This window comes from Aplidium turbinatum, chromosome 15, assembly GCF_918807975.1.
Source record: "Aplidium turbinatum chromosome 15, kaAplTurb1.1, whole genome shotgun sequence".
Classification (NCBI taxonomy): domain Eukaryota; kingdom Metazoa; phylum Chordata; class Ascidiacea; order Aplousobranchia; family Polyclinidae; genus Aplidium; species Aplidium turbinatum.
In genome coordinates, this window is record NC_137486.1 from 16,527,022 (window position 1) to 16,746,690 (window position 219,669).

General features: G+C 37.7%; 14 protein-coding genes across 16 annotated transcripts; 7 read left to right on the plus strand and 7 right to left on the minus strand.

Annotated features, from left to right (window-relative positions):
• Nucleotides 1-209: 209 nt before the first annotated feature.
• On the minus strand, nt 210-7,978 carry LOC145784367 (paired box protein Pax-9-like). Of its 2 annotated transcripts, none has more exons than XM_082596173.1 (5): nt 7,859-7,978; nt 4,245-4,910; nt 2,201-2,442; nt 1,346-1,655; nt 210-892 (listed from the first exon to the last, which is right to left on the minus strand). In XM_082596173.1, the coding sequence occupies exons 1-5, from the start codon at nt 7,959-7,961 to the stop codon at nt 816-818; spliced, it is 1,398 nt and encodes a 465-aa protein (XP_082452299.1). In that variant the 5' UTR covers nt 7,962-7,978; the 3' UTR covers nt 210-815. The 2 variants fall into 2 exon arrangements, with proteins under 2 accessions (XP_082452299.1, XP_082452298.1); XM_082596172.1 differs by lacking the exon at nt 7,859-7,978 and adding an exon at nt 5,771-5,880.
• A 12,042-nt stretch (nt 7,979-20,020) lies between these two features.
• Nucleotides 20,021-32,100, minus strand: LOC145783889 (actin-related protein 2). Its single transcript, XM_082595645.1, has 11 exons — nt 31,961-32,100; nt 31,131-31,241; nt 30,757-30,905; nt 30,457-30,523; nt 27,766-27,838; nt 26,941-27,077; nt 26,705-26,790; nt 26,034-26,097; nt 25,248-25,393; nt 24,473-24,605; nt 20,021-22,644 (listed from the first exon to the last, which is right to left on the minus strand). The coding sequence occupies exons 1-11, from the start codon at nt 32,006-32,008 to the stop codon at nt 22,474-22,476; spliced, it is 1,185 nt and encodes a 394-aa protein (XP_082451771.1). The 5' UTR covers nt 32,009-32,100; the 3' UTR covers nt 20,021-22,473.
• A 10,580-nt stretch (nt 32,101-42,680) lies between these two features.
• On the plus strand, nt 42,681-51,983 carry LOC145784341 (WD repeat-containing protein 20-like). Its single transcript, XM_082596141.1, has 8 exons — nt 42,681-42,806; nt 43,542-43,673; nt 44,189-44,368; nt 46,204-46,350; nt 46,883-47,077; nt 47,367-48,473; nt 49,935-50,114; nt 51,132-51,983. Exons 1-8 carry the CDS (start codon nt 42,681-42,683, stop codon nt 51,204-51,206), a joined length of 2,142 nt encoding a protein of 713 aa, XP_082452267.1. The 3' UTR covers nt 51,207-51,983.
• Nucleotides 51,984-70,310: 18,327 nt separating this feature from the next.
• LOC145784005 (uncharacterized) lies at nt 70,311-90,662 on the plus strand. Its single transcript, XM_082595762.1, has 12 exons — nt 70,311-70,406; nt 71,276-71,470; nt 77,919-78,005; nt 78,156-78,311; nt 78,738-78,869; nt 79,481-80,579; nt 81,668-81,789; nt 83,738-83,952; nt 84,668-84,820; nt 86,331-86,469; nt 86,975-87,136; nt 88,690-90,662. Exons 1-12 carry the CDS (start codon nt 70,311-70,313, stop codon nt 88,831-88,833), a joined length of 2,700 nt encoding a protein of 899 aa, XP_082451888.1. The 3' UTR covers nt 88,834-90,662.
• A 7,966-nt stretch (nt 90,663-98,628) lies between these two features.
• LOC145784006 (type-2 angiotensin II receptor-like) lies at nt 98,629-99,813 on the minus strand. The gene has a single exon (XM_082595763.1). It carries the CDS (start codon nt 99,811-99,813, stop codon nt 98,629-98,631), a length of 1,185 nt encoding a protein of 394 aa, XP_082451889.1.
• Nucleotides 99,814-113,593: 13,780 nt separating this feature from the next.
• LOC145784595 (transmembrane protein 242-like) lies at nt 113,594-114,988 on the plus strand. The gene has a single exon (XM_082596451.1). It carries the CDS (start codon nt 113,694-113,696, stop codon nt 114,144-114,146), a length of 453 nt encoding a protein of 150 aa, XP_082452577.1. The 5' UTR covers nt 113,594-113,693; the 3' UTR covers nt 114,147-114,988.
• An 8-nt stretch (nt 114,989-114,996) lies between these two features.
• Nucleotides 114,997-119,126, plus strand: LOC145784594 (uncharacterized). Its single transcript, XM_082596450.1, has 6 exons — nt 114,997-115,133; nt 115,497-115,681; nt 115,777-116,028; nt 116,597-116,758; nt 116,913-117,011; nt 117,625-119,126. Exons 1-6 carry the CDS (start codon nt 115,046-115,048, stop codon nt 117,757-117,759), a joined length of 921 nt encoding a protein of 306 aa, XP_082452576.1. The 5' UTR covers nt 114,997-115,045; the 3' UTR covers nt 117,760-119,126.
• A 4,101-nt stretch (nt 119,127-123,227) lies between these two features.
• Nucleotides 123,228-128,177, minus strand: LOC145784007 (uncharacterized). Its single transcript, XM_082595764.1, has 2 exons — nt 124,712-128,177; nt 123,228-124,450 (listed from the first exon to the last, which is right to left on the minus strand). The coding sequence occupies exons 1-2, from the start codon at nt 128,175-128,177 to the stop codon at nt 123,228-123,230; spliced, it is 4,689 nt and encodes a 1,562-aa protein (XP_082451890.1).
• A 2,166-nt stretch (nt 128,178-130,343) lies between these two features.
• LOC145783875 (isovaleryl-CoA dehydrogenase, mitochondrial-like) lies at nt 130,344-137,328 on the plus strand. 2 transcript variants are annotated; one of them, XM_082595629.1, is made up of 9 exons: nt 130,344-130,629; nt 131,145-131,286; nt 131,751-131,920; nt 132,059-132,152; nt 132,739-132,966; nt 133,263-133,356; nt 134,681-134,762; nt 135,203-135,380; nt 136,059-137,328. In XM_082595629.1, exons 1-9 carry the CDS (start codon nt 130,444-130,446, stop codon nt 136,190-136,192), a joined length of 1,308 nt encoding a protein of 435 aa, XP_082451755.1. In that variant the 5' UTR covers nt 130,344-130,443; the 3' UTR covers nt 136,193-137,328. The 2 variants fall into 2 exon arrangements, with proteins under 2 accessions (XP_082451755.1, XP_082451754.1); XM_082595628.1 differs by lacking the exon at nt 133,263-133,356 and adding an exon at nt 133,647-133,740.
• Nucleotides 137,329-147,404: 10,076 nt separating this feature from the next.
• LOC145784008 (sprouty-related, EVH1 domain-containing protein 2-like) lies at nt 147,405-164,961 on the plus strand. The gene is made up of 6 exons (XM_082595765.1): nt 147,405-147,442; nt 153,746-153,902; nt 154,893-155,061; nt 163,121-163,170; nt 163,515-163,889; nt 164,050-164,961. Exons 1-6 carry the CDS (start codon nt 147,405-147,407, stop codon nt 164,959-164,961), a joined length of 1,701 nt encoding a protein of 566 aa, XP_082451891.1.
• Nucleotides 164,962-171,069: 6,108 nt separating this feature from the next.
• Nucleotides 171,070-177,230, minus strand: LOC145784009 (uncharacterized). The gene has a single exon (XM_082595766.1). It carries the CDS (start codon nt 177,228-177,230, stop codon nt 171,546-171,548), a length of 5,685 nt encoding a protein of 1,894 aa, XP_082451892.1. The 3' UTR covers nt 171,070-171,545.
• Nucleotides 177,231-177,438: 208 nt separating this feature from the next.
• Nucleotides 177,439-182,041, minus strand: LOC145784578 (uncharacterized). The gene is made up of 3 exons (XM_082596426.1): nt 181,817-182,041; nt 179,199-179,323; nt 177,439-179,059 (listed from the first exon to the last, which is right to left on the minus strand). Exons 1-3 carry the CDS (start codon nt 181,963-181,965, stop codon nt 178,860-178,862), a joined length of 474 nt encoding a protein of 157 aa, XP_082452552.1. The 5' UTR covers nt 181,966-182,041; the 3' UTR covers nt 177,439-178,859.
• Nucleotides 182,042-190,850: 8,809 nt separating this feature from the next.
• Nucleotides 190,851-196,886, plus strand: LOC145784011 (uncharacterized). Its single transcript, XM_082595767.1, has 3 exons — nt 190,851-191,005; nt 193,222-193,430; nt 196,045-196,886. The coding sequence occupies exons 1-3, from the start codon at nt 190,863-190,865 to the stop codon at nt 196,884-196,886; spliced, it is 1,194 nt and encodes a 397-aa protein (XP_082451893.1). The 5' UTR covers nt 190,851-190,862.
• Nucleotides 196,887-200,912: 4,026 nt separating this feature from the next.
• Nucleotides 200,913-201,950, minus strand: LOC145784012 (protein toll-like). The gene has a single exon (XM_082595768.1). It carries the CDS (start codon nt 201,948-201,950, stop codon nt 200,913-200,915), a length of 1,038 nt encoding a protein of 345 aa, XP_082451894.1.
• Between the last annotated feature and the right edge of the window lie 17,719 nt (nt 201,951-219,669).

Genomic DNA, 219,669 nt, shown 5'->3' on the forward strand with positions numbered 1-219,669 from the left:
CGTTTGCACAAAATTAGTTTTTTTTATTGTTAATACTTAAGCTCGCTAAGTGAAGACTTAAGATTAAATTGATCGAAAGATAAAGATTAACTTCATACGTTCATCTATACCAAGCACCTGTCCTTTCTGCATTCATTAAGCTTGCACACCTTTTCATAGTTTTCAATCTATCAAAAAACTTATTAGTTAAAACAGTCTCCTTAGTCCAATGCAGATATTTCATGGTTTATTCAAAGACACTTTAGCAGTAGTAGACAAAAATATTCAGCCCTAAATTCACCAAATCCAACATCATGTATATTTTTACCATGTTAGATGGATATACAAAAGGTAAAGTAAAATATAGATGGCACAACAATGGCTTTACGGCGAGGTAAAAAAATACAACTTTACGGATATAGGTATCTTCTCATAGGCTATATATGGTCGATTAGCAGCGTTGTTGGACCGTCAGTACCATAAGTTGCGGCATATCCCAGTTTACTGAATCGCAAAAAGCACAGATCTGTAGCAATCTGTTCAGATCATGACTTTCCACCCAAAGCGTTGTTAAAAGTTTCATAGAAATGCATCAAGAGAGCATTCAGTCCGTCTTACAGGTTCTCCACTAGCAGACTATAGGTACAATGCAGGAGCATTGTTGTGGGTAACGCAATTCAAAGTTTTTTCCGAGCTCAAATACGCAATGATTGTTTTTGAAGTAAAATAGACTGTAACTGATGACATCTCTTATGTAGTTGTAAGCATCTATGTCCACTTCATTCTTTCATTCCTCTTGTACTGCCTCTGTTCGTAAGAAACAGGGCATATTGATGTTATGACGAAGAGCTCACTGACGAGTTATTTCTTGACTCTAATGGCAATTTATTCTCGCTGGAAATTTTTGTATTTCCTGAAAAACATGGCAAAAATAAGTGGATTGAAAATTTTCCAACAATTGTCTCCTTTCAAGTTTTCTCGTATATTTTATGAATTAAACTTGCACAGGCTACGTTTCTCATTTTATGATAACAAAAGTAACTTACTTCTTACGTGGTCTACACAGCATCGTGGTAGGCCCACAGGCTAATAGCACAATACTTCATTCAGTTGTAATTAGCTTGCTATGCACAGCAGGCTACACTATACAGTGACAGTGATAGTGCATAGGCCTAGCCTATAGAGATATTGTGCAAAGGTTGAAATTGTAATATTCCAAATATGGGCTTGAGAACGGAGAAAACTTCGCTTTGAACTTAAACCTTCTCGAAAAGCTTTTTTAAAATACGTAGGTTACACTTTAGAGCTATTTATTTTCAACTTTGTAATGGGATGTGAGGAACCATTATTTTACAAAATAGCTTACCTCCAGGTAAAACGGCTGGCTGCTTTGGATGTTCGTAACTTTGAGCTTCCAGAGTGGCGCCATTTTGTGTCATGTGTTGATGTGGATGAGCGTGCATCATCATAGTGTGGTTATCAGTTCCATTCATTGCTGCTGGGTACGGAACGCCTGCTGGTGGCTGATTCCACGAGGTGTGGCCGTAAGGGGGCATATAGGCTTGGGACGAATAGCTGACGGCAGGGTGCTGCCCCGTCGTGTTTGGAGTTGGGATAAATGAGTGATTTGTCGGAGATGCTGAACAGCGAAGTGACAGTGGTTGCAAAAGTCGATTCTGTGATAAAACAAACACTTGTCTTTATTTCTTGTAAGTTGATAATCAAAGTTAGCTTGTCCGTTTTCATTTCATCATCACAACTAAAAAAAACTCCCAAAATTTGTCTTAATTTTTTGTGTACATATTTATATAGGCTAATGACTTTCTGCACTAAAATTTATGTCGAAGCATCAGCCTTTTGGCCTCTCTTGTCGACGTTATTCCAAAATAGCCTAACAAGAAAGGAAGGCGGCTATTGTCGATTAGCAGAAGGTATAAACTGTTTAGACTTCTACAATATTTTAGATTTAGGCTATCGCATGTTGATCAATACAGAACAAAACCTTAGCATGTTTAGATAAGTTAATTTTTACAACTTAATTGTTTGAAGACAGCTGAGTTGACTCTTTTCCAACAGTCGTACAAACCATTTGACATTTGGAGTAATACAAAACCAAGCAAATTAATAAATGCTCAACGGCACAAATGTAGCATATCAGCTCATAAAATATGAGCTTCTTTTTTAAGAAATGTGATTTAAAATTAAGATATAAGGTGCTCACCTCCTCAGAAGTGGATCTCAAAGAGGTCACATTTCTTGAGTTGGGTGAACTCTTGCTCAAGCCCTCTAAGTTCACAGGTGTCGCTTGAGTAGGCGGGGTAACACCATATGGAGTTATATTATTCCATTCTTCTATTTTTGGCACCATCGAGGGCACCGCGGCGGGAACGAGTTGATGATGAAAACCGTTTGAACTTGTCGCAGCATTACCATCTTGTGGCAAGGAATTCGAATAACTTGACACTGAAAATAAATGACCAACAACTGCAATAAAGCATTGATTGAACTTCTGCATCTAGAAAGCTTAAAAAACTTTTAGCTTATGAGTATCACCTATACAACTTATTGTAAATCTGCAACAAGTTCATAACGGCTTTATGTAGAACAAACTTTTTACAAATTTATGCTGTACGAGTACAGTAACTTGTTATGAATCTGTCACTACATTCACGTTCTTAATTTCTCTTTAGGTGAATTGAAGGCGTCCACCGTCCATTGAACAACAAATTAACAAAATAATAAACCAATAGATGGAGTTTCGCTTTTAGCAGCATGATCGTTGCTTACTTCACAAACGTACAAGTGTACATACAAACGACCTGTTTAGTTTGATACTGGCCTCTTGAGCCTGGTCCTGATGCAGATCGTTTGTATCTATATTTGTGAAGTAACAAATAAAGACTTATTATATATTCAAAAGAAAGAGGATGGGATTCTTTAAAGCGTTTAACTATCTTTAATAGTTTCCATACGAAACGCTGATGTGATACTGTTAGGGGGTATTCCTTATCGTTCGGGTTCGAGTATACTTGCATTCATTTGCAACTCGTGCGTATTCTGCGTGTAAATCAAAACACCTTTTCACTAGTGACTTTCTTTTCACGCTTTAGTTGTTACACGCTTGATCATCTTAAAAAACCATGGCGGTTCCGGTTATCCGAACCTTTGTTCCGCAAGTGCATAGCGTGTACTGTATATTTGCGCTTGATTGTCTGCTTACTATTCTTATTTATCAAAATGGCGTGACCGGTCTAGTTAAACCGCATTTTTTTAAACAGCCGCATTTACTACCAATTTTTCAAACCTTTTTAATTTAATCTGAATTAGTAAACACACTTTTTCTAGCTTACTTTATTTAAAGTGGCCTTCACCACTTTTTAGATAAAAATTAAACCCTGTTTTTGTCAATACATCAGCCGTCAACTATCCTCTAAGTCTAGTAAATAATAAACGCTGTTTGAAAATCGAAGTGTTTGCATAACAGACCTCTTCATTGCAGAACAAGATATTGTAACAGGATACGATTTAACACCTGTGCACATTTCATTCGAAATAAAACCAGGGCTATACAATCTTAATTGGTCTATCGAGACAGAGATTTGGTTCGATATTTTGCAAGAGTAAAAGGTTTCAAAAGAACGTTTTACACAATGTTAATGAATTTGACGCTCTGTCATAAAATTTTGCAAAATTTTATGAGAGAAGGAAGCAAATAGCAATGCTCTTTTTTTGCCCTAAATTTGACAACTGATAAAGAAAGTAGTATCTCTTTTGTACATTACCAAAGCATGCGTTTGAAAATATTCACAGAGGCCTACCCGCAAACAATTTCTCTCAACTAACGTAAGACGAGTTGCATTTTATATTCAATCAAACAAACGTCTTTGTGGCTTCCTGGAACTATTTTAGTCGCTTTTGTTTTCTCAGCACATGCCTCCTACCTTGAAAAGTATATGCAAGTGCCATTTGACCATGACAAAACTTTTTATCACAAGCCAGTCTTAGGTACGCTATCAGTCAAACCTCCTAAAAGTTGTTTTGTAGTCAAAAGCATCAAAAAAGAGAACCAAAAAGTAGTTCTAAAAAGCTGGAGTATTGCATTGAAGCCTGATATCAAATTACAACACAAATAAAAGCCGTCTTTACAGCCTTGAATAGTAAAGCAGTCAAAAAAATAGCTTCTGCTGTTGAATATTTTAATTTCGGTTATCAAAAAATTTCTAAAACCATTTAAAATAATCTCAACGTTTTTATGCAAGTCCTACCTTGTGAGTGAGGTTGATCGAATCTAGGGAAGCCGAGAATCTCTGTGACAGAATGAGAATAATAGTGAGGCGCTAGAGGCTGGTTCCGTATTGGAGAGTCTCTATTCGTCACACTTGCTTTTGAGGCTGGTGGTATCATGTAGGGATTGTATATTGGAGTGTTGTAGCCGTTTGGTCTAATGGCGCTTGGTTGAGTCGAGGTTGGGTTATCGCTTTGTCCAGCTGAACTTGGGACATAGTTTGGGTTGAGTGGGTTGTGCGGATGAAGTACGTTTCCAATTTTGTTTCTTAATATACGACTGATTGAACTAACGGATGGAACGTTGTATTTGTCACACACCGTATCGCTAAGCAGCCGGTCCCTAATCTCCCAAGCAAAAATTCCTGGGTCTCGAACTTTGTATTCTTTGATGGCTTGTACTACTCCCGGAGTTGTGACTCTCGGCTTGCTGCCTCCGATGGCTCCTGGAAGAATGGAGCCAGTTTCGTTGTAGCGAGCTAGAATTTTGCTGACGCAACCGTGAGAAACGCGGAGCTGTCTGCTGATGTCACAGGGTCGAATCCCAAGCTGGGCAAGTTCAATTATCCGGACACGGATCGCGTTTGGAAGAGGTCGCCCGTTTACAAACACTCCTCCGAGCTGATTGACTTCTCCAAATGTTTGATCTGCAATAAAAAAAAAAGATTTACAGTTATATGCCTTTACATGCACAATTATATCATGTTACATCAATAATGCAATAAGGTCCGCATCCAAAGAGCTTATTAACCATGTCGTTGTTCATAGCACAATATATTCCAAAAATCTTTAGTATAAAAATATTACGCAAATAAGCAACACATTAGAATTATTGAAGAATATATAGGCCTACTATGCAAAAATGTAAAAGTGTAGGCCTGTGGTTAAAAAAAAACTTAGTACCGTAGGCCTAATTGCAACAGTTTGTGTTTAGATATTCTGCCTACGCGTTGGTAAATTTAAAAAAATCCCTCCACTTAAGATCAATTGTAAATAACGAAAATTTCTTTTGATACAATCACAACGGTTCACAATGTTGCCGCAAGACTTTATTGGCACCTTTCAATAATCGCCCACACCACAAGGAAGTATTGTTTATTCTGTAAGGTTGTGGATATGTCCTAGTTAAAAAAAAATCGATTTACTTGAAGAATAATTAATTGGCGAGAGATAAATAATAATTTGTGATGAAAGTTTTAGCCAGCAGCTTTGTTAACAGTTTGTTTTGTTGATGTGTCTTTCTGCGTTTTTTCTAAAACTTCGTATGCTCAAAATGGCGGAACATCGAATGCTGTAAAATATTTCACGGGCGTCGTGTCAGCCTGTATTAAAACATTCGACTCAATCATAGATCCAAAGAAAAAACACTATTGCCAGGAAAAGCTGTTCTTGCTTTAAACTTTTAAAGTGCTATGCATAGATGACAGCTGAACTCTGTATAAAAATTGCATCGGTTTGGAGTAAGTAAATATGTATTGGAAGAACAGAAGACCCCAAGCTTTCTTACCTAATAGTTCCTTTTGCTTTGCATGAAGTCGACTAAGTGACAAGCGCTCTGCTGATGTTAAACTTGCAGGGTCTAACCCAACACTTGTGCGAAGACAGGACAGCATTTCAGTTTGCTACGGTGACTTATGTTTGCTTTTTAGAGTCTAATATACACTAAAAAACAAATTTCGTTCTACTAATGCTGACTTGTGTTTGATAATTTCATAATGCTCCTTTTTGTTTTTGGTAAACATAAACTAAAATATTTTGAGTTTACTAGTCCATTTATTTAGGTTCACTTTTGCTCAATGCAGGATTTCATGACTCAGTTACTATTGTACAATTATCATTAAAGTAAAACTTTTCTTTTCCAAAATATATAAAATAAAGCACATTCTAAGCTTTGTAACAATGTAGCACTAGCAAAAGCAGCTTAAAAATATTTTGCTTTAATACCACTAAAATTATTTAGGCAAAAAATAAAGTTTGAAAAGATTTTATCTTGTTTTATTATCGTAAAAAAAACTTGATGACTTCGAGCTCCGAATTCGGACAAATTAACTCTGCGCCTTCTTTCAGCAAGATGCTCGCTTTTGAGCGGTTCACCCACCATTGATACTTTTGTTCTGCTTTTGTGATTGGCACCAATCTAAAGCAATTCACACAAAAGCCTAAAACCACCTAGCCCTGATGAATTACAGTCAGCCATGGATCAATGCAAACAAAGTTATTTTTTATTTCAAAAAGAGATAAAATGATAAAAAATACTGTGCCGCCTTGCCTTGAAAGTTCTTCATTTCTAAATCTGCATGACTATACTCTCACTAAAAGAAGAGAAATGACTGATTTTTCGTTTCTATGTGTTTTTTGTTGATAATATAATAGGTCAATTATTTTGGCTGTTTGAAAATATTTTTCTTTTTTCACAAATTAAACTTTCCAAAATAAATTGTGTTCTTTCAAACAAATTAGATGCAAATGCTGTTTTGCATTTGCTTGTTTTACTACAGTGCTGTCTCCATTTTTCCATCTTTAAATAATCTTACTAAGTACTGCGCAAGCACAAATAACCATTGCTGCTGGTCTACTCTGAGCAGGCAACAAGTTAAGTGGATGTTACAAAACTTCAAGAACGATTTAATGACAAAGATATCCAGCAACTAAACAGAGTTTTTCGATTTGTTGTTTTAGTAAAAGCTGCCAATAAGAACTTTTCAATCACGTTTTTATTTCTTTAATGTAGTTATTGTGTTGATAATAAGTTGGCCCTTGGATGACATAATGAGAATATGGGTTGGTACTATGGATAACAATTGTTTTAACTGACGCCATTACCTATTACATCCAAACCGCGCATACCTCAACACAATTTTAGTTTTCTGCAGTATTGATAGCACAACGTTTGGCCAGGTTTAAATAACGTGAAAAAAATGAATCAGAGTTGAGTTTACTTCTCTGGATCATGCAATAAAAACACGGTGACAATATGTCTTCTATGAATTTTAATGTTGTTTTCTTAGTAATATTTGTATTACTTTAATCTTTGAGTAGCCAACGAAGTCGCTCAACGTTTATTTAAGACCCAAATAAGCTAATACCAAAATGCTGAACCAATTGAAAGGCGCGTGGTGAAAGGAGACCAATGTGTGTTTTACAATGATAGAATCACTTCGCTTGTGTAAACTCTTGATATAATAAAACACCGAAAGAACTTTAAACTTTCATAATCACCGAAAGTTTATAAGTTATGAAAACCAAGACAATAGTCATGATGGGAGTTTGACACAGGTTGTTTTTAATTTGAAGTAGCCTAGCTTAAAACATAACATTGAATAGAATTATCATTCAATTAATTAATATGTATCTTGTTTTTGTTTTTTTATTTAATGAACTGTATAAACGATTGATATTTTCCACGATTTAATTTAATCCGAGTTTTAAATGTTTTTAAATATAAACGTAAAAAAAAATTAAAATTCTCAGTTGCAAAGTGATAAATAAAATTGAAGCAGACAGAATTAGTTCAATTAGAATTAGGTTACGTCCGATCACACAATACAACACTTCTAATGTACAAATATTGAATTAGCAAAAGTTGATCACTTACTATTTGAAGCTGGACCTGGCATCATCCCTGTCATGGTCGGGTTTTGTAAAGGAGAGCTAAACGTAACTGGTTGGGTCTGGGTTGGGGTTTGCATGTTCAACATCCTAACTTGTCGCTTAATTATTTTTGATTCAAGAACATAAAAGTGGCGCACCTTTCAACAAAACAATAATGTCTCATTAATCTATTCACATTTACCAAAATTAAGAAAATAAATCAATAGTTTTTTTCTACAGTCTAAACCTACAGTTTTTTTTCTACACTTTTGATCAAATTTAATTAATAAAAATTAAACTTAATTTAAATTAACGTTGTTACTCAGATTTTTATGAGAGTAGTCACAAATGTAAGTTTTGTAGTTCTTCTGCAATCATAAGAAAATGCAAGTTTTTCTTAAATTTAGTTTTGCAGCATTTTCGTTTGATTGTCTAATTTTGCTTTCTGTTTGTTTTAAATACCGTACTACTATTACATCAGTTAATGATAAAAAAACGTCAAAGCTTTTACACAAAACTTAAATTTTTTTAAGACATTGCAAAAATGACAACAGTAAATGACAACAGTAATAGAAAAAAAAACATAATTGGTAAACTGACAAAACAGTTTTTGACCATAACGTCGATTTACATTCAAAACTTCAAGTTTGAATAGCAAGAATACCAAAAACTCCCATGCATAGTTTTGTCAAAGAACTTTATGTATTCAACAAGCAGACTAATTTATCTTCGATTGAGATTAATCACTTAACCACGCACTCAACAACTGGCACAGCTAATTTCTTGCCATCCCGGTATAAGTATGTCACGGAGATGGGTAATATGCCTTCTTTCCAGAACCTTACCCAGACTTTCTTTTGCCCTTATTTTTTTAGTTTTTGCGGTAATAGAGACAGAAAAATTGTTCAATATTTGCGCTTTGCTGCCAATACTCAACACGTACGCGATGTTTGCTGAACATCATCACAAGCTTGAGTCTTGTTGAAAAGTTAAAATGGAAGTTTGCATAAGAGTTTTTGAAGCGAGGGTTATCAAAGTACTGTTTTATATTTTGTTATATCATGTTGATAAAAGAAAGAAAAACTAACCGATAATAGTTTTCCACAACATTTCCAAACACACACTGCTGAATACCTTTTAAGGTTTTGCCATCTTTTCCCGTTCATTAACGTGCTGGTAGGTTTATATCGATTTTTGTAGTTTGTAGCCTATCTATTTCGTCCCGGACGCGTTAATGACGAAAAATAAAATGATTGATTGATTGACTTATGTAGTTAGTAGTACGGTATCTTTTTCGTCCGTACGCGTTAATGACAAAAAATAAAATTATTCATTGAATACACACCACAATTTTCGATACAAACGAATTTATTTTCGCACAAGTCAGTTCAATCATGAATAGCTGAAAATTGATTTCGATGAGCTACCAGCTAGATCATCTTCAGTTAAGCTTATTCAAATAGAATCACAATTCTCGATGAGTTTTTTTCTTCTCAGACTTTGGGTATCTGTCATAGTCTGCATTTTTCTTTTCTAAACTTGCTCCTTTTATAGATGAAGTTTACCCCTAGAAGGTAAATTTATTCCGGTTAAAAGCCCTTGGTGTGATGTATGAATGTTTATACATTTTATTAACACAAGTCCACAAAAAGATAGTTTTCTATCGTAAATCACAAAGCACCTGCTTGTGAGCAATAAAACAATTTTGAACATCGTGTTTTTCTCATTTAGAACACAGAACACCGGGAAATGTTCAAAAGTTTCGTAAAGTCACGGCAATGACTTATGACTCATTTGGGGCCAGAAAGTCAGCAAAGTCATGGGTCATTTGATGGAAAACCGTGAAGAATAAAATAATGGGGTTGGCAAAGTGATTGCATACAATATGGAGGTAGACAAAATCTTCAATTGTATTGCTTCATTTTTTGTAATAAGTTTAATTTGGAGAAAGGTTTGAATACAAGATTTGAACAACCGTTTGAACATCCGGCTGAGGGTGAAACAGATTGCCCAGATTACTTTGATAATACTTTAATGATTTTATTAACTGAAGATAATTTCTACAGACTACACATAAATTATGTCTCCGCCAGCTTCCTCACCTTAATGGTCAAAGGATGAAGACAGAGAAGGTTTTGTCGTGGGGGTAGTTGAAAAAATATTCAATTGATCTGTACTGGATATTTCTACAAATGGTTGTAACACACTAAGAAATTTTCTAACAAGTTTTCGGAAATGTGACATATTATGGTTCTTCTGTGTTGCTTGACTAAAACTGACCACATCGTGACTTTACAGATTGCGGCAATGTATCTTGGAAATTCGGTGTAAAAGTCTTGTAAATCACAAAGTCACTTATGCTTAATATTCGATCAGATTGGTGAAAAACTAAACCATTCAGTAAATTACTATCAAAACTTCCAGTTTTTTTATTTTTTTTTTATTTTTTATCTAACGTTGATTTAAGGTCGGAAAAGAACAGATGTTGATTTCACGATCGCCGCTCTCCGTTTTCTTCGGAACTCAATCATGAAGTCCCTGTCTAAGCAAACATTTCGTTCCCACTTGATTGTACAGTGTAGAATTACATTTTGACTTGCTGCGATTACGATTTTCCAGTCGCAAACGTGTCTGAAAGACTGGTTTGTTTCACATTGATTCGACGTAGTGTCGCAACGAATCATGATGAGTTGACAAAAGCAGAAGCCATCAATTGGAAACCGTACAGGAAAATCAAACATGAGAAAATGCCAAAGTTTTGCAGCGAGGTTCACACGTTACAGTTTCAGTGGATCCTGAGTCGTACTTGTCATCACCAGATTTGTCAAGCACCTGTTCAATGGAAGACAGTTTAATAAATCACGAAACAAAGAGGAAAAATTTTGTTTAAATTCATCGACCGGCTCCATTGCTGCCGAGAAAGATTTCCTTAATAGAAATACTGGTTAGTTCGATTTTTGACTCTTTATTCGCGGACTGACAAGCCCCTAATAGGTTATTCCTGGCAGTTTCGCACACTTGTAGAGAGTTTGAACCACTGATGAAGGGCGCCAACAAACTATAGCAAACAAACAGGCCCAAAGAACTGAAACCAGTGACGCAGTTAACCAAAATGAAATGGCGCTTCGTCTGTAGGTGAACAAGCTGACAGAAGCAGAGACCCTTTGTGCACTTCGCATAGAAAACGTTTCTGCTTGGTCCCTTCCAAGTACACTATCTCCTAATACAAATCTGGACTTGGGCTACTAACCAGAAAGAGGATTTAAATTAATTTATATTAACTTTCCAAAGTCATTAAGAAAATGACACCACGCGAGGTCCGACCTTCTTTTTTTCGTACTTGCGGTGGTAAAATGATTACACTTAATGTAGAACTGTACTTTCCAATTTATTGACTGACACATGAATGGTCCATAAAGTTGGATTTTTTCATGCTTTGTGACGTACTGTTTTTTGCCATTTTTTATTTTTATTTTTATAAACTTGCCTCATCGCAAGTTTCGCGATTTTATTTTTGAATCGTAACTTGCCATAACAACACAAAAAGGCATTGATCATCATTAAATGGACAATACTTTTTTCGACAAATTCTATTCTGCTTCTTAATTGAAAGTAAATTTTCAAATATTTTGACAACATAAAATCGCTAAAATAAGTTCATGCAGATTGGCGACGCCTATTTGACAAACAATAGTCTTTCTTAGGGGCAATCACGCCATTTATCTCACTCAAGCCAGCCGGATAGAATGACAGCCGGCTCAGTAGGCATTTGCGCAACTTAGCAATACAACTTTTGTTTGGCCGATTTCATGTCATCAATAACTAAATTAGCATAAACTTTTCACGGTTTACTTTGCAGAATCAAAATAAAATCGTGAAATAACTTTTATCATTAAATGTTTTACACAAAAATTGAGGATTAAACTGCTAAGAGAGCAAAACAGATCAGATTACTGTAATCATGCTTTACTCAAGTGGTGATTTCGACACGCATTGGCGCCAAATAGACCTATAAAACGTTTGTTGAGGGATTGTGTCTGTGCTAGTCGGACAACGCAGAAAACACATCGCGACCCTTGCTGAAAGAATCCTTGCATCAAAACATGTGTTTGATTATCGTGCTTTTTAATACCGTTGTTTCAAAAAATGGAAAGTGTTTGTTTCGTCACGGGTTTACGTCCGGAAAACTAAAACTTGTGTTTTTTCATCGTATGCGCGTCTTCTTTTTCGTTTGAGCTTTTAAAGCTTAGGGTCGGTATTTTTTTACAATCACATATTGACAATGTTTTCAGGACTAGGATACACTGAAAAGCTCAGAAAGCAGCCATATTCTGGCTTCATCTTTGGTTTCACCAGGTTGCCAGATTATTTTACGAGTCTAGTAACGTCAAAAAGACAAAAAAATGTTTAACTTTTGTATACTTGGCCATCAACTAGCAATATTTATTTCTTGGCACAAAAATGTAATGTGTTATTAGAATGCGTGCTGCACAAGTTGGAATTCTGAGACATTGTGATCGAACACCTGTAGATATAGTTTAGTGCTACCTGAGGAAGTAATCGCTTTTCGCTCAATCGGTTGAATGTTTATTGGTAAACACCTGGCTGTGCGGACAAAGAAACAACAAATTTAAGCAATCGTTGTTCAGATCTTGTCGCGTGCAGCTAAGACAACTTCAAGAATAGTTCTCCATGTAGCGACACACGGATGCATTAATTCATACTTTAAAACTTTTAGACAGCACTTGACCTACAAGACTTTGCATTCTTAAAGCAGTAGCCTCATTTTGCAAGGCTTTGGTCGGTCATTGGGCTTGCGTCACTGGTTCGAAGCCTTTGCAAGATGCGACACAGCTGGGATTAAATTTTAAAAGATGCTTTCTCGGTCTAAAGACGAATCTTCTCACAATCAATCAACAGACGGCACAAATAAACTTATAGCGGAACAAATTGTCTGTTCTTTTAATTTTTGTTTTGCTTGATTGGAATTGATGAGAAATAATTTAGTCACATTGTATATTTTTTACTCACAAGTGTATCAGGATGATTTGTTTTCTTTTCTTTATGATTGGCAATGAGGCGATTGGGTTCACCTCTTGTCCGTCATTTCCAAACCAATCTAAAATACACTCTCCGTGACGTCAAAGCAATGTTCTATCAACAAAAAAGCGATAGTTTTTAACCAGTGTTCCCATTTTTGTTTTAAATTTTAAAAGGTGACTTCATCTTCCCCAGTAAGAACTCTAGTGACTCAGCTATATCGTGTTACGGATTAATATGATTCAGAGCTGTCCTGTAACTCCGCTAAAAGTTGTCTGTCGCACCTAAACACATAAACCGTTTGTTGCTGCGGTTTTTGATTTTTAGGAATGTCATTTACTTTGTTGCCAAAACCAACTACCCAAACTAATTATACTCACCAAGTCTATGTAGTTAGTTGGCAAAATAATGTAATTTCTAATGACAAAACTTGTTTTAAAAGTTTACAAAATACTGATTAAGAGTTACTCTATACCAATTGTGTCTAGCTAAACACAAATATAACTGATTGAGTTTTCATGGTAAGCTTTATAAGTGTGATAAGTAAGATTCCAATGGTCAATACAGCTCAGTAAAGCTTAGACTTTTTGTCTGAATTTGTTTGCTTTACTGTTATCATCACACTCGTACTCTAGCAACCTTGTCAATAAATAATAAAATGCAAAAGTTATTTCAAACAATGCGAGTAATATTTCTCGCAATGGTTTACCATAAAAATATATTTGTATCACAAGAAGACTTTAATACATTTTAGACCGTTACCACCGATATGATTGGACCCGCATAGAAGTCAAGCAATTTTAAGGTTGATAAGAAATAACTTTCTCGCAATCAACCTTCAAAGACATTTATGAATGAAAACAAACTTTGTAGTAGAGATCAATAAATCTTGTGCTAAGTGCGTGCTCTATGAAAATAATGTTAATTCTTAACCTCATGATAATACACAAAGACACGAGTGTGCTTTAAGATGTCTCTTTAAAATTATCCACGCTTCGTTGAATCGAATAAGAAGGTTGATCCACATTAGAAACGTATCTTAAGTTTTGATATTTTATCAAACATTTAATTCAGTTCAGGTGTCTTCACTTCAATGGGCGTTTGCATTGTGAGTCGTAGCAGCAGAACAGACATTGAACAAATTTACAGTTTACAGGTTAACTAAAACAAAGTTTAGGTAAATAGCAATGAAATTTGTAGGGTTGAAGGGATTTCTGTACTGTTCTGTTATAGAGTCGATCTAAATTCTTTTGTCTTTTCAAAAGGCTTTATCGAACCATAACATATAAAGTTACAGGCGAACAATGAAGCCTGTCTAAAGGAGGTACCGACATTTTGGGAGTGATTTATTTTATTGTACAAGTAGTCAAGTCAAAAGAAATTAATTGTGATAAAGCTTGTGCGTCCTCTCAAATAACTGGTGGAAATTCCGCCCCTATCGTGTTTACAAACTGTTTCAAAGGCGAACAGGAAAGCTTTTCAAACGATCGTTGTCAGTTGCCTTCACAATAAATTAACAAAATCCCCATTGGGCTTGGCCTACTGAGCCCTTTTTTCTGTTAAGAAACCGTGTTTTTTTGTTTTTTTTTCATTTGCAGTCTTCCCAATAGTTTAGTTAAGTGCTTGATTTTAGGGACTAGGAGATTTTTTATGTCCGCGCTGTTAGCTCAGTAGTAACGCGCCTGGCTCAAGATTATGCGGCGCTGGTTCAACTCTCGGGGTGTGCGCTTGAGCAATGCATTTTCAGGACTGCTCTCCATTCAGCAGCACCTAGTGAATGGAATAATTCCCTGGCAACAACACTTCAACAATCGGAAAACTTCACTCTGCCAATCTCGGTAACCGGCCCTGTGTCAAGAGCCTCTACAAGTATGCGAAATTACCAGGAATAACCTATCAAGGCTTTGTCAGTCCGAGGATAAAGATTCAAAACCAACCAACCAGGGACGAAGAAACTTCAAAATCGAGCGAGGCTGATTCGATTCTACTGGTGTGCTTGAGCAACGCATTCGAGAGCTGCTCTCCATTCAGTGGCATCTAGTAGATGAAATAATCCACAACACTTCTACAATCGGAAACTTCACTTTGCAAACTCGGGCTCTGGGCCTGCGTCAGTGGTTCAAAGCATGTACACTACAAGTATGCAAAACCGCTAGGATTAAATTCTCGAAGAAGCTTTTTCAGTCCAAGCATAAAAATTTCCATAATCTTTCACTACTTAACAAACAAACATTGAATTTGCAACAAATTAAAAAAAAACAAACTCTCGTTGAACATGAAATGGTTATACAAAGGCTGACAACTTTTTTGTCGTCCCAACGTGTTTAATAGAAGGATACCAAACTTCATTCATGTAAAGTTCTCCATCACATAGGCCTACGCGAAAGTGATTAGGCCTAGGCTACTCGTCTGTAACTTTATATGTTATGGTTCGATACAGTAGCGTAGCCAGGAATTTTGAAAGGGGGGGATTTTGACCACCCAGCGGCGGGGGGTCTGGGGGGCCTCCCCCAGAAAATTTTGAAAAATTACTTTGAATTTGGTGCATTCTGAGAGCATTTTCAACAAAAATGTGGGTACGAATATTCCTGTAAAATGGTGCTGTCCGGTAGCATAGCAAAAGGATAAGATCAAGTTTTCTTCGGCATTTTTCGGAAATAAAGCTTAGTCTCTGTGTTTTCTTGTTGCTAATTCCTGACTGAGATGTTTGGTATTGGCAAAACTCGCTCTTTTAATGCAATTTTGTTTAAAATTAGGCAAGTTTTTTTTAGACTGAAAGCATTATTCTCAATATCGTGACGTCATACGCGTGCCAAAGGGGGGGTTGTAACCCCCAAAACCCCCCCTTGGCTACGCCACTGGTTCGATAAAGTCTTTTAAAATAACAAAAGAATATAAATTAAATTTGTAATTGTGCAATACAGAATTCAATTCAACCTTAACAGTTTTGTAACCAGGACCGCACTGTGAACGCCATCTTGGGCTCCCTCCAAAATCTACTAGTGGGCCCCTGTGTTTAGTGACCGCTCTTAAAAATAGGACTAGAAAGCGTTTAGGGACGCAAACTCTTTCAATGTGGGGAAATATTTACATTTATCATTTCAGCAAAGAGTAAACAACTCTTAAGGATTTTCTAGAAACAAATAGTTAATAGGCCATGCCGACAATGCAGTAGCGGATCTGAAGAAAGTTAGGGAAAGACCAAAGTTTTAAAAAAACAAAATTTATAATATGAGTGAACAGTGCAAAACTTGATGTCCAAAGTAGTAAAACTGAAAATGACTATGGGGGATTGCCCCCTGAAAAAATTTTAACAAATATAATCTTGTTTTGGTCACTTTTAATCATTTTTATGAGAAATAATGTTTTTTTTTGTTTTTATCAAGATGCACACTTTGTATTTAACAAATTCATCAAAATAAAATTGGATTGGGGTAGACCGGTAGAAGTTATGTAAAATTTTAGTCAGCCTGCCATTTAAAAAAAAATCATGCGCGACCACAGGAGGATTTCAATATTGTGTTTCTTAAAAGTTCATAAGCTTATGGCCTTCTTGAAAGTGGTGCAAGCCTTTCAGCAGGCTAGAACTTCGAAAATTTATCTATCTTGTCCCCACCTTCGCCGATAAAATTTTCCTTTCATAAGATTTCGATTAACATTGAAATTTATCAATTTAATTGTTAAATTACTAGGCTATTTGAGTGTGCAGTGTTTACTTTGGAATTTTGCATCATTTTGTTGTTGTTTTTAGGACACAAAAAACTTTTTACTCCCTTAATTTCCAACTAGCCTATGCATGCCCATTGCCCAATATCGCCGAGGTGAATGAAATGTGGTTGAGCGAGCGAAGCGAGAAAATTTTACAAAAATGGAAAAAAGTTACCGATACCGTACATACTAAATGTTACCTACATGTGAAATTACTAGCCAAGAAACGCTGCACGAACTAAATATGAGTGGGCCCCCAGGGAGAGGTAGGACCCAAGTGGGAAGTTTGGAAAACAGTAAATATGGTTTTGCAGAATTTAAGATATTGCATATCGAGCTTCTGTAGTACTTTTTTTTAGTTTTTAAGCAGTCAAAAAACATTAAACAGACTAAAATGAGTGGACTCCATATCAGCCGTTTCTCCAGCCGGGGGTGAAGGTGGCGGTTACACGTCACTGTTTGGAAGTAACCTAGTTACTTTAGCATTATTAGGCTATTTCAGAGGTAATTGTGATTTTGTTGGTCAACTATCTGTTGTGCCAATTCTCAATGTAAACTTCTTCTGGAGCAAAAACAGTTGAACACTATTCAAAACTCATGGCCCATAGCAGCTTGCAAACTTAAACTTATCTTTGGTTGATTTTTGCACTTTGATAGCCTCTTTGGCAAGGGAGGGATCAGCAAGTAGTCTTCGGGGGGGATATCAACAAAACACAATGATGTGTGGCGTTAATTCGACCTATATTAATCCGACTTTGCAAAGTTACTTGTTGGTGTTTTAGGGGGGCAATCTATCCAATTGCCTCCTCCCTCTAGATCCGTCACTGCTCTTTGGAATTTATTCTGGCAGTGTGGCACACTTGAAGAAGCTTTGAACCTTTTCCTGACCTTGAGAAAAGTTCCGTAAACCAGGCTCATAGGAAGCCCAGCAGATAGGCAACATAAATGGCAACAAAACTTGTTTTTTCGTTGTGGTAAAAAGCAAGGGAAAGTTGGATTGGCTGTGTCAATAACTTTCACAACTAAATAGCTTTAGCCTTTTGCAATTGACTTTAAACAGGTTTATCGTCGGCTACTAGGCCGAATGATGAAAACTCTTTCACACCGCTGTGTCACCGCAAGTTAGGCTACTTAACGGCCTGCCGAAGCAATAGGAGCAGCTGACTCGATCACTAGGCTACAAGCTTTTTTCTGTAATCGCAAAATAACTTATGGTTGTTTCCAGGCGCGGATTTATGGGGGGGGCCCAGGGGGCCCGGGCCCCCCCCGAAATGTTGTGAGGAATTATTGTTGAAATTCTATGTATCCGCATCAAATCGTTTGATGTACGTCTAAACAGCTGATATTAGTCTCACGGCGGACTTAACTTATCTGGGGGGGGGAGGTAATTTTTTGTTTGTTACGGTATAATTATGGTTAAAATCATCCATCGATCAGACTCCTTTATTCCGTTATACAACTGTAAATGCATTTTAATAGCAACATTTGTTGGAGCTGACTCAGCTGAAACCAATGCTGAACCAAATGACGTCAGTTGAAACAATCTGAAACCTTGAATGGCTGTTTTATAGTTTTTAGCCTTTATTATAATTTCAATCAATTGCCGTCTATGCTTGCAAACATACAAACATCCAATTGGTCATGGACACTGCATACAGGATTTTAAACCAGATTTCAAGTTTACTTTGCATGCTTAGCAATTATTTTTATTCAAACAAAATGTATTTTTTCAAACATTCACAATTGATGAAATGGCTGTTTCTTTTAATGTCTATTTTATTTTATGGCATATCGTATATGTCGTAGTATAGTGGCGTAGCCAAGGGGAGGGGGGTTACAACCCCCCTTTGGCACGCGTGTGACATCACGATATTGAGAATGGTGCTTTCAGTCTCTATGTCTCTAAAACAAAGTTTTCCTAATTTTAAACGAAACTGCATTAAAAGAGCGAGTTTTGCCAATACTAAACATTCAAATATTTCAGCCAAGAATTAGCAACAAGAAAACATAGAGACTTAGGTTTATTACCGAAAAATCCGAAGAAGACATGATCCGAAGAAAACATGATCTTATCCTTTTGCTATGCCACCAGACAGCACCATTTTACAGGAATATTTATACCCACATTTTTGTTGAAAATGCTCTCAGAATGCACCAAACTCAAAGTAATTTTTCAAAAATTTCTGGGGGCTGCCCCCCAGACCCTCCTCCGCTAGGTGTCGTCTTTGGCGAAGACGCCGACGGGCTTCGCCCGCCGGCCATCAAAACCCCCCTTTTCAAAATTCCTGGCTACGCTACAGTCGTAGTATCATTTTTCACATCTGTTTTATCTTTTTCTTTCTGTTTAATTGATTTTCAAATTTTCTGGCCCCCCCCGAAAAAAACTCCTAGATCCGCGCCTGGTTGTTTCAAAGAGGAAAAGTATATCCCTACATAATGTACGATGTTGTGTTTTTGCGTATGCAGCTTTGAATGCAAGGAGTTGCTTTTGTTAGCCTACATAAATCTTCGAAAGCAAATTTTTTACATAAAATAGTAAAAATCTCGAAAAAAATTTAGCTTTACACACCTTACTTTAACACAAACGGTCGAAGTTTATTTTTAGTAAATAACTCTTATCAATCTGTAGATTCATTGCATTGCTATTTTTTTTTACTCACTGCTAAACGAAGCCTACTGTCATGCACCAGGCGGCTCTCTACTACCACCTGGAAATTGTGTAGTTTAGCGGAAATGCGAAACTTTCCAGGTATTGCCACCTTGAAATCAAGGGTATGTTTTTTTTCAGAATTTACGCCAATCTCGCCAGTCGCCCCGATAGCTCAATTGGTTAGCGCGTCACTTCTGGAACGAAGAAGCTTCAAGATCAAGCGGCGCTGGTTCGACTCTCGGGATGTGCGCTTGAGCAACGCACGTTAAGGACTGCTTTCCATTCAGCGGCATCTAATGGATGGAATAGTTCCCCGGCAACAAGACTTCAACAATCGGAAACTTCACTCTGTCAATCTCGGTGACCGGGCCTGCGTCAGTGATTCAAAGCCTCTACAAGTATGCAAAACTGCCAGGATTAAGCTCTGCAAGAAGCTTTCCCAGTCCGAGGAAAAAGATTCAATCAATCAATCTCTTTAAATCACATCCTGGAAGAATGTAAATGCTAGCTTCATTGGGTAACTATGCCTGGTTATTTGTAACCATCCCAGACAGCAAATTGATCGTTTTTTTACATTGATTCAACGTCTGCAGACTGATTTGCTGTCTGGGATGCAACCTTGGTCAACTATTTGTGGCTTGAAATGTTTCTCAAACAAGAAAATCTGTCATTTTTACATTGATTCAACGTCTGCAGACGCTTTTTTAAAATGACGTATTTTTCTGTCTGCGTTTCAGATCCCTTTCAGCTCGGTAAGAGACCACCAAGTGGGAATGTCTGGTTATTATTTTTCCTTGTGACGTTCAACAAAGTTGGCGAAAGCACTACGTCACGTAAAACACGCTTCAGTGATTTCGTGCTTACAATATTAACATCTGACGTCAAAAGTGTAGCAGAAGCTGACACTAGTAGGCTAATTCGAGAATAAAGGTCTGGCAAACAAACACGGTAGACTCTTTAACATAGGACAGTTTTCCGTGCGAATCAGCTGATTTCAGTCATGTGACTCAGCACGTGATATTCCGATCTTCTCGATCCGATCTTCTCCAAACATTTTTGATACAAAGAAAATTAAGTGAATGTATCGCCACAGCAGCGTGGCCTAATGGGTTAGGGCAAGGGAATAGTCATTTCGATTGCGTGGGTTCGATTCCCACCCTCTGCTAATGTTCTTTTTTCTTCTGCAACTGAACTGAGTGCAAGAAGGATCTTAAAGACTGTAATCAATTGAGTTTATAAGGTTACAATCATAATGGCGTGAGTCACATGACTGCAAACAGCTGATTCACGAGGAAACCTGTCCTACGTTAAAGTGCCCACCAACAAACACGGCCTTCCATCGTTAGTGGATGTAGAAACAACAGTGTTTGAAAAAATATGTCCAATCGTCAACACAGACATAAGTACTAGAAACAATTGATGATGGCAGCCGCCAAGTCTGTTTTTTGATAAATACAGAAATCGTCTAATTCGCCAGTTCGCCTTATTCGTCACATTTTTGTCGGTCCAGGGCTGCGAGCAGATGTTATTATAGTTTTGACCTGCTTGAATTATTCTTCAGTTCGCTTAATTCGTCACTTTTTCTAATCTCATTGAGGTGACGAATTAGGAGAATTCTACTGCATTCTGTATTAATCATTTATAGACTGCGTAGTGGATGGCTTCAATAGACTTCCAGATAATAAACGCAAACAGTTTTACATTCAAAGTTGAAAGACATTAAATCTATGTCAAAATGTTAGCTTTGCCCGTCTCAGGTAGTGCAGAACATTTTGCAAATAAAAAGGCCACTACTAAAAACAAAGTGATACACAAAACACTCATAAAGTGTAAGAACCATCGCGGTGTAAACAGCAGTGGGAGATACTCCAACAACGAAATCCTTTTTCAGTGAAATCATGTCGAACTGGTGCCACCAAAAAATCAAGTGAGCATATAAGTTATCGAAAGATATAGAAAAAAGGATTGCTCTACAAAGCAAGGGGTTGCTCAGCATAAACTTCGAGTCTACACTTGAATATAGTGGAAAAGAATTGATAAGGTTGGATTTTTCTATACCATGTTACAGTATAACCATATATTCTTTATTGCCGATTAAAATGAGGCGACGGTTTATAGGCTACATATTTGTCGATTTAAGAATCACAAAGCTAACAAAAGTATATTGAACTCACATAGCGTCACTTACGTAATTCTTTATAGGCCTCGTCTACCCAACTGACAAAATTTGCCTCATTTACATGAACCGAGCAACTTTGTTAGTGGTGAGTAAGTGAAAAATTGCCCTAACCTTAAAAGTTTGAAAGATGATTCAGTAATTTTTTTTTTAAACAATGATACTTTCGATTTGTTTAGTCACAGTTTATAAATTCTGTATTACATTTTCAATAGTTGAAAACTATTACGTTTTCAATGTATCTCAGGTTACGGTCAAGGTATGGGTCAGAATTTGTGACTTTATCGAATTCGAATCGTGCTAGAGAAACTGGACAAGGATGTGACACAAAAAGCGATTTACTCTGACCAGAAACATGAAGTGCAGTTTTTCTACGAAAAAGTATCTGCTTTCAAATCTCAAACCAATTGTCTGCAGCATTGGCTATGGCCTGCAGTCACCGACACGCGAGAAATACAAAAATCACTTTAAATAGACGTTCGAGCAATCCGACTTGGAGCACAATAATTCCGACTAGCATGATTACGGCACAGGAATATAGTAGGTATGTACAGTACCAGTGATCTTTGAAGTACAAGTCGCCATAGATAAAGAAAGATAGAATAACAACATTGAAAATAAATTGTAAATCAAAGTTGTGGGTAAAAAAGCCGAAGATTTTCATCGAAGATAACTAACCACTAAGTAATTAACAATCAAAATGTGTCTTCTATTAAATAAATTTTAATCTGTAATCATAAAGATTCAATGTTAGTTGAAAGCCGGGTATTACACTTCATTTTTTATTTCCATTGAAATAGAAACTGGGTTTCTTGAATGTGATCACCCTATTGAAGGAAATTTAAAGTTTCTGCTGATGGACTTAGGAGAATGTTGAGTTTTGAATTGTAAGATTCACTTGATGTACAGAAATTAAAAAACAAATTTATTCTTAAGCGCTGTGATTAAGTAATGTGTGTGGGGGTGGCATGTCATGTTTGGCAACTGCGTGTGGATGCAGGAAGCGATTGTGGATAAAGAGTCCAGATGGGGACACGACCGGATCCTACGCCACTTTCACTCCTAATTTCTCCAAGACTCGGAGTCCGGATTCCTCGTACTCTTGTTTTGTCATCCAGAAATTCTCCTTATCTTTCATGATGTCCGCCAGCACGGCTCCTCCAAGGAACACCATGTGCTTTCTTCTTGGTGGATCTTCAATACGAATCTTGAATTTCTGAATAAATTAAAAGACCTCATGAAAATCTAGTCAAACATTTCCAGCCCCACTGCCCCATACAACTCTATCATCCTTCGCCCTGGCTTCATTTAAGGAGGAACATTTTTAAACAAAACTGACTGTACAAACACAGATGTTATTTTAACCGTTTCAATTTGTAGCTAATCAAAACTTCTATCAGATATAACTGATATATCATCGCTTCAGATACGCTGAAACAGTGAACAGTGCTTACGGTTAGTAATTATCGCTTAAATTTAAACCATAACAGAACAGATAGTTTCACACAATAATCTGAAGTCCGCATGGTAGAGACACAACTGCCGCATGAAATGAAGATGTGGAGCAGGATGAAAACAGCTTAGAAAAATCACAATGAACGTACAGCTACCATGAGACAATGGTTCATCGTTGTTGGAGTGAAAACAGTTATAAGTGGTGATCTGTTGAACTGCACGCGAAATCCTTATGGCCAACAATCATTGAACAATCCACTGTCAAACAACTTACCGTGTTGTCTACCGTAGAAATACTAATTCAACAAATAACACCGTCCATGCTTAAGTAGTATTCGTCAGAATAAATAAATAAATACACAAATAAATAGGCCGAGCCTGGTAGTTTTTCTAAAGTACCAATGATCGCAATATACTTGAAGTTTTCAAAAAGTTCACAGTGAACATCGCTGGGTATAGCGCACTTCGAGCAACTATGCAAGCACATGCAAGCACTGAAGCACATGCAATCATCCCGACCTAACACTGCTACAGCTACACAGGGTAAAGTTGCGAAGACTTTGCACGGGAGATAAAAAAAAAGTGTATGATTTTCGAAATTGGTAGGTAATTTTGCATTAAAAAAAAATGTTTCAGACGCAAAAAACGTGTTACCAAGTCCAAGTCATTACTGGACAACAAAGCTTTTAAAACCTCGTAAACAAAAAATTATTATAAAAGAAAATGTCTCCTTGCTAAAAGTTTTTCTTGTCTGGGTAGATGTAGCAGTATTACACAGCAAGCACCACAGCAAGCAGGTAAATAAAACGATACAAGCAGTTGCTTACCATGTTATTCTAGAGGCGTTCCGTCGTGAAAGGAAATGGAAATAAAATAAAAAAAGGAATACATCGTTAATTACCAGCATGCAAATCTGTGTTGTTGGTTGACGAATAGTCAGCAGCAATCTTCCATATAAGCCAAGATGCAATTATTTAAAGATTTTTAACCCAAACAGTTTTAAATTAGCTGCATTGTTTCGTTCCCATAGCAATAGATAGCAGAAAATCATGCAAACAAAGTGATGTCTCATTTCAACGTGAAGACTTCTCTTATCAATGGCTAATAGTTGGCCATTAGAAAGCTCGTTGTAGGTGGGTTGTCACTAATTGAAAATAATGAGAATTTGCTCGAGTCAGCAAGTCAAAAAAAAAAAAATTGAAAATTGAATGGCTGCTCCCTAAAAACATGCAAATTATTTTGAATTTGAGCAAAAATAGCTATTGTCATGAAAATATGCAATTATGCATCATTATAACTTAAAAAGGTTGTTATGAACAAAGAAAAACGTGAAAAGCATACAAGTGATACGATTTTAAATCATTCTAACTAAACAGCTCAAGTTGTCAAAAAAATTGTAAATCCGAAGCAGTGAGCAAGCTTACGGCGTACATACACTACAAGCCACCAGCAATTAAAATGACAGCTTTTCTCAAGTCTACATGAAGCTGGCAGCGTGCTTCAATCACTGAGCCGCTACCTGTATCGCAGTAGCATTCCACCAACATAGATTAACAAGCAGTCCAGCTTTAACAAAGGATAAAACTTACCGAAAATTTCGTGTGGTCGCCTTTGAGGACGTGCTGGAGGTACAACTGTTTGATCTCCCTCTCCATCCGGGAAGGTAACCCAGGGAACATGGTGCTTCCTCCGGATAATACGATGTGCTTGTAAAACTCGCTCCTGGAAGAGTTTTAAACATTTAATGTCATTTTTATTGATCTAACAAATTGTGCTGTTGGCTGAATATAATCAATAACGCTTGCAGCTGTACTGTAAGCGTAGAATAACAATACAAAATCACGTGTTCTTGGACCAGGAAACATACATCCGCTCCGTTAGCTCAGTGGTTATGCGCCCGGCTCAAGATCACGCGGCGCAAGTTCGACTCTCGGGGTGTGCGTTTGAGCAACGCATTTCAAGACTGCTCTCCATTCAGCGGCACCTAGTGAATAGAATAATTCCCTGGCAACAACACTTCAACAATCGGAAAACTTCACTCTGCCAATCTCGGTAACCGGCCCTGTGTCAAGAGCCTCTACACTACAAGTATGCGAAACTACCAGGAATAACCAATCAAGGCTTTGTCAGTCCGAGGATAAAGATTCAAAACCAAACCATACGTGTTCAAAAGTAGGGAAACACTCTCCATAAAATGTCATGAATGTTTAAATTCTTACTTTCTGAAAATCGGACACAAGTGAACTGGCGAAGACAAACACAACTTTTAGAATATTACAGTTTTAAAAAATGAAACAGAAATAGACTTCGCCGAAATCAATTGGCGCAATTCAACAATAGATGTAGCAACATACAAACACAAACCTGATGTCGATGTCGGCGGCTTGAATTGTGTTGAAAAGTAGCTCGGCTATTCCACAAGACTCAACGTTGATCAGATGAGGTTGGAATAGCGCCTCTGGTGCTTCGAACCTCTCTCCTGCGACTTTAACCAACCGACCATCAGGCAACTGTGATACAATGATAATGGAAATTACTTTGGTGATTGAACAGATGATTAGGCCTACACCTGAAGATAGAGCTACTAACCACATCAAGTCTTCCACATGTTGTGTTAAAATGTAGTCCAGAAATAAAGCAATGCATCAACATAAAACGAAGCTTTGTCAGTCCGAGGATATAGATTCCCACAGTCAATCAGATTTTGTTGTTAATCTTTATCATCGGACTGATAAAGCTTTTTTGAGGACTTAATTCTGGCAGTTTCACATGCTTGTAGAGATTTGACAACCAACGGACAAGAGAAAGTTCTGCGCTACCTAAAATTTCATGTGAAATTATCGTCACGTGCAAATCTATTCAAATGTATATGTCTACCAATCGATGTTCTCTGGCGTCTCGTAAATGAAGCATGTTGACAATGTGCATGCGTTGTATCCAGCATCCAGACTTCTTGAAGATTTAGTTTAAGTGGACGAAAAGGCAAGGAAGCCACAGACGCATGCTCTTCTGCGGTGTCGAACCGACGCCCTTTTGAGAGTCAAACCAGGACTCTCACCACTCGGCTATACAGCTGAGTGGACGGATGCAAACACACACGACTGTATATTACCTACCAAAAATGTCATCACAAAAATGCAGTAGGCCTACCTTGTAAGATTCCACTAAATAGGTTGTTTCTGTGGCAAGCTTCTGCTCTTGTTCCGTGTCATACCTGCAAGAAACATAAATATTGCATTGATATGATTGCTTGGTTTGTCGTATCCAGGTTTACACCTGATGGTTGAAGATTTAGATTAAGTGGACGGGAAGGCGAGGAAGCCAATCTTCGTGACCACCTTCAGGCATGCCTTTAAGTGTCCTGCCAGAGACACAGCCGCATGCTCGAGCGGTGTCGAACCGGCGCCCTTTCGATTGCCGTCCCATGGCTCTCACCACTCGGCTATGCAGCCGACTCGGAATAGCACTTGCTTGGTCAAGAATACCTAAATAACAATATTCATAGCTTGCCAATAATCTGACCAGAGAATATTCAAGACAGACCAAACCAATAATAAGCAAATACAGTAACGCCAGACAAATGAATGCACTAGAGCTGGTTCACCACCAACTTTCAAGACTATTAAGTCAATGATGCATGAACAAGGTGGTTCGGAGAAGTAACATGTATATATTTGTTTGTTTTGAGTGCATAACATCATCGTGAGACATAAATAAAAAATAATAATGATGACACTGACGTTTGTGAATGAAACTGAATGACTTGTGTTGTCAGATATTGCATCACAGGTTGTTCAGAAAAACACAAAAAAACAACTTACGCAATGTAGCATAACTTTTCTTTCATCATGCGTACAGTTTCAAAGTCGGCGGATTGGTTGAAGACGTAACCTCGAAGAAGGAGTAACTGCAATGAAAGTGAAGCAGTGTCACGAGGAGGAACGCTTCTTCCACCACAAAAATGCAATCTCCTGGTTACAACTTGAGCGAGTAGATCTTATTACAGAAATTAAATAAAACTTAACGTTCCAAACAAAATGGTGCACAAAAATTATACCTTGATCAAATAGCGAGTGATGTTTCGACCTGCAACGTCCAATCGTCTGGTTAGATGTGGAAGTGAAAATCCCTCGTACACAGGACAAATATGAGAAACGCCGTCGCCAATGTCAACAACAATGCCGGTCAATAAACCTAAAAGTTACAAGTGATTGGTGGAAAACTCGTCATATAAGTATGCTGATTGCAAGCTAACTCTAGATCCCAAGCTGGACTTACAATGGAAGCAATCAGTGAGCATTCTAACGAGTCCAAACCAGAGCTGTGAAATAGGAGAACTGTGCAAACGCTTTCGACTCGGCGGCGCAAGTTAAAACACCGATCCGAGCCAGCTGTGCAGCAGGAAAGCATCAAACACGATACCTGTGGCTGCTATTAATCAAGTGCGGAATGAAAAGCAAACACCACCAAATTTAACTTTTTATTGGTCTCTGTAATTGTGGCGCATGGAAAATGTAGGGCATTATGACCACACGGTATGATAATTCTCAAGAGCTCACATTATCCGGTGTTCTTCTCAACCATATATGGACAGAATCATAGGTTTCAAACTCCTCGAATTTTGAAAGAATGGACTACATTTCCAATAGACCTATCTTCAGGAACAGCTGCTCGGAATTACTTTAGATTGTATTCAAAGTAAAAATTACTTTGTTCTTGGTAAAACATCACCTTTCAGTAATTCAGTCCCAGGGGAAGGAAAGGAAGTAGAAAAAGTGGTCAGCCCGAATAAATGCAGCACAACTTGTCATAAGGAAAGGCATTGGTAGATTGGTAATAAAAGTTGCATTTACACTTTGTAAACGAGTAGGCTAATACCAACCTTGTGCATAAAGGGTTAGGACAGCCTGCACTGCAATGTAGCATCCATCAAACTGATATTTCTCAAACATTCTCTGCAAAGAAAACATGTCAGTTGATGAGACAAAGGCTTATTATATAGTTAACACTCTTGTCAAATATCAGGTGATTAAAATTTTAAGTTTCTTAACATAAAATAAGTACATTTTGTGAGAATTGATTGAAAATTCAATATCAAGGATATAGTGGCATATATCTTGGATTTACACTGCTTAATTCATATGATAAAGAGTTGTGTTGCTCAAATACCAATTATACATTTATGTGTACAGTATTGACTGCTAGCCGAAGACTGAAGCAGCAAACATGTTTTGGTCCATTGCACGTGATTGGCAGTCAGTACAGTGTTTTTATGCAAAATACTTCCACATTTACAACAAACCAACTTGATTTTAAAGAGAAGATCTGTATATTCTTACATCTACTAATCTTTAATGTAAGCTATTTGGTTAAAATTGGATCAGTGTTGCCAGGCACATCCAATACAAATTTTCACTGCAAACTTCCCCAATCACAATGTTTGATGCTGAATTTCCCAAAGTTTGTGAGAAAATTCCCCATCTGGCCACACTGATTTAGGTACCGTATTTATTGGAACAAGACTTCCTCGTATCAGTAAATTTTAACCTTCACATGCACACATAGGCGCCGGGTTTTGAAAATCGCCGGGGGGGCAAACTTTCTAGCCGACTGATTGCTTACATTCAAAATGCTGATGTTTGTTTGTCAGCAATGATGTTTTTTGCGTCTATATGCCATTGTATATCGCCAAGCTTTATAATGTAGGCTGAGGCCTCGAAATTCACGGCGGACATCGGACATGTCCGCCGTCACAGCATTTGATGTCCGCGGGAAGTACCATCTAGATCGGTCATATTTGTCCGCCGAGAAATAACACAGGAACTAGCGATACAAATCGTCATTGCACAGCATGAACAATTGTTGCGATAATATAATTTCCAGCGCATTCTAGCGCGCATCGAGAAAATGTGAATGCTGTATCCCTTAGCTTCCATTCAAGGAGGAAAACTTTCGATTTTTACATTGCTTCAACGATTGATGACATTGAATCAGGGTAACAAAGGTGAATTCTTCGCTAAGAATCGATAGGAGTACAGGTACTTCTACACCAGGGGTCACCAAACTTTTTTCTCTGAGGGCCGGATGCAAATTGCGAAAAGATATACAACTATTTAGAATCTCCATTGACTTAAATTGTCCAAATCCTTCTGCTCATGATGTCTATTGTCTAGTCTGGCTGGTATGATTTTCCTATTTAAACAGAGATATCGCACAGATCAAACATTGGTGTTGTGAACAACAAAGTTTGAGATGGCATAAGAAGAAACAATATGGAAAAATCATTATTTAGCACTTAGCAGGACAAGCAAGTTGCGTGTAGCTCAACAGCAACGTCAGTCCTTTACAAAAAGTTTGGTAACTTTTTTCCTTAACAGTTGTAGTCCAGCTGTTGTTTCCGCAGCACGAAGCGGCCGGATGAAATCAGTTTGCGTGCCGTAGTTTGGTGACCCGTGTTCTACACTAATCACGCGCAATTTAGTTTAAGTTTTACCGGTACGTCACAATGTCTGGCTTTGATCTCCGAGTAATAATGATACGGCAAGGTTGGTTACTAAATTAGATTATACGAGTAGGCTATTACAGCAAGATGCAACAAAATTTGTTAAGTTTTGGTATTACAGTACGGTAAGAAAGAAAAGACCCAAGGAAAATTCACTTTCGCTCACATGACACGCAAAAATAAACTTAAAGAAAAAAGCCTGTGAAACTTTGCACAGCAGAAAATAGTAGCGTCATTGTAGAAATTTTCCAACTCCTGCCCAGAGCATTGTGACGCAATAAGCCGCACGACCTCGTTCGGTGGAAGTTAATCAGTTATGTGACGTATTGACCAGCTACACGGCGCTTTGACTCTTCAAGCGCAAGTCGTTGGTCTGATGAAAGCCTTTCAGAGTGACTTCACTGAATTTTTAAAAAGCCTTCTAAAACCGTAGTTATAGTTCTGAAATGGCAAAGAATTATTATCAAGATAAAGTGATTAAGCATGACGATCGACGGCTAAAACTGGTGTGTCAGCCGTGAGACTTAATTTGTCCGACAAGATAGCTACTAAGACCGGACAGGCGGACAGCCGGACACGTTTGTCCGCCATCAACAAAAACGAATTTCGAGGCCTGTAGGCTACTTCGAATTATATGCTGGTCACTTTGAACTTTAGCTCTTAATACGAGTAGATACTAAACTGAGCAAACCGCACCTCGTTATTGACACTCCCAAGAAAAAACAAAGCAGAAGAAATCAAGAAAAACGTTTTTCAATCATTGTTACTATGCTTCAACGGCACCATGCTGGCGTTTATCAGCTACCGTACTTCTGTTTCTTTTGTTATCTTAGGAGCAGCGCTCTTGTTGCAACAAGTAGATCTTTTAATTGAGATCAATCCGCAATGAAGGTCAAACCAACGCAAATCTGAACTTAGAAACATTTGATTTAGAATTTTTTTTAAATAATTTGCGGGGGGCAGCCACCCCAAGCTAAATTCACGGGGGGGCACCACCCCCTGCCCCCCTGGAGTCGGCGCCCATGCATGCACACAAATTCATTGATGAATTTTTATAAAACCCTTGCTTACCTGTATAATTTGTTCTCTATTTTTAGTTGGATTCATTGGCGGTTCAGTTAACAATACGCGAGAATTCCTGCAATAGTGATCAATAACAAATAAAAAACATCACATTTGACAACAAAAAAGAACAGTAGAATGGGCACATAAACTATAAAAATATGAACTAAAAACAAGATTTGATAAAACAGTTTCGAGCAGAAATTTAATCTTTTTAAACTATAAGATCTCAGTTCGTGATACAAAATCTCATATTTGTAGGCTAGTCAATGTAAGAATACAACACAATCAGTTTAACACCAAACAAACCTTGGATCAATGTCAAGTTTCTCTGGGCCAAAAGTATAATCCCACAGGTGCTCCATATCTTCCCAATTTCTTACAATTCCATTTTCAATAGGATAGTTTACCTCTAATTGTGATCTCATGAGGCTTGCATCATCACCAATCATCAAGTCCTTACAATAAAGCATCATCAGATAAAGAAAATGCTTGGGCTTCAAACGATTCATATCACAACCTTTCGATGACTTTATATCACAACTCAGACAGAAAATCATCCATTTTTACATTGATTCAACATCTGCAGACGTTGAATCAATGTAAAAAATGGTTGATTTGCTGTATAGGAAGCTTCGAATAGCCCAAAACTAGTTATATAGTGACAATTTTTTTTCACTTACCTTGATCTCTACATCTCCTGCTTTTGTAGTAGATCGCAATATAGGTCTTCCCACAAGTGCAGGAAAAATATGGGCTGGAAAGTTTGATCCACCAAATCCACATTTTACAAACTAAACAAAAATAAAATCACATGAAATCAAACTGGTGGGGTGTCAAACATCACTTAAAATTACATTAGGAAAAAACAAACAGCAAACCTTGTCTGCCCCAAAGCTTAACAGATAAATGCATGAGAACAAGCAGAGATGTCACAACATAAAGCGGCATCAATGATTTGGAGAGTACAGCACACATTCTCCCCACACAATCTACTTGCAAGTGCAGTGTGAAAAAAAACAGGGCAATTATATGTTTTAAGACGCCTGAGCCCTATGGTAGACAACGTTTCTCTTGAATTTCTTTCATAATATTGCACGCAGCTTAAAACCTACAAGCCCTGAAAACAGACCTATTTGTTGGCACGTTGTATAGTCAAATACAAAACCACAAAGTCGTTTTTCAAGATGCTGCCATCTAGTCGATTTGGTCAAGACAACACAAAACATTCTAGTCCGTAAAAAACATACCAACTATCACAAGTAAAATCTTTCCAACTGATTCTCAACAGGAGATAATGCATCTAATAACCACTATACCATCAAAGTCAATATATTGTTGCCACATTAAATAAGCATCGGCACACTGTACCAAGATGTTTAGTTTGTTTTCATAAAGATGGTGCCGGATACACGGTGAATTGAAAAAAACAGAAAATTCACATTACAATACAGTACGCCACAAAACTGCAAGTGCACCTTATATGACTAACAGCATTAGGAAATAAATTTACCCCTGTTCCATTGTCACACACAACAACTCTCCGCCCTTTGCTGTCCATGAAGAAAATCTCAAATTTGATTGGCAAATATCACTACAAGCACTGATCATTAATGGTAAGTTAACTCTACCAATAGATCCGCATGTTATGCTGTTAAAGAGAAAACAAATCTAATTTTATATCAACTTTTCACGTAATGCAACAATAACAATGTATTCAAACAGAAATTGTAGGAAGAAGCAGAAGACTACATAATCATTAAGTCAGTTGCTCCCAATATTACAAGTTGCTGTCAAAACATAGCTGATAACTAAAGCAGTGCTCCATACTTGCATTGATGTCTTTTTAAGCATTGTGCAAATAATAATAATAATAATATATGAGATGTTGTAAAGCAGAGTGCTTATTCATCTTTCAATCACGTACAGTAAACAACTAATAAAGATAATAACAATATTAAGATTAACAGAGGTATCAACAGTGATACACACGCAAAAGAAAACAGCTATATAAGGTAAAAAGACACACAAAAACAATACCAAAATTTTTGTTATTGTACTAAAGCAATATTGGTATGCATCAATTAGGCAGTGACTACTGGAATGCCTAATGCTAACAGTGTACTGGAATGCCTAATGCTAATAATGAGGTACAGTACCGTACCCAATCAGGAACCTTGCACAAGTTATGAAAAATCACAATATGATAAACTCAAGTAGCCTATAGTAGAATTTAAGGTAACTTAAAAAAAAATACCGTACATCAAAATCGCCACACCAGCATAATATGGTTGTTACTTGTTTTCATTAGACTTGCGCATCATGCATGATTGATTGATTGTCATTTGTTCAGATTCATACACTTTTCACTGTAACCAGAGCATTCTGAAGTAGCCTATTTTTTATAAAGCAAATGACAACGGTTGGCCTGCTATGGGGACATCACACTGCAAAGGATTTAATTTGAAAAAAAAAATCATTTTGAACAACCCTGCTAGATTTAAAACTCTGGCTACAAGCTTAATTATTGAGCATAAAACTAATCAGTTAAATTCCCGTTAAGTTCAAGAATTCTTTAGTCAATGGCCACATAACATGAACTCCTAGTTAACTTGATAAGCCAAAGTTGCCCAAGCCCAACCCTTCAGGGATTGATGAACCCGATTACTCCAAAAACCTTTTCCTTGTACGCTAGCGGCGCTAAAGCAAATCAATATTATCACAGTGGAAAAATTTTTATCAAAAGTTATAACTTCCGTTTGTTCTTAGATTAAGACTATCATCATATCATATTATTTTGTGTCATTAACTCGTTCGGGCCAAAAAAGCTTTTTGTCAAAAAGTTAAGCTATCGTGGTATTTTGAGTATTTGATTGATTCGTATTATTTTGTTTTTCTTGTGAAGCACGTCATTTTGATTCACACGAGGCCTGTCAGTGATTGAAGAGTTTTTAGCGACAGTATCAATCAATCACTTAATGTTTTATTTGCCAGAAACAAGAACATAGCACATGCTTTGAAATATGCAACTAATGTACACATCACACAATACAAAAGTAAAAGTTGCACATGTTCTCATGATGACAGGAAGACAACGAGACGACAATACGGTCTACTAGTCAATTTCCAGTCCAGTGATGTACGCGCATACAAAAAATATTGACGCCGTCAGCGTAAACGCAAACGTTCGAAAAACCATACGCTGTATGCGTCAACGTAACTTGTAAAAAATGTTGGCGGCGTCAGCGTTAGCGCATACACTAACGTAAACTAATTTTGCTTGCTATAGGTGCCAAACGTTCACACGGTATAAACCACTCGAAACAAACAAGTTTTATTTTGAATTTCCACGAAGAAATACAAGCATCTGAAAATGTTCATCCGACATTTTGCTGTGTTTTGGTTCCAATATGTCTTTGCCCATTAAAAACATTCTTTCAACTGCAGCGCTGGAAGGTATTGGCGTGTTGTAGCGAAAAAAAAATACATTAAAAAGTATGCGTTGACGCTATTGGCTAAAAAACCGCGAAAACTTTACGGCGTAGCCTCAAGCGCAAACTATCCAAAAAAATGTGGCCGCAAGCGTTAGCGTAAACAAAAAGTCTACTCCGCAAGTCTGCGGAGTAGAATTTGCGGCGTATACGTACATCTCTGATTTCCACCTTACAGAGATGACACTATCATATTATCGTATCATAACGAGTTTCAGCGGAGGGTCATTCTAAATGTTTTAATTTTTTGACGAGACTTTTAACTTTAAATCTTGGAGCTTACTTGTTTAATTCGGCGGGTTGTCTCATTTTCTTCCGCTTAAAAAATTGTGTGAATAATTTGAAGCTGAAACATTACAAATTGTGCACCTCACTCATGTCAAGACTTCAGTAAAGTCCCAGATCTCGTGTCATGTCAATTGAACATTGAGCTGTTTGGCTCAATCATGCACTGATGAAAAGTGGTACGGTAGCTTACTGTTCTTTTTATGGAACAAAGTTCAGGCCATATCATCAATGACAACCAGGCCCGGATTTAGGGGGGGCAGAGGGGGCAGTTGCCCCGGGCCCCCCGACTTTTGAAGGGCCCCCTATGTGGAAAAAAATGTGATTTTGTGTTATTTTTTTCCTTTTGGCCTGTAAAGTTTCTGCAAAATGCTGTGCAGTACTGGACTGATGCTACTGTAGACGTAGAGATGGTTTTTCGCGCCAACGGCGCAAAAAATTTTTTTGCACGAGGTCCTCCGATCTAAAAGTGCCCCGGGCCTCCCATCAGTTAAATCCGGCCCTGATGACAACACTATCCATCGTTTACCAAATCGATGATTTTCATGTCTCAGACGACATCAAACCAGCTTGTCTTTCGAGCCTGATATGAAGAGAAAATGAAATATTTTCTGACAATTTGAATAAGCTTAACTGAAGATGATCTATCGTTTCTAGCACAGCTGCTAGCTGCTAGCTGATCGAAATCAATTTTTAGCTATTTATGATTGAACTGACTGGTGAGAAAATAAATTTGTGTGTATATTTATATGAAGAGGATATAGATTTATCAATCAATCAAAGACGGACCAAGCAATCTTTTTCCACTGTTGACATACCCTTTACGCGGAGAGCAGCATTATTCTTGCCGCAGTCATCGTCGATAAAAGCGAAAAATGCAGATCCGCAAAGCTTTCTCCCCAGTTTCTCGATTCCCACTTGCTGATGGAATTGAAATGAAACATGAAATCCTAGGTAACCCAGAACTTTGTCCAGTTAGTTTGCTATTTTAGTATAATCCACTATAAGACCTGATATATTTCCTATAAAGTTATACAGAATATATAAGTTTACCAGGGGCAGATCTAGCAAAAAGGGGAGGTGATATTAACAAGACGCAATAATCTGACTTTGTTAATACACCGTAATTAAGTCGCTTTTCTGTATTTTAAGAATGAGGACAATCACCCCATTCCCCCTTCTGGATCTGCATACTAGCATATATAAAAATAAATTATGCAGAAAAATTGGCTTATTGCATATTTTATTTGCCAGACGTTTTGATACACTTATCTGATTGATATGCTCAACAAGTTTGCTTGAAAAAAAAGTTATGAATGGGCATTATTGTAGGGAATTTCTATGTGCTACCTTGATTGTAATTGATTGAATTGTTATCCTCAGACTAGGAAAGCTTCTTGCAGAGGTTAATCCTGGTAGTTTCGCAAACCTTAAAACTTGAAGTTGAAGTCTTGTTGCTGGGAATTATTCCATCCATTAGATGCCACTGGAATGGAGAGCAGTCCTTAACGTGCGTTGCTCAAGCGCACTTCCCGAGAGTCAAACCAGTGCCGCTTGATTTTGAAGCTTGTTTGTGCCAAAAATCAGGCTCCAACCGACTGAGCTATTCGGGCAGATAGCCATTACAACTGTGTAATACTGCATATAGGATCAATTTGTGACCGTTGAGGTAATTGCGTTCACTTTACAAATTTGTAAATATTTTGCAATTGAAAATAATTTGATTAGATATATTATTTATCTATCATGTACAGTAGAACTCGGTTAATCCGGATTCGATTTGACCGGCGATTCCATCCAAATTAGGCGAAGATCCGGATTAACCGATGACGGTTCTATCAATTTTTAATTATTTGTACTTCCAGTTTTATCCAGATTAGGTGAAGATCCGGATTAACCGAATCCGGATTAACCGAGTTCTACTGTATTTATCAATGTTGTCACGATTTGTGTAGGTTTTATCTTTTATGCTAACTACCATATGTGACTTGTTTTTTGGTTTTCAAATTACCGGTACATTTTTAGAAAATTTTGTTTTTTATAAAAAAAAATAAAAATGGCATTCTGGCTTTCAAGCAGCATGAAAATAAATCTGTTAACGAGAGATGCTTTTATCAGGATTTGCATGTTGCTGCTGTCATCGCATTAATTACCGTTAAATTGAATTGAATACTGCGGGTTTTTTTTACAGATTGTTTTATTAGGCGGATCTTGTAGAATTATTTCGTCAAAATGACAGTGGTGTTCATATTGGAATTAGAGCTGGGCTATATTACGATACGATATTTATTCGCAAAGCTACGATTTTATCGTTTATAAATGTAGGCCTACTGAAATTATAGCAACACTTTCACTTGCGCAGTGACACAGACATCGCATGCGCAGATAACCCAGTGTGTGTGCATTATTTACGCATTGCGAGCAGTCTGACATCGCATGCGCAGGCCAGACAACCCTCAAGCGTGTGTGCATTGTTTACGCATTGCAAGCAGTCTTTGTGATTACGCAATTCTGCTTAGTGATTCCCACGTGTTGCGTTGTTGCAAAGGATAAAGTCTGGTAAATACGATAGGAAACTTGCAAGCTGACTGAATTTACGTAGCGTAGCGGCTGTAGCCTACAGTAGCTACAGCTAGGTCGATACTTTATTTTGTTTTGCTACTCACAGCTGCATTTCTATTTTGCATCAAAAACTATCAACAAGGATAGCTGCATCTGTACATTAGGGTGGAGTGAAAAAACCTTTTTATAAAATTTTTATTAGCTTGGGGTTGGAAAACTTGCCAATTACTACTAAAACTAATTGTGCAAAATTAGAATGTAATCTGACGAGAGCTTGATCTGCCACCAGCCACTTGAAAATTTACCATTGGGCCATTCCGTGTCAATTCACACAGTCAAGAAATTCAACCTCTTCAATTTTTCTTAAATTTTACACACCTTTTCACTATCTTATATGATGAACACCTGCAAAATTTGAGTGAAATTTATTGAGAAACACGAGAGTTATAAAGCATTTAGTTTGGGGGGGGTCTGCCCAGAGGGCACAATTTTTTTTATTTTTGGCCATGTTTGAGGTCCTATTACTGCTTAAGTAAATTAGGTAAGAACCCAATTTTTTTACAGGTGATAGTACTTCTGCCAAATATTGAAAAAACAACATCGTTCATATTGTCACTTTAAAATGTCAAAGGTCATAGACATCCAAATGTGGCCGTTTCCAGCTCAAAAAGCTGCAAAATTCTTTGAAGTGTTAGAATATTTAGTGAGACAATCAGTCAGAAGTGACAGACTTAAAGTCCATCAAGGGAATACAGTATTAGCAACATATATATACAAAAGCAGTAAGCAAACTACCCCACCCCAATCAACACTTAAAACTGCTGCTACATTTTATGAGAACGAAGAGTACAGTAGAGTTATGCCATGCAAAGTGATTGTGTCAGTGTTGGAAACAAAAGTGTATAAGCAAAAACGATTACTTCTTTGCAACTGGAAGGAACTGTATTTTGCATTTCAAGAGAAACTTTCTGAAATAAAAATCAGTTTTTCAAAATTTTGTGACTTGTACGCTAAATGGTGTATTATCGTCTCACGTAGTGGTACACACTCAGTCTGTATGTTCTGATTGTATGTAACACAGAAAATAAGATGTGCATGGTGCATACACTGCATAGTGCATAGATGTAAAAGTTGTCCTGGAAGAGAAGTTTTACGCCAATTTTTAACAGAAAAGCTAGCAGGTGAATCTGAGAATTACATTGTTTATACACAATGGCAGTCCACTGATCAATCAACTCTAAAAATCTTAGTTTCTTCTTCATCGTTTTTCATAGACCTTCTAATACAAGTAGTGGACACTGGACAGGCTTACAGCACACTCTTTCATAGCTTAGTGCCAAGCTAAGTATCTGTCAGAACGCAAACAAACAATAAACTTTGAAAGCTGTATATATTGCTATTTTGGATTTTGCTGAAAATCACAAGTTTGTTGTTCAAGATGAAGTGTAATCATTCCACTAGAATCAGAGTCAATGCTCAATAGATCCAGTGGCATTTTATTGTAAGAATTCTGAAAATGATTTGTGCCATGATACAGCATTTGTCTACAAAAGGTTTCAACAAATTACAACTTTTGTACGCCTTCAATTAAACAAAAAAATAAAGAAAATTGAATAGTTTTTTTAATCGATATGCAGCTCAGTACAAAAACTACAAAAACCTGCTAACCTCTGTTATCATCAAACTGATTTTGAAATGGATTGCTCGTGGAATTTTTTTGCCACCAGTCATGGTAAGTCTCCTTGTGATAGAATAGAGTGCGCAGTGAAACGATTGGCTGCTAGAGCAAGTCTTCAAAGACTTTACTTACACAAACCAAATTCTCGATTTTAATGCTTTAATGAAATTCTGTAAAGAGCACATAAAAGGCATATATACATTTTTTTGACATTCAAAGCAATGAACTTGAAGAAATTCGACACAATCTTTCTGAAAGGTGTGTTCAACTGTTCAAGGCTCCAATGTACAATTGTACATGGCACACGATCTTTTCATTGTTTTGAACCAAAATCTTCTCACAATTATAAATATTGTATTAATAGGGGTTAGTGATGATAAAGAGTTTACTAGAATACACAAATTTTTTGATACTACTGCCCCTCTTTTTTTAAAGTTTGTGACTATGATACATGCACATTGCACATACTATTTATATTGGTGGATTGGCATGGTGCAAGAATTTTTTAGGGACGAAGGAGATGTCAACATCAAGTTTGTGGCACCTCATAAACCATCTCAATATTTCTATTGGCCGGGGGATGATTTTTGGGGAGCAAGTCTTTTAGGCGCAGACAGTTAGCCGGTCAAATAGGTGCGCACACTGTGGCGTCTGGATATTTAGGTGCAGAGCACTGTGGCGCTCGTTCATTTAGGTGCTATTCCTAGTAAAGTCTGCAGATTGTATCAGCTTGGCACTTGGCAGGTAGGGCAATGCTTTTCACACAAAATGTTGTATTGAACAGAAAAATATATTGTATTTTAATGCGTGTGTTTGGCATTTATTTGTTGTTAGTCAAGGTTTGGTCAGCGAAAGCTTTATCAATAAATTTTTCAAGTTTCCGAACATGACTGAGTTCATTTTTAGTGAGTCAAATAATAACTACACTAAACATCAGTAAAAAATATATTCAAGCCGCTGGTAGGCTTGAGTGAAGAGTAACTTAATTTTCCATTAAAACTCCGAACTAGGTTTAATAACGAGTAAAGTCGCACCATTATGCTTGCAACTTGTAGCCGGGGTTCATACGCCCTATAGAAATGTATTCATGTAGTAGAGCATTGTCTCATGCGTACTCGCCACACGACTAATCCATCCCGAGTAGAAGTAATTGCGAAAGATAACAGATTAAGTAAGGTTCCATCTGGCTGCAACCTGTGTTCACTTTCAGGGATGGATCCAGCCTCTAATTTTTGGGGGGGTGCTGCTGAAATCTATTTTTATTCAAGGAGGTCCATCAGTGTGGCACTGTCAAAATGTGTCTCTGCTGTATTTGGCATACTGATAAGCATTCATGTTGTTAATACAGATGTTTTTGTTTAATATTTATAAAGACCTGAAAACGGAGAAAGCGTGCATGAAAAATCAAGTCTTAAAAACAAGCATGAATAAAAAAGACTTATGGTATAACAAAATTCAAAAATGCGATGAAATTTTGGGAAATATTCTAAAGTTTAAAAACATGAGCAGTACAAAACACATGATTATTTCCATTGGTACACATTCCATAATCTACACAGCATCAATTTGTTACATGCTGATATAAAAGGATGCAACCTAGTTCGTACCCTGAAAAGATAGAGAAAAAATTAAAAAAAGCCGAAGTTGCTGATTGCAGTTTCCGCAAACAAACAAAAACTCTCAGGATCATTACCGGAAATTTTAAAATGTTTGCAGAAACTCCGATCAACCCTAACCCTTTTAAAATGTTTGCAGAAACTGCGAAAAAAGGTTCTATTTTTTCTCTCGATCTTTTCACTTTGTTTGTTTGCGGAAACTTCGATAAGCGACTTCGGCTTTTTTTAATTTTTTTTCTCGATTGTTTTCTAACCCTAACCCCTTTTAAAATGTTTGCGGAAACTGCGATCAGCGACTTCGGCAAACTCTTAGAGTCTTAGGATCATTACCGGAAATTTTAAAATGTTTGCGGAAACTGCGGAAAAACTGAAACTGCGACTTCGGCTTTGTTCTATTTTTTTCTCTCGATCTTTTCAGTTTGTTTGTCGATCAGCGACTTCGGCTATTTTTAATTTTTTTTCTTCCCGATCTTTTCCTAACCGTCACCCTTTTAAAATGTTTGCTGAAACTGCGATCAGGACTTCGGCAAACTCTTAGGATCATTGCCAGAAATTTTAAAATGTTTGCGAAAAAACGGAAACTCCGATCAGCGACTTCGGCTTTGTTCTATTTTTTTCTCTCAATCTTTTCAGTTTGTTTGTTTGCGAAAACTGCGATCAACGATTTCGGCTTTGTGCTATTTTGTGCTAATGAATGGGCCCCACAGTGCTTTGCACCTAAATATCCAGACGCCACAGTGTGCGGCTGTGCGCGCCTATTTGACCGACGCCTAACTGTCTGCGCCTAAAAGACGTGGACCCGATTTTTGCTGTGTTCCTTCTTATGAGCATATTTTATTTGTTGTTTCACCTCCTAGCCCTGTAATAATATCTGGATGCAACTATGAGTTGGAGTATGTAATCAAAAAAGAAGATTTGAAGAAAATTGAACAAACCTTCAATGAGCTTGTGTAGATAGGCGTACTTGTGCGGAATGGCCTGTTTCGGCGAGTCCAATTCGGCGAGTGCCCTATTCGGCAATTTTTTTAATTTTTTTTGTTAATTGAGTACCATAGCCTAATTATCATTGCCGTTTTAGGGTTAGGGGTTTGAGTTAGGGTGTTTAGGGGTTAGGAGGTTAAGAGTTAGGGGTTTAAGTGTTAGGAGGTTAAGGGTTAGGAGGTTAAGGGTTAGGAGGTTAAAAGTTAGGGGGTTAAGAGTCAGGGGGTTAAGAGTTAGGGGGCTAAAGGTTAGGGGGTTATTTGAACGTTTAGCGACGTTAAAACGATGTAAAAGCGGCAATGATAATTAGGCTACGGTACCCAATAATTTTTAAAAAAAATTCGAAAAATTGCCGAATAGGAAACTCGCCGAAAAGGGCTCTCGTCGAATAGTAGCAGACCCGTACTTGTGTGCTGTGCAAACTGATTCTTGATTACCCAATCAAAAAAGTAGCTTAAAAACCGCTTTAAAAACTGCTATTGGGGCAGCCAACCTTATAAGTTGACATAGTGGTTTGTGTTGTTTGTATTGACACCTCTTACAATGTTTATGGTGCATATAAGTTAACTGAGTTTGTCATTGTTTTATTCTAGTTTAAGACTAATAAATAGAATAGAGCATTAAAACAAAGGCAATAGGGATATACTTCCCTCAAATACACATGCAACAGATGTTCAAAGAGCATTTGATGTGTTGTAAGTGCTATGTTTTAACTTTACAGCCATTTCTTCGTAACAATTTCAGTTGAATTACTGGTATACATATTTTCTAAGTTGAATATTTTAGTTTATGCAAAACTTGCATCACCCAAATTTGGTCAAAGTATTATACTTCAATTGCTTTGTTTCAAGAAAAAAAAATCTTGCTCCTTTTTCTCAACGCTCTGAAATATTCCCCAAAAGTTATCTGATTAAAAATAAAATAAGAAAAACGTTAAACCTAACTTACTATTCAAATTATTTATCTTAAAATAATTTAAAGTGCAAAATTATTTTTCCTTGGTCCTAAATTGGTAAAATGCATGTTTTCATTGTGATAATCATTCAAGGTAAAGAGTTACTGCTAAAAAATGAAGCTGCAAAATGAAAAATAGCTATGTTCGGTTGTTCAGTGTTCACTTCTTAAAATTTTACTAGTAGCCAAAAATTTAAAGTGCTCTATCTCGGCCCCAATGAAAATATCTAAAAAATTGCATCTATCTAAAAAAGGGGTGTTTGAAATGGAATCACCCATCCGTTTATCTGCAATGCCTCATGTATTTTTGTTTGAACCTCTGATAGACAATTAGAAATGGGTTTTCAATGCAGTTAACATTACATTGACAATACAACAAATAATTCAATTATAATACACACGATCTTTTATGTCACTATGCCTGTGCACCAACTGCACCATATATTTGCTAAATTGAGGATTTAAATGATATGTTTATGGACAATGGATAAATTGGACATACCCATGTCATATTAGCATCACATGCTACACTGCTGCTCATATCTGATTGAATGTTGTTATTTTTTTAAGCTTTAGTATTAGTTTAACTTTACAAAAAGCAAAACCTTGTTAATGTTAGCCATGTGCTAGCAATGTTTTTTGTTTTTGGTATTTGTTGGTTAAAAAATGGCATACGAAGGAGGAGCAAAGAATGATGCGGTAAAAGTAAAGTTTGCTGCTCGTGAGGGGGTTTATAAGCAATTACCTTTGGCAGAAACCTTTTATTTGAAAAGAACTCCGTTTGTTGCCCAGGTATGAACTTGTCAGTGTAGAATGTTATTTTTGTGTGTGTTTTACTGTTTCAGACACAGTGCTTATTGATGTTGATAATTTTTAGTTACTGGTCTCTTGAAACTATGTAGCAACCAGTGACAAAAACATTTCATTCCAACAATGTTATTTTTGTTTACTGATATTGCATGATTGTACTAATGTACTGACGTTGAAAAAGAAAAAACAAATCTTACTACCAAGTCCACCTAATGAAACAGATAACTTCCCAGACAGCACAACAACTGCTTTTTACATTGATGTGCTGTCTAGTGTCTGGGTTAGCTTACAATTTTGATTGACAGATTGCTTTGTTAAACTACAGTATAACAAGCGGACAAAATCTAGCAACCATACGTTACATTTCAAACTATAAAACCATCCATTGTCATTCAAGCATCTGAAAACTGACGTCCGACTTGCATTACACTGAAATAGCAATTGAGTGAATTATTGAAACTGCGCCCTTGATCAAAGTTTAAAATTGATAATTTTTTAGTTAATTCTGAGACTCCCTCGTCTTATGTTTAAATGTTACAGGAGCTGTGAACACAGTTACATGTATTGTATGCTATAGCCATTCACCAACAGCCTAACATCTTTAGCGTTGTTCTGATTATTTCTGGGTTTTGTGTGCTTTAGTGATACCTTTTCTATGTCATATAGCTTATGTAAGGTCTCTTTAACATACAATGGCACAATGTAAAATATACCTAGGCACAGGTTCTAAAGGCAACTGAAGTCAAAACATCATTTGTGAAAGTTTCTGATGGCGATGATGAAGAAGAATGTATTTGCTTCACTGTTGGAAAGGAATTGTTTTATTTTAGTTATGGGGCTTTCAAACAGGTAATTTTTGTCTTAATTTTTGACGAATTAAAATTAGTTTATTTTAAGAATTTTATTAACTTTTCTCAATGATAACAGGTCAGACTCACCTATTCGAGACAAACGTGGAACTAAATCTGGGGACACCACCACTTGTTGGTGTATCATAAGTGAATATAGTATGGTTACCTAGAGAGATAATAGTCAAGAAAAAACATTTTTACTGAATAGCCTAAATTACTTCAATTGCACAGTGTTTGACAGGCATGTGCATTAAATGCAATCTTCAAATTGTGCCGCAATCTTGCTTATTATTCCGTGAGGTGTTTACATTACCCAATAACATACAAATAGTGAAGCCTTATTTTGTGCTGTAACTTCGCATAAGTCAATGCAAAAATTTCCGACAAAAATAAGTCTAAACACCACCCGCCAATCATTTGCTCACTGTTTCACATGATTGCATTTTTTGTTTGCAAACTCATATATTGATCACCATTTTTTCAACATGCTTAACAGACATCACCTTTTTTTAGTCAAAGCCATTGGTTTTTTTGGACAAGAGAAACTACAAAGGGGCATCCCCATCTTGTCATGACATCAATCAGTTTACAGTGTCCAATGAAAGTGTCAAGATTGCTGTGGGGTTTGTTGCCGGCCAAGTTCAAATAATCGACGTCAGGACAAAAGAAAGTTTACAAATTATCAATGAAGAGGTATGACCTGCAATAAGCTCATGGTGTGCCAATGGGTCATTCTGTCTAAAAAATTGTAACATAACACTTGATTTCTTCTTTCGTGTTGTCGCTACAATCAGAGCACCCATCGGTTAGCCACTGACTAATTTATTTTTATAATCCTATCCTATGATCTAAAAATACTGTACATTTGTCATGGCTGTTTTACATTTATGGTGGTTTTGTGTAAACGATTCATCATGAGGGGTTGCTTTTGTTTTGAAGATCATTTGCAGTGTACTAAAGGTTAGAGTTGGACCAGGATTATTTGAATGAAAGAGCTTTGGTAGAAATTTCGTCTCGTTGTACCAGAAACATATATAGCCAACTACCTTTACGTATTTCACTTGTTTATTTTTAAACACTCACAAATTTTAACAACGTTACTAAAGATTTACAATTTACATTAAACATTGCTACAAAAATGTACATTTTGAATGACCTATTTACAATTTACATAACTAAATTGCTTTCAAAACTTTCTTTTGTAAATTTTTTCATGTCCTGCACAATGAACATGTAATATTTTATATTAATCTGTCTTTTTCACGTATGTGAGTGAGTTTTGGAAACTTTATCAAGGTAACTTGGTTGTATCATACACAGATGATCCACAATTATTAAAGTGATTGTAATTGCTGTCTTTGTTTTTTTTTTCTGAGTTTTTTCAGTTGTAGTTGATTATTATTTTTCTGACCCAGGTGCAGCTCTTCACTGAAAATACACTTTTGTTGGTTTAACTACCTAATTATTTGATATGAAATTTCCTATAAAAGAAAAATGCAAACGCTTCACACTATCAACAGCAGATCATTTGTGGTTGTAAAGTCTACCAGTGTAGTATTTTTGATTTTGTGCGCCCATTCTCTTCAATATGTTTGCTGTGGCCTTGAGCACATCGAGTTGTTAGATATTGCCTATTCTAGCTGATGATAATGTAGCTGTGCTGATTTGACAAAGCATTGGAAATGAACTGGTTATCACTTCTAACAGCTTGTGGTAGATTAGCTTAACGCCTCACTTGTTTTTCGTTCTAACGACTAGATTCGACGTCAGCAAAAAAAAGGAAAAAAGACTGATCTCCTGGTTGAGATAACATGTTAATTCATCTTTTGGCAGGCATCGTTTATTTTTAATAATCAAAAATGATCTTGTATTAACGTTGTTTTTACTGACTAACTTTTAAGTTCCTCCATGTTTTGCTCGCCAGAAAAGCTATTTAGTATTGAGGCCTCGTTCTTTCCAGAAAAAGGGCAAGATGTGATCAGAACTGATTTTTGTTCAAAAAGCAATCGATTTTTAAAGTCTTTCGCGCTTAAAGAAAGTTTTCAGAAACCTTTATTGCGGTTATGTAGGATAGGCAAACTGTAAGCTTGAAGGCTCAATTTTTAGTAACCATGTACCATGCCTATCATGGCTACGACTTTCACAATTTACTTACCTACGTTTTAATATCGGAATGGCCCGTTTCGGTGAGTCCGATTCGGTGAGTCCGATTCGGTGAGTCTGATTCGGTGAGTCCGATCCCTTAACGGGGGATTTTTTCAATTTTTTTTTTAAATTATCGGGTACTGTAGCCTAATTATCATTGCCGTTTTAGGGTTAGGGATTTGGGGTTAGGGTTAGAGGTTAGGAACTCACCGAATTGGACTCACCGAATCGAACTCACCGAATAGTAGCAGACCCTTTTAATATATATTTTATAGACAAATGTTGGTTGGTTTATATTAAGTATAGATTCTCTATCATACTAATAATAAGATAATCAGCTTTTCAATGTTGAAATTTAAAACTAAGCATTGAAACTATTTCAGAGATTGGTTGAAAAGTCCAAGGTCACATGTGTGAAGTGGTATCCGGGAAATGAAAACTTGCTTCTATCAGCTCACATAAGCGGCTTCATGTACACATACGACATCACATCGCCCTGTTCCAACTACACTCCCGTGTACAATCCTCAGGTAATGAAGCATCTAAAGTTAATGTTGAACTACGATATGGTACTTCAGAAGTGTAGATACAAACGACCTGTTTTAACCCGATGCTGTGAGTTCGCTATGTTAGTAGCGGTTTGCACAAGCTTTTGGAACACATTTCCATAGTCATGTGCTAATTGTGCTATGACGACACTATGTTAACCCTGGCTTCATGTCACACCCTCGTCATACGCAGTCATCAAAAGCTGTAATTTTTACATCGTTTAACGTTAATATACGGATATGAAACGATGTAAAATAGTAACTAAGGGAAGACTTTTCAATGAGTGGTGTTTTTCGTTTTACGGAGGTTTTTTCCGCTGACACGAGTGTTGGTCGATCCTGCTCGAAATGGCTTCAATCTTAAATACATGGTAGTATAGCCAAATGTTATGAATCAACATGCACTGCAGTCGTTCTGCTGTTAACAATAGTTAAGAAATGCTGGTCTGTCATCTGTTTATACTTTATAGTGAAGTCAGAAAAATTTAAAACATTTAATTGCCTAATATTTCAGCCGCACAAAACTGGAGACGGGTACTCAATCCTAACCGTAAAGACGAAGCAATCTTCTGCGTCATTGTCAAACAGCACCAGTTCGGCTGGGGTATCTCAAAACCCGATTTACAAGTGGGTCATGTCGACGGACGGATCCGGTGTGCATGCCTTCGAATTTTCCCCATGTTCAAGATTCGTGGCTGTGGTCACTCAGGTATTGATCTTCTTCGCGACGACGATAAAAAAAGTTTGAAGATTGAAGTTAGACTTCTTAAATAGACTTAGTTAGGCTTCCACCAAAATAAAATGTTTGAGTTAATTCGGAATGTGATAGCCAATTCTGTTCTCTAAACTGCATGATGTTCTTACATACACTAAACAAGTTGTAACCAAATACCATTTTAGCGTTCAAGTGCAACTTATGAAGTATCTCCTCCAAGACGTTTATAGTGTGGTTTATTTGTTACAACTGTCTGTTGATTACAATTTTTTGCAATTTTCAGAACGGTTATCTACGCGTTATAGATCACAACACCTTTGAGCTATACGGCTACATGAAAAGCTACTTTGGAGGATTGTTGACTTGCTCTTGGAGCCCTGACGGAAGGTTCATTGCAACAGGCGGTGAAGATGACCTCATCACCGTGTGGTCTTTTTGCCAACAGTGTGTGGTAGCCAGAGGAAACGGGCACAGATCGTGGATTAGCAGCGTCTCGTTTGATCCATTTTGCTGCACTATACCATCCGATGATGACATGAAAGAATTTTATGGCTTGCCCAGTGTCAGTGACATCATTTCCACCCATACGTCAGGTGACTTTTTGTCATCGCGCAGCAACTCCACAGAATTTTCACTTGAAGCTGGAGGCGACACGAGAAAGACCAAGTCCAGCTCAAAAGAGAGCGGCGACAGCCCAAAAGACTATAAATCGCAGTCGGATTGCGACGTAGAGAAACCGTTTCCTTCTCCAACCAGCGCGATCCGTCGTCTACGGACTTACAGCAACGTATCGAGATTGTCTCGATTGAACATTGGTTTGGACGGTGGCGCACCGTCGCTATGTTATAGGTTCGGCTCTGTTGGCCAAGACGCGCAAATCTGCCTTTGGGAGATCGATGAAAACATTTTCTATTTTTCTGAAAGACTAAAGTCTTCCGCAACGAAAAGCACAGACCCACTAGCTGGCAATGACAGCAGTGACGTCATTATTGAAAATTCATCCGCCCACGTCAATGGTGACTTCAGCTTATCAACAACTGAGCACAACAGCGATAGGCCTCTTCCGTATTGCATGTACGATAAAAAATCCGGCGATTCGTTGAATTCGTTAGTAGCCAATTCGCGGTCTAGTAGCATGGGCCATTCTCTGAACACTACCATCAACTCAACGAAAGATCTCAAACATTCTTCGAAAACAAACAATATTTCGAACAGTTTATCTGCTATTCGGAAATTTTCCACAACCGGTTCGCACGACCACCCCCGAAAAGGTTTGAAGGAACACAAACGAAACCTAAGTTTACCCCATTTTGGCTGGAGAAGCACACTGAACCACAGCAATAGTTCGTCGTCAAAAACCGCGTTTCATAAAAAGCAACAAGCAGCGAAGGTACGACTCAGATTGACTCAGTCTCATTGGTTCTCACAATTTTTTGCTCCATCGCCCCCCTTATCACTAAAAAAACTATTTTCGCCCCTTTGAAAAATGTCATGATTATTCCACGAAATCAGTATAAGATTGCATGATTTGCAGTTCAATGTGATGCGTGTGTTTGGTAGCTTTCACAAAGGTTTAAAAGATTTGGCATAATCTTAGTAAAGTAATGCATGGGCAGCGAACGTAGCATCGAATACACTTAGTTAGTTGTTTAATATTTTTGTCCACCAATCGCCTCCTTTCAATTTTTTTTTCCCATCCATTTTAAAATCGTCCACTTTGAGAACCACTCGTCCATTTTGAGAATCTTTATGTTCACAAATTGTGACAATTCAGCCATAAATCACTTTTGTTTCTTGTATTTGGTACTTCAATGTAAAGGCTGATTTACTGATCGGGAATTACCGTACTTTGCAGATTATAACGGGTAGTCTATTTGCTGTCAATCAAGTAATCATTGAAAGTAGTTTGATATCACCCTATAGTTGGCAGAGGCAAAGATTAAATTTAAAGAAAACAGCTCTTTCAGTTTATCTGAAATATTGGCGTTTTTCATCCGGACTCTAGCTGCCAGTTGGCCCCTTCCGTGCCATGTGAATCATAAAAACTGGAAATTTTTGCATCATAAATGTATCTTGTTTTTTTTTACTTCTGTTTGTCCGGATGCTAAACTTGCTACACCACTTCTTTTAGTACAGCTAATAACATAGCTTGACCGGTTTTGTCCCGTTTGGCTGGCACAAGTATGGTACACCTCTACTGCCCCGAAACGTTGCCGGGCACTATGCGGTCATGATGCAGCGATAGTGACCAAATCTAGCCGCTTGTTTCGCCCAATGACAGTCAGCACCACAGCCATAAGAGGTGCTATGGTGGTCTTGCACTTGATTGAAGCAGTCTGCTGAACATATAGTTTTGCTGATGAGCACTGTAGTATGTACTTTGCGGGATCGTGTAATCTCGAATTTGGTAAGTAACACTGCCAAAAAGATCTTGTTGTATTTTTAGTGTAGCCATGGCCATCTGGAGATCTGGCCTGATTTGTCACATGTTGCAGATTTTGATTACAGCTACTGCTAGTGTTTGAGTGACATTTTCTGAGATTCTTTTACTTTTTCCTGTCTCCTAAAATTAAAAATTAACATCTTCGAAATCAAATTTTTTTGTTTTTTAACATGTTTGTGAGGATGTCAAAAGTTAAACCTATTGTGTCATCTGGGGAAAACAGTAAAGAAAGCGTAAAAATAAATTTTTTAAAAAAATTTATTTAAACATTCGCCCAAAGTTAGCAAAATCTTGAAATTTCTACAAAATGTGACAAATCAGGCCGTATATTTAGGTAACCATGGTGTAGCCTACTACGTATACTGTGCGTTACCATGCAGCTGACCAAAATTAAAAACATTTTTTTAGCAGCCTGTGAAGACATTCGGCACCACTTTGTGTCCTATCTTGAAAGGGACGGCCATGTTGGAGCCAATCGTATGTAAGAAAGTATGCACGGGTCGGATGACCTGCCTGCATTTCAAGCGGGATTGCATTGTCACAACTTGCCAGGACGGCTACATGCAGTTATGGAAAAGACCTACTGTTGTAAGTGGTCAGAAATATTGCCCGTGAATTTTTTTTAACTGCTTGCGCGAAAACATATTTGTCTTGATTTTATACAAGAGCACTGGGTCACAAAATTTTTATAGTACCAGATGAGCGTGATCAATTATTTTGTGTCTCGAAAGTAACTTGTCAGGCTAGATACATCGACAAACACAACCAAAGATGAGTTGTTAGCGGTGTGTGTCCCGCCAGCGAAATTTTTTTTCCCACGAGATTTTTGTCTCATTGATTCTAGTCACTCTAAAAGTAAGATTTTCCGAAAGTGTTTTGAGAGATTGGTTGATTCAGATTGCGAAATAACTATTTGCCAATGAAATTGTGCAATGATAATAAAATATAAGCTTTCCCTAACCCTACTTTTTTGAAAAGCTCTTGTGCACCGCAAAAATTAATTTAAAGAAAAAAAAAGTTTGACTACGACGGGCGTCGAACCCCTGTTCTCCCGATCAGTAGGCTGAGGATGAAACCACTGAACCAACCGTGCCAACGAGAAAAAGTTGCATTCACAGGGTTTTAATACAAACTTTTACCAAAATATGTAAATGAGACAGAAATCTGGTGGGAAAAAAATTTTCGCGTCCCGCCACTACCTCGAGGGTTTATAAAGACATTACCCCTTAAATTTTGGACTTACAAGATTGATTGATTGATTGAATCTTTATCCTCAGACTGGGAAAGCTTCTATGAGAGCTAAATCCTGGCAGTTTCGCATACTTGTAGACTGTAGAGGCTTTAAATCACTGACGCAGGCCGGTCACCGAGATTGACAGAGTGAAGTTCCCGATTGTTGAAGTTTTGTTACCGAGGAATTATTCCATCTATTAGATGCCGCTGAATGGAGACGCTGAATGCGTTGACGCAACATAAGATAGGCTCGTTGGAAGATGACGCAACATATCCAAAAGGGAAAGTTGTTTTTTAGTGTTTTCTAATTCTTAAGATGAAATAAGAAACTTCTTCTGGAATCAGTGATGATGATTGAACCGTGTGTTTCAGGACCATGAAGTCAGCAATCTCCCGTCCAGCCCCCTTTCACAAAAACAATCTTCCGAGAACGGGACAGTGGTGTGACGGTTCCATGAGATACCAGACCGATTGTGCTCCAATTCAGTTTGAATCTCACGACCAGAGATCGATCTTGGGATGCAGCGTCGAGCAAGAAGCTTTCTCAGACAGCAAAATCCGTCACTTTTACATTGATTCAACGTCTGCAGACGTTGAATCAATGTAAAAATGATGGATTTTTCTGTCTGGGTATCTTCAACAAGCGAGAAACGTTTTTGAACGCAATCACGACGTACAGTTGCGTGTATTGAATGTTGTTCAATCTAAATAACTGCAGTTTCTTTGTTGGACATCCTTACGTTTTGTAACATTTTTTTTCGGGCGCTTGTCGTCCTGCCTTCACCACACACCTTTGTACACCGATGTCAGACATTTTGTCCAATTACTCTTCGCCTTCGCAACGCAATGGGGTAAACAATGTCTAATTGAACTCGTTGTTGATTCTGTCCACTGGCGAGATTGACCAAAGCTCCAACAAATCCCCCTTGTCATACGCAGATGACACAACAGGCTGGGGCTCAGTATTAGCACTGAGATCTTGTGTCACGTAATTTAGACCAAAGTAGTTTTTGCTTTGCCAAATTCCTTTACAAACATTGATTCATGTTGAAACAGGGGCTCTATCCACTTTTAGAATTCGGGGGGTGATTTTTGGACAGTGGGTTAAAACCATCATAGTTATTTCAACTTATGGGGGGCTATGCCCCCCAGACCCCCCATTGCAGCATCAGCTCCATTGATCATCAACGTACACAGGGTCTCCAAATGGTTTCACAAAGTATGTTTCGATCGGAAATGGCATTTTTGGGTAAGCATTTACCTAAAGTTAAAACTCCACAGTGTATACGCCTGTCTCGTAGTTCAGGGTTACCAAATCAAAGAAGTGATAACAGCCGAGATATTTTTTTTTTCAAAATTCCTTCAATACAGTAAAATATCACAAAACCTTTTCAAAGCCAAATGAGTGGGGGGGGGGTAATTTTGCATTGCTCACCCCCCACTTCAATCAGTGGGGGTGATCACCCCCCCCCCCCCCCTTGGATAGAGCCCATGTGTTGAATATTGAACGAGTCTACTTAAGAAAGAAAATGTTTTTTTCGTTGTAAATTTCCAATGTTAGGTTGTTTTAGTTTGAGAGGGGATAAACTTTCCCGAAAGTATAGTGGCATTTTGAAGACCAAGTCCAATTTAAAATTATCTTCTTTTTTTGTACGAAATCGATGCCCATTGGGATGTAGCAAACTGCGTCGTGCACCACAGAAGCTTATGGATTCCATTCTTCAAAGTGACGATGCCAGAAATGTTTATTTTTTTTTCTTTTTGAAGCACCCGATTTTCTTTGGAGGCGTGTTTCCCCATTTGCAAAATGTTACATTTTGATCAGTACTCGAATTTCCGTCTTGTAAAACTGTGATTGGATTTTTTTTATTTGGTCAGACACTTTGATCGCATTTAAGTTTCATTCTGGTCACCAAAAGTTTCCGTTTTTTTTTTAAAGTTTTTTTGCAACGTTTTTAAACTTGCGACGTTAAAGAGATGCAAAAAGTACTTTTGCTAGCTGTCCTGTTAGGCTTGTGACCGCAGCATGTGCCAAGCCAGAAAGCGATTTCTTTGTGATCGATGCATAAAAGGCTGATTTGATGGCTTGGTACCGCCATGTACCGAAACAGCAAATCAATCGTTTTTTTTACATACTTAACGTCTGCAGACGTAAAAAACTATTGATCTGGTCAGAGACCCTTGTGTAAACTTACTTTACCGGAAGTGACTGTACTCCCACAAGCAACCACAATGTATCCAAACCCTTGGATAACTTAATCATATCATCACTCTCTACTGTAATATTCTACTTTGCGTTGTTTGGTTGCAATCTGAAGTTCTAGACAATACGTTTGAGCGCGTATTAAATTATTTTTTAACAATTGATGATGTCCAGGGTTAAGTGTTTTGCTTAAGGCACCCCCTCTACACCCCTTGCAATCAATCCTGCGATTTTTGTCATTCATCATTATCAACTTAGCCAGCAAATCAGTGCTTTGTTACATTGATTCAACGATTGCAGAGGTTGAATCAATGTAAAAAAAACTTAACAGTTGGTTAGGTTTTGATTTTTATTAAAGCAACAGAATTATGTTGGTAGAAATCATTTCTTTTAAGTGTGTTGTTGAATCTTTATACAAATACAAGCTAGAAACTTTTTTGTTGATCAAATTTCAAACAGTTACGAAAGTCTGGTTTCACCCGTTGGAAAAACTATATTTTCAATGGTCTTTTCATTTCTTCGTTTGAACATCACGCGTTCTTATCGAGTAGGCAATTTAGAAAGAAAAGCAATTTTTCAACATAATATAATTTACTACTGCATTTCATTTATATCCTTTTTCCTACTACGTTTACCCAGCCAGCAAATCAGTCAGTTTTACATTAATTCAACCTCTACAGACGTTAAATCAATCTAAAAAAATATGTTTTCTGGCTAAGTCTTTGTGTAAATGTCTAAAAACTAAAGTACTTTGGACGAACGTTCTTGGCACTGAAGAAGAACCTCCTCGTGTTAAAGTTGAACTTCTCTTCCTCTAAGCGAGACAACATAATCGATAGGCAAAATTCTGAGAGTTAACTTAACACATTGTGTCAGGTGTCACTGCCTGCCACGTTAGAATTACCCAACCGGCAAAATCCGTCATTTTTACATTGATTCAACTTCTGCAGACGTTGAATCAATGTAAACAATGATTGATTTACTGGCTGGGTAGCTTCAGTTTGTGACAATTTTCATCAATAATCTTGTGAATTACGTTGTTATTTCGTCATATTTCTTTCGTTTGTGAACGATACGTTTTGCGTTTTTTTCTTTTTTCTGCAGATGTATATCTTGTGTTGAGAATATTTAATTTAGAGCAGGAGGTGTAGCGCATGCGCTTCACATGATGCAAGGTTTATTTTGAAATATAGTAATTGAGTATCGCATAACAATCACCGGACAATTATGGAAACTCTTCTTTCATGAATTTAGGTCCAGAAAATGTGTCATTTCCTGTTTTAAAAATTGCTTTTTAGATAAAAAAAAAACATATAGAAATATGGAGTGTTTTGAAATGGGTTTATAACCGGTTGAAACACTTTCGTGACATCGATAAAGACAAACGCTTGTATGATATCAGTCTGATCATGAATGGTCCGTGGTCTGATAAAATGCTGATCATGTTAGTTTATGCGAAACCATTACAGAAAATAGATTACTGACAACATCTGTGGAATAACCCTTCAAAATGTCACTATTTGGTTTATGCGGCTGTCAACTTGGTTCATTAAGTTAACAGGTTTTTATCTTTTACACTCAGCAAATGCTTTTTTGCATTAATTTCACGTCTGCAGACGTCGAATCAATGTAAGAAAGGTCTGATTTGCTGACTGGATTGTTTTCATGATTTTCATGCATCTTGTTTATTCAAACTAAAGCTTTGTTCCAATGTTTGCATCGCACTTTTTATCTTATGCTGCTGTGTTTCACAAGTGCCTTCCCAGACAACAAAATCCGTCATTTTTGCATAAATTCAACGTCTGCAGACGTTGAATCAATGCAAAATTGACGGATTTTGTTGTCTGGGTCTGAAACTGCTGCCACAAATTGTTAAAACCATTATAAAACTCAGCTGACAAAAAGTTATGAAGTCATCTTGTGCTTACCTTTAGGACAAGAAACAACTGCTCGGAACAAAGGTTGTTGTCGATTTTACATAAACATCTTTCCTTATTTGTGATAATACTACCAATGCGCATTCATCGAATACTGGCAGTTGTACAACAATTTATTTTTTTATAATTCATTAAAGAATTGATTTCGCAATAATAAATGCATCTTCAGCTTGTTTAAACTTGTGCAACTTTGCACAACCATCGCACAGTTTGGAAAAGCTGACGTTTATTTCAGCTTGTGGTTCAAGCGCTGCTTTTAATGAATGGCATTCGGGTGTTGCTACATTTTCGGTCAAGACCTAAATTCATTTTTTTCAGTATTTGAATATTCTTTAAAGATAAGCTTCCAGCAGCCGACTCGCCACAGTCGTGAACATTTTTCACACGTTGTTTTAACTTGTCAAAGTGTTAAGCTGATGAAGCTCACGAATGATACCATATCGGCAATTTCCATATGGCTGAAGTGCGTGTGACAGGGAAACACTATTTTTCTGTGAACTTGTTAACAGTGAGTCATCTCAGCTAGAAAATCCGCCTTCTTACATTAGTTCAACATCTGAAGACGTCAGTTGACGCAAAAGGGTGGATTTTTTAGCTGGGACGGTTTTGTGAAATAAATCCATTCTGACGTCTGGTTTCTAAGCAGGGTCTACCACCTGCTGTATTTACATTGTTGTTTTTTTTTTGCATCAAACAAGATGTGACAAGCTGGATTCATCTTTTTTATGTAGTAAAACTGCTTTTAGTGTTGTTTCTAAACAATAGTTGCGTGTCTTATTATTACTTCTGTCAACGTCATGGTTGAAATGTATTTTTTGTTTATTGCATATATTTTAATTTCTTTTCGACTTGCAAATTGTTATTCAGGCTATTTCACCGTTTAATTAAAAGGTGGAACAAACCATTTATTGCAGTTGAGATTTTTCTTGCTATTGTTTCATTTAGTGGCACTTAGCAGATGGAATAGCTTACAAACGGCGCCATAAGCTGGTGTTTCAAACTGTCAATGCTTCGATTTAGAAAGCCGTACGTGAAGACGGTAAAAAGCTGCAAGGTTTGAATTTTAACGCTTTTGAAATCTTGTAGGTTTTGTTTTGAGCTCATAACAAAGCGTACTTGAAATCTCTTGCAATATCCTACTTTATATTGTTGCTAACGAAGCTTTAACTGACATTCACGGTGAAAACAACTTTAAACGCTTTGCTGGAATTGTTTTAAAATGGTCATGATTGCTCTCGATATCGTTTCCGCTAGATGGCGCTAGCAGTCAGATAAACTGTTTTTCTCCAGCCAACGCTGTCAAGCAATCTGAAAGGCGCCAAAAGTCCTTCCAGCCTAGCAATATAAACTGTCAAGGATGAAGCGATCAGCAATAGCTAGATCTGCAGTGTCTTAAAATGAAATACCGTATGCTCGTTCAAACGCCGAAACTGCTTGACGTTGACTATCGAACCTTTTACGTGGCCAGTAGTGGATTCAGGGGGGAGCATTTGAAAACGTAGTAACTCTCTATGCTGGCCTCTCATGTTACAAAGGTGTAGTGGTTATAGCAGGCCAAAAAATATATATAGCAGGCCGCAGCGAGATATGCCCTGACAGAGTAGCCACCCCTGCAATTTTTTCTCCTTCACCACTAACCTACTTCAAATTTCCTTATTTTGGGTTCTCCCACCCATTTTACAAGCAGGCCTGAACCACTTCAAATGAGTTAGCCTGAATTTATTGCTTGAGCTTACATTGAACAGAGATTTTAATTAATCCAAACCATAAAGTCGTTCGTGAACAATCTTTGATGCCTATAATCTGATATTACGTTTTGTTTAACCATAAACCTTTCGACGTTTTAATCTTTTTTATATTGAATTGTCCTGTTTTATAAGAACATACGATACTTAGCTTACTATGATTTATTTTGAGGTATTTTTATACTTTATGCTGCAATATAATTCTTACCTTTCGGAGCAGGCCTAGATTATTTAAAATGAAACAAAGTGGACAGCAAAGCTTGGCCTGTTTTTTGCAGTGGTAAAAGAATGAAACTTGTCTTTATTTTCACTTTAGTTGTAGCACATTTACATTCAAAAATATACAAACAAAATCGACTATGAAATGTAGCTGTAGGCCTATAGGCTACGCTAAATCGTAAATTGATCTATTGCAGTGCTATGGAAGTTTTTGAAACTAATAAAGATTTACATTTGAGAGCTACTTAAATTACAAAATAAAGTTTCTGAGAAGATTAGGTTGAATTTATTTATGAAGAGCAATAGCAAACGAGATTTGATAAAATCAATCAGTTTACAAAATAAAATTTTGTTTTGGCTGATACCGTACTTATCAGTATAAATTCCAAATTTCGACTAAACTAGCAGCAGTCACGATCATATTTTCAATTTTTTTCTGACTGAAATAAATGAAAATTTTCCTTAAAAAGCTTGATTTGAAATAGCCTAAAACGAAAATACGACAAAGTGTTTTGCTTGAAATTTCTCACCGCTTCTAATGATCTTAAAAGTATCTTCGATTTGAAAAATTTTTTGAGGGTCAAAAATATCACAACGTCGCTCAAGCAAGGCCACATAACCTGAATTTTGCCACATTCTGTGCGCTCTGACACTTTCCTGTGCTTACTTTTGTTTTCAAACTAACAAAGAAGCGAAATTGAACAAATCTCGAATTAATGATAAACCAAGACAAAAGTTCATTGCAGCTTAAAATCTGGAACAGCTCACTCTCTCCATGTTGTATGAAATTATTTCACACTGGCTTTTAATAATTTTTTGGCCGTTCCTGCCAATGAATAGCCAGTAGACCTGGCTGAAGCTTAATTTGACTTGGAACACTTCGGACCGCGATGTTAATTTTACAACAGAACTTCTTGTGGATTTTGTTGTAGCCCTATCCAGCAATACTTACAACTAAGAGTCATAATATTATGGTAAGGTTACTTTGAAATCAATGGCGGTTCTTTACTGCAACTTTATAGCATTTTGAACAGGAACACACCGCTGGTTGTTAGACCGGCGAATAAGTTAGATTAGATATATACAAAATCGACGATGGTGGTCGCTCCTTAGATGTGTAGAAATATGCATTTCGAAATAAAGCACAGCCGAGATCCAGTGCTGTGTTAAACCCATAGTGTTGTGTGTTGTGTTGTTGTGCAGACCTATAGTGTTGTGTAGGCTACTCTTTCACTGCACCTATGTGGGAATGTAGTTCACTTAAATAAACTTTCTCACCAGTTTATAAAACAACACAAGTGTAAGTAAACGCAAATACAGGTCTATCATTTCTTAGCTACACCTTTGCTCGGATTGAAAGCTAAAAAGTGTTAGCAATTTCTAATACAAAAAATTCTGCCAATGGAGTATGGTCACAACGCGATAATACCATCATACCACGCGTAATTTTGACTGTTTGAACTTTGCCCTGCGGTACCACGCAGATGAAATCTGAGGATGAAACCAAAACTGTAGAAATTATTAAGTTTCATTCAGATTTGGTCATCTGGTAACATTATTGTTTTTCACCATTTTTATGGTTTATCTGGCAACTCTACTTGTTCTGTGAACCAAGGTAAAAACGTAGTGATTGTAATTTGTAAACAAAACATTGTAAAGCGTTTTGGGGATCAGGTGTTCAATTATTTTTATTCAACATTATTTCATTCCAAGGCAAAGCTTCCATTACTTTATGCAGGCATTCAAGTTAATTAAAGCTTTTAGGAATGGTAGCCTAGGTTAGTGGCAAGAATAAACAGGTTACTTGTGATAAGAATGATTTGATTTGATTGAATCTTTATCCTCGGACTGAGAAAGCTTCTTGAAGAGCTTGATCCTGGCAGTTTCGCATACTTGTAGAGGCTTTGAATCACTGACGCAGGCCCGGTCACCGAGATTGACATAGTGAAGTGTCCGATTAACATGTGATATGCCAGGCCTATAAGGTATTTGAAGATAAGAGCAATTTCATGTGCTAATATTCAGAAAAAAGTAAATACAGAAGAACGTATCTGCTAAAAGTACCCAGCATTCAATGAAAGGCAACTCAGATGAGCAATCAAAGTGCTGCAAGCTACTCAATTGCCTAAATAGACCCTAAGTTTTTTTCCGAAATCTGCTTTCATTTAATAGATTCCTTTGCATTTGATGTGCCCCTGCGCAAGTGCACTCTTATTTTTGGTGGTGTAGGGGCAGTGTGACATTTTGAGATGTTTTGCGTTGCAGTGTACGGGAAGACATTGCAGTGCGGCAGCGGACAGGTTTTTCCTGCTCGTGCCATCACTAGTCAAGGATATTTATAATTACGGTATTGTATATAAATGTTAAAAATGAAATGATACGGTAATTAAACTATCAAAAATGCTATTTTGGCTACACCGAACAATTTTTTAAAACAAAACACTTTTATTGATGAGAATAAATTGAATAGCCCATGTTAATTCACAAATGGCCCAACTCCATTTTTTTTTCATTTCACTTTTTGTGCATTCCGATTTCTTTCAATGAAAATAAGTTTAATGTGTGAATTCAAAAGGGCCCTCCAGTTTTTTTTTTGTTACACTATTTGTGCTTTCCAATTTCTTTCAATATCTTCTAAATGATATGCTTCTTACCAGTATGTTTAAGAATATAATCATTATCGAAGTTTCAACACAAAAGTAAATGACCAAACTAATTAAAACGGTTGTGAAAAAACACTTTGTGGCAATTGGGCCCTTCTTGAATTCACATATTCGATGGCATCCCACCTGTTATATGTTAAATACATTTCTGCAGATCATGTTACTAACGTTATTGCATTTTAACTTTCTGTTAAGACAGTAATGGTGTTTTTAGAGATGTTTCAGTGTAGTAACGGCCCAAATTTGAGATGTTTTAGTTTAATAAGACCTAAATCATCTTTTTAATGGATAAGTAGGCTACACGCAGCGAACTTTAGCAGCTCAAAAAAACTTTACTGAAACGCAAAAGTATATTATTTGTGGGCCCCCTGAGATGGTGGGCCCGGGGGCCGGGCCCCCCTTGGCCCTCCCCTTAACACAGCACTGCCGAGATCCAAAAATGTGGTGCCATAATTTCATCAACAAAAAAGTCTGTCTGGCGTTTGATAATCTTGAAGCTTTTATTCTTCGTTTCAAATATAGAGTTTAGTTTGCGGAATCTGTCATCGTCGATATCGGTTTATTTGCCCGATGCAAATAAAAATGATTTTCATAAAAACTCTCAGTATTTCTGCGTCACTGCAAACTGCGATCAAATCTCTTCAATCGGACCAGTTTGGTTAGGTCAAGTAGTGGATCAATTGAGGTAGATTACATTTTAGAACACATGACGTGACAGAAATCTAGCAAAATTCTTTGAATACAAAAAGTTAAAAAAAATACTAGGATATAATATTCAAATTGCGTCAAATGAGCATTATAGCTATAATTTTTCTGTTGAATAACATTTTGTGTGGCTGGTTGCTTCATTTCTGCCAAGAGATCATCTGACTGTGAGAAAAATTCTTTTAAACAAATTCACGAACAACATCAAGTACCATTCGTTTGGTGGGAACAGAACTTAAAACAACCACAAAGCTTTCTCAATTGGTTGAACTTTTGTCGTCATTTTTTCATTGAATAGTGACATGTAAAATGATGATAAGTTTAATGTAATTTTGTTTTAACACAATTTTCTCTGCTACGTTTGACGTATATTGTTGTTGTAGTGATGATCAAAAATAAAACTGAACTGTTGAACCATAAGCTCACCAAACCAAACAAAACAAGGCATTTATCATGTAAAAAAAAGAAAAAACTTGTAGTATTTTTGGCTTCCATTAAGTTTTCTTTGATCATTTGTCCGGGGCGTTATTTTGATTGGAGTTTCGGGCTTGGGATTTGATTGGTGGGAGCGACGCATACTTGTAGATGTTTGGAACTACTGATGCAAGCTCGGTTGGTGAGACTTACAGTGTGTGGTTTAAGAGAGCAAGTGTTGGAGGGGTCAAACTTCATTCAAAGAATTAAAACAACCGTTGTTGATCTTGTCGTGGTTTCTTTCCCAAACCGAGTGTGTTTATCTGCTAGAGTTATTAGAAGGATTACAATCAAATCGTTGCAGTCTGTTGTGATTGAAAATGAATCTATCTTGGGATAAGAATAGCAAATATCCAAAACAAAATCCTGTTTACATCAACAATATTAGTTTAATGAACGCAAAAACAAGTTTAGACTTTTCAAAAAGGAATTTTCAACAACAAATGAATCATGGTGGTTTCAATTTTCTTCGAAAACAAAAGTAGTGCAATCAGAACGTAAAGAATTTAATACAAATAATGCACCCTACTTTCTTGGCGATGACATTAGTAGCTCATTGGTTTTAAAATAGTTGGCTACACCCAAATCTTTAGTAGCGTTGTCAGGTGGGTCCAGGGGGTACTTTTTGATTCGGCTTGGGATGATTTTAGGAGCTCGTAGTAACCTTTCCAAGGGTCACGAAACTTGAAGTAACCCTCTCGTGTTCGTTGGGTGTTGTGGTTTTTTTTTTATAAGTGTCTAAATTTGTGGATCTCATTGTTACCGGGTCCAAATTATCTTTTCAACTGGTATGCAAATATTAAACAAAATTGAAATAGGGAAATGAACTAGCACCTTCTGAATGGGTGAAGCATTGTCCAGAGAACGCGGTTTCAAAATTCCCAATGACCTACCAACAACTTGTAACAAGACTGGCATTGTCATGCGCTTCATGTCTCGATTAGGCGTATGTTACATTGCATTAAATAAGCATTAGCTTAAAAATGTTAAGCTGAGACAATATAGTTTTTATTGCATCTTTCGTTGAGCAAACTCTAGTTGCTACAAATTTTTCTTCCCTCAGCATGCGGTCATGCGTGAAATTATTTGTCGAAGGATTCTTTTCAGTGCATTATTGCATAAATGGGCGCCCGCTAAGCGTTACAAAGCGGGTGTTTCATAGTTCTATTCAAAGCTTAACTGATCAAAGTCTATGTAAAGAGATTTTATTTTCACAATTGAAGCTTTAGTAAGTTTTTTGTTTGAAAGTTTGCACATGGAACGATTGTCTGTTGGTTCGCACTTGCGGACATAAAAAAGCTGCTTGGCACTTGTTTCTTTACCAAGTTTCAAATTTTTTTTTAGTGTAAAAGGGCAAACTGTTTTCAAAAAAAATGACAAAAACGTAGGCCTATTGGTATTATGATTTGCAGGTTACATTTTTATGCATTTAAGGTCTGGATAAAATAAAGGTCTAACTTAATGGCCAACTTCATAAGTTTACATAAAAAAATTGTAACAAATACGGCAATGTAGTTGTTCGCAAAAGTTGAGCACAAAACTACCATAGCTTACAGCTCAGCTTGATATTGAGAAAGTGAAAGGAGGCAATACAAGTAGATAGCCCAATGATAGAAATCCGTAAGTCAACGTGCAAAAAAAGGCCTATGGTGTCAGGCAAAGTAAATTAGGATAACAAAAGAAAGGCGCAGATAAACACCGATTAGATAGGTTTTGCTCCTACAGCATTTCTTGGGAAACAAATCATCTAACATGCACATGCCAGTAGAAGTGAATCTTTGCTACTACTGGGCAATAAACTGTAACATTTTCAGTTTGATCGGCGAAAGACACAATCAAAAGAGCTCGTGATTTAATCGTCTGCAATTGATAGTTGATCCCGATGCTTAATATTCACAATTTTTTCAAAATTAAAAAATAGAAAAAAGTTGTCATCTTAACTGGCCGCTATCGCTATGGCTTAGAGTCTCACACTCACACTGTTGAGTGTTGAGGGACCAACAACAGTCAAAATCAGAGATTTCGGTCACAAAGTTTTGAGCTTCTCATCAGTAAAAAAAACACTGCTATCTAAATGAAACATATTTGAACATTTTTAAATGCGTGAACTATGTCATTTCTCGCCAAGCAACCACTAGAGTCAGGCATCAGAAAGGTCTAGTTTAAACAAGACGACCCTTTTGTTAATGCGCCATTTTAAACCACCGTTCAATACCCAGACAGCAAAATCCGTCCTTTTTTTGGTTAGTTGGCTTTAAATCTTTATCCTCGGACTGACAAAGCCTTGATAGGTTATTCCTGGTTGTTTCGCATACTTGTAGAGGCTTTTGACGCAGGGCGGTTACCGAGATTGACAGAGTGAAATTTCCGATTTGTTGAAGTCTTGTTGCTGGGGAATTATTCCATCCATTAGGTGCCGCTGAATGAAGAGCAGTCCTTAGAATGCGTTGCTCAAGCGCACACCCCGAGAGTCGAACTAACCTTTTTACATTAATGCACGTCTGCAGACGTTAAATCAATGTAAAAATCATTCATTTTGCAGTCTGGGTGGTAGTTCCCATGCACAACGAGGTATGCGGTGAACGATGATCAGATAACATCATTTTTTAGAATTCAGTCCTCCTGCGCGGACGCCCAGCTAGCACAATCTGTTTTTTTAATGAGACATTGAATCAATGTAAAAATGATGGTTTTTGTCACAGCTGAGTTCTCAGATGAAGCTTTTGTGCAAAGCAGGTTTTCTACTTATCACTACTGGAGTCAGAGAAGTAACAAAATTTTACCTTAGATTTCTTGTAAACATTTGGCCTGGTCAGTGGTCACACCAATGTAAAAAAGAGGAAAAGTAGATTTGGGTAATCGCCCAAAATATTATTGTCGTATCCAGGCTTACAACTGGTGGTTGAAGATTTGGATAAGTGAACAGGAAGGCGAGGAAGCAAATTGTAGTAATAAGACTTTATCACACCTAATACAAAATTATAGCCTTCATCATGCGATTGGAATTGCACCTCAAGAGTAGGCTAACTGGCTAAGCTAGATTTTCAAATATTTCCCTTTGAATTATTAATGTTATACTTTGAGAGATGAATTTGCTTTTCTCAAAACACTGTCCAAAAAGCGATAAAATATCTGCTTTACTCTGTTCTTGTTTTCCGTGTGACTGAAACGTCTTTTACAAACAACGGAATGGCTTGTGGTTATGTAACAATGAGCTTTCAATTTGCTAATAATGTACTGTATACTTTAAAATATTTTATTCGTAAAGCCTTTGCTTTGTGAGTAAGAGTTTCTTTATACCCAAAAACTACTATGATTGTCTGAATGATAAAAGCTGTATTTTGTCACGAAAACCGATTGAAAATTGAATTATGTCCCGAAATTCCAGGTGCAAGCTTTGTAGGGTCTCACTTTCGATTATCGTCTGTCCAAAGCTAGAAACCATCTAAGTAACGATCTAACTTCGATACGCGAAGACGCACGTACAATCAAACAATACAGTAGAAGCAAAAGTCGAATTATCATCATTGCTCTAACGAGCGCTTTCCGAAAGGTTGTCTTGGAAACACGACAACAAAAATTCCTTGATATCGTTGCGGTATTGTGACGTCATTTGACGGACTGTCGACCAGGCAGATGAACAGCGGCAATAAACCATGACTGATTTCAGAAGACACAGAGATATCTGCAGATCAATACAGTCTAAATTTTTGAACTGTCCAACAGAGTCTAGATGAGTCGAAAGTAGAATTTGTTTGACAATATTTAGTTTATTTTCATCAATTGCACATCTATGAGCGAATGCTGAGCGTGTCTTATTGTAACATGTTCCTGTATTGAGGGATTATTATCATCCATAAATAATGGCATATATCTAGTGTGCATTCAGTGCTTTAGTTTTACTTTGTGAAGCTTCGGAGAAAAACTATAGATTTTTTTTCTTTTTTTGCCAGAAATTTGGAGATTTAATATTTTTAATACTTTAGTTTCATCACATCGGGTGTTTATTTCTTGTTATTGGATGTACTAAAGTTAATCGAATAAATTTCCTGTGTTGAGGAAATAAACGATCAAGTAAATTCCAGTTAAAATTAATAACATTATCATTGACTGCTATAACCGTAGCCATCACAAGATATATGTCTACTGAGCGATGTGTTGATATTTCTTCTAGGTTTTGGCAAAACACAATTCCACAAAATTGCTTTTTTATCGCCGATTAATCGGCGTACACGGTAAAGCTGAAATGGAAATAATTGTACTATCAGGGCAAACTAAACAAAGAATGTCCATAAGGTAAATCGTAGAAACGTTGAAATACGTTGTTTTGGATGCCATTATGAGTCATTTTTGAATGGAAATAATTAACCTGTGGTAATAAGATTTAAAATAATATAGAAAGAATAACATTGGTCAAATTTTATTTGCATCTTTGTGTTAGAAGCTGCGTCGTAGTCTACCAGAAAATGCAGATGCAGTTCAGAGCATACCTGTCAGCCCCAAGTTTTTGAGAGATTTCGAGTTCTAGTCAGATATACAGCAAATAAAAAACTACTTTGCAAATCTATGAATTTTAGCACTTTTTTGTGGGGTTGCTTGGAACAAAAAATGTGCCGAAACGAAATTTCTTGCATTTTGATACCAAACTCTTTTGTATTGGCTCGTCACTACAATAAAGAATTTTATGTTTGTTTATCTATCTACCGATGCTTGTTTTGTCAAATTACAATTTATTGAAACACTTTTGGTATTTCTGCGAAATTTTAAGTGAATCAAAAAGTGAAAAACTAGTGTAAGAATTTGTAGAATTATTCTAGTTTTTTGTTGTATCCAGCCTTGCATCTGGTTGATGAGGTGGCAAGAGATGACTGGACTAACTTTTACAGTTTTGTAAATTTTGGATAGAGTTTAATGGGAAATATTGATTAATTTTAAAGCTCTTTTATTAAAAATAGAATTTTGTTCAGAAATTCAGAGAAAATCTGGCCCGCTTTTAAGTAACTCATCCTACTCTTAGAACCAAGTCAGCTCAGTGGCTGAGCGACTTCACCTTCGGCTCTAGTGCAGGTAGATCTGAGATCGGTTTCAGACACTCCACATCGGGTCAAACCGAAGACTTTAAAAGCGGTACTGATTATTTCTTTCTTGTATAACGCAGTGAGAATAAGTCGGGTAATAATGTGGTGACATCTTAAAACCTGATATCAAATTAAAATTGAGCCTGTCGCTGAAAGACTTTACCATTTGTAGAGCGACAATAAATAAAACCATAACATTATTATTATCTCAGAACCAAGACGGCCTAAGTCTACTTTTGATTTTCCTGATCTAGTGCCTTTGAAGAAATAGCGCTTACACCAAGATCAATAAAATTGCTCATTTGACTATTTTGGTGTCTCTCCAATCTTCATGCTTTTTGCTGGATGCGAAGCCTTAAAGAATTGTAACATAATCATTTTGCACGACGAACTCGATCATAACGTGCGCTTTATAATCAGAAATTAGGTTGAACAACACAGTGAGCAAAGGTTTCGTTTAAAAGAAACCTTAGTGAACTAATTGTGCAAGGTCTCATAACCTGGATTCGAAATTTCAAATTGTTTGCAGGTGGAGCGTGCATTCAGTTGCAGTTAAAATGTGATTATGATCAAACTCAAATTTTGATCCAATACCGCATTTTAGTCGAAAGGGATATCTTCTCTGCTTAAGGAGTTAATCAAGGCAGCAAAACGGTCGCTTTTTTACATAAATTCAACATTTGCAGACGTTGTGTTAATGTAAGTAAAAGTGATTTTGTTAGCTTAAAAAGAAGCAGTCCTCGCTTGCAGCTTCAAGGCCTATGCAAATCAAGGCGGTCCAACTTGGGTTTTAAATTTGTCCTCAAACGTTGAAGTGGTAGGGGTGTGTGTAAATCTAAGCTTGTTCTTTGAAGTTTGCCGTACATCTTTGTTTGCGGTTTAAACTCTGATTTACAAAAATCGGTCACAAAAAAAGACGTGAAAAAAAAAGAGAAGTCAAGTTTTTCGTCATTTCAATGTTTGAAAATGTCCAATTATAGTGCAAAAGTGGAAAAAAATCCTAAGTGCGTTTAGTGAAAAGTTTTTTGTTTGCACAAGACATCAACAGAAAATCAATAACACTTCACAAGGTTAACTCAAACCGAAATCTTTTGTACTTTTTTTTTGGAAAGCTTTGAGTACACGCACCAGTCATGGCCGAGAATAGTTAAGAAGTTAAATCTAGTTTGGTCATCAAGTGAAAGTCAATTGGCAAATTGATTGGAAGAAGACCATTCAATCACCATATGTTTCCTCCATTAGGAAGTTAGAAACTGCGGGCAGAATTTGATTACTTGTTTTTAGGAACATCCCAGAAACTAGATGTTTGTGTATTGAGTGTTTTTATTTCGCAAGTTGTTTAAAGTTTTAGAAGATTTTGAAAGCAAAAGATAGGCTACACAAGAAAGACTATTAGGAAGTTAATTTTAAAGCGAGGTTTGCAATTTTGAAAACAAGTTATGCCTGTTATACAATACAACAGCCTGCAATTTAGTATGTAAAGATAAAACTATTTCCTTTGAAACATACACTATTGTTTCACATTGTCTTCTACTACCTAAACCGGAAATCATAGTGGCGCGCATTGTAAAAGAACAGATAAATAGGCCTAATAGGGTGATCACTCAACATTGCATTAAATGCATGTTAGGATTATAATGAGAGCAGATGGTTGCAGACATTTACTACAACACATTGCAATTATTCGCTCAACGTTCAATTGAATGAGGTTTATTTGTGAATCAAAAAGCATTTGATCTTGTTTTGTACATTTGATAATAAACGATTTTTTTCAACGACTTCTTTTGGTCGAAACGAAATTTGTCATGACGAAATTTAAGTCGAAACAAGTTGAAATCACAAAAAAGAACCTAAACAATAAATTCTAGGTCCAACGTACACAAAATATTTTGAAAATTTTTCGTGTAGAATACTCGTAAGACTGAGCCTATTCTAATGATAGGAAAATCTTTAATGTGCATTTCGGTTTAGTCTCAAGATAACAACAAAACAAGATTGCGCCTTTGTCCAAACAATATTCAGAAGTTATTTAAACTTAATGACATGCTAAAGAGCAGGCGTAAATATTATATCTTTCTCGTAATCCCCCTTTGGTTACTCAAATCTCCATCTGTACCACACTAAATTCAATATAGGGATCGGAGTTTATTGGGCTACGTTATGTGTGAAATGACGTGTAGGTGCTTTGGTGTTATTTGATAGAAGTTGTCATATTTGTAGCTTATTAAAAGCAAGCTAATGAACAACAATACCAACTTCGTCGTACATTTAGGCCTATTGTGTTTGCATTTTTTGCATCCCAATTTGTGTCCAAGTGAGGTCATCGCTTTTGTCAGATCAATATTGAAAAACACGTCTTTTGAAACGCATCGCAGACATAGTCAGCTAACCAGCGTACTTTTCACTTCAACATCAAACGTTGAATATTTTTGGGGAAGTTCTTTGTGACTTAACATTTTTTACACGATACTCAGTAAACTAATGGTTGAGCTTGCGCAGCAGGTTCTCTGTTTAAAATCTATTTTTAGGCCCACAAACGTGGCGTAACCTATGGATTTTAAGTGTCTCTAGTAACTTATTTCTGGAATTTTATTTTCCTTTATAAGATCTTTTTATTTTTCTGCATGTTTTTTTACCTCAATGTTATTAAAGGTTGGCTAAACGTCGGTAATTTGTACATAATTTACAAAAAAAACTTGTAGGCTCCATTTCAGTTCTATTTTTGGGTGTTGCACAGGCTCTTATACGTGTTTTAAAGGTTTTTTAAGTATTGTAACCCTGATTTGAAGATAAAAAAATACTTTTTTATTGTAAGGTCTTGGTTATCCTTTTGACTTCAGAAAGTAGCCTAAGTGTAGCTTTATAAAATTTGTCTGTGGTAGGCTACAATTAGCAAAGCAAAGCAAATGCTTGCTGTGCAAATTACATTCAGGCATATGTGTATGTTCGTTAAAGGTTTAGATTAATGGAGTGAGAAAGCAGGCGTGAAGATCTTACGAATCATACCCACTTTCAAATGACATTAATGCAATTATGCAAGCTACCTTGTCAATACGAGCACTCAATAAGCGCTGTTGGACGAAACGCTTACCTCCGAAATAAAAAAGGTTGTTGAATTGTCGAAAGATGTTATAGTTAACAAACAATCTTCTGCGCTGATTCAAAATATTTATACATCTTTACTATGGACTACCAAATTGCTCGTATTACGACAGCTTCAATGTCTGAAGAGTTTTCCAACTTGTCATTTTTGTTTTTGAATGTATTTCTAATCTTTCTTTTGTTTAATTGGTAAACTTACAGCGTTTATCACTACGCAAGCCTAGTATAACCACAAAAGTACCAACCGCACGGGTTATCAACTGTTAACTAGTATATGATCTCTCATTTGGTGACTACAAAGTTTAATTGGAGAGAGTATTGCAAGTAGCACTTTGTTGTGCTGAAGAAAAGGTGGTCGGTAAGTTTCAAGAAGTGGTCTAGCGGGCTTACTAGTCGGAGACCGAGAGGCATTGGTTAATGGTAGGCCCACGCAGAGAAAAAATGAATTGCATCTATGTATAAGTAGATTGCGTATATATATGTGGCGTTTTGACTGTAGCTTACAATATGAGTTGTAAGTAGAGCTGTGTAAGTTGGGGCAAATAAACAAACCCATGGTTTTCATTTCTTGCATTAAATCCAAATGCAATTGATATTTGCTTTTTTTCACTTATCTACCACACTTTGCTGTCCGGTCCATGAAAATAATGTCCTTCTTGAGCCAGTCCGTAACGCAAAAAAGCTGTCAACCCCTGTGCTAAACAACTTGTTACGTTTAATGACGTTTTGCAGGTCATTTTTAGTTGATATGTGAAACACGTTTTAACATCGTGTCTACCTTGTATGTCAGTACTGTTTGCCTTGTGTTGCCACAACACCGCTGCCTTATCTGATACTGGAGCCAATTAGCCACTTTCATAAATTCCTGCGGTAATGTTCCGTCTCGGATAAAACATCTGTGATTGAATAATCCACTTGTCATCGCCGGCTGGGAATATCTACCATGGTTGCATCAGCACGGTACCGCAAAGCAGGCGTAAGTATATTGTAATCTTGTAATTCTGAAATGTTTCACTTTGATACTCATAGTCAAAACTGATGTGCAAACAGAAATATTTTAAGTTTGTTCTGAGGGGGCGATCGTAATCCAGGGGGAGGCGATTGGAGCAGTGGCCCCTCCTAAAACACAAAAAATAACTTTAGTAACGGTGTCGTGTATTTGAAAGGTCGGAATAATGTAGACCTTCACATCATTACGTTTTGTTAAAATCGCTCTCTTCCCCCATAAGGCTACTCGGTGGATCCGCCCCTGTTCCATACGTTGCATTTCCTTGGTCTGAGCCCTCGATCCTTATCGTGGCGAAGAAAAGATTGAAAAAAAAACACTTTTTCAAATACTTTAATGGTGCTACAAAATCTTCACATTTTCAACTTTGGTGGCTGGGTCTGCTTCAATAGTTCTAGCTATTCTAAAGCCATCGCATAATGGTATTAAACTTCAGAAATGGTTTTCAAACACGGAAATCCAATATTGCTTCAATCAAACCAATACAAATATACATCACTAAAATCGTTCTCATCGTAAGTAGGCTACTGGGTTTGCAATTCATAATATAGGATCGAAACTATGTAGTGTATCAGTTGAGAATTCCAAACATCATTTCGTATTTGCATTGGAATACATATAAGCGATTTGCGTAGCGTCTTTATATTATTTTCTGGGTAGGTGTATACAGGCTAGTACTTTTTTTAAAGATTTTATTGATCTTTGAAATGACATGATCTTTAACAATTTTGTGCAACTAAAATAAATATGCCTTCGATAATAAAATCTTGTAAAACACAAATTTATATGTTTCGTGAAGTTTTTATCTTTTACAAAAATCCTAAAAAATCAGCTTATAATAAAAAAAATTAAATGGTTTGGACTTTGGAGTACATTACAGTTATTCAATTTCAATTTATTTTTCTCTGTTTAAACGTAAATCAAACTAATACAGCAACAAAAGGAAAAGGTGGCAATACCGTAATGGTTTAAGATGTGCATGTACAAGATCTTTCATGCAAATTATTATTCGTAGCTTATTGATGAGGCCAAAGTTTCAAAGCTCTTAATTTTTGGTTGGGTAATATTTTCACGAAAAAAAAATATTAAAAATTCAAGATTTCAAAAACAAAATAATCTGGCGCTCAAAGCGAAGATTTAAAATACACGGTCGGTATGCAATTAATACGATTTCCGTCTTGTTTTTGTTAATAATAACCTCTGCTTTTCGCCATTCAAGCTTAACAATCCGTGAAAACAACACCAGCTCAACCAATCACTTGATCACTTGTGCTTGAGTTGGTTTGGTTAGCAGCGTCAGGCCAGCAAGAGCAAGTATTTAGATGATATCACCAAAATGCCAAATTTTAGCAACAGAATATTAAGACTGTTGACACATTGCCAGGGTCCTGCCACCACAAACACTGAAAGAAAAGCTTACAATCAACCCAGCGCTGATGGCAGAAGGCAGTTGCTTGGTCTCAGTCAAGCGATACGACAGAAAGCTGTTCAGTCCACGTCACCAAGCTCGGAAGTGAAACATCAACGTGGCGGCAATTGGCAAAAGTCAAGCCCGAAGCAAGCTGGTTTTGCAGCCGAGGTAAGTGAACAGATGTGCAATTATGTGACCATCTGACTTCAACAGGATTTTGATTTAAAAGAGCAACATGACTGATTTCTTCAATCTCATTGAAAATTCCTTTATTTTTTCTGCTAATAATGTTTTTTGTTCTTTTGTGATGACAACATAAAGCAATAGACCTACACTTTTGGCGAGAAGTTGCATTGTTACTGGTTTTTGTTGTTGGGTTTTGTCTGCGTACGAAGATGAAAAATTGCCTTTTAAAATTAATTTGATTAATGTCGTTTGGTGAATCTCATGCTAAAACTATGCGATAATATGTTACGGCATTACAATTAATAAGGCTGTGAAAAGCTTGCCAAATGCTAGCTTTATCTTGTAAGCCGAAATATCTCTTTACCCAAAGTCAGTTTGGTTATCACTTTTGTAATTTTCCTCACACATTGACAACTGCTGATTTGCTATAAGACCCCTTCACTTGATAACACATTCTGTTTAGAAAATGTCCATGTTTTCACGAAAACGTCTGACAAAGTAGGCCTAATTGTTTTTATTTTACAAATTGTTGAAGAATATTTACGTTCAAAATACCGCTCAGAAAAAGGGATAGGTTTGCAAGGGAAGTTCAAACGTAAGACTTAAACGCAAGTAGGCTACAAACTTACATTGAAAAAACGTGTCGGTTTTTTATTGTTTTTTTGTTACAAAACGTTTTGGCTTAAAATATTTGCGACATTTTAATTAGCAGAGATGTATAAACACAAAACTGACGAATAATTTAAACATCAGAGTGTATAAAAGTTAATACCCTGCAATGTTGTATTCGTTAGCGGATTGTCAAGCCGGTTTAGAAAGGAAAAAGAGCTTTTGCAGCAAAAGTAGGCTATAACGCCTTGCCGGTTGAAGTTCTGGCCATTTCTACCAAATGGAGCTTATGCAATAATAAAATCGCTTTTTATCTACTTTGTTAGTCACAAAGCATTCCACCTTTCGCAGGGTATCGACTACTGTTTGTTTCTGTTTGATGGATCTCCACTCTATCATGTGTTACCAAAAGCTCTTGAGAAAGGGTTCAAAGTTACGTGTAGTTTATTTGTATCAAAATAAATTCTTTTATCTCAGAGTTTAAATGCCGATCGCCTTTATTCGGCTCTGGGAACTCGACGACCGTTTGCGGTTGACAAAAGTGAACAATGCCGATTAACAATGGTTTATGGTCTTGCCGAGCAAAAGACAATGGTAATTATTACTTCGGACGCGTCCCTTAATCACAAAAGCTCAGTTTGGACCAGAGGAAGTTTTCTAAATGCCGTGGCCAACAAAAGAAACAAGAATACAGATAGAACACGCATTCTTTAGGTTTCTAAAATACTTTTATTATAAACAAGACAAGCCAAGCATTCATCTGGCTTTAATTGATGTTTTTGTTTTAATTATAACTTTCAGAATCTTCTATCAAAGTAATTAAGAATGTGTATTGGTGGAAATGTGGAGTTTTATGAATACATGTACATTGTATGTGTTGATTCTTGATTTATATATACTCTTTTCCAGCGGTGATATGTCAAATTTTTGTCTGTTAGAGAAAGTTGTCGTGTACGGTTTGAAGCGCTTCGTCAATAATATTTAGGCAACACTGCAAGATAGTAATTATATATGTGATGGCTGTAGGGTGTTTGCACAAAACATTTCCAGTAGACATTCATGTCATGTAGGCTAAGCCAGCGATATTTCAGTCAGATTATTTGTTAAATATGTCGTTCTTCAAATAAACTTTGGAAAGCAGTAATGTTTAATATGAAATAATCTATTTAAAAGCTTGAGATTGAGATTTGTTTTGTAGTTTCTTAGTACCGTTTCTTAGCCGAACTTATTTTTTCGTGTTTGATTAGATTCCAAATTGTGTGAGCAGAACAAAAAGTTTTAGTTTAACGAACTTTTGTCTTATCTTTGTGGCAAAATATATTAAGGACGTTTATGTGTTTACCTTCAAATATTTCTGAAACATTTAAAAGAAAAATCTTACAGAAGATGATCAACATTCTTTCTGGTAAAGATAGTGGAATACTTGTCCAACAAGCTACTCCGCTGAACTTATTAGTTTTTTATCACTAAACATTTTCCAAAAACTTTTGCCATTAGCAACAAGGCCAGTGCAGCCACGGGTGTAACAGAAATATCATTTAACGGTAGAAATGCATTGATTGTGTTGCGTGGCTAATTTGTTGTGAGTCTTGTTTTGAGTTAAAGGTAAAACATGTACTTTTCCCCAGTAAAACTAGGACGATAACACTTTTGTTTGTGTGGTTTATTTTTGGCTGATTATGACTTGGTATCTTAGTTATCGATACGTTGCACTACTAGAAGCAGTAAATATTATGATTTGACTTGTTAAGCGTTTTCAAGTTAACCTATTTCTAAAATATTCACTAAGCTCATTTTCTCCTGATCTTGTTGTGTATTGAGATAACATGACGCAGGTTTGGTGTTTACAGACGCATTATTAACGTAAAAGTATCAATATTTGAATGGGCTAAGCAGGGGACAGCACAGAGAGTTGTCTGAAAATGGTTTCAGAATGAAATTTGAGTTTTCTCAATTTTTGTTTTGCTTGTAATAAAAGCAATGCAAGCAGGTGTGGAGATAAATAACCCTTGCCTTAAAATGTAGATAGCCTACAATTAACTACTTAGTAAAGTATTGAAAAATAAAAGTCTTCGCTTTAGATCCCAAAGGCTTGCATAGCCTACTAATAGGGGCAGGTTTTTGCCAGATGTAGTTGAATTACAAGACGTTGGAGCTTCTTTGTTTATTCCGAGCTGGAAAATGAAAAAAAAATACGTCTATTGTGATAGTAAAGTTTGCTATGCTAATGTGTTCCACTTTTCTCTCGTGATTTACGCTTGCGCAAAAGCGACAGACTGAAGGAGTAAACTTCAAAACTAGCTTTTCAGTTTTCGAAAAAAATATTTTGTTTACTTTACATTCAAAGGACACATTATCATTTTACGTACTGACAAAGCGTCTTTGAAGATATTTTAACAATCTGATAAACAACACCTCTCTTAGAATTGGCTTAAAGTAAGTGCGGCAATTTTTTTTTTGGAAAGTTGCCTATTACTGAAAACACATAAGTTGAGTGTTAGCAGGTGTTGTAAAACGTGAAAAAGTAACGCCTTAGATGAGTCACACTATTTTGCCAACGCCTCAAGTCGGTAACAGTGAGTTAATCACTTCTCTGGTAGCTTTATTTAGCTGTATAGTCCTATGCTGCACGCTGGTTGACAAAACGAAATCGAAAATTTGTAAACGAGGCTATTTTCAATGTGCTTGTAATAATAAACAACTGGGACACTTTGGAAAGGTTAGAAATCCATCAGTTATAATTGTCTTTGATCTATTTTCTTTGATAGAAATAATTTACATTCTCTGCACCGTAGTTTGTTATAATCATGTCTTTAATTGTTTCAAGTTTTCTTGTCTGCAATTGCAACTACAGGCAAAAATGTATTTGCCTTCGGCCCTCCATTAAGCTAAACCTGAAAATTGTCCGTCTTTAAGCTCTATGTTATGTTAAAAATAAATAATGGGTCTCTACGTACAATGATTTCCACCTGGCATTTCCCTTCATGTATAAATTATAAAACAAATTTAAAATTTTGTTTTTATCCTCTTTTATTCGAAGGACTTTTACTGGGCCTAAGCGCTAAACGCAAAACATAATGTGTCCGAAATCTTCCCTTGTGCAAACCTAGACAAACTTTTCTTGAAATTAAGACAAGTGGATCTTCAAAGAAGAACCTACCGTACTGAAATATTTCAGTAGTCATGAAAATGGTTTTAAGCCTAATTTCAACTTAAAGCCAAACCTTTTTAATCCAACTTCGAAAGTTTAACTTTATCTCAAGACCGACCCTAAAATACAAAGCATGCATTTCAAATGGGAAGTATCAATGTAGTAAACAAAGTGCACAAAAAGCTACCAAAGCGAAACCAAGCCCCCTCTCTTTGAGGTTACGTAGAACACCCTTGCTTGAATCTTTGTTTTTGTGAAGGTACATTTTTATATTGTCTAATTTCTTAAAGCTCTTTCTGGATGCGCTGTTTAACGATTGATTAACAAATACATTGATGCAAAATTGTACAAGTCTTTGTAATGTTTTCACACTGCACGTTTGCCTCTTTGCCACATTTAATAGCAACTGCAACATTATTTAAGTCTCTTAAACACAGACTTGTCAAAGTTGTACATTTAATCTTGTGTAGCCCACACCTTCTTAAAGTATTTTTTTCACTAACTACAGAAAACGTGTTTTGCTTTTGAACAAGCTGGTGTTTCAATCTACACAAATACTGCACCGCAAAATCGCATTGATTAGCCACACTTTTGCTATTATGAAAACGCTTCGTTTAAACATGCAACGCCAGTTATAGTTCCTTAATCATATTTTATCGTGGACCTACACGCTCTCCAATCACATATTAATGAGAGGTCAAAAAGGTCTTGTTTACATTTCAAAACTTGTAGGTCGGATTTTCCGTTTACGGTTATTTATTGCCCGACAAACTGCTTTTTGCGACTCCTAATTAAGTTTTTATACTGTCGTGACGACTAGAGCGATGTTGTTAGGTGAATTTTAATCGATTCTCCTCTTTTTGGAAAATATGCTTTAAAGTTTAAAGCATTGCTGTCTGAAGAGAGATATGGCGTTTGTTGCAACATATTGCAGATTTTTGCAGATTTTGCCGATTATATATTGCCAACAAGTTTATTAAAGTGCCCCTGACAGGTTGGATCCAAGTATAGTAACTTTTTAAAGCATTTTCTAGCGCAGAATTACACTTAGCGAACTTTTTAATCTTAACCTTGTAGCTCGACTAGTTAGGGCGTAATTTAATCAAACGACTGCTCCGCAGCGCCACCACAGGCGAAACTCCATATTTCACTGCTCTGGGACGACTTTGGTGGTATTACGTCATCCTAAGTGGACGTCGTTAGCAACGGATGAAACAAACGCTTCCTAGATGTAATTGGTGGATCACAGTTTGGTCGGAGTTGGTACAAGAGGTTGCTTTTTTCGAAGATTTATTGTTTTTTGCAGTTTAATAAAACTGTACTGGATACGTTCCTACAAAACCTAAAATATACTTGAAGTGAAAAATGAACAAATCGTACGAATCATCATTCATATTTAATTCATCATCACTATTCAAAAATAAATAAAAGTTCTCTCTCTCTCTCGTAATGTGCCTTCAGATGGCCATTGAAATCCTGTGTAACTGCCATCTGGATCTGGAAAATTGTTTCGGATTCGCCAAACAATGCATGACGGCATCACAATCCGATTGTTGCTTCCGAGAGCACCACCTTGTAGTATACACTCCAACACATGCCTGTAGGCATTTTTACTTGAGTGGTATTAACAAAATCATCTTCAGTGAAGTGAACATATACGACTAGTTTTGTATGGCCCATCCCACTTTCGAACACTTGAAGAAAACTTTGACCATTTTCTTCTCAGTACCTCGTTTTGTGGGAAAGTGGGAAAAGAAAGCACACGGTCTTTGTCACTGACAATGTCACATAAACAGCAATTTGTAGGCATTGCCTCAACCATAAATTAAAGGTACTGTTTGTGAAATACTGTTGTTACACTGCAAATGGCTATAGCCAGATTAGGACAAATAAAAAAGTATGAAAATTGTAGCCCTATGAAACTGCAATTTCAATTGAATTGAGATGCTGTTTGATAAAAGTAAACTCAACCTATTTGATTGAAACCTGATAGTAATAATAAGTTCACTTTTTCATTTCGATAATTCTTAATTTGCACATGCTTTAGACCAACAAAGCCCCACACATTCACGTTTTGCAATAGCCGTACCATACTTTACCAAGTCATCACAGAGAAAGAATGTATCCTTCCCGCTCACTGTGACGTCACAGCGGTGTTGCCGTTTTTATTTTCGCAATTAAATGAGTGCCAGATTCGCCGATGTCAACGAAAGTTTGCAAGCGTGTAACTTAGTAGCCTGTTGATATTTTTTACGATTTGCTGGTCAGGGAAGTTTGTTAGTGTCATCTTTTTGGTATTTTAGGTAAATTTCGCGAATTTATTTACCTGTCAGAGGCACTTTAAAGCTTTTAAAGAAATCTTCTTACATATCCTTACAAAATTTAGGAACAATTGCTTTATTTTTTTTTTTATAAAATCCGGAATTCAAGCTTTAATTCCGGTCTCAAAACAAGAATTTCCGGAATAAGAAGAAATTTATAGAAGGGGAAACATTTTTATCACTAACGAGGTTTCAATACCAGTATGTTTTATCATTGATTCAACGTAGGCTATGCAGACTTTGGACTGATTTTCATAAAAGGACTCATTTCCTGGCTGGGATGTTTTGTGTGTGACATCTACTGTGATGGTCGAACACACGATATGAAATGTGCTTTTTGTTTCAATAGAAATCGAACTCCCCGCCAACAATAGAAGAAAGATTGCGAAGTCTGCTCAATAGCGACACCGAGGAAAAGAAAGAAATGAAAGCGTTGGTAAGTCTTTCCTTCATAATCAAATAAAAGCTGTTGTTCTATGCTTATAGTAGCCTATATTAGAAAATGTAAGTTATTTGATTTGTAGCTTGTTTGTTTACACTTTGCAATGTGATTGTTGTTTTATACAAAATGTGTTTTTTTATTCAGAAAAAAGCAACATCCATGATGTCACAAAATAACCGCTGCAAAACGCCAGCTCCTAATCTACCCGAGAAGCTGAACAAGAATAAATTACCCGCTGAAGCTCAGCAAAAAACTGCATTCAACAATTCTGAAGCTGTTTATGTTTCTCGGGCCCAAAGAGTAAGTTGCTGCTGGAAGGGAAGTTCGATTTAGAATGAGTCGTGAAAAAGAATTTCATCGCAAGATAACAGTAATCGTAAATTTTCAGCACTGACACCAACACCAAATTGCATTAAGTCTTTCATTTTTAGCTAACATTTTTTGCTTTTGTTTCTAATAAAACTACACTCAAGCATATTGGGACTTCAAAAACGTGCTTCATGTTAATTTTTGCCAACGAGCAAAAACGATAAACTACGAAGTATTGTTGCTGTTGTTATAGTAGGCCAAAGTTAATTTTTACCACTGCAGCTGAGTTTAACGTTAAATTATTGCTTGATCGAATAATTGTGTAATTTAAGGGTAATGGGTACATTAAAGACAACTTATGGAAACAGTTGTGTTAAGTTCGTGTTTAAGTGGATGTTTGTTATTATTACTCTTTAGACGTCACCAAAATTGAGAGTCAAGTCTCAAAAGTCAAGTTACTCTCCCCCTCCACGACCCCAAAGCGCTATACCACCATCTTTTCACGAAGTAGATTCTAACAAACTGGCCGCTGGTGCACATCATCAAATGGTAACGTCTAATTGCTTTAGTGTTCGATTTCAAGTTAGATAGTGTTTTTGATTTAGCCTAGCTATAATGATTAGTAGCTCATTTTTAAAATATCTCATAAAATGCATCTGAACTGCCGTTGCGCAATGCAGGCTGCATATATGTATGGAGTATAGATGCGTATCAGTTGTACGGTTGACAAACACTTGGCCCTCTCAGACAAGAATTAATAACAAACAAGATGATTTTGGGTAATAGACTTAAAAAACTACTCTCAATTCAGTGCCATCTAATAATGGAATCATGTAGGCTACTTGCACGAAATTTCAATAATAAGGCTTAAAACTTTGAGCTTGGTAAGCACTTTTGGTTTGAAACTTCAAGAAGTGTACAAATCGTCGATTAAGGTTTTTAAAAGGCTTCCTTATTCTATGAGATTGCCATCGTTCTTTGAGCCTCGATCTGGGGCAGAGTCTTTTCTTTTACCACCATTACCATACATACGTTACAATTGATAATCATTAATGAACCAACAACACCGAGGCTATGTTATATACGATTTCATACAAGAAACAGTTCCTTTGGTTGTAGGCTATGGTTTTATTTTTATATTTGTTTGTTTTCAATTTTAGGAAGACAACCGAACCAGAATGAACAGAACACCTGTACCAAACCAAGCATGGGGAGATGTAAGAAAAACTCCAACCACAGGATTTTCCTCTTCAGAGCACATGCTGAGACCAAACAGCACAGGACCTTGCTTTCATCGAAGACCAATGTCGGAGTATGGAAAAAGTGGACCTGCAGTTAGAAGATCAATGAATTTTGAAACAGAAAAGGGACAACCGAGTAACAGGCTAGTCACGGAGTTTAACCCTAACTTGAACCCTTCCATGCGCTATGGGCCACCTTCAACTCAACCACATGTAAATTCTCATATTCAAAACAGTTCATTCTATCATTCCACTCCAGTGGTGAACATGAATAGCTCTCAACAGTTTGTCAACGGTGGACCTCCTCCGCAGCATTTTTCAGATCAAAGGCTGGTTTACACTACCCACAATTCAGCATCACCAAGTCATATGGACCCACGAATGGGCAAAACTCCATCCCCATCCACTACCAAAATAAACTCCTTTGAAGCTTCGTATAAGGAAATGAAAAACAAAACTACTCATGACAACAACAAGCAATTGATGCTCTCCTCCCCTGTACCACATATGTTGCACCCTAACGGTAATAACGATTATTATCCGCAGCAGAACTTTAGTTTTCGAAGGGCTGTGCACCGTTCTGTAAGTAGCGAATCGGAACGGCATAAAGTGAGTGACCCCAAGTGTAGGCTTATGAACAACTCAACCTCACCACTAAGTGGGGATAAAAGCTCGCGAAAAAGCGATGATAGAGACAGTGGGACTGTAGTTGAGCCTGAAGCGTCTGTTTTTGACTTTGATTCTTCTGTACTCACTGATGAAGATAGGGATACGGAGTGCGTAAAATCCGGAAAAAAATCTTTTTCTCCGCATCACTCGCAAGAGAAAGAAACCAGTTGGTCAAGGTCGAGCACTCCCATTCTTCCGCCTTTGTCTTTCGAAGAGAATCGTCAAAATCTAGAAATGGGTGTCAGAAAAGTACCAAAAGAAATCGGAAATGAAGTAATATACAACTCATCCTTCACACAAAAGCAAAATAGAACTGTTGCTTTAAAAAGCGCACATCCTGAAAACAGAAGTAAGTAGCCTACGTTTTCTGTAAGTTGAATTTACGTTCTATTCAGTTGCTTTAAAGCGCGTTTTGAGCACTTCGACATTTGCATAAAGCTGTAATACTACAATTCTAAGGTTTGCGCTGCTTCACTCATTGTGTAACACAGGCTCATCGTGATCATTGTCTGCGAAAGTAGTCTATGCAACGCTAAAACTAGGTTGTAGTAGTAGTACAATGGATATACTTTCAAAAACATACAAATTAATTAAACTTTTTTTGCCGAAAAGAAAGCTGAACTAATAGTGATTTAGATAATATGAAACCAAGGAACTTTATAATTGATTAAACTACCATTCAACGTTTTATATGCAGAAAAAACTTTTTCTCGAACCGTAGAAAATTTCATGATCAGATCACCGCTTCAATGCGTGATGGAAATCTACAGATAAATCTGCATCAGGCATTGCAGAGTGAAAAAAACAGTGTTGCAGAACGCGTTTTCGAATATTAAATTCTCATCAGTGCAACTACGTTCATAAACGCAATAACAACGGATACGCTACTGTATTACATTGTATTATAATCACTGAAATCATATTGAATTGATATTAATAACAATACCGTCTATTAATTTTCATTGCTTATCTAAGTACTGTAAATTAGTATACTTCGGTAGATGTTCATTGTGATGGCTTTTTTGCTTTGAACATTAAGTTTGTTTTAACAAAAAAAAAAACCTTAAGCGAGTAATGTCGGTCTGGAATTGCATGCGGGAAGTAATTTTCTGATGTCTCTGGATTTATTAATATTCAATTGAACACTGAGAATATGTCCTTATAATGTTTGTAATGTATTGTATTGAGTTTAAATTTAACCGTTGTTATTGCGTTCATAAACGTAGTTGCACTGATGAGAATTTAATATTCGAAAACGCGTTCTGCAACACTGTTTTTTTCACTCTGCAATGCCTGATGCAGATTTATCTGTAGATTTCCATCACGCATTGAAGCGGTGATCTGATCATGAAATTTTCTACGGTTCGAGAAAAAGTTTTCTCTGCATATAAAACGTTGAATGGTAGTTTAATCAATTAATAGTGATTTACAATACAGCAAAGCCCCTCCAACGCTCTGTGGAAGAATTGAGAGTAACCGCTAGCGGCACTGCTGAGCTGTCTCCGACCGAGAGCGCTCTGAGTGAAATGCAGGCGAAAAAGCACGATCAAAGAGCTAAGGTAAAACATAAACTGAATGTTTAGATTTGTTGTTAATATTTATATTTCCTAAATTCAAGTTTATTTAAGTCAAAATAAAATAAACAAATCCGTGTAAACCCACAACATCTATCCCTCCTTGTTTAAAGTAGGCTATTGCGTTGCTGCAGGAAAGCAACGTTTGAAATTAAAATTGCAAACAGATTTTAAATATAAATACAACCCAAATCACAAGCTTTGCCCTATCCGAGAAATAGAAATATAACACACGCATGTCGAGCTCGTTTTCTACTCATATAATTCTCCATCGCGTCATAGCCAGGTTACGGTGCTGCCAAACATATCTATCTAAACATAACATATTTGCAATAGGATCAATCTTTTATCTACAATATTGATTCTTTTGTGGTAAAATAGCGATAATAATTTATAGCCTAGAACTAAAACTTAACTTTGTTTAATCAATTATATTCTTTTCTAAAATAAGTTTTGAGAAACTTTGTGACATTTGCAGCACTGCTTAGTGATCTCTAACGTTAAAAGATCACATTAGAAAATTAGTGACGTCAGGTTTTACAGCATCTTGTGATATTGTATCTTTGTATACACACAGTGCAACAACATGTAATGATAGTATCTGAGCTATCTTCGCTCTAAACACATCGGCCCCAAAGTGATTAGTTTGAAAGTAATAAAACTGCTTATTGGCAGCAAGATCAGCAATGAAATTGCTTATGATATTTGCAATAAAAATTACTTGATATATATTTGAGCCATGTCTGATATTTAAGCTGTTTTATTTTTGAGATAATTATCTTTTGAAGTTGCCTGTTTATAGAAATAATGTCTGTTCAAACGTCGATGTGTCCAAATTGATGGCTGCTCGAGGTTTGTATACACATTATTACACAATCTCATCATGAAATATTTATCCATTCACATTAAACAAACAAGTTCAACCAATCCATAAATTTTTAAAATTGTGATGCTAAACAGCTTGGTAGTCATCTTGCAAAACAGCTTCTTAAGAAACTCCATATATTTGAGTTGTAGGATAAGTCTACAACTTCGTTGGGTTCCTACTGTTTTTATTCGCTTGAGACGCAAAAAGTAAAAGATTGTGCTGCGATCTATCGCGTTTTTGTCGAAATAAAAAGTGATTTTTTTAAATGCTTGGAAAACCATGCCTGGTCGGTAGCCCCGGAGGCCAATTAGCACAATATTCGTTTGCGATAGTTTGTTCGATAAAAGCGTTGAAGCATAATAATTCTGATGCAAAGATACAGTAAAAAATACTACATTTTTTAACCAAAGAGTTTCACAAAATTTTTGTGCATTGTGATAAATGCAAAGTAATTATGGCTCTTTCACAATGAGATTTCCAGTTGAACACAAAGTTCAACACAATAAGGAGCTACGACAAAAATTAAATTTTATTTGGTTTCTTTTGTTTAATCACAATTGCATTAACAACATTCACAATTCGGCAGAAATATGACAGCGAATTGTAATTTTTAATAACAATAATCTATTTTTAAAAAGCGTTGTATGCTTAATGCTTATCACATACGTTGCTCTCAGCGCTTCACAAAATAGACAGTATCAGGCATCAGCGCAGCCAAGTAATAATAAGGCAAAATTTAAGGAAATATTACCAGACATTCCAGTTAACAAATGGTCTTTTTTAGATCGGCTTTTATCTTTTTGTTTTGTTTTTGCAGATACTTATTTAAAATGAAAGCTGTGATACCTCAAAATGTATTGTGTACAGGACTCTTTACTACATGTGCAGCAGTTCTCAGTGCTTGAGGTCTACCATACAAAGGGCTGTACAACAATCGTGCTTTCTGCTGGTAGAAAAGTTCCACTTAAAAACTGTAAAGAAAGAAAACTACTTTTACAAAGTATCCAATAAACATGAAAGTACGAAAACTAAAAGATTTACCAGAGAATTTGCTTTTTTTTCAAGGTTGTCTCCAGCAAGTTGCAACGTGGTCCGTCGGGAAACAGGAGAAGTTTTCGTCGCAGAAACTCTTCTGGTGACGAAAGAAAGCAACGAACACGTCACAGACGAGTGTATGACGACAGTGACATCACAGATTGTTCAATGCAGCGGGCAACTTATAAGCTTCCGAGCAACAGAAAGAAATCTGCGGACCCTTCTTATAGGGCTTCATATTACAGGTAAATCATTAATTTAAAGCCAAGTTTTTGTCACTCATGATAGCCTTGTGCTGAAGATGCGTAATTTCTCAAGAATTCGAACAGTTGTCGATCTGGCCCATTTCGTTGAAACTTCAACTATCAGATGACAATTACTCTCCTGCCTTACATGACGTTAAATAGTCATCGTTTGCTTAAAACAATTGCCATGTTCATGATACTTGCCGTATTTGCAACTGCAACTGCAATTCTGAATTCGAAACTGAACTCTCCAGATTCGAAACCAAAAATTAGGCGTTGTATCGTAATCGTAGATAGCCTATAGCAGCAGCATGCTTTAAACACATTTAAAGCATATTTTGTAGGTCTCATCGCTTTGTTAGTTTATGGTAAGAACGTGTATAGTCTTACTTTGATTTCCATGTTTACATTTCAGTATAACGAAAACTACTCTTTAACTTAACAAGCCTTTTCTTAACTAGCCCTTAGAAAACTAGTCCTTTAACTTTCTAATAGTGATAAACATAGTTCGGGGCAAGACAAGCTCATAGAAAACAACGATTATTGAAACAGAAAGACTTGTAAAGTTGGTTGAAGATTATAATTTTGCTTTCTAATTATGCTATTACAGTCTTTAAAACAAAGAAATTGCTTGAAAAACTTTCATAAAAAAAGATTCAATGATCAATTAATTCCATTTAAATAACTTTGTTTCATTTTACAAAACCTCTTTCAGTGTTACAAACGATCGTTCCGAGTTTGGGGAAACCTCAAGCGTTCGCTCCATCACCACAACCAGCGTGTGCAGTAGCGTTCTGCGCAAAACCGGAAGTAGACGACATTATCGAAAGAACCAACTGAGTGGAGAAAAATACTCGCGAGAATTGAGGTAAGTTTTCCGAAACCTTTTGAAAGTTGAAAAAATACGTTTTGTAAGAAAGAGTACCAGGTCTGAAATTGCAATTGGCCACATGTCCAGTAAACTTTCCCCCAAGCTTTCATCAGGGATAATGCATTAGCTTAGTTTGTATATTTGTGTTAGGGGTCTCTCCTTATAGTACTAAGCCTAAATTATTTTCTCAACGGCCCTGTGAAAGTAAGGTACATGTAGCAGTGACTGGTAGTCGTGTCTTTCTCAGTGTGTTTTATGGTTTTATAAAGTTTGTATAAACTTTTTTTTTTATTAAAAAGTAGGCCTGTACCTCCAGATTTTAACTTAATGTGCTTAATAGTCTTTGCCTTATAATTAAATGTGCATGCTTGTGTATATTGTAGCCTACCTGTACTGCCAAGTTGATGCACCCAGGATTAACAATAAACTTGACTCGAAACCTTTTTATGGCAGTCATTAGTAGACTTACATTTATATTGAATTAAATCAAATTAATTTAATCTAAATAATTTCATAATTGTTTTGCTTCACCACCTTAATGGGGTTTTGGCAGGAATTAAAAAAGAATAAAGGCTAAAGCAATCAATACACTGACGCAATACCTTTTTAAAAGCTTTTCGTTTCTTTTAAACAAATGGGATTTCAAACAAACTGATTTATCTAAGATGCAAACTAGCAAGGGTTATTCATATTTCTTTAATTTGGAAAAGCATACAATTTCGTCCATACAATTTTGCCCACATGAACGCTGCATTTGCGTGATATTTTGCATTCGCGAAGCTGTAGTTTATTTCGTGTACCTTTTTGCATATCTTTTTATGATAAATCCCCTATTAGTTTTACAAAATCGAACTTATATTAAAGAAAAATATAAAATAACTGTTTTGTCAAAAGTGTTTAAAGCCGGGACATAGTAAAGTTGCTATTGATGACATCCTCTGTAGGCTATACCTTGCACTTCCTTGCTGAAAGGGGAAAGTCGCAGATGAAGTGGGTAGCCATTAAATACTTTTGTAACATACGCTACAAAAAAAATATTTTTCTGCTGCTTCTGCTGACGAAGTTAAACCAAAAAAAATTGCGATTTATTAGAATGATTTTTTTCACAACCGCAAGGTATGCTCCTTGTCAGCTGCGTAGCCGAGTGGTGAGAACGTCTGCGCGACCTTCGAAGGGACGTGGGTTCGACACCGCTTCAGGGCACGCGGCTGTGTCTCGGCAAAGACACTTAATGGCAAGCCAAAATAAGGGGAGCAGCTGACTCGAAGATTATATGTCACTTCGGTGCTTCCTGTCGTCTGTTGTATCGCTTGTGTGATCGCAGTGTACTGTATGTTATCGCAATGGCCGAAAATAAAAACACGATTAGTATTACTTTATTATTATCCCGTTATATATATCCAAAACGTTAATTTTCTGGGTTGTTACTTCGTTAGCAACCAAGTCGACAAAGTTTTGCAGTCCACTTTAAAAACGACGCTTTAATTTTATGTCTTTTTTGCTTCAGGTCCGTGTCCAAAAGATTCACAAGGCTCGAATCTCATGTCGTCACCCTTGCTCGAAGCCTTGCGCAACTATCGTCAGAGTTACGTCAGCAAAACGTCACGTCAAGAGAGATTGAACAGTTGCGTCATGAAATGCAAGAAGTATGTCGCTAAATCCCAGACAACAAATCAACCGTTTTTTACATTGTTCTGCGTCGTCGTTACAACGTCTGCAGACGAGCTGTCTAAGATAGAATGTAGCAGGACACGGAAGAACATTTTTTTGAACCTGTATCACATTTTGCTGCATTAAAACGTTTTAACTTTTTTAATATATTTAGCGCTTCACGATTATGCAAAGGTTATTCTACTCGAAAAACAGTTAAATGTATTGAAATTCTACAATATTTTAGAAACAAACAACTGTAAAAGAGGAAAATTTTTGTCTTGACTGTTGTGTCATAGTAGCCATTCGGATTTTAAATCTACCGATTTAAAACCGTTTCGATATTCAAAGAACACATACATTGTCATACACATACTTTACATCTGAAGATCATTTTTCAACAAAACTGGCATTGCAAGAAATTCTTTTCATAGTCTATCAGAAGAAAACTATTGCCAAGTTAGTAATAGCCATTACAAAGCTCATGCATATTTGTTTCAGTTGAAAGCTCGTCAAATACTTTCGGTGGAACCGAAGACTCGAAAAAGTCTGACGTCATCATCGACGAAGAGCGGAAGTCAACCGAAAGTAAAGAAACTCGTTAAGTTTTTCGGGGAGCAGCCGCCATTGCTTACCTTGTTTTTAAAACAACTTGGCTATGAGGTGAGGTTTTAATGTTGCCAATTAGTCAAACTGTAACTTACAAAGCTTAACTGCATATCGGTAATCATAACAAACTTTAATTTGGTTTCTTAGATACATTGCTTGCTTTTCTTACGTTTCTTACTTTTTTAGACGTTTCACTGTTTTTTGTCTTTTTTTATCCGGTTGTTTTATCTATTTTTTTTGTAACAACAGGTTAGAAAGTGTAGTTCTATGGTGATATAGCAAAGCATCATGTGATGCAACAGAATAGAACATGAAACTAGGCCACACGCAGTTTCTTGCAATATGCTTTGATCATTCAGCCGCTTTAGCGATTTGATCATGGTTAAGCAGCAATGCTAAAGCGAATACATTTTTTTTTAAGAAAAAGTTATGTAATTGTAGAGCAATGAAATCAAATTTGTTTTGCCACAAATATTCAAAACGTCAGTTCAATTACGAGCCTATGACACTTTTTATTCTAATTAGTTATGCCAACGAAATTCTATTTCAAGCAGACGTTAATTATACACAGCAGCTGTAAACAGAAAAGGTGTCATTGCCATATGCCAGTGGCGTAGCTAGGGAATGTGCCGCCCGGGGCGAATTCAGATTTTGCTGCCTCTTCAAGAAACAGCATGTGAAAATGAAATTTTGTTAATTGACTTAAAATGGAATTATTGTATGTTTTGAACCAGTAGCGTAGCTAGTAATTTTGAAATGGGGGGTTTTAAGGGCCGGCGGGCGAAGCCCGACGGCGTCCTCGCCAAAGACGACACCCAGCGGCCGGGAGTCTGGGGGGCTTCCCCCCCCAGCAAATTTTGAAAAATTACTTTGGATTTGGTGCATTCTGAGAGCATTTTCAACAAAAATGTGGGTATAAATCCCCTAGTATAAATATTTCTGTAAAATGGTGCTGTCCGGTGGCATACCAAAAGGATAAGATCATGTTTTCTTGGGAATTTTTCGGTAACTTAATAAAGCTAAGTCTCTATGTTTTCTTGTTGCTAATTCCTGGCTGAGATATTTGAATGTTTGGTATTGGCAAAACTCGCTCTTTTAATGGAGTTTCGTTTAAAATTAGGCAAACTTTGTTTTAGAGACATAGAGACTGAAAGCATCATTCTCAATATCGTGACGTCACATGCGTGCCAAAGGGGAGGTTGTAACCCCCAAACCCCTCCTCCCCCTTGGCTACGCCACTGTTTTGAACGTTGCCATTCTGTTTGCTTTTATTTTCCGTGTACTTTTGCATTATCAAAAAAAAAAAGTCCTGTCTGAAAGTGCCGCCCCACCCCCCCTAGCTACGCCACTGCCATATGCTAATAGCTGGCACTTTGGTGATTTGTTAAATTGACAGAAACCAATTTTGTAATGCTTGCTATGCGCAAGGCGAGGTCACCCGGCTGTCATCGTTAACATCAAAGGAGGCCAGCTCTTTAAGATACAGTTCGCGTTTAACGTGGTCCTGCTGCAAGATTATTCCAATATTTATTGAATAAATATGAATAGATGTTCTACATTCGTTATCCAATAGTTATAATCAATAATCATTTTATCTCTGTATTCAGAAATATATGAAGAATTTCGAAAGCGAGAGCATTGGGATGATGGAACTTCCATACATGGATGAAAAACGTCTCCAAGACATAGGGATACCTCTTGGACCCCGCTTAAGAATTATGAAGGAGGCTCAGAAATCTTCTTACGTATGACAGTTTCATCAGCGGTTGAAAATCTTAAGGTTCACCAGTTGACTGAAAGATCAGTGCACACCATGACTTAATACTTTAAAGGAAAAGAGTATAGGGTTGTGTCGCCACCAGTTTGTGGTAATGACGTACGATACGTTAGTCGCCATATGAGCAGGTGTTTCCAGACTCAGGAAGTCACATGACGTACATTGTACTCTTGTAATAAACAATGCATGAAAAACCAGTTCATTACCAATTGCATTTTAATGTATTAAAAATCAGTGCATTTCAGTAAGATCCCAAACCTGAAAGTGTTTACTTTTGAGGTTTTAAAGACAAAGTCCCTTCAAACTTTAAAATCGTGACCACAGAATACATAATGCTTCCAAAATTGCATTGATCCCTTTGAGTGTAAATGTGCAATTGCTAATTATGTAACAACTGAAAATGCAGCGTTTTGTTTTCTTGTAAACTTCTGTCAATGGTAATGGATTCGCTTATGCAATATGCATAGGCTGTTGCACAAATGTAGTGACATTAACTTGGTTTTATTTCCGATTTTAGGTTGATGAATTTTAAAACAACTGAAAGTAAAAATCCGGTTATAACAGAAAATCAAGATGGTCTTTTCAACAAAAATTGACCGAAACTTGAATTATTGATCGAAGTTTTAAATATGAATTACAAAATGTTCTTCGCCCAGTAGTGACATTGGTCTTCACAATCTCTCCGCTGTTAGCAAAATAACTTTTTATTCCCCGATATACCAACACCTTGCTGCAAAGGGCAGATCTTTTGCTGCAAAACTGGTCTAGTTTCTTTGCATTCTATCAATATGCTGTAATTGTTTCATGCTTCATCAAATCTCCCAGAGTCAATCCAAATCAAACGTCACTCGGTAAATTGGGTAATTAGTAATTGTCTTCTATGGTCTAGCAGTCTATTTGATTGTTTGGGAGCTAATTCTTTTATGAAATCATTCACATGACAAACTGACATAAAAAAATATATATTTTGTCATGGACGTTTTCAGCTTCATTCGCGACAACAATGAAAAAAAGCAGTGACAACATTTTAGCTGAAACCACTTTCATCTTCAAAATAAAAAAAAATTAAAAGGTTTTTTTCAATCGATACCGTCATGAATGGAAATCTAATGGAAACCACTTTTTCCCCACAAAATTAAAAAAAAATTGTATAAGTTTCTCTATTGAATTGCTAGATGTATACAGGCCCGGATTTAGAGGGGGCAGAGGATGCAGGTGCCCCGGCCCCCCCCGAGTTTTGAAGGGCCTCCCTACGTGGAAAAAATGTGTTTCTGTGTTATTTTTTTTTTCTTTCAGTCTTTAAAGTTTCTGCAAAATGCTGTGCAGTGCTGGACTAATGCTACTGTAGACGTAGAGGCGGTTTTTCGCGCCGTAGGTGCGAAAAATTCTTTTGCACAGGGGCCTCCCGATCTAAAAGTGCCCCGGGCCCCCAATCAGCTAAATCCGGCCCTGGATGTATAACTGTATTCTGATGTCATGCCTCACTGTGTTGTAGCAATAACGTACTACATATGTGCTTTCACCCAATCAACATCGGATCAGAACGTACTCGTATCTTATCTCGCTTTTTCTTTTTTATACTGATGTGGCGAGTTGTGACATGACAGTGTAGTTCCCAGACAGCAAATCAACCGTTTTTAACATTGATTCAACGTCTGCAGACGTTAAATCAATGTGAAAAACGATTGATTTGCTGTCTGGGAAGAGGCAGCTGGGGTGTTACTTTCACAACAAAGAAAATGTCTGACCCCATATATGTTGTTACCATTTCTTGCTTCTTTTTGTGAAATAAATCGTTATAAAGTCATCAAAACGACATTATTTGCGATCCTACCTCGTTTGGCCTGCAGCCTACAACGGACGATGGGAAAATGTGTGCCAATAATTTTACCACCAGACCAGACAATTAAAATGCTTAAAATTTGAAGACAACAAAAGGAAGTTGAAGCATTGTAAACACTCACCCCTCTTTTGTATCTGTCATTTTAAAAAAATACCCGGTAGAATTGCATATTTTTGAAAATCCCCAAGAGATCATGAAAATGGAATTATTTTTATCTTGGTGATGACATAACGCCGATACCAACAATAAGGCGAAAGCAAAAGGCTTTTTTGCGATCTTTTTTTATTGATGTTAAACACCGCTAACCTTTACCTAGGGTGTAATCAATTGCATGAGAATAGTTGCTGAAAGAAAGGCAGCCTAGAGAAAGGAACTGCCCACCCCACACTCGTTACAGAGTCGAAGGCCTACAGAGTGATAACTTTATCTTCTCATCCCAAAAACTCAGTAACTGAGTATGAGATCATCTCTACCTCTGTGCCTCTAACGTGAATCACTCTGGGAAGTTACGGGCATGGATTTATATCATTAAAAATAACTTTTCCCAAGTAACGTTTGGACTTCGAGCAATGAGTCGTTTGCAAGGATTGCAGTAAGTTTCCATTCCAGTTCGCTTCAGTCAGCAAATCTCATTCAGTCCCTTTCATCAAGACTGTATCGTGACATTTACTTCACATCAAACATTTATACGAAACTGGCCAAGTAGTTTACATCATAGAGCTGACTGCATTCGGTTCAAAGTAGCGAGATCAAAATTTATCTTGACAAGGTCCTGGCAGAACCGGCGTCACAAAATTTGCAAGTTCATCTTTTATTCATCGAAAGACTAATGCGATCGATAATGTTTTTATAGTCTTTGGTATGATCTGATTTGGAATCGATCTCAGACCTATCAGCACTAGAGCGGAAGGCGAAACTCTTCCGCCACTGAGCTGATTAATTGACAGTGATGGAAGACTAATTGTTCGTGCCCTTGGAATAACCCTCATAGCAATCGCTTTTAAGCACAAATCACCGGTCAAGAGACTCAAGACCCAACCAGCAAAATCTGTCATTTTTACATTGGTTCAACGTCTTCTAACTTTGGACAAATGTGAAAAGAATCTTACTTTGTCGGGCGGTGACCTGGTGCTCTGAAATGTTTTTGTTGCTTTTCATGTTGACAAATGCGTTGAAATGATAGTTATTACTATTCTTGACACAACTCGGCTTGGATAATATAAAAAATGAAGTAGCTAACAACATTGAAATAACAAAATATGAATAAATGTTTTCTTGTGATGGTTTCTGACGATGTTTCGCAGTATTTGAAGCATAAAAATTACAATACAAACGAATTTATTTTCATACGAGTCAGTTCAATCATAAACAGCTAAAAATCGATTTCGATCAGCCAGTAGCTAGATCATTTTCAGTGAAAGTGACTCAAATAGAATCATTTTAAAAAGAATCATTTTGATTCTATTTGAATAAGCTTAACTGAATATGGTCTAGCTACTAGCTGATCAAAATCGATTTTTTGCTGTTTATGATTGAACTGACTCGTGTGAAAATAAATTCGCTTGTATTACAAGACATGTAATCGAATCGTTCGTATTAAGCATTGTTGTGGGTTTGACACCTGTCAGAAGATGTTTCATTTTTTTGATAAAAGTTACCACGATTAATAATTTTGAAAAACCTTAGTTTATAAACTTTAGGCCTACACAAAAGTTGTTGCAAACTTTTCTATAAAGCGTAAAACATCTGTGAAAGAAAAGTGTAGGTTGGTATAGTTATGATGCTGATCATGCTATTATTTAGTTATAAATTACCTTTCTTGTCTATGTTGGTGGTGCCGGCTAGTTTGTAGCAGCATGTAACCACGCGTTTGCAGTATATCAGATACCTATTAGAAAATTACGACAGTTATTACAATTTTTACACAAGGTCTTTTATCTTTAACTTTACCTATTTTTTTGTGCTTTTTCTGTCTTGGACCTGAAGCCATCGTGCAGCAAAGATTCAGATTCTTTGTTTTTTGTTTATAACTACAGCACACATACATCAGTTAAGTTAAGTTATACAGATAAATGAATGAATACACAATCTACATCGTTTTACTGACTCAGTCTATGTATCATTGGAAGTACAGTAATGTTTTTCCCTGGACTACCGCACAAATTACCCAGAACCAGGTTGGTTATGTGTCTCATGGTCATTGAGCAACCGTTGCAGAAAATCAATAAAAAAAGAACGGATTTGTTGATTGTCTTGTGTGACGGCTAGCATCATCATTTTAATTTGCGCCCATTGTGACAACATACAGTACACACTACACAGCGAATCAAAGATGCAGTCCAACACAACATAGGTAGCGGAATCAACGAAGGGACATGTAGGTCTACAATAGTCATCGAGTCAGGTGTTTCTTGTCTTGTATTGACAGAAGCAGAACTTTCAGTTTCAGCTAGTTTCTATTTCTACAAAACGCGAACGTTATAACGTGCTTGATACTGAAACAGGACAATCAGTTTAAAATATGGCATGGTCGCAACACCTCATATCTGTTCATTCCTCATAACTTCATTGTTGTCTTTGCGACGTAAAAACGCAACACAGCTCTTTCTTCAATTCCTTCCAAAAGCATTCTTAATAATTCACTTTCCGGTTTGCCAGTTTTGACAAAACACGAAATGATCATTTTCTTTGAATAGAATTTCATAGAATATTTATTCGTTACTATTATTTTCCATGTCATTACACACGGCAAGCTGTGTGGTAACGTCATTTACACATCAATGGATACTTTCTGGTTGAAACAACTGTTTTATCAGATTGCATGTGTTGTTTTGATGGTGGAAGACAATTCCTCGTGAAGTTGATAAAGCAATCAGAACATATAACTGCTCCTAATCAGCAAACCGTGTTCACTGGCTTGTATATTGTAGCAGGTAAAAATAAATACGCGAGCTATGTGTTGTTAAGGTCAAACCAAACAATGTAAAACTCGGCGATGCGCCTCTCTGCTTGCGCATATAGATGCACAGATAAGGACAATAAGCTTATCGCTTGTCAGCGCAAACGGAATCGATTTCACGTCTTGTATAAATGTCAGAAACAACAAAATTACATCAAAATTTTGAATTTAGAAAACAACTACACACTTCGTGCTTTATGTCTTACAGGCTTACACCATCAGATCCGTCTTGCGATTTTGAAAAAAGTCAAGAAAAATCAAGTGCGTGGCATCACTGTTCCGGCAGCGATCAATGGAAATATGAGCCCTTCCTCTCCATCTTGAGGAGCAAAGGGTTAAAGAATGGATGTTTTGTCGTTCTTATAGCGCCAGTTACTTGGAGCACAATCCTATTGCTGATATTTCCCACTGCTGATATTCTATGCTAAGAAATCTACGTGAAGTAATTTTCTAACGTATATAGGGATCCATGCATCAAGAAGGGGTGCGAGACCTCTTCTCATGGGGTGCGTAGATGTTGAATCATTAGATTAGTTACAAAATGGCGTAAAAAGGTTAAGAACCACAGCTCTAAGACACCCATCAAAAGTTTCAGCGTTTTTTTTTATGAGCATTTTTCCGGCTGATAGGACTTTTCGTTTTTCACTTTTAGAAGTACAGCACTGTATGGTGCTGAGTGTGGTGTCGCAAACGCAGCTTGTGTTTGAAGGTTTTGTCTATCTGTTGTGAATTGTGATGAAAGTGAATTGAATTGAGATGGAATGAAACTGAACTGACTGAGACCCAGTTGTGATGCTTTTTATGCAGACACAGCGTCACAGTATTTGTCTCCTTACTCTCCTGTAGCCCAGGGTTACTCAACCAATGTTAACAAAGGTCCAGTTTGACAAGTTAAATATTTTTAGCGGTCCGGTGAATACGTTATTTCACACGCAACCAAAAAAGTTAAACTATCAGAACCAGTACCGAACCATTTTTTTAGGTAAAATGTAACCCGACTTGGGTTTTTGACAAAGTGTTGTGGGGGACTGGAAGGCGAAGGCCCCAGCTACTAAGATAATCACAGAGAAAATTGCTTCCTTTTAGTAAAAATATGCTTGAAGAAGCCCTGAAACATGGCAATGAGGTTGTTTTATAAGACGCCAAGGTCCACCATCAATACCCAGAAGATCCGGATCGGACCAAGGTCCGCTAGTTGAGTAGCCCTGCGTGGCCAATTACAATGACGTATCATACCACCACAGCAAAACTAAACGCACAAATGGCACATTCTCACCAAGTTGATAAGACACCAGAGCAGTGGTTCCCAACCTGGGGTTCGCGGACCCCTTGGGGGTCCGTGAGAAAGCATTTGGGGGTCCGTGATTACCTTGATGAATTTTGGAGAAAAAAAAACTTTGTTCTATATGCACGGATGGAGTACCAGCTCGGGAACAAATCCGGATTTGCTGCTTTAGTAAAAAACGAAGCTCCTCGAGTGGTTGTTACCCATTGCTTCTTGCACAGGTACGCCTTAGCAGCAAAAAGTTTAACAGTAAGTCTCAAAGAAATTCTGACGAATTGCATGAAAGTCGTTTATTTCATCAAAAGCAGAGCTGTAAACCACCGTATACTTTGAAAGTGCTCTGTCAAGAAGTAGGGTCAGATTACGAAGTACCGTACTTTTGTATCATTCTGAGGTACCTTGGTTATCTAGAGAAGTTTTAAAACGACTGCAGCAGCTAAAAAATGAGGTATCAACTCTTTTGAAAGCAAAAGTAAGTCCCCTCTCAAAATTGTTCGAGAGTAAAAGTTTTTTATACGCATGGCCTACTTAGTCGATATTTTCGGTCATATTAACAATGTTAATCGTGGCATTCAAGGACCAGGTGTGACAATAGGCCTAATTGATGCAGCTGAAAAACTGAAAACGTTTTTAGCCAAGTTGCTTGGTTTAGAAACGCAGATTGGAAGCAGGTAATTGCGCTAACTTTCTAATGTTAGAAGATCTTATCTTGATGGATGAAACTCAAAGAAAATGTACTCTTTTGATCTCAATGAGAGAAAAATTTTGCGCACACTTGCAAACCTGCAAATCTCATTTCAACGTTATTTTAATTTAGAACACCTGCCGAACAAAGTGGAAACATGGATTCGAAATCCTTTTCTTTTTAACTTGAACAACATTAGCGATGACGATCTCAGTAAAGATGACCTAATTGATTTGAGATCAAAAGAGTTATTACGCATTGAATTTTATTCAAAAACTGTGGAAGAATTTTGGTGCTCACAACTGCAAACCTACCCATTCTTGGCAAAGCAAGCGATTATTGTTTTGTTACCATTTACCTTTGCGAGGCAGGATTCTCAGCTCTTGTTACAATAAAAACTAAACATCGAAATCACCTGGACGTTGAAGATGAAATGCGTGTTGCATTGTCAAAAATTAAACCAACAGCCCTCTCATTCAATGTGCTAACGTTGAAAAAGTTTCGACATGGCACTTTGGGTCACCTTACTATTCAAATACTGCTGACATTTCTTGAACAATTCATTCATTTTCTTATTTGAGCAATTGTTTAACCTGATAGCCTATTTGTCGCAGGAGTCATAGCGGCAATGCAATATGACATAGTACAGTAGTGGAATAGCATAATTACAATACAATAGTCAATAGTAGACTACAGTATGTTAATCGAGTTTTAGGCAAAATTAGGTAGGGGTAGGGGTCCGCAAAATTAATAATTTCTCTAAAGGGGTCCGTAACAAAAAGGTTGGAAACCACTGCACTAGAGTGACTAGACAGTCCAAGCAGTCAACCTGTCAACACAACAATAATTTTCCCCATACTCATAGAATAGAATTTACACAATCATACTTTGCGACTTCGGTAAGCCGGTGATACCAAACATGCAAGCGCAGCTATAATGCATCTTGTAGAGCTACATTAAAAGTCCTATTTACAGCAACACAAACAATTTTCAAATGAAAACAACGTAATTTGCGCTGTTTGTGACAACAAGATCTTTGCTTTTTTGACTAAAGTTTCCTGCCACTTCGTCAAAGAGGAACTTTTAAAAAAATATTTATGATACCGGTAATAAATATTAATTTTGAGATAAATATCTCAAATGGCGATTACTGTGAAGCTAATCTAATAAAAGAATAAAGAGAACAAAATGTAGATACCAAACTCATGTTCAGCTAACCTCTTTACTTTTTGATTAGATTAACTAAGCGTTGCAATCATTTTGCTCCTAATATTCGACTTACTTCAAGGTAAAATGTATTTTTTTCTTTGCTTTTAGTTTTTATTTAATTTCCTGTCATTTTGTTAACAAAATTTTGATAACACATCAACATTTATTTGATTTCGAAGAAGAATGTTAATTCAACAATCATTTCAAGTTAAGCAAATTCCAACAGAGCCTCCATCGTACAACTGTTCAAACTTTGACAGCAAATGAAGTGACTGGGTCTTCAAGTGGATTGAGGAAGTAAGAACTTCAGTCTTCAGCTTCGTATTCCATCCTCTAAACATGTCAAACAGAACAGTGTCAGTTTTGTATTTTTGAATAAGCAAAACTTACAGCAACTTGAAGCAATAAATCATTATAGGCTACAGTATATGGTCGTGGGTCACAGATTACAGTTTGTAAATACATACATTACACTGTGCAAAATATCTGCAGAAAGCATGGCCTTTTGCTCTTGAAATTGACAGGCGACAAATGCAATGCAATAGATCTGACAAATCTTTCATTTTGTACAATTTATCTGAATCAGTCATTGTGAGGACTGAGGAGGCGAGTGAAGCAGAAAGATCTGATGCCCGTTGAGACTGAAGCCTGGGAAAGGTCGCCAGAGATGATATCAGCGTCAGGAATAATAAAGGTGAAAAAGCGAAGACTCAGCATTTGGTTCTTGCTCTCTTTTCATTTAGCGTTAGACCTGCTGCTAGCCAGCTCTGGATTTCAAGAAACGGTAATAGGCTACTCCTGTTTGGGCTATCGATAAAATGTCACATTTATTGTGTATGTGTGTGCGAATTGTAGCCTGGTGACAAAAATGCAAACATCTGTCAGCACTCTTTTTATCAGAACGGTCCATTTGCGTCACTTGATTGTCTTGGATGATCTCAAAAATTGGGCATTGATTGAAACTGATTTGAAAATAACAGTTACGTCGGCGCTGCAGTAAAACGTGACGCTTTTAATTAAGTGCAAGTTACCGTAGAAAAATTTATCCAAAACTTCTGCGTCTACCGTGATTCTTAAAGTTTTACTTATCATAGGAGATGAGTCATGAATCATGCGTCATGAGCAGTAGGTGGATAGGCTTATGGGTTCAACACCTTGTTAGGTCACACCAAACGACTTTATAGAAATGACACTTAACCTTGTTCCCACTTGGAACTCAGCATTAAAGGGATTGATTTAGGTTAAAACAATAATATAGATTGCAGGCTTACTCGGCTGCGTCTCTATACAATAGAGCTGAAATTGTCTGACTTGCAAAGCGCTGAGAGCAAGCGATGTAACATGTAAGGATAGATACACTATGGTAGTATAAAAATATAAATTCAACAAAAATATTTTAAAATCTTGAAATTTTAAAATCATTTCAAAATCTTGAAGTATTGTTCCAAACATTTTCGTTTCCAACTATCGTAAATTATTGACTGATTGTGAAAATGTGTGGTTCAAATTCAACTGTATCCCTGATTTTCGAATGACAGGATATTCTAAATCTGTGGTATATTTTTTTATATTGTATGAGGGAATTTTTATCTGCCCTTCTATCCCGAAAATTACTTTTCAAGAAAGGCTATAATTACGACGCTGGAAAAATCGCCTCATACAACGAGACACTCTATTTCAAAGCATGATCCTGGCAGTTTCGCATACTTCAAGAGGCTTTGAACCACGTATAAAGCTGTAACGTTACTATTGCATTGTTTTCCTTCAAGCAATCAATTACACAATTCGCTATATTACCTTATTCTGAGGAGCGGTCAGTGTTTGTTCTTCATGTCCAATGGAATTCATGTTGCTTTCCATAGTGCAAATCTGTACTTCTTCTTTTGCTGATCTTTTGGTTTTGTTTCTGTTTAGACATGGCATGAGCAAAGGCAAACCTTGCGCTTGTGATTTAACTGAGTTTTTCGACCGAAATGTGTCTTTCATACTTTCTTGAAAATTTGTCGTGCTGAGCGCATACAAAAACGGATTAACCAAACTATTGGCGTAGGCAAAACAGACAGTGTATGGGTAAAATAAGAAGAACGTTGCACGGTCAAAGTGAAAAAGCCCTAACCATCCAGCTAGGGCAGAATAAAAATTCATAATGTGAAAAGGCAACCAACAAACAAAAAAAGCTCCCACAACTGAGGCAGCAAGTTTTGCTATTCGAAGTTTTTTAACGTTTCTGCTGATCACTCGACGTTTGACAACAAGAATGATGCTTATGTAACATGGGCATATGATGGCCATCGGAATGATAAAGCCAATCACAGACCTACCAAGAATTAAAGCGGCGTGGATGTTTCTCTTATTAGGCACGTAGTGCGGAATGTAAAACTGGCACTGGTAGGTAATTGTCATTGATTCTGCAGTAGAAGCAAATAAAGTTTCTTTCGCGAATGGCGTTACTGTTGTGAAGTCAGTACTTTGTGTTGTGCTGTTGAAGACTGTGATGCTGTTGTTGTCTTTCTGCCTAGCCCTAGATAATGGAATGCGCAAATCTCTATAAATAAACTCTGGAAGAGAAAGAATAATAGCGGATATCCAAATAGCAATACAAACTCGACGTGTTGTAGAAGTACTTCGTATTTGACTTAATTTTGTAGCGTACACCACTGCTAGCCATCTGTCAATGCTCATTGCCACAAGAGAAAATATGCTCGCGTACATGTTGATGGTTGTGACTGCACCGGCTAACTTACACATGGCCAAACCGAAAATCCATGACAGACCATTCAAGTGATATTGGCCCCAAAGCAGAAGAAAAAGTATGAAAATAGTATCAGCGACTGCTAAGTTGAAAAGATATGTGGCTGTGATAGTCCAAGTCTTTTTTTGGCAAAGAAGTACAATCAAGACGATGGAATTCCCAACAATTCCCACAGCAAATATAATAAAAAACACAATCGCTAGACTGGAATACCCATCCATTACTCAGGTTTAAAGGAAAACCTTTTTTAAAAGTTTTCTCCGCTATTCTGAAAAAAATTTATAATTATTTTCACAACAAGAATGTACTCAGTTGCGCCTCTATACGGCTGCATTGACACTGTCTGCTTTTTAAAGCGCTGTGGAGCAACGCATTCTGCGATGGATACAGCGCTATATAAAAACTAACATTATTATTATTATTGAGAAAACTTATTCGTATCTTACATTACACGTCGTTTATACCTATTGAGATGTATAAAACAGCTACAATGAAAATAATAAAAACTTAGTGACTGGTTTACGTCAGCCCGATGGAAGATGCGCTATCTTTTCGTTCAAGGGCCTAATGAAACTATGATGCTATCTTATAATGAAACTATCTGCTATCTTATAAATACTTTATAAGTTATTAATTAAACTGATACTCAAAATTATTTGTTGAAATCTGGTAGACCTGCGCACTGTGCGGCTCTTTCGCAAGTGTTCCTAGATCTTCGGGAACGTGTTCTTGAACCATCAACACGGTAGAAATAACCATTTATTTTGGTGGATTTAAATCAATCAATTTATTGTTTTTTTGTTTTTTTATCAAGAAACAAAACAAAATAGTGACATAAAACAAAAATACACAGAATGTTTAAACTTTAAAGTTTTGTTTTTGATAGGGAGACAACGAAACGACCATACAGTCTACGGTTCAGTTGTCACCCTGGAAGGAATAACTATTCAACAGTTCAACTAAATCAGTTACAACTATAAAGAAAGAAAGAAAACATGAACAAGGCTGAGGCTTCGATTAGTAACTTACAATTATTTGTCAACTTCATAAAATTTTATGCAAAATTCTCCAACAAATATTAATGATGAAAATTACAGATGGACACCATGAACAGATAACCAATCCCAGGCAGACCGTTTTCTACATTAATTCAACGTCTGCAGACGCAAAAAATTGTTGAATTGGTGTCTAGGAATAGACGTCGTTGAATATCGGAATATGCTCAGGTCAAATGAAGACCTTTATGAAGTATCAAAGCTTTTTAAAATCATAAAAATACAACTTTGAGAGAGAAGTTATTTTAGAATACCATAAACAGATGACAATAACTTAATAGAATTGAATAATATTATTCAAAACAAATACAATACACTAACACTCTAACAGAATAACAGCAAAATAAATCGAAACGTGTACGAAGTGTAGTATGATGTTGTCGAACATAGGCCCGCTGTAGAATGTACAGTAGATATGGTAACGACTCTGAAGAGAAAGATTTTGCTATAAATTTCAAATAAAAGTAAGCTTGTTGTAGGTAGGCTACTGAATTATTATAGGAACCAACACACAACAACACGAGATTTCTCATGTTGCAAAATTAATAAACTGCAAACGTTTTCGGCTACACATCAAGTCATCTTCAAGTATTTTAAAAGAATTATTCATGTTACACTAAAATAAGAATTGATACTGGTAGCAAAAAGATTACGTTTCGATACAAGCAAGGGCAGAATACAATGTATTTCATGTATTCATGTAGGCCTAAGTTAGTTTCATTTTTTGCTTGCCTTTGCCGCTGCCTATTATACGTCTAAAGTAGGCTATCCCAAAATCTAACTTGTTTTCAAAGTAAAGTCTCTTGCTCACGCATTTTCTACACTGAGTGATTGACTTTATCTTCAACAATTTTGATAGAGCGAAAGCATTTGCGAGCATTTTTTCGCCTCGCTTTTGAAATTGATAATGGACCGAGCAAATGAAGTAGCTCAGCCTGCTGCACGACACATTATGTAGTTACACCGCACAGCATAGCCTAGAAGTAAAAAAAAGCAAATAAGCGTTATATTTATCCACTTTCCTTATTTTCAACGCGGTTCTTTGCAATTTGTTTTGGTGCACAACAAATAGCCTAATGTAAAAAATGCTTTACAACATCCGTTACACTACAGAGGTAAGTAGCCTAGCCTAATATCCAATGTTTAAAATAAATAGTAGGCTGAATGTGGCAGCATGTGTTACACTTTTTACAAAAGAGATCTTTCCTTAATTAATATGAAATTTGTAACGACGCAATCGCATACTGCTCAAGGTTAGGTTAGAAGTGCCCAAACGCTTTTCACCCAGAGCGACATGGTCAAAATTAAGCCAAGTCACTAAAAGAAAATAACTTAGAATGCTTTTAGACAGGAACCCCACGACCCAAAGTGAAGTTGACAGACCAGTTTTGGACCCATAAAATGAATGATAGGTCTGCTATAAAAGTTACCGAATAAAGCCACTTGATTAATTACTATTAATTTGTGAGTGTTGGTCTTCACGAAAACGTCAATTACAATGTCGTCAAATTATTACTCGATTTATTTTCACTGCGTTATGCAAGAAAGAACACGATCGGTAGCCTACCGTTATTAAAGTCTTCGGTTTTATCTCGAACTGGGATCGATCTCAGATCTACCAGAGTCCAGAGCTGAAGGCGAAACCACTCGGTCACTGAGCTGGTTTCAGTCCATCAGTGATAAATAACGTACCGCAAGCTAAATGTGACGTGAAAAAATGAGATAGGCTACATAGGCCTACGGAATCTTATTTTGGGATTGGAGTTATTCAAATAGTTTAGGATTCGAATCGATTCAAGCCCAGTATTCTTAATTGCCCATCCCTAGTTCAACACCAGTCACGACTCCGAGAATGAATTTTTCGGTGTAGGCCTAGGCATAGGCTAGGCTATTGGTGCCATCGCATCATCAAAGTCGGTACAGAAAGACAAATCAATTATGGAGGCATTTTTTTCAGACAGAAGCAAGCGCTTGAGCTTTCCCAGTGCCGATTTAAAACGTTTTTTTACTTGCCCCGTTAGCTCAGTGGTTATGCGCCCGGATCAAGATCACGCGGCGCTGATTCGGCTCTCGAGGTGTGCACTTCAGCGACACATTTCAGGACTGCTTTCCATTCAGCGGCACCTAGTCCTGGTGAATGGAATAATTCCTTGGTAAACAAGACTTTAACAATCTAAAAACTTTACTCTGCCAATCTCGGTAACTGGCCCTGCGTCAAGAGCCTCTACGTCTACAAGTAGGCTAAGTTATGCGAAACTAGCAGTAGCCTACCAGGAATAACTTATCAAGGCTTTGTCAGTTCGAGGATAAAGATTCAAAACCAACCAACTAACCAAGTACAACTCACCATTTCTTCAAGAAGCCAACTGTGGTGGAGAGACTTTCCTCTGTTATATAAGACGTGCTGAAGCTAAAGTGGACAGGACTCATAGCGACTCGCATTTCTAAATGCTCGTGTTTTAAAGGATGCTTAACAATAAATTTCACCTAGAACATGTTTTCTATAACCACGTGGAAATGGCAAGTGTAAACGAATGATATTATTCATTTTCAAGGTCCTTTGACGTCAGAATAAAGGGTTTTGGAGAAGTAGCGGTAGCGCACGCTATTTTAGCCTGAGTAGCTGATAGCTCGCTACTTTTAAAGTAACGGATGACCACCTCACATATTTTCTGTTATGAACAATATTTTCCTTTTTACTATCAGGTTATAACCATTACATTACATCAAGAATTGAATTAATTGCACAGGAAAATATTTGACTGATTTTTAACCTGCTTCGCTTAGTTTTGAAGTTGATTTGGCCTTTTTCTGAGTTTTCAATCTGGAAACTCTGGTTAGATTGAACTTGTTTTTGTTTGCAAATTGCAACGTTCATGTTGGTTAATATAATAAGGTAGACTAATAGGTTTGGTCTTGGTCATCACTTCCTAAAGTTAGCTCAACTACCTACGGTAATATTGCTGACTTGTAATAAGCAAAGTTTTGGCTTGCTCAATTTGATCGTTTTCCAACGTCAACCGGTTGCTAGCTCAGTTGGTACTTGCTTGATTGATAACTGCTGACTTAAGTAGGAGACTCTTTTTTATCTTGAACTTTTCGGGCCAGTTGCCCATTTGTGAGACGAATTGTTGAGGCACTGACAAATGTGTTGCTATCCAACTATGGACACCTTAATATACTGTACTATATTACAGTATTTACCAATGTTTATGAATCAAGCAAAACTTTGGGTGCTCTTCCACTAGACGCCCTGTTGGTCAACCGCACAAAATGATGACGTCACACACATTGGAATGGACTATTATGAAGGAGGAAGTGCGGGGTGGAAATGCAATGAAACACACCAGAAGGAAATTGTCTCCCATTTATTGATTGTTCAATTTAAAGAAATTTGCGATCGTTGAAAAGCACAAGCATAGATCTAAACAACTAAGTTAATACCAAGTCCCAAAATACTACTAGCTCCATCTGGTGGCCACTTAAACTTGACCAAATTCAAACCATTATCAAAAGTTTATTTGCAATGATAAACACATTAAACGACAACCAATTAAAAGAACATGTTACTGTTTATTGAAGTGCTAACTTTCATTTTTATATCTTATTCAATATGCGCGCAATCGTTGTTCGAAGACAGCCCCCCAACGAAGCTTTTGCACAATGCATTTCAATGGTGAATCGATCGTCTTCCAGTTCACGCCCTGCGTGATCACGATTCTTCTTCTTGCGTTTGAGATCACGACAATTAATTGTCTCCCATTTATTCATTTCTTGCTCAATTTCAACAGATTTGCTATCGTTGAAAAGCACAAGCATAGATCTAACCAACTAAGTTAATACCAAGTCCCAAAATATTACTAGCTCCATCTGGTGGCCACCTAAACTTGACCAAATTCAAACCATTATCAAAAGTTTATTTGCAATGATAAAAACATTAAACGACAACCAATTAAAAGAACATGTTACTGTTTATTGAAGGGTTAACTTTCATTTTTACTCCTTATTTAATATATGAGCAATCGTTGTTCGAACTTCGAAGACAGCCCCCAACGAAGCTTTTGGCCAATGCATTTCAATGGCGAATCGATCGTCTTCCAGTTCACGCCCTGCATGTTCACGATAATTAATCGTCTCCCATTTATTCATTTCTTGCTCAATTTCAACAGATTTGCTATCGTTGAAAAGCACAAGCATAGATCTAACCAACTAAATTAATACCAAGTCCCAAAATACTACTAGCTCTATCTGGTGGCCATCTAAACTTGACCAAATTCAAACCATTATCAAAAGTTTATTTGCAATGATAAAAACATTAAACGACAACCAATTAAAAGAACATGTTACTGGTTATTGAAGTGCTAACTTTCATTTTTATACCTTATTTAATATATGAGCAATCGTTGTTCGAAGACAGCCCCCCAACGAAGCTTTTGCACAATGCATTTCAATGACGAATCGATCGTCTTTCTAGATTCACATTGCGTGATCACGATAATTAATTGTCTCCCATTTATATAGAAAAAATGCTAAAGTCATAGAAAGGATTAGGATCAGGCACACAAATAGCCTAATTCGTGGTGTAATGGCTTGTCCAAATCAAGTAATGTAACAAACACTGATCAATAGGAAAGCGATGTGTGCTCTAGAGCGGTGTAGAACTTTGATCCTTTGGAAGGTCGTGGAAGAATTGTTGTCACTCGGCCCTCAGTCGACATCAACTGGAAAAGCTCGGTTGAGGAAGCAAGTGATGTCAGCTCTAAGTGCAGGAGCCAGAAAATTGTTCCTATTTGGATGGAGAAACCTCTGCAAATAATAAAAAGCAACAACAACCAGCGAGACAGTGGGTGCGGATACTTATGTTTTGTTCAATGCTTAGCCAAGAAATTTTTTGACAACACTTAGGCTAAGCCTAATAAACCTAGGCTTAAATATGGATCAAAGGTAAGTAACGAAACCGTAATGAAATGACTTGGGCTTGCATTCTCGTGTTCTTTCATTACCACACGAAGTCTTTTTCCTAAAGGCATCCGTGTGTGTAAACAAAATGATTCATAGGTCCAAACCTTAAACGTTGACACACAAAAATCATGTTACAAACGTAAGTTAAAAAAATTATTTTGTTTCATCTGACATTGCACTTTTGTTAGCCTAGTTTGTTTGTTATAGAATAAATATCACAAAGTATGTGGGCAGCAAGCCAGCAACTCTTTTTTATCATTAGGTAGCCCTGAAAAGGGCTGTTTTTTTGGCAAATGGACGATGTGGCGGCTACAGTAAAGGGTAGGACTCCCTTATGGCGCGGAGAACTTCCGGAAAATGTCGTCCCCGTGGAAACTGATGTCGCCACATAAATTCATCAAGATACCCAGGTATCATGTGCCTTGTGGTGCCACCCATTCTTTTAAATTTCCGTTTACAATTCAGCCACAGGTTTTCAATGTGGTTCGTATGAACCCCTGCGGCCGAAACATAATGATGGTGATGGTTGACCGTTTGGTGGCGATATCCAAGATCTAAAAAAAATACGAAAGCAACTTTAAATAAATTTCAGCGTAAAATGCTTGCTGCAACGGTTTCCAAATAGAAATAACAAAAACATGTTAAATTGGTAAATTTATTTTTAGTGGATGCATAAGTCTTTTGACATGAGCCATCGTGCTTTTTGAAAAGGAGCTGTGCAGTTTAGTGGCGAGGTCAGTTGATTGTTTTTTCTGCTCCCAAAGTAACTTTAAATGTTTAACTGTTGTTAACAGTTTCTACACTATGAATAAGTTGTATCAAGTGGGACCTGGCACAGTGGCGTAGCCAGGAAAAAATTTCGGGGGGGCCAAATATTTGATGAATTGAAGAGAACGACAAAGTGTTGATTTAAGACATCGCCACCTGATGTGCAGTGGCGTATCCTGGTGGCTTGAGCAAGGGGAAACAATGAAACTGGTGGGGGTTAGAGCGTGCCGAAGGCACGCGTATTCTAGGGGGGTCCGGGGGCATGCTCCCCCGGAAATTTTTTGCAAAATTACACTTAAGTAAATGGATTATAGCGCTTTCTGGAAACACTTTTAGGGTAATATTTGTATGAAATTTATTAGCAGATAAACAGCTATTAACTTATTAAAGGTAGCTCTTACACACGAACGGTCAAAATCTGCGGCTAAAACTAAAGAACACCAAAAACTCAGCTACAGAAAAACCCAACAGAGTAAGCCATTCTGAAATTGCTTCCACAAATTAGTTAAAAGAAACTTAAATCCAGAAAATTTTGCGTGATTTACGATTTGCAAAGTTTATTGGTGTCTTTCTGTGTGTCTAAAACAAGTCCTTGGGGTGTTAATAGCCAGATGTCTTGGAAAACGTTATAAATTTCTGCAAATTTTATTATATTTTCAACAAAGGGCTCAACTTCGGAATCCAAACTTCGAAAATTTGGGGGGGGCCATGGCCCCTTTCGCCCCCCCCTGGCTACGCCTATGCCTGGCATGACAGTTTAAGCCATATGGTTGGGTCTGATGCTATCACAACAGAAAAGTACACATTGAACTGTGATATGTCTTCAGACAAGCTAAACACAAACTGGTGGTTAAATGACCAATGGGACTGTGCAAGCAATCATTTAATTGGCTGTCGTTTAATGTTTTTATCATTGCAAATAAACTTTTGATAATGGTTTGAATTTGGTCAAGTTTAGGTGGCCACCAGATAGAGCTAGTAGTATTTTGGGACTTGGTATTAACTTAGTTGGTTAGATCTATGCTTGTGCTTTTCAACGATCGCAAATCTGTTGAAATTGAGCAAGAAATGAATAAATGGGAGACAATTAATTATCGTGATCTCAAACGCAAGAAGAAGAATCGTAATCAGGCAGGGCGTGAACTGGAAGACGATCGATTCACCATTGAAATGCATTGGGCAAAAGCTTCGTTGGGGGGCTGTCTTCGAACAACGATTGCGCGCATATTGAATAAGATATAAAAATAAAAGTTAGCACTTCAATAAACAGTAACATGTTCTTTTAATTGGTTGTCGTTTAAAGTTTTTATCATTGCAAATAAACTTTTGATAATGGTTTGAATTTGGTCAAGTTTAAGTGGCCACCAGATAGAGCTAGTAGTATTTTGGGACTTGGTATTAACTTAGTTGTTTAGATCTATGCTTGTGATTTTCAACGATAGCAAATCTGTTGAAATTGAGCAAGAAATGAATAAATGGGAGACAATTAATTGTCGTGATCACGCAGGGCGTGAACTGGAAGACGATCGATTCGCCATTGAAATGCATTGGCCAAAAGCTTCGTTGGGGGGATGTCTTCGAACAACGATTGCGCGCATATTGAATAAGATATAAAAATGAAAGTTAGCACTTCAATAAACAGTAACATGTTCTTTTAATTGGTTGTCGTTTAATGTTTTTATCATTGCAAATAAACTTTTGATAATGGTTTGAATTTGGTCAAGTTTAAGTGGCCACCAGATAGAGCTAGTAGTATTTTGGGACTTGGTATTAACTTAGTTGTTTAGATCTATGCTTGTGATTTTCAACGATAGCAAATCTGTTGAAATTGAGCAAGAAATGAATAAATGGGAGACAATTAATTGTCGTGATCACGCAGGGCGTGAACTGGAAGACGATCGATTTGTCATTGAAATGCATTGGCCAAAAGCTTCGTTGGGGGGCTGTCTTCGAACAACGATTGCGCGCATATTGAATAAGATATAAAAATGACAGTTAGCACTTCAATAAACAGTAACATGTTCTTTTAATTGGTTGTCGTTTAATGTTTTTATCATTGCAAATAAACTTTTGATAATGGTTTGAATTTGGTCAAGTTTAGGTGGCCACCAGATAGAGCTAGTAGTATTTTGGGACTTGGTATTAACTTAGTTGGTTAGATCTATGCTTGTGCTTTTCAACGATAGCAAATCTGTTGAAGTTGAGCAAGAAATGAATAAATGGGAGACAATTAATTATCGTGAACATGCAGGGCGTGAACTGGAAGACGATCGATTCGCCATTGAAATGCATTGGGCAAAAGCTTCGTTGGGGGGCTGTCTTCGAACAACGATTGCGCGCATATTGAATAAGATATAAAAATGAAAGTTAGCACTTCAATAAGCAGTAACATGTTCTTTTAATTGGTTGTCGTTTAATGTTTTTATCATTGCAAATAAACTTTTGATAATGGTTTGAATTTGGTCAAGTTTAGGTGGCCACCAGATAGAGCTAGTAGTATTTTGGGACTTGGTATTAACTTAGTTGGTTAGATCTATGCTTGTGCTTTTCAACGATTGCAAATTTCTTTAAATTGAACAACAAATCAATAAATGGAAGACAATTTCCTTCTGGTGTGTTTCATTGCAATTCTACCCCGCACTTCCTCCTTCATAATAGTCCATTCCAATGTGTGTGACGTCATCATTTTGTCCGGTTGAGGGTTGACCAACAGAGCGTCTTGTGGAAAAGCACGAAACTTTGTTTAATAGTTGTTTTCTTTTTAAATCGTTCACCAATTGTCATTTCATGGCTCGTAATAGTCTACTTGATTTGTATTTTAGCAATTTTTTGAAACAAAAAACTAATTGTAAAATCTGTATTGCGCGAACCTTTATAAGATAAACTTTTACAGCAAAAATGTTAATAGGCCCTACTATATTTCAAAAATGTGATGTGGTAGAAAAGAAAGTACTGACACTGTTGAAAATGTGGTAAAACTGCACAGCAGCGACGACATATTATACTTCTCCACATTGACGCATTCACATAGATGTGCTTGGTGTGACAATGGTTGTCGGAGTACGCTGTCTTCCAGCCATTGCAATGTTGGCAATTCCCTTTTTACATATATAATTATAAGATTTACATTTCTGCGGAAAGAAAAGGCACACAATGTTAAATATACATATATACATTATTCAGTAAGAAACAGTTTGAAATAATTTGGGTAGCTAGTAAAGTGCAGGATATGTACATTATGTAGTAAACAAAATTTGCAAATAATTTGGACAGATAAAGTCCAGTTTTACCATAAAGCCATATCTGATTAAAATTTTCTGCCGACCAGTGTAATTAATGCTATACGATTAATTTGCAAGGGGTTAAAATTGCCCAGCAAATCTAGCAAAATAGTATTCTTGATTCTCGAGCAATTTGGTTTATCAAAAGAAAAAATATGGTTGTTTCAGAAGAAAGGCAATAATTGGTACCGTAATTCTTTAGTGGAAAAAAAATTTTGTGAATGTATTGAGATTTGAGAATGATGTCTTGATAAACATTGCATTCATATATATATAATAAACATTTTTTTGTTACCGTACTTTACTTGCTAGATGACTTTACAACATGTGTTGTAGGGTAAGTCTTTGTCAACTTGACCAGAAAAAAGGGAAAATGTAACCCATGGTCTCAGATTTTGATGAAACTTAGACACTTTGCAGAGCAAGTCATTCTGAGAAAAATGATACCAATCTCAGCAAAATCGGCTCAGCGGTTTTCGGGATATGGCCATTTGAAAATGAGGTGTTTTTGCGTTCGCTCAAGCATGAAATTAGTGAAAAGTTGGTACAACAAATTTTAAACGTAAATAAAACATACACCATTAATGTTACAAACTTCAAATTTTGTGAGAACTTAAGTCTGGTTGAAGTCAACACATTTACAAACTTTCAACAATTTTGGTCATGGTTGAATGATTTTGAAGACAAGTTAATATTGTTGTGGAATTGAAATCAATCAACCGTGACGTAACTTCCAAGCACTATACTGAAAAAGGCCCCTCTTCAATTTTTTCGAGTAATACATCATATGAAAGGTCTTGACTTCCCCTATACAGTGAAACAAAGATATCTTCGTGTATTTGAGAAAATCTAGGCGTAGTAAGTCGAAATGTACCATATACACAAAGTGGCTAAATTGATTGTTTTTATAATTGTTCAACAGTGCTTTGCTTCCCTTTTTTCCAATTATGCACAATATATATACATTAGTAGACATAATAGGTAAGTTGAAAGCTTTGAATATCTTGCTTAGTCAATTAACCATTTACTATGACTACTGAAAATCAAAGCAAAGATTATTGAAATTCAATGTGTAAAATGTTTCACTTGAAATTGGTTTTTAATGATTGTATAGTTTAATGCCAGAAGGAAATAAAACCAAGAATACTAATAGAGAAGTGGCTCTTTTTACCTGGTCCAAAGATGCAATTTAATCAACAAAAAAGGTTATCGTGCTTTGAGAAATTTTAAGAAAAACATAACGATATATCACAAAATTCGTCAGCAAAAGCCAAAGGATAATTATATTGAACTCTCATTGCAGTTTTGAACCATGATAACTTATGGGCTGCTTTTCAATTCATATTCCCAATTTAAATAATTGGTTAAACTGGATATTAATGTATATATAATATATTCCAAAGCATATGTGTGACAGAAATTAATTATTTATTAGCTGATCTCCAATGAGTTTGAATTTGTTGCAAACATTGCATGGAAAATTGATATTGGTCTCGAGCAGTTGCAAGGGTTGGACTATCTACAACACACAAAACATGTTCAAATGGAATCCAACATTCGTCTTTGGTTCTTGGCCAATGAAAAGATGGAGACGGTCCATTAGGGTGCAGAAAATTTACAAAGATGTCACCATTTTCTGTGTCAACTACCAAAGTTACTCCAACATAACCACTTTCCATCATACATGGCTGCTACAAGTTTCCTTGATTGATGCTTTTGTTGCTGTACTTGGTATCAAAGTTGAAAGTGTAATCATATGTGAGTTCATTGCTTATTCTTTTGATGCCAATTTTAGACTTGTCAACTGGTTCAAAGTAATGAAATCCTCTGGTTCCTTTTATTGTACTTGCTAGCTTCCACCTTTCTTCCAGACGTTTTCTTTCATTCGTCAAATCTTCCTTGAGAAGTTTTATGAATTGTATTGAAGGCAACTTTTCCGTGCAATGATCCATCATTTCATCTAAAGTACCAATTTGATGATGTAGAGGTCTTCGTAAATTTTCCATAGCTGTTGAATGCTTCACAGTGCCCCCAGTGCCATCGCAAGGTGACTTACCATGACTTGTGGCAAAGAAAAACCATGATGTTTCCAGGTCAAAATCATGTTTGTGCAGGCACAAATGAAATTTTCTTTGCCAACAAGTCATGGTAAGTCACCTTGCGATGGCACTGGGGGCACTGTGAAGCATTCAACAGCTATGGAAAGTTTACGAAGATCTCTACATCATCAAATTGGTACTTTAGATGAAATGATGGATCATTGCACGGAAAAGTTGCCTTCAATACAATTCATAAAACTTCTCAAGGAAGATTTGACGAATGAAAGAAAACGTCTGGAAGAAAGGTGGAAGCTAGCAAGTACAATAAAAGGAACCAGAGGATTTCATTACTTTGAACCAGTTGACAAGTCTAAAATTGGCATCAAAAGAATAAGTCACATATGATTACACTTACAACTTTGATACCAAGTACAGCAACAAAAGCATCAATCAAGGAAACTTTGTAGCAGCCATGTATGATGGAAAGTGGTTATGTTGGAGTAACTTTGGTAGTTGACACAGAAAATGGTGACATCTTTGTAAATTTTCTGCACCCTAATGGACCGCCTCCATCTTTTCATTGGCCAAGAACCAAAGACGAATGTTGGATTCCATTTGAACATGTTTTGTGTATTGTAGACAGTCCAACCCTTGCAACTGCTCAAAACCAATATCAATTTTCCATGCAATGTTTGCAACAAATTCAAACTCATTGGAGATCAGCTAATAAATAATTAATTTCTGTCACACATATGCTTTGAAATATATTATATATATATACATTAATATCCAGTTTAACCAATTATTTAAATTGGGAATATAAATTGAAAAGCAGCCCAAAAGCTATCATGGTTCAAATCTGCAATGAGAGTTCAATATAATTATCCTTTGGCTTTTGCTGACGAATTTTGTGATATATCGTTATGTTTTTCTTAAAATTTCTCAAAGCACGATAACCTTTTTTGTTGATTAAATTGCATCTTTGGACCAGATAAAAAGAGCCACTTCTCTATTAGTATTCTTGGTTTTATTTCCTTCTGGCATTAAACTATACAATCATTAAAAACCAATTTCAAGTGAAACATTTTACACATTGAATTTCAATAATCTTTGCTTTGATTTTCAGTAGTCATAGTATGGTTAATTGACTAAGCAAGATATTCAAAGCTTTCAACTTACCTATTATGTCTACTAATGTATATATATTGTGCATAATTGGAAAAAAGGGAAGCAAAGCACTGTTGAACAATTATAAAAACAATCAATTTAGCCACTTTGTGTATACGGTACATTTCGACTTACTACGCCTAGATTTTCTCAAATACACAAAGATATCTTTGTTTCACTGTATAGGGGAAGTCAAGACCTTTCATATGATGTATTACTCGAAAAAATTGAAGAGGGGCCTTTTTCAGTATAGTGCTTGGAAGTTACGTCACGGTTGATTGATTTCAATTCCACAACAATATTATCTTGTCTTCAAAATCATTCAACCATGACCAAAATTGTTGAAAGTTTGTAAATGTGTTGACTTCAACCAAACTTAAGTTCTCACAAATTTTGAAGTTTGTAACATTAATGGTGTATGTTTTATTTACGTTTAAAATTTGTTGTACCAACTTTTCACTAATTTCATGCATGAGCGAACGCAAAAACACCTCATTTTCAAATGGCCATATCCCGAAAACCGCTGAACCGATTTTGCTGGGATTGGTATCATTTTTCTCAGAATGACTTGCTCTGCAAAGTGTCTAAGTTTCATCAAAATCTGAGACCATGGGTTACATAGCTTGGTCAAGTTGACAAAGACTTACCCTGTAGCAAGTTAATACTTTAGCTAGACTATGTTCAGAAACAGGTCAACATCAGCAGTTTTACATTAAATTTCCAGAACCACCAAAGTATAATTGTTAAAAGTATAATAAAGATGATAGTTTAAAAAACTTGTTCTTAATAACCTTTTGTAAGCTCTGAATACTGTCTTATAACAACAGTGATGGAACGTATTGATAAAGATGTGCAAATCACTAAGAGTGAAATTTCTCCAACACAAAGTGCAGTGTTCTTGTTTGGAATTGCCGGAGGTGCTGCCCTTGGTGGGTTTGGCATGATGCTGGCAAAGGCAAGAAAGGGAAGTCCTGAAGAGTTTCATGGTGGTGTTTTACCAGGACAGAAACATGAAAGTGGGGCCCGATTGGCATTGCGTGCTCTTGGTCGAGCAACAATTTATTCTGTCGGTGGATTTTCATTATTTTGTTTTACTGTTTGGAAACTTATGGGTGTTCACAGCTTGAAAGAATTTACAGCAAAGATGCAGGGAATTATGCCTGCTATACCACCTGCATCCACATCCACAGGAGAAGAAATAGACTGGGATGAAATATTTAAAGGAAAAAGTAAATCATCTCAAAGTGATTCTACATTAGAGTCACCAATAAGAAAAATGTAACCCTATGTGCTTTTTTGTTTAGAATTGTTCTTTCATGATGTATTGTGTGTAGACTCGCAAAACAGATCAAAAATATTTAAAATGCATCTTAGTTGTAATTTGTCAGACTGCATAAAAAGTAGACCATGTACTTTTTAATAGACACATCCTTATAAAATGTATTAAAACTAAGACTTAACATTCATATAAATTCCACTAATTTTTTTGTTGCCTTTGTTCAGTAGTGAGCTAACACATGCTGAAAATGATGAAATATATAATGATAATTTTTTTGTAGTTGGGACGAGTTGACCATTAGTACAATTTCTTTGGTTTTATAAGCAAAATAGCTTTGACCTTTGGAACAACTTTAGATACACAATAACTTATGCTACAGCTTTCTATTTTATCTGAATTTGTTTAATTGTTTGCCTTTTTTTTATTCAATGCAAGATAAACAGTCCACTATTTCCAAGTCTATCACACAATCTGCTTTGATAAAGTCTGTGTCTCACTCTCAGGTGAACACCATTTTGCAGCAACACCTTTCCAACAAATATGCTTGCTACACACATGTACATTATATCGTACAGTACTTTGCCATCTACAATGTTAAGGTTTTGCCACCTTTTCTTGTTCATTGGTGTTGATGCATAGCTTATTGTAGCTAGTACTATCTTTTTCATTCTGTGATCAAAATATGGTTATATATTAAAACAGTTTCAACAAACTTAAATTAACTAAGGTCACCACTTCATAAGTTTTTTTATGTTTTAAACACAATGTTTGGAACTTTATGTCAACTTGTTTGTCATTCAATACCAAGTACAATCAGTTATTAACGGTTATTTTTCCATTGCAGATGCAAAGTTTGATAAAATGAATGCTTAAATCATTTGGTTTGTTTGACAGTGGACAAGATGTCTCCTGAATTACTTTGTCACGCTCTTTCTCAGTTTGTGAAAACTTCTGAAAGTGTAAAAGCTTCAGCAAGTGAAATATTACAAAGTAAAGTTAATTTGAAAACTTCTAACATTTGTGTGTGATGAGAATATATACTATATATAATATTCAATTTTTTATTGCCAGTTCTTTGAAATTTCAACACATTGCACAGAATAGTGAATATTAGTTTAAATCTTTCTTATGTATAAATTGCAAGAAATGGAAGTATGAGACCATCAAAGCAACATAACATTCAACAACTTTTGCACCTTAATTTGAATTGGTCTCTCCAATCCTCAGTTCTGATTGTTCAGTTCTTAATTAAATATACTGACATTTGTTCTGTTTAGTGTTGTGCTTGGCAGTGAGCACTTTGTTGCATTGATACTTTTGCAGTCAAAATTGCATACAATTTGTGCATTATAGACTGCACATCTGTGCATGAATTTGTGGAAAGTAAGTTGGGATCATTGATGGGAGTGATGAAAGCTTACAGCACTTTGTACACTGAAGCCAAAGTTAAAAATCGGAAATCTTTAGAAAAACAGTGGGCAAGACTTTATCGAATACCTGAAGTTCAAGAGGCTGTTAATGAATTTCTACATTTTGAGGTACGGTAGTTAGTGTTACTGCGTTGCATACATAATATTGCTGGAAATCCAAAAGTTAAGTTTTGAGATTTTGATATAAAAAAAGTTATTTTTAGGAATCCTGGGATACTTTTCTCACTGAAATCGACGAGGCAGTATCAGTAAACAAGGCTCATGAGACAGACTTTGTGATTGGTGACAATTTTCCTTCTGGAATTTCTGTCATAGATGCAAGATCATTGGTTTCCAAAGAGTTTTCTTCAGAACTCTTACTAAGTGAAGAAAACAAACACTGTCTTGTTGTGCTATTGAGACACCTCGCATGACTTCCGTGACGGAAGCATGTGCAAGAACTAGAAGCAGCTAAGGTATATTTTGTTGAAAAATGGTTTACTTTGGTTCTGTCACTACTTAATTTTCCATTAATTTGTAGCTAGCTTTATAATTCCAAGAACAACTAAAAGTTTTGTTATCTTAAGTCGGGTATGATGTTATGGTTGGAGGGACATGCTGATTCAGAAACCAGAACAATGAATATTCTCATCCGAGAAAACGCAAATTGTGAAAGCTTTGCTTGTTACTTTGTGCAAGAACAACTTGTTTCCAGTGAATTGCTATCTTAGTTAACTTGAACTTTCATATTATTTTAAATGAGTTACATTTTTGCTTTGACGTGCATAGCCTAGTTAAACGTGAATAGGAGCCATTATTAGGACACTTTGCAATTAGAAAGAATCCAATGTAAACTTTTTCTCAGTCGTGCGGGCAGGTTGACAAAATAATCTCGTATATATGTATTCTCAATACAGCCAGTAAAAGCAATAATCTCAAAATTAAAAAGTGTATAGTGTTCTCAAAACTCCTTTTTCTCATTTATAATGTTGTCACAACCAGACCATTTCCACTGATTCGTGACATATAGGCTATTGTGTGCAGGATCAACTGGCCAATCTGAGCTGCTCTGTTGTTCTTGTATCGTTTGGTATCCCAGATGGTGCTCAGTTGTTTATAGAGCAAACAAAAACACCATTTCCTATGTTTTTGGATAGAGGTCGTAAAATTTATATGGCTCTAAACCTTCCCCGTTCCATCGCCAAGGTAAATCATTACATAAGGTTGTTAAAAGTTTAACTCAATACTCAATAAAAATACTTTTAATTTTTTTTAGCTAAAATACTCACCGACAAGTTAATATTTTCGATACTACTTATTGCTGTAGTTCTTTTTCCAACATCTGTTGTTTTATGTTTAGTCTTATGGAAGTGAAGCTTTATCGTACTACGGAGAAGCCATTTCCCGTTCAGACTCAATTCCAAAGCAAGAAGCCGCCATAGAGGATGACACCCAACAGGTAGATATTATTTGTTGTCAGAGATGGGATTGGGTAACACTGAACCGATTAAGAACGGAAATTGGTAGTTTTAATTCTTGCTTGACACGTTGAAGCATGAATGAAGTCCTCTGCCTCGTGTCAGTATGGTGTGATGGAGCAAACTGTAAGCCACATCATGTTTGGGTATTCCATATATTTCCTTCCAAAGGAATAACAAGCCGCTACTTCCATAACGATCTGACAAAAAATTGGCACCAGGTCCTTCCATTCCGCTCATCGCAAACGATCACCTTTATACGAACGAACGATGGTAACTGTCGTTTAAAAAAACATACAATTTATAATAATTTATGATTTTGAAAGAATTGTGTAATGTAAAATAGCATATGTTGTTGTCATTATGAGTCATAGGCTGATTCGCTGGTTATTGTAGAGTAAATGAGGAGAGGCAAAATCTTTTTTTCTAATTGTTTTATTTCGGTCATGAGCATTGAGCATGTTTGCACTTTCAATGTTTTTCGCTTCTGCCTTTTTTTAAATTATTTCTGTTATATTCTGGAATAATGGTAATTATTTTCTTTACACTGATAACAAGCAAAAATATAACCAAACTGAACTACTTTCTTTTTAGCTTGGTGGAGACTTCAGTTTATCGAAATCTGGCGACAAAGCAGTTTTCTCACTCATTCATCGAAGTAAAAATTCAACGGATAGACCAACTGTTGCTGGAGTTATAGACAAACTTGTGCAAATGCAGTCGTCATAGACGTTCAAATTTTTTCATATTTATATGCAATTTTCAGTTTAAGGTGCCACTTTTGCGTAGGATATTCTTCAAGTTTTTCAAGCAAAGTTTTCAAAGCCATTCAATTTTTGTAAAAAAATATTGAAACTGCAGTATGGTGTAGCTATAAACGTTGCTAAACATGTTTTTAACTTTTGGATTGTCACAACGTAGTTTACTTTAGGCAAAAGAGCGATTCTGCTTTCACAAGCTGACTGTCAGTCATTTAGGTGGCAATCTCTGATTTTGTAGCCAGTGCAATCATTTTGCCTATAATTTGCTTGGAAAGATAACGTTTGTGTCAACAATAAGCCCTCGTAGCCATGTTTGGTCCCTTCCATAAACCTCCAGATGCCACTAACTACAGGTTTAGTTTTTCTCTTATTAACTAATTTGTTTGGGTGATAGCCTAAGTTCATTTGAATTAAAGATGTGTTTTTCTAAATAGTCATAATTCGATTTTATCCTTACACGTGTGGAGATATACGATTCTTTCCTGCAGCAATCGTCTTTGCCCTTTTTATCTATCTTCTGTCCATCGTATCTTCCTCCTGGGGTCCGACCTTGTCTGCCTTATCTTTCACCATGATCTTATTGGACGTCCCGTCGTCCCCGCTTCCTCTTTACCACATTCCGAATGGACCTGAGAATTTTGTTCAATAAACCAATGCTTCTTGTAACCACACTTTCCACAAACATTATCGCTGTGGTAAATACAGTGAAGGCCACACACTTCATTTTTTACACGTTGTGGATTTATGGTGCCTTTAAGCTTCAATATGAATAGATGTTTAAATGGAATTTTGATAGGTAATTTTTGTGTGATATTTTTAATTCAATCGTGTGCCTCAGTGTGTTGCAAGAACATGGCCGGTGTAACTTCACGTTTTTTTACAGTTTGTATGACGGTTTTTCAATAAAGTGTCCAAGCATTGTTGAACCCGACTTTTCTACTGTGATTAAAGTGAACTCGAAATACACTGAGTTGAACACCTTATGTTGGGTTAAAGCAAAGCGTGGTTTATCAGTGGCGTACGGCGACCAATTTTTTTGGTGTTCATTTTGTTTTTGAAACGTTACACATGCTTGATTTGCGAAGTGACTCTTTGTATCATATGATATCAGTTTATTTTAATATGATCTGAACAGTCAATGGGCATTGGGCAAACTACAAACCTGGTGTGTGTTTTAAGCCTGCTGAAAAGAGTGATTTCGCAAACAAATGGTCACCCTATGCCACTGGGTTGGACTGTGGAAAATGAATTTTGTACATTTACACACGGTATAGGCTACCATATCGCCTTTTTTTTGGGAAGCTGTGGATTTGTTTTTGCTTTTATTTAAAAAAACAGCTACTACTCATGAAGTAAGGACTACTCATTAAGTAAGGAAAATTGAATAGCCCACTCCAGCCTCCTCATGCTGACCAGAGCTTCCACTACATTTTGATGCAATAGTAGATAAGACAACCAAAGGTCGGTTTGATGCCCACAGAATGCACGATTGTGTCTTGAAAAGAAACTGATTATGACACACTTTCATTTGAACCAAAAAGACTTTCTTGTAAACTTGATCTAAAATCAATGTAACTCATGCTGGGGACAGGGAAAGTAGTAAGCTACTATCAGAATATTTCTGGATCCCAACAAGTTTTGTTTGTCCAAAAGCGTGTCTTTTTCAAGATCGCTGAGGCCCCTTGTCTACAATATTACAAGAATCATTTATATCAAACCGTTTATGTCGGCAGTGGTGGGCGAGTGGTTAGCGCGTTGGGCTCGCAGTCGAGAGCCTGCATGTTCGACTCCAGCCACCCGCACCTGCTGTTGTTTCTCTGGGCAAGAAACTTTACGATAATTGCCTCTACCCAGTGATCGATTTCGAGTAATAGGTAGTACCAAATTTAAGTCACAAGTAGAGTAGACAACCGGAAACAGACATTGCCGTCGGCTGCAGCGTGGGTCAGGTGTACGTCGGAAGGCGTACACCGATGCATAGCGCCATAGCCGTAGGAGAGTAAAACATTTTGGGGGGGCGAACAAAATTTGCCCAAATTTTGTCTTTGCGTATATATTTTTAAAAACATAAAATTACTCACAACCTCTGAGATAGTGCAGTCTAAGAACTCCACAGTCGTCAACTTGGCGGTGTACAAAAACACAGGCAGCAAAACGTTCAACTTAGCAAAACAAGGCTGAATTAACTTTAAAGTAAATAAACCATCAAATTTAAATAATTTTCTTGTGGCACAAAAATATGTATATATATTAGGCCTACCTGGATTCAACAACAATTTAAACTGAGAATTCAACAATAACTGGACAACAGTGGCTAAATATCCAAGTCGTCAGATCATTTCAAAATCTCTAGCTCAATTGCAATAAAAAGCCAGACCAAAAGTAGCTGAATCTTTTCATTATAAAGATAGTTCAAAATATCAAGAGTCAAGATTCGTAAATTAGCATTGAAAAAATCTCAAATGACAACCTATTTACTTATCAAACAAGTAACATTACTTAATCTATGCTACTAACAACCTGAAAAGAATTCTACTGTACAGTTTATCATACTATGCACATCAAATTTGCTCCTTTGAACAAAACTAAGTTGCTATTAGTATTAGTATGAATATTGATCTCATATTACAGTGAAGTTATAGCCAATGTTTTTTCATTAACATAATTACTGTACGGTACCAAGATATTCTAAGTTCATGATGAAGCAACTACTGAAATCGCAGGCACTGAACCAAAATAACTCATATATAGGTAATAACTTCAAACTCAATCCTTGCCAGAAAATACAGACAACATCATCAATACTGTCTATATTGCCTGATATTTTAACCGCATGAATTGGATGCCAAAGCAACATAACACTTGCCTATATATTTTGATCATTGATTACTATAATATGTACTGTGTCATATATGGTAAATAGCTGAGCATATCAACCCTAGGACTGACAAAGACAAACAGCAGTTAATACAAAAAATAATTTTTATGTATATAAAAAACATTTCAACTGTAGCCCACAAGTTCAGTTCACAAAAACATGAAATCAAACACTGGAAAATTCACAGATACTAAAACGAAGCTTACACCATTCTCTACAAATTGTAACATACCAAATACGATAGTTTCCAAATTTGAAGATGGCACAGTTTACATTCATGGGAAAATCTTAATGTACTGTATTTCATACAAAATATTACACTATAACAAATATACAAAGTTTTTAAACTGTTAAGATGTTGAAAACTCATAGTAGCCTAAGATTGATTTGCCCAATAACTATACATTTTTGCCCAAATATTTTTACAAATAAATGCATCAGTAGAATATATATAATGAAGCAAAAAACCTCATAAGATTACCAGCACCCAGCAGGGTTTCAAAATTCCACCAATGAAGAAATGTAGTGTATATATATCCTAATGATTATATTAGTAATAGCTTACCTCTGCTTGCTAATTGCATTATTTTACATTTTGCAGATATATACTGAATCGAAGCTTAACATTCTGCCCAAATTGCAATACACCAAATACAAAAGTTCCAAAACTGATGACACTACATTTAACATTTTAAGAAAAAATGTTAATGTATTTCATACAAAATGCAACACTATAAACAAATTCCTAAACTAGAAAGATTTTGAAAACTCATGGTAAGATTGATTTTTCCAATAACTCGACATTTTTTCCCAAATATTTTTACAAATAAATACAATAGTAGAATATAGAGAAAGAAGCAAAAAACCTCATAAGATTACCAGTAGGCTACCCAGCAAGGTTTCAAAATTCCACCAATGAAAAAATGTAGTGTATATCCTAATGAACATCGGTAATAAGCTTACCGGTACCTCTGCTTGCTAATTGCATTTTCTTACATTTTGCAGATATATACTGAATCGAAGCTTACCATTCTGCCCAAATTGCAATATACCAAATACAAAAGTTCCAAAACTGATGACACTACATTTAACATTTAAAGAAAAAATGTTAATGTATTTCATACAAAATGCAACACTATAAACAAATTCCTAAACTAGAAAGATTTTGAAAACTCATGGTAAGATTGATTTTTCCAATAACTCGACATTTTTGCCCAAATATTTTTACAAATAAATACAATAGTAGAATATAGAGAAAGAAGCAAAAAACCTCATAAGATTACCAGTAGGCTACCCAGCAAGGTTTCAAAATTCCACCAATGAAGAAATGTACCGGTTGTCTTAAACGTTTTCTGCCTAGACTGGATAAAGTGCAGGCCTTACTTATTAGAAGAAATGGTGTATTGAAAACGACAATAATAAAACGAAACAAACAGTTGCTTACCGACTTCTTACATATTCCCTAGTCACTCCAAATCTCCAGTTCTCCAGATTTATAAAACAATGACCACTCCAGTCCATGCCAAAACGTAAAAAAAAAGATCAACTAGCAAAAATTGTTAATGCATGGCCGGGTCACTCAAGCATGAAAATAGAATGGAGCAGAGATACAACAATAATATTAAATGGGCGGGGAATCGTTTCTAACATACCCACCCCCAAAACCAGAGTTTAACAAATGAGGGTTTTACCAATGTAAAACGATTAAAACGAAGCAAAACACAAACCAATTAATTGCCACAAGGTGGCCACATAAACGACAATTAACATGAATTATGCAAATGTCGACCAGAATCAAAAATATTCGCGGTTAGCAAGGATCACAATTGCAACACAAAGGCTGGCTTGCATTACACACAAACTTAATAGAACATGCATAACAGTAGCCTACAGAAGGACATCGAAGACACGCCCAAGAGGAGTTAAAAAACCCTTTTGACCAACATGCTTAGCGATTGCTAAAATTAAGCACAAAAACATAAGTCTACCGACAACTGGAAGTCAGCATAAACGGATACACGAAAAACAAATGATAGCATACATGGTACCAGTGGCAGAAGTGGGGATATGGCATAAACAAAAGCACACATACAACCTAATACTGCACAATGCTATGACCAGCGCAAGTGACATTAACGTCAGAGCAAAAGTAGGCTACCAGAAAAAACACGCGACTGTTAAGTCGAGTCGTGATAATTAAGCAATGAATTGACAAAACACAAAAAATAATATCGCACATAGCAAAAGCATTAGTAGTGAGACAGGTGTGTGAAATAGTCAGACCAAAAACAGAGCTAGACTGCTACAGTGTAAATAACTGCAGGATGCAAATAGAAACAACACTATTAATGGGAGTCAACAACACAGTTATGGCAGAACTGCTGGATGCAAATGCATCGACGACACCGCGTTAGCTGCGGTAGTGAGGAGCACAAGAATAATAATAGTAAAATAAACACAAACACGCAATACAATTCAAAAATGAAACCTAAGTAGCATGAGCAATGTCCGTTGTGCAATCGTGCCAACCAGCCAGCCTAGAAAACAAAATTGTCATTTTAAAAGTCCATACTGCCCTCTAGCAGGCAGATCTTTCTGATATCGCGAACAAACTCTGTACCGTCAGCAACCTTTACTCGCACGCGTCTGACAAGTTTATTAGTGTCCGGCATAACTTCCTTTACAATAGCCTTGGGCCAGTGCCCACGTTTAGTTGCCTCGTCCGTTACCAGTACCAAATCGCCTGGTTTCAAGCTTGGAGATGTGCCAAACCACTTTTGTCGGGGCTGCAGCTGAGGGAGATATTGCAACAGCCATTGTTCCCAAAACTTGTCTGTGAGGTATTGGGTCTTTCTCCAAGAGCGTCGATAACCGTCAGCCTTCATAAAAACATCTGGCGATAGGGTGTCACAAGCTGACCCGGTGAGTATCATACTTGGAGTCAGGGCTTGCAGATCATCTGGTGACGATGGGAGCGAAGTGATGGGACGATCGTTTAAAATTCTTTCAATCTCTGCTACCAGCGTGAGAAGGTCGAATTCATCCAACGTAGCGTTTCCCACCAGCGACCGCATCAATTTTCTTAATAAACGAAAAAATGTTTCGTAGAAGCCGCCTTGGTGTGAGGCACGCGGAGGGTTGAAGTGCCAGTTCGTTTCATGCCGAAGTAAGACATCTGCGACTTTCTTATGATGGAGGTTGTTGAGTCCTTGCCGAAGTTCGCGGTCTGCAGCAACAAAGTTTCCTCCGTTGTCACTGTACAGATCAGTAGGACAAACGTTTCTACGGCTGCAGAATCTTCGGTAGGCTTGAATGAATGCACTTGCCTCCAGGGATTGCACGACCTCAAAGTGCACAGCACGGGTCGCCAAACAATTAAAAATACAAACATCCGTTCTTTGTAGATCGTGGAAGTTCGAGTAGCGGGTAAACAACCGACAGAGAGAGTCCGAGTCCGTAATCGCGTGTTGTTGGGCTGAGCAATGTTCAATGTTTTTAACCTCTGGATCGTCTGACGAAATTCCGCCAACAAAGTCGGACTGGTTTGGCCAATTGCTCGTGACATCATGCAAAAACTTAGGACCATTGAACCAAAGCTTAGCGGTATTAACTTTATCAGGCCAAACTCCCCGAGACGCGAGATCAGCGGGGTTTAAGGTAGTCGGTACATAATGCCATTGATTGACACTGGTAAGCATGTGAATAGTGCTCAGCCTATTAGCCACAAAGGTGTGAAAACGAGTCGAAGTATTATTAATGTAACGCAGCACAACAGTTGAGTCTGTCCATAAGACAACACAATTGAATTTAAAATCACACTCCGTCAGGATAAAATTGCAGACTTTGGCAGCGAGCACAGCAGCAGTGAGCTCCAGGCGAGGTACGCTAACAGGCTTTAATGGAGCCACTCGAGACTTGCCAAATAGAAAATTACAAATTACTACAGAATCATCATAAAACACTTTAACATAAAACACGACCCCATAGCCACTGGTACTGGCATCACAAAAACCATGCAATTCAAAGCGGATAGCACATTTACCAAAAAGAGTCAGGCTTCTAGCGATGGAAACACATTCAAGCTCTGGAAGGGCCTTTAACCAAGCTTCCCAATTAATGTTTACTGGCCCAAGGCCATTAAGGGGTTCATCCCAATCAAGTTGAGCGTCACATGCCTGCTGCAGGAGTTGCCTAGCAGGTAAAATGAAGGGTTGTATTAGACCTAGTGGGTCGTATGTTTGCGAAATCATGGAGAGAACGCCTCTCCGGGTGTTAGGCTTTTGTTGGATACTCACCCTCACCTCCATGCAATCGCTCGCAGCATTCCACACAACACCAAGGGTTTTCTGCGTTGGAAGCTGGCACTGAGGCAAATCGACCTTCGACGCCAAGTCTTCCTGCAACACAGAACTCAAGACCTCTGCACTGTTAGACAGGAATTTAGTTAAATGGAAGCCGCCACTTTGTAATAGTTCACGCAGTTGTTGTATTAGTTCGATAGCCTGATCCGGCGATTCACATGAATGACAAATATCGTCAACATAAACATTTTTTAAAACTGTGTTAACAGTGTTTTGATCAGCACCTGCTTCATTGTCTTTGGCAGTCATCCGAAGTGCGAAGGCAGCACAGCATGGCGACGACTTTGCTCCAAACACATGAGTTTGCATACGGTAGTCGACAGGTTCCCCCTTGAGATCATCGTCCGGATACCATAAGAATCGAAAGGCATCCCTGTCTCCTTCGTCTACACGTACTTGGGAAAACATGGCCTTAATATCGCCCACAACAGCGATCGGATGTTGCCTGAAGCGAAACAATGTTCCTACAAGGTTATTGGTGAGATCTGGGCCATGAAGCAGCTTGTCATTTAATGACACGCCTTTAAACTTCGCGCTGCAGTCGAAAACGACTCTAAACTTGGCCGCATTGGTCGTGCAGTGATGGGGCACATAGCACGTCTTCCCTGGTGTGTCTACCACACCAGTTTCAAGTGGCACAGCATAGCCACATTTAACATATTCCTGCATTTTACCACGATACTCATTGAATAACTCCGGGTCAGCAATAAATCGGCGCTTCATTCCCTCCAAGCGCTTGAGTGCCATAGAGCGATTATTGCACAAGTCCGGGTCTTCATCCTTCCACAACAGCCCTACAGAATAGTGTCCATCCACCTTCTTCACCGTGTCCTGCATGATCTGCAGCGCACGTTTATCCTCAATTGAAGGACAGGGTACCTGTGGCTCACCGATGTCATTAAAATCCTGCAACAACACATTTAACATTCTATCGCAAGACTCTTTTACGCTAAGAAAGTTTACCATTACTGGTGAGTTGAGTTGCCTATCGCCGCCATCTTTCCCATAAATGGTCCAACCCAGAAGAGTGTGCAGTCCACATGGTTCTCCTGGTGCGCCAGTACGAACTTCCTGCAAAAGATAAGCCTGGTGAAGATCGCTACCCAATAACAACTCAACCTTCCTATCTTTTAGTTCAGGGAACTTTAAGTCCTCCAAATGACTATATGCACTACTAAGTGCTTCGGTGGGGATACTGTGGCTGACATCAACAATCTGGTCCATCACCAGAGCATCTGCAACGGAAAACACAGCTTGCTCTTCCATTCCCTGCACAGCCAAAAAATCAAATTTCTTGTCATGAAAGGAGACAGCATTGGTGGTCAGCAACTCTACATTGCTTTTCGTCGCAGCAACTCCTAAGCGAGATACGAGGCTTGAGGAGCATAGACTGACGCTGGACCCTTCATCGATAAAAGCATAAGTATAGGTATAGTTGGAGGGGTCCCCAGCCCATACCTTAACTGGTAAAACCTTAAAAATTGTTGTCCCAGATGTAGCTGGCACAGTTGCGGACGTTGTTGCTGAGATGCTCTTCCTTGGGGAAGAGGGACTTTCCACTTCCACACGGTTTACATGCAGAAGTGAGTTATGCCTCGATCCACACGTTGCACAAGATTTCTTAAATCTGCAATCAACCACTCTGTGGCCTGCTCTCAAGCAACAAAAACACAGTCTATGCTTTTGCACCAGGGTTTTTCTTTCTGCAACAGGTTTTTGTTTAAACATCTCACACTTCCATAGGGCATGCGACTCTGCACACAAACAACAGGACTCTTGTTTATGGTTAGCAGATTGGGAAATCTGCTCTTGGGTTGTGCAAACCGAAGCACGCTTGTAGCCACCTTGCGGATTAGATCGAGCCAGCGATGGTTGTGGAGCTCTCTTAACATCTTTGCCTGGTTGCATAAGATGGCCATATTGGCTGTCGGCTCGAGAGGCTGCATCCTCGACCAAGACTCTTAAATCACCAAACGTGGCACAGTCCGATCCTAAGTGATTAACATTAACGAACTGCTCCTTTAGCTTATAAGGAAGTCGCAGGAACAGCCGTTGAAGCACCTCATCACTGTTTAAAAGATGGGACTTACCCCAGCCATCGAAACTGACTTCACACTTATACATCTTGTCGCAAAGCTTTGTGAGGCCCGGCGCATCCCACTCTGAAATAGGGGGTCCTTGCAGCAAATCTTCCTTCACTTTGGCCATGAGTTTTCCAGGGTTGCCAAACCTTTTTCTCAATCTATCCCATGCCATTCCATATGCTCTTTCACTATTTTGCAAGCAACTCAGGCCAGATATTACTTCCAAGGCCTGGCCTACACAATTGTCCTCCAAAAAGGCGATGCGATCTTCAAAGCTTAGATAGTTTGACTCAATGTATCGTTCAAAACGCCTTTTAAAGTTAAAGAACTTTAACACATTGCCGTCAAACTTCTCCAGCGACAACCGAGGACCATGAACATTTTGAAACCCTGCACTGAGCTGGGGTTGAGGCACGACGATGGGAAATTCACTACTATTATTAGCTTCAGTGCGAAAGGGAGATGTGTAAGGATTAAGAATATTACTAGCACTACTGCTGCCCTGAAGGATACCCTGTTCTGCTTTTACAGGTGGTATCTTTACACCACTCTCACGGGGTGTCACGTGACTGCTAGACTCAGCAGCTTTGCCTGTGTCACTGCCTGCATCCATAACTACTGATGATGTTTGATGTGACACTTGCTTGGATTGCTCTCGACAGCTTCGAATGAGGGTAGAGCATGCTTCAAGCAAACCATAAATGCTTTCCCCCATACGGTTGATCCTAGATTCCATTGAGCCTGATTGCTGTGGTTTGCATTTGAGTAAATCTAAACGTTTAAGGGAGAGCTTCCTTTGAAGTTCAAGGCATCTTTTCTTTACCTCCAAAACTTCAGAAGAACTCAGGAAATCATCACTTGAGCATAGCTCCATGTCGATGGAAGTTATGCCAAGCTCGATTTCAACCAGCTCTTGTTCTAACACAACGAGACCTGGCAGCTCTTCGCTACTGTCATGTTGACCACTAATATTAGAGGCGGCCTCATGCTGCTCTGTTGAGCCACTAGCATAACCATTTGGCTTACTCCGTCTTGGGGTTTGCTTGGGCTTTTTACGAGCCATAATTAACACACAGCAATATACAAGCTACAAAAAACAAAATCTGTACGGTACTTACCTTAGGTGAGGTGACAATTGACCTTCACGATATTACGGAGAATGTCAGTAAGCAACCTACTAAAATTACAGGGTTTAACGGTAACCAGTTCTACCTGACTAGAACAGTGGCCTGACAGAGTACAGGCTTAGAAGCTTCAATCTTTGGCAGACCTGACAAGACTGCCCAAAGTGAAGATCTATTTACAAAATTTAAACAAAGTTTACAACGTGGCGGGCTCAAAGGCACAAACCAAAAAATGAATCCTTGGCAGACCTGAAAAGACTACCCTAGGATAACAAACAACTAGTTACAAAGTTCAAAGAAACTTTACAGCATGGCAGGCTCAAAGGCACACACCAAAAAAATGAATCCTAGGCAGACCTGAAAAGACTATCCTAGGATAACAAACAAATTACAAAATTCAAACAAACTTTACAGCATGGCAGGCTCAAAGGCACAAACCAAAAATGAATCCTTGGCAGACCTGACAAGACTACCCTAGGATAACAAAACAAATTACACAACTAGCTAGAGTTAACTAGACAGGCATAACCTTGCACCAAGCAAAGGTATGTTTTATAAATGATGTCTTAAACGTTTTCTGCCTAGACTGGATAAAGTGCAGGCCTTACTTATTAGAAGAAATGGTGTATTGAAAACGACAATAATAAAACGAAACAAACAGTTGCTTACCGACTTCTTACATATTCCCTAGTCACTCCAAATCTCCAGTTCTCCAGATTTATAAAACAATGACCACTCCAGTCCATGCCAAAACGTAAAAAAAAAGATCAACTAGCAAAAATTGTTAATGCATGGCCGGGTCACTCAAGCATGAAAATAGAATGGAGCAGAGATACAACAATAATATTAAATGGGCGGGGAATCGTTTCTAACACCGGTAGTGTATATTCTAATGAACATCGGTAATAAGCTTACCGGTACCTCTGCTTGCTAATTGCATTTTCTTACATTTTGCAGATATATACTGAATCGAAGCTTAACATTCTGCCCAAATAGCAATATACCAAATACAAAATTTCCAAATTTGATGACACTACATTTAACATTTAAAGAAAAATGTTAATGTATTTCATACAAAATGCAACACTATAAACAAATTTCTAAACTAGAAAGATTTTGAAAACTCATGGTAAGATTGATTTTCCCAATAACTGGACATTTTTGCCCAAATACAATTTTAGAAATAACTACATTAAAGTAAAATGCAAAAGCCATTTAAGGCTATTAGTAGGCTACCTAGCAAGCTTACAAATCTCACTGTGAAGAAATACAGCCTACGTACATGCTGGTGAATATCAGTACTAATAAGCTTAACTTTGCTTGCCAATTATGTTCTTTTACACTTTACTTTCTGCAGGTGTTGAATTGAAACTTATCATTCTGCCCAAATTGCAATACGTACCACATTATGCAACAATTTTCAAAATAGATGAAAATGCACTTTACATAAGTGATTGGAAAATATTAATGTATATATCTCATAAATTATAACAATTACGTAAACTTTCTAAACTGGTAAAATGTCGAAACATCACGATAAGATTGATTTGCCCAAATAAGTGCAGATTTTTGTCCAAATTCGCGGCGTTTTTTTTTCAGCGGGGGAGCGACCGCCCCCCCTGCCCCCCCATCTCCTACGGCTATGCATAGCGCTCAAGTCCGCTTTCCCGCAATGCAAGATAAAGATAAGAAAAACAAACAAACATTCTTGTGGGTTTGACACCTGTCAGAAGATATTTCGTTTTATTAAAACGAAAAAAATAATTTTTTTTTTAAGTTAATATATAATTAGTGGAAAAACACTGAAGGAAATCTGCGTCTTGAGATAAAAATCTCTGATGACATAAAATTGCGATTGAGGGATTTTCACATCGGCTGTAAAAAAAATATTTGACGCGTCTGGCAGCACCGCAGTAACCAGTTTCGTAACATTGTCTGAACTCTGAAACTACCATAAGTTTGCAAAGTGCAATGCGATAATGCTAGTTTGCTTAGTTTTCAGTAAAAGCATTTCTTGACTAAAACAAAGTTTGGACATTTAGAATACATATCCTTTGATAGCATTTTGTTTTTCGATGACAAATTTTCTAAAAGCAATGTATGTTAACCCTGATTTTAAACTAGGGTTGTTTAAAACAATACCGTAGTTTTGAATAGCTTTATATCACTTAGGTACGGTACCAACTGACATCTGAGAACAATAATATGACTGTTTTTGGGCTCATTTCTAAGACATTTTCTTCACCAGCTTTACAGAATTCTGTTAAACTTCTCCGTTCCTCGCAATCACTAGCCAGCAGAGCTGCATTTTCACCAACCTCAGCAAAGTTTTACAGTCAAACAGTACCTATTGATGATGATATATTTGGCTTCACAGAAGACCAAAAACAGGTGAGAGTTTTAGAAATACTATCTGTTAATTGGGCTAGTGTAGTAACTTTTTTTTAATGCTTTGATCATACTGAGTTGTTTTAACTGTTTTTTTGTTTAAATAGTTTCATCTTCATTAATATTCAATATGCTTGGATGTAGACTACATGCTTGGATGTAGACTACCCTATTATGTATTAAAATATATTTGGAGTAATATGCAGTTATAATGATTTATTAAACATTTTGAAGTGTTGTGGATAATTTTTGTATATTTGTTCATTGTGGATCATTAAATTTTGGGAGCTGGTGTACAAGTCTCTGCCTTGGTTGAAAATGTCATGATGCCATACATTGGAATTGACCAAAAATACAGGGTGAAGTAGCTGTTTCAATCATTATATCAAGGAAAAATATTACGGTATAATTTGGTAAAAATTTGTAATTGGATAAAAACAATGTATTTCAATAAAGTAATAATTAGAAGGTTGGAAATCAGCTTGTTTCTACTATCAATCAAATTTGTTTGATTTCAGTTACGTGAAACAACTTTCAAGTTTTGCCAAGAAGAACTCACACCTTATGCTGACGAAATTGATCGAACCAATGAGTTTACAAAACTGCGTGAATTTTGGAAAAAGTTAGGTGAAATGGGTTTTCTGGGTATAACTACTCCAGGTAATTACATTTAATTTTTTTATCAAAATTTCACATTTTTTAGCTTTATATTTATTGAGAACAGAATACAGAATGCATTTTGTAGATATGAGAGAGTACCATGGGCTGTATCCAAGGGAGGGTGAGGGGGTGATCACCTCCCCACTTATTTGAGTGGTTTAGAATAACTAAAATGATTTTAGCCCACTGTCTAAAAACCACCCCCCGAATTCTAAAAGTGGATAGAGCCCCTGGAGTGTACTAACTTATATACTTTTATTGTTTGTAATGCTTTTATATTAGTTTGAAAATTTATATATTCCGACTCTTCAAACACTAAAGTTTTTTTGTCATATATACTCATTTTTATTGAACTTTGATTGAAACAAATACTGTAGCTTGGCAGCATCAGTATACATTGGCATATATTCTTCATTGCAAAACTGTTTTTTTTTTGTAAAAAAAGTTTTGTTGTACATGTGCAGTGTCAGATGGAGGGACTGGACTCGGTATTTTTGAACAATGCATCGTCATGGAGGAGATGTCTCGATCAAGTGGTGCGATTGCATTGAGTTATGGAGCTCATTCTAACCTTTGCGTTAACCAGCTTGTGCGTCATGGAAATGATGAACAAAAAGCAAAATATTTACCTAAGGTACGCTGCAGGTTAGCAACAGAGCTGTCATCATCACATGTAGATGCACTAATATCTTGGGAAACATATTCAATAGGCTACTTTTCGTTTTGTCTTCAATAGCAGAAAAATCACTAATGGCGACTTTTTACAATGCAGTTGCTTAATGGAGAGCACATTGGGGCACTTGCAATGAGTGAACCCGGTTCTGGATCAGATGTTGTTTCAATGAAATTAAGAGCAGAAAATAAAGGTTTGTAATTTATTAAACAAGTTACAAGTGTTTGCATTATTAATATAGTTATATTTTTCAACCGGATAGTTGTTGTTAACCTTTTATATTTGAAGTATCATATTTTAATGTGGCTGATTAATGCTTGTTGCAAAACTAATTTTTGCCGTCTTAACATCTCAAGCATTGTATTGGGTTTTTTCTGCAGCAACTTTCGTGCTTCTATTGGACATTGTAGCAGCCTTGGCTTTATATTTACTGAAGAACTTGTTATGTGACCAGGTTAATGTGCCTTTTTAATCATATTTAAATCATATGACAACCGTGAAAATTTATCGAAGCACCGTGTTTGTTTTGTATTTATTTGAAAAATGTTACGCTTTAATATCCTTAGATTTTTTTATCATTGCAATGTGCAATGTAACATGGCGTGTTTGATAGCCTATCCTGCAGCCAGGTCTGAAAAACAAAACAATACTAACTGGCTCACCTGTAATTTTTCTCCAGAAAACGCTACAATATAATCCTTTAGCACAGTATCACGTGTTAGTGTTATGCCGATAGTAGCGTTAACGACACCAACAAGTCCTTGCCGTGCATTCCACAGGTGATTACTATGTGTTGAATGGAAATAAGTTTTGGATCACAAATGGCCCAGATGCGGATACGTTGATTGTGTATGCAAAAACAGATATGAGTTCCAAATCACATGGCATTACGACTTTTATTATTGAAAGAGGAATGGAGGGGTTTTCCTCCGCACAAAAGCTGGACAAACTCGGAATGAGAGGTTCTAATACTGGGGAACTGGTGTTTGAAAACTGTAAAGTTCCAGGTTTGATTTTGTTCCACCACTCTGTGTTTACTGAAAGAATTTTGGATCCTGTGCTTATGTCATGGACTGCGTAGTAGTTGATGAATATTTTATTCACCAAACTTTCAGTCAGTGTACACAACTCAGGTTAATTTTTCTCAGCTTAGTTGTGACTTGCCCCCGAAGCATCATAATGGTCAGATTGTCAGTTGGTGTGGAATAATTCCTATTATTTAGTTTGTTAAAAAGTTACAGAAGAAGCATGTAGACCACATAACAATCTATTTTTGAGTAAATGTTGAACATTTCTAATCTAGCGTCTAATGTACTTGGTGGTATGAACAAAGGAGTTTATGTTCTGATGACCGGACTTGATTTAGAACGCTTGGGCGCCGCTGCTGGACCGATAGGGTATGGCACCGCATAAAATTATACTGTATAATCAGCATGCAAAAATTAATTTTTCTTTGATAATTTTGTTGGAGAAGTTGATTTTTCGGATAAACGGATGAAACGTAAAGTGTTTAACCCATGATTGCTTCTATTAATATTTGCTTTTTGAGACAAAAAAGTTATTAATGATCATAGCTACATTTGTCTTTTAGAAGCTGTTTAGCAGCCTTTCTTGGGTTAATTACTTCACTGATGTTGTTACTGTTGCGCTTTAACTCGTATATCTTGATTGTTTTTAATTTAATCAGCAACCAATGTTCTTGGAGCCATCAATAAAGGGGTTTATGTTTTGATGAGCGGTCTAGACCTGGAGAGACTTGTCCTTGCTTCTGGTCCGATAGGGTAAATTTCTGTTACCTAACATCACTGTCAGTAAATAACTTCAACATACAAATTTTCTTTTAAAAAACTGGTTTCTTTATCATTATGCGGAACATTTCAATATTGTTTGAAATGACATCGAAGCTTTCTGTTAATTACTTGAAGTTGTCTAGCATTGGTGATACTACCATTTCCCAGACGACAAAATCCGTCTGCAGACGTTGAAGCAATGTAAAAATGACGGATTTTGCTATCTGGGTTGTTACTTATAATGGGTTTTCTTGTATTTTAAGCATTAGATGCAATTTAGATACCATGTCTGCACACGGAATGGCCCGTTTCGGCGAGTCCGATTCGGCGAGTCCAATTCGGCTAGTCCGATTCGGCGAGTGCCCTATTCGGCGAGAGCCCTTTTCGGCGAGTTCCCTATTCGGCAATTTTTCGAATTTTTTTTTTTTAATTATTAGGTACCGTAGCGTAATTATCATTGCCGTTTTAGGGTTACGGGTTGGGGTTAGAGGTTAGGGTTGGAGTTAGGGGGTTAAGGGTTAGGGCGTTAAGGGTTAGGGGTTAAGAGTTAGGGGGTGAAGGGTAAGGGGGTTATTTAAACGTTTAGCGACGTTAAAACGATGTAAAAGCGGCAATGATATTTAGGCTACGGTACCCGATAATTTTGAAAAAATTCGAAAAATCGCCGAATATGGAACTCGCCGAAAATGGCTCTCGCCGAATAGGGCACTCGCCGAGTCGGACTAGCCGAATTGGACTCGCCAAATAGTAGCAGACCCGTCTGCACAGGTAGCGTACCAAATGCTTTGTTATGCAATTATTGCTTTTAATCGATGATTTGCAAACTGCAACAACATAGCATTTCCCAATTAATTATTTGCCTTCTGTGTTCGATTTCTGTGATACAGTATTTCACTCTGCTCCTTGGCATGCTGAAGGCTGTGCGTTTTAGGTTGATGCAAGCTGCGATTGACACCGCCTTTCCTTATGTTCACGAAAGAAAACAGTTTGGCCAGAGTATCGGAGAGTTTCAAGTATGATCAAACTATATGTTTCTAACATATTTTATACATAACGAGCTCGAACTACCAACTTAAAACCATTACCGAGGAATCCTTTGTAAAATAATTTAGATTCTGTAACCTGTTGGTGTTTTAAAAATGGATTTTATTACGTGGCTTCACGACGCACGTTATGAATTTTATTACGTAGCGTCACGACGCAAGTTATAATATTGTTTTGTTTGGTTTGCACTGTATTACTTTAACCCCTTTCGCCAAACAAAGAAATGAAAAATGCATTGTTATAACTCGCTTAAGCTTTATGTATAAACCCTGTGCGGAATTCACTCTTTTGCATTTGTTTTACTGTAATAGTTTTTACATAGGATTTGTGCATTCTACTACGACGTGTAGTGGCATTGCGCTTCTGACACGGTAAACAAAGCGTTGTCAGTGATGCGTTTGCTTTTCAGTTAATTCAAGGCAAGATGGCGGACATGTACACACGCCTGAGCTCATGTCGCGCTTACATGTACAGCCTTGCTCGGGCTTGCGATAAAGGTCACTTCAACAACAGAGACTGCGCTGGGTTGATTCTTTTTGCTGCAGAAAATGCAACGCAAGTGGCTTTGGATGGAATCCAGTGCTTAGGTTTGACGGTTTCTTTTGTTCATTCTACACTAAGTGCAATACTAACCAGTTTAGCTTCTCTTTCTTTGCTGTAAAATCTTCTCCATTACTCAATGTAAGTACTATGTGGTCGAAATGCCTGTCTGGAAGTGTTTGCACCCTTATGGAACAGGTAATACCTAAAATTATGCTTTACAGTCTCAAAAACATTTGGAAGATGACTCTAATTGAGTTGTGATGTCACTGGTAAGCTCCATAATGAAATAAAGTTATAGAAACTTTTATTCTCTGTTGTTGATTCGTCGGTGCCTGTATGTGTATGTTACTCCATCCATTAGGTGCCACTCAGGCGCACACCGCAGTAGACGAATCAGTACATTGCTTCATTCAGCCGTTTCTGTATTCACGAAATCGGCCGCTTATCCAACAAAGCTATTGTTGGGGAAAAATTTTATTTGCCGTTTATTTAATCTTTCATCTATGTTCCAGCAAGTCCACTGAATCATCGCGTTGTTTATATTTTGACGCTATTTTTGTTATTTTGATGCATAATCTTTCAATTAAATCTTACCGTGTTTCTTTGTAAATTTTGTTAGCTTTTTATATTTTTTCATTTATTTTTAAATAAAAACAATCTTACAACCCAATGCCAATCTTCAATCCGTGACGTCACAAAGTACTTTCACTGACGGTGTTCAGGTGGAAACGGTTACATCAATGACTATCCTACTGGAAGGATATTGCGAGATGCGAAATTGTACGAGATAGGAGCTGGTACGAGCGAAGTAAGAAGATGGCTCATCGGCCGTTCGTTCAATGAGATGTTCAAATAACCAACAACTCTTTATTGAACTTCTCCAATGCATTTTCAGTCAAATTTCATTGTTATATTTATTGCGAAACATGATCAATCGTGTCAACCTCCAATAATATCATCTATTTCTCAGTTTAACTTTTTGTATCAAAGTTGTTGAACTTGATTTTGTGGAGAACTTTATATATTTCCAGACTTGAAGGATGACTGCCTTCGTATTTTTGTTAGCGGTGCGATCTTAAATTACTTTTAGTCACGTGGTAGATTTGGAAATTTTGCTTGCAATTTCAGCTTTTGAAGTTAGATGGGCAGAGCCTAGTATGGATTGGATAATGTTGCCCTTTTTCTGCTCTCTTTTCGCTTTTGAGATCTGTTCCTTAGTTCGCTTATATTATGTTACCAAAGCAGCGACCAAATTGCGCAGTTTCAACATATGAAGTGATTTTTGGAATTAAATCAGTTTGCCAATATCTCTTCTGTTTGTTAGCGCTTAATTAAATTTATACTCGTTGTTTTAACGATGTTGTAGAGTTTTCACTATTGCAAAACTTAGAGATCTCACTCCTGTAGTTCTTTGGTTAAACATTCATTGTTGTGGGGGAAGAATAGTAGGTTGTTAGACAGGAACTATGCTTCAGTATTGCGTCTATCATCTGTTGCATGAGCGTTGTGCAGCCGGTAAAATTAAATTGTAAAATAAAATCGCTAGTAAATCTTCTTATACCGACCATTCATTATGATTAAGCATAAAGAATATTTTTACCACAAACCGATGCATGTGACGTCACATTTGATCTTTTTTAAGTGAAATCAATGATGAGTGTCATATTTCTTGTGCTGGCGGTAGCGGAGTGGTCACTAGCCAAAATCCAAAAAAATTATAGGCCTATTATTAATTTCGTAAAAATCTATCTGCATGCAAGCCGAGAGGAACTTCGGTTATCTTTGAGCAATGTTGTGAAACTTATAAGTGCAAACCGCTTGCGAAGTCAACTTGTGCCTGTGCAACTTTTGAGTTCACACTGTTTGAATATTGTTGTGTTTCACGGCGACACAGAGTTTTCAGTGTAATTGCTCTCTTGTTTTTATTTTTGCAGGCTATAGATTTGCGATTGTGCCGTGACTGCCTAATTAATAAAATATTACTTACGTTTTGCAGTTTTTAAAATTGCAGTAAGTAGGCTGTGGAGTGTGGAGGGGTAGCGCCTTTCAGCAGGTGATGCGCAAGTCAATAGCCTCTCTTATTCACTGGTCTCTTCATCCCAGGTTGTTTAACATGACCGTCCCAGAGCCTATTCGTGGCGAGGCTGTTTGCGCTAATCTGGGGGGCGAACCTCAATAAAAACACGTAGACTGTAGGTGCTCCAAGTCAGTCTTTAGCGTGAGGAGTGTCTAACTGTCTATCATTTCCAATGGCATGCTTGGTTGGCGCCAGTAAGAGCATCCCGCCATTAAATTCATGCACCTAAAACTTATATGCAGTGACTAAACTAGGTCGACCCTGATGTTTCACGATGAAGACCAGGCTTGTTTGAAGCAAAATGGATGATGATGACAGTAGTTAGTTACTGACGAACAGAATCTAAAAGTTAGGTTTCCAACATAATCGCCGCTGCAGTTTGTACTGCAACCTCCTTTAAATGAAAAATGTGTTTTACCTTTCCATAGGCCTAACCTCAGATAAAAAATTGGTCTCAACTTATATATCGTAGTGGCCGTTGACCATGACGCTCTTGACTGATCCCTCCTTCGAAAGTGTGATAGGCTATCATATTTACACCTTCTCATATCAATAGATTCTTTGTGAAATATATAATAGGAGGATACGTTTTGATCCGAGCTGAAAAACTTTTTGGGAATCTCGAAACATTTTAAGGCTCAGGGCTATAAAGAAAAGGCAGCTTTGCTGTATTCCTAAAACTGAACTGACATATGTCAGAGAGACACTGAACTTTCATTGAAAAGACTTATTGTCAAGTAAGTTCGGATATTTACTTGGTAGTAGCCTTCCAGGCTAGACGCTGTCCTTCAACACCCCAAAGCCTACCTGCGAACAACGATTTTTTATTTCTAACTTAGAATTTTATAAATGCAATAAATAACAGAGTGGATTTTTTTGTTATGCTGTGCCAGGATTTGAATTTCTCGACTTTTTTTGCAGCGTATTGTTTTAAGATTGTTATTCACTCGATTATATGCAAAAAATGAATTGACTTGGTGTACCAATGAGGTTATCTTTTTTCAATTTTTTTCAAAATTTAGTTTTTGGTTGGCATCACTGTTCCCACACCTCTCTTTGGCGTTCATTGAGAAATGTGTGAGGTGAATCGGCTTTGGTTGCCTAGTTTCGTGTTGTTTGCTTGACATCTTTAGCTGAAGATTTTAAAACAACAAGTTGTATAGCTTTAAGTAAAAAAGAGTTGTCTGGGAAATCATTAATTTTAAATGTTTAAAAAAATAAGTATTCTGGCAAAAATGCCAAGGTTAATTTGCTGCCAACAACTGTAAACAGTTGTGGAGGGTTGGAACAAAGTTCACTGTCAATCTTTTTAAGGTAATTATAACTTACTGGAGCTAAGCTAATTATAACTCAGTGAAATGCTAAATGAGCCATTTAGTATAATGTTGGAAATGTCATTGGAGAAATCAAAATAAGAAATTTTCTGAATGCTGGAATGGGTGACAAGACCTGCTTCCAATATAATATAGGTGAAAACTTCATTTTTGTACAGGCCATGCTAAAATCGGTGGTAAAACTGCTTCAAAACAGGTGAAGATTTTTTTAGAGATTACATTCAACATGGAAGAAGTAGGCTAGTCTTGGACTTGACTTTTGGTAAAATAAAGCTTCATTTGTGAAAGTTGCCCTGTTACCGGTACCATAGGGATAGGGATTGACTTGGCAGTGTCTGACATCACTAGCTTGCCAGACATTTCAAAAAAATATTTTTAGGAGTAGCTGCATTGTTTTGTTTAAAATCATTTTGAGGCAGTTGGCTATATTGTTTGATAGCTGATTTTTTTAGCAGCACATTTTAACTGTTTGTATTGTTACGATTTATGAGAAACATGTGTGATTGTGTGCAGGACATGTACCGTAGAAGCTATTAGAGGTTAGTGCATAACCCCATTCTGACAAAACCATTTTGCTGTAATTGTGAATTGTCAGTCGATAGTGTGCTTTCATAATCAACCGAGCACTTTCTCTATTGGAACATTTTTGAGATGATTAGAATTTTGAAGAAATTTATATCAAGGTATACCTAAGTCGTTGTGTGGTAGGTGTGATGTTTCTACTACAGATGTGTATGATAACACTAGTTACGTACTCCATATCACAGTTATTAGCGCAGTGCTAGTTTATTGAATAACTGATGTATTTTTGGTTGAGTATTTAAAAATCTGTTTAGAACTGGTCAGTTAATGTTATTGTTCCCTCATCATAGATTGTCTCATCAGCATAATTTACAGTATCCATTTGTGGTTACATTAACGTCAATAGTTGAGTTTTGACAACACTAGCATAGTTTTGTTACTTTGCTATAAATTATTTGAACAGGTTTTGAATCTTAGTTTTATATGTTTTCATTTTAGTAATGAAAGCACAATAACTGTGCTTAGTTTTTAAAATTAATGACTGAAGTAAGCTTCTGGATCTATCGAGTTTTAACAAAAGAAATACTAGTGTATTGAATAAATAGTGAAATCTTATCCCTGCAAACAATGAAATGATAAAATCAAAAAATGATGGTTTAACTCTAAGTTTGTACCCAAAGCAATGCATTGAAAGACAACTCTCCATGCAGTACCACTTAATGAATAGCCTAGAATGTTGTGCAGGCAAAAAATAGATACTTTGAATGTGAGAAAATACTGCAGTTTGAAGGAAACTTTTTGATCCATCAGCCTTTAGCTGCAAGGAAATTTATTTTGTTTTTTATGTCAAAGTACTGAGACTGGGATAATCTTTGCTTCAGGTTTTGCCATGTGTATATTCACTGAGCTGGGTAAATAGCGAAGAAATAATTATCATAATGGTTATTTCTTGTGACATGTTTGTATCTTCTTGTTGATGTTAGATATTGTTGGCATCTTGTTGGTTGCATAGTTGCGTAGTTGAAATTATCTGCACTATGCCTAAAAGGACCTGAGTTTAACTTCAACACTGACTGAGTCCACAAAGTTGGTGTTGGCAACATGCTTGATACTAGCGTCTAGTGTGCTTGGAGATTGGCAGCAAGACTGGCTTTCCTTGTCACCTAAACTAAAATGTTCTAAACCTGCAATCACAAGCCATAAGCCTGGTAAAAGTTAAAAATTGTAGTGCATCTGTATGTCATTAAGTTGTTCATTTTTTGTATGAAAGGATATTAATTCAAATGTTCTGTTATGGCACAAGCTTGGCCAATCCATGACGTTGTTTGTATTGCTTATACTCTCCAGTTGGATTAGGTAAATTTATAAAAATTCAGTGTTACATTTAATTGATAGTAATTTTGTGGGTTTGGTTTATGATTTCAAGTACAAACTCTTGGAAAGAAAATTAACAATAACAAAACATATAATTTATTCAATGCATAAATGAAATGTCCTCGTAAATTCAAAACTCTTTGTAAACTTATTTGTATTACAATTTTTTTTAATGAATACCGTATATGTTATTACTTTGAACATTTACTTTGGGTGAAATCAAGATGTAGATTAAGAACCATTGATATTAGGGCTTATATCAAAATTTACAGGGTAAACACTAATAACTCAACAAAACATTTTTTTACAAAAGTTGGCCTTGAATCATTTGTATTATCTGTTGGTGTGCTGGGTTGATTTGCACTTGAGTATAAAATGGTGTTTATGTTATGTATATATCAAATAGAAATATACGATGCATGCTATCTGTCTCTGTCATTTGACACAAAAATGTACTGTAGTGTTTTGAGTCAATATCTTGTCAGCATTTGCTCATTTTTGTGTCTTGTTTTAGTGTTGAAACTTCACCTAAACTGTTAAATTGTACATACTAGAGAAGGCTAGAAGTTGAGTAATTGCTACAGGCTGATTTGCTGTAATTAAAGTAATATAATTGGTCTCATGACCGTATTTTACCAGACAGAAAATTGAACTTTAAATGCAAATATTTTATCCATGAAATATCAAAGAAACCTTTGTTCAGTTTTTCATGAAAAAAAATTGACTTCTCATTGAGAAAATGATTAAGGGATTTGAAATCAATCAAATGTCCATTGTCATTCAATTTATGATTACTCATCATTTTATCATACCATAAAATCAAGTGAAAAATTTAAAAGAGGGAGTGGGATAAAAACTGCAACATTGCATAGCCTGCAAAACAGCCATTTCCTTCACTTTTAGGTAAAGACATTTGTTTGAGGGTGTTTTGACAGCAGTGCTTGTGAATTGTCATGTTGACATGGAAAGCTCTGATACTGCTCATCTAAGTAGGGCTGCTTTCATTAGTTTTTAAGACCTTTCACGACTGGCCATCATGCTTATTCACAAACCCTAGCTAAGCCCAATTGGAAGAATTTACTTCTTTTTTTTTAACAACCTATTTTAAGGAAGTCTCGTGTGTTTCCGGCATGCAACTTAAAACCTTCACAGTGATTAAGTTTAGTTTTGGTCAACAATAACCGCTTTCCTTGTAAAATACACTGAAGACGACATTCCATTTGCTTTCACTACTAATTTCAAAGTTGGTTTTGGTTTCATCCGATCGTCATAAAGGTATTTTCATTCTTCCTTGAAAGTATTTTTACGATGACTGTAGCCACCTGGCGTTTAAATTTGATTGATATTTTATCGACTCAATCATTAATTAGTTTATTAGTGACGTCTGTCTTGTAAAGGATTGCAGATTATGAATATCACACCGTATCTCATTAAAATCTCTTTTGTATTAACTTAAATAAGTTGTGTAACATCAGTCCCGTTAGAGAATTTTACTTTTTAGTATTCATTTTGTTTGCATTCGCGTTTCTAGTTCAGTTGTTACCACAATGTAAACACCGTTTTTCTGTTTGAGCGATTTGGAAGAACTCCACACCTATTCGCTGTTGCCCCAGCCAGCTAAAGTAGCTTTTTACATCGTTTCAACGTTGCCAAATGTGAAAATGTTGTGAAAATGAGAACTTTTGCAGACTAGGGCTGCCATGTTGAATAATACATGTTCTCGCCAGTGTCAGACCGGAAGCACAAAATTTTGATCGATTTTCTGTGCCTGCATGTCTTGGCAAGAGGCTTTCTTAGCTCATTTACTAAATTTTTATCTAGTTTTTTTTTTTGTTTTTATTGTGTGAGTCTAGGCACGTTGAAGCCTTATACAATTTTGATGTTTCCATAATTAAATCCAGGAACTGCTTAACGAATTTTGCAATCTATCAATGCTTATTTTATGTCACTAAAGAACACAAAATATATTATGTTACAATGACATAAAATTGAATGATACGAAAATGCGTTCTTGTGCAGTGTACTGCTTTGATAGATAAGATGTTAATTTTCCTCATCTCATCACGCAAAACTTTCAAACGCTTTGCAACGCAAACCTTCCAAACTGTTACCTTCCTTGATTTCACTCCAATTTGTTCTGAATACAACGTTTTTTTCATTTTTACCATCTTTTTCTACTGGCTATCACTTCAGTCAAGTTAACTTCCTATTTAATAATAATAATCATGCTTTTATTTGCGCCCATTGCGATAACATACAGTGCACTGGGATCACAGATGCGATACAACAGACGACAGGAAGCAGCGAAGTAACATATAGCCTTCGAGTCAGCTGCTCCCCTTGTTTTGTCTTGCTATTAAGTGTCTTTGCCGAGACACAGCAGCGTGCTCTGGAGCGGTGTCGAACCCACGTCCTTTCGAACGTCGCGCAGACGTCTTTACCACTCGGCCACGCAACCGACTGCGAAGACGTTGTTTGTCGTGTGGAAAGCGCTAGGCTTATTACACGTTTTGGCTTCCTAATTACTGGAATAGTAAAATTCCTGAACTTACGTTTGCCCAATGTCAAAACACTGAAAATGTACGTAATATTTTGAATTTCGGGTGAAACTGAATATCTTTTGTGAGAAATTTACCAACAAATGTTTGGAATCTGCTTCCGATGGCAAAAGAGCGTTTTACGGCACCGCATATGATACTAATTAACCGTTTCAACATTTTTAACATTTTGAAACAACGAAGCTTTTTTGATTTTTTCTGTCAAAAATTACATTGAAGGGATCAATCGATTAAAGCTTGTGCGATATAGTTTTCATAAAAACATTGGTTTAGAAATAAAATTTATTGCAACGCAAAGAAGGTTTGGTTTCGGCAATAAAATAATACTGATGTTTTTGTTTGATTGATGGAAATTCAATTTTGTTGAAACAAGCAGTTCTGTGGCTTTCGGTTTGTCTGATGGTGATTAACTCATTTGTTTGTCTATGGCTGAGTTTCCTGGCTTGAAATAATGTCAATAATATTGATGAGTTTTTTTTTCATTTTACTTCACGTGCCTTCTCTTTCCTGGCTTGCCATTCATAAAAAATAGATTCTCTTGTACTCGTTTTTTTATGAATGGCCAACAGCGAAAAAAGCACAGTCGTTCACGTGTGTTCATAGTCTACAAGCGAGACGTCGAAAATACGCGAAATTGTGTAGCTTTTGTATCTACACTATGTTTTTGGTTTATGGGTTTAGCTTCCGGAGTTTGCGAAGATCCATTATGCTGCCATTTCATTTGGGTTAAAATTGGTTTTATCAAATTTATCTCATTTCGCCGTGCAACCTGGCAAGCGTCTTATGCCAGCCAATTTGCAGAATACTTGCCAGAAAGATATTTTTTACAACGCTTCAAGGTCCGGAGACGTAATTGTCTGAGCATGAATATCAGAAAGCGATATTTTATAGATTATGCGTTGGCCATTGCTTGTGTGACAAACTTATGGTGAAAAAATTTCTCACAGAACCATAAGCTGAACTATTAGGGGCAAGTTGTTAATTTTTATGCTATTAATTAACCAGGACAAAAACGACAAATATTATTCAGCGTTTTATACCTTGCCGGAAAATCAGTCCTTTGTGACATTTGTTCAACATTTGCGGACGCTGTAGCTTCATTTTCAGTAACAAACTCACAGAATGAGTAAAAACTCTCCATAAAACCTTTTCTACCAGCTACTACATCAGGTTAAAATGCTGACGATTTCATTAATTTTACCTCAAAGAGCTCAAACGACATGTGATATTTGCGGATCTGTCATATGTCCAGTTCCAAAAAGTTTCCCAGTGGAGATTTTCAAATCAATCTCAAAACAACATTGGTTTTGTTTTTTCAATTTTCCTAAGAGTATTCGTGGTCAAGTACAATTTGCCGCTGAAAGACACTTGAATCAGTAATTTGTATTATCAATTCAAAACGTGTATTTATTTATCTTGATGTGTGGTCGGCTCTTGACTTCCTGCTTTGGCTGAAAAGTTTATGCGTGTTAATAGATATTATGTTCTTTCCTGTTTAATTATTAAGCTCACTTCAATAATTCATGTGTTCTGGAAAGCTAACGCACTGTCACAGTCTTGGTGTTCTGAATCTTCTTGCCTATGGGCAGCAGTCACGTTATTTCATCCAGGCACTGCATGATAAATATGAAGACTGAAGACAGAATCACATTTGTAGCTGGTTCTCTTGTCTTGGGTTTGCAGACGTTGAATCAATGTAAAAATGAGGAATTTTTCTGGCTGGCCCCATCGTGCCAAGTGTTTCGTTGCTCATTGCTGGAAGTATTTTTCCTAATGAGCAAAATAATATTCTGTCTTCAAGATAGCTTCGGGTTGGTGATTTTTTTACACTTTAGATGACTACCCAGTCAGCAACCAGTCCTTTCGCACATTGTTTCAACGTCTGCAAACATTGCACCAATGTACAAGGGTTTGATTTGTCAATTGGACGAGATGCCACCATGCAAGCCTTGCTTACATCTTTCTTGTTTGCTGTTCTTCATGTGACCAAAAAGTGAAGCCGACTAAAAGGAAATGCTTTGTAAGAAATTTATCCGCTTAAGTAAATGTCATGTAGTATAAGAAACTAAGCCGTCGTCATTAGCGGCATATAAAAGAAAGCTTGGACAGGTATCGATCGCCTATTTGAATAATTTTTGTCGTTTTTTAATATTTTTTTCGTAGTTTTCACTTTTCTGTTGGCCCCATTAAACACTGCAACGCCACATAATAAACTATATTTTTCATCATATACCTATCTCTAGTATTGCTTATTATTTTTTAATGTCGGAAATACACTGTGCAACTTGAAAGAATTTATTGGATGAAAGACTTTTTACCAAATTCATCATCAGTCGTTATCTCCGCCTATCTCCGCCTCCACCAAATTACCGTACTTTTACTCTCAAGAGATTTGAAAGTTTGTCTCAGTTTGCTTTGTTTGACAAGTTATCATAAATTTTCTTTTTTGAGATGTTTATCCTTAGTTGGCTGTTTGTGTATCATTGTGAATCAAAAATCAGTATTGTGCAACGCAGTCGACTTATTAAAACCTAATATTTTTCACCTCAATACCTAGGTGCAGTATTTGAAAAGAACAGAGATGTGTTGTATGCAGAATGCAGATATCCAACGTCAAATAGGGATCCAGTATCATTAAATACTCATCTAAAGTTTAAATCTTTACGCCAACAAAAAATCAATCAAAAGTACAAAAAATCCGTTTTACGAAATTGACTTTGATTTTGTTGTTGAAAAGTTGTATCATTGATCAAGAACCGATTGTAATCATCCACAACGTAAATATGGACACTACAAACGTATTGCAATTCCCAACTCTTTACCCTTCGTCGCATTTACGGGAATAAATTTTTGTAAGGATACACTGATACGGTAGTGGCAGAATTAGCCGGAGGGCCAGAAGAAAATGTATGTGCAGCGCGAGGTATTGCACGCTCCGCTTTGCTGACATGAAACCATCCAGTCATGGTAGGGTGAAGCTCTTAACAAACACGAAATGACAATACTGGATTATGGAATTATTACTTACATAGAATCCAGATTAGCATGTATGGTAGTACAATTGCCGTCACCAAACATACATTTGAGATTTTGTTAGATATGGTTGGTCAAGTCTTTGCCGTGCGATGATTTGTATGGTTTGTGATGATAGATATAAAATTTCACGTAATGTTCTTTGAAACGGAAGCGGATTAGCGGTTATATCCATAAGTGCTGTTGTTATCACTAAATGGCAGTCTTACAACAGAAATTCAGTACATTATCTGAATGCAAATATTTTCAATGGTTCCTGTAGGAGATTTTAAACGACCATACAGCGATAAGTTGAGTTGCAAACCAAACTGACAAAAATTGCAGTTTTTACATCATGTCAACGTCGTCCCAGATTCTTCTGTAAAGATGGGACGGATTACATTGGTCACGCCTGGGATTAAATTACGCTCATTGTTGATGTAATGTCAATAACAAGAGGCAAAGGTCACTTGCAGCTACAGGAAGTAGACAGCTTGCGAGGATTGTTGTGACAGAAGCAGACAATTTGCAACTAGTAGCATATTTTTTTCTGCAGCATTTTTCTTGTTTGCTAAAATACAACAAAATGTTATGTACTGTAGACTGTGTAGAGTCTTGTATATGTTTCTGTAACAAGCATGTTGTGTGTCATATGTGTATGGCGTCTTCATGCTTGAAACAGTTCAACTCCGTACAAATTGTGATTTGAGAAGCTATCGTGATGGGGAATCTTGTGCACGAAATTTAAGGAAATTGTTTTTAATTTCAGAAGGAAGTATTTTGCCATCTAGCCAGCCAAATTAGTTTAGTTTCGCTTTCAGAGTCAAAAACCTTTCTTTCCTCACAATTAAACCTATTTTGGCTTCGCCAAATTGAGAGTGTGGCGGAAATGAAGATTTTGCATGAATTTTCTGATGCTTGTTGAGCGATGAAATAGTCTCCGCAAAGCAAGCCATGCTATGAATGCAATGAAATACCCACATTGCATTGATAAAATCATAAGTCATAACATATGTACAGTACAAATATGTTGTTTTTTCTAGATTTGTGACTTTGTATCTTTGCTAAGGTTAACCTCTTATAGGTAGAGGCTGCGAACTCTTTGTAGTGTTTAAAGTTTTGACCAGAATCCATTCTGGATTCGGTTGGATTGATTTGCTCTTTTCTTGCCATGAATTAATTGCACTAAAAATGGAACCAAGAGCCGATGAGGCAAGAATGGAATGGAGGTATGTGAATGAAATATGCGACCATAACCTATTCTTTCGAAAATCTTATTTTCATTGCATTTATGTTTTCTTTGTAAAACTGCAAATATGTATGCAATTGTCTGCTTAAAATGGGACTTTCATCGTATGGAAGCACATGTTTGTACTTTTTCCGTGGTTTAAAATAAGGGTCTGCTACTACTCGGTGAGTCCGATTCGGTGAGTTCCTAACATCTAACCCCTAACTCCTAACCCCTAACCCTAAAACGGCAATGATAATTAGGCTACGGTACCCCATAATTAAAAAAAAAAAATTAAAAAAATCACCGAATAGGGATCGGACTCACCGACTCGGACTCACGGAAACGGGTCATTCCGTAAAATAAATGCGACTTAAAAGCTAATCGTTTTCTTTTGTTCTTTATATTTCTGTCTGGGTGTCAAAAGGGATTGGGATATCCCTTAAACAATACATTTTATCGTTGAAGCAATGTAAAAGGGGCGTTACTTTACCGGTGTTGTTTCTGACTACAGAAATGTACTCAATCACGTTTCAAAAAAACAATTTCTCAAGCGGGATTTACACCACAGGTCCGCACAATGTACATAACAACCAGACAAACTAGCTCCATCAGACGAACAAGGAACCATAAATGTCAATCAGCTTTGCAAACCAATTTGCGAATATGATCACACCTTCTGAAAGACTACATTTTTTAACACGCTTATTCATAGAACGTTTATTAAAGAAATTATCATCTTTTAGCGCAGGAGCTTGCAGTATGATAGTTGACTCCACTGTATGAAATTTTTGAGATGTATTTGCCCATTGTAATTGCGAGTCTTTTGTCCATCTATTTGCAACTGTGTTTTTGACACAGCCAAGGATTGGGTTAAAGGTGTATGACTGCATGTGTCGATCTAAGATCTTGATTGACAACATTTATTTTGTTCTGTTTGATTGCATTCCCTTTGTATCACTAAACATTTTGAGAGCGGGTTCGTGTAAAAATACGGTATACGTTTGTTTGCGCACAAAAGTAGTGAACGACGTTCCTACATAATTTAGTGCGATTCATATAGAAAAAAGGCTTATGCCCCGAAGGCTGATGTATTTTTGGTTTGACTAATTACATACAGACAACATCGAATGTTTAATATTACGTAGAATGGTGCAAAGCGGTCACCGATAAAACTCGGCTTCCACAAAGCGCAGAAGCCTGAAATTACAAGGTCGCGTGAAGAATGCTTGCAGATAATTTTCCTATGGTTGCGTTTCCACCCGGTTGTAATTGAAGCTTCGCAATCCCAGCAGTTAAATTTATATCACAAAAACGTTGAAATCTTGAAAGAATGTGGTGTCATCCTGTTATATTACCGTTTGTCTGGTGCGCAGACTGCCTTGTTTTAACATTTCTGTACCAAGCTGAAGTCCTTTCTTCTTAACCAGCTCAATGGCTGGTGGTTAGTGTCTTTGCTTTAGTTTCTGTAAGTCTCAGTTCGATTCTCGTTTGAGTCAAACCACACATTTTTTTAAAAAAGCACCACTTGTGTTATACCTTGTGTAGAGCAGCGATGTAGTTATCATAATTGTGATGCAAAAGTAGAACGTAAAACGAAACCTGGCTTTTGTAGAACACAATAAGCAGACCCAGCCGTTATTTTCCTTTCCAACATTAACTAAAAGTTTAATGCAGTTGCAGTATGTTGAGTTTTTGGTTAACTTTATATTTCCTAAAGCGTTGAATTGGATCTTTTTAGAAATATCTTCACTTTTGTCACCGGACGAATTCACAGCTAGTCTCTTTTCACAGCAATTTGCAGTTGTAATTGTGTCATGTTAAATCGATTTTTCGTCACACAAAATTTTACGATGCGATTTTTTATTGACAAAATTAACACTGTGAGCTGGCGAGTCAATATTTGTTGAAGAATTACCACTTCCTTTTCGTGGACCAATGCAAATTGATGGTGTTTACTTTTGGCCAACGTCTACATTTGAAGATTAATAAGATATCCTCGCCTGTTTGCTCTTCAAGTTTTGTTCGAATTCGAAGTGTTGATTGACAGCAACGTCCGGTCCTGTATCATAGTAACAGTGATTCGACATTTTAGCATACACGTGTTGATATTTTTAGCGATGCGTATGGAATGGCGTTTTTCTAATTTTCAAAAGGAAATTGGAAACAAACCATATTTTGTCGAAGCAAAATCCTTCAGTAAGAAATTTTTGTGGAAAAAATTCTTGTTTCGTTTCGGGAAGTTTTTGTTTAAAACAGTCCCACTATGCACAACAAGCCATGATAAAAAATTCTTGATCGGTTATCTTGGAGATAATGAGAGGGTATTGGTTGATTTTGAGAGTATTTCTCCTTATTTGTTTGCAACGAGATAATTTAAAACCTGCTGTAAGCGATGCATCGATATTGCAACAAATTATAATGGAGCAGGAAGTCTTCTTGCCTTTTTTAAGCTTGGTGGAATGGAGGCTTTGAATTGAAGTTCTACTATGAGCCGCACTAGCATATCTTTTCACAGGCTTTGTCGATTTGCATCAGCGATGCTATAACAGTGTTGAATAATTATGTTTTAATAATTCAAAGTTTTACGTTGCTTCAACATTTACCGACGCTTAAAAAACTACAAAAAAAAACTATTTCTACCTGGAGTCCATTGCAATTGAACTTCTGTGACCTTGAATTTTAATTTCAAGTGGCCAATAAGCAGAAAACTATTTGCTGTTTTGTAGCGTTCAATCGACGTAAAATCGGAAGTACTAGGTTGAATATTTGCGTTTGTTTGCCGAGCACTTGATAAAAGTATCATCTTCAGATTATCGCCAAGCGATTGGCTGATAAGGAACTCGTTCATGCGTGAACTTGTGTTTGCTCAGGCAGAGTTTTGCTCGTAAAAAACCATCCAACCATGTGTTGGTAAATAATTGAAATTTAACAATGACAAATTAGTAAGATAAACTGCACTGTGTTCAAGCAAAGATATGTGACATATTGTTTGGGTGATTGCTTTCTCGTGGAAACTTGTAATCATAATAAATTCTACTCTTGCATAATCGACTTATGAATTAATCTGGGTTTGAGTGTCCTGCCTAAGATACAGCCGCATGCTCTTGAGCGGTGTCAAGCCAGCGCCCTTTCGAGTGCCGTTGCAGGGCTCTCACCACTCACCTATATGCAGCCGACAAATCTGGGTGCTTCAGCGAAGAAACAAACAGGGTTTACGTTTGGATGGATGGCGAACTCAAAAATTCATAATTTTTCTGCGTTTCTTTTTTGATATTAAACTTAAGAAAAGAAGGCGCTTTTGTAGTAAGAATGATCGAAACCGATTTTGCCTAATCAAAACTAATCTTTACTAAGACACTTACATTGACTCTTCATTCGCGAATCGATTGCAATGGATTCCTTTCTGAATTAAAAGTGTTTCATTTTGACGTGAAATTCTTTCCTTTTGATTTCGTTTCAAAATATTTTTTTGCCTAGAATTTCATTTCAAACCCCCAAAAAAAATTGTTCATGCAGTCGTAGTAGAAATCGAAGTCTTTTCTCAACAATTCGTAGAAGTTCTTCTCTTATGTCTTTTGCACACTGGTTACTCGGTTATTTTAAACGGTTTACCCGTATCTTAAATTACTTTTTGTTGAACACAGTTTGGTTGCTGGCATGGACAGTTATTTAAAGAAAGAACCCTTTTCGGAGTTGCTCAGTAAAACAAAAAGCAGTAAACTAGTCGTTATTTATTGTACGTTTGGCCAGAGGTCCCACAGTGTTGGATGAGGGTGGTGAAATAAAGTGTCAATTTCTCACCATAGTTGTGACGCAAGCGATACAATGGAATGAAGGAGACACGTAACACCTGGTGTGTATGTCTGCCCATTGTTCCCTCTGCAGCTCAGTCACGAGCAGTGATATGACGTTATTTTCGTGTTCACTCAATCTCTGAATAATCACACGTTTCACCGGAAAGCTGGAACGGTAGATATCTGAAAATCATATCATTGTCCAAATGTCAACTGACAAGTCATTCAACACGTCACAGACCGTCGAAAAATGTGCTCCGGGTCAAACGATTTGTGATTTTTTAAACAAAAAATATATTATTTGTTTGTGGCAAAAAGTACTGCTTGAGAATTTTGAGTAGCATGTTTTCTGTCAATACAATCTCCTTTGTATTGTTTCAATACCTGTAATGTGGAAGATTACAGGTAAGATAACAGAAGTGGTCATGCGTTTGCGGAAACAAGGGCTTCATAAATAAGTCAGCCACAAGATCTTGTCGTTTGACTCATAAGTTAACGATTTTGTGAAAATCAGAGCAGTCTATGATCAGTTGTTCCTTACAATTTATCAACTAGTGGTGTTCGAAAATAAAACTAAAATCCTTTATCTTTGCTTGAGATAACTTGATTGTGTGTTAGATACTTGGTGACTGGTGGCTTGCATTCATCAAGTGTTTGTTCTTAAACTTTTTTTGCACAACTATCTAATCTCAACATTCTTTCTTATTTTGTCAACGCATTCATCAAAATATCAAATGTCTGGGTAATAACTAAATTTTTTGTTGCTGTATATTGAAATTTTTTATTCTGCTCTAGATGTTTGCGATAAATATGTCAAATTTTATCTCAGGAAAGCAAAATCTTTGGTGGCAATTTTTAGATGATGTTTTAGAAACATTTTAATAAACGCGCGATTGATGAAACCGGTAATTAGTTCTGAGCTAACAGATGTGAAGAGTTTGTCACTGGCGTGGCGTGGTGGATGGCGCACCCGACTTGTCTTTGTGATGTAAATAAACAGTCTTTCAAAAAATCTCTTTTCTAGCCATGATTGAAACATAACGGAATTTCTGTTGTGTTTAGCCGCAATAAGGAAATGAGGCGCTCGGTTTAAAAACTAAATGAACTTGTTATCTAAGGAGAAGCAACAGCATACCACTCTAACTTGAGCTTACAAATAAAACACTTCCGTATTTACGTGGATACTTATCACCCTGTTTTGAGCTTGTTTTTTATGTTTCTTAGGTGATCAAAATTTGTGTTTACAAACTTAACGGCAATAAAAACAATTGCAACTAACTTATTTTCCGTTTTTTGTCGCTATTGGCAAACTGAATGCGAAAGCTTCTTTGGTGGTTCGGCACAACTTTAATTGCTATCCGCTAACTGTAATTCGACATTGCACATCTACGTTAAACCTGGGTTAATTCCAACCACACAAAACAACAAAGCGGCTGTACAGGGAATTTATGAATGTGTCCTGACCAGTTTGTGTTTGCGTCAACTTTGCTTTGCAAGATCTAAAAATGACGCAAATCTCACTTCTCATTGTCACGGCATTTTAAACACTCGACTTTTTTCTACGCAGACTTGTATCGTATTTATCGTGCAGCAACAGTTTTGTGTCTTGGAAGTGCAATGGAGATAAAAAGGCCGAAAATGATAGCAAACCACTTCTTGCACGCAATGAGCATAATCATATCATCTTTCTGTCTCCATATACGGTTTTGCCTGCTTGAAATATTTCTAGTGTTAGTCTGTTTGCTTGTGATTGGCGGCTACTCAAATTTTTGTTTCCGTTTCAACACCGTTCATTGGATGAGGGTAACATTTTCTACAACCGCCAAATATTCATTAACGTGCCCACTCACGCATCACTCTCCAACTGTTGAATTGGTGCTTTGGGTATTTTTGGACGCACATCAGTTCCGCACCGTCATTTCTGGACTTAATAAAAGTCGGTTAAATGCTAAGTTCGTGCAATGTTTTCTTCAGAAAAAACTCATGAAATCCTTCAACATTTGCATTTAAAATTTCACCAATATTTCATGGTTGCAAGATGTTATTTCATCCCACTGGAAGTTTATCTGCTTTCTCATCATCAGTGGTGATGACTGATGAGTAAGCCAATCAATCAATGTCTATCAAAATTGTATCCGGCTTTCTATGAGTTGATATTTCATGCTGCAAAAGAAAGATTACTTCAGTTATGGGAAGTGGCAAGACCATTATGTGCTTTTTTGCTTTATCCGTATTACAAACTGCAGCTAACCTACTCTGCAACAATTTTTCTTGTACCACTGTTTCCCAGAGACCCAGACAATGCATGATATGTGGTATGTCAACACTTGACTGAAAACACTATTACTAGGTTTTTGTTTCTAAAGAGTATATTATTTCAATTGTTTATACATTCTTCGCAATTCTAACGTTTCATACATTTTCAAATGCAGCTAACTTATATGGAAGCCTTATTGCGCTGCTATATTTATGCCGCGATTGAGATTTTGTTGACTTTTACCTTGCAGAGAGCGACCTATTGTTCGCGTTGAAGGAACGGTTATGCTCCGTAATGACTTGGGTTTCACCCCTCACCTTGGATGTGGGTACAGCAGGGTTGCCATTTTTGAAAACGTGACAAAAACAGAATATCTGCTTTATGGATACAAGCTACACGATAGAAAAGTAAGGGTGACTCTTATATGCCAGTCTGTAGTACATTAGTTCAATCTAGGGACAGTGGAATACCGGGACAACTCATTTTATTGATTTTTCTTGCGAAATGGACAACTGGAGGGTTACTAAGAAGTTCAAAAATTTGCAAAGCTGTACAACGTTTTCTTTGCTTTTAGGTAAATTCATTCTCATCAAATGAATTGCCATTTGGTTAAAATTTTGGGTGCTAGAAAATCTGCAAAACCTTACTGCAGCAGTGTGAGGCTACCTACCGTTACCGGTGTTGCGTGAAATCTACCCCTGCATTATCAGGGTCTGCTACTATTCGGTGAGTCCGATTCGGTGAGTTTCTAACCTCTAACCCCTAACCCTAAAACGACAATGATAATTAGGTTACGGTACCCGATAATTCAAAAAAAAAAATTAAAAAAATCACCAAATAGGGATCGGACTCACCGAATCGGACACACCGAAACGGGCCATTCTGGCATTATCATGACTTGAATACTATGACATAAACATGATATCACATATTTCCTACATTTATTTTGGCGATACACACTTTGTACGCACGTGGGCAGGTCATATAAACTGCACCTGAGTATGCGACATATGGCAGTAGACCTCAAGCTGTAGTTGCATCAAATTTTGTCATAACATTGTGACTCTCCAGTTGTCCACCTTACTTTTGAGTGAGCAATCCTCTACTTCTACCATCCCTAGTTCAATCATAAACCTTTTTTTGCTAACACTTTTTTATATTATTTATTTGCATCAGACCAATACGTCCATATTTACTACCAAACATGCAAAAAACAATACATCATAAAAATATTTACATAATACTTGATTGCCAAAGAAGCTAAAAGCAAACTGAATACTGCCTAAACTTATACATTGCGCCATCCCACCTTACTCAACTCAGTACCGTCGTTAGTTTAGGAGCAATTTTTGCTCTGAACGTCGATCGAACACTTTGTTACGTTTTTGTTATCTTAGGTAACGTTGAATCATCGTATTCCCCGCCGGATGCCATTCACCATCGCTTCCCCAATTTTTCATCATTGGGTGATTGGGCATCAAAAAATCGGCCTCTCTTTCAACGGCACAGCGGATGCAAGATCATTTGATCGTGGTATTCGAGTAGTGTTGGAAAACCTCGACAAAGGTAAGAATCATTACGAGTGGTGCAAAGTAGTTTTAGTTTTATTCGTTGTCTTGGACAAGTGCTTCCTAAGCCATTTCCTCAACAAGTACGCACGTTTTTGTGTTTATTGCAATTGTGAAAAAAAAGATTTTACCTCAAATGATTTCTGTATGATCACTAACCAACAAGTGCTATGTGTAGATGTTAAGCCTTTTACATTCAAGCTAATGGTCCAATGTATGGTGCTCACTACCACATGAGCACATAATTGGGCCTGTCTAGTTACTCCACTCTGCCATGGCAGACTTGTTTCTCAATGAGAAAATCAGTTCAATTTTTACATTGATTCAGTAATCAGCAGACCTTGAATTGGTGTGAAAAAAAAAACAAAGAACTGATTTCCTGGCTTTGTTACCCCCAGGCCCCCATGTTATTGTTGGGCTCTGTCCTATATCTTTAAAATTTGACGTAAAGTCACAGGCTTTGCAAAATCCGAGCTTGTTTAAACCAAGCTGACTGTATCAAGGTCAAAGGGCAAAAAAAGGAAAAGGGTCAACACTTCAAAAGCTGTAAGATGATGCTCTCGTGCTAATTGGGGCAGAGTTGTTAATGAGACATTTGCGCACGACTGTTGCAGACTATGGCCAGACCCAACGTTCCCCATCGGTTAACCATCTGACGATGTTGCATCTACTCGACAATGGAGATTATGCATCACTGGCTCGATTGTTTGCGAAATTCTTCCTGGTTTTTGTCACGCTTGTTTCTAAGGTCACTGAGAGAGAAACCTTTTATTTTGTCTGTTGCAACAATAGTACGGTACAATTATACACAATACAATTATACACAATTATACACAATATTATACACAATACACAATTATACACAATACACAATCACTGTGGATGCTGTTCGACACCACACCCTTGTTATTTCTACCAAGCTCGCAAAAATTGTCATTTTCGCGTCGTTTCAACGTCGCCAGATGTTGAAGCAACATAAGAAAGGAAAATTTTTGCTAGCTGGGCCGTGGCATGTAAGTCGTGATCAGAAAAATATGCAGAGCTTAACCTACCGACAACTTGTACTGCAATTACACACAGCATGCTCAATACGAGATGTGACATCACGAGTAAAATCGTGCCCGTATGACATTTACATTTGGATTTTCATTTGTTACACGGATTATACTCTTTACAACAACATTTCAATTGTCATAAAGCATCCTCTCGTGATGCTTGGTTTTGGGTTCACTGCTGATTGTTGTTTTTTTGACGTTTGGAAAGAGAAAATTATTTGACGCATTGATCTGGTTGCCTCTATGCGGTGGAGTAACCGCAGCGGATGCCAGACAGCAAAATCCGTAATTTTTACATTCATTCAACGTCTGCAGACGTCAAACAATGTAAAAAGGACGGTTTTGCTATCTGAGATAAATAGCATTTTTTGTGGTGATTGCTTGTTGGAAGTGATAACCAGTAATTAGCGTATTTTGTGCATCTGCTATCGCGCGATCAAAATGGTAGTGTAATGTTTAGTGGATGGAACAAGCTGGTTTAAATACTTACGGTTGAAAGAGCTGAGTTTTTCCGGTAGCTGACCGAAGGAAAGCACCCGGCCACCAAATCCATCCTTTCTATTCCGTCAAAACACAATGGTAGTTTGGCTCTATTATGCTTTCGCGTTTCGCGACAATTGATGTGAAAGTTTGGTGTGTCTGAACTCAATTTTTTTTATCTCACACCTCAATACGTTTAACCGATGCAGAAGTGATATAAAGCATAACTTTGATCAGCTGGAAAGCAAGTTTTGGTTGCATTTTGTTGTGGTTTTGAAGTCGTGCAAAGTCACCCGAAACCGGCGCTCTTAACTTTTCTGTTTGTCCTTGGCTCTGAATCCATTCGACTTTGACATATCACAAAAAAGCTCTGCTGGGAACCTCATCCAGGTCCAACAAAACAGCTTCACATTTCACAGCGACAATCTTCGAAAGGTTCTTTACGAGCTTTTCCGCTAATGATTCACTGCTACTCGTGGTTCTTCGCAAAAGACATACGTTGATGAGTCATTCTTGAAGTGTCTCTTGAGAATAAGAAAAACATTCGATGCTTTGACGTTTCCCATCCCCAGCTAGCGAGTTTAGTCCTTTTTACTTTGATTTATTGTTTGCAGACGTTCAATCAATGTGAAAAGGACCAATTTTGTTGTCTGCGAATGTTTTGTCGCCCTCCGGTTTAGCACTCGCAGTTCACGCGAGTGATTAATGGAACTGATCCGGTTACCAACAGGCGTTCTTTCAATCAAGAAAGAAAGAAATGCTTTTACGTTCTTTGTATGTCAAAACACGGCTGTTCACGGCCATGGCTGTCGACAGGCGAAATAACTCGTTCTTGCTTTCATTTCAATCAAAATTTCTTGTGGTAGGATATGTTGTTCCAAGGATATCAATGAATTGAAGCACTGAGATATCCGGTCGATAAAAACTGTTGAAAAAGTGATTCGAGACAATCCTGCTGCGCATGCGTGAAACAAACCTGGCATGAGTGTTAGTGTTAATTTTATGAACCCAGTGTCCTTTGCTTTTTATGTTCTGTTTGACTGAATCTCAGTCAGCACATCAGACACTTTTTACAGTGATTTCAACGTCTGCAAACGTCTCACTTTCTTCAATAACCTCCAGAACCATCTTCACGGTACAACCACAACAATTTTTAATGCAGTCAGATAACCGGGATAAATGGAAAGAACTATGAATGGACGCCTAAACCTGGAATAGGTAAGGCACACAAAGAGAGAGTTATTTTGATAGAAATAAGCGAAGAAACAAGTGAATGCAAAAACAGAACTGATTTGCTGACTAAGAGGAAAAACGTCGCAGAAGCTGGGCTTCATTTGTGAATTTTTGCCTTCTTGCTTATGTCACAGCAATAGGCATTTTTTTTGCAAATTATGGTAATAGACGTCCTGTCACAGCAAAAATCTTAAGCAGTTAATTGAATGTGTCAAGTGTTGTCTGTCTACATAAGTAACGCCAAAACCTCAAAAGTATGGATGTATTATTAAGAACATGTGCTATCCGGTAGGGCCTGTTTTCTATTTTTATGAAATGCGATTCTCACAGTAATTTGAAGCAAGTATGCTGCCAAATATGTCAAACGTTTCCGGTCTTAACACCTTGAAGACAAAACCCATTTCCCATGACACCAAAACAATTTAGTTGTCTCCTAATTGAAAGCATAGGTTCACAAATCGTTTTTAAAACTGTGTTTAAAAAAGCGATGTCAAATTTTTTATTGCATTTTAAACTGCTCACGGACTGCTCTATTCTACGTATATGGAAAAAGGGATTTTTCGTGAGTAAGAGTTTTGCTGTTTTGTTAAAATTGGTCTTCTGTGCTCCTGTTTCTAACAAAGCCATTCTTCCCAATCTCAATGCAAAGTAGTGAGTCCATTTTGAAACAACGGACATTTGGTTTTTCGAAATTACAAAAAATAAACTTTGAAACAAAGTTAATTTTTTGAAAAGTTGTGATTTCATGCAAAATTTTGAATGGCTATGATGTGTTTGGGAAAGATTTCTTTTCGCAAGGATCATGTTTTTTACCCCTACTGTTTAATATCTACATCAGTGACATGCCAAAAACTACGTCACGCCAGTACGGCTATGCTGATGACTTAGCACTACTTCATTTGGACAAATACTGGCATGGGGTAGAGGAAGCTCTCACAGACAACATCGCCCAAATCGCAGACTATCTGAAGTTGTGGAGGTTGAAATTGGGCCTGGCAAAGACTACCGTCATACCTTTTCAGTAATTTCACTTGCGCAACATGGAATCCACGCGCCAATCGTCGGCCTTTCTTATGGAACTCCCTACCACACAACCCACGCCCCACTTACCTAGGAGTGAAGCTCGATCGGCAATTGACCAATATACAACACGCTGAAGCCCTCCATTTTAAACTATCAGCACGCAACAACTTGCTAAGATGCTTAGCTGGAACATCCTGGGTGAATGGGTGAAACTCAATCGCTTGCGAACTGGGGTGGGCCGTTTCAATAGCAACATGCTCCAATGGGGCTTGCCGACTCCACATCTTGTGCATGTGGCTCAGATTTTCAGACTGCATACCACATTCTTTAGCAATGTCCTGTATACCGACCCAAGGATTGACATGTCGACCTAACAACGCTCGATGAACACACAATCGATTGGCTGCTGCGCCTGAATATAAGAACGTGACCTGATGCTGCCTCAAACGCAAGAAGAAGTCCTTTTTTATATTCTGCAAATGCTAAATAAAAGTAAAAACCGACTAATTTGCCAGCTGAGATAGGCGTAGGCCGTAGGGGTTTGAAGAAACAACTCCAAAATGTTGCATTTTGTCATTTGAAACGTTTTTTACTGCATGAAGTGAAGAGGTTAATGTGTGAATAGACAAGTGCAACAGGGAGATACTTGACTTTTCTATGTTTCTCAAAATTTTGATTTCATTCCCATGGTGAACGATCATCACTTGCGATTTTTTGCATAAACTGCTTTTTCAAGCTTCAACAACACGTCGAAAAACTGCCAGTGATTTACAATCTGAATAAACGGTCTGCAAGTGATGCATGTCCGCTTTATTTCATGCTGACGTGAATGTTTGTATTAGCACGGGAAAGTCAACTATATTGGAGATAATACTGCACTCACCGTTGGCGTATTTGCAATCTGCAGGTCGCTGCAGCGGATGGAGTGTTTTGACCGGCTTACACTTTGAAGATACGACAATTGATTCCTGCTGCAAACTTTGTTAATTAAAGCAGAACAAAAATAATGGCTGGCCGCGGTGGGAATCGAACTCACGTCATCACAACGATTACCTCCCAAACTCTATCAACCAAACAATTACGCCAATCTGCGGATACCGAGTCATTCGTTTAATTTAGCGCTATGGAAAGAGGCAAAGAGCACTGGGCTGGATGCATAGATTTTATCTCAAAATGAAGATCTGGGATTTTTGCCTTGCGGTGTCAAATTCTTTACTAATCTCAGTTTTGTTGGTTGTAAATAGTCAAGGAAGGAAATGAAGGATCACTCTTTCTGCATGGGCGATCATGCGCAACGAACCATTACATGTCGTTTGATCGAATTTCATCCCATTCAGAAAATTCTCGTGGCGTTACTTGAACGTCTAGGAGCACCAAATTGAACGTGTTGAAATCACTATTGTTCCGTTAGTGCTTGTACGACATTGAAATTTGGCATTAAGAGTATGTCGCTTTGTCGCCAATGTGTCCCACACATTTTTGAAACGGTAAACCTTACGTTTTAAAAGCTTTTGTCAATCTTGACAGCCCTGATGACACCGCCTGTTAGTTTCCATTTGCAAAGGCAATCAATCACATAAATCCTAATGAAACAGTCGTGATTAATTTTGGGAATTTTTATTTTCGGACTGAGAAAGCATTTTCGGAAGCTTAATCTTCGCAGTTAGGCATGCTTGCAAAGGCTTTGAATCACCGACGCGGGTTGAAGTGTTGTTGTCTGTGAATTATTTCATCGACCAGGTGCTTCTGAATGGAAAGTTACTTTGAGAGCAAAAAAATGACTTGTGAAACGTTGTAGTAAATCATGTTAGGTTATGTCTCATGTGTGTTACAAGTTTTTATCTTAGTTCTGGAATATGTCCTATTTGATTTAGCTGCAAGAAAATCGGTATTGACAGATAACGATCTGTCTCACAAAGTGAAAATCAGGCAGCCTGCAAAATTTGCCGTTTTTGCGTCGTTTCGACGTCGCCATGTATTTAAACGATGTAAAATCGCGATTTATGCTGGCTCAAATAAATAGAAAAGGTAATTCTATGTGTAGTTTTCATAATGTTCTTTTTGAAAATTTCAACGCAAGTTCAACATTGGATCGCTTAGTTGAGTTTTTCAAGTCCTGTAAATATCTCCACTCTCCGTTTCCTTTTTTCTCTTTTTTTCTCTTCATCGTTTTCGCGAGGTGAGTGCCTTTAATCTTCATTCAACAAAGAAATGTTTCCATAACCACATCCGCTCATAAATGCTTTGGTATGCTGTTCTTTAGTCACAACACTTTTTCTTATCTTCGTTCGTTGGATATGTACGACACAGACCAGCCAACATCGAAGCCAGCCAGAAAAGTTGACATTCCTACATCGTTTTGAGTGAAAACTAGGAGTCTAGGAAGTAACAACCGATTTGCATATTTGTCCATCCTCTCCCACTGACATGCTACCACGTTTGCAGTTTTTTTTATCTTATTTTTTCCAATTTTTTTGTAGTAGACCTTAACCATTTACCCAGACAGCAAAATCCGTCATTTTTACATTAATTCTAATTTGTCAGAAAACTACTTTCAAAAACGGTCTAATATTGTGGGCCCTCTGCAAATCAAGGGTTCGCGATAAAGTTCAAATGCAACTACTGTAAAAAGAGGTTCGCAATACTTCGCGGTAAGCACGTTTATTGTGGTTTGCACAATTTCTTGCCTAGTCATTGACAGTCTGTTCCAAATCCACACAATCGGTTATTGGTCATGCAATTTCAATGGAATAACTGCTCACAGACGATATCTTCAACTTTGACCAACCTTCGTTTCTCTTGTTTCTATTCTCTTGTCGGTGGCGAAAGAAAAGCGGATATGTCTGTTTTGTCGCGCTTCTTTCTGTTGGTATAGCGCCCCAGACTGCAAATTCCGTCTATTTTTACATTGATTCAGTTAATTGACAAATTTTGCTATATGTAGCCCAGCTCAATGCAATATCTGCAATTTATCTCAAACGAAAAATATACTCATTTGCGACTATATAATTGCGTCTTGGATAGGTTTGTGTTGTGTAAGTATAACGTTTGATACGATGACATTGTATTCATGTAAGTTCGAGGTTCCCGTTGAAAATTCCGATGGTTAATCAACTCTTGATATGAACCAACCAGGAAAAGTTGCCTTTTTACATCGTTTCAACATCTGACGACGTTAAAATCGGCAGCTTTTGTTGACTGAACTGTGTTGATGAATCAATCAACATGAGCCGCTTATTTCGCCTGGGGCTGATACGTTGAGCAGCAGCGCGGTTTAAGCATAATTCTTTTAAATGCTATCAAAGAAACAACAATGCGATGATTAAACTACCGGTACAGCTCATTTAAGCTTGTCAAGGTGGCCTCATCCATCATGCTTTGTCATGGCCGTCAGTCTTGCCATAATGCGTCTCGGGCATCGTCTAGTAATCGTCGCTTTATTGGTTTTCTGCTGACACAATCACAGATTGTGGGGGAGCACGTGACCAAGTCCCCCTCTAGATCCGCTACTAGTTATTGCTTGACTTTTCGTGTGGTAGCAGAAAGTTACTCTCATCATCATTTGCTACTTCTGTGCTGTCAACTTCTTGTTAATTTAATGACTGAATATTTTTTTAGCTATATATGTTGACACCAATGACACCTTGATAATATTAGTTTTGACCTCGGAAGCATGACAACAGAAACATCCGCCTGATAGAAAAACCTTTTGTGATGTATTCTAGATGCATTCATACCCCTAACAGCGTGACTACGATTGTCCTCTATTTTATTATAGCTTGTCACAAATAATGACCTCTGAAAGACGTCGCCAATGCCTAAACTTGTTTCACTGTTTTCCAAGCTATTTTATTTTTATGAGGCTATGATTGAAGTTTTGGGTTGTCCGAGGAAATATCTGTCTGTTTATGGGATCATGACTAGGCAATATCTGTCTGCTTATGAGACCGTGATTCAGCAATATCTCTTCATACCTAACGATTGCAATAATATTAAACACAATTTCAAGATATATTAAGCCTGTAGAGTCGTAATTGTAGCTACTATTTAATCGATACTTCTATACAAGTCTGAAACGGTTGTTGTTTTAAGAACATCCGGGCTTTGTACGAAGTGAATTGTTTATAGTCATTGCGCAATGCTTGGAATCCATAGCGCGAAGCTGTTTTCTAATTGCTTTTGTTTCCGGTTTGGATGTCCGCTTTCAAAATAATTTGACACGGCTGACTGCTTCGATGGAAATTAATTACGATTTTATTTTCTCAGCTGCAACTTCAAGCGCAAGTGGCAGTACCACTTCGGACGAGCCGAACTCGGTAAGCTTTACATTGAAATTAATCAAACCAGTCATTTTATGTCTGCAGACAAATCAGTGTAATGCCTAGTTTGCTGGCTTGATTGCTGCAAGTTTGTAGGATAAAGTAAGTTTTTTTTTCTATTAGAACTACTTCAGTCGTGCAACGACGTTGCGCTATATAGTAAAAACATTGTTTTTTTACAGCTGACCAGTAGTTCAAAGCTACTTCACTTGTGTTTAGGGCTACCACCAGTCGCCACTTGTGTATATTCGTAACAGTAAATGTGGACACAATACCTAAAGGTCGCACACGTTAGTTAAGTCAAATGACTGTTGAAAATTTTTTTTATTTTGTTTTTTAAGGCTTCACCAACATCAACACAATCCTTCACTTTGCCTGACGATTCGCCATCTTCTGAGACTCAGACTAGCGTTGCCCCCTCTCCCAGCACTCGACAACCCCCTGTGCTGTCACGGCAAAGTAATTCCAATACCTTGCCGCACACGTTTCGTCCACAAGCAATGTCAGCTTCTTCACGTCGGCGACCGACCCAACAACCGTCGAGACAACGTCGGCATTCATCATCCATACCAGGTCGTCCACACCCTGATATATCTGCACCCGTGCAGCCCATTGGCATTGCTGGCTTGGCAGAACTACCAGTTTCAGCCACTGTAGCTAGCAGTACATCTTCAAAGACGGATACGCCTTCAAGAGACAAGGCGGACAAAGAAAAAGTAAGAGAGATTGTAAAAAGTAAGAGAGTAAGAGAGATTGTAAAAGTGTCTCGGCTTGTTTGTTTTTGTGGTTTGTACACTTGTGGTGTCGCACGTTTTGTTTGTTTCTATGTGATAAAGAAAATAACTTATTTTGTGACACTAAGTTTATCTCTTTCAGGCGCAAGACAACATCACGACACGAACTTCCGACACAGAGAACAGTCATCACTCAAATCGGCGCCATCGGTCTCGACACCACACCGATTCCAGTTCTCATCACAAGAGTCGTCGAACGAAGACGCCGAATCTGGATCACCTCGAACGTCGCAGAGACCTGCAGCCTACGAAACCGAATTCGTACGTTCAAATCGCATCATCCGGGAACCCAGCCGTGGTGCCAGGAAGAGGAACTAGGATTTCATTCACTAGGAGCGGTTATAGTAGAACTGATGATATGCACTTAAGCTACGCCGCAAGATATCCACCTCAGCGGTCGGGAGCCCGATCATCATATGAATATCGGTATCACGGCGTGAAGTCGTCCGATGATTCGCACACTGACTTTTATGCAAAAACACTGTTTCATCAACACGGCTCGTCGTTTAGTTCCTTTTCCGACGCGAATAGTATATTGAAGCAGCCGTCCTTACACAAAGGAAAGGACGTCGGTAAATACAAGGAGGACTTGGGCGAGCGATCGCGTTGCAAACACTGTTTGATAATGTTTAATCATGATCGAAACCCGCCCGGTTCCTGTCCCGATGCGCCGACGGACAAGTGTGAAAAGTGCATAGAAGGCGCCACCTGCTTGTGTGCCGCTCACTGCGTCTTCTACTCATGTTTTCGGGATTCCGAAGGCGACTACGACCAAGAACCGTGCACGTGTTCACGGTCGCGATTCACCGCTTATTCGCGCCGACGTCGTTGGGTCGTGCTTGGCCTCATGTCGATTTTCCTTCCGTGTTTGTGTCTGTATCCTTTGCTAAAAAGTTGCCACCGATGCGGTGTGGCAAACCATTGCTGTGGCGGCCGACATGAAGCCATTGCTCTTTCCAATGAAAACCAAGACAGATCAACTAGTCGATGTTGAATGAAACTGCGATCAGTGGCGGATCCAGGAGGGTGCGACCGCCCTCCCCCCAAAAAAAAGTAGCTTTTCTTATGTTATTGCAAGGTCGGACAAATAATGTAGACCTACACATCTTTCTGTTTTGTTAAAATCACCTCCCCCCCTCTTAAGTCCACGTGCTTGATTCACCCCTAGCTGCAATGCTAAATAGCATTTTAGTAAGTTCCATAAAAAGAAAATAGGAATTGTAAATATCTCATATTAGAAAATCGCTCTAGCTAGTTCATAACTCTTCCGTTGCGAAATTGTTGAACAAACTCAAGGGGTTGCCTCACTGTAGCTTCGCTAAAGAAAAGCTTGAAGTGTTTGTACACACACTTATATGCTGTACTGTCAATTTTTTTTGTGAGGTATTTGGGATTCCTGACAAAATTCTAGCAAAAAATTTCCCTCATGGAGTCTCCACCCAAACGTTCGGAAATTACCTTTTGCTGTAGTGATGTTAAAGTTTTGGTGCTCTTTGGGGGTAGCCGAAGTTTCTGCTGTCGCCAATCTCATCGTTTCAAAGCCTTGAAGGATTCGCAATGCACTTCTGGTCGAGAGTTGCCAACAACGATTCAAATCGTTTGAGATGTTCAGTTTTAAAAAAACATTTTATTGGACCTCAAATGGCGCCAACATCTTGTCCTATCCAGCAAATCAGTCCTTTTTACATTGATTCAACGTCTGAAGACGATGAATCGATGCGGACAATAACTAATTTTCTGGATAGGTGTAGTTTTTCGGTTCAAGTCATACTTTCAACCAAATGATGCGTTGCTTTTGTCTTTTGATTCGCTTCAAACAGGTCCAGAAAATCTTCTTGTTCGCGCAAGTGTCATTTTTTCGTATATAACACCCAAATAGTAAATCAGCGTTTTTTTCCATCGGTTCAACGTCTGCAGACGTTGAACCAATGTAAAAACGGATCATTTGCTGTTTTATAAGGCGATTGTCAGGCATTGACGATGGAAGAATTTCCTGAGCAGAAAACGAAAAGCAAATGGAGAAATGCCCCACGGTGAACTCTGTACATCGCCGTTTTATTGATTTAGTTGACATTTAATTTTTAGAGGTATTTTTCCTTGAATGCCTACAAAACAAACGCTTTGACTTGTGTATTGATTTTATGTTGCATAATTATATTTTTCACGTTTCAACTGCTACTTCGCATACTTGTTTCTTGTTACCATTCGTTGCCAGTTTCATCACCAATCGCGTGTGAATTTTTTCGCAAACTCTTTTCTTTTTGATTTACCAACAATCCTACCCAGAAAATCAGTCTTTCTTTACGTGTGCAGACGTTGAATCGATGTAAAAAAAACGATTAATTTTCTGTCTGGGAACGTCTGTGGTGATGATGCTATATAAATGTGACGTGCTCTGTTTGACTGGAAAGGATTCTTCATCTGCTCGTTTCGGGATTTCATTAGGAAACCCTTCATGATATTTAAATGTGCAGTTACTTTTGCAAACATATCAAAAAAATTTTGGGAGATGGGGCCAGGTTTGAATGAGATCCTCATGGCACCGTCAACAAAGCTTGCCTGTTAAGTGTTCATCACTTTAATGCTTTTTGACGTTACCCATCCAGCATGATTGACTTTTTTACATCGATTTAACCTTCGCGATTGTTGTATCAAAGAGGGCAGGTTTTGCGAAACAATGAAGCATCAACTTTCCAGCTCCCAAATTGCGTTGTTTTAAGGTCTGCAGACGTTGAATCAACATAAAAAGGAGCAATTTCACAAGGTGGGTGGCACTGCATGCGCGCTACCCAAAGAGAGAAAAATATCTTAGCAACGTCGCATTGGCACTCATGACTTATATGGTTAATGGTTTGCTTTGGACAATTGACTGTCTGTTTATAACTTTAAGCCTTTAAGTTTCACGTTTCCTTCAGTTGAGCCATGTTAATTCTCAATTATGCAAAACTGTGTTGCTTTACTTTCATCGAAATATCTACGCAGTGAGGTAGAGAGGATGACAATGGTAGTGGTTTTCGAAGCGAACTCTTTGGATGAAAAGGAATTTTTCACTAAGAAGAGGTTGCGAAACTCTATCTTAAAACTCTAGTTATTGTCACTCTTGTAAAACCTTTCTACTAATTATGTTAATCCTGACTGGGTTGCTGCTGTTGCAGTAACTTCTACAACTGACTTCACCATGAAAACTTTATTCAAAATCGAAGCAAAGGTAGTTTGCGAAAACGAAATTACATAAAACGAAACGAAATTTCGTTTCATAGACATTTTTGCGCAATAATTAACACGCACTTAAATTACATACTCTTTCCAATAAGAATCTGAATTTCAAAGAATATGGCACAAGATCAACCAGCTAGCCAGTCTTTTTTCATTTATTCAACCTATACAGACGTTGAATCAATGTATAAAGAACCAGTTTTGCTGGCTGCTAATTTGTGCTCGAACAACTCTAGTATACTTTATTCTCAGACCGATGAAACAGAATGCTACGTTGTGAAATGTCCCACCAGGTCACAATGTTCCTTGTACGATTAATGCTGCATAATGTAAAATCTGCAACAATACCTATGTACGTCAGCAAACCCAGTGCGCTCGAACTTGATTTCTTCGATATGATCGCATTGCGTTCTTTTCCACACAGCAAAATTAGCCCTTTCTACATTGATGCAACGTCTGTTGAATCAATGGAGAAAGGACTAATTTTGCACTCTGGATACTCCATGCTCAGCAAGTGAAAGTGTCTTTTCACATCGCTTCAACGTTGGAGATGTAAAACGAACAACTTTTCTTGGTGGGGTTGAGCATGGGATAAATTTCTTGCAACATCGGCTACCTCAGCATTATTTAACGTTGAATCAATGCAACAATTAGCCAGAGTGCTTCTTTAACCTCTGACCTTAACCACGTGACCGAATCATGACTCTGTTTAGTTAATGTTGAATCGAGTTGTATCCCGGACAGCATAATCCGTCATTTTTTCATTGAATCAACGTTTTCAGACGTTGAATTAATGAAAAAATGACGAATTTTGCTGTCTGGATTTGCACAAGTCGCATTCCTTACATCGAGGCGCCGGGAAAAACACGGTTATTTCTTATCTGACTTGCGTTTGATTTGCACACATCGTTTTTGGTACATTTACAAGCGTGGTTACACCATTTGCGTAATGTCGGACTTTCCGATAGTACAAGTTTTTACGAGTGTTCATGTATTAAGCAAACGATAGTACAACTGCCTAAATGTCACGGATGTGGTGCTTGTGATGACTTAGGCTTTATAACTATGGGTTTATAAGGTATGGATTTCTAATCCATTTTTAAGTTTCATATCCACATATGTCCTTCAGGGATTGTTGAAAATATCACGTGACCCGATTTTCTTGCTGTCTTCATCCCTAGTACAACGCAGTATGGCAGCTCTGATCATATCTCCTCCCACCCTCAAGGGATCATGATATTTGAACAGTACGTGGTTACGTAAAGTACAGCGCGTTTAGTTATTTTGAATGCACAATTTCAACGTTGGAAATTTGTTCGACAGAAGCTCTCGCTTTAGCTATCATGTGGAAAATCATTTTATTTAGTTCAAAATTGACTTTGTTACTGTCGGGTGTCCTGCTTTTTTGTGTAAACCTGTTCATACAACTGACCTTCAAGCAATAGAAGTGTGGCAAAGAATATTTTATGGGGTGCTAAAGGTGTACCAAAGTATGACGTCACAACGGTGCCTCATGGTTGAATTAGCACACCGCTACGTATAGCCACGGTTTTGATCGTTCTGCTTGGTATATTTTGTCTGTTTTCTTTCAAGTCAGCACATTGACAATTTACGTTTTTTGCGATGTATTGCGCAACTGAGATGATGTAGTGTTTTATCCCAGCTGGTAAGACCGTCATTTTAACATTAATTCAACGTCTACAAACGTAGTCGTCTACATATTGTTTCTCGCAGACGTTTCTCGTTACTTTATTGTGTCAAAAGCTTTGTCTTACCTCCATAAAAGCTCCAACGACTATATTGTTGCCACTGCCAGACTGCTTTAAACCCAGATTGCAACAACCTTCATCAAAGAATAGATAACTTTGATGATGCGTGTTGCACTCAAACAGTTTTCAAAATTTGTCCAAGCATCATGTCACCTTCGTACGTGTGACGTCATATCCAACTCTGGATTATATTTCCAATACCGACCGTGGGATTATTATTGCTACTTACGGAAATTAAACGCGTTTCTCTTTTCTCTGGCATTTATAACTTTTGTACGTCGGTTACCAGAAGTGAACTGGGATCTTAACAACTTGGTTTTCAATTTTTAAAACAACGATTTAATTTGTTAAAACCAACTTTTCAAACGAAAATTTATTAGCATAGTTCTCCGTTGATTGTAAAAGATTTTTTCTCAATATTGTTGGCTTTCTGGAAACACGAGTATATTCGCAGTAATTTTGTAACTCCTCGCATATTTTGGCAGAATTTTTTCACTGGATAAGTTACCCAGGCAGTAGGTGAGTCGTTTTTTACATTGATTCAACGTCTGCAGCCGTTGAATCGATGCAAAAATCGACTGATTTGCTGCCTGGGTAGTAGCTATTCCTTGTTGTTGTCGAACAGTTGAAAGTGTACTTGCTTGACCTACTCAATTCAAATCGAAAGCATTTTAATTCGTATTGAAATTTTCTGATTGACTTTTTACGTGCGATGGCAGAGTTATTTGCGAAAATGTGTTGAACTGAAATATCTGCTCCGTAGCTTTTAGTAGTTCAGCTCTTTCACAAAGTAAAGCTTTCCCAGACGGCAAATCGTTTTTGATTTGCCGTCTATGTTGAATATATTGTCAAGGCTTGTACAATTTACATGTTATGTTCTCGCTTTCTTATGTTATTTCTTTTTTCACGTACTATTTTCATTTCTTCTGTAATATAATTTTTGTTCCATTTATTTTGCGAATACAATCAAATGAGCAACCCCACTGGTGCATTTCAGAAGAAAAAAAACATATATCATGCGCGTAAAGTCCCCTTTTTTGATTTAACATTTTAGAGGTTGCAGAAAAAGAACAGATTTTGCTCTCTGGAAAAGGTGTGCAGTTCTCTGCATTGTGCAGACAAAATAAAGTTGCAGACGGCGACGCATTTTAGTATAAAACATTTGTTTAAAATACTAGGACTTGCTGCATACATAATGTGGTGGGATGGTCATGTTTTAAAGAAGTAATCCTCCTTACCCCGACGTGCTAAAAACGCGACTTTGTCGATTGGATACGCAATAAAAGCTTGGACTATACTTTTAAGGCTTTTGAATTACTAAAACTACCCTAAAACAGTAAAGTTCGTCATTTTTACATTTTTTCAACGTCTGCAGACGTTAAATCAATGTAAAAATAACGGATTTTGCTGTCTGGTAATGAAAATAATTTTATCTTGTGCAGTCAACCTGATGAACCCAGTTTTATTCCTTATCTGGCTTATTCATTTTTATAATACCTTTCCAAGCGGACAAATCCGGTTCGATTCCTTAGTTGGCTTTAAATTGTGAAGAACATTTCTTGCTCACTCGACAATGCTGATTCTTTCTTCTCTAACAAATGTAAATTACTTTTCCAAGTCGACGGATCCGGTTCGGTTATCTTGATAACAAACAGTTAATAACCTATGCTTCCAAGTCGATAATCCCGATTCCATTGGAAATTTTGTCTTACAAATCGCAATTAAATTTTCTAAACCAATGGGTTCGGTGCCAATCTCGGCTTATACTGTATTAAAATCGTTACTAATGAAAAATTCTAACTTTTAAACTGGGCATTTGTAGCATATCAATTTTACTTCGAAGAAACTATAATGCTCATTGTATGATTTTTTTCTGATCCACTCCCGTGAGGTTCCGAAAACTGCAACTGCCTCTAACTCTCAAAAAGTCGTTTGTGGCAATGACAGTCGAACTGCAACAGCTTACTTTTGCATTCTCTGTTTTTCTTCTATCTACAGATATGCGCCTCACTGTGGCTGACGTCAGATGCTTTGACAGCGTCAGCAGTTTACCAGCCTGTCAGTATAGGTTTTTAATGCGACAGCCTCCTCTGGACTCCAATGTACAACCACGCCAATTGAAATTGTTGTGTATATTGATTGATGTCAAGGTGAAGACTGACGTTGGCGAAACCAAGACCCAAAGAGAAAACTGAAATTCTTCCAAACGAACAATCAATTCAAGTACAGATTTCCTTGTGGCAGTTCCGATCGACTTAATAAGGACAACATACAACTATTCATTTTCACTAATGACCATTTAAACTTAGTTCTAAGCTTTCTTTTAAGTGATTTCAAACTGGCCACATTTTAGAAAGATAAGAAAAACAGGGTTGCCGGATAAAAACACAAACATTAAAAAATACGCAAGGAGCGGAGGATCACGCAGCCGTAACATCGCCCCCCAAAAAACAGCTTTATCACCATAAAGGTTTTTTTTACAGATTTCACAAGTTAAACGTCGACTGGGGCAGTTTACAATAAATGAATAATGAGATAGGCCTATTGCAATTGTTTCTCTTCGCGCACGTTGCTCCTTCTGTCATCCTCGAACTTAGTCCTCATCCGTGGGTAGAAGTAGAATCACCTTGTGGACGGGCCTACTTAAAAACGAAACAGTTTTAGTCGGTCTACCGCGATTGTCAAGATGTGCATTAGCCATGCGTAGTTTGACTTTGCGTACTAGTCCATCATCGCTAGGAATAACCGAGTCAATTCTGGCAAGCGGCCAGTGATTGCGTGGAGCGGCGTCGTCAGAGACAATCACGATGTCGCCAGTCTGTAGATTGCGTCGTCTGGAACACCATTTCCTTTTGGACTGCAAATTGTGAATAAATTCTTTCCTCCAACGAAACCAAAACTCATTGGCAAGATGTTGGACTCTCTTCCATCTCTTTCTTGCATAAAGGTCAGCCCTCTGAAATATTCCTGGGGGAGGAAGTAGTATCTTAGGTTTCATTGTTAACAGATGATTAGGAGTAAGTGGGGCAGGACATTCTGGGTCGCATAGCTGATCGGTTGAAAGGGGTCTGGAGTTAACAATGTTTTCAACTTTTGTCATCAAGGTCCGAAATAACTCGTCATCTAGTTGACTGCCACACGTTTTAAGCATCGGGTCAAGAGCACTTCGAATGGTGCGGATCTGTCGTTCGACCGCTCCATTCATGTGACTGGAGTGAGGTACATTAAATTTATTTGTGATTAAGTCACAGTGATGTTGTAAGAGAAAGTTACCAATGTGTTTTTCGTCCATTTCACGTTTAGCTTGCATTAAATCATTATTGGCGCCAATCAGGTTAGAACCACAGTCTGATCGTAGTTGACATATTGGGCCTCGTCGTGCAAGAAACCTTCTAAGGGCGTTAATAAACGAGCTCGTATCCATTGTGTTGGCGGTCTCTAAGTGGACAGCTCGGCTCGACATGCAGGTAAATACCACACCATACCTTTTCAAGATCGATCGCTTTTCTCGGAGATGGTATGGACCAAAGAAGTCAACGCCGGAAAACGTAAAAGGGGGCTCCTCACTCAATCGCTCACTGGGAAGATCAGCCATTTTTTGTGTTTGAAGAGCACCTCTCCAACGCTTACAAACTACGCAATTGCTGATGTGGTAACCTACTGCAGAAGATCCACCAATTATCCAGAAACCACTCTGTCGCAAATGATTGTGGGTGATTCCGCGACCCATGTGGCTGACTTCCTTGTGACAATGGTCAATTATCAGATGCGCTACATGAGTTTTTCTTGGAATAACCGCCGGGTGTTTGGCAAGGTCAGAAATGGAAGCATTTCTAATTCGACCACCGACTCGCAAGATACCATTTTCATCTAAAAAGGGATCTAATTTGTAAAGACTGCTAGTCCTTTTCACAGTTGTACGTGTCAGATGAGAATGACCTTCCTGTTGGAAACTGGAGAGAAATGATACTTCTTCACTAAAATGTTCCTGTTGCAAGCCTTTGATTATCTCTATCTCTGCGGTTCTCAAGCAGTTTGCAGATACTGCTTCAGCGAATACAGAAGTGTTTTTCCTAATTTTGTGTAGTAGCTTAGCCTTAAGAAGCAGACAGTTTGCTACCGCCCTTTTGGCGCTCAGCCAAGAAGAAAATCGGTCCAAACGAGATGTTTCAAATTGATTGGTTGGTTTTGAACGTTCGTTGACAGCCAGTGTTGTTCGGACAGTAGCCTTGCGCATTTCCTTTTGCATTTCGCTTGCGGTTGCTTCGTCCAACGTGGACCTTGCAGTAGCAGAATGGTCAGAATCACCCCATAGAAATTCTGGGCCTTGAAGCCACATAGATCCTTTTAAAAAGCGTTGTGTATTCATGCCTCTGCTAGCTTCATCGCTTGGATTGGCCTTGAATTCTACATGGTACCAGGAGTCAGGACTGCAAAGATCTCGAATCTGTTGCACTCGGTTGGCCACATAAACATGGAATCTTTTGGCTTCGTTGTTTATGTAACCAAGTACAATTTTGCTGTCAGTCCAAAAATGTTCTACCACATCTGAATACCCCATCTCTTCTCTAACATATTTACTCATTCTAGCTGACAACAAGGCGGCAGTGAGCTCTAGCCGAGGGATGGTAAATTGTTTTAGTGGAGCTACTCTAGCTTTACCAATAAGAAAGGAGCAATGAACTTGATCAGCACTGTTTTTAAGCCGAATATATGAGCATTGGCCATAACCGTGCTCACAGGCGTCTGAAAAGTGATGGAGCTCTACCTTTTGAACTGTTCCAAAACCTTCAGGCTGGATGCATCTCTGAACTTCAAGGGTGCTTAAGGCACAAATCTCAGATCTCCATTTACGCCATCTGGAAGCTAACGTTTCAGGAATAGGGTCATCCCATTTTGCACCCTCTCGACATAGTTGTTGCAAGATCTTCTTTCCCTCCAGAACCACAGGGGCAACGAACCCAATAGGATCAAAAATGGAACTAACAGTAGACAGTATCCCTCTTCTGGTGAAAGGAAGGTCTTTTAGTATAATTCTAAACTGAAATGAATCATTTTCAACGCACCATAAAATTCCCAGTGCATGCTCAAGAGGAAGAGGATCCTTGTTAAGATCTAATGCTTTCACACCATCAGCTCTTTTTTCTTCTGGTATTGCATCAAGAACGGATCTATCATTTGACAAGCATTTGTGAAGTTTTAAGCCAGCCCTTTCACAAAGAGCTATGCTTCCTGTTATAAGAGAAACAGCCTCATCAGCGGAAGGGACTGAAGTCAAGCCATCGTCAACATAAAAGTCGTGTTTTATGAAGTCAGAAACATCCTTACCAAATTCCGCTTCCCCATCTTCAGCTGCTTGTTTCAAACCGAAATTCGCACAACCTGGTGAGCTGGTAGCCCCGAATAGATGGACTTTCATTCTGAAGACTTGCAAAGGCTTGCTGGTATTTCCATCCTCCCACCACAGAAACCTCAAGAGATCTCTGTGCTTCTCTGAAACATAGAACTGATGAAACATAGATTTGATATCGGTCATTAAGGCAATCCTTTCTTTTCGAAATCTGCAAAGGACACCCACTAGTTTGTTTGTTAGGTTGGGACCTTGCAACAAGTGGTCATTGAGAGACACACCTTGAAATTCTGCTGAACAATCAAATACCACACGAATTTTTCCAGGCTTCTTTGGGTGGTATACTCCAGTATGAGGGATGTAATTAATTTTGCCAGTCTTCTCTGCACCATGATCATCATCCACCACCTTTTCTGCACATGTGGAAACAACGTCTTTCATAAAGGTTACATAGTCCGATTCGAATCTGGGGTTTCTGTCAAACCTCCTTTTAAGCTGATTAATTCTCTTTAGAGCTAGAGCTTTATTATCAGGCAACATGACTTGTTCAGATTTTACTGGTAAGGGCATGACATAATGGCCATCTTCTTGTTGTGTGATGTCATGAGAGAGAATGTTGAGAAATGTTCTGTCATGTACAGACATAGTACCGTCTAGGTTGTGATCAATAAAATCAGACTCCATTACCTTTCGAATTTGAGAAGGATTGATTACTTCTTTGGCATTGGTGGGATAAACAAATGTGCTGGGTATGCTTTTAAGCTTTGCATTTTGCTGATGTTCCAAATTCTCGACATTGACACGATGAGCGACTGATACACTGTTCCTAGTGGAATGGCACACTACTCCAACAATTCCCCAGCCAAGCAACGAACGTTGGCCATAAGGTTGGTCGTCTTCGCCAGACAAAATCTTTCTTGGTTTAACAGCCTGCGGAACGTTGTTACCAATTAGTAGACTGACTGGAACTTGTGGCAAGTATGGTGCTATTTTCTCGGCAATAGGCTGTAGATGGTTCACCTTTCTAGCTACTTCGGGTTTGGGAATCTGGGATCGACTGGCTGGGATGTTATCTCTTGTAAAAACAGCAGGCAAGTTGATTTTAGTGGTGCGGTCAAAACTAACGACTTCTAAGTCATTTAACTTTCTTGTTGAAATTGTGGCATTACTTTTGTAAACAGTGGACAGGGTCAAGTTGGTCTCACACCCAGCCAAGCCTAATTGCACTCGCAGCTCATTAGAAATGAAGCAACTATTGGACTGATCATCGAGAATTGCGTAGCATAGAATTTCTTTAGATGGATTATGCTTGCTACGAACCCACAATGGAACAATCATGGAGTTGTCACATCCTTGGACTTCATTTTCGCTCTTGCAAACTTCTACGCACCTGGAATGCAACTGTCCACTTGTTGTTGCCTGATTATCTGGTGACCTTTCGAAATGAAGTCCAGTGAGATGACGTCTCCGGCAAATTTGACACACTGCTCTGTGCAAACATTGTTGAGCCCGGTGGTCACTACAGCACCCGCAAGCAAAGCAAAGTCGATTGTCCTTCAAAAATTGAAGCCGCTGATCACGCAATATCTCCAAGAATTTAGAACAATCATTGATGACGTGTCTTCCTTGGCAATATGTACAGTACTGTCCCACACGGTTATAATTTCTTTCTTCAGTAGTAGTGGCAAATGTTCTTGCTGGTTTGGGGTCTTTAATGGCATTTTTAAATGACAGCACTTCAGTATTTAGCCCTGTCAGTTCAGGAATATTAACTTCTTCTGATCCAACTTCGACAAACTTTACTAATTCTTCAAAGGGTGGGTACTGGCCTGCAGTTCTTTTGTAATAGAAAACCCTTTCCCGCCATTTATTTTGCATGTAAACTGGAAGCTTTTGAATGATTTTGGTGGACTCTTGTGGGAAGTCCAGAATTTGAAGACCATTAACAGACTGTTTTACTTCAGCAACCTGTATCAGAAAGTCTGACAGGTGCTGAAGCTCCGCCGTCTGTCGAGGACTGATCCTTGGCCACGAGGAAAGCTTGTGAAGAAACGCCTGACCAATCGCGCTTGGATTGCCATACCTTTCTTTCAGGCGATTTCTTGCAATAAAGTACGCATTTTCGCTTTGGTGTAGAAGCAAACCGGTAATGAGCTCCTTTGCATCCTTATCCAAATATTGACCAAGGAGATTCAGCTTGTGTTTAGGACAATGGACCCTATCTCCTATTAGGGCATCAAAGGCAGTTTCCCAAGCTGGAAATTCAATGATGTTGCCCTTGAACACATCAATCTTGATGTCAGGGATGCGGTAACTTGCAGTTGCCCTTTCAGCATATAAGGGAGCTCTATTGTTGTATTCTCTTTCCATGTGCAGATTTTCCATAGACGACATGATCCGATGTTGCTGCTCGTGTTCTGATTCTACAGGAATATTGTGCAGCATTGAATTTAAACTTGATTCATGTGGACCACGGTTTATTGCCGTGGATCTAGCTTCTTCTTTTGGAATTTTCAAGGTTACATGTCCATTATTGTTTCCTTCAGGAATGGGATGGGATTTTGTGGATGGGTTCTTGGGACCTACAGGTTGCTTTGATTTTCTTGAGGCACCAGAGACAAGAGACATTGAGTCACTGGAACTAAACTCGATTGCAAGTCTTTGAAGCGCTTCTTCAACACTCTTGTTGGCTTGATCGGCAAGCTTCTCACAATTTTCAAACTCTTCTTTGAATTTTCCTTCTTCATCCAGATTGCTTTCCTTTGCGCTTACAAAGGACTCTTCTAAGGCATCCAATGACGAATACAATTTCCCAACAGCACATCGAATCTCTGCACTGTCACTGGATGTAACTTTTAACCTATTAATAGTTTTTAAACATTTCTTGAATTCGTTTAAGAGTGAACCGAACTGCTCATGTTTGGCCATCATGTAGAGCTAATGTTGAAATACCAAGTTGAATAAACAATAAACAAGTTAGGGTCAGCTAGGTTTAGGCTGCTTATAAATAAACAGCGTCAGTTATTGTGGCTGACGTCAGATGCTTTGACAGCGTCAGCAGTTTACCAGCCTGTCAGTATAGGTTTTTAATGCGACAGCCTCCTCTGGACTCCAATGTATTGTACAACCACGCCAATTGAAATTGTTGTGTATATTGATTGATGTCAAGGTGAAGACTGACGTTGGCGAAACCAAGACCCAAAGAGAAAACTGAAATTCTTCCAAACGAACAATCAATTCAAGTACAGATTTCCTTGTGGCAGTTCCGATCGACTTAATAAGGACAACATACAACTATTCATTTTCACTAATGACCATTTAAACTTAGTTCTAAGCTTTCTTTTAAGTGATTTCAAACTGGCCACATTTTAGAAAGATAAGAAAAACAGGGTTGCCGGATAAAAACACAAACATTAAAAAATACGCAAGGAGCGGAGGATCACGCAGCCGTAACACTCACAACTCACCTTATTCATTTGGATACCAGCGTGTACTTTACAGTAGCTAGTATTTTCTTTATCGATTCAGACATGTTGATGACAAAAAAATAAAATGACAACGAACATAAATTCCACACGATAGGGGATGATTAAATCGCAAAGGTAAGAAATGGAAGTTATAGCGCAAAAAACTTGACAAACCCTTAGATCTACATGCAATTCGTGGTTGAAGATAACTTGACTTTCAGCAAGATACCAGATGAGTTTAGACATCCCCGCTTTCAGGCTCTAGGTCTTGACATAGCCTACGGTCAATCTCTCTCAAGGCAACGATGGTCAAGATACGTAGTTATGAAATAACTCACGAACTGCAACAGCATATCCCACACAGCAAAATCCGTCACTTTTACATTAATTCAACTTTTGCAGACGTTAAATCAATGTAAAAATAACGGAATTTACTGGCTGGGCAGCCGCACTGCAAGCTATGCTTGCAGACATCAGTAATCAGAAAACAATATTAACCAGCGTTGCAAACATGGAGACCTCCGGTGTGCTGTATACAGATTGCGGTAACAAACAAACTTCCAATGAGAATGTTGAAACCATCATGGTATGCTTGCAATAAAAGAAATCCAATGAAACAATGTTTAAAAAAAAACTAGCTCTAAAGCACTTAACTACGAACGACAAAACGAAGTTTTTTGATTCTGTTGTATCTAGAGTTTGAAAAGTAAACAAAAAGGCAAGCAAGCCAATCTTTGTGGATGGCAAGCAGGGATAGCAAACTAATTTTTGAAGTTTATTTCCAAGCATGTCGGTCTTCCCAAAACACACCCACACCAAAAAATTTTTCAAGGGATTAATAGAGCTTTCATCACATGACGTAATGATTTCTTGTATGACATTGTGAAAACGTGCATTATATAACTGATTTAACAGAACTCCAAAGTTTAAAGTCAGCTTTGGAAGAGCTTCGACAATCACCAAGTCGAATATTCTTGGTACGACTTCATAATCTATAAATTTCTATTAAACCGAAATAGGTTTCAAAGTTGTTACAATTGCACTTCATATTTTAGAAAGGCATTTTACAGTCCGACCGCAATACACAAGATCACGTGTGAGGCTGCAGATGAGTGCTGACGTCATCTTGTACTGCGTTCGTTGCAGGTGGCGAAAACGATTCAATGCTTGTTTTCTTGCCAATAGTTTTCTCGATGGCTTGGTCCCATGCGCTGTCTGATAATCCTTTCGCCCATTCGGGTACTGCAGCGTCGTCTATCTTGATATTTTTCATCGTTAGACGAACTAGATCTGAACAGGAAATAAATAGTGGTAATTGGTAAAAGAACCATTCTCTGAAAATGCTGTGTATCATGAAACAAGCCGGAGACTGATAGATGCTTATAAGTTATAAGCATGTATATTACTACAGTAGTTACTAATATATTACCAAGGTCAACCTCAAGAGTTCGATTGCTAAGTTCTCCATCAATAGATGAGGAGGAAGTTGGATTTTCATCATCCTCTTCATCAGAAGAAACATCAAGTTCCTCAGAAGCGGGCAAAGGCTGATACCTTCAATTAATAAAATATCAATATAATTGATAAACACATTGATAACAAAATCTTTACAACTTTGGTATATTCTGGAGGGAGCTACTACAACATTACACTGGCAGGGTTCAAGCCAAAGAATCTTTTAATCAACTCATACTTGGACAAAAAGTTACTAGTATACCCTCTGCCGCACCTCTGGATGACTATCATCACTTGCTTTCACTCCACAATTAAACATCTTATGTTTTCTGTATTGCATCGGTGGGACTCTAGGAAATGTTGAATCGGCCTGATGATATTTGTCCATGCCACCTAGTCCTGAGGATCGATGGCAATGAGATTTGCTGATTGCAAATCCTCCCAGATACTGTTGAGGCAATGCTTCTTATGACATGCTCTAGAGCAGGGGTTCTTAACCAGGGGTGCACTCACCACTAAGGGGTGCGAGACCTGTTCCTAGGCGGTGCAGGGATGCTGAATTATTAAGGTTTGTTATAATACGACGTAAGAAGCAAAGTTGTTTTTACAAGGTTTCAACAAAATTTTGAACTGTAGGCAACTATTACTTTTCAGCCAATCCCAGGAAGGGGTGCAAGAACTCGTTGGTCATTTCAAGGTGGTGCCGACAAGGCAAAAGGTTAAGAACCACTGCTCTGGAGTGATTCCCATGGATGTTGCAGAACTGAATTTTCTTGTTCAGTCATATGCATTCTTCCATGCGTTGCATGTGTTCATGCCAATGCCACGTTTCCATCTCACATTGCTGCCAGTCCTTTCCTGTCTTTTGCTATATATATGCCAGTCTTTTATTATATGTTGCATTTGCATACTTAATAATTTTTTTTCTCATGCTGGAAAGGCAAATAAACAATCTCGCTCTCACATCTTCAAATCCACGATGGATGCCAAGCCCGGATCTCAGTTCCTTGATTAGCACCCAGTTAAAAAGGCACTTATAACAGTTCTGTCATACCATGACTATATCATTGTGATATAGTTCTTCGACAGTGATGGGGAAGGTCTCATGTGCATACAGTAGAACATTCCTCACTTACACATTGTACATGTAACCAGGTTCGTAGCCAGACCGCAGAGCAAGGGGGGCCAACTTTTTTTTAGGGGGGGGCCGAAAAATTTGAAATGATTTTGGCATTTTAACCTCTTAAATACCGGTATCCACAAAAATTGCAATATATCAGGTTAGTGTTAAGGCCAACACGGGGTCTCTTATTTTATCTGCTAGTTAAATCACAGCAATCATATTACAATCATGAGCATAACACAGCAACCCAGTGGCGGGGGGTCTGGGGGGCCTCCCCCAGAAAATTTTGAACAATTACTTTGAATTTGGTGCATTCTGAGAGCATTTTCAACAAAAATTTGGGTATGAATATTACTGTAAAATGGTGCTGTCCGGTGGCATAGCAAAAGAATAAGATCATGTTTTCTTGGGCCTTTTCGGTAATAAAGCTAAGTCTCTGTGTTTTCTTGTTGCTAATTCTTGGCTGAGATATTTGAATATTTGGTATTGGCAAAACTTGCTCTTTTAGTGCAGTTTCGTTTAAAATTAGGCAAACTTTGTTTTACAGACATAGAGACTGAAAGCATCATTTTCAATATTGTGATGTCACACGCGTGCCAAAGGGGGGGGCGTTGTAACCCCCAAACCCCCCTTGGCAACGCCACTGCGTGAACTAGTCTATTGCAATTGCAGTCGCGGATGTTTGGATGCAAACCGTCTCACAAACAAGTCTAAATCGATAGATTTCGATACAGAATGTTCAAAGGCCATAAGCACCAAGTTTGCCTGTCTTGGTTGTAACATGCTCCGTCTAGTGGAAGTGTCAACCCTTGTTAACACTGACAATCCACACCCACAAACGGCAGTACTAGACCCAAATGTAGCAATATCTGCTAATCATTATAATTTATAATAATCATTATAATGTTAGCTGTTGCTCGAGAATGTTGGGATTTTGCCAGGGGGGGCAAAATTTTTTCAGGGGGGCGAGGCCCCCCTGGCCCCCGGCTGGCTACGAGCCTGCATGTAACTTCAACTACCAACAGGAATATTCATGTTTATAAGGATATGGATAAGCTCCTGAAAATTATTTCAAGCCAACTGCACTCGCACAATAGTAATATTCATACAGCTCCCAATCGGCAATTATGTCACAAGATAGCAAAATGTAGGTACAATTTTAACAGCAGTGGTAATAACGTTAAGAGCGTGGATTGTTATATAAAGTAGGGAGTAGCTGTTATTACCATAAAATCTCAACTCAAGCACATATATAGTTTTGCAATGGAGTTTGCACAATGTGCATGCCAATGGTCGTTTGTTTAGTACTGGCAACGTTTGAAACCTGTACCGTTCGCAACCTGTACCTAACTATAACCACTGTTTAGAAAGTTTTACAATTGCACAAATTATTATCATTGTACAAAGTTTCTTCAAAAGGTCTGAAAAGTATTGTGTTAAAACACAGATTTATTAACAAAGCTCATTACCCATTCATTTCTGGTCCTTCAAGAGCACTTTCTTGATCATATTCTTCTTCACTGCTAATTACAATTACTTGCTGAATAGGTTCAAGATTCTCTTCACAATTTGACTTGTTTGCATCAGGCTCTGGAACGTTTTTTCCTTTTGAAGGCATTATTTCAAAAAATTGATAAACATACACTTCAAGCAAAAACAGAAGATGTCTCAATGCAGCCACATAACAATCATTAATTTTGTGCTGCAACACAATATGTAAACACTTATAAAACAAAGGTCATTAAAAAAATTATATACACACACACAAATTAACAATGCCAAAACTACAATTAATACAGTTCAACATGAACTTGCAAGGTGACAAGTTAGGTCTTTCAATTAAGGAACTAAGTTTTGACCAGGGCTATCAAGTCAGACAAAAAATGACTGACTCCGACTCATTGGTTTACAACTGGCCGACTCCAAACATGCCAAAATCCTTGTTATATAACTCTCGTTAGTGCCGAAGGCTTAGTATAATGAGAACCTTATCTTCTCATCTCCCGATGCTTGAATCAAGTATGGGACCTGGGGTTTTTTTTTCGCTGAGACTTTTCGGTCATTTGTCCAAAATAACTTGAAAAAATTCGGTCATTTTTTATTTATTTTGGTCATTTTTAGTCATTTTTGGTCATATATAGTCAATTGACTAAAACAATGAAAACTATCAATACTACAAAAAAGTGCTCAATGCTAAGCATAAAAGCAAAGCAGAGCAAATTAAATCAAATATAGTTATTACTATCTGAAGCCTTTACAAATTGTTTCACCTAACGGATCATCAGAAGGTCTTATTCAAATAGATTCTATTTGAATAAGACCTTCTGATGATCCGTTAGGTGAAACAATTTGTAAAGGCTTCAGATAGTAATAACTATATTTGATTTAGTCAATTGACTACATATTTTTTCGGACATTTTGACCGAATTGACTATATTTTTTTCGGACAGTTTGCTAAAAAATCGGTCAATGACCGAAAAATGACCCAAAAAAAAAACCCAGTATGGGACTCACCTTTTTTTAATTACCAAAGCAAAATTTTGAAATAGGTTGTGTCTTGTTTGAAACCCCTGAGTAAAACTATGAAAGCAGTCAGTTTATCTTGAAGTTTACACTTTTTACGCTATCCCACACATGTTTGTCTGGACGCTTTCTACCTTGTAGCCTACAATTTTCATGCAGTGGCATTTCGTAATTCTTTTCAACATATAATGAAACCAAATTGCTGAGATCTCAAAATCAAAGATGATAAAAGAATTTTCCGTCAAAATGAAACAAAACATTGTTTTAAAAACGTTTCAACGTAACATTAAAGTTGCTCATGCTTGGACCTCTGAGGAAATGTCCAATCAAACGATGGAATCTGTCGCCTACGAAAACATAGGCTAGCTATCAGCAAAGAACAGGCCAGTTATTCAAACTGGCGGTTAGCCCGGGTCCACAATAGCCTACAGTTTTGCTTGCAGCAAACAATAACTGTCAAATTCATTGCCATCAGCTTTATAGTGAATAAACAAATGTTGTGCACAATTAATTTTTTTAGTTTCGTTTGAGCAGAGATTAGGTTTGAGAATAAAAGAAAACAGATCGCACTGCAAGACAAGACAAGACTAATTGAACTCAAAGAAAAAAATCATTACGTTTACCTGTTATTTCTTGATTTAGCAAAAGCGTTTGACACCGTTAACCACCAAATACTTCTAAAAAAGCTGGAGTGTTATGGCTTGAGAGGCTTGATGGGAGGCCTTATAAAATCTTACTTACATAACCGTAAACAATATGTTTCTGCTGATGGCTTCAAATCGAAGCATGAAAATATCACATGTGGTGTTCCTCAAGGATCTGTACTTGGACCATTGTTTTTTCTGCTTTACATAAATGATTTGCCTCTTATAACAACTTTCGATTCTCAGCTATTTGCTGATGACATTGTTTTATTTACTTCAGCAACATCTATTTTGCAATTGCAACAAAACACTGAAATTGAGATGCAGCGTATCTCTGATTGGTTCAATGCAAACAAATTATGCATCAACTACTCCAAGACGTTTTACATGCTACTTGAACGAAAAGGGGGATCAACTTCAAAACTAAATGTAGTCTTAAACGACACAAAAATTCAAAAAACAAACAACATCAAATATCTTGGCATATTTCTTGATGACAAACTAAGTTGGAATTATCACATTGAAGATCTATCTGGGAGATTGGCGAAAATATCTGGAATATTTTACAAAATTAGAAACTACACAAACAAACACAGCATGTTAACACTGTACTATGCTCTTGCACGCTCAATAATACAATATGGCATTTTATGTTGGGGTTCAAGCACACAAAAACTGTTCAAGAAAATTTCAACAATGCAAAATCGAATCATTTGTACAATAACCTTTAGCAACAGAAGAGCAAAACTTTCACTACTGTACCAAGATCTCGACATACTTCCTATCAGTAATTTGCATAAATTAGAAATTTCTAAATTTGTTTTTAAATTTAAAAATATGCTATTACCTGGCTACTTTGAACCTTACTTTCAGGAAATTACTAAAGTGCATTGCCATGGCACGAGAGCTTCTCAAAAAAATAACTTTCATTTACGTAGTGTCAGCTCAAGAAAAGGTCAAGGCAGTTTGAAGTTCTTAGGCCCAAAAATATGGAATGATTTACCTTCAGAAATAGTCGGGGCTACGAGTATTAAAACTTTCACGAAAAAACTTAAAATTCATTATATGAATAAACTTGATCTGTGACTGTTTTTATTGTCACAACATTGACGACTGTTTCGCAAATTGTTCTGGTTTGAACATTGTTGGTAACCTACTACGTAGGCCTACTACTCACGAACTGGTGCTACGTAGGCCTACTGCTTATCAACGGCTGTCATCTTATTAACTGTACTCAAGTCGGCTTATGAAATGACTGATTTTATTAAAGTATTAAGATGTAAACTATGATTAGGCCTACTTTTAGTGTTTTTGCTTTGTCCTTTATGCTAGCAGTTAACAGTTGTTGTTTTTGCATAGGTGTTTTTTTTTCCTCATACTACTTTTGTAGGGCATGATATTTTTGATGTTTGAATAAAACCACAGGAATTCACCTTTTTGTTTTCATTTTCACGGAACTAAAGCTTATCTTGTTTTCAACGTAATGCCGATGCTTTACATTTGTCACATTAAAAACACGGGAAGCAGCTGACTCGATGACTAATATAGTCTTTCGCTGCTTCCTGTCTGTTGTTGAATATATATATATATGTTTGTACCGTATACTATTTTTCGCAACAGACAAAATAAAAGGTTTCTCTCTCTCTCTCTGCGTTGCTGACTTTCGCTAAATAAAATGGCAATCTTCAAGTTTTCATCTGTGTTTCCAAACAAGTATTTTTTTAAAATTTTCTACAGAACATTTGCTAACTGTCTTTTGTAGCTGACTGTACCAGCAGGGCAGCAGCACTACAAAACTTTCAGCAATTTTTAAAACAGCCGCAACGCGGTACCAACTACCGCCCTTCTAGTGTTGGGAGAATAAGGCAATCGCTGCAAGCCTTCGTATTCCCCTCGTTTAATATCCCTGGGTCAATCTTGATGATTGAGCTTATGTGAGTGGTTCGAAGTCTCTACAAACGGGTTAAGGTGTTGTTGTATTTCCAGACGTTTAATATAAAATAAACAATAATAATTGTAGCGATAGCCAACCAAGTGAGAAAACCATTTACCTCTTGTTACTTACTGATTCAGTGTATAAAATCAACGCAATATATAGTAAGAAAGAAACGCAAAACAATCAACTGAGGAACGTGGTACAGAACGCTCAATTGATTACACGCGCAGTGCGGTGGTAATCAATTCCAACGTCTGTACCAGAAAACGCTGAACGGTGATTATGTAGTGACGCTGGTCACGAGTTACATATATTCAACGTAAATAAAATGACGACTATAACACCTCCCCGATAATTTTTATACACAAAGAAAAATATGAACAATTGACACCGAATTAAACAATAAAACTCAAAGTCCGAAACGGGCCGGAGGTCTGCGGCGACGGCTCGACCTTCGTGGGTTGTGTGGCCCGAATTCCGGTACAGTCGGTGTGTCGTCCGAATCCGTTCGAGCTGAGGTGGAGACAGGGGAGGAGTCGACTGTTGGTGCAGGAGTTTCTCCCGGCTCCTGGTCCTCCGATGATGCATAGCGAGGTTGCAGTTGGTCCATATGGCGCCTCCACGTCGGACCATGTGGCAGCAGACGTACCAGGAAGATTCGGCTACCCTGTCGCTTAATCACCTCGGCTGGAACCCAACGAGGATCCTGGCTCCGTCGTGGTGTGAATGATAGCGCGTAACAGGGATCTCCCGGTTTGAAATGCCGTTTTGTACCTTCGGAGGCGTCCGTGTTGTGAGGTTTTTGTCGGGGTACCACTTGAGACGATGTGGGGAGAAGCGTGTCGATCTTGGTTCGAATCTGACGATTGTTGAGTAATTGGCTTGGAGAGTAGCCACTCGGAGTTGGCGTGCGTCGATATTGCTGTAGGAATTCCAAGACTGCTTGTTTCGGGGGCAGGGAAGATTTGCGAAGTGCTTGCTTGAACGTACGTACGAGGCGCTCCGCCGCTCCGCCGCTCCATTGGTTTCTGGATGGTAAGGGGCACCCGTGATGTGTACCATACCCCTCTCCTTACAGAAAGTTTGGAATTCTGTGGATTTAAAAGTAGTAGCATTATCGGTAACTACAGTATGGGGATAGCCGAAATGAGCAAAATCTTCTTCTAGCAGGTTGATAGTAGCTGTTGAAGATAAGGAAGTAGTAGCATGAATACAAGGGTATTTAGAAAAAGCATCAATGCTGAGTAACCAATGGTAACCCATGAATTCTACCGCATGATCTATGTGTAAGCGACTCCACGGTGCTTCTGGAACCGTCCATGATTGGACCTGGGTTTTAGATTGCGGTTGATATTCGCCACAGGTACTGCACTTGTGACAAAGTTCCGCGATGTCTCGATCGATGTTTGGCCAGTAGACGGACGTTCTTGCCAACTGCTTCATTCTCTCAATGCCGAAATGTCCTTCATGAAGCAATTGAAGGACGGAAGGACGAAGTTTGGACGGGATGACCACTCTGGAACCGTAAAGTAGACATCCGTAACAAGTAGAAAGAGAGTCTGCGTACTTACGAAACGGTTCGACCGGGTCTTGTGGAGAAGACTTGGCCGGCCATCCTTCATGAATGAAACGCATTACCGTGGAAATGATAGGATCTTTAGAAGATTCTTTACGCAGTGAGGCGGCATTTGGGGTCTGGACCTGCAAATCCAAAGCATCGATAGCACAGACGATATCAATGTCATCCGCACTTTCCTCTTCATCGAAGACTTTATCCCCTCCTGCTGGTAAGCGACTCAAAGCATCAGCGTTTTGATGATCCTTTGTCTTCCTGTACTCAATAGTGTATGTAAATTGCGACAAAAAGAGTGCCCAACGAGCCAAACGATTTGCTGCCAAAGAAGGTGTCGATTTGGTCGGGCCAAAAAGACTAAGCAATGGTTTATGATCTGTGACCAAAATGAATGATCTACCAAAAAGATATTGATAGAATTTCTTTAGCGCAAAAATTATCGACAAAGCCTCTTTCTGAATTTGACTATAGTTTCTCTGAGAGGCTGTTAATACTTTTGAAACGTTTGCTATAGGCCGTTCTGTGCCATCTGGGTAACGGTGAAACAAAGTAGCACCAATGCCCACACTAGAAGCATCACATGCGATACCTACCGGAAGTGACGCATTGAAATGTGTAAGAACCTCATCAGTAGATAGATGATGCTTCAGCTGAGCAAAAGAGTTTTCCTCTTGTTTTCCCCATCTCCAAGGAATGTCCTTTTTCGTGAGATGGTATAGTGGTTCTGCTACAGTAGAAGCGTTCAACGGTAGAAACTTCGAGTAAAATTGTAAGGAACCTAAAAATGAACGAAGAGAAGATACGTCAGTGGGGGCAGACATCTCCAGTATGGCGTTTACCTTAGGACCTTTGGAGATGCCCTGCCTGGACAAAATGTGTCCGAGATACTCTACCTGAGGTTGTGCAAACTTACACTTGTCTTTCCTACACCTCAGGCCTTTTGAGTGAAGTCGATCGAGGAGCCGTCTAAGATTCTGGAGATGCTCCTCAGCAGTAGTGCCACTGACTAGAATGTCGTCTAGGTAGACTGCAACCCCTGGAAGGTCGGCTGTAAGGTCGTCCATGATCTTCTGAAAATAACCTGGAGCAGAAGATATGCCAAAAGGTAAAACATTTTGTAAAAGTACGCCACGGTGAGTGCTTAATGCGAGTCGTTTTCGACTGTCAGGACCAAGTCGAATCTGATTGTAGGCATCAGCCAAGTCTATCTTGCTGAAACCGTACCCACCACCCAACTTTTGCATTAAGTCTTCTGGTAAGGGTAACGGGTAACGATGGGTCTTCAGGGAAGGGTTCACCGTGACTGAATAATCGCCACAAATGCGTAACTTGGCCTTCGCTCCTGAAGAGTTTGAAGGCTTACGGACTGGAACAACCGGTGTGCCCCAATCGCAAAACTGAACTGGTGTCCATACACCACGTGCAATGCCCGAATCATAGGCTTGTGCTAAGTCCTCCTTTAGCGCGAAAGGTACAGGCCTAGGTTTGAGAAAAACAGGTTTAGCATCAGATTTAAAATCTATGTCTAGTTCATAATCTCGTAAGCACCCGAGTTCAGGCTTAAAAACATCTTTGAACTCGTCACATAAGAGGGAGCATGCCTTCTCCAGACTCTTATCAGGCTTGTCGCATGACTGGATGCTCTGTAAAGTAGAACAGTTAGACAGAAGGAATTTATCGATAGAAATTCCTAAAGACGAGATTGCATCACGACCTAGCAAGTTTAGTCCTTTGACTGTCGTGACTACAAAAGAAATATTATCTGACCTTCCCGTGGAAGGACAAGTTACCTGGGCCGTGAAAGAACCCGTGATTGGTACTAGATGCTTGGTAGCAGATTGGAACTGCGACACTGGTGCTTGCAATTGAGGTGCGCCTACCCGAGTCCAGACGTCGCTGGAAAGGAAATTTCCATTTGTAGCAGTGTCCAGTTCTAAGTGTGTGGTTACCGAATTAATGGAGATTGGTACTTCCAACTTTGAATTTCGAGGTTTTCTGCAAGAACTAGAAAGCATGTTAATTTCCTCGATACAATTTACCTTAGAAGGTTTGAACTGTCTAGCTTTCTTTCGACAAACACTCTGTAAGTGTCCCGTAATATTGCAGAAATGGCAAGTGGCTTTCTTAAACCTACAGTCATTGGCGTTGTGGTTGGAATTACCACAGCGATAGCATTCTTTATTTTTAGAAGAAAAGAAAGTACCTGTAAGTTGCCTAGTTTTTGGAGGTTTGCTGATGGTCCTTACTTTCGCAACTGGTGCTAGTGGAGTGCCGTAAACAGTTTCTTTGGCCACCTTGGCTGCCTCTTCGGTTTCTGATGCAACCTCCACCGCACGTTTGAAAGTAAGTTCATCAGCTCTGATTTTGAATAACGCCTTAAGCACAGCCTCGTTACCTATTGAACAAATAAAACGAGTACGTAAAGCTTCGTCCAATGGATTTGAAATGGACGAGAAGTCACAGGTGGCAGCTGCCTGACGTATGCGGATGGCTAGTTCTTGAGCTGTTTCACCGGGCTTGCGCTTCATTTCGCTCCAGAAACGGAATCGCTCCCTCACGATGAAGCGTTTTGGGTCGAATTGTTGAGCCATGTAATTTGTAATTTCCGTCATGGTGAGATCGTTGACTTCTTTTGGGTTTGTTTCCTGCGCAGCCAAATTTGTTAACATTTTGTAGATTGTAGGTGATTGATTGGTGAGAAAAACCTGGGGCATTTTGTCTTGTGCGACTGAATGTGCTGCTACAAAGGTGTTAAACCTCTTCCAATAGTCTGCCCACAGTTCAGTGGTGGCATCGAACGCTACGAACTTAGGTAAAGATACCTGTTGTTGTATTGTTGTTGGCTGTGATCTCGCAGTTTGGGCTCGTATTTCTCGTAGTTGTTCTTGGTGGCGCCTTTCTTGTTCTTCTTGACGTTCCTGGTGACGTTCTTCTTGTCTGGCAATTTGTTCCTTCGTCTGGCGTTCTTGGTTGGCAATTTGTTGTTGCAGGACTTCGATCAGTTTTTCCATGTTTCTAAAATCCTGTAGAAATTCTGTAAAGATCCTGCCGGCGACGCCAGTTAAATGTCTGTTGTATTTCCAGACGTTTAATATAAAATAAACAATAATAATTGTAGCGATAGCCAACCAAGTGAGAAAACCATTTACCTCTTGTTACTTACTGATTCAGTGTATAAAATCAACGCAATATATAGTAAGAAAGAAACGCAAAACAATCAACTGAGGAACGTGGTACAGAACGCTCAATTGATTACACGCGCAGTGCGGTGGTAATCAATTCCAACGTCTGTACCAGAAAACGCTGAACGGTGATTATGTAGTGACGCTGGTCACGAGTTACATATATTCAACGTAAATAAAATGACGACTATAACAGGTGTGCAAAACTTTCAAAAAGTTACGGTATGCGAAACTGCCAGAATTAAGGTTACGTTATGCGAAACTGCAGTCTGTAAAATTTCAACATATTAATCACAGTTGGCTATGCAATAATATAAAGTCTTCAAAAAATCAGTGGTCATTCAAAGTTGGCATAGGCTGTAGCCTACAAAATTTGCGTCAAAACATGCATGCATAATTTATTGTCAGTGTGTTTCTCTGACTATTTTGTTAAGCACCACTGCACAGCATCCATTGTAGTCGCAGGAGTTTACTCGCTTATAAGGCTACGCTTCACCGCACAAAAGCGTGTAAATAAGAACTAGAGTTAATGATTTGCAATATCTTTGTGGTGTACTTCAATTTATTATTTAGCTTAGGCATTGGTTGCCAATACTTTGGTGTAATTCATCGCTTGAGCAGTGTTTTCAGTGAGAATAACTAAAAGTAGCTTTGAAGATGAATCCGCGATTACAAGATGTTTTGACATGCCCCATATGCATTGATTTGCTGAGAAAACCGGTCTTAGCTCTTCCTTGTCAACACAATCTGTGCAAGTTGTGCGTTGAAGAACTATGCAAAAAAGAATCACTGAAAAACAGGTCAGAAAAATGTAGGCTACTGTAGGCTAGTAAGCTTTGTGTAGCTCCAGTGGCTTTTTCTTTGCGGCGTTAGTCTATATGTGTCCCTTGTGTCTTATTAATGATGTCGTGAAAACCTGGAGGTCTTTTTACTCCCTGTAGTTTTGTTGGTTTATTTGTTTGTTTATCTTTATCTTGCATTTTGCGGGAAAGCGGACTTGAGCAGTATGCATCGGTGTGCGCCTTCCGACGTACACCTGACCCACGCTGCAGCCGACGGCAGTGGCGTAGCTGGGGGGGAGGGCGCGGACCGCCCCGGGCGGCACGTCTGGGGGCGGCACTTTCAGACTACGATTTTTGATTTTGATTATAATCTGATAAAAAAACGCATTTCATTTTCACATGCTTTTTCTTGAAGGGGCGGCAAAATCTAAATCCGCCCCGGGCGGCACATTCCCTAGCATTTCCTAGCTACGCCACTGGCCGACGGCAATGTATGTTTCCGGTTTTCTACTCTACTTATGACTTAAATTTGGTACTACCCCTTACTCGAAATCGATCACTGGGTAGAGGCAATTATCGTAAAGTTTCTTGCCCAGAGAAACAACAGCAAGTGCGGGTGGCTGGAATCGAACATGCAGGCTCTCGACTGCGAGCCCAACGCGCTAACCACTCGGCCACTGCTGCCTGCCTGTTTCGCTTGGTACCTAATTCGTGTGTCATGATTAAGAATTTGCAAAACGCTAGCTAGTTATTTGTGTGCTTCCTACCAATTTGGAACGCTGACTAATAAAATGAGCGCATTCTTGCAATCGGTAGTTTGATACTAGGCTATAGGTTACACGTAGTTTTAGCCTACCCTACGTCTTGTTAGCGTTGTGCATCTGCTGCATGCCACAGTGCGTTTGTGTGTGGCAATTATGTGCATCGCTTGGAACCTTCCAACCACATTGGTTTTTCTCTTAAACCAACGCGTCTAGCGTTGAATTTCATTATTATGTTGTTGTTTTTCAGTCATTGATACGTGGCATCTTTCTATCAATTCACCACTCTTGTTTGCAATTATGGTAGGCCTACCAGTTCAGCTGTGGTGTTAGTTTAATTTACGTTACGAGTCATGATTTGATTCAATTCACCACGTTCTGCTAGTTAGGGATTATTTGGTTACAACCTTTTGAGTTATTGCGTCCTGATGGTTTGAAGATTTGTTTTCTGCAATAAAATCATTTATCATAGCCTATAGTCCTAATCATATAATTTATCATAAAATCGTAATTGGGCTGTATAGCCTATTATAGTAGGCTATAGGCCAGGGCTACTCAACTGGCGGACCGCGATCCGAATCTGGACCTTCTGGGTATTGATGGTGGACCTTGAGTATTTGGAAGAATAACTTCATTACCACGTTTCATGGCTTCTTTAAACAAGTTTTTACGGGAGGAAGCAAGGAGATCGCTCCTTCTCAACAATGATTATCCTAGTTGCTGGGGGGGGGGGGGGGGGGCTTCGACTCCCCAACACTTTCTCAGAAATCCAATTCGAGTTATAGTTTACCTAAAAAAGTGGTTTGATAGATAATTTAACTTTCGTGGTTGCGTTTGAAATAACTTATTAACTGGACCGCTAAAAATATTCCACTTGAGAAACTGGACCTTTGTTAAGGTTAGTTGAGTAACCCTGCTATAGGCTATCGACGTTACTGGGCTTTAAAAATGCCAGAAACTAGGACAAGAAATATTGTAAACTGCGGTAGGTTAACTAGCCTATAACATGAAATAGATAGCCTAACATTAAAAAAGTTATGTTATAAGATAGGCTACATGTGGACACACAAGACCACAAATCAATGATCTATATGTCAATTTAAAGTTTTTCTGTACGGTAACATTTATGAAGAATTAAAAAGTTCTTGCTACCTTTATAAATAATTTTCGTTCTATTTATTTGTAGGCTAATCAATATCTCGTTGCCATCACAGTCATGGCTAAACTGCTAATGCTGTAGCCTAGGCCTATCAGACTGTTGACTAACATTTATATTTCAAAACAATCTTTTGCATTTAAAGAATGAAGTTAAACATAGCCTATCCTTAAAAAGAATCAGCTATTTTATGTACGGTAATGTTTTTTTTTTAGTTTGCCAACCGAGTCTTTGTGAGACGCCTTAGAAATTTTAAACAACCCACCATGGCGTCACGACGTACAGTTAGTGAACTTTTGTTTTATGTAATTGCTCAGGTGTCCAACTTGCCGTCGGGAGTTTTCGTTAAGCTCAGGAGGAATAGGCAATCTCCCGCGAAATCGGTTAGTAGAAGAGATGATTGATGAGCTTTCAACGGAAGAAACAACTGCTTCCCACACCTCAGATGTGGTAACGTATTCAAAATCAACAACCCTTTCAGTGCCCAAGCCGGTAATTAAGAAAATGGACGTACCCAGGTTAAGAGGTAAGAAATTCTTCAGACATTTCTTGAAGGTAGCTTACTATGCGTGAGCTAATACGTTTATGGTGAATTGAGCAATTCTCATAATTACTTTAAACATTGGCGCTTCCTTATTTATGTAGCCTAATGACCTACTTCAAACACACCAGAGTCCTACGTCACGTGGAGAGTAGGCTATAGGCCAAGAAACCATTTGCTTAAGCAAAATCCGGATCACAAGTAAACAAGTCTTTGCTTGCTATTCTTCCTGGTCACAGCGGTAAACCATAATCTCTTCGTGGGAAAATTGTAACATAAGATTCTCGGATCCGTTCATCTGTATGTAATGACCGAAAAGAAACACTCTTCCGAAACCGTCTATTCAAAATTGTGTTTCTGTAAAATTAGCCACCTGGCTGTCGAAATGAGATGCAACACCGTACACCACTAAAACTTGTCACTACAACAAACTACTTAGATAAAAGACGGAACTTTCGTCCAGCTGACAAGCACTAAGCAAAACAGTTAAACACGCGACCAACCTCTTCAAGCAACAATTTTAAAATGACGAGAATAGATTGTAATATCTCAAACTCACGAAACAGTTACTGTGACGTAATAGTGAAACATTGTCAAGCAATTCAAACAGATGTTCAAAGGTGATGATGCAATGTTTCATCAGGTCTTACGAACGATGGTGTAATATTTGGACATTTTCTAGCAATTTCCATGACGTAAAATGCCAGCTAGGTTAAGTAGACCATAACGGTTTTTATATGACGTTTGATTTGGTGAACAATTGTCTGGAACACTTCCATCCTGAAAATTTCTTTCATTCCGAGCCAAAAATGTTCCATCCTTCAGCTGCAACATTTAGTGATTTTTGTGAAATTGTCGACTTCTCGTTTTTGAATAACTTTTTGAGCAACAGTTACGTTGGTTCAATAGCTATGAACTGAAAATCGAAATATTTCAGCTTAAAGGAAAACTTTTACTCAACTCATTTTACATATTTTGTAGGCTATGTCTTAGCCTATGTCTTGATCCGGTGTTAGAAAGTTCATAATGGAGTTGGGATGAAATTAATGGAAGACTGTCTTTTATTAGGCTATATAGGGGTCGGCAACATTTTTAGCCAAAACTAACCTTTACATGGTCTTGGTGGGCCATAGCCTACCGGTTTTGATAGATTCGGACTCATAACTTCAAAGCAACAAAATAATGCCTTCAAAATATCGTCTTCTGTTGCAGCACCCTTGTTAGAAATCAGCTGAACAAGTTCTTCAACATTAATATCTTTGTATACTCCAATCACAAATAGGCTACGGTACTGCCAGCTGAGCTGTATCAGTCGTGTCTGTGCTCTTATCCATCGCCTGTAATTCTCCAAGAATTTTTTTTGCTAGATTTTACGTCCTCAGATATCTCTTCTATTCGTCTGGTTTCAGTTCTTGCTGAAAGAAAGATACCTGAACAACAATTCGTTTTTTTCTTCTGGACGTATGGTTTCAATAACATCCATCATACAAATTTTCGCGAATTTGCCATGAGGAAACAGTCTCTTGTCTTTTGCTATTAATTGTGCTACCTTGTAACTAGCAAAAGCATTACGCTACTTTCAGACTCATTGGGTTTTCGTTCCTTTGAAATACAGAACTTTACTGTTTTGAGCTATGTTTGAGTAGATTGAGATTACTGTTTCTTGTTTGGCCCATTAACTTGGAAAAAATACTATGTTTGTGTCACAATGGTGCTTTATGTTGATTTATTAATTGTTCACAGAAACAGAAACGCTGTAAAACAAAGACGTGGGCCTATCAAGATGATTAATCTGATTCTCTCATTCAGTTGTTATATTTCTCTGGCTCTATTATACCCCTAACTAGACCATATAATTCTATAATTTGTTAAAGGGCTGTGGGCCCGATGATTTTCCTTGGTGGGCTGGATCTAGCTCGCGGGCGTAGGTTTCCGATCCCTGCATTAGACTGAAGCTTACTGTTGTACACAGGGGCGTAGCCAATACAAAATTTCTAAGGAGGAAAATAATTATTTTTGAACATGTGAATGAGTCCGGCAACGAGTCACCGAAGGCTGAGCACCCACAAGGGGGCTTGGGAGCCTCTGCCTGAAAAATTACAAAAAAAAAACACCTTAAAATTGCGCATTCTGAGGGTACTTTCGGTTTAAATCAACAGTAAAACTTTGTCAAATGATAGCCTACTGTAACATAGTGTAAGATTTTTATATACAATATTTTGGAGGAGAGGCAACTGCCCCTTTGCCTTCCCCTGACTACACCCCTGGTTGTACTTGTACATGACCTATCGTTAAAGGTTGTTGACATGACAACTAGCGGATAGTTCGTTAGTTAGTAAGTTTTGTCTGAGACCAGGATTTAGCCAAGGCAAATCGTCTTATATAAGCTATCATTGCGGTACAGTAGTGTAAATCTCATGTTCTTTGCTGCGGTTACTTTGATGTTGATGACTATAGTTACTACTACACGATTTTCTAGTTTTTATAAAGATGATGTGCAAAACATTTGGCTCAATTTTGTTTCTTTTATCAATTTATTCATTATTTAGAATGCTGACTGTCCAAAATTTATGGTAGCAAACATCTTTTTGTATTTCAGAGTTAGCTAACAACCTAATGAAGGAGAGTAAATATGCTGATGCCAAAAAAGTGCTAGAACAATTACAAGATCATATGGAAGAATTACAACTAATACAAGTCAAGTTAGATATATTGAGATGCTGCTCGGAAATACAAGAAGGTCCAACTGTCTTTGAACTGGGTAATGTTATCATTCCAACTTTACCTACCATTAACCTTACTGCAATTGACAGAGAAACGGCTGCAGATTTGATGCGCATTTTTGCTAAAGAGTTGTCTGCCAATAACGAAAACATCACTGCAGTCAATTTGTTGAAATCTACAGCCGATGTATGTGCAGGCATTGATCAGTCTGCAAAGCAACTCATCGAGCAAATGTCCTGTTTGGAATTAATGCAGGGAATTACAAAGTCGATGGCAAGAGCAGACATGAAGCAAGAATTTAAGCAGTTCACTTTACCTGCTATAAATCATATTTATCGTTACATAACCAGAATTCACTTGAAAGATCGTACATTAAGATGTATAAAAATTGCTTGGAGTTTGAAATATATAGGATTTTGTTGCAATGAAATCGGTGACTATGAAAAATCTGTGGAATACAACACTAGATCCATAAATCACCTGAAAGAACACCTTCATGGGGATGCTGGAAAGTATCGAGTGCTGGGTGTGAGCTATCACAACTTAGCCGCTGCTTACAAAAATTCCAGAAAATACTTGAACGCTGAAACAGCTTATTTGAAAGCTATAACATCATATCACTCCGCAACAGACTGGCCGAGTGAGGAAAGACGAAATAACAGTGTTATTCTCTCAGCTATGGGGTTAAGTGAAGCACATAAATTGTTACATCAGTAGCGATTTGAAAACAATATCGCAACTGTTAGCTGACAATGATTTTTTGTCACTTTATAGCTTTAATAGACGTTTGTCACTTTATAGCTTTAATAGACGTTTGTCACTTATCTATTTTTATTGGCTTTAAGTAACAAATTATTATCACTTCGCGAATGTTAATTGTCAGAATGAGAGCAGACGACAACAAAGATTTCTTTACTGTATTCTGATTTCAATGGTTTTGCGTCTACTGTATGCTACACGATAAAATTGCTCACCTACTATCTTATTGCAACTCTGTTGCAATGTAGGCTATGCTGCATTTATTGCATAGCCTATGCAGTAAAATGGAATTGTAGGCTATTGTGTGGTGTCACGATGGAGTAGCATAAGCCCTAAAACAAGGGTTAGTTTAGCGAATAATAACTTTAAACAGTCAATTGTTGCCTGTGGCTCGTCGTTTCTTCTGTGCGTTTTCGGGTCATCGTTTCTCGTGCTTGTACTGTGGACGTAGCTATAATAGCATATCATATAGCGACGTCCACGCTTGTACCTTACACCTGGGTAGCGGATCTTACACATCATGTTTCTCGTCGTATTGTTTACTTGTTATCATTCTTGTTTCAGGTATTGAGTTTCTGCTGTTCGGTTCAGAACTATCGTTTGTAGCAGTAGGCCTAGGCTACATGGTCAAATTGAATTTTTAATTGTCACTTTATTTTTTGATACATAAGCTACGTTGTAGATGTAGGCTAATTATTAGGCTATTACTGATGACGACACACAAGAATGTGTTGAAAACGTCCAAAAAATGGCGTGGATGTAATAGCAAACGTACTGCAGCAAAAGAATACGCGGTCTTTTCAACTAAGGCCTACCAACTTTCCTTGAAAGCCTCGGAGCCGCTAAAATCATAGTAGACTCCTGTCTAAAAATATATTCCTCGGACCCTCTGTCCAGTGTTTACTCTGCTGGGTATACGACTGTGATAAATTTTAACTTATCATCTTATTGTATTTTGATTTTAAACACGTTTTAGCGTTCGCGTTTTCTTGCTTTTACTTTTTTTCTGCTATTTTTGCTATAGCCTATATTGTTTTGATGTTGTAATCAAAAATAAAAAAAAACTGTAGGTTCACAGCAGTGTCGAGTTAATGAAATATGAAAGTGTTGAAACTAGTGACGTAGATATTAAAAAAATTAAGGGGCAAAAGCAACTGTTAGGCGGGCAAACATCATTTCACATAAACTATAATGGTTTGAAAACGTTATATAGTATTAAAACATTTTTTGAAAATACAATTATGGTAAAGAGGTTACTTTCTTCAACCACAGACATATACAACCAAGCAACCACACGGCATTTAACATAATCCATTAAAATTGAATATAAACTATAAGCTACAAACGTTTTCGGCCATACACACGTTAGCCCTTATCAAGTAACAAAAAATACAAAAATACAAGAAAGACTGATACAAAGTCACTTTTTATTCACAAACTAAAACAACATTTAAGCAAAACGGACACGCAATAGTATAGATTGAATAGAAAGATAACGTAGAAAGGCTTCTTGTGAAGATTTTAGTAGAAATCCGAAATTATTTACAAAAGACTAGGCTTACCTAACAATACCGGTAATATCGATTGCTTGTGGTGTACTTTTTTGTTTGTAGATATTAACAGCAAACGCAATACTCTATAATCAACACGACACGTTGCAAAAGGGGATGAGAGCTTCATCAACACCATCAGGACATCATCATCCACATCATCATCTACCAGCTCATCCATTTTATCACCCACCAGGACAAGAAACAATAACTTAAACTGGATATCAAACCTCAATCGTCTTAGGCTACTGTGTGATGTGCAGTCTAACCGTAGAAAGAGCTCAACACCTGCTCTCCTGGGCCACATTGAAACGGGCTTTTGCCTGAGGATGGGTTTCTTTTATGTCCGGTTTTCTTTCTCCATCCTATTATTATTATTATTATGACTGCTCATCCACATCAATATTGGAACTGGCAAATTCAATCCACAATACTTTTCATTAGGCTGTCATTCATTACTACATGTGTGCTTCTCTCTGTTTTTGTTTTATTTTTTGCTATTTTTTTTGGGGGTTTTGTGGCCGTGCTAACTACTGATATATAGCCTACTACATAATTTTTCATTCAGGCACGTTTTAAACCTTTCAAGGTTTTGCCACCTTTTCCCGTTCGTTAACGTGCTGGTAGGTTTATATCGATTTTTGTAGTTAGTATCTTTTTCGTCCCGGACGCGTTAATGACGAAAAATAAAATGATTGATGATTGATTGATAAATAACTATAAACAGACATAACTCAGCAACAACACTACATTTAACATTATAAAAACAAAAAACAAAAAGCGAACGTTTTCGGCTAGTCATATAGCCCTTTTCAAGCCTATAAGAAAATACATTATTAAAAGAAATGCTAAAGAATCATATAGTATCACAGCAAAAATATGGCTTGAAAAGGGCTATATGACTAGCCGAAAACGTTCGCTTTTTGTTTTTTGTTTTTATAATGTTAAATGTAGTGTTGTTGCTGAGTTATGTCTGTTTATGGTTTAAAAGAGTTACCTCTCTACCCAAATTGTATGATAAATAACTGCTTATCATATCTACACTGAAAATGAATAACTGATCTAAACTCTGAATTGAAAAAACGAAATGCAAAATGAAACGGCAGAGCATAGGAGAAAGGCACATCACATGGCGTTTAAATTACACGAGGCAAAGACGCATCATATGACGTATCAAGAAAAGACGTTGAGTAAATAAGAAGCACCTGAGGCAAACAACTGTGTATTGAGGCGAGGATTGTATAATTTTATTAGCAAAGCCTCGTGGATTTTAGTGTCGAATTCGGTGGAACATTTACGCATAATTTTTTGAAAAGGACAAGATAACAATTTGAGAATTGTCCAGGGATTAAAATTACGAATCCCTGGATTATCACCAAGCTTTCCGCGGCTAGGTCCCTACTTTAAACGGATGCATTGGATGCCTGTTCTGACAATTGAAAAAAATGCCCCCTTATTTTAATGGTATAGGCCTACTCATAAACCGCTTAAAGCTGCTCCCTTTTCATTTTTCAATGAACAATTTCAATCACTAAAGGCTTTACTATCCTGACCTGATGCGTTTATTGCAGGTTTAGAGTTGTAACATGTTTTGCAAGTAGCCTAGCATGTATAGCTCGTTTATTTAAATAGCTGGCTATACAGTTGTCTCGAGAATATCGAATGTTAATCTCAAACAGTAACCGACTGTCTGTGAATTTTGGCACTTATGACAATAAATTGCGTAATGGCAAGCTTGAAAATCCAGCAATTGTAAGTAGTGGCGTAGCTAGGAGGGTGAGGGGGGCGGACCGTCCCGGGCGGCACGTCTGGGGGCGGCACTTTCAGACTACGATTTTTGATTTTGATTATAATCTGATAAAAAACGCATTTCATTATCACATGCTTTTTCTTGAAGGGGCGGCAAAATCTGAATCCGCCCCTGGCGGCACATTCCCTAGCTACGCCACTGATTCTAACCCAAGCTCAAAAATTTAATTCTAGAGGAAGCTGTAGGCTACTTTAAGTTTTGTTTGTAGCGTCGCAAATTGATTATCACAAAAACATAGAAACAAAAGTATAATGCATGCATTTAGTGTTAACACATAGACAAAATACATGAGCTTGGTCAACAAATAGGCTCCGGATACAATTCGAATTCCTTGCAAACATCTTGAATGTGTTTTTATGTTACATTTATGATTACCGATAGAAATGTCGCAAAAAGTAGTTTACGCATTTGAATCTGTCATCTAAAATTCAGTGCAATAAAATTAACAAAAGCAACAATGCATCGTGAATCAAAAGATGTAAGTGTAGACCTTGTTACAATGTAGGTTATGGTCAATCCTTGTGAAGTTTTAGTTGCAATGAAATGAGCGCATTGACATGTCATTAGACAGACATATTGTCGGTGAATGAATGGTCAGTAAAATATGACGAGTAACAAACCCCACTATGATTTCAAAGCTATTTTTAAAGCTTCCCAAAACGCTGGCCAGTTCTTTTCATCTTTGGGGAGATGCAACACCGTGTTTGGGTTGCGTCTTAAACGTTTTCTGACAAGTCCACCAGTTTGGCTATCGTCGGGGAAGATAATATAGATTGCATAGTCGTCACCATGTTCATAAGCAAAATTTTCCAGTACTGATACTACGTATCGTCCTTTGGGCGTGTTGCTATAGTCTCCAGTTAAAAGCACAATCGTCTTTCTACTCGCCTCCATGTTGAAGAGGATCTGCTTGACTGGAGTTGATCCACACTGTTCATCTTTTCCAGCGATACTAAGGTGGAAAGAAGGGCTTGAGTTTTTCATTGCAGGAAATAAATATTTTTCCACCCAATCACCAGCAGACACGTTTTCTTGATCGTAGACAACAAAACCATGGTACAAATATTTCTGTTTTTTTGTTCGGTTGCTTTTGGTTGAAAACTTCCAGGAATTTGAAAATAAGTCTTCTGTAATGATCTTGTAAATCCATTGTTTCCAACTGCTGCTGTTTAATAGTAAACCGCTTGATGTAAAAACTGTAATAAAAGTGGTAAACCACAGAACAAGGTAGACATGAAAATTGATCAGGCATTTGTCATTTGCGCTGTACTTCAACAAAGCCACAGTTTGCATTTGATCCACTAACTGACAACGAACACATCCTGCGCTTTTAAAATTCTCACTCGTGATGTTTGGGCAATTGGGAAGAAGCCCCGGTCTTTGGTTCAAATCGAAACTGTTCTTTTTAACCCAGCGACCAATACTGGCAGTCAAGCTGCAATCACAAGTTATGGAATTCCATTGCAGATCTAAGAAGCTTAAATTTGACAAAAACGTCACGGAAAACACTGTTGAATCAATGGTTCTAATATAGTTGTGGCTTAAATCCAAATATGTCAGAGATGTGATATTTTCAAAGCCAGGTGCGGGTCGAATCACTGATATAAGATTGTTTGACAAATCCAAGCGCTTCAACTTTACAAGCGAGATCAATAGGTTCATGTCCAAAATCTGAATTTTATTTTCTGAAAGGTTTAAATCAATTAAATTTGGCATGTGTTGCAAGGTTGGTAAAGGAATTTTGGAAAGTTTGTTTACAGCTAAGTTAAGAGATTCTAGGTGCACACACTCACTTAGAAAATTGATGTAGGCAAGGCCACAAGCCCTCATGGAAACAGTAAGTAATTTGGTGTAGTGAAATTTACAAAAGTGAATAAGACCTGTTTCTTGAATGTCCACGTTTACACGATTCTCAGAAAAGTCTATGTGATGAACGAAAGAAGCAGTAAAGTTTTGACTATATAGTTCTGGCAAAAAAGGATAATGCCCTGTAGCGACGTACACAAAAGAAACTGAAGAAGTAAATGTGGATAGAAATTCAAAAGTGAACTCGGTTGAGATCCAAGTGCTGTTGAGAAAGAGATTCGAAAGATACTGAAGACCAGAAAAGGCTCTCGGGTCTATTCTAGCTATACGATTCTGACGTAAATCTAAATAACACAATTTTGGAGTTATTGTATTGAAAAGTTTTGCTTTTAGGAATCGTAAAAAATTTTGAGACAAATCTAGTCTCGTCATGTCAGGATACAATTTAAGCAGACTTCCAGTCAATTCGACCAGATGGTTTGAAGACAGGTTTAGCGTTCTGTTCATCATACATACGTTATAACTATTCGTATCAGACTCAGATGTATGTTTTTTTGCAGGTACAGTTTTGCTATGGTGATTTTTAATTATAGCTGGTGATCTCCGACCTTTTTCGTTGCAATTCTGTGGTTTGAGTTGAGGGCCTGCTATTTCGTTTAATGCCAGATTAATGTAAGACAGTTTTGTTCTTTTTGAGAGAATCTTAAAAATTGGATAGTGGATAGCTTGTATGCCTAAGCACGATAAACTGAGAGTTGTTAAATTTTTCAGTCCGTACAGAGACTTGAGACTACGACTAGTTAAGGTTCGAAAAGTAATAGAATACTTTTTACAATCTCTATAGCCCCAGCTGATATCATAAGGTGGGCCGATATACAAATGCTTAAGGTTTTTAAATTGTTTGTAAAAATCGCCCAAGAGCATGTCAAAAATAACGTCATCATGTCCAACGTAGTTTGTTAAATGGTGATCATAATTGCACTTATTATTTGCAGGAATAACAGTTTCAGCGCTACAGTACTTCTTATTCAACGATATGTCCAAATACTCAAGTGACTGAGGGGGTAAAAAAGTTGGTTTTTGTACAAATTTGTGTAGACAGTTCTCTCGCAAGTTAATATGTTTAAGCTTTTTGTTGTTTTGAAATGTTTCACAGTAAATATAGAAGATGCCGTTTTTTGACAAGTCCAAGTATTCAAGCTGTGTTTGTAACTTAAAAGCGTTACGGCTTATATGTAATGACTGCGTGGAAATCAGTTGCCTCAGTCGTAATTCTTTTAGCGACGGTGCGCTTACGAGATCACCGTCTTCAATTTTCCCAAAAGGATTTTCAGAAAGATCAAGAATCAATAGATTTTTATTAAAAATGTTTGTGGGAATTTCCGTCAAGTTGTTAGCTTGCAACACTAGTGCTTTTAATGATAGGCTTACATTATCGCTGAAATTAGAATCGTGACTTTGAAATTGAAAACCATTATTCAGTGTAGGTCTTATATTTCTTGACAGAATTTCATCGGAAATGCCAAAAACATTTAGAACAAGCAGATTCGAATATTTTTCAAAGTGCGTAAAGTTTATTTTTCCAATGTATGTGTTAGATAAACTGAGATGGATCAAAGATCGGGGAAGATTTTCTGAAAGAGTTATCAAGTTATTCCCATCTAAAGCAAGATACTTCAGTCTCTCCAAAGGGCGAAAAGTTTTCCTGTCAAATACAACAATACGATTACATCGATGGTGATTGCTTTCCTTGGCAGTACTGAAACCACAGTTATTCGTCAATGAAAGCACCACAAGAGCGCGGTATTTTTCAAATGAACTTTCGTCGTATTGGTAAATTTTATTCCCTTGTAACATAAGCATTTCAACTTCCGAGGAAATATCATTTGGAACTTTGTTTAACCCTCGATTTCCGCATTCAACAAATGTCATTGGTGTCTTTGCCCAGTCCTGGACTCCTATAATGGAGTACATTTGCAAGTCAGAGAGCACATCTTTTGCTAGTTTATTGTGCTTCATAGTGTCACAAACTGCTGTGCTATTTACAGACGTTGCTGTTTTAATAATTGCACATACAACTAACGCAAAAGATATCAAACACATGGTTTAAATTTAATTACGGTAAGCTATATTCCACAGCTTCTACAAAAATAGCTGAAAAAGTAGGCCATTAGTCAGTTTGAAAATAATTATAAATGACTAATTTGCCTAACAAAGGCATGTATAATTAGCTTTAACTTTTGCAGCCTAAATTAAGTTTGTTGCTGCTATTCTGCTAAGTCGGTAAGAAATATCTGTAGCCTACGTCACCCTTGGGTTATGATTGTTGGCTAAAAAACTCTCACAAATAAAATGGCATCATAAAACTGTCAGAAAACAGGCTTAATCTACATTTGTTGTGAAATTTTAACATATTCAAGTTTATTATATTTAGAGAAACACAAAACTACGCAACAAATTAAGCATCGAACGCTTTCGACACCACAAGATGTCCTCTTCAGGAATAACATATAAGCTATACAATTTAACTACATCTGAATAAAATACAATGGTTATTATAACTATAAACAGCAAAAACAAAAACTGCATAGTAGGCCTACTTCTGTCTAGCTCAAACTCAACGATATAGGCTCTGCGAGAATCAAAGGTAACTGCATCAAAAGGTGTTGAACAAATCACATGATATGGTAAAAAGGCAAGGTGCAAAAAAACTAATTTTAAAATACAGAGAGCAATAAAGATGAGCCGCAAGCATACAATTGTCTGTTCAAAGGTGAATTGTTACGTTTTAAGTGGGCTACAAGGCTTCTAAGATTTTGGTTTGATACTCAGACCTGCTTCTGGACATAATCACAAATTGTTTGATATCCCTGTTTGAGAAAAACGTTGTTTTTGCATTCTATGGTTCAACAAGACAAACTCTTTACCGAAGCTCTGTTTTGGAATTGAAATTTAAAAGATATTAAATCAAAATTTTGATATCTCGCAATCTCATCTTGGACGACTTCCTGTGCTGCTTGCAGAAATCTCCTTGCAAAAATATCGCTAAGCAACATCTGTGAATATTTTTTGTTTGCTTAACGACTTGGTGTCACGACTTTTGGTTGAGAAGTAGCCTGGCTGCTGTTATTTAGTGTCAATGACATCTGTCAAGCATTTTTTCATGCGCTTTTCAGTTGCATGCGTAGAACGTTTTTATGCTGATGAATATGCCCCGATAGCTCAATTGGTTAGCGCGTGGCTTCTGGAACGAAGAAGCTTCAAGATCAAGCGGCGCTGGTTCGACTCTCGGGGTGTGCGCTTGAGCAACGCACGTTAAGGACTGCTCTCCATTCAGCGGCATCTAATGGATGGAATAGTTCCCCGGCAACAAGACTTCAACAATCGGAAACTTCACTCTGTCAATCTCGGTGACCGGGCCGCGAAATTTTTTTCCCACGAGATTTTTGTCTCATTGATTTTAGTCACTTTAAAAGTAAGATTTTCCGAAAGTGTTTGAGAGATTGGTTGATTCAGATTGCGAAATAACTATTTGCCAATAAAATTCTGCAATGATCATAAAATATAAGCTTTCCCTAACCCTACTTTTTTGAAAAGCTCTTGTGCACCGCAAAAATTAATTTAAAGAAAAAAAAAGTTTGACTTCGACAGGCGTCGAACCCTCGTTCTCACGATTACTAGGCGGAGGATGATACCACTGAACCAACCGTGCCAACGAGAAACTGTTGCATTCCACACGGTTTTAATACAAACTTTTACCAAAATATGTAAATGAGACAGAAATCTCGTGGGAAAAAATATTTCGCGACCGGGCCTGCGTCAGTGATTCAAAGCCTCTACAAGTATGCGAAACTGCCAGGATTAAGCTCTGCAAGAAGCTTTTCCAGTCCGAGGATAAAGATTCAATCAATCAATCAATCAATGTCATTGATTTATTGTGCATTACACACAGATGACGGCAACAAGAAGAATTAAATGACATTAAATAACATTATTCACAAATTCAACAAATAATTCACCAACAAGCACAAATATTGATAGCAAATGGGATGGAGTGGAACATAGAAAATGGAAAAGGATAAAAAATTTAAATGATGGAATGAAAGACATACCATTTCGCAAACAACGAGAGGAGTAAAAGTTTCGGTTTGATTGATTACAATGATTAGGCTTCTTAAACTGAAAAAATTGATTTTTGGCTTATATGGAACAAGTTTAGATCTTCCAGTAGCCTATAAAACGAATACGTGTTGCTTACAATGATTCTTTCAGAATATTGCACAACTTGCCTTGTTATGTCAGTGCCCGTGAATATCAAGTAGGCCTAATGAATAATATAACAACGTTTGATGCTTTATTGAGGAAAAACATATTTTTGTTTATCAACCGTTGCATTCACTCCTCAAATCGCTTTATATCAGACCTGATGTCATCTGATTGTTTTTATCGTTCTGAATACTTTCAACTCTTCCAACGCTCATTGTAGGCTATGTAAATTTGTAACTGTAGATATTTAGTGAACTCTTAAATTGACGACATCCAAAGTGGCTCTTTGTGATGTTTGTGCATTTGCAGTGTGTGTATTATTTCGTTACTTTGTTTTGGATATGGAGAGCTTTTTCTGATGCAAATAAACAATAATAATAATAATAATGTTGAACCAACGCGACTCGTGACTCGTGAGTAGCATAGCTTCAGTTCAGTCATTTAAATGCACCACATTGCTCTTGAATGAATGTATAACCTATTTGTGTGAACACTTGAATAATTAATGAATCAAACAGTTTTAACCTCCCATCAAGGGCCGTTAAGAGGATAATTTGGGCTCGGTAGCCTAAGCCTACTAGTGAGATACTCGGGTCCCAACTCCCAATTCAAGGTTTAAGACACTTTTTAAAAAATTGCACTATAATCCAAAGCATATGTGGTGTTTTTTCAAACTCCCATGCTCCTTGGAAAGGTTACGAGCCCCCTAAAATCATTCCTAGCCCCGATCTAAAAGACCCCCTGGACCTCGATCCTTGTCAGCGCTTTTGGACCCTGGACTCCCTGGGCCTCTCTGTCCCTGTTAAGATTTAAGATGAAAAAGCATCGAGAAAGTGCTAAAAAAACAAAAACCTGTTGCGCTAAAAATTACTTTTGACTGTTCAAAACAAAAAGTCGTAAATCAGCCACTTTTTTATCGCTGCATTGCTGTGATCTTTTTTAAAACATAGATTGAGATTAATCTTGACCATGGCTTAGCCATGAACTCGACACAAAAACCTTTAGCGTAACTTAAAAAGATTTGATTTGAAAAGAAAAAAAGTAGGGTGTTGGTTTAAAGATAGCCTGTACTCAGAGATGGGCAAGATCACCAGTATTGGTGATCTTGAAGATCAAGATCACCAAGGATAGGTGATCTTGAAGATCAAGATCACTTTTTGTGTACTTGAAAAAGTTTTTGATCAATGATGTTGCAAAAAATAATTAGGCTACTGCAAGCAACCTGGGTAAATGTATATAGTTGATATTGCTAACTTTTACTTTTAGCTACTCGATCGCTGGCCTAAGAATTGTAATAAGTTAGTGACTTTTGCTATTAGGCCTATCGATTGTTGACGTAGTTTGCGTAGAATCGCAACGTCACACCCAAGGCCGAGGTTAATTACAGTAGTACTGAAAAAGTCGGAAAATTTGCAATTACTTTTATACTTTTTATTTATAATAAACAAATAAAAATAAACTTTGAACTGCATCATTTTTTCCAAATTTTGTTTGGTTCATGTGGGAGTTTTTATACGTGTTACTAAGTAGTTTTAACTTTCACTGTGCACCATTTATCTATATGGCAACCTTGATACTGTTGTCTTCTATCAAAAGTCCGCCCCGTTAGCTCAGTGGTTACGCGCCGGGTTCAAGATCACGCGGCGCTGGTTCGACTCTCGGGGTGTGCGTTTGAGCAACGCATTTCAGGACTGCTCTCCATTCAGCGGCACTTAGTGAATGGAATAATTTCTCGGCAACAACACTTCAACAATCGGAAAAACTTCACTCTGCCAATCTCGGTAACCGGCCCTGCGTCAAGAGCCTCTACAAGTATGCAAACAAGTACCAGGAATAACCTATCAAGGCTTTGTCAGTACGAGGATAAAGATTCAAAACCAAACCAACCAAACCAAACCAAAAAAGTTTAGGGGTTTGCGTTCAGACAAACCGCTCCATACTCAGTGGTCACAACGGTAAACCATAATCTCTTCGTGAGAAAATTGTAACATAAGATTCTCGGATCCGTTCGTCTGTATGCAATGACCGCAAGAAACACTCTTCTGGAAACGTCTATTCGAGAATTGTATTTCTGTAAACAATAGCCCACGGCTGTCGAAATGGGACGCAACACGGTACGCCACTAAAACTTGTCACTACAATACAGATTACTTGGATAAAAGACGGAATTTTCGTCCAGCTGGCAAGCACTAAGCAAACAGTTAAATATGCGACCAGCTTTCAAGCAACCATTTTACGAATGAGATAATAATTTGCAATATTCCAAATCTCACGTAAGCAACTAAGCATCTTATGTGACGTAATAATGATAAGCAATGATAAACTATTCAAGCACCTGTTTCAAGTTTGGCTAACACCTGTTCAAGCCTAGCTCACACCTGCTCAAGTTTGGCTTACACTGTCTTGTTCAAGTAATTAAAGATTTAACGATGATGTAATGCTATGCCACAACTGCAAATTTTTTACAGGTCTTGCAAACGATTCTGCAATCTGCTCATTTTTAGCAATAGTCCATTACGTCAGACGCCAAGATTCAGTAGACCTGAACGGTTTTATATGACGTTTGATATGAAAATTGCCCGTAACATAGCGGCCCCTAGTTATGACAGTCTAACATGGCATAACTAAAAAAGAATTTAAAGACAATTTTGAGCCAATGAATAAAAACACACGATACACAAATTGTTTGAATCACTCACGTTTAAGTTAATACACAAATACAAAGGGCATGCAAAGAATGAACTGCGATAAAAATAATACGCGACGATACATGAAATTGGTACCATAAGTACACACTAAATGACGCTATATACAATGGTTGCGATAATAACCGACTGTTCTGGGCCCAGACAAGGGTCGGCCACCGCAGACAAAACCAGGCTCAAGCCCTAACACTTAAGTGTTCTTTACGGGGGCGAGGCACGAAATATCCCTCAACACGTAGTCTACTTTCACTTTCCCCGTACTCTCATCATAGTTGCAGACGGCCACTTTAGCTCTAAGAACCACTTTCCTAATTTGTGGAACTACCTCATGCACCCTCCCAAGTTGATACTTCCCACGTTTGCCAATGTCTTGGAGAGAACCCACCACTACAAGTTGACCAGGCTCCAAATTCTCGGCCATTTTTAACCATTTTTTCCGGCCCTGAAGCCCTGGCAAGTAAAAATCGATCCATTTACTCCAAAACTGCTGAGAAAGTGACAAATTGAACCGATAATCCCTTCTTAATTGGTCACGATCATGTGGTTTCCCAACAGCACAGTATGGGTCTAAGTATGGGGTCAAAAGTGAGGCAGAGGTGATGACAGCAAAATCCCTAGGGTCGTCACTCAAAGGTACCAAAGGGCGTTCGTTCACGATCCGAACGGCACTGCTCGTGTACGTAAGCAGTTCAATAAAATTGGGCTTACGTATTGAAGAGTCCAAAATGTGAAAAAAGTACTTGGTCATATCGGCCACAAAACCAAATCTACCAAGCCGAAATCTAGCCAAGACATCTACCAGAGGGTTTAACAAGTCAGGACCCGAAAACATTACATCATTAATACAATTTCCTCGAAATTCAGACTTGCCATCGTAAACAATACGCTTTTTTAATTGTGACGTAACAAAGTATGGTAAATACCACTCAAATCCCTTTACATTTTCTGGTTCACCAGCACGCTCAATATAGCCATTAGATTTAAGATCTTTCATGGTGTCAGTAAGGAAATCACAAAGTTCAGGTTGTTTTAAAGCCTTCTTCCTTATAGCAGCAGCTCTATCTGACGCCAACACAAAATTGTTAGGTAAATCAATATCTTCCTTCAACGGTACAGGTATCTCAAATCGACCATCTTTCAACTCAATATTCGGTTCAACAAGTTCTCTAGCCAAAATGTCATTGCGAGACAATTCACAGGTTTCATTTTGCAACGTCAAATCCTGAATGACTTTGTTCAGGTCTGCTATTTCCATATCACGAGACTCAATTTTACGCTGAAAGCCAGAGATGACATCCGACTCTGAAGACGTCTGCACTCTGCACACATTAGCAACGCTTTCATCTAAGGGTGACTTACCACCACAAGCCAACCAACCGAGAGGAGTGAGTAAAGCATGCGGTTCACTACGAGTTTCACCAACACGCTCTTCTTTAGCCCACATCAAATAAGCGTTGTCGTTGCCAATCAGTACATCTACAGCACTATACAATCATTCAAATAAAACATATTCACGTCATGAAAATGACGGAAACCACTTAAATCCTGCTTATGTGGTAAAGTTTTAACATCGTCAGCCCAAGCTGGGTTAACCATCAAAGTTATATCACAAAACAGTTCATCCGTCTCTAGCGACTGGATGTTGAGTTTAACAAGGTTAGCACAAGTAGGTTTCTGACCAGCCAGAGTATCCATTTTAAACGACACTTTATCATACGGCTTAACGCCAAGTTCGCATACCAAATCACTCGAAACAAAAGTCAACTGCAAACCAGGATCATGCTGACAATACACCAACTTCGATTTGCCAGTCATTGGATTCAAAACACGAGCAGCAGTAACGCGGTTAAGGGCTGCTTTAACATTTCCAATCTTAACATTACGCACAGGAACTCTGGCACCAGCATCATCTTTACCGACCGAATCCAGAGAATCACGTGACGTCACATAAAAATCATGCAGAAGAAAAAAGTGTTTCCTATCGTTGTTAGGCTCACATTGACGACAGTTATTTGCATGATTACAGTCCCTAACCATATGCTGGCGCAAACAATTCAAGCATTTTCCAGCTTTCACAATAACATCTCTCCGATCTTTAGGTGTCAAGCGCAAAAAATCTTTACAGTTAGACAAAAAATGATATTCAACTTGACCACGTGACGAACAATAAATGCATGCCGGTAGTGTTGAGGACGATTCCTATCATTTCATGTTTGCCCCTTTTTGTTTACAATTTATTCTTACTTGAACCTGTGTGACAATGTAGCACAACGAAGTTGCTGATCTCTTGTGCTTTCTTTTCATGTGGTGTTCGGTCGCAAGGTGGACGGTAAGAAAACTTAAATTTAAATTGCTTCCTATTGGTTAGTTACTGTTAAAATTATGCTGTTTATCACTTGTTAATTACTTTCTGGTCAAATTACAATTTTCATGCTGACTGTAGTTTTTACTTGTGGTGAGAGTCAGGCTAGACTGGTAGGTTAGCGATAAAAACAGAGAGATAAAAACCAGCCATCCACCGAGCGGGATGCTACAGGTAGGTCTCTACGTCTGGCCACACCACCGCGCGGTGCGCCAACAGCAGTCGAGTACTGCGAACTCCCTGAAATCACATTATCATGGGGTTTTACCGACGTCTGCCTAACCGGACATGAAGGCAATTTTCCTTTGCCAAACTTTTTAAAATGCTGCGACTCACCAGAATCGCCCATTAGCATAATGCTAAAATCAGTCGACTTACGCGTTTCCTCCCGTACTACAAAATCGAACAAACTCTGAAAAGTAGGCTCATCAGTGCTACCATACTGATCACCTAAAAAGTCAAGATAACGCTGCTTAGCGTCAAACGGGAGTCGCTTAGCCAAATCCAAAACAAAACGTCCTTCTAATTTGTCGCGCTGACCATAAGCTTGCGCGTAAAGCAGACACTGCGACAATTCATCTTTAAACTCTTTCAAATCACTGGAAAAGATCGAAGTCAATTTGCTACCATAGCGGTACTTTCTAATTTCCGGTTCGGCGAAAAGACCTCCACGAACTCCAAAACGCTGGGACAAGCGAGCTAACGACATTTCTATCCTGTCTTCCTCTGACAAGCCAGGAGTGTCAGAAACCAAATTAGCAATCGTTTGCGCAGCTGTTCTAACACAAGCTGCTTGTAACAAAGTCAAACGAGTTCCTTTAAAGGGCGAAGCTGCCATTAAGGCCGTAACACGATTTTTAAAGAAGATAAATGGCATATTATTACCATCGTAACCAATCAAGGCCGCCTTATCGAAAAACGTCCTACTATTTTGGTATTCAAAAAGCAATCCTGCTGTTGAGAACTCGATTTAGCGGGAGAAGACAAGCTATATCCCTTAAGGGGCTGATGGGGCTCAGTCACATGCACAGCCTGATCACGATCCTCACACACGTTAAAATCATTAGACGCGACATGCCTCTCACAACCACCCAGATTACGTGCAACTGGGCGATCAAAAACTAGCGGCGCAGAAAACTGTGAAGGGGGCAAAGCATTACTGCTAATGGTGGCCCCGTGACCTGTACGCTCTGGGGGAGGAGTTCTGTTGTAATTCGCAGGCCTTGGCTCTACAGCCTTCGGAAGACCCTTAGCCGCGGCCGCGAGACCTCTTGAAACAGCTGGAAAACGTGTGGATTGCACTGGTCCATTCACGGACTGAAAAGGCGTCTGGAAAAGTTTATGTAAATTAAATTGCGATTGGTGTTCACTTCTGGAATGGCTAGAAGAGCCCTTCTTAGAACTACGCCGGGAGCCCAACTCTGAACGATATTCAGCTAAAACTACCTCTTTACGTTGTTCAGCCCTCAACTGAGCGTCTTTGAGTGCGAACTCAGCAGCTCTAGCTTCGGCTCTCGTGGCGGCCTCAGCAGCTCTCGCTTCGGCCTCAGCTCTCGCGGCAGCCTCTGCTCGTGCGGCCTCAGCTCTCACGGCAGCCTCAGCTTGTATGGCCTCAGCTCTCGCCATGGCCTCAGCAGCTCTTGCTTCGGCCTCAGCTTGTATCTGGCGCTCCTCTCGTCTTAGCTGTAGGTTAATTTGTGCAACTATCCGAGACGAACTCTTAGACATCCTAGTGCTTACATTTGAGGCGCTATCCTCAGGATATATGTCAGCATCCAACATATCTGAGAACTCACTTACTTTTTGTTTGAAGTTATTTTTCAACAAGTTAAATTCGGGATCTACCCTATCACGAAGTTCTGCCAAAATTGCAGAGTTGAAAATTTTACTCAAAAGAGCATGGAAATGCCATAATTCTTCTTCTAAAGTAGATAACTTAGATCTAAAAATTAACAATTCTTGCTTATCACCCAAAGAACCTAGGGCTACAGAAAGTTCCCCAATTTGAGTCAAAATATCCCTTCTAAGATGCCGGGCCTCTCGAACTGACTTAGCCTCATCGTTACTGGGTCCCTATCCAGAATGGCCTGCCCGACCGCAAAGAACATCATCAGGCTTCAACTCAGTCGAGTCAACGGCGGTCGAGTCCCTGTCGCCACCGAGTGTAGACATATTAAATGTTGGGGCTAAATTTAACAATTAAAAAAATTACGTTACACAAACACACAAAATTAAGTTATAAAAAACTTAACTGCAAAGACCGTAAAAATACAAAAAGAACTTAAATGCACAATACCGTAGTTGTAGGGGTATATGAAGTCTTAAAGTTCCACAAAACTTACTTGGATTCGTCCACTTGAATCTTCAAGCACAGATGGATTGTCTTTAATCTTCTTTCTTGCCAATGAACGTCAAAGTTGTTTTCCTTCAGAACCAACAAAGAAACGCCTTTAATTTTTAGCTAGAAGTTCTTCAGTACCAACTGAGAAGAAATGTCTTTAATTTTCTTTTGCTTCTGTAGACTACCAACCAACAAGATCGTCTTTTATTATTTTGTCCTTCTAAGTTCCAACTGACAACAACGTCTTTTATTATTTATGGTCACAACGGTAAACCATAATCTCTTCGTGAGAAATTTGTAACATAAGATTCTCGGATCCGTTCGTCTGTATGCAATGACCGCAAGAAACACTCTTCTGGAAACGTCTATTCGAGAATTGTATTTCTGTAAAAAATAGCCCACGGCTGTCGAAATTGGGACGCAACACCGTACGCCACTAAAACTTGTCACTACAATACAGATTACTTGGATAAAAGACGGAATTTTCGTCCAGCTGGCAAGCACTAAGCAAACAGCTAAATATGCGACCAGCTTTCAAGCAACCATTTTACGAATGAGACAGGGTTGTCAGACAGCTTTAGAGAAAAAGAGCCAAACAATGTCGAAAAAAGGGCCAAACTGGGTAAAAAACAGCCAAATTGTTCAATAACGTTAATAACGTTGTTAATATAATACATAATAACGTTAAAATCGTCAATAACGTTACAACATTACAACAACATGATCTACATTCTACAAGAACAATTCCAAATCTTCATCTTCTACAGTGTTTCCACTCGAATCTTTGGCATTGGCATAAACATTGTCAGCTAAACACTGTCTAAAAATGCGTAATAATGTTTTTCAGTTTCAATTTCTGAAAGACATTTATTTAAATAGCTAGTTTGATAGTATGTGCCAACTGTTTCCAAAAAAAGCCAAATATTGAAAACAAAGGGCCAAGGGGCCAAACAATTTTTTTTTGCGCCAACTGCCTCTAAAAAGAGCCAAATTTGTGAAACTTGGCCCCAAAAGGGCCAATCTGGCAAGCCTGGAATGAGAGAATAATTTGCAATATTCCAAATCTCACGTAAGCAAGTAAACATCTTATGTGACGTAATAATGATAAGCAATGATAAACTATTCAAGCACCTGTTTCAAGTTTGGCTAACACCTGTTCAAGCCTAGCTCACACCTGCTCAAGTTTGGCTTACACTGTCTTGTTCAAGTAATTAAAGATTTACCGATGATGTAATGCTATGCCGCAACTGCAAATTTTTTACAGGTCTTGCAAACGATTCTGCAATCTGCTCATTTTTAGCAATAGTCCATTACGTCAGACGCCAAGATTCAGTAGACCTGAACGGTTTTATATGACGTTTGATATGAAAATTGTCCGTAACACTCAGACCCTAAGCACACATAGCCTATCATATTAACAGTGGGTTAATGTTAATAGTTGCCACTAACTAGTTTGTACAGTATGAGTTCTAAAAAAATGCCTTTATCTTGTAAGTAAACTTCAATTTTAAAGTGATCTTGATCTTATTGTTCTTCAAGATCAAGATCACACAAAAAAAAGTGATTTTAGATCAAGATCAAGATCACCAAAAAAAAGTGATCTTGAAGATCAAGATCACGCCCATCTCTGCCTGTACTATAGCCATACATAATTCTAAAGAATTTTTATCACTGCACATTTTTTTAGAAAACAGTTATATAATACCATGTGGCATGAAAACTATGAAATTGCAAACTTAACTAAAAGCGACTTTTCTGGGTACGGTTTTGCTTGCTATGCATCACAATTTCATTTAGCTTAGACTACTGGGCAAAATGTATTTTTTTTTCTTGTGAAATTGAGAAGAGGGGATAGTTTATTTTTTTTTATTTTTTATTTTTGAGTGGCGTAGCGGTCAGTCAAAGGTATGATTGGTTTAATTAAAGCCGCTTTTGATGTGATGGTTTTGCCCGTGGTAGGATTTCTTTGTGGGGTTTTCTTTGCCTGCCTTGCTCTTTTTTGCTATGAGCTAAACGCATCAAGACGTGTTCCCCTCACGACCATCAGCACTGTTGATATCGCACCATAGTCGATCTTCATAGCAACTGTCCATACAATCTTAAATATATCAGCTAAAGCTATGTGGGCTAATAAAGCTATAGCTTAAATAGGCTATAGGCTATATGTTGTTTATTTGTTTTTGTTTTTTTTTGTTTGTAACATTTTCTTTTTTTTATTTTCTCATTATAGCCTATCATAAATTTTTCTGATGGTGTTGCAACCGTGCCAAATTTCTTTCAACTCAATAACTTATTTCGGTCACAATAGCACGTTTTAACGTTCGCGTTTTGTCGCTTCTACCTTTTTCTCGACCTTTGCTATGTTGACGTCACTGACGTGTATTGTTTTTGATATGATGGTCAGAAATAAAAACAACTGAACTGATGTCACATCTGGAACAACTTTGAAAACACAAAAAAGGTTTGAAGCTGGAGAACTGCAGTAGCCTACGGTAGGCTGTAGGTTAGTTATTATTCAAGAAACCAATGTCATGTCAACGTACATTTAGCGTTTTACTCAGGAAAGAGGGAATTAACTTTCTCAAAATTTGCGTTAAATTGTTTTTTCGTCTGAACTTGCATCTTTTATTGTCATTATTATGAAAAAGGTTTGCAAACCACTCTTGCTTCCTGCTTTTTGCGATATTTAAACTTTGGGATCTTTATCGTCCATTCACCTCAAAATCGCAGGTCTTGGGTTATGGGCTATTCAGAAGGGCGGTGGATATTCAGAAGGGCGGTGGTATTCATGTTGATGTACAAGCAGTCATTGATAGTTTGACGTAGGCTACTAGCGATTGTCTGCAAGTGGTCTTACTGCAAACACTCATGTTCACTGCGTCAGGAAAGGCGGTCGTCAGGTGAAGATAGGCCACATAAGCAGAAATTGCGATAGCTCTTGCATATCAACTTATTTTTTTACAAAACCCGGCTGTTTGATAAAGACTCTAGTATAAAAGAAGTAGCTAAGAAATCAAGACCAACTGCAGCTATGCAGTAGGCCTAATTAAAATTTAATGGCAACAACAGATTTCAGTGGATAAAACAATTAAATACCGGTAATGAAATTATTTTAAACTGAACTCAAATCGTTATGATGGTCGTTCATGATACTCAAAATTTTTATGGGAGTATGGAAATTTTAATTTATCGGTAATTGGTAATTGTTGTTTCAATATCTTGCGAATGGTTAAAGCACAGGGAACGGGTAATAGGATCAAATATTTTTTAGGAAAAAATATCTCGAAATTCTTATTTTCCGCTTTTTATAATCCATTGCTTGCAGCCCAACTTCCTTCAAAGAACAAACATTGCATTGAGCTTTCCGCAAATCTGGAACATTGGGTTTAGGGCCTTTAGGCAAGCGTTGTGGGATTGAAGGCAAAGGGTGTGGTACGGTAACTGATTTTTAGCAATCATGAATATAAGCTTATAACGCAATTTTTGCATTGTTTACCATGAAGCCTATGACAGCGCAAGCCTAAATGGATATCAAACAAAATAGGCAGAGGTTATATTTACCGTACTGGTGTTGCCAGATAAGGAATTCTGCCCTAATTTGATAAAAGTAGCCTACCCTATACCATACATTGTTGACAATAATTTGGAAAATGTTGAAGTCTTATGCAAAGAAAAAATGTTAACCTTTATTCTTAGCCTAACCCTGGCAGTGGTACGGTAACACCTACCACAAAACAACCAAAGGTGGACAGTAACTAATAACGGTACAAAAGTAACTAGTTACTTTTTAAGTAACTGTAGCGGTAACTGCATTACTATTTTCCAAAAGTAATGAAACGCGGTAACTAGTTCCTATTTTAGCACTTTTTCAACAGTTACAAGTTACCGTCAACCGGGGCTACTTTGATCAATTTTCAGCGTTTTCGGATCATATCAGGGCCATAACCAAAGAGAATTTGATGGATTAGTGTTTTATCATAACATTATGTAACCTGGCTATGGATGTATGCATAGTGATTTTCGATATCACTATGTTACCTGTGTTTTTTTTTAAAATCAAAATTTGATCAAAGTAGCCCCGAGTTGGGGCTACTTTGATCATAGACCCAAATCAAGCAAAATAACCATGTAGCCCCTCAGTGGGGTTAAATAACCATGCAGCCCCTCAGACATACAAAAAATGAATTTTTAAACCATAATTAATTACTACATAATAATCAAAGCCCGTAATCCGTCAGGATCACCATTAAGTCCATTATACTTTAGTATATACAATATACATGTATTGTATACTGTAGTTGAATATTTTGTTCCTGTTCCATCCTCTCTTGCAGAACCCTCATGGGATCTACCACCACAAAAATATGATTTATATATCTATGAAGAGTCTATCCACGTACAAAAAAAATTTCAGGCGATTTTGAGCAATGATCAAAGTAGCCCCGAGTGATCAAAGTTACCCCGGGTATCAAAGTAGCCCCGGTTGACGGTATTTTTGTATTGAAATTTCACTCCGTTTTTAGTGATATCGATCACTCACGTCAAGAGTTAAATTTTTCTTTCGCACTGCTGGACGATACACTTTTTTGCCTCAACAATTTCTGGCGGACATCAGCTCTTACAAAGTCTGCAGACGTTGAATCAGCGTAAAAAGGGTTGGTTTGCTGACTATGTACCTATGGTATCTGAAATCAATGTGTGTTCGAAATTTGCGTCAGCATTTTTTTGCCAACACAATTCATATTTTGTTTGATTACTTCGATATTTACCTCAGAAATTACCGACGCCAGATTGGAAGGTTGCATCACTCTACATTATTGACTCTAAAAAATTAAATTAATAATATTATATTATTTAACAAAAGGTGCATGTTGGCTAATTTACTTGCGGTTCTCCTGAAAGTTCTGCTCTACTGTTTTTAGAAACAAACATAGTTTTGGTCTAAACCAGTGGTTCCCAACCTGGGGGTCGCGATCCTCAAGGGGGTCGCAGAGCATTTTATTGGGGGTCGCAAAGCTGTTGCTCATGCAACAACAAAAGTGAATGTAAGTAGGACGTACCGGTCCGCTAGTAGCGGTTCATTGCACCCGAAATGAAAATTTTCTGTTTCGGTTAGTCTGCCAGACTCGTAGTCTGTTTGCATGCGATGACCGAAATGGGATTCGTGGCGGTCTGGATTTCATGTCGGTGGTTTCAACAGAAATGAAACCGAAATCAAGTGGTTTGGGGTGATGTAAACACACCGCAATGAGATCCTAGCAACGAAATTAGCCCTAGTGCTAGTAGTTTGTGGTCTGTTTAAGTATTTATTTGAAGTGTAGGAGGAAGAAAGAACTTGAACATTACATCAGTGCAATAGCTTCGTGTTTTTGAAATCATAATGATAGATATTTTCAACTGGGACTGGAATGCTGGTTGTTTAATTTAAGTGAGCAATTAGCAATTGCGAACCAGCAATACAAAGTCACTCTATCAATTTTGGTGTGAAATGTATGATTCATACCCACAGATTTTTAAGCTGGCTTTTCAAGTGGGCCTATTACTGCCCTTCGCTACGACGTAACTAAATGAGAGTGATTTTTCAGCTCTTCTGCATATGAAAACGAAGAAAAGAAATAGAATAGATGTGGAAGATGACATGAAACTGGCTCTGTCTAGCACGCAACCTCGAATTTCACGGTTAGCTGCAGACCTACAAGGTCAACCATCGCATTGATTTGTCAATAAATGCAAGAAGAACATTTTTAGTGCTGCCTTTTGTTGTAGCTTATTATTTGCTAATAGTATACTTGCGTTTAGGAAAGAATATAAGTGGGGGTCACTGTGTATACGAAAATTTTTAAAGGAGGTCACCATGACAAAAAGGTTGGGAACTACTGGTCTAAACCCTGTTTAAGCCAA

What these genes read in the sequence shown, in the direction of transcription:
- LOC145784367 (XM_082596172.1), bottom strand. Translation starts at nt 5,876, where the DNA reads ATGCTGTCCTGTCTTCGCACAAGTGTTGGGTTAGACCCTGCAAGTTTA. An exon ending in AAAGCAAAAGGAACTATTAG is followed by an intron (nt 4,911 to 5,770) that starts GTAAGAAAGCTT and finishes TTTTTATTGCAG; the next exon opens with ATCAAACATTTGGAGAAGTC. An exon ending in TGAGATCCACTTCTGAGGAG is followed by an intron (nt 1,656 to 2,200) that starts GTGAGCACCTTA and finishes GTTTTATCACAG; the next exon opens with AATCGACTTTTGCAACCACT.
- LOC145783889 (XM_082595645.1), bottom strand. Translation starts at nt 32,008, where the DNA reads ATGGACAGCAAAGGGCGGAGAGTTGTTGTGTGTGACAATGGAACAGGG. An exon ending in TGTGTGACAATGGAACAGGG is followed by an intron (nt 31,242 to 31,960) that starts GTAAATTTATTT and finishes ATTTTTGTTTAG; the next exon opens with TTTGTAAAATGTGGATTTGG. An exon ending in CCTAACCCTTTATGCACAAG is followed by an intron (nt 27,078 to 27,765) that starts GTTGGTATTAGC and finishes TGTAACTTTTAG; the next exon opens with GTTTATTGACCGGCATTGTT.
- LOC145784341 (XM_082596141.1), top strand. Translation starts at nt 42,681, where the DNA reads ATGGCATACGAAGGAGGAGCAAAGAATGATGCGGTAAAAGTAAAGTTT. An exon ending in GTTATGGGGCTTTCAAACAG is followed by an intron (nt 43,674 to 44,188) that starts GTAATTTTTGTC and finishes ACCTTTTTTTAG; the next exon opens with TCAAAGCCATTGGTTTTTTT. An exon ending in TCGTGGCTGTGGTCACTCAG is followed by an intron (nt 47,078 to 47,366) that starts GTATTGATCTTC and finishes TGCAATTTTCAG; the next exon opens with AACGGTTATCTACGCGTTAT.
- LOC145784005 (XM_082595762.1), top strand. Translation starts at nt 70,311, where the DNA reads ATGGTATTAAACTTCAGAAATGGTTTTCAAACACGGAAATCCAATATT. An exon ending in CTGGTGCACATCATCAAATG is followed by an intron (nt 78,870 to 79,480) that starts GTAACGTCTAAT and finishes TTTCAATTTTAG; the next exon opens with GAAGACAACCGAACCAGAAT. An exon ending in TATAGGGCTTCATATTACAG is followed by an intron (nt 83,953 to 84,667) that starts GTAAATCATTAA and finishes AACCTCTTTCAG; the next exon opens with TGTTACAAACGATCGTTCCG.
- LOC145784006 (XM_082595763.1), bottom strand. Translation starts at nt 99,813, where the DNA reads ATGGATGGGTATTCCAGTCTAGCGATTGTGTTTTTTATTATATTTGCT.
- LOC145784595 (XM_082596451.1), top strand. Translation starts at nt 113,694, where the DNA reads ATGGAACGTATTGATAAAGATGTGCAAATCACTAAGAGTGAAATTTCT.
- LOC145784007 (XM_082595764.1), bottom strand. Translation starts at nt 128,177, where the DNA reads ATGGCTCGTAAAAAGCCCAAGCAAACCCCAAGACGGAGTAAGCCAAAT. An exon ending in TAGAAGCCTGACTCTTTTTG is followed by an intron (nt 124,451 to 124,711) that starts GTAAATGTGCTA and finishes TCTTATGGACAG; the next exon opens with ACTCAACTGTTGTGCTGCGT.
- LOC145783875 (XM_082595629.1), top strand. Translation starts at nt 130,444, where the DNA reads ATGACTGTTTTTGGGCTCATTTCTAAGACATTTTCTTCACCAGCTTTA. An exon ending in TCTGGGTATAACTACTCCAG is followed by an intron (nt 131,287 to 131,750) that starts GTAATTACATTT and finishes GTACATGTGCAG; the next exon opens with TGTCAGATGGAGGGACTGGA. An exon ending in TGAAAACTGTAAAGTTCCAG is followed by an intron (nt 132,967 to 133,262) that starts GTTTGATTTTGT and finishes TTTCTAATCTAG; the next exon opens with CGTCTAATGTACTTGGTGGT.
- LOC145784008 (XM_082595765.1), top strand. Translation starts at nt 147,405, where the DNA reads ATGGAACCAAGAGCCGATGAGGCAAGAATGGAATGGAG. An exon ending in GAGGCAAGAATGGAATGGAG is followed by an intron (nt 147,443 to 153,745) that starts GTATGTGAATGA and finishes TTTACCTTGCAG; the next exon opens with AGAGCGACCTATTGTTCGCG. An exon ending in CTTCGGACGAGCCGAACTCG is followed by an intron (nt 163,171 to 163,514) that starts GTAAGCTTTACA and finishes TTGTTTTTTAAG; the next exon opens with GCTTCACCAACATCAACACA.
- LOC145784009 (XM_082595766.1), bottom strand. Translation starts at nt 177,230, where the DNA reads ATGGCCAAACATGAGCAGTTCGGTTCACTCTTAAACGAATTCAAGAAA.
- LOC145784578 (XM_082596426.1), bottom strand. Translation starts at nt 181,965, where the DNA reads ATGCCTTCAAAAGGAAAAAACGTTCCAGAGCCTGATGCAAACAAGTCA. An exon ending in GAAGGACCAGAAATGAATGG is followed by an intron (nt 179,324 to 181,816) that starts GTAATGAGCTTT and finishes TATTAATTGAAG; the next exon opens with GTATCAGCCTTTGCCCGCTT. An exon ending in AACTCTTGAGGTTGACCTTG is followed by an intron (nt 179,060 to 179,198) that starts GTAATATATTAG and finishes TTTCCTGTTCAG; the next exon opens with ATCTAGTTCGTCTAACGATG.
- LOC145784011 (XM_082595767.1), top strand. Translation starts at nt 190,863, where the DNA reads ATGAATCCGCGATTACAAGATGTTTTGACATGCCCCATATGCATTGAT. An exon ending in AAAGAATCACTGAAAAACAG is followed by an intron (nt 191,006 to 193,221) that starts GTCAGAAAAATG and finishes GTAATTGCTCAG; the next exon opens with GTGTCCAACTTGCCGTCGGG. An exon ending in GGACGTACCCAGGTTAAGAG is followed by an intron (nt 193,431 to 196,044) that starts GTAAGAAATTCT and finishes TTTGTATTTCAG; the next exon opens with AGTTAGCTAACAACCTAATG.
- LOC145784012 (XM_082595768.1), bottom strand. Translation starts at nt 201,950, where the DNA reads ATGAACCTATTGATCTCGCTTGTAAAGTTGAAGCGCTTGGATTTGTCA.